The following is a 288358-nucleotide window of genomic DNA, read 5'->3' on the forward strand; positions in this document are numbered from 1 at the left end:
TTTAACGCAAGCGAAAAGTGGCGAAAATTTTACTTTGCGGATTCTTTATGATAAATTGGAGACTCAGCTGCGAGCATTAGAGACTTCAGGGGTAACGTCTGAAAAATATGAAGCAATGTTATATCCTTTAGTAGAATCAGCTCTGCTAGAAGCTCTTATCAAGGAGTGGGAACGCACACGTAACCGTGTAGAAAATAAAGACAAGATGAACATGTTAGGAAATTTATTAGAATTTCTTCGTTTGAAAGTCGAAAGTGAAGAGCGATTACAACTTGCTCGATCAGAGTTTGCGAATGATCAATTTGAAAATTTAAAACGAAAGAAAAAATTCCTACTGCAGCTTGCATTGTATCTAATGAAAAGCAAAGAGCTGAGAAAAATGACAAACATTGTTTATTTTGTAATAAGTCGTTTCATAATACCTCAGAATGTTTTAAGGCTGCCGAGATGTCATTGGAGGCGAAAAGGGAAACATTGAAGAAAAGGGGAGCTTGTTTCGTCTGTTTGAAACCAGGACACAATTCTAAGATCTACAAAGGTTACCGTATATACCCGCGTATAAGTCGAGATATTTTGGACAAAAAAAAAAGACTTCAAAGTGGGGGGTCGACTTATACGCGGGACCATAAAAAATTAAAAGAATCGGAAGTTCAAAAATTTCTTTATATAATGCAGTTGTTTTCTTCCCGCACTCGAATTGGACGACTTATCAAATAAGTCACTTGAAGTAATTTCATGACTTAAATTATGTGACGAACTACAGTGGTGGCCAAAATTGTGGACACTTTTGGAAATTTTTATGTTTTTGCCCCTGAAAAATGCGAATGCCTGCGAAATACCCTCTGAAATTATTATAAAATCATTTAAAAAATGTTGTATTAGCAACGAACTAGACGGCACGGAAGATGATGCTGTTTTTGAAAGTGAAAATGACGACGAAGGCTGTAGTAGTGATTGTAACAATACAGAGTTCGAGACTGAAAATATGTATGATGACGAGCCAATAACGACAGAAGAGTTCTATGAAATGTTTGGCGAATCTGACCATGAATCAGACGTTGAAGGATTTTGATTTTGTTTATTTACCAAGGTATTTTTTATCGTATATTTACTTTTTCTCAGATGATTTTGAATAAATGTAGTACTTAAAAAATTTTTTTCGAAGTTTCTCGATCGATTTCGGAAGTGGGGGGGTCGACTTATACGCGGGTTTCTTATTTTCTACGAATTTTTTATGTCGAAGTGGGGGGGTCGACTTATACGCGAGTATATACGGTATTTAAAGTGTATTATATGCAAGAAAAAACACCATAGCATTATGTGTCCAAATATAAATCAATCAAAACAAGACAAACAATCTGAATCGGATGCACAGGTTCTTTTGTCACCAAAAAATTCTCCAACGTTATTGTTAACTGTATTGGTGAAAATCATCAATGGTGACAAGTCCGGAATTGTTCGTGGATTATTTGATACTGGTGCTCAGAAATCTTTCATACGAAAAGATATTACGGAGAAACTAGGATTGAAACCTGTAGATCAAGAAATGATGAGTCATGGACTTTTTGGGGCAGTGAAACTAAACAAGAGTCCCATAATGTCTACAATATTACATTACAAAGCTTGTGTTCAAATTTCAAGTACACTATTTCAGTTTTGGACGAAAAGAAGATATGTGGTGCGATTCCACGTGTAAAGGATCCTGATATTTATCCAATTTTGAAAAAAAAAAAAAAAATATACGCTTAAGTAATACAGGAGAATATGTGCCTGAAATAGGTTTATTAATAGGAGCTGATTGTCTAGGCGCATTATTGACTGGGAGAATTGAGCCCATTGATAATAATTTGGTAGCTATTAAAACAAAACTTGGATGGACGCTTCAAGGTAAACAAAGAAACTACTCAAAATCTTTGGAGAGTATTGTATATGCTAATAATTTAGATTTGACGGAATTATGAAGCCTAGATGTCATCGGTATAAGATGTCCTGCAGAAGTAAAGTCAAGGCAGGTAACCGATGAAGAAACGGTAGATTTTTTCCGTAAAACTATTAAAAGAAACGAAGACAAAATATATGAAGTATGTTTGCCGTGGAAAAGTGGACGTCCAGAATTAGAAACGAATACGGAATTAGCCACTAAACGGTTAATGTCAACTACCAAATATCTCATACGATCTGAACATTTAAGAGAATACGATGATGTGTTTAATGAGTGGGTTCGGGATGGAATTATTGAAATTGTAGATAAAGACGAGAAAAAGGGACATCCTGTGATAAAAACTGGTGTAACAACAACAAAAATTCGTCCGGTTTTTGATGCGTCGACGAAAGATTCCAAAGGAAATTCCTTGAATAATTGTTTAGAAAAGGGGCCAAATTTATTAGAATTGGTACCCAAATTGATAATGCAGTTTCGGAAAAAAAAAGCAATTGGCGTAACGTCAGACATCAAAAAAGCATTTTTACAAATCAGTTTGAATCCAGAGGATAGGAAGTATTTTAAATTTCTGTGGTGGAAGGATTTATCAAGACGAGAAGAAATAATCACTTTCCGACATTGTAGAGTGGTATTTGGTGCTTCTCCTAGTCTATTTTTACTAGAAGCAACTATAGCTTACCATCTAGAGAACGCTCCGGATGAAAGGAAGCACACAGCTTGTCAACTCAAAGAATTTTTTTATGTGGACAACTGTATTACGAGTTTAGAAACTAAAGAAGAGGCAGAAAAATTTATTTCTGAAGCTAAGGAGCTGATGTCTTCAGCACAATTCGAACTACGAATTCTGAAAAAATTGTAGAAGAGACACATGACAAATTCATTTCAATTCTAGGTCTCTCTTGGAACACTGAAACCGATGAACTTTTTGCGGCAGTATGGTTGAAATTCCAGAAAAGAGGATTACTAAAAGAGTTGTGTTATCGGCCTACCAAAGATTACTTGACCCTATTGGGATAACATGTCCCGTTTCATTGATACCAAAAGTATTGCTTCAAAACATTTGGAAGAGGAAAATTAATTGGGACGACGTACTTCCAATAGCTATATCAAATAGATTTTTAGCCTGGGTCAAGGAACTATCTTTACTGAAAGAATGTAAGATTCCACGGAGACTCGTCTCAGGTCCATTTGAAGACTGCCGAATAAGTCTACATTGTTTCTGTGATGCCAGTGAAGTTTCCTATGCTGCTTGTATTTTCTTACGTTCTGAATTTAATGAGAAGATTTCTGTCACGTTAGTACCGAGTAAGTCAAGAGTGGCACCTACCAAAGAGATTACAATTCCTAGATTAGAACTCTGGGAGCTTTGATCTTATCAAGATTATATGGTCAAGTCGCAGACGGACTGGAATTGAAAGACAATACAGTGTATTTTTGGACTGATTCAACTGTTGCTTTAACTTGGATCAAAAGAGAGAGTTTTTGGAATACGTTTGTAGGAAACAGAGTCACAGAAATAAGAAAGAATACAAACCCGAATGACTGGTATTTTGTGCCAGGGCATAAGAACCCAACAGATTTGCCTTCAAGAGGTTGTGATGCTAAGAATTTATTGAAAAGCAAATGGTGGGAAGGTCCAGAATGGTTATGGAAGTCACAAGAATTTTGGCCATTAAGTGAAAAACAAGTCATTGATGAAAATTTGGTTAGATCGGAAGAGAGAAAAATGATAATCAGTAATGTGGAGCATGGATCAGTTAACTTCACTGACAATTTACTTTGTTTCTCGAAATATACGAAGATTCTTAGAATGCTTGCCTGGATACTTCGTTTCATTAAAAACTGGTAACGAAAAGAAAACTTAAGAAAACTGAGTTGACTTATGAAGAAGTTCAATCAGCAGAACACTGTTTGCTAAAATTAATTCAGCAGGAAAGTTTTGCCGGAAGAAAAATGAAAATCTTGAAGAACATGCAAACATTCAGAGACGAAAATAATATTGTTCGACTCAGAACATAGCTTCTCTTGGGAGATGAAGAGGGAAATTTCAAGTGCCCCATATTGTTGCCCGGAAGCCATGAGATTATTCATCGACTGGTAAGGCAAAAGCATTGTGAACTACAACATGCAGGACTTCAAACTCTGATTGCCAATTTAAAAGAAGATTACTGGATTATTTCGATCAATAGATTAGCGAAACAAGTTAACTCTAGTTGTATTTCATGTAAAAGATTCAAAGCCAAACCTACAGAACCACCTTTTGCACCTCTTCCTAAGAACAGAATAAAGACTGCTGCAGTTTTTGAAGTTTCAGGAATTGATCTCGCAGGCCCTTTGTATTTGCGTTCTGGCGAAAAGACATGGGTTGTACTTTTTACCTGTGCCATTTATAGGGCTAACCATCTTGAATTAGTCAATTCCCTGTCTACAGAAGTTTTTATTATGGCTTTAAGAAGATTCTTTGCTCGAAGAGGTAAAGTAAATATAATCTACACTGACAACGGTACAAACTTCATTGGTTCAAGCAATGCTCTAAGAAATTTAGATTGGGAGAAGATCATGTCGTTTTCCACTATCAAGAAAATAAAATGGAATTTTAACCCTCCAACAGCCGCCTGGTGGGGAGGATGGTGGGAGCGCATGGTTAGAATGTTGAAAGAGATGCTAAGAAGAATTTTGGGAAGGAAAAGTCTTGACTATGAAGAGTTGGAAACTATTCTATGTGACTGCGAAGCTACAATAAACTCTAGGCCACTTACATATATTGAAGACAATTCTGAAGGTCTGAAGCCATTAACTCCCGCTTGTTTCTTACAAAGTATTCCTAACAGTGAAACAACTGATTTAGACGAAATTGACAGTAAAAGTTTAAATATTATAAGACTGCGTTTTGTGCAAAAATTAAGGCAGGATTTAAGAATGTGATTTCGGAATGAGTATTTAGCAATGTTGATTCATAAAGGTAAGAGTCGGGAAGAATCTTTAAGAGTTGGAGAGGTCGTTCTTTTAGAAACTGATGGCAAGCGTATCAACTGGCCTTTAGGAATCGACATTGAAGTCTTTTCTGGAGCAGATGGGCACTCAAGAGTTGCCAGAGTGAGAACAGCTGATGGAGAGAAGTTGAGACAATTCCAAAGACTTTATCCGTTAGAAATCAACAGTTCGGAAAAGTTACCATTCGTTGCCCAAGATGCTCGAAGGTAGGAAAGTGCCTCTACGCCCTGCAGCTAATGATTCAGATTCCAGCGAAGATGATGATTCCTCACCCAAAGTCCAAGATTTTCTTACTAGAGCTGGCCGACGTGTTAAAATTCCCAATAGACTTGATTTATAACTTTTGTTGCAATTTATAGGTATCCTACAAATTGCAAGGTGGGAGGTTGTTTGAGTAAGACCAGCTACAACTCAACTCTGTTTTAAGTTTATGTTTTGAAAAATAAGTTCTATCGTTTCTGTAAGAATAACTGCTTCTAAAAATTTTGTAAATATCTGCAATTAAAGTGTTTTTCCATATTAAATCCATAGTTATTTTCGAATCCTTTATAAGTATCTTTCAACAAACTGTCTTTCTTTCCGTGGGTCTGATGAGACCCCTAGTAGTCTGCTCACAAAGTGTTTGTTCCATTAAAAGCTTTCCGAGTAACTAATTATAAATATTCTTAAAAGAGGTTTCAAACCTGGCTTTAAAACTACTAATGTTGTATCAAAATTTGACAACATTCCAGATACGATCCAGTGCCACGCTTGAATTTGCAGCCCGGGACTTAGACCCCGGCTTCCCCCCCCTAGATCCGGGACTGATTCACAGGCCGCACTTATAATAATCAATCAGGCGCACTTATTTCAACAAATCTCTCAAAACCAGAAGCACAAAACAAAAACTAATGCCAGTACATGAAGGTAAAATGCCATATGAATCAACCTATGTGAAAACAATTACCACTTAGCTCCATTTACTGGGTTTTAAAAATTTAAATAAATCGTTCCATTTTACTGTCGTGTATACGCGACGCTAGGCTCGTAGGAGCAGAATCGTTGCGTCGCGTATACGGGATGCTGGGCTGGTAGGAGTAGAATCGTTGCGTCGCGTATACGCGACACTGGTCCTGAACGGGTTAAAGTAAGGACCCTTCCTGTTATATAAACAGATGGTTATATTTCCGGGAATAAACACGGGGGAAGGTTTTGCGTCAGTTTTAGCTGAAGCGTATTTGGATGAAACCAGTCGAATTTCTCTGCGTCGGCAGTGAATTTTCCGTGATTGAAGCAATGCGCTCGCTTTGCATACAATGGATAATTAATTGTCCTCAGGATTAATGAATTTCGAGCCCAGTAGCGTGTCGTTGGTGAGGTAAGTTCAGCTTCGTACTTTTCCATAGAATGTTAGAAAAATTACGCTTCGTATTTCTTCAAAATGCGTATTTTTATTTCACTGTCACTTATTGACTATCAACTGATTTTACAAATACAAAATCAATCGCGGAATGTGCATGTGTTTGTACAGTAAAAGTATTGCCAATACTGTTCGTGATGTTTCTTTTATTATCGCAAATAGTTTATACTGTTTGTAAAATTGCATCCTACATTTCATGTAAACTTTGTGCTGGGTTAAAAATATGATATGCCTTATATTTATTTAATTTTACTGTACGACTGGTAATTTAAAGTAGCGTTCCATTTTGATTCTGATATATTGTCCCCAAATCTGTTAGCGCCAGTGTTGAAAACTTGAGTGTGATCTAAATTATAAATAATTTTGGTTTTTCCTTATAGTAAGACATTTTTATTTGCATGTGTAAGATAAATATCAGAGGCGTAGCTAACGTTTTTAGCGCCCGGAGACGCCTAAAGATTTTGCGCCCCTTTCTGTGTTCCAAGAATGGAAAACATTTCATTCTGAAACGTGTATCATCAATTTGACGCCCCCTGGATGCTGTGCCCGGGGACGGATGTCCTTCCCTAGTTACGCCACTAATAAATATATTCTGTATTTTTTAGGAATTTTGAAGAAATTAAGTATTAATTTAAATATTCGACAAATTGTTTTGATCCCATTATCATGCTTTATCTAGTAAGAAATCTTCATGTTGTATTTTTAAGTATACTTACCTTAAATTTATTTAAATGCGTGAACAGGAAATATGTTTTAAGTAGCTTTACAAAATTAATTACTTTTCCTTAATTTGTTCTATTTTTGTATAAAAATTAAAATTTTATCAGAAAATTGTATAAAGTGTGATTAAATTCACTTTATTAAATACTGGTGCTTTAGATTTTAATGTTAAATTTTATGCATGCTTTTGTTAAATTTGCAAGTACATTTTAAAGAAAATCAATTTGTTCATAAATTTGTCATGGAAGATCTCATGTTCAGCTAAATCAAATTTACTTTTGTGCGACCTTAAATTTGAGGCACCAATCGTAAATCTGTTTTGACCTATTAATAATTTTGAATGAAGAACTTAGTGCTACTGTGAAAGAATGATCAACTGATTTTTACCTTATTAGTCAATGTACCTTATTAGTTATTTTCATAATGTGATGTTGCATATGTTTTACTCTTCTTTGTTATCAAATACATAAAAAGAGTATATTCCTAATCTGATATTTCTTCTTTTGTAAGAGTGTTATATATCATGATGTGATACTTGGGATTTGTTTTTAGAGTACATAACAGTAACTTGTTTTTGACATGCTAATAGAACCAGTGTACTTTATTTACTTATTGCTTTAAAACAGGTTTTAAATCAAGGCTATTTTTTTTCTGCCTTTTCAGTATGCACATAAAACTGATTTAAGCTATATTTTTAACAAATTAATGAGATATATGTTTTAGGTTAGCTGCTTTAATAGTAGAAAAAGAACTAAACTAAAATGATATACACTGAAAATTTTTATTAAAAATAAGATTATTATCTTAGCAGTGTTGGCTAAGATTTATTCAGATCTTTTTTTTTTTTGCATCTAGTATTTTGATATTTCCACATACATTCATATAAATAAAAATCCAGTAAAGAAAATAATTCTATATAAAACTTGATTTATAATAGAAAAAAATCAAATTACTGCTGCATTTTAATATAATGGAATGAATTGCACTATGTTAGGAAAAAGAGTGAAAAAAAATCTATTTTTGCATTATTTTCAGTACATGTGTTTTGCATATGCTTGTTATAAGAGGACTTAATCTATAGATATGTAGCTAAATGATATTTTTATGTTTTTACATATGGAAATGAATTAATAAGAATTGTGATTTAAGGATTGTCCTTGCAGTGGTATAGATTTAATCTTATATAGGTTATGGAATTATCATTAAATATTCAGATAAGTGTAATATTAACAACATATGTATGTTTTTTTCATCATTTAATGCATGTAAATTCTTATAAATTTATCAGTATTTTTTCTATGTATTATAAAAAGTAGCTATCAGTAATAAATAATTGATTAGTAAATAATATCTGCAAATTCCATATGTAAAGGTATTATTTTTATTTACGTATTTATTATTTTTTTAATTTCGTTTTACCTAAACAAAGGTGGAAAAATGTTTTTCATGGGGAATTTTTACTCCACTAAATCTATGCAAAAATTGATTTTTTGCCATCACAGCACTGAAATATTTTTTATAGCATTCTGCACTTCAATCTAAATGCATTATAATTTAAAGGTGCATGTCTTGAATCAGTATTTAAAATCATAAAGCCTTTAGCTGCCTTTTCTGGAAACACATGCAAAATAACATTTTTAATCAGTTTGCTACAATAATAGATGTTTGATTCCATATGAGCAAATTTCAAATAGCATACTTAAAATAAAAAACAAGCTTTATATACAGACAAGCTATTAAATTTTTTCAGAAGTTGAAACTGTGAACTAGCTAGATATATTAAAGCGTCAGATTGAAGTTTTATTTATACCAATTTGTACCCGGCTCACCAGCGACTGAGCGGTAAAGTCGCTGAACACTGGTAGTTGGGTCCGAGGTTCGAATCCCGCGAACGGGCTGGCTGCATGGGTATTTTCGTGGTTTTCCCCATGTGTAACGTGTATACGAGCCAGTTTCCCTTAAAAAGTCCTCCACGAAGGCATCCCTCCCCTTAGGCAGATAGCCCTAGTGTACTTTGCCATAATTAAATACACCAAACACCAATTTGTACCCACAGCTTTAATGGCCTCTAAATATTTTAACATTTAATGTAAATATAAGTAATATGCTTAACTCCATCAGTACTGAAATGCCATAGCTGAGAAATTAAGCATTTATCATACAAATAGAGCACTAAGAAACTTCTACTTTTTATATCACACATGAAATTACCTTGATTTCTAAAAGAAAAAGGTTAAATAAATATGAAGGTATGATTTGAAATCCAGTATAACCTCATAAAAAATTAAGCATACAGCTGCGAGAAACCTATAGTCAAAAGATAGATTTTGAGATGCTTAACATTATGCATGTATTTAAAGGTAAAAATTGAAATTTCAATAAAGGAATTCAAAAAGAAAGTATTTTTAACTAATACACAAATGTGAAAATGTTTAAGAAACTTTTAAAACAACTTAAATCATATGAGAAATTTGGCAGTTTAAAAAAATACAAGAAAGAAGCTGAACTGCAGAGAAAAGAAGGGGGGGGGGGCAAAAGCCACACATCTTTATATGAATGCAAAAAATCGGAAGTTTGGATACCCTAGAATGTTAAATAATAAAGTTTTAATGAACACTGCAAAGGAGCCAAAAATGGCACCCCAAACTTGAATTACAACCCTAAAGCGTGGCTACAACACAAGGCCTACGCTAGAACATGGCTGATGAGTCAACCTGTATCTCTAGTAACTGTAATATTATTAGCTTATTTTAACGAACTTCCCCCAACTCTCAAACGAAGGTTACTTACTGTAAGGATCTCTCCGATAGTCGCTGTGACGAATGCCAATTTAACCAACAGTCCTTACGGTTACTGGAGCCGTGAAATTTAGCGGTCGTGCGTTAAGAGAAGATCGTTATTTAAGCTCCTTGTCGTGAATAGGGCCCTAAGATCACATGAATAAAGAAATGAAGATGAAATTTTGGCAAAACCAATATGGTGACTAGCTCATGACTGTTCCTGCGATCCTCGCTAATAAAACAAGATTGAAGTGTATTTTTAACATAGATAGCAGCTTTCCCACCATGGTAGCTTAACCTGTCACATCTATAGTTAGGTATATTAATGTTATTGCAGGGATTAGCATAAGTTTCACAGATCATGGCATTATATATCTTATATGTGCTCAAAAAATTATTGAGGTCCTGTAGCTTACCTAAAACACTGTTTGCATTCCAAACTGTTAATAAGATGGGGGCTCTAGTTAGATTGCGTTTGCCCATTATCTGAATTGTTTGGGTTATTGTTATCCTGACTGGTGATTGTTAAGATCTATCAGCAGCCCACAGTAATATTGCTGAAAACAACTAGATCAACTCCAGTTCATATCCCAGCGAATAAGCTGTCTGCATGGGAGTTTTTCGTGGTGCCCCCCAAGTAAAAATGTATATATTTATAGCTTATAATGTGTAAAAATACAACCAGGATCTCTTGTAGTGAAGCTGGTAACATAAGCCAAATTGGACTGGTTTTATGAATGAAAAAAAAAGGAGAGGATTAAAAAAATGTATGACATAATGTTTCATATATGATAATTTTTGGAAGTATAAATGAGAAAACTCGTTTGCAAAATTGTCATAAAATTTCCCCAGGTGTCTAGAATTTTTACATTTCCGACTTTTTCGCAAACAACTTCAGTTATTGACTCAACTTTTCCACAACTATATACTCCAATTTCTGTACATGAAATTATCTGTTTTCATGATCGACGTTGCATATGTTTGTTTTTTTACATACTCATGCACATAGCTTTGAGTGTGCGTGCATGGATAGGCATGAATAATCCGCAAACCAGATAATCAAGAGAATACTGTATATATTTTAATAATTTTTTCATTGAATCTTGTTGCTTTGTTGTTTTATTTGAACTCCAATCATTATTTTAAATTAAAAATATTATTACTTACATTGAGATTAAAACTGTGAAATGAATTTATCCGTACAATAAGTTTTAAAGTGTGTTTTCAGTATTCTTCTTATGCTATTATGAATATATTTGATCTTCTGTGTAATATTATTAAATGGCTAAGTTTAAATATAAGTCTATTTGTACCTTATAGTGTCTTACATTTTGGTGGCTAATAAATTTGCATTTTTGGCTACATTTTAAACTCATATGATCGAGTCTCCCCATATGATTTAAGTCGCCGAAAATAATATTAGACCTTTGCCGGACAAGATGGGTCATGCGGCATAACATAATATTTATCAAAGCTTTTTTGATATAATTGATGCCCTAGGGCACATTGTGTACTCAACCAAACCAGATGTTTATGTGCATAATCAATGGAGTGCACAGTGTAAGCAAGACGCTATGGCTCTGAATTCAATCATTTCATCTACTTTCATTGTAACATTCATAACAGCATATAATTATCTATCTCATTTAGTAGGAATTACAGTTAAACTTCAGAGACAACCTGTAGATGTTGTGGAAGCCTATAACATGGTCCAGGAAATAATTGAGTTTTATATTTCTGAGTGTGAACATGTAGAAAAGAGTTTTGAGAGTATATTTGATATGATGGACAAATGACCAAAACATTAGATGTAGAGCTTAAACTGCTACGTGTCATTTGAAAGCAAGTCTATCGAAATAATGCTCATTGTAATTCTGGGTTTAATTATCACAAAACTATTTTAGCAATCCCTTTACTTGACCATCTCATTTTCGAATTAAAATCTCAATTTTCAAATTTAGAAAAAGACTGAATCCTACCTGTTTTGCATACTGCTATTAGTTTGCGCTGATCGTGTAAATGCAATTGTGGTAAATGAGTTGATGGTGACATATGAAATGATTTACCTTCTCTGGAACTTCTAAACGAAGAGATGAAACATTGGCGACAGCATTTTATATCTATTCCCAGAGCACAGCTCCCAGAGACACTAGTTTTGGCTTTAAAAGCTTTGAATAAAATATTTTCCCCAAATACTAATGTGCTTTTGCACATGGCAGCTACACTGCCAATAACATCTTGTAAATGTGAACATTCCGCAGGTGCTTGGAGCCTCCTCAATGAGAAATTTATAATAGAGTTAAGACGGAAGAGTGCAAAAAATCTTTGGGATTAATGCACATTTCATATCAAAGAAATATCAATCAACAATGTTACTGATATATTTGCCACTTTACAGCCATGAAAAATGGAATTCGGGAATATATTAATTGTCGAACCAAAATGAAAGGCTTGAAAAATGCTTGCCTTATTAGCCCAAAGGGTGTTGCCCCAGAAGGGCTATTAATTTCATTTTGGCATTTTGCGTTGATTCACTATAAGTGTTGGTTCACTTTAAAGATTGCTGCCACCAAATATTATCGCCCTGTGTTATATTTAAAGAAATTAAATAATGAAGAATCTGCATAAATGTATGTAGTTTCTCTCATTGTGATAAAACAACGGTACCTAGAGCCATCAAATTTTGAATAACGTAATCTTTTGCGGCATCTGGAAGCCCTAATTTGGAATTTGTTTTATCTCTTTCATATTTTGTAAAGCATTTATGAGTTTTTGATTAAGAAATGCAACAATTTCAAAGCGAGCAATGGCAACACTATATGGGGGAATGGACTGTGTACCGGAAATTCTAAAGATAAGCTTATTTTAAAATCATTTTGCGATATTGCTGTTGAATTTTATTGTTTAAGTGCAGAAAACATGATATTTCATAAATAAAGGTAACACAGAAAAGCTTAAAAGAAGTCCCTTTGGGTGTAATGCAAAATCTGAAAGCTTTCAGTTTTTCCTTTCTTTCCTTTTTTTAAAAATTTTGATTTAAACTCTAAAATATATATGTAGATTTGAAATATGTAATTAAAAAATAGCGTAATTTTCGAACCTATATTGATAAAAAAATTACGCAGCAGGTTAAATGAAAAGTAAGATGACTTACTACTTTTCAAATGATAAAAATCTACTGAATGTTATTCACTTATAAACTTTTCTCTTTCCTTTCTAATGCATGAAATTTCTTCAGGTTTCAGAATGCAGGTATTATTTGCTGTACCTCTCATGTAAAATTATCATACTTTGGTTAGTAAAAAAAAGAATATAACTGGCAAAGTTACACGTTTCAATGATGTTGATTCGATTTGTGGGGGGGGGGAACCTCGATTTTGAAAAGAAACGGTAAAAACAGCTTTAGAATTTAATAAAGGCTAAATTCTGGTACTTTTTTGGCACCTTTTATATTAACCAACCAACGGTTTCCTCCCATGCACTCAAAAAATTTTTCCAATCTACCCTTACTCTGAAATTTAAATATTTAAAAGCTGCTGTGCTATTGAGCAAATTTCATTCCCTTCACAATCACTAATGCTTTTACAACATTTTCCTCATTAGCTTTCACATTAAAACTGCACGTTTTAGAAATTATTTCCTTATTGCCAAATTAAATGAATTTTCTATTAGTTCAATATTTTTGTTTTTCTTTAATAAAATCTAAGCCTTTAGTCCTCTAAGATCCCACATCAAATCTCAATTCAAGGGTAATTTATCCTTTCCGAATGTATTTAGCTACTTAGTACTGAATTTAATAGGCTCTTAAATTTTTCAACAAAAAGCTTGCATATTCTCTTTATGGAAAAGACACCAATAAACTTTGGGACCACAAAAGGCTATGCGGTAAAGGTGAGCACCAATAGTTTGACCACCGTTGGATTGGATTATTCAATTATGACAAAGCACACAAGAGCTATCTGCCTAAAGGGAGGGATGCCTTCATGGAGGACTTTCTAAGGAATACTGGCTTGTATACACATTACACACGGGGAAAACCATGAAAACGCCCATGCAGCCAGCCCGTTAGCGGGATTCGAACCTCGGACCGAACTACCAGTGTTCAGCATCTTTACCACTCGGCCGCTGGTGGGCCTTGACCTTCAGTGAACAGGCTGGTTGTACAAACATTTTTGTGGTTTCTCTCATGTGTAACATAGATACAAGTCAATTTCACTTAGGAAGTCCTCCCTGCCCTTTAGCTCTCACATGCTTCACCATAATCAAGATTATTGACCATTAAACAATTTTTCTTTTGCAAAAATTAATAACAATGAAAAGTTACCAATTTTAGTTAGTGACTTTTAAGACATTATCTAACAAGTTTTACACACATTGTGTTCTTATCATTCCCAAGATTCTATTTAAAAATGTTATTCCTATGACTTCCATCTTAGTACAATATTGCAAATAATGATCAGACAAAACCAAAGTAACCAGAATATAGTAATTGTTATGCTGTGACAAATCAGCAAACCATAATTATACAAGATTATGATTCCAAAGTAAAAATTTAAAAATGCTGCTAAATAATTTATTAATGTTTAAGAAATCATAAAAAAATTAATAATTAAACAAGCAAAACTTCTTAGAACTGCATTTAATGGAATCATGAGAAATTTAAGAAACCATTTTGAATCAGATAACAATTTTACAGCACAGGTTTTAGGCTACATTAATTGTTATACTTCTTCATTCAGATTCAAAAATCTTATATTCAGATTCAAAAATTAAGTATTTTCTCAAATGACATATCTTTCAATATGCTTTGTAATCCCAAAACTAATGGCATAATCAAATCAAAAATCACTATTGTGGGGTCAAAATACATTGATCTTTCTACTTTCAGTATATAACAATAGTATAATTTTGATACAGTCAAAAGTCGTTATTCCGGATTTGTCGGGCTTCAGCGATTCCGGATTATAGATCATCAGTTTAAATCTGGTAAGATGGCATGCAGAAATTACAAAATTAAAAACATGAAACCATAATTTATGAAATAAAGAACAATTATGATCTAAAGGGTATCAAAATTTACAAAAAGAAAAAGCTTAATATTTATTTGTTTACTTTATTAAACATTTCTTTCAATGTAAGTTGTTTAAGTTGCTTCGTTTCATGTGATAATACTTTCTCTTTAATTCTATTAAACAGACATAATTTCTTGTTTAGTTACAAAGTTCCGCTGTTGAAGTCCTATAATTGCTGTGTTGAGAATACCGACTAATTTGTCAATCGAAATTTTTTCGTTTTCAATAACCTCTGGGTCATTTTCTCCACCATCGGAAGCGAATTATAATGACGAGGAACTTGATTTAAATGATATCAAAGACGGAGTACATCAAGATGAATTACTACATTTAGTAAGGAATTATAAGCCAAATAAAATAAAAACATCTGCCCTGAAGATAAGGATAGTGCTGACAGATCGACTTCCAATTCATTGCGCGCCGTGAAATTGATAAACAGATTTTGGATTTCGAAACATACTTTCGCTTTGTAGATCCTTTACATATCAGTAAATATATATCGGAAATTCTATTTGACATAATCGAAAGTTCAAGCTTACTTTTATAAAATTGCTCTAACAGTCTGCAAAAAATAATATGCCGGATCCAATCCGAAGATTAAGGAACAACGTAATCTGCAACATTAACTGAATTAAAAAATTTTAGCTTAGCTCATACCGTCCATTACACATTAAATGCGCATGCGCACACGCATATTCGCAGCCGTAAAGGTCTTACGCGCACTCGTAAATGCCTATGCGCATGCGTGAACGCAACGCATGCCCAGAAAATTTGTAGCTTTGAGGTCCGGATTATAAATCATTCTGGATTATGGGTGTCCGAATTAACAACTTTTGACTGTATATCCAAAATTCATGCAAACACAGTGGAAACTGGAAATTAGACCATAAAAAGTTTAGATGACTTGACATAATAAGGAATTTATTTTCTTACTAACAAAATAAAATACAAATATAAATAAAACAAAAATTTGCATAATTAGCACAGATATTTAATAATTTAACCTTTATTAAAAAAGCTATCATTAAGAGACACTGTACTAAAACTTTCACACGTGTATAACCAAGAATGCCTGTTTTGTGATAACAGAACTAGTGACAGTGTATAAATATTCAAAAAATCAGTTATATGTCAGATTTTTCACTTTAAATAAAGGGACTGATATTTCATCTATGATAGCTTTTAAGGGTTCCTCAGGATGTGACATACAGTATCACAGATGGTAATAAATATAATCACAACCTGTAATTATTAAGACAAGCATATAGATATATTTTATATTCTAGTTAGCTGGTATATTAAGTTACACTTCAATAATTTAACTCCTTAACTGCCGCGGGCGTATATATACGCCTTGCTCAGCCGATGCGTTAACTGCCCCAGGCGTATATATACGTCCTTCCAAACTGCTATCATTTGCTTTGCGCTGCTACACCTAAAATTATTCGCAAAGTTAACGCATCGGCTGCGCACCTGGGGGGCAGTTAACGCATCGGCTGAGCAAGGCGTATATATACGCCCGCGGCAGTTAAGGGGTTAATCAAAATACATTCAACAAAGTATAACAATTCTGTGTTATATTCCATTTCAAATATTTCTGATTTATTCTATTTCATAAAATACAATCAAACACAATTAAAAATACATTTCTAACATCAATAAAAGAAAATATACTTAAATTGAAAATATCTATCTAAACAATTTACAGGCATATTTATGTAATAAAACATCAGCACTAATTATAGTTTATTCTACAAATCAGATTCAATAAAATTTTAAAAATATTTTTCTCATTAAGTATAACATTTGAGTATGATAACAAGCATAATATTTGAGTATGATAATTATGAAACAGTTAATTTTAAAACCGACCTGGAGACCATCTGTTTTTTAAATGAAAGGCTCCATAGAATACTTAAAATTGCACAGTTAAGAAAGCACTTTGTAGTTAAAAATTGCATAGATAAGTATGATTATGTACAGAAATGCAAATTCTCAAAGTTCTCAGCACACAAAGTAAAATTTTAAAAACCTGAGGTTATAGTGCTCTCAAAGAAAATCACATGTACCAATACCATTTGGTTTAAAACATAACCATGAACCATACAAAATATCATGTTTAATTATTGCTCATAATGCAGTATTTTTTAAATGGCATGAGCCACAGTTTTCAAGACTTAAAACAACATTTCCCAATACTGAGTCTAACACTAAGGAGGACTTCAACTACAGATCAATAAACATTTCCCCACAATACGAGTCTCAATATGATAGCACTTTCAACAATAAAAGGTGTCTTATATTAAAAAAACAAATTGACATTATTTTTCAGATGCTATATTTATTAGCTTCCATACAAAGCTTTTATTTATTAGAACATAAAATTATATATGGGGGAACTGAACTGGGCAAAAAAAAAATATTGCATGTGCACTATTAGCAACAGAGATTGGAGAATGGGGAAGAATCAAGGTCACACGGTTAATTTATCCAATACCTGGAATAGTTTGACCCACAAACAGAAAAAAGCTATCAATTTTACACTGCTCCATATTTTTAAATTTTATAGTTAGCATTTTTATATTAAAAATATGGATATTGAAAGGATTGCGCTTAAGGAAAAGTTTACATAACTCTAAGTCACTGAAAATGGATATCATCAGACATATAGCAAAAAACAAGTTTTTATGCTGTCTAGGAAAACATGTATAACAACATATAAGACTAAGGTCATTTCGTGTATCTTCTGCAGGTCAACATTTGCTCAAAAGCTGATGGAAATTATTTCATAGTTATTAATAAAACTATTTTCATACATACAAAAATTTACAAACAAAATTAAATTCAAGGTATTGAAACTTTACAACCATCTTGTATCTCATTTTATTTTACATTAAATATACAAGAATTAAGTTTTTTGTTAAAACGTTCTTTTTTCCCTCCCTTACAACACACTTCTACATCAGATACATATGAAATGTAGTCAGTGCAGAAGTGCATACCAAGTAATTTGGTTCTGGGTATTTTTCTAAAACTCTCAAGCCATAATGTTTTTCTTTAAAATCATGATCAGAATTTTCTTGTGCTGCATTTAAAACACTATTAATCATTTCATCATCAGAAAGTTCATAGTTATTTTACTAAGTCTATCCAAATTTGTTATTCAATCCATGTTGTATCTTGAAACACTATATTTTTCATCATTTCTTTTGCATAAAGAAGCAGTTGTTCAGTTTTAGCTTTTTTATAAAATCCAAAAAACTTACCGTTATTACATTCTAATTCAATAAGTCATTACTATCACGTTTTGGCATAATCTTTATCCAGGAGACTTAAACTTGATTCATGGCATTATTATCTTACTAGCTGTAAATTTCACCATTTATATCTGATAGGCAAGGATAATGTTAGATGCAGGCAGATTTTAAGTCATCTTCTGTTATAAATGCTTTATGAAGTCTTTCTTACATTCAAAAATAAGTCTTTGGTACTTTTCAATTAAAGCCATAGCATACATTTTTGGCACCATATTGGCACATTTAGCTAATTTCTTTCATCATGCCTTTGGCTCAAAACTGAACAAAACGGAATGATTGAGAAGAATAAAGAAACATTCTATGATTACACAAGATGCTCTAGAAACCCACTGTAGGAGGAGAACATGGTGTATGTTATTTTTCTCTTTTGTGAGTAAGCTTTCAATTTCCACAATTTTATAGCGTCCACCAACTTTGATGTTAGGATGGGATAATAAGAAATTCACACATACCTTCCTCAAATAATTAATCTTATCAACCAATGTGTTGTGATTCATTTAAAATAAGCTTTATGGTTGCGAAACTGAACAGATATTAACTGCTTACACCATAAAGAAATGAATCAGCAGTGACAATAGTAACTCGTGATGCAACAAACCATATTTATGTTCAGACATCTTTTTTTTTTTTTGCCAGCAAGAATGAAGCTATGCAGCCATTTGGGTGAGGAAACAGACAAAATTATATACACACACACACATATATATATATATATGGCACCAACTTGGATGGCTTTAAAGGAAAAGTACCAATTCTTCTACATTTGGAAACTTCTATTTTCAATTAATTTTAATTTGCCTCTACTTTCTGTTATGGCACTTTAATTTAAATTGAGATTTAATTTCTGAATATATAAAACATTCTTGAATAATCAAATTTCTGTAGATTATTTAGGACTTTTCAATGATACATTACTATTTATGATACAACATGATTCTGAATTTTACTAATTTTTCACAGACCTAAAGACTTTGTAAGTATGATAATAATTTTTTTCATATACTACACTTGTGTAAATTGATTTTTATATGAAGGTACTATTACATTAAATTTATAATGATTATCACTATTACACTTAAAGTATTTTTGTGCATTTTAAATGTGTCTGCTTCTTTATTAAAATCTAGTATTTCAATACATTTTTCATTTAATAATCTGGCAGTCAGATTAGTAAATGTTTTTTTTTTCTTTCCTTTTTGTCAGTTGAATCTCATGAACATCAAAGATGCTTATGGTGTTTTGGAAGTTTAGATAAAATTTTCAAAATTAGAATTTCTTTATCTTTCTAAAATCAATTATTTTATATGCAGCAATAACATAACTGAAAAATTCAGATGATTATGCTTATTATAAACCACCGATTTTATAACCTGCTGTACTTTTTACATCTTTTTTTTATTCAAATTGTTTTTGCACCAGAAGATAAATCACTTACCAGTCAGTATACCAAATCTTTCTCTTTCAGTTTCAGAAATTTCTGTTAAGTGAAAGCTATACTGATCTTTTAACTTCTCAACTTGATTTAAATCTTTATACAGAGAAATCTTTTTTCTTTTTGTTAACACAGTATACCAAAGTTTTGTTTATTAATTTTTACTTTTGTATTCTTGGGCCTCATAAGCTCTTTTCATAGTGCTTTAGTCCTTAAATCAGAATACTATGCTTGCAACAAATATTTTTTCTAAAAGGTCATAAAATGAACTTTTTTATTTTGCATCAACACATTTGCATTTGCAAAATGTAGTCATAATGAAATCTTATAATGTCTGTTGCTAGTTTTAATCATATTACTTACATTATTCTCTTTTGAATTTCCTCAGTATAGGCTCTTTTAACAAACATTTTTGGTTACTTCTCTGGTTCTGTTGGGTTTAGACCAATATTTTTAGTAATATTGCTTCTAATAATTTTTTACTGCTATATAAATTTTAAAACCAACAAAATAAGCACTACGAAATTTGTAAAATTTATTAATACAAAATTTTGCTTTTGGAGGAGGATTATGCCACTTGTAATGTCAAATTTACACTTTAATTAAAGTTTCTCCAAAAATGCATTCACTGTGTTTGCTAATTAGTTGAATGAATAATATCTCAGTTTTAGATGAAAATATTTTAACTCTTTTTGTAGTTTTGATGCTTTAGCATTCATTTTCTTTCTTTCTTTCTTTTTTTTTTTCTTTCTTTTTTTAATTTTGCATTAGGTTATCTCAAAACAAACATTAACCACCCAAAATTTATACTTGAAGTTAACATATGTATGTTATTTAATTAATAGCTTTACAAGTTTGCCAAGAGTAAACTAGATACATAGCCTAGGTGTTATACTGAGCAGGGATTCAAGAAACATGAACAAATGCAAAATAGAAGATCTCAACATGGATCTTAGAAAAACACAAACAAACAAAAAAATTGAAGCAAATTTATACAGAGTGAATGAAAGGAAACGTGAATAAATTTATTAAGTGGGATAGTTTATATTAGCATTAATTAGAATTTATGCTATCGTTAAAGATGGTGAATGCAAATCAGGAATGATCTAAAATGAAACATATATTACTGAAGAGCCAGGTCACCACAAAATGCAATTATGCACACAACGTGAGATGACTGTTTTTGATTATTCATGATATAAAAGCTTCATACACAATTTTCAGTTTTTAGATTTAATAACAATGGTTTACAGTTGTCTAATGTGTTTTATAGTGACATAGAATTAACTAAAAATTTAAAGTAACAATTTAAAGTTTTCACAGACTATGGATAATGATTCCTTTTAGATTGCGTATAACTACGATTTCCACGAGAAGTTAGAATGCACTGATTACAGCAAAAAAAAAAAAAAAAAAAAAAAAAAAAGCTTAATAGCCATCTCCATGCATGGTCGTTTTTAAAGAATTACAAGGCATCCTAAGTAAAGCAGAAAAGGAAGAAATGAAGCTTTTTTTTTTTTTTTTTTTTCATTTGAGACAATACATAACAGATTTCATAATTTTAGGAAATATTCTGATGAAGTTTGATAAATAATGCATAAAACCATGAACCACATCACTAAGTTGATTATAATTGGTGGTAGTAACTCAAGATAATACTGAATTTTATAACAAGCTACATTATAGTGAATAATCACTCACATAAATGTATTTTTTGCTTTTTAATCTTATAACAGGATGACATAATGCTAAAGGACATTGCACAGAATGACAAAAAGAGCCATTTGACTAGGCACTGACTTAAACATTTAGACAATTTAATTCTACAAGTTAAAAATGCAGTTAATAAATTCTAACAACATTATGCGTATTAAAACACTGCAAATTTTAAATTGAAATGTACAGAGCTTAAAGCATGTATGTACATTAAAAAAAATTTCTGAAAAATATATGCACTATGGAAGATTATTGAAGGCTATGTACAATGAAGAATGAGTTTTGTAAAAAAAAAAAAAAAAAAAAGAGGAAAGGAGGGAAAGGAAAACACAAAAAATTTATAAAAATGAGTTCAAACTAGATATTTTAAAAGCAGTTTTGCATTTTAATCTGGTGGCAAGAAACTTGACAAATGGTATTTTCTACGAATATGAGGCCTCACATCTTCATTCTACACAGCAGGAGAAAGAAAAGCCATTTTAAAATACTAAATAATGACATACTAAAGAACTTCACATATTACACAATACAAAAACTTCATTTTTATAAGATACAACAAACAGTATTTCCAACAAAATCCAGATTAAACTGAGAAAGTTGCGTGCATTATTTAAATTAATGAATAAGTGAATTTAGACATTTAATTTTAAACTAAAACTTTCTTTGTTAAGTAATTACATGACTGAAAATCATATAATACAGTTAATTATGACTGATTTCTCTATAAAAATTGTCTACTTACAACTGTCTTCGGTCCCAAAATCGTAATTAAAAAAAAAAAAAATATCAATAGCTTTTCAATTTTGAAGTGAAATGTACCAATAAGGACAGCATTTGGTGACAATATAAAGCCACCTAAATAAAGAACTTTTAAGGTTATGCAAATGATGTCTGAACATTTATGAACAAGTAACCAACCACAAATGATTAATAGTATGCCATTTTATAATTTTTTCAAGAACACAAAATGAAAAACAGATTTGAAAATAGTCTTTCGAGTAACATTAAATTTAATCATGAAGTTTTACTAAAAGTCAAACATTTCTTTGATAAGTAATATTTAACCATGTTTAGAAAAACAGACCTTTTAGATCATGTATTTATATTCTTCTTTTCTATATTGTTTACAAGTGTGAAACTTAACTTTCAAGCAAAGTACTAAGATCTTCATCAGAAAAGCTCACAGAAACCTAACTGCATATGTTGCATAAAATAAAGAATATATTTAAACAGCCTTCTCACAGTACTAGTTGAAAACTATCGTAAAATTATACTGCTGTACGGAATTTAACCGAGAAATGATTACTGAGTCAATCTACTAAAAAGATCAACAAAATATGAACCATACTCATTCTGAACATTCAAAGCTGGGAAGTACTTACGCTTCTTCAAGAAGACAGTGGACTAGGTGGGAATACCTTAGAATAAAGGCATTATCAATATGTTTCTACATAAAGGTATTATCAGTATGCTTCTGCTATGGTTTTCAAGCTGAATCATTTCATAGTAGTAAGTGAGTAGTTCCCACTGTTAGTTTGATTTTGTTTATAGAATTATGGCAAAGCATTTGAAGGCTATCTGCCTAAACCAAGGGATGCCATCGTGGAGGACTTTCTCAGAGAAACTGGCTCATATAACATTACATATCAGGAAAACCATAAAAACACCCATGTAGCCTAACTGTTCAACAGGATTTCAACTCCGGACTAACTACCGATATTCAGCAACTTTACCACTTGAACACTGGTGAGCCCAATAGTTCCCAAGGGAAAATTAGCATAACAGTATGCTGACACAGCATAGTACAGGACAGAACGAAAGGGAAGTCTTTCATTGGCTACCTTACCGATTTTATTCACAATTATTACTAAACTACTTATTTCACCAGTCAAGAAGAGTTACTTATAGAGATAGATTAAGATGTAAGTTTTTATCCTCTTTATATTTTTACAGTACCATGCATAAAAGTATAAACTTTTCATTAAAGCAATAAGTGAATCATAAGATCTTAAATGCATGCACGTAATTTTCTGTTTCTTATCAGTGACTTCACTGACAAATGGGTTTGCACTACTTTATCAGTTACATACACAGAAAAGAGAAATGCTTGTCTACAAAAAAATTTGCTAAAACATTCATTATCTTTTTTAAAAACTTTCTTTTGTACATTTGTCGAGATGGATTCTTAAAAAAATCATCTTTGCCTAGAATATTTATCAGCAAAAATCCTACCACAGGATAAAACAGTTGATAAACAAGATAAAACCTTGCATATGTGCCTTTAATAATAAAGAAAGAAAATGAGTCAAAGCTAAAGCTATTAATTATTTACTTCAGTTTTTAGTTGAAAGGAAACTGGGATAAAATCTGGTAAAAAAAAAAAATACCTGTATTTCATATCTATACATGGAAAAAACCTAGAAGCTTTATTTAGAATCAATTAAGAAAAGGAGTGGCTAGAGCAAATCTATGTTTAGTAGAAGTAGTAAATATGACAATAAATTGTATTTACTATCTCTGTTAAACGAATGACATCATGAGTTACTGGTAAAAAGGAAGGAAATCAAGTGGATTTTATCCCTTTTTCAAAGATACTGTGCGTCACAGAATCTCAGCTAATAATCGGGCGGGAGGATTTTTTGGTTTCATATGATTACGGCAAAGCCTCGAGAGCTATCTGCCTAAGGGGAGGGATGCCTCCATGGAAGACTTTCTTAGGGAACTCGGCCATAGATACATTACACAACCACAAAATGCCCATGCACCCAGCTCGTTCGCGGGATTCTTTCAGACCAAACTACCAGTGTTCAGCAACTTTACAGCCTGGCCGCTGGTAGGGAATAAACTTACTAGCAAAATGAAGTCCACAAAATATTTCCTAGCATAGCCACAAGATTGGAAATTGCTCATATAAGATTTTAGTATGATTATACGTGAAGTTGTATTTTTTCTCCATAATGTAGCATGCAAATCTAGAGACATGAAGCTTGCCAGAAAAGTAATACAGGGGCAAGTCTATTTAACATTGAGTAAATGGCTATCTCATTAATTTGGCAAGATATCACCAAGCTGGTAGAGGTTTGGCATCCAATTTTTGTCACCAAATTTTGGGAGAAATTGCCAGGCATGACAACATTTGGATCCAGTCCCAGTATCTTTGTAATAGGTATTGTAATTGAATAATTAATTGATTTCATATGTACCTGTAACCTTATCTGGCCTCATATGCCTTTCAGTAATTTGGAGAGGTACTAGACATTTCTTGGAGGCCAGGTGAAAACTATATAAGGGCAAAGACAGCATCTCCTCTCAGCTGTGAGTTGTTTAGTTCAGTATCAGTTTGGAGTACTGAGATAGCTTTGCTTTTTAGATACACTTTGCCCTGTGTTGTGTATAATGTTCCTAGTAATGCCACGTGTAATTACTGATAGCACTTTGTGATACCATGGAGAGGTGTACGACTATTTTTGTGGAAAGTTCCACTTTCTCTGAAGAGTTCTGAAGCATTTCTTTTCATAAAAATTCAGACCTGTGTGCATTCAATCTATTACGAACCCTTATGCATGCAACAAAATACATGACAACATTCGATAGATATATTTAACCCTCTAAAGTAGAAGTATGTACCTAAAAGTTACAGGTACATTAAAAGTTAGGCATTATATTCAAAAGTGTGCTTGTCAGGCACTCCAACACAATATTGCAATAAACAATCAGATATTGAGATTTATAATTAAATTTTCATGTTAAACTATCACACTTGACTGACTGAACAGTATTTCATCAACAGGCCAATGCATACTTAATTATCTGGTTACATTTAATGTATCTAAGGGATTATGGCCTGCCTCCCTGTGTTTGCCTTGTACAATGACGTAGCAATCAAAAGAGGAGTAGCTCACACCCGCAAGGTCATCATTGCTTTTTGAAGTTTCAAGCTCCAAAAGCCTAAAATCTCTGCACTCTGACAATAAGGGAAAAAAAAAAAAAAAAAAAAAAAAAAGCATTCAACACAATGAAAATAAGTTGTTCCAAAATAAAAATGATGATTATTACTATTACAGATTATTTTGAGTATTAAGTTGTAGATCTAGTGACAGAGGTGCTTTCTTATTTTGCCTCCAAAGGAACAGGAAAAAGCGACTGCAATGATTCCAGCGACAGTCAGGAAGCCATATGAAGAGAAAATACAGACACAGTCACATGTAGCAAAAAATCTTCCACAGAAAAACTTAGAATTCCTTCAAAAACAACATTTCTAAGCCATTATAAATATGAAGCATTTAACATTTAAAAGAAGCACTTATAAAGTGCTCACATTATAAATAATATAACAATGCAAATAAAAATCAGCTTTTAAATTCTACTTATAACTTCAGTTATTCTAATCATTTATTATGCATGAATAAAAAGTCAAAAACATATAACTGTGCAAAATTTCACTAGAAGAAAACTCAAGTGCAAAGCGTTAATCCTGCCTATGTTGCAGCAAGATTTTGTTCATTAAAATAAACCTAGATCAGATAGTAAGAGAGTTTTGGTACACTTACAGCCATCAGTAGCAGTGCCATGAAAGGCACAAAACAGAGGTTGTTTACCACAGTATGTCCTTAGGGACTGAATAGGCAGGTTATGTGAAGTTTTTATGGCTTTCCACTATATAGTATAAATACATTGTAATTTCTCTTATATATATATATATATAAAAGTGTATAAAAGCATATCTCTCTTCAAAAAGTTCATGTACTTTGCTATAATTAATTAATAACATACATTAAAGTTTAAATTTAACTTGCACGTTTACAAAACAATTCCCAGTGTCACTCTTTTATCTGTTTTTCTGTAATCCTCTTGCCCTTAGGTTTTTGCCAAATGCCACCAGTTAATTTATTTCTTGGAATAGATAACCAAATACATTGTATGATGATTGAAAATGTTTTCCTGTAGGAGTTGATCTGTAATAGGCATGATATCATTTTGATTCTAATATTTTTCATGGTCGTCACCATTCGTAAATTCCCACCAGTTTGTCCTGTTCCTGAATGACATCATAAGCAGTTGTCCGACACATATAATACAACTATCAAACATTCATACACTTAAATTCAGTACGCTTAAAACTACTTTCTACTGCAACATGGTGATTATTAGAAGTGATATTCAGTCAGTAATGCTTATACCATCAAAATTATTAAAATTTTCAAAGTTCTTTGTACCTATTATTTAAGGTTTAAATAATCTTATCATTATGTCATCAGTTCACTAAATGTTGCTAAATTTATCATAATTATTAGAATGATCATAAGTAAACAAAAAAATGAGTATATAAGAATATGATTTATTGGGTGTTTATTATTTTGAACTTAAGCTTTGGCTCATTCTATATATTAAAAAACAAAAAGTATGTAAAAATCAGCAGTTGGATTCCTATTCATAAATGGAGGGGGAGAGGAATAATTTTCTCAGATCATAGTAAACCTTTTGAATAATCCTGCACTTTTAAATTTTGAAAAAGCTCAGAATAACCACATCAACATTTTTTTTTTAAATGCTTTTTCATGAGCAGAAGAAATCTCTTGAACTATTAACTTAAAAAAAAAAGGGGGGGGCTTTATTTTCAATGACTTCACTTCCTCAATATTTCACAAATTTTCTAATACTACTTCGAAGTTCATTAACCCCCTGAGTGACAACACTTTTTCAATCCACTTCTTAAATTGCTGTATTTATACAGTTTATTGGCTAGATTTACACAGTTACTCAGTTTGCTCTTTATTTTCTAAAACGTCCATTCATTAAAATGAAGCTAAATCAGAGGAGAGGGTGAAATATTTTAAACAATGTATAATATAAAACAGCATATATCTCATGACTAAATAATAGTAGTCTCTTATTACTCATTATATACATTATTACTACTTATAATTACTCATTATCATAACCCTTATTATTCATTATCTACTTGTACTGTAATATCTGAGGGCAGCTTCCTGCAACACCGACAGTTAATGGGGAACTGCCAAGTTCAATGCTTTTATCGTACCCCAGACTACCTAGATACAGATCCTAGCCAGTAGCTTCAGAGTTTTCTGCATCAACACTAAGGGGGGATTTGATGAAGAAAACAAAACAATCATTATAAAAACGTGGAAAACTAAGCTGCAAAGTAATGACTTCCGATTTAGAAGTTTTCTGGTCCCCTGTTCTGGCAAGTTCAAAATATCAGTAATGTAGAATTCAGCAGGCCTGAAGATGAAGTCACATATGCAGCCTGACAGCACTGAAATTATAAAAAGGATTTTCTGTTCAGAGTTATACAGAGACCAGAACAAGTGGAAGTCACATGGTGCATTGTGAATGTAATAGGGCTAAGATATTACAGCTTAATTCAATACATTTTCTACAAATATTTAACAAAATATGTAGTTTTAAAGGAATATGACATCCTCTCTTCTTGTCACCAGCTCTAATATAATCCAACCAAATTATCATTGTGACAGATGTAGCCAAGTTTCATCAATTGTTTATAAATGTGCTTTCAGGAATGTTCAGCACATCTGCTGTTGCTATGATCACCAAATTCAAGTTTGATTAAATTTGAAACTTAATTTAGTTATTTGCCCATTGTTTTAGATGGTCTACTCTAAACCTTGTTCCCCAAGCAGAAATTCCAGCTTTGAACACAGCTATCTTTAAATCACTGATAGATCCACGAACCTCTCTCTCCTAATTATTATAGATCAATGAATGATTTGAAGATAGTAAAGTGCAGCCTAGCCGGTATAGCATTTAGTGTGTAACACTGACTGCTGTACCAATGAGCCCAGGTTTGAATCCTGGAAAAGCCATGGATAATTTAAGCATGCAGTCAGAGATTCTCGGTCAGGATGGAATGCTGTCAGCCTTAGGACACAATAGTAACCAAAGTGCTGAGAACATTTTGGGCAACCTAATATATGTTTACATAAACTACTGTTATAGTTGGATTTATAAGGAGTACAGAAATTAATTATTCACAATTATTACATTTATACTTTGAATTACTACATTATCCAATCTACAACATAGAAACTACATACACTGGTGTGCAAAAATAAAGGACGAGACGGTTTTTTCAATATAACTTTGTACAAAAGCTTTCCAAATCAACACATTTAATACCGTAAGATCCCCAATACGTAAGGACATGAGTAATGTAAGCAACACTTACTAAAAGAGAAATCAGAGGGATAAAAAGAAGCTTTATTGAAAAAGTAGCATGGAGCGCAATGCAACCGAAGACCGAAACATCCCTGTGATGGGTGTATAGTAAGAAACATAGAAACATCCGGTCTTTAATAGGGGATATGATCTCCCCTGACTGCTAGGCAGGTTTCACAGCATCTGCCCATGCTGAGAATGAGGATGTCAATGAGTTGTTGAGGCATTGCTGGCCATTTGTCTGGCAGAGCCAATCGAAGCTCCGGAATCGTTACTGGTGGTAAGGTACGAGCTGCCAAGCATCTGCCTAGAAAATCCCATACATGCTCGATGGGATTGAGATCCGGAGATCATGCCGGCCATTCCATACGTTCAATATCCTCACTCTCTAAGAGCTGTTCGGCAGCTACTGTGCAATGACATGGTGCATTGTCGTCCATGAAAAGGAACTGCGGACCCATAGCGCCTCTAAAAAGATGCACATATGGAAGAAGAATCTCGTTACAATAACGGGTCCCGTTGACTGAACCTGCGTCGAAGATGTGAAGGTATGTACGACTACCAAGCATGATGCCTCCCCAAACAAGAACACCGCCACCTCCATACCTGTCCCTTTCAATGATGTTCGAGGGATGATTGCGGCTTCCCCGCTCTCTCCAGATGAATATGCGATGAGAATCGCTACTCAGACTGAATCTGCTCTCATCTGTAAAGAGTACTCGCCCCATTCATTGTCTCTCCAATTCCGGTGTTCCCGGCACCACAAAGAACGCCTTCTCCGATGGGCAGGCGTTAGAGGTACACACCGCACAGGGCGTCATGCAAACAGACCACCACAGTGCAGTCTTCTGGCCACGGTAAAACGCGATATCGGTCGTCCAGTCGCCTGTGTCTAGCGATTTCTCCCGCTGTCTGCCGCCTGTTTCTTCTGGCCTGTAAGGAAATATATCGGTCATCTGCGGGTGTGGTTCCTGGAGGACAACTACTACTAACCTCCCGGATAGCTGTTCCTGTAGTTTGAAATTGTCTCCAAAGTCGTGAAATGATGCTGTGAGCAATTCCGAACTCTGCAGCCACACTAGTCACACTGCGGCCTTCCTCCAACTTCCCAATGATTCGACCTCGGGTAAAAGCATCCAGATGTCGTCTAACAGATTGATTATTCGCCATTTCTCGCTGAGGCAGCAACTCGGTGTAATTTTAACTGCTATATGGCGTGCAATCTCTTTGCCAGAAATACTGACCTTACACCGACAACATGCTTTATACTACTCAGACACTCCCCCATTACGTCTACCTGCATATCTGCACATGTGCTTTGCCAGAAATACTGACCTTACACCGACAACATGCTTTATACTACTCAGACACTCCTCCATTACGTCTACCTGCATATCTGCACATGTGCTACCGTACATCACCTTACTTAATCTCCTGATTGGTCTTTCTGTCCGCTCTGCCTCTTCGTTCAGCTGATATGCTAATTTTTTGACTTCGTCCTTAACTTTTGCACACCAATGTATTACACACTTTTAAATGAGCTGAATCATCAGCACTTTTTCTTTAAAAATGTACCACCTCAGGATAGTTAATGTAGAAATAGAGGAGGGGATTTTGTTTGGGAAATAACTTCCAAGTATTTATAAGTATTGATTTTTATTTCTCAGAAACATTGTTTGGCAATCACCTTCAAAACTGCATCAAATAGATCGTTATTCTCCACAGTTTGTCTTTGGTAAAATCCATTTTTTATTTCTTATTCTAATACTTTGTCAGCATTTCTTAATATTTCCAATGTATATCTTCCATCATGTACATTTTAGCTGCTCGAAAACTGAAATAATTGCGATTCCTGTGGAAGATATCACATATCTGGAAATAATAAATTGCTTCTGCTTCATTCTTCATCAAATCTAGGAAATACATATTGCAAAATGAAGTAAAAATTGCAATAAACTGAGGTCTTTCCAGAGAAAGAAGATTCAAAAGGGAGACACAAAGCAACTGTGATTATTGGCTTGAAGTTGATGCTGAAATAGAAAACAAAAGCCATCTCCCCACCCCCTGAGCAAAAATTGAGACAAAAAGAAAAGAATACATTTTTCTAGGAAAGACCAGAACAGTCTCTAGGATTGCCACAAAGCTTGCAGGAAACCAAAATCACAGCTGTATTGTTGGCGGTATATCAACAGATGTTGCCAATACCCAAGTATAAAAAATTTCCAGTATAGTATATTGCAAGTGATTATTTTTTATTCTATGCTGATATTTATTAGAAGTTTCCCCCCCACAGATGTTGCCAATATTCCACAAAAAAAGTACATCTGAAACTTGAAAGGTGTGGAATATTAGTTGGCTTGAATTGCATACTTTTTATGAGATGCATTTCTTTAGAAAGTATTCAAGTTATAGTAGTATTAATTTCTATCATGCATTTTTCTAGTTTCATTCATGAGACAGTTTAAGAGATAACTACAAAAAATAAACAGATCAAAGTTAAACATTCCTTTTTATAAACATTCTTATCTTACATACTTTAAATGAATACAAAAAGTTTGAAAAGGAAATTTTACATGAAGTATTTTCAAAAACTACATTTTGGTAAGATCATGTATACAAAAATGGAAACCCCTTCTATTTTTATATAAAACTTATCCCAACCATAGAAGGAGGGGAAGCTATTTCAAATAGTTGCTAGTTTTGATAAAGAGACATTTATTATACATTATTGGAACAATGGTAAATTAATAACAGTACCAAGTATATGTGGTGTCCTAGAATAAAACCATCAAAACCAGAAGTGCTACAGCCAATGATAAGCAAGAGAGGTGTTACATACACATAGCAAGGAAATGTGCAATGTACAACTCATGAGACACCAAAGAGCAGTAAAAAAGGATGCAGGAGCACTGTGGTTTGCTAGAACATGCTGGATACGGCTTTATATGCATATGTATGTTGCAACTGAAAAGGTGTTAAGGGCATGCTAGTAGAAACATGTTATATGAAATCTCCATTAAAAAAAAAAAAAAAAAAATTCTTTGAGGACATAGTGGGATGCTCCAGTATTTCAACAAAGAATATTTTGAAATACAATTTTCATGCCAAGATTGAATTCTAAATAATAATGCAAGCCTGTATTAGAACATACCCAAATTAATGTTCAAAGAAAATCACTTCCCTAGCAGTCCAACAACTACTACAGGTGAGTCTGCCAGTTATAGTGTTTGATTAAGGATGCCATCATGTTCAGTGAACACCTGTGGTAAAAGGAGAAGATGTCCTGGCATTCCCTGCTAATCCTGAGATGGGTTCCATGTAAAGTCCATTCCTTGAGATCATCCACATGGTGCAGTTATCACAGGAGTGACTGTGTCTACAACACATAATACACGCAGGCACTAGCATCCGCAGATTAACCTGCATGGTTACATTTGCAAAATGGTTACACAGCAAACAAACAGAAATCACACATCTGCCACTGACATTCTGTTCACAGCTGAAGCACATAATTCAGTAGAATATGATGCTTAATTTGTATAGCATGCACAGATGGATGATGGACAACTCCATCATCAAGAAAGCTTCTTTTTGAATGTATAGTGCATCATTGACCATTATACTGGTCCTTACATCCTACTACTGATGTTCTGCTTCAGCCAATATCTGTTTCATTCAACATATTTTTCAAGCGCTACTAGATGTTTCTCTCATTATATACTGACATACAGTTAAATCATGATGAAACATCTGAACCTACTGCACAGAAAGTCTCATTTTTTGTATTACATATATGGACCACAGATGAACTGGCACGACGGTCTCACTGAATAGCCAATCCAATTTGAATCTGAACTCCTTACAGTACTTTGTGTAGGTGGTGATGGAAACATATTTATGCATATCTACCTATTTTATCAGATGAACACCAGAACCATGTTGAGCATACTGCTTAATGGATCTGAAACTTCTCTCAGGTATTTTAGAATGTTTACCAGTCTTTCCCACAGTAAGCCGTCATTTGTTACTGCTGGTGGCTTATATTTTATGCACTTATTACAACACCTATATACACATGTAACCTCTCCTTCCAGACTATACGTTAAAGGTTATAATTTGTAAACTATGGATTTCCTGTTATGCACTGACAGGATTTTTAGCTTATCTTCAGCAGCAGAATGCCCTCATGGCATTTGATGACTTTATTCTGAGCACCATGTACACAAAGCGATCTATATAAATAAAAATAGGAGACCAAGTGTATTAACAGTTGTCATTGAAAAACACAAAGACATGTCAGTTTAATAGATAAAAACACAAATTTCACATTCAATCAAAATAATATGTTTATCATTTTTAATATAAGTTTAAAAACTTTGAACTTGCCAAGTACACTAGGCTTTCTAGAAATGGAACAAGTTTCATTAACTCATTATCAGCTTTATCAGCAAACCAACTCTCAATGGGAATACCATTTTCCAGCTTGAAAGAAAAAAAAAAGGGGGGGGGGGAATGAGTACTTTTTTAAGTTGCAAATAAAAATTTAGCATATAAAATAAAACACACTACTATAGAAAAAGAGAAACTACAACAAGCATCACATGAAATATATTGTTAAGTCTCATAACAAATACTGAAATTTTGCCTACATAATAACAGCATATGTTTCTTTACATCTATCATTAGAAATAACTCCCTAGGATTAGGCTTTCCAAATAGGAAAAAAATTTCCCTTAAGTTACGGATTTTCTCAATCTGAAATGATTAACCTAGCATTTATTGCATGAAAAATATTTTATTACGCATCATCTCACCATATTAATATTGTTAATGTTTAAAATTATCACTAATGTGGTTCTAATAGGTTCATATACAGAATGATAAAAAAAAAAAAATATGGTAAAAATGTAAAGGCAGGTTTCAGGAACCAAAATAAGCAGATTTTGCAGCAGAATGATGCATTGAAGCAGTACTCAGTGCTGTTGAACAGTAGGTAAAGGCATTCTGCACGCATAAATCATTATTTTACAGATGTATCTCAGGTGGTATGCAGCATTATGCAAATGCAGAGCTCGCTGATATGCAATTTATGGGGCTGCTGCTAAATCAGAGTAGCTACTTAAACACAGACCAGAGAATGATTCCCAAGAGATCTTCATATGGTCTTTTCAGTAGGTGCTACCTTATTTCCAACCACCTCAACACACATACCATTGCAAAATCTGCTTATTTTGGTCCTCACTATATGCCTTTACATTTTCACTGGAAATTTTTTAATCACTTTGTCCACGTGATTTTACTTGTGATGTTAATGTAGTACAGACACTAAGCTAAAAATCAAAATATGGATTCGAATACTTTGACGGTCTCATTGGTGAATGAAGAGTGTCAAAGTAGGTACTTTTGCTTTAAGTTCACACCCTGATTCGCATCTTACATATATAAAGATAACTGGGGAAACATGTTTTCCTCACAAATCAGTTACTAAGTTTCCTTTTGTGTGCGTGTGCGAATAGAATTACAGAATTGGGCAAAACACAATAGTCTTCTGTATTCTGCCGTATTAACAAACACAGCATTTATTAAATTAAGCAGTCCTTTAAAAAACATCTTGGACCATTTTTATAGAAGGTCTAATGAAAAACGAACAAAAATGATTTTTATTAATATTTAAATACTGTAATTTCCGGAAGAAACGCCGCAGCGTTTACGTGTTTAAAACTTAAATTTTCAGCGGGTGCAGCGTTTCTACCCATGCGGCGTTAAAGTGCGCTGAAAATAAAATATTTCCTATGATGGTCATTGTACATAGTTTGGATGGCCTTGTCATTGTGCATAGACTGGTGCTGTTCCCACACAAAAGACCACTCAGTTGCTTTTTGCGAACGTTATTTTGTTTACATTCTTTCCCTTGAACGGACCCACATGCCTTATTCACCCTAAACGAGATCTCAGAACAATAACATTCTTCCCCCTTTCAAATCAACATTCTCATCAGTTTGAATAGTCTCTCTCCTCTGTGATTCGATGAATCTTCCAGGACCCAACCTCTCCCCACCCATGCCTTTTCTGCAATTTTTTTCAAAGGCAGACACGACTCCACCTGCCTCGCAATAACGAACTCTGACGTATTTCCCCTTCAGCATGAATGGATTTTTCTTGGCATTCTGTCAAATACAGATCCCATCAGTTTGGGTACAAGTACTTGTTGGATAGTTTTTAAGTAAGAAGGGAGTGGAAAATTTTTGAAAATGTCTCTAAACGGCACAGAAGCTATACATTTCTTACCTTTAATTTATTTTTGAGTTATGGTTTCATTTCATGCATTTTTCTTAACTGATATGATATATATTAGGACTTAGGTTGAGTTTTTGCATCCATACAGCCCCCGACGATGTCATGCGCAATTTAATCTATTGCGGCGTTTCTGTGTAATTTTAATTTTTTCCCCGCCATTTATCTTGAGTGCGGCGTTTACCCTGATGCGGCCTTTCTTCTGGAAATTACGGTACTTTGGGAAAAGTATCTTCGTATGGTCTTTTCATAAAACACGGCATAAATTCCTGGACTATATGCAATGAAACCCATTTTTTTGACATCATCTTTAAAACCACTTCCGCCTTCTTTAAAACAGCCATTGATAGATTGAAAAGATTGCCTTGAAGCTTGGATTTTAGACAACAGAATAAAAAATAGGTGCAAGAAGCTACTGGATGATACCAGAATGCTTGTTCTGCAGGTTTTCAAATCGAAAAGCATTTTCTTTTACTTATTTTGTTACTGCTGCTAAGGAGTACACTTGATTCAAACAGATACGTAAATATGGTCTTTTCTACTTTCCGTCTTTTAGCACAAATTTTGGCATATTTTTTAGTGCAATGCTTAGAATGAAGAAGCCCAAAATTCTTTTGCATCATATTATGCAATTTCATATTAAAAAAAAAAACACTGCTAGTCAGGTTGCTTGTAAAATTTTTGCTGTATATAGGTGAAGTTATCAGGGTCAATGTTCCTTCTAACCTTCTTCGGGAACATACAAGGACCTGACTCGGAACAGAGAGCTTACTAAAGCTATGTTCACTAATTGTGGTAAGTAGACAGGATACAGACGAAGGGTATACAAAACCCTTTATTTTTCTCTATATACAATAACTTCCGTACTTCGGAATACACTGACCCGCCACTTGGGGTCTAACGTAAAAGTATAAAAAATAAAACTAAACTCTAATTTAACTTTAGAATAATACACGTGGAAGATTGGCCTTATATTAACAGGAAGGCGTATGTAGTACAGATAACTGAGAACACTACAATACGTTTAAAAGTTATCAAGAGGATTAAAACCTCTGGCCTGGAAGGCAACAAGCAACCGCGTAACTTCTAAGGTAAGCGGCCTGCTTCGAACTCACTGCTTCCTCTCTCTCGCTTGGCAAAAGGCCACAACTTAAATACTTGGCGTTCGCCAGACAAACTTTGCATAAAAACCTTCACGCTTATAATTCTGGCCGGAAGTAGAAAATAAGAAGTGATAGTAAAGATTTAAAATAAAATAAACGTTAGTAAAACTTAAGATCCTTACATACTTCCCGCCAGAGTTAATTAGTTTGAAACTGAGGTCTAAAACGACCTTGTTGAAAACTGTTAGCTCTAGAATCTAACGCGAGGCCAATCTTTTACAAACATACTTCGCTAGAAACTAGAAATTTAAAAGAAAGAAATTTGTTACAATAGCAGCTCCCAGGATATACAACAATTTTTTTTTCATCTGTACTGCATCTAAACAGGAGCTTTTATTCAATTCTGGTTCCTTCCAGAGATCTGGAAGGAACTAGTTTAATGAAATGTTACACAATGAAATGGCAAGTAACATATACAATTATACTTCTCTTAACATTCTTATTTCATTCATGACTATTTTAATTATCTCTCCCCGTGCTCTCTGACATGTGTTGTAAAAGAACACCAAACACGAATGTGTTTCTGTCTACGTGTGCCACACTTCCTCCTACAATCAAAACACTAACGTGTTAAAATTCAACATAACGAGACCTCTTAACACACCCTAATTTCAACTCTAAACCCTGAGGTACTATTCTAAAAGTGGCTAACTCTAAAGTGTAGCGTCAGAGAGCCTAACTACATCATTCAACCTTTAACACATATTCGCCATGATTTAGTCTTTACAGTCACACGAATAACAAATTTTTAACATTACTTTCACTTTTACCATATCACGGTATTTCTTAACATTTAAAATAACAGTTCACATTGTATATACGAACATATCAACATGCTGTTAATTTTACACATTTGAAAACATCCATTAGTAGTACCTTGTTAACTTCTATTCTTTTCAAAGCAAGTGCCAATTCTTTCTACATTGAAATAATACATTTCAAAAAGTCTTTCAGACTAAAACTTTCTTGCTAGAATGTTTTAAATAAAATTTATACAATAACTTTTTACAATATTTAAGTCTTTACACATCGCTATTATACATCAACTTTAGTTTTACACGCGAGTAATTGAAAAACATAATACCAAAATCGGTAACAACTCATTTCTCGCCCTTTTGGCGATAAAAATAGACCTCGCATGAGGTAAAACTTCTTGAAATCTGCCACTTGCAGTAAGAATGAAAGATTAACTTAAGTTTGCAAAGTAACATAAAATTTTACTTATCTTTGTAATATTCGGACATCCTTTTCTGGGCCCAGTCTTTAAAGGTACTGCAGATAGTAGTTTGATTTATCCTCCTTCTTGTACGGGCTCGCCCTTCAGTGCTTTCCTCTGGAAGCTTCCTTTTTTCACCAGTTCGGCCACCCTTGAATACCTTCTTTTTCTCCTCTGCTTGTGGTCTTGGCCGTTTGATGGCAGCTGGTCTTGGCGGAACCGGGAAACTTCTGTCGTCTTCCTGCTTGGACCTCGATGTTGGCCGTTCAAATTTTCCTTGTAACTTTTCCTCCGCCGCTGATGGCCCTTCCGCAGTTCGGCGACTTTTGCTGCGGAGAGTTCTGTCGGATGAGTAGATCTTCAGTTTTAAAGCCGGGTTATAGTTGCCGTCATTTCTTCTGGTTCTCTTCACATACGTCGTCCTTCTCCCTTCTTCATTCTGGGGGTGTTCGTGAACTCTCTTTTCTGGACGGTGGAACGGCTTCTTTTTCTTGTTACCTTCAATTTTTCCGCGGGGCAATTTTCTTTTCACTTGCTTCTGTCTCTCATTGGCTTGCCCTTGTACTTGTCGTTTTTCCACCTCTGGAGCTTGTACCTGCGGTGTCTGCCGTGCCGGATCCTGCAAAAGATCTGAAAAGATTTGCATTTTATTACGATCGAAGTAGGGCTTGATTTGATCAATGTTTGCGGAACAGGTTTCATCATTTCTGGCTTTTAACACTACAACAGCGTGAGTTATTTTTTCTATAACATATGGTCCTTCAAATCGTGGAAAAAATTTGGCAGTTTTATCTTCTGGTGCTGAAGAAAGTGAATGCTTAATTTTTAAAACTTCATCCCCTACTTTATAAGTTACTCCCCGTCGTTTCAAATCATAATATAGCTTCTGTTTTCTTTGTGCTACTTCCATATTCTTTTTTGCTTCTTTTATTAGTTTTTCTATATCACCCATTTTAAATTCTGGGGCTCTTTTTTGCACATAAAATAATTTATCTAACGGCGTTATAATCTTTCTGCCTAAAAATAACTCAGCAGGAGTTTTGCCCGTTGTATCATGTTTTGCGGTCCTAAGGGCGAAAGCAAATTCATTGACATAGTTATCCCAGCTTTTATGAAAATTTTTAACATAACTAAGGATAATTTTCACTATATTTCTATTGACCCGTTACGCTATATTTGATTGCGGCCGATACGGGACCATTTTTAAATGACGTATGCCCAGTTTTTGGCAAGTCTTCAAATATATTACTTACAAATTGAGGGCCATTATCCGATATAACTTTTAGGGGCGCCCCGTATTTTAAAATATATTTATTTAAAATAGAATCAGTAACTAATTTTGCGGAGGCTCCTTTTAAGGGAACAATTTCGGTCCATTTACTAAAATGATCAACCATAACAAGGAGATAGCGACTTTTATTTAACTGACTTTTTGGGAAAGGGCTCAATAAATTGATGCCAATTATTTCATTTGGAAATTCGGATTTAATACTATTTAGAAACCCGGCCGGGCGGAAATTAATATAATTAACTGCTTGACATGTTGGGCAGGACTGGACATACGCCCTTGTTAACTTTTGCAGTTCAGGAAAGTAGACTGCCTCGCGTATGCGTTGGATAGTTTTTCGAATACCAGCATGAGAAGCTAAAGGGCTGTCATGGAGCTCCTGCAGGATATTTAATCTAAGACTAGCTGGGATAACAGGTCGAAATTCGTTGTTGGAATTCGTAGTTTTTGTATAAAATAATAGACCATCTATTAGTTCGTAATGGGCCGCCCTATTTCTTATCGCCACAATATCTTGGTGGCTAAAATTTTCAGGATCCTTCAAATACTCATAAATGCTTCCAAACTCAGGATCCTTACCCAGTTCGGTTATTACAGTTTCTCGGGAATTTATTGTACATGCTGTAAGCATTGCCATCTTTACGGTATTGCCTTGTTCGTCTATTTTAATCCTTGATAGGGCATCTGCTACGATATTTCCCTTTCCAGGAGTATGCTTGATTACCAGATTATATTCTTGCAGCTTGAGTGCCCATCTTATTAACCTTTGGGATAAATTTTTCCCTGAGTACAATCTAGTTACCGCCGCATGATCAGAGTATACTGTTATCGGCGCCTTTCCAAAATAGACTCGGAACTTTTGCACTGCTAACAGAACTGCAAGTGCCTCTCTCTCGGTCGCGGAATAGTTTCTTTGTGTTTGATTTAAAGTTCGGCTAAAAAATGCCACGGGCTGCTGATTTTACGAAAGTACCGCTCCTACCGCATAATCCGAAGCATCCGCTGAAATTTCTAAATTCTCATCCTTTTCAGGAAATTTCAACACAGGGGCTTGCATTAATGCTTGTTTTAATTTTTCGAAAGCACTATTGGCTTCGGCCGTCCACGAGAATCTTGCCTTTTTCCTTTTTCATTTTAACAATGGCTTAGCGATAGCCGCAAAATCTTTTATAAAGGACCTATAATATGAACAAAGTCCTAGAAAAGAAGAGAGCTTCTTTGCCGTGTTTGGAGTCGGATACTTTTGTACAGCGATTATTTTTGATTCATCTGTCTCGATCCCTTTTTGAGATATTTTGTAACCTAAATATTTTAATTCAGGGGCTGCAAATTTGCACTTTTCGACCGGCCTCATTTAATAAAGAAAACACCTGTCTTAAATCCTGTACATGTTGGTCGAGATTATCACTAGTAATAATGATATCGTCTAAATAGATAAATGTGGACTTTCCAAGAACAGGTCTTAACACAATGTCCATGCATCGCTGAAATGTTGCTGGGGCCCCTGAAAGGCCAAACGGCATACGCAAAAATGCATAAGTGCCAGACTTGGTTATGAAAGCAGTCTTAGGCACGTCCTAAGGCCTCACCCCTATTTGAAAATAACCAGCCGTTAAGTCTAAAGTCGTCATAAATTTGGTTGATTTTATGTTCCTTAGAATTTCTTCTATAATCAGTAACGGATATACCGGATATTTAGTTATGGAGTTTAATTTACGGTAATCAATAGCGAATCTCCACCTTTTTGGATGCTCCAAAGGATAGTCATTATTTTTTTTTACATAAAACCACCGGGCTAGCATAACTACTTGAGATGGGCGTTATGATCTTTTTACGTAGCATATCGGTAATATGCCATTCTATAATTTTTTCCTTATTCTTATCATACCAGTATGGTTTTTGGCGAACTGGCATTGCATCTCCGGCGTCAATACTATAGTTAGTAACCTGAATAAATCCTGGAATATCACTAAATAACGAAGCAAATTCACTTACCACTTGTCGGATTCTATCTTGCTCGTCATTAGGCAGGTGGTCAAGTTTTAACATCGGCGGTTCAGCGTTTTCAGTACGAACTGGTTTCATTGTCAACTTAAGGGACACTTCATTAAAATCCAGCGTAGCTTGGGCTTCTGAAAGAAAACCTATTCCTAAAATTAAATGTGCTTGCAGATTCTTTACTATAAAAAACATCACCTTTATTTGTTCGTCCTTGATACGGATATACAAAGGTACTTTACCTACGCACTTACATTTTTCTCCTTGCGCCGCTAACACTGTCGTATTATCCGCATTATATATGCGGTATTTGCGAAAATACTTCCTAAAAAACTCTTCTGCCACACAGGAACACTGCGCGTCGGTATCCAGGAGTGTGGTGGCTGGGATATTATTCACCAAGACTTCAATCTTCGGAAGAGTCAGATTTTTCACCATTACTGTATTTAACTTGTAGGAAGAGGGGTTTTCGTGGCCTTCGGATTTCCGCACCCTCTCGTCAGCAGAAATCCGTTTTAGTTTAAATTATTTTTCCTTTCCGTGCTTTCCTTCTTTTTCCACTGGCCTTGAGACTTTTTTCCTGGGTTGCTATTGAACTGTCGACGTTCGCCGGCTGTTTTTGAATGCTCGGGTTTCCTTGCCCACTGATTCGCTTTTTCTCCGTAGCCGTATGCTTGAGTTTGCTGTAGTCTTGGCGTACCAAATTGGTTTCGCTGTTGATATTGGCGTCTTCTTTCGACGTCCGCCGTTCTTCTACTTTCAAACTGGATTGCTAGCTCAAATAAATTTTTCCAGTGTAGTCGGATTTCTTAATTCAATAAAGTCTTGCACTTGGGGCAGTAACCTCGGCAAAATCACTTGAATTATTTCAGGATCCGGACGGTTTCCATACAAGAGCTTGAAAACGTGAATTTTTCTTAAAATAAAGCTCGAGAGGTTTTCGATTCTTTGTTGATATATACTGAAAAGTTCCGTTTCTAATTTCGCACGATCCCTTACAACAGGGAAGGCTTTTAGTAGGGCAGTCTTGAAATTTTCGTAAGTATAGGTGGGACTTCCTGCTTGACCCAAGAGACTTCTGCCTATACATTTGAACCAGTTAAGCGCTTGGCCCCTCAAAGCGCTGGTAGCTAAGGTAACTTTTTGAAACTCGTGCACGGGGTAGAGCATGAAGTGGTCATCCAATTTTTCCAAAAAACTGGTTACCGGTGAGTTTCCGTTAAATGTTGCTTCTGGTTTCATCGAAGCGCGCATGGTGTGGACGATGTAACCAAATCCTTCCAGGGCGGCAGCTGGCATTTCTGGATTCTGAGCTGTTTCTGCAGGCAGCACAGGTTCTTCTTGAAACTCGGCCATGGTTATTCTTCTTCGTTGGGTGCCACTATCAGGGTCAATGTTCCTTCTAACCTTCTTCGGGAACGTACAAGGACCTGACTCGGAACAGAGAGCTTACTAAAGCTATGTTCACTAATTGTGGTAAGTAGACAGGATACAGACGAAGGGTATACAAAACCCTTTATTTTTCTCTATATACAATAACTTCCGTACTTCGGAATACACTGACCCGCCACTTGGGGTCTAACGTAAAAGTATAAAAAATAAAACTAAACTCTAATTTAACTTTAGAATAATACACGTGGAAGATTGGCCTTATATTAACAGGAAGGCGTATGTAGTACAGATAACTGAGAACACTACAATACGTTTAAAAGTTATCAAGAGGATTAAAACCTCTGGCCTGGAAGGCAACAAGCAACTGCGTAACTTCTAAGGTAAGCGGCCTGCTTCGAACTCACTGCTTCCTCTCTCTCGCTTGGCAAAAGGTCACAACTTAAATACTTGGCGTTCGCCAGACAAACTTTGCATAAAAACCTTCACGCTTATAATTCTGGCCGGAAGTAGAAAATAAGAAGTGATAGTAAAGATTTAAAATAAAATAAACGTTAGTAAAACTTAAGATCCTTACAAAGTGACATTTTTGATGATGTAGTTTGAAAAGCTTAAGCACGAAAAATTCTGCCATAAAAGTGATACCCACGATGGACGACCATCCTCTATATTCAAGGACCTGTTAAAATAAGCTATCTCTGAAAACCTATGTTATATAGTTCAGGAACTATCAGAAAGACTAAATATTTTGAAGAGTACACGGTCATTTAAAGAAAACTGGCTATACAAGCTGCTATGATGTATGGATACCTCATACTTTAACAGAGCAGAATACGCTTGGTTAAATTTCGGCATGTGATTCTTTGATGAAACGGAATAAAGAAGCTCCCCTTTTTTAAATGGCTCATTGCTAAAGATGTAAAGTAGCTACCATAGAATAATATTACAAGAAAAAGAAGAACAGTACAAATTCCGTAAATCTGGACTTGTCAGAACCCTGGCAATTCTGGATTAGGGGTTTTTCTGGATTATAGATCAACAATTTAAATCTGGTAAGATGGCATGCAGAAATTATACAATAAAAAATATGAAACCGTAATTCATGAAATAAAAAGCAATTACGATATAATTTTACAAAAAAAGCTTAATATTTATTAGTTTACTTTATTAAACATTTCTTTCAATGTAAGTTACTTAAGTTGCTTCCACCAAAAATTAAAAAAGTTCCTTTTTTTTTTTGCTTATGTCATATACAGTTGACTTTCCAATGCCATACTCCTCGCATAATTTTGAGATGGATATGCAGCATTTTTTGCAGCAATTCCACTTTTGGTTTGATGGACATCGAAACATGCTTTCGCTTTGTAGATCCTTTGGCAGCTCCAGAACTGGAAAGTCTTTTTGACATAATTGAAAGTTCAAGCTTAATTTTTATAAAATTGCTCTAACAGTCTGCAAAAAATAATAAGCCGAATCCAAATAGAAGATTAAGGAACAGCGCAATCTGCAACATTAACTGAAATGCCTTAGAATCAATAAAGATAATTTTAGCCTAGCTTATACCATCCGTTCTACATTAAACGCGCATGTGTAAACGCATTACACGTATGCACAAAAAAAAAAAAGTTTGTGGCTTTTTGAGATCTGGCTATAGATCATTCCGGATAATGGGCGTCCGCATTACGGACTTTGTACTGTATAATTCAGAAAACTACCAATCCCAAATGGCAGTTTTAAAAGCAGAAATCATAGAAAAGTTTTCCTAACAGACCAATAATTGAGGAATTGTCTTCTAACACCAGAATGCAGCCCTACTTTTGATGATTGTGACACAGACTTATCGAGTATGGCTAGGATGTTTTGTGTCATCCACAGTATTCATCAGACCTTAACCGCTCAGTTTTTCACCTCTTCAGGCCACACCGAAATTCAGTGAACAGTATGGAATTCATTTCTGTAGAGACTGTCAAACAGCATATTGATAATTGCTTAATGAACAAGTCTAATAACTGCTTGGGAAAAGAAAAAGGAATCTTCCAGCTGCTGGAGAGATACCAAAAAGACATACAACAGAATGGTGCTTATGGGATCCAATAAAATTTTCCTATGTTTTTGTACTGCTTCATTCGTATTTATGGTAGAGTCCCCCTAACCTCCACTAATCTAACCTTCCATTTAATCCAACCTGGCTGGCAGAAAAAAAAATGTAAAAATCACAAATTGTTGGGCGTACACGAGTAAGCAGCATTCATGTTTCATTGTTCATCCGGATTCTATTACCACGAGTCACTACACTGCAGTGAGCAATCTGCACCTTCTCAGTTCGTTGACCTTGGTACCAAGTTGCATTTGCCGATGAAGTGACTTACTTTTTGCTTTCTGTACCTGCGACTATGTTCAATTTATGGTACAGTATTTTTTAAATGTATTTACCTATTCTGTTATGGAAATGCTCTGTGATGGCTTCAAACAGGAAGAAACTATGTTTCTATGGAAGAAAAACTGAATGCTTTGAAGAGATTGGACAAAGGTGAAAGGCCGTTAAAAGCAGCATAGGATTATAACATAAGAGAAATGACCATAGAGGAGAGAAGAGTGGTTTTCCAAGAAGTGGCAGCTAATGATATAGAATTGAGCAAAAGAATAAAAAAGTGAGCACGAAAAAGTCAAATAGTAAGTGACGTTTTGTTTCTTTGGTTTACTAAATACAGAGATAAAGGTGCCCCTCTATCTGAACCAATCTTACAGGGAAAAGACTTGAAATTCTGAAAGGCATTTTATGAAGGTGAACCTAACTTAGCTAGTAATAAGTGGCTCAACAGGTGGAAGAAAAGGTATGGTATTCAGTAGCTAACTATGCGGAGAAAAACTTCCAGTAAATGATGAGTCAGTGGAAATCTTTCAGAGATGGGTTTCATAAGTTGTTGGAGAAGGAAAGCTTGATTGGTGATCAAATATTTTACTGCAATGCAACAGGACAAAATTACAAAATCCAACCAGCTAAAGCACTCACAGCTAAGTCTGACACTACACCATTGAAGTAAATAATGAGTAACAATCCTTGCCTAAAAAAGTGCCATAACAAATTTTAATAAAGGCCATGTTTTTACTTTCAAATGCCATGGCAGCCTGTCAGTCCAAGGATCAAGGGGTTTTGAAGACTAAAAAAGAAATTATAGAGAGAATTTATTTTATTAACTGAAGAGAAGATAGGGTCAAGAGTTTACGAAGTTTTGAACTTAAAGGATGTTGTTTACTATGTAGCTCAATTGTGGGAAAGTGTCAGCTCAACAGCACTAGCAAGATCTTGGAAAGTTTTGTTAAGTGAAGGTGAAGGACAGGAAGAAGAGAATCTTCAAAAAGTGTTGAATTTGAGAAAGTTACAGGAAGACATGTTGGCTATGCTAAAAAAAAAAAAGTGCTTGGAGTGATAATGCAACAGTGGAGGACTTGAATGAATAGTTTTTCTCAAGATGAGGAATATGAAGTGACAGACAAAGAGATCATTAATATGGTGCTGAATGAGAAAGATACACAAGGTGATGAAGATTAAGTAGCAATGGCAGAAAGCAGGGACAGAATTTCTTTCATCGAATGACACAAAGCCTTGCAGATTGATAGCACTGAAATACATGAAGCAGGAGATGAAATTTCACCAACAGATTTTACTTCTACAAGAATTAGCTGGGAGAATTTGCTGTACTTCTACAAGAGTTACTGGGAGTAAAAAATTTAAGAGCTGGCAAACAAAAGTTAATTGCCAACTATTTTCATATCAGATTTGCTTGTTCATTGTGGCATATGCAGTGTACATTCTAGTTTGTTCAAGTTACTGGTATGAAATTTTGAAATAATGCATTTTGTTGGCTTTCAATTCCATATTTGTTGCTTTCCTAATATCATATTTGTCATCTGAGCTTCCTGAGCATATAACCTAGCTACATGGTGTTCATTCATTATTTGTTATTTGAAATTCTTACCTTTATAGAAGACAATTATAATTTCCCTAGTATGCAACTACAGTATACTACAGATCTAAATTAAATCATAATACCCTGACTGCTGCAGTTTTCTCTGTTTAGGTTCAACTGTTTACAACTACAGGCTAATCGGTAAAGAGAGGTAGATTTTCACTGAAAGCTTTGAAGGTGTAGAACGTGCTTCGACTATGTTCTTTATCAACCTCAGGCTTTTAGGTGAAAGTGTGTACTCATATGTGTGCAATTGTGTTTTTATGGTATTTTCAAAGGAAGGGGTTCTAGTTTTTGATATTCGAGAATGAACAAGGAAGTTTCAGCCTCGATTTCAGATAAAAATTTTCTACCTTTCAAAAAAGATGCTAGTGCAACTTATGTGCATTTGACTCCACGAGGGGATATACTAGACAATTTCGACTAAATGTGTTCTGCAATGTTATGCTGATCATTACTGTGATTTATTTTTTTTCCAAATTCTTCAGATCTGGATAATGCTAAGGAACTTGTGTTATATCTTTCTCTTGCTGCGAAAATCGAAAGTGAAGTATGTTTCGGATTCGTGTCTTCGATTGGGCACGAAGTTTTCAACCATGTGTCTCCACAATGGTCTGGATTCTCAAAAAAGGATTTACTAAGCGGAGCAACAACACACGAGGAATCTTCTACTGTTTGTTAGAGGTAAGTGTGAATTACTGGTAGTGATGAAGTTATCTTTATATATGAAAACTCTTAAATTACCAGATAATGCATGTGTTAATTCTAAGGCGCCTACTGGTCTTCTGCATGTTAATAATAATGATGTTTCTGATGTTAATGAATCTAATGTTAGTAGTGGGATGGGGAAAATTCATAAGTTATAAAAAAATTACAGAAAAAGATGAATCAATGATTCTAGGGATGCAGATGGATATATTTCACCGAAAAATCCAGCTACACCATCAAAGCTAATTAACCTTTAGAGGACGGGATGGCCATTATAGTGGCCATAGAGCTCCCTGTTTGAAAGGACGGGGTTGTCCACTTTAGTGGCCATGTTTCCCCCCCATTTTCCAAGTGTGTGTGTGTGTGATTATGGCAAAGCCTCGAGGGCTATCTGCCTAAAGGGAGGGATGCCTTTTGTGGAGGACTTTCTAAGGGAAACTGGCTCGTATACACGTTACACATGGGGAAAACCACGAAAACGCCCATGCAGCCAGCCCGTTCGCGGGATTCAAACCTCGGACCGAACTACCAGTGTTCCGCGACTTTACCGCTCGGCCGCTGGTGGGCCCATTTTCCAGGTTTAAAGAGTGGGGTGTAATGTCAAATTTCACATCCCTGGGGTTTTAACCACTTATCTCTTTCAAAGGTCCTTGTGTTAAGGATCCAGTTTTTCCCTTTTTGTTCTTGTAACTACATAGCTACAGAATTCGCGATCACTATGTTTGTAAATTGTAAACAGAGCCTTGCGCTGCTTTAGAATATTGCATATTTTCGTAAACTTTCTAGAATTATTTTGACTTTTTCTAGCAATGTGGCGAAAAGGAAAAGAGGGCTGACTGAAGAAGAAACATGAAAACTTCTTCAAGAGTTTGATGATGAAATATATACACATACATATATCTGTATGTTTAAATATATGTATGCATAAATCCACATGCAAACACACATATATAAATGCATATGTATGCCTGTGTGTGTACATATACGTGCATGTATATACTTTATTCCCATTTAAGGGTATGCATGCTTTTCGCTTTATGTACATATCTGCACTTATACCATATTATATAAATGCAGACATACATACTACAAGGATATGCAGGTATACATTTTCATTAAATATAAATTCCCATGTATGTAGTTCTGTCTGTCTGTATTTCTATATAGTATATTTGTTTATGCTGAAGTGACCTCCACACACGGAAGTTTTCTGTGATGGTACTGTTATTCAAACAAATCACAAGAACATAAATATAAATTTTGTGTCAAAGAAACAAAAATAGCTTTACAATTTCAGTCTGAAACCTGGATATCGTAAATACACTGAAACTAGTCATCAGTTTGAAAGCTTTTGTCTTTGTAGAAGAGAAGAATTTCTTCATTGTGTTTCTCCTTGGGGCTCATCTCTAGCCATTAGATTCTAGATGTACTGATGGCACATTTTAAAAGGTACCTCCGTATCAGTATCTCGATTTCATGGTCAAATAATTTTGAAGTAAGATGTTCAGAATGGATTAGAGTAGCATTTGTGAAATGTCACTACCCGCTGAGCTCCGAGAATACAAACAGAAGCTCTCAAAAAATGTGCAAATCATTGTTATATCACAACACATGTTCCCCATCTGAATTTCTGAACCTTGACCTTTTAACTGATGGAATGCCTTTGCCATTCATTAGACGTATAGCTCAGCAACTATGTTAAAAGACAAATAAATTCATGGTGGCATACCTTGGCCACACAGTTATGAAATGATTTTGATACAGCAGCATGATGACCGAGGTATTAATGAAACCAATGAATAGCTGCCAAAGTTTCAATAGAAAAGGGAAAAACAGATCAACTGTGTCAGTATCGAATTCGCATGACCTGACAATGAAGTTTTTGAGTAACTGCAAGTAAAGATACTCATTAATATATCGTAGAACTTAAATTCCACTACATAAAATATGCCGCCATGGCGGATGTCAAAACTGCTACAAAGATAGGCTGGAGTTGAAACGAACTTGGTTTAGGTAATAGAGGAAATAGAAAGATTCACTTGCGATGACGATTTCAAACAGGAGAAATTTTTGCTGACCGGGCACCTGAAATTATCTGGAAATTTCCCTTAATGTGCTAAATTATGTAGCATAATAAAATATAGAATAACATAATACAGTATTGGAGACAACAACTAATTATCGTATAACTTTTGTGATGCAGTTTTTCACATGCTATGCATAACACACAATTTTCCCTTCAATTTGAAAAACTCTTTGTACTAAGAAATTACCTAAATTTTAATACCCGGGTGAACACATTCCCTTAGTGAGGCTGGGAATTCAATATAAAAAGACAAATGGAATTTATGTTTTGAATTACGGGTTTGCATACTATATCATTTGACATTTTTAATGACTTAAATTCATTCTGTTATTAATACCTGAAATACAGTACAAAGTCCGTAATCCGGACGTTCATTATCCGGAATGATCTATAATCTGGACCTCAAAGCCACAAACTTTTTTTGTATGCTTTACGCATGTGCGTAAAGAATGCGCATACATTACGCGTGATATACTTCCACAGTCATAACACCTTGGTTCTTTACTCTTTATTATTTACACAAAATAAAACGCGTGCTTTATTTTGTGTGTTAGTACTTGAATAATCCTTCGTATCTGGAACGCAGAATTTCTCATAAATTTTTAATTTCTCTTTGAATTCAGAAATAGTTTTATAACCATATAAAATAATTTTGTTACTAATCTGATTCGGTATCCCATTGATTACATAATCAAGAATTAATGAATCATCACCAGAACCGCGACTGGCTATTTCACGCATGGCAATTAAATATTTGGAAAGGGATTCACCAGGTTTTAAGTGTCGTTTAAGTCCAGACATAGTCTAAATGAACTGCATTTTTTCTACTTAGCACGGTATTACTTATGTAATCAGAACAGCTTGGTCTAATGATTTGTTTCTCTAACCATTCCGAAATCTGTACATCAATTTCATGCTGCACTGCCAGGGATAAACGTCGCGGCATGCAATGAACTGGAAGTTGATCTGTCAGCACTATCCTCATCTTCAGGGCAGATGTTTTTATTTTATTCGGCTGATAATTCCTTACTAAATGTAGTATTTCATCTCGACGTACTCCATCTTTGATATGATTTAAATTAATTTCCTCGTCATTATAAATATCACGAATACACATCAAATAGTTTTCTGGTTGCAATTTTCTAATTTCGACTGTGCGTAACGTATGCTTTACGTATGCACACACGTTGAAAGAAATGTTTAATAAAATAAAAAAATAAATATTAAGCTTTTTTTTTTTTTTTTGTAAAATTTGATACATTTTAGATCATAATTGCTCTTTATTTCATAAATTACGGTTTCATATTTTGAATTGTATAATTTCTTACCAGATTTATCTTACCAGATTTAAATTGATGATCTATAATTCGGAAAACCCCTTAATCCAGAATCGCCGAAGTCCCGACGAGTCTGGATTATGGACTTTGTACTGTATATCACTTACTAATTTTCAATAAACAGATATGATTAAATAACCTTTTTTTTTTCTAATTTTTAAAACTAAAATATATTATTCTAAAAATTTATTTTTGGAGCTTCTGTTTTATTATGCATATATTTTGGAAAAGAAATGATTTTAGTTATGAACACTTACATAGTTGGACATTGCAGTACTAACAGTCTATAATAAAATAAAATAATTTTTAATCAAACCAGATATATTCTAATTTGCTGAAAGTTTCCTCCTTAAATAGCACACTATCAAGCAGATTTTTAACAATTCCAATGAACTTTAATTTTTAAACATTTCTATAGCGTTTATATTTTAATTATTCCTTGTAAAAAAAAAAGTCTGAGATGAAAACTGGTTAAATTTTAAATTGTGTATGAAATAATTTTGCGACATAACATTAATATAAAGATATGACAGAAATAATTATTGTAGTCACAATTTTGTATAATTTTAAATGGAAGTTTACACATATCCTTCTGCATAACACCCAGTAGTCTTAATCCGGAACAACTGTAATATCAAATTTCCCTCAGTGACGAAAAGCATCTTGAAATCTGCCCACTAATCTCTATATTTCCCTTCCTTTTGTGACATAGAAGCACCCCTCTGAGATTCCATTAAACTACGCACAAGAATCTTTGTTGCAAATAGGAGGTGATTTCTTAAAGGGAGGAAAGCATTCGGTTCAAGATATCCTGTCCTTTTAAGGCTTTTATGGCTGCCAAAGCCCCAGCCTCAAAAGGTTAAAGGGAATTTTGAGTTACTCACTACTAACAAATTTAGGCAATTGTCTAGTAGTATTACTACTAAAAATAATAATGAAGTTAATCATGAAATTGAAAGTATGGACACTCAGACTGGGCAGGCAAATATCGATGTATCCATTCAACAGCCTAGAATCAAGCCCATAATTTTGCAGCCTGTAATGAAGTATGCAGATTTTTTTAGGATATTAAATAAGGACATTGAGGCTAAATTCTCTGCTCGTGTGAATAAGGACTTCCTACAAGTCTTTCCCCAAAGTGAAAATGATCGTCATGTCATTACTAAGTACTTGGACGACAAACAAGTTGGATACTATGCTGTCAGTCAAAAATTTAAGAAACCAATAAAGGTTTTTATGAAAGGTCTTCCAATATATCTAAGGATGAGATTGAGTTTAAAGTAAAAAAAAAGTTGCTCAAAAGAAAAGCTCCAATGCTTATTTTCCAAGTACAGTTTAAAAACAATACGGGCATTGAATGGTGTATGAAATTAAGAATTTAATTTTTTACCTGGACTACATGAGACAGAAAATCCTGCCGACAAACTATCCGTACTTTTTTCAATAATCAAAGATGTTTTTTGTTCTCCTGGCATAACTGTTAATGAATAGTTCTGTTTATCAATCCTTGGATTGGATCCTTATTACATGGAACACAAATGGATTGTCTCATAAGATTAATTGAACTACAGGATTTTAAATGTGCATACCCCCGACATTATGTTCCTAAAGGAGCACAGGCTTAGCCCTGCTCATCCATTGTATAATGTAAATTATAAGGTGTAGAGATCTCGCATAGAATTACATGGTCATCAGAATAATCTAGTGGGAGGCACAACAATTTTTATCAAGTGCTGCATTGGTCATTATACTATTACAACTCCACAGCTTTTAGCCATTGAGGTCCCAGCTATTACACTCACAATACTTTTGTCTCCACTTTCACCTCTATGTCTGGATGTTCCACAGGCACATTTTGCAGCAATGTCTGCCAGTTCGTTCCCTTTTATACCAACATGACTTGGTTCCCAGCAATAAAGGATCCGAAAACATTTGGCCTTGAATCTAATATTGAGCTTCAGCACTTCTACAATTATTGGATTTATATTATTTGAATATGATTTGAGAGCTTTTAGCACACTTAGCGAGTCTGTGTAGAAAATGAAATTTTTTCTATGTTGTTTACCTATGAAGGATAGGGCTAATAGTAGAGCAACGATCTCTGTAGTAAAGATGGTACAAGTGAGATGAAGTTTCATTCATTTGATTGGATTCTCACACACGAAGGCTGAGCCAATGTGATCCTGGGATTTAGATCCATCCATATATACTGTAACATGGTCATTGTAACCCCGTCAATGTTCATAGAAAAACTACTTGTATATGATATCACTGGTGTTATCTTTAGCTAAATTGGAAAATATGTTGAGAAGCTCAATGTGTGCATCTTCCCAAGGAGGTGGTTCCAAATACTTTACGGCTTGGACTCTTAACCTCTTCCAAGTCATGATTTTTTATCAACTGTCAGACGCATAATCCAAAAGCAGGAATACAAGGAAAATGTGCTTGGTATAGCAAATAAAACCGGTTATCAGGCACTGAGAGGTTGCCTGGCTAATTAAGATGTGATACAATTTTGAAGTAATATTGAAGAGACAATTGCTCATGCCTCAGCTGGAGGGTTGGCTCGGAACATTCTACATACAAACTCTGCACAGATGCTCTGAAAGCTCCTAAACAAATTCTTAGGCCTTAATGGCAAACAGGATCAAGCTTCTCTATCGCAGAAGGCCATGCCAATCCACAGACTACTGATTTGTAATTGAGTTTGGAGCAAATAAGAGCTTTGTAAATTTGGAGCATGGAAATTTTATCTGCACTTCAGGACGTATTCGACAATGCTTTCAGTTAATGTTCAATGAGACGTGGTCATCCATCTTATTTACCCAACTATGGCGCTTCAGGTTTTCAGCTGCTTAAGTCAATTTAAAATTCTTTGAATGGCTGACTTTGAAGGGTGTCAAACAACACACGATTTTTTTCCCAATAAATATACAGAAAGCTTTGAAACAGGAATATGCCTACTACTAAAAAAAAAAAAAAAAAAAAAAAAAAAAAGGACAAATTATCATCAATTAAAATGGCACATACATTATTCAGTAAAATGCTCAATGGTCTATATTGCATGTAATATAGGTTTAACCCTCTGAGCTTTATGACCGGGTTTATCCGGTCATCAGAAGTTTTGCTTCTTAATATATATTAGCTTATAGTTTAAGATATTTTGCTTTCTTACTTCCTTTAATAATGTAAATATCATCTTAATGAATGTAAGTTTATGAAAATACAGACTGAAATGAGTAATTATACAAACTAAATTAATAAATGCTGTTTAAATACTGGTTTTCATGACGGATCTAAAATCCTGTGCCACTCAGAGGGTTAAACACTTAAAATTTATTCTGATTAAAGTTTGAGAGAATGAAGTTTCACAGTATTTTATTTATTAAGGTATTTGGAATAATCAAACATGAAGCAGATGCTTTTCCATACAGTATTATTACAAAATTGGGCATAGGCAGGCATGTTGACTGGTTAATCAAAAGTGTATTAAAATACATTTATCTATCTAGAATTTAAAAAATAATGAATGATTTTTCTGAGAGTTTTTCCTTGTAAAATTTTTTTACCAATGACATTGTACCACTATTTTAAAAGTACCTAAATGTCATGCGGATCAATACTTCGTAGTTGCTATTTTTCCATATATTAAAGGGAAGTCGTTTATTATATAATTTATATTTGCCTCTGAATGAAAAAAATGAGACTGAATTCCGAGACAAAAAATGAGGCTGAATTCTGAGACAAAAATTCTTAAAACAAGTGAAAAATATATGTAGAGTAAACCATGAATTTCTTGAAATGGTCACTTGAAAGGAGTAAATCTGCTTTCACTAAGAAAAAAGCCACAAAGTACTTCAATTACATCAATTACATCATTCAATTACATCTACTTCAATTACATCAACAGACTACTATGCAGGCACACAGTTTAATTCAATACAAATAAAAGGACATTCATGAACCTTTTGCATTGATAGAAATTACTTACTTGATATCCAAATGCTTGAGGAGAATTGTCTATGATGACAGTCTTTGCAAGATCTCTACCTAAGACAGTGAGATCTTTGATGTAATTTCCAGCAATACAAACACAATGCTCTCGAAACAAGCGATACCTAACAAAGATGATATCCTTTAATGAATATTTCACGACTGAAAATATTTTATATAAGAATTCCTCTGCTAATGCACAAACTTTTTCTAATAAATACACAACTCTCAAAATGAAATGAGATTTTACATATTTAAAGGATTTTTAGATTAGAGAAAATTTTACATTAACAGCAAACAAAAACACATTAAACCTAAACTATACATTGATAAAAGAAAAATATGGAAACATTCAGTAGTTGATAATAAACATAAACAAATTTTGTTTCTCAGTGCTTCTAGTGAAAAACTGCTGCTGTAAAAAAGCTGATTCAAAAAAATAATCAAATTAAAAAACTAGAAAAGCTTTGACTCTTTTACACGGTTTGTTGAACATATAACACTGGGAAAATGCCACTTGCATTGTTCATTTGAATATCAGCAATTCAGCAAAGCAGTGGCATCTTTAGAAATTATTCATTCATAAACTATTAACTATATATATATATATTTAAAAAAAATACTCTGTACCAGGTATGTAATGTATGACATTAAAAACATTTATTAACTACAATAATGTTGCAAATAATCCTGAAAATTGTCGGTTGGATGTATTATAAACAAAATGTATTTTACATTATATCAATATCAGAAATGTTATTGAAAATAAAGCTTTACATTAAGAATTATATTTATTCCTTTTAAATTATTAAGTCTGTTAAGCAATCACAGACTGCTTAAATTTGAAAACTAAATTAAAGATGTTATGCTTTGCTGACTGACAACATTCCGTAAACTGACTATGCACAAGGCCTAGTGAAAGATAAATCAAAGACCTTATGTTTTGAACAATAGCAATGCTTGTCATGCCTTTATGGATAATGAATGCATAGTAGTGTAACGTAAAGGTTTAAAAATTTTAGAACTCGATCAAAGATGTGTTTTAATTCCACTGTTAGCTTCTAATAGTAATTTAAAGCTATATGGGGCTTTTTAGTTTTTAGTCGTGGATTTTTATGACTGGCTTTGAAACATCTATTTTAACTTTTATACAGTAGTGCACTGCATATCATAAACGGCATGCATAAGAAATTTTCTTTAATTTTTGAATAATTCTTATTAAATGTTACATATATCAACATTTCCAGGATAAACAATGATTAAAAAATGAATAGATAATAAACTGGTTCTCATACTTAATCATTTTTCTCTTAGGATCTAACAAGTTAAGTAGCTGTTGTGCATAGACCTTTTTTGATGCAGTGAAGATTATTATTTCAAACAACTTGGAAACTCTTTCCAAAAATTCTAGAATAAAGGGACGTGTGCGGACATAAACCTGGATACAAGACAAAACACTTAAGAATTTTTACACTACTAATGAATAAAATAATACCTAAATATAAGAATAATATTTTCGTCAGAATGTTTAGAAAACTAATACAAAAAAAAAAAAAAAAAAAAAAAAGTTACGCAACACTCATATATACCATGAAGGCCCTACAGATGGCTTATAAAGAAAAAACTCATAACTACTTCATACGTACAATGTAAAAGAGAGATGTAATTGTTTATAAAAATTATTTTGAAGTAAAAATCAAATATTTGAATTACACACACTTTTATAAGAGATACAGAATAGCAAAAGTTTCTCCCACAAGTCAAATAGTAAATTTTTTTTTTTCAGCCAGTACTTTGAGCCATGGTAAACGATTAATGTTTGCTCACAGGCAAATTCAATTAATTCAAGAGATTTACTTAATATTTTAATATTAAGGAGGTGTAACTACAGGCTCCCTACATTGTAGCAAAAGAAACATGCATACACATGTCCAGACTTTAAAGGTAAACTCCTTTTTGCAAAGGTATAGCTGAAGAATTCAATAAATCAAATTGTTGCAATTTGATAAAAACATGTACAGTCAAAAGTCGTTAATTCGGACCTCAAAGCTACAAACTTTCTGCGCATGCGTCGCATTGACCTTTACAGCTGCTAATATGCGTGTGCGCAAAATACGTTTACGAATGCGCGTTTAATGTATAATGAACGGTATAAGCTAAGCTAAAATTATCTAATTCAGTTAATGTTGCAAATTGCATTGTTCCTTAATCTTCGAATTGGATCCGGCTTATTATTTTTTGCAGACTGTTAGAGCAATTTTATAAAAGTAAGCTTGAACTTTCGATTATGTCAAAAAGAATTTCTGATATATATTTACTAACATGTAAAGGATCTACAAAGCGAAAGTATGTTTTGAAGTCCATTAAACAAAAAGTGGAATTGCTGCAAAAAATGGATAAAGGCATATCCTTTGTTTATCTAACAATTCCGAAATCTGTTTATCAATTTCACGCCACGGCACGCTATGAATTGGAAGTTGATCTGTCAGCACTATCCTTAACTTCAGGGCAGATGTTTTTATTTTATTTGGCTTATAATTCCTTACTAAATGTAGTACTTCATGTCGATGTACTCCGTCTGTGATATGATTTAATCAAATTCCTCATCATTATAATTCGCTTCCGATAGCAAAGAAAGTGACACAGAGGTTATTGAAAACGAAAAAATTTCGATTGACAAATTAGTCGGCATTCTCGACACAGCAATTATAGGACTTGAACAGCGGAACTTTGTAACTGAACAAGAAATTATGTCTGTTTATAGAATTAAAGAGAAAGTATTATCGCATAAAAAACGAAGCAACTTAAACAACTTACATTGAAAAAAATGTTTAATAAAGTAATGAAATAAATGTTAAGCTTTTTTTGTAAATTTTGATACCCTTTAGATCATAATTGTTCTTTATTTCATAAATTACGGTTTCATATTTTTAATTTTATAATTTCTGCATGCCATTTTACCAGATTACTGATGATTTTTAATTCGGAAAAATCGATAATCTGGAATCGCCGAAGTCCCGATGAGTCCGGATTAACGACTTTTGACTGTATAAGAAAGATGCTGTATATGCAATTTAACTATTTTCACATTTAGAGGTGTTAGAAAATATAGCTTATTGTAAACCTTTTACTGCATCATCTCTCCTCCTTGAAATGTTTATTTAGTTTAGTTCTTATTTTAATGTAATATAGTAGTTACTTCTACTTCTTTTTCTTGCTGCCACTGTTTGCGTTGAGAACGGACTGTTTCAACCTAATTAAGATGCAAAAACGAAAGTGATGTTACGTCATCTGAAAAGCCGATTCGTGCCGATAGCTGATTGGTTGCCGTGAGATGACGTCATTCCTACTTCTGCTATAAGTATCTCGCGTCGTTCTGGCTCAACCCTTCTAGTTCCTGCTTTCCTGGCACTTGAGTGAACGGTTTCCAGCCCCTTCAGAAGGATGCATGCAGTCCGGTGAATGAAGTGCCTTGGTTCCGGTTTGCGGGATGGCTGTTCCTGAATAAAGTTCCTTGGTGCCTATCCGTGGGATGGTTGTTTTGGAATGGGGTTCCTTGGTTCATGTCCACAAGATTATTGTTCCGGAATAAATTCCTTGGTTCCAGAGGCTACCATGTGAGTGACTGACGTGGACGGCATCCATGTTCTTCAATAAAGGCGGCAATTAAAATACGCGAGCGGTGATTCCTTGTGCAAACGGAGTTAGGCCGGTTTTAAGTGTTTTCAAAAACTTGATTTAAATTTCAGGTGTTTTTCTTGACCATTGATTATGGACTTATTGAATGTGTAGCAAGCTTCATTTTTAGGCCGCTTAATTACTGTTTAGGACATTTTATTTGTATTGAATGCCAGTGTTTTGGAGACCAGATAAAAATATTATTTGATGAATGATGGTTATATTATATTTTTCCTAAGACTCTGATATTGTTGAAATTTATTTTCTGTGTTTTTATTCTTTATTATATTGTTAATAAATTGGTTAAGTTCAAAACCTTTTATTGTCTTCAATGTCTGCACAACATGATATCTCAGGGAGCTTTTATTGCTACTACTGCTAAATGTTTAATTTCTTTAAACTTTAAACTTTGCTTTAGCATCAAGAGGATCACTCAGATGCTCAAAAACTAATGAAGAGGGATTCAGGACTCCTGATGAACTATTTTTGTCTGAAATTCCGAACATAAAAGAACAAATCTGCAAACACAAAATTATTGACATATCTTAAAGATATCATCTAAGTGACTTTAAATCTCAACGGATTATATGACAGATGAAAGGTCTAAGAATAACCAGACAAAGGCAGAGTTCAAATGGATGGAATAAGAATGACATGAGTTCTCAATGCATTGCATGATGTGACACTTCCCTAAAGCCACATAATAAAACTGAAATTTAGCAGTAACACATAATAATAGATGCTACATAGTAAGCCTACTTGTAACATCACCCATATTGCAGCACAAGAACTAGGGTATCTCACCAAACTGTGGCTCAATGTTTGAATTACCTAGGACTACATGTCCAAAGAATGATTGTGTACTGCTTTCCAGAAAGTACCACAGAAAACTTTTGTCATGGTATGAAATCCACTGAAATCATATGAAATAACAATGGAACAATGTTTGCTGATGACAGCGATTCCGTGTAACTGGATTCTAGACACCAGTTCATCTGGAGTGAAAGGGAATAAGGTTTACCAGCTGGAAAGTAACACAAAAAGTATCATTATGGTGGTGTTTAAGTGATGTTATAGGGGTTGAATAATGTCTCACATATGTATCATTTTACATGTACTGGATAATGACATTATGGCAAATGACTGCCATTGTAAGGAAGTTGCTGAATATCATGTTCTCTTGTTAGATGGTGATATTGATGGAAACATTTCTTTTTGTGGATAATATAGTCTCTTAACCCTTTAATTGGCAAATGGTGAAAACAAATGTTGCTTCTGAGCAACTGTACCAAATTAAGGGCCACCTACTAGACAGTAGGGGATCTTTTAGAGAGAAAAGATATGTCAGTTTTATTCGGCAGCATATTCCCCAGGCCTTAACACTATTCAGCACATCACCTATGCCCAAGTGCTTTGAGAAATTTTCATGCAAATGATTTCCTTCCATTGCTTTCAGTTATTTCCAATATTTTATTACAATTTTATGTTACACAAAAAGAAATAAACGGCTTGCAATACTTGTCTCCATTTATGAAGTTTTCTTTATACAGGCACAAATGCTGTTTATCCTTAAATTCTGGACATGCACATCTTATTTATGCACTTAGTAACTGCAGGAACATAAGACACCTCATGTTGTAATGAAACATTTCTCTAAACCAAAGTAAACTTTAAGTAACTAGTTAATTTTACCAAAGTAATAATTATTTGTATAAAAATAGCATTAGTGCTTGTTTCATAATTATTAAGACTGCTATAAAGACTTTCATTTCTAATTAAATAATGGATTTTCATTCTGGAATATGTACACACTTGTTTAATTCCCCAGATTGAACATACTGGCTTAGCATTATACTTTAATGTTCTTGACTCTGGGGGCATAAAATACACAGACTCAGTTCCTACTGCCCCAAAAGAGCAGCCTTTAGTTTAAGTAAGCTCCTCACCCTTCACGGTCTCCATGGCCCCAGGAGTGGTGACCCTGGGAATCTGGTTTACAGATGAATGCATAGAGTTAAATTTTTAATTCCTGCCATTTGGGGACCAAGATCCCAATGATGCTCACCTCCCACCTATTTATGGAGGTTAAATAGGTCAGTCCGTGTAGTGCCTTAAGGCAGAACATGTATAAATTTTGATATTTTTATTCTGAATGTACGGCATTTAAGAACTTAAGGTTGCAAAGTTTTTTAATAGTAAATAAGTGATAAAGATAACAGTTTTAAAATTCAATACAAACTTATGATAGTTTAGTTTCTCTATTATAATACAAGTCTTCATAGTACAAGTCTCAACTGAAAAGCAAAATACACATAGGTATTAAGTACTGCTTTCAAGGCCTGGCATTTTTACATATGCAAAGCAGAAAGCAACACAGCAGTCAAAAATGCAGCTGCTTCACACAAGTTCTTGACATTTGATTTTAATGAATGAACGATATATGTAATAATTATTTTCAATAAAGAATTTTCTTCAATGAAACCTTTCTTAAAAAACGTTCTTGCATACAAAAGGAGCACCTTACCTACTGGTGTTTGCAAATATTTTAACCAATCAATCCAATCAATTTACATGTATGAGATACAATTTATGTAAATACTGGACACCATCAGATGTCCTCAAAATTTATAAAGAAATATTTTGGAAACTTAACTTATACAGCTTAACACATGTTACATATTCCAATTTAAGTGTCAATTTATATAAGTTTTTTATGCTTATTAAAATCACTTCTGAATAAATGAAAAGGCATTAAATAATTATGGTTGGAAAAGAAAGAAATTTTCACAATTTGAAAGGCAATACTTCAGATAAGACACTATTAAAATGATATCTCTCACTTACCTCATTGACTACGCCAATTTTTTGGACTCGCAAAATTTATGCGATATGAAAAATGAACGGTGTGGTATATGAAAGAGAACAAATAAAACTTACCATACAATATTTTGAGTTTAGGAAGTTTTCTTTCATTTTTCAAGATATGAAACTGATAAAATGATAATTGCATACCATAGCTGCCAACCTTGAAATTAGAAAAGATGGGAGATTCTATCATGAAAAACTAGCAGCAGCACCACTTCAAAAGAACCCTAAAATGACTCAAAATTAACTTTATGATGCTTACATGACTTAGATTACTGAACTATTTACAAAATGATTCTGATGTAAAATCTGTTAATATTTAATAAGATAGTCTAAATTGTATGTTCTTTACTTAATTTTGTTACTCAAAAGAATTTAACTCAAAAGATAACTTAATTTTGTTTTGTAATTATCTTACACTTTCATACCGAAAAAAATATAACTAGGGAAGGAAAGCTTTTATTTATCAGAATATTAAATTATAATGAAAGTAAAATTAATAATGTACATTGCATGGATAAACTTAGTAATGTACTATGTATTAATCTAAAACATGATTAAATTATTAGCTGATTAAACATCCTCATAAAAAGTTTTATAAATGTCTGCATTACACTAACACAATTCAGATCAAATAATGAAAAATTATGCTGAAAATCACTAAGTGAACTTTGTCCTATTTACATTTTATTAAATAAATAAATTTCATCTATTACTTAAAAATTTCCGTTAAAGGCTAAAAATTAAAACCCGAGAGATTCTATGATCTACTTAAGAAGTGATGAAAAAAACTGGAATAGTTGGCAGCTATGGCATATTAATCACTATAAGGAACTCAGAATGGTGCACTGTAACTTTACCAGAGATTGAGATACTAAAGAATCTGATCTACTTTTATTTCTGTAATAACCGAAGGTAACTGTTCTAGTTTACGACAGTTTTATCTGCCACAGCCAGTTCTTGATAAAATTTGACTACTTCAATTCCTTACACCAAGTAAATAAATCATGGTGCTTCTATAAATAAAATCTGTTTTTAAAACAATTTTCTTACCATTACTTTCTTTCGCAGTTTCATGACATTTTCTTTAGTGTTGTACGATTTCAACAATTTAGAGAAATTATATTGTTCTTGGCTATTTAGTGATATTCTGCAGTCTTTTTTTTTTTTTTTTTTAAAGTTTTCATTTTATTATTAGGTGCATTTGCGACTCAAAAGAGCAATTGCAAAATGGTCACAGCTAAGAGAACATGACTTAAGCATGTAGTTAAAAGAGTGTGGCAAGGCTGAGCACAAGGGAGGTGAGTGTATTTATTGGCAATACTTCAAGTAGAAATATGCTTTTAGCAGTGATTAATATGTAAGCATCAGCAAAATTCTGTTTTTATGTGATGAATATATTATAATATTTATGTGATGCATATATTAGCTGATTAAACATCCTCATAAAAAGTTTTATAAATGAAATAAAAGTCATATCTTGGATGCGAGAATTTTACAGAAAAGGCACCAACTGTAAACACATACAATGCTACATTATCACCAATATAAATTTCAGTGGATATGAAATTTTTTAAAAAAATATTACATCATTATGATTTGCTTTGTTTGCAGTTAACTCAAAAGAAGATAACTAAAGTATGCAAACTAAAGTATTTTTTTAATTATATCCTTGGTCAAATTGCAGAAAAACAAAAACATGACATTTCAAGCAGGCAAGAAAACAGGACACAGCCTCTTTTGCTGGTTCTTGCTTGCATCCAAGAATAGGGACATTGTTTAACATATGGAAATTCACTTCCGTCTTGCTTGTTAAATGTCATATTTTTTCTGCTATTCAGTCAATGATAAAAGCGTTACCAGCCTATGTCTTAAATTATCGAACACCATAGTTTATGACATAGGTTGCTGCTTTAAAACCATTTTTGAATTAAAACACATAGCATTTTTGGTCATTCTCCAATTTATTGATTTTTTTTTTTTTTTTGTTTTTGTTTTTCTAAAATTTTCCAAAGCTTTAGGTAAAAATTGTCATTAATTTTAATGAAAAATGACATAAAAAAGAACAAAAAACATAAAAATAATTAAAAAATCAAGCATTTTTACCTTTTTTCAAGACCAAAAAAATTCAAATGAGGCAAAAAAATATTAAAATTTAAGGAAAAAACAATGATTTCAAGAATGGGGCAATATTTCCCACCCTAAAAATATATGAAAAATTTAAGGAAATCCGAGGTGGGATTTCCATCCAAAAAATATAAAAAAAATTATAGTTTTATCATATGTAATTTCTATTAACAGCCGCACATATATGTGCCAATAATTTAATATGAATTCTCTCACTGTGCCTTTTAATAAAATTTTCAGATAAATATTTATATAATTCTAGGTTACACCAATCAACTTCATATTTATTTAAAAAGTTTTGAGTCAGAGTTTGATATTTCATGATCTCATTCCAATCAACTTTATCTTTTAATTCTTCTTATATCTAGAAACTAATTTCATATTTAAGTTTTCAAAATTTTGTAAAATAAAATTATTACTTAACGTTTGGTATTCTGATATCCCAATTTACCTTATTTTCATTATCTAAAATAAATTTTTCAGATAATTTCTGCTATCTAGAAATTATGTCCCACCCGATTTCGTTATCGTGCATAATCATAAATAGCTCGAATAATATTTGATAAGCTGATATATTAACTCAATCTACCTTATCTCTATATTCACTGATGAAGGGTTCAGATAATTTTTTATATCTAGATATCAATTGCTAATCCACAGTATTTTCAAAATTTTTAATTAAATCTTCACTTAAATCTGAGTTTTTAGAAACTTAACTCCAGTTAACTTCCATTTATTAGGGATACAAATTCTTCGGATATTTAAAAGTAGTTACAAAAGTTTTGTTCTCGTTAATAAACTTCTTCTGTAATTGATTTAGATAATAACTGTTTATAAAAAATATAATATTGTTTAGATTCTCCTTCTATTTCCTCAAGGAATTCAGTAATTACTACACTTAAGGCTGCAAGAGGTATAAAAGCAAATGATAAACCTGAAACAAAATAAATAAACTGATTGATAATAATTTGTTTAACTTTTGATATTTTTTACAATTTTTTTCTTTCTTTTAATATTTTTCCATAACTTATATAGGATCAAAATTCCTTCGGTATCTTATTTTTGGATTTTTTAAGTCGAGCATGAAGAAAATATCAGGAAATATAATAGGGGGACCGGAAAATAATGTCGCTTTCTTACATTAAATTCAAATGAATAAATTTGTAACAAGTTTTTATTTTTAATCAATAATATAATCACCCTCATTATCAGCAACCTTTTGCCATCTAGTATGTCAATTTCAATCCCAGACTGATAAAAATCAATTGGTTTTTGAGTAAAATATCTCGAGATGGCATTTTGGACATCATCCAAATTTTCACATTTTTTGTCACTAAGAAAATGTTGCAGGGATCGGAATAAATGGAAATCCGAGGGTACTATATCGAGCAAATATGGTGGGTGAGGCAGTATCTCCCACCCCTATTCATTATATTTTTCCAGTGTTCATCTTGCACAGTGCGCTCTTACATTGTCGTGTTGCAGAATGATGCCTTTTCCGTTGACAATCACCAGATATTTTTTGATTAAAGATTGGTTCACTAGATCCAATTGTTCACAATAGAGGTCTACATTAACAGTTTTTCCAGGTTTCAGCAATTCAAAATGAACAATTCCGCGAATACTCCATCAAACACAAAGAAGCGCCTTTTCAATATGTACAAATGTCACCTTTGTAACCCCTATTAAAACTGCCTTTTAAATTTTGGATTATCATATAGGACTTATTTTTTTTGTGTCCACTAATCAAACGATCAAAAAACGGTTGCTTATTTTTCCATTCTGCTTTAAATGTTATTGGATGGTCGACCAAGGTTGGTTAAGAGTGTTTGACCTGGATTTGCTTCCACTTCGGCCCTTAGCATGTTGTTGTCATCATGCACAGAAACGACATTACTTTCTGATCCCCCTATTATATTTTTTAAATTCTTCTTTTGAGATATAGCTGTCAACATAAATTCTTATCTGCTGAATTTTTTTAGATTGTGTATTAAAAAATATAAAATAATTACGATTTTTTTCTAATAGTAATAGGAGATAAATAAAAGTTGTGCGATATATAAATAATAGATACGTTTTTCTTTCTTCCTCTAATAAACATGTAGAGGTTTCATGGTGAGCCAAGACACAAATATAAAATATACCGTCAAAAGTTGTTAATCCGGACCTCAAAGCTACAAACTTTCTGCGCATGCGTCAACGCATAATGCGGTGAGGCATGAGCATAGGCGTTCATGCATGCACGTAATATCTTTATGCATGTGCATATGCGTGTGCACATGTGCATAATATGTTTACGTATGCACGTTTAATGCATAACGGACGGTATGAGCTAAGCTAAAATTATCTATTTCAGTTAATGTTGCAGATGTCAAATAGAATTTCTGATGCTGGAGCTGCCAAGGGATCTATAAAGCGAAAGTATGTTTCGATGTCCATCAAACAAAAAGTGGAATTGCTGCAAAAAATGGATAAAGGCATATCCTTTGTTTCTCTAGCCATTCTGAAATCTGTTTATCAATTTCATGCTGCTCTGTGGGGTGGGGTGGGGGGAACGTCGCGGCGTGCAATGAACTGGAAGTTGATCTGTCAACACAGTCCTTATCTTCAGGGCAGATGTTTTTATTTTATTTGGCTTATAATTCCTTACTAAATATAGTATTTCATCTCGATGTACTCCGTCTTTGATATGATTCGAAACAATTAGCTTCATAATAATTCGCTTCCGAGAGTGAAGAAAGTGACACAGAGGTTATTGAAAACGAAAAAATTTCGATTGACAAGTTAGTCGGTATTCTCGACACAGCAATTACAGGACTTGAACATTGGAACTTTGTAACTGAACAAGAAATTATGTCTGTTTATAGAATTAAAGAGAAAGCATTATCACATAAAATGAAGCAACTTAAACAACTTACATTGAAAGAAATGTTTAATAAAGTAAACAAATAAATATTAAGCTTTTTTTTTTTTGTAAATTTTGATATCCTTTAGATCATAATTGTTCTTTATTTCATAAATTATGGTTTCATATTTTTAATTTTATAATTTCCGCATGCCATCTTACCAGATTTAAACTGATGATCTATAATCCGGAATCGCCGAAGTCCCTACGAGTCCGGATTAAAGACTTTTGACTGTATAAACTTTATTTAACACATCAATAACAACATTCCAATGAGAAAAGGAACTGCTGCTGCATGCACGCCATTCTTTCCTCCATCCACATCTCCTCAAAGGCGAGCATGCGCAGAACTCACAGAACTTCGTATGGTGTTTCCATAGCAACACTACAGAGTATCCCAACAAGTGAGGAAGACCGAACAATACACACACACACACACAAAACAAAAAAAAAAAAAAAAAAAAAAAAAAAAAAAAAAAAATTACGGAATTTATATTATACAATCATAAATGTGAAGGTAAAAGATACAATATAAACCACATAATAAATTAAACTGCATAGTGAAATATTGAATAAATAACAATATATATAAGTTATATATAGTAGGTTGTAGACAGATGTTGAAGGAATTTGACATGTCGTCCGGATTTTGTGATAGTTTTAGGAACATTTGACATGGTAGGTTTCAATGTGTCTGTCTTATTGGAAGGCTTAGTGTTAGAGACAAGGGTTTTATCACCAATGAAAAATGCAGGTTTGAGTCGATCAATTGAAACAGTTTGATTTTTACCGTGCACGGAGATGATAAAGGTTTTATCATATCGCTCAATGACTGGATGAGGACCTGAGTATGGTTGTTGAAGAGGAGGCTTGACCGAGTCAATTCTCAAATAAACATGAGAAGACGATTTTAAAGATGGATGAATGTGGATAGGCTCTGAACAGTGTTTTGATGTTGTGATGGGAATCAGAGATTGCATTATAGATCATAAACAATTTATATATGTTGGTGTCGGGGATGGCAGAAAAAGCTGATCTGAGCACAAAACATCTGAAGGCAGTCTTAAGGTAGTACCGTAGACTAACTCAGAACAAGTTGCTTGGATGTTGTCTTTGACGGATGATCTAATACCCAAAAGTATAAGAGGTAACAATTTTGTCCAGCGAGGATTCTCTTGCGATTTTATACTGTTTTTCAGTTGGCGATGGAAACGTTCAATGATTCCATTTGATTGAGGTCTATAGGCAGTAGTACGAATACAATGAACTCCCTGAAAAAATGCGATTCAAAGTTCCGACCCTGGTCAGTAGTGATAGTGGAAGGGAATCCAAAACGAGCTGAGCTATCCATCCACTAATTAGAGCTTTACAAATTGTTTCAGCTGACATATCAGATGCGGGAATTACTTCCAGCTATCACGTGAAACAATCGATTATGGTCAAGCAATACTGATAACCTTCAGAAATTGGTAATGGGCCAATAAAATCTATGTGAATATGAGAAAATCTGGCATCGGAAAGTAAAAATGTCGAAATGGGCGATTTCATATGCTTGTGTATCTTGGAACATTGACATTTCTCACAAGCCTTCACGAAGTTTTTGATAAAAGTGTGCATGTTTGGCCAAATGTAACATCTGCGTATCAATTTTGAAGTGGCAGATATACCTGTATGTGAAAACTTTGGAAGATAGTCTAAATGAAAAGGGAATGAAAGGACGAGGGACATTAATTGTGGAGTCATAATAGAGATAAATATTTTCATGCGGAAAATACTGTTTGGAGAGCTTCAAAGAAGATTTAAAAGTTAGTAATTGTTGTAGTAATTGTTATGCTGAAGCTAACTGTTTGAAATCCAGAATAGGTGAGAGAGAAACGGAATTTACTTCTATTCGGGAGAATGTGTCAGCAATAACATTTTCCCTACCTTTAACATATTGTATATCAGTGGAAAATTGAAAGATATAGTCTAGGTGTCTCAGTTGTTGAGGAGAGCACTTTTCTGATTTTTGTCTGAAAGCGAATGTTAGTGGTTTTTGGTCAGTAAACATGAAGTTGCGACCTTCTAATATGTGCCGAAATTTCCTGATATGTATTGCCAGAAGTTCACGGTCATATGTAGACCATTTCTGTTGAATGTTATCCAATTTTAAAGAAAGGAATGCTTTGGCATCCATTGACCATTTTGGAGTTGCATGAGAGAGCTGCCAATAGCAACATCAAATGCATCCGTCCAAAGACTGAGTTGAGCACCAGGCATTGGATGTCTTAAGAGGGCAGCTTTTGTAAGAGCTTCTTTAGCTGCTAAAAATGCCTTTTCGGCATCCTCAGACCACGGGAGAGGATTTTCAGTCTTCTTAGTTGGACGGAATGATTTCTTTTTGTTAGAATGACCTTCAAGAAGCTTAATTAAAGGTGACAAAATGTGCGATGCATGTGGCACAAATCTGCGATAAAAACTGAATAGACCAAGAAATCTGCGAAGCTGTGTTAAGGTTGTTGGTCTAGGGAATTTAGAAATAGCATCAACTCGATCTGGAATGGGAGAATACCTTCTTTAGAGACTTTATATCCTAAGAAATCTAAGGTAGGAACTCCAAATGTACACTTTCAGGGTTTGATTGCTAAACCATAATGACCTAATCTTTGAAAGAGAGCTCATAGATTGTTAATATGCTCTTTATGGCTTTTTGAGGCAATCAAAATATCATCAATAAATGCATATACATTGGTTAAACATCTCGTCACCTCATCGATAAACCTCTGAAAAGTGCTTGAAGCATTGCACAAACCAAATTGCATCCAAGTACTCTCGAAAAATCCAAATGGTGTGCAAATAGCAGTTTTATGGACATCCTCAGGAGCAATCGGAATTTGATGAAATGCTTTGACTAAATCTATATGGGAGAATATGTTGCACCCATGGAGTTCACTTGTGAAATCAATAATACTAAAGACTGAATATTTGTCCTTTTTAGTCTGAGCATTAAAGGTTCTAAACTCACCGACAGGACACCAATCATTCATATCTTTTTTAGGGATCATATGCAATGGCGAAGCGTAATTGCTGTTGGATGGGCAAATGTGGCCTAAATCTAACAGATGTTGAAATTCCATTTTTGCAATTTTCAAACGATCGGGTGCATGCCGACATGATTTGGCAAAAATGGGAGGTCAAAAGTTTCAACATGATGCTGAACTGAATGTTTGACAATTTGGTTTGCACAAGGAGCTTGAACAATATAAGAAAATTCATTTAACAACTTAGCATAATGATTATTACAAATTTCACTAAATATATACTAGCAACATGTAAAACACCATAAGAATTTAATTTGGTGTAAGTATTGTTTAAGTGGCGATTTCTAAGATCTGCTTGTAGGTTAAAATAATGTAAGAAATCTGCACCAATTATAGCAGTTTGAACACCGCATACATAAAAGGGATAAACAAACTGTTTTCTTAAACCTAAATCTGAAGATAACAATTTTTGTTTATATACGTTTATCTTAGTACCATTTGCAGCCAGAAAAGTTTGAACAGGAGTAGTCATTTTATCAGATCTTGAGGCTGGAACTAAGGAACAATCACTACCTGTATCAATTAAAAAGTTAATATTGGTTTTGCGATCACGAAGAAATAGGTGACGAGAACTAGAAGGCGAGGCGTATGTCGCCGCCACTCCTTGCCCTGGAAATTTTCCTGAAAATTGCAGGGTGGAGTACACATTTTTGCTCTAGAAACAAATTTTTGGTGTTACTAACATAGATCACTTTTTTCAGAGGATTTCTCATGATTTGTTGCATGACAAAAATTACGATTACGAGAATAACTTCTTGAACGTCATAGAAATGCAACTTCCTTGCGAAGCGATTTTATCTCTTTAAGCAGTTCAGAGTTCAGTGTAACACTAGATGATACACAAGAATCAGAAACTATACTTACCCGAGCAGATGACACTTAAATTATTTTATCTGCTATTTCATCAGCCTTTTGTGTGGGTAGAGGAGTGACTGATGCTAAAATAGATTGCACATTTGTAAGTAGTTGCTGCAGAAATAATTCCAAAACAAAAGTATCCATCACATTATGATTTTCTGCACGCCCCTGCATAACGCGTAAAAGTTCAGACGGCTTTCGATCCCCTAGTTGCTCACCAACAAGTAAGCGGCGTAGCTCCTGCGATTTACTTTCACCATAGCGAGAAATGACTTTTCCCATATGGATCCGCCTTGTCAGGAGAAATGATGATATCCCTCACGGTCATAGCGATGTTGGAAGGTAAATCCGCCACACAGTGGTTATACTTGGTTTTGGATTCTATTATAGCCTTTGAAACCGCTAATTCAAAAGTAGATTCCAACATCGTGAACCACAGAGATGGATTAGAAGGAATGAAAGGAGGTATTTTCACTGCTGATATTTTATCCATTGCTTTGGTTAGTTCCGCTTTCGTATTTTGTTCAAATTCGAAGAAATGATCAAAAGATGTGCATTGTCCAACGTCGGTCACCAATGTAGAGGTTTCATGGTGAGGCAAGACACAAGTATGAAATACATAAACTTTATTTAACATATCAATAACAACATTCTGATGAGAAATGGAACTGCCGCTGCATGCATGCCATTCTTTCCTCCATCCGCAGCTCCTCAGAGGCGGGCATGCGCAGAACTTACAAAACTTCGTATGGTGTTTCCATGGTAACACCACAAACATATCTTAAACATCTTTTTGATTTTTTTCCTGTTATACAATCATCATAAACAACAAGATTTTTAAACGAAGGATCTAAATCATAAAAGGTTATAAATTCATTTAAATCTGATGAAAATAATACTTCTTTTTTATATTTATCATAAAAATTTAATATTTCTTTTTTATTTTTAAAGATATCATCTCTTTCAATATCTTCAAAGAAAGTATATGTTTCTTGTAATTTAGAATACTTGGGTTCATTTAGATGTTTTGCGCAGATGTATAATGTATCAAAATCTAATCTTAAATCTTTTGGCTTTTCAAAGCCATTAATAAGATTTAATAATAAATTTGTTTTACTACATCCGGATGGTCCTTCTATAAATAATCTGAATGGATGTTGATTAGCCTCAGGTAATTCTGGTTCTGCAAAATCTTTAATTTTTATCATTTATTTATTCATATAATTTCTATTTTAAAAAAATACTATTAAAATTTCCATATTTTTCCAAACATAATAATTAGTGATAATTTTTCATCTCCTCTGCCTTTTAAGATACATGTACCATCATAGAAAAATGGAGGTATGAGTGCATCCTTGGAATTTTCCAAAGAAAGTGTATGGAATCTGCTCTTTTTTCCGGATCAGTATCTTTTCTTGCTTTAACTATTACCCAAAATGGTCCCTTTCCCCCATTGGATTCTAAAAGAACAGTGATTATCATGGTCATATCCATTTTAAATCTTCGGTAAAATAATAACTTTTAACCTTTTTAAATATTACATCTCCAAGGTCGCCTGTTTTATTTTTAGATAAAACAAATATAACTTTACATATTTTTTATTAGCAGCATCCACTTCATTAACAGGATTAGCTACATTTGTTATAATTTTATTATTTGCATTATATTTCTCACTTAACAATAATGTTATTGCATTATTTTCTAAATATCTTTTATTAACTACATGTTTACCATTGGATCTTTAACATTATAAATTATTTTACCTTTAACATCAAAAACATGAACATCTTTTAAATGTAAATGATTATCAATTTCTTTTCTAATACTTTGATTTAATGATTGTATTTTCTCGGCTGTTTCATTAACAAAATTTAAAAAACCATCATCAATATTATAATCAACAACTTCCCAATGCACTCAAAACATATATTTCTGTACTAGCATCCTGAGCGTCTTTAGGAATTTTACAATTTTATTACCCGTATCATAATTTCCATCATCAGTTAATTTAAAACCTTCCCCAAGTGGACCTGCTTTTCTTTTATCATCAAAAGGCAGATAAACGGCAACCATTTATTAGTCGAAAAAAAGACTCACTTTTTACAGATAAATGTTCAGAGACTGTGCTTTTCTTTCACCAAACTATTACTCTTCTATGTTATTAAATAATATAACATTTTGTTCTTTCATATTTAATTGGGGTTTCCTTTTTATTCAAAAATAAAATAAGATATATAGTTTTTGATTAAATTTCCTACAGTTGTATAATTTTTATGATGGGATGGATCAAAAGCGATAATAGGATATAATTTACCATATGATAAATAATATATCATACATCCTGTTTCTTTGCAATTTCTAGAAAAATCCCTGTTATATTTTTCAGATGGTATGACTTTTAAATTTATCGTAACCCAACACTTGGTCATATCTAAATGATCAAATACCATATTATTTTTTTTATAGTTTTCATGTCCGTCTACATATTGGGGGACAACAAATAATGTTAAAACTTCATTCGATGTAGTGTGTACAGGATATGATTCAAATTGTGCTTTTTCAATTACATTTGACTTATGAATGACACATTGATTCCAATGAATATCTATAGGTTTATTGGCTAATAATAATTGCTTATATAATATTTCTGCATTGTTTTTAAACTTAACATGAGATAAAATGAGAGATAAGTATTCAATATCTATTTTAAAATCAGGGTTCGCAACATCCGTATGTATCATATTTGCATTATTTTTTTCTCTATCAAATTCTCTTTTTATTAGGAAACCTGTTATTGCTTTCCTGAAATATTTTAGAAAATCAAAAATTTGATTAAGGATAACCACATTGTAACAGATTGACAATCTTTTGTCCTTTTCCTTTTATCAAATCCTTCGTTAGAGCTTTTATTTTCTTTAACTTTTAATTTATTAGTTATTTCAGTGATTGTCGTTTGAGCTGTGACGAATCCATAATCGTAATTTTACTCTATTAGCATTATCACTCATATTAAAAAAAATATCGGTTATGTTGTTGTATAACTAGGTGTATATTCACCTTATAACTTGTATAATAGAAAAACAATCACTAGTACGTTCAATAGCTTTACCACCTATTGTCAATTTTTTACCAGTAAATAAATATAATCCACAAATTGCTGTAACATTATCATTCATTACCTATAGAATTGCCGTTATTCTTTAGAATTTTTCATCTTATTTGAATATAAGACTCTGAAAGTAATATTTTTGCTTCTTCATTTTGGATAAAAAATTCATACTTACTATCTTTATTATATTCTACATTTGCTTTTTCTAATACTGTCAATTCTTTACTCTCTATATTATCATCGTAATGATAAAAGATTTTTGTTAAGTCATGATAATTTTCCATTTATTAAGAATAAAACTTAGGTAAATTTTTAAATCCTGATCCTTTTGTTTTAGACAATATTTTATCCAATTTAGTGCGATTTGATTTAATATTATCAGTTAATATAAATTTTTTAACTTCTTCTATATAATCTATATTCATTCATTTATTTAGAGAGATAAAAGATCTTGCTTATTTACCCAACTGTTGAATTCTTCAGGATATCCTAACTCTTTTACTAAATATTTATTTCTTTTCTTATTTTATATTTTTCACTCTTGTATACATCATCTTTTTTATTATATTTTACCATTTCATTTTCATAAAATATTCCTTCAATTTTTTCACCATTTAAGTCTTTTATTCTATAACTGTATACATTTATGTTTTTGATTTTATAACATCTGATATAATAAAAATATCTTCTGTAAAGTCGGACCTTTAGAAAAAATTGTTTTAAATTTTGATATTCTTACACGATCTTCTATTTTATATTTAGGTCTACTAGGAGTTTTGTGCAAAGGATCGACATATAAATTATAACTTTCATTTCATTTTCAAGTTTACTGGCTTCGACAGGCGTCATTTTTATAGATTTATGATATGAATTGTTATAATTTTTAACTAATTTGGGTAATACATTCAAATATCTATTCATATTATTTGCATATAAATATTTTACAATTTTTCTCCTGATGGTTTTATTAAAACTTTCTGCTATGGCTGACTTGATTTCTTTATTTTTGGTTGTAAACCATTTTATGTTATAATCTTTAAATAGTTTTTGAGTGGCCTTTCCTGTAAATTCAGTACCCTCATCCGTCAATATAAATTTCGGTATTCTTACTTTAAAAACCTTTTTTCCTATAAAAAAAAGAAAAAACATCTGAAGTAGTTGTTTTTTTCTTTTTTTCATAGGAAAAATTCCATGCATATTTATAAAATGCCTCTATAACTGTTAGTAAATATTTAGTTCTATCATTAAATTTACTATAATTTTTAACAAATAACAAATCAGCATTAAATTGATTATTACTAATTTTTAACAAATAACAAATCAGCATTAAATTGATTATTACTATTTGGAACATAAGCTCTTCTTCTTTTAAATTTACGAATAACAAGCTTGCATCGCGTATATTCATCTTGTTGATGTAAAAATTCTTCAACATCTTTTTTAGAACATCCTGTTTTTCTTTTCAATTCATCAATTCCACAATAACTTGTTTTACGATTATAATATGTTGATTCAAGTATCTTTAAGTCTTTTTTCCTAAAAAAACACTCTTTTTACTTTCACATTTTATGCAATTTCCTTTTCCCATTAATCTTACATTTTTAGATGTCATTTCATGATAATTTTTAGTATCTGTTTTCTCTTTACACTTAACACAATAAATCTTAAGGCCTCCCATCCCAAATTAGCTTTAATAATATTTTTAATGACTCCCCAGTCCACCAGCGGCCGAGCGGTAACGTCGCTGAACACTGGTAGTTTGGTCCGAGGTTCGAATCAAGTGAACGGGCTGGCTGCATGGGCGTTTTCGTAGTTTTCCCCATGTGTAACGTGTATACGAGCCAGTTTCCCTTAGAAAGTTCTCTCTCCCTTAAGAAGAAGTCCAACCTCTCTTCGGAGTAGGCTCTGGCAAACATTATTCCATGTAATTAGGACAAGACAACAACAACAATGACTCCCCTCTGGCTATTCTTTCTCCAACTGTTGGATCAGTTATATTATCTAAAGCATTTATTAATTCTTCGGCTACATGTTTTTCTTTTATATCTTTTGTTTTACTATAAGCAAAATCATGCTTTTTACATGGTTTATCAACTCTATTTATTCCAGGATCACCATGTTCTTATCTTTTTTTTTTAATATTTTGTATAACGTCCACAATATTGATAACCAGGTAAATGCATTTCAGAAGGATTAAATTTATCTTCTATCCATCCAAGAAGATCTCCTCCTCTAATACCTTTTCCATTTATTTCTTTAAAAATATAAATTTATGTATATATATATATATATATATATATATATATATATTACATACCATTTATTATAAACGAACAAAATCTCCTTTTCTAGAACAAATTTTTCATTAGAATTACTTGGTTTTTGTGTAAATAAAACTAATACTTTTTGAGGTGATTTACCTTTACAGTAAGACCCCGCTTAACGCTGTTTCGGTTTAGCGCTCTTTTATTTCAACCCGGGGATTCCACAAAATCGCTCGCAGCATACGGGGATTCCCCGAAATATTATGCAGCGATAGGTTTCAAATACATATCCGAAAGAGTGTACTTGTATTTCTTGTTTGGTGCGGTATTGTACAGACATATTTTGAAGGGGTAAATGTGGAAGATGTCGAAAAAATAATTCAAGAAGCAGCGGCTAGTCTTTCTAATGATGAGCTCAAGGAATTAACTAAACAAGAAGAAAACAAAAATGTTGACAGCAGTGATTCAGAAGAAGAGCAAAAAGAACTTTCGATGGCGTTTGTGAAAAGGAGTTTGTCTACCATAACTGAAATAATGGATCAATTCATTGAAAATGATCCGAATTTTGACAGGAGCTCAAAAGTAAGGCGTGGTGTTAGAGATGCTCTATCCGTTTATGAAGAACTTTTAAGAGAACAACGCAAAAGAAAAAGGCAAACAACATTAGATGCTTTTGTCACAAAAAGGCAGAACACTGAAAACGCGGAAGGCTAACTAAATATGACTGACTTAGAATTTTATTTGTTTTTTTTTTAAGAATATTCGTTTTGTTATTTATATTTTGTTTTTATTTTTGCAAGAAATAATAATGTGGTATTAATTTGGGCTTTAAGAAATAAATGTTTGGTTTTATTTTTATTAAAAAAACATACTTTTTAAATTTAATACCTAACCAATTTCCTAGCCATCTTCCCCTAACCCCAATATTTACATGTAAAGATAACCTCGTTTAGCGCTGTTTCGCATTACGCTCTAACTGTATTTCTTTCTCTTATATATTTCATACAAAATAATCCACATTTTACAGATGTTGGTTTTAATAAAAAACTATCATTATGACCAATATGTGTTTTTTAAATTCAATTTAATAAGAAATGTTTTAATATTTTTAGGAATATAATCTTTTACTGCTGTATATATGTTCACCAAAAGGATCAAAATATTAAATAAATTCATATTTTGGATCATTACAATAGCAAACCCCATGTATACCTGGGCCTTCTGAAACATCCAAATTGATAATCCCATTTTCAAATTCTTTAAGTTTTTCAGGCAATGAATCTGATGTATAAACCCCACTAAATCCTTTTTCATAAATCGCTTTACATGATATTCCTGCGTCAGTTATTTCTATGCTCCGTGTATTTTTTTAAATTCACGCCATATACATAATTATATTCAAAAGAATGAGAAACTTCATGTCCTGAAATTTTATCTAACACTTTTTTAGTTTCCCAAGCTCCAATACCACTTGCAGCACCTAAACCTAAAGATGTTAAAGTAGGTAATAAGAATGGTAAAAAAAAACACCAAAAAGCTCAGGTTGTTCTTTCTTTAATTTATCCAAGGTACTAAAAAATTGTAATAATCCTCCATTTTTTTCCTAAAGCTGATTTCTTAATTTTTGTATGTGAAAGATTTCCAGATCCAAATTTAAATATTTTTAATATTTCAGGTAGATTAGGTATATTTATATATTTCATCAGTTCATTTAAAAATCGATTGTTTAATTCGTTTCAAAATATCAAATAATAATAAACCACCATCTTTAGAAGTTGATTTAAGTTGTGTTTTACTTAAAGTAATTCTTTTACCATTATTAAGTGGATTAATTTGCATTTTTGTAAAATATAAATCATAATTTGGAGTATTAGTTTTATTAATCTGTAAAGTTATTTCTTCTCTTGCAGATTTCAATTTATTAATCTGTCCATCATTCAAATGTACTTTCTTTTTTTATATATAATTACTCATTTATTAGGATAAAAACTTATTAAAATATTGCTTTACACGTCTTTCAGACATAGCACCATTTTTTAATGACATAAATAACAATAAAACTATTTGGTTAAATATTTTTTTTTAGGTATTGAACCACTATGAGGTATTTTATTTGTTAAATCTAAAAAAAAATATCTAAATTATCTAAACCTTTTCCCATCATTTTCCCTTTAGAGTTTAGCCAATCAAGAACATTATGTAATTTTTTCATGTACAAATCCAAATGACTGGAAATGTGTTCACAAGTACTTTTTATCTTTTTCTTGGATAAGCAGATCTTTTGTTCTCCTAACAGTTGACCCAGATGATGCTATTACTTGAGTATTTTCTTTTTTCATAAATTTTGCTTCTTTTATCGCATCTTCTAATGTTTCTTTATTTTCATTTAAAAATTCACTAGGTAATTTTAATCCCATGTCTTTAACACATTTTTTTTTATCAAAACCTGTATCAATAAAAGAATCTAATATATTATTTCCCACAAATTAAGTTTTGTGTACCTGTTGTAGATTTTTCTTGAAATAAATTTTCTAAATCATATTCAATTTCAGGTCTTGACGCTAAGGGAGGAAATAATATATTTGTAAATCATCTTGAATATTTTTTACAACTTCTTTACTTGATTTTTCATATTTTTCTATCTCTTTAGTAACAGGTTTATGAAATTCTTGCAATACTTTTTAACTCCTAATTTTTCTCTCAATTGATAGTCTCTAGTTTTTCTAATATCTTTATCTAATCTTACTTTTTCAATATTTTGTTTTAATTCCTGTCTTTTTTTTTTTTTTCATGTTCTTTTTCTAATTTATTCAAATCCATTTATTAATAAGAAATTTACTCAAGTAATTTTATTGATAGTTCTCTGAAGTAATCGATAAAATTTTCCAAGTAATTTTCACTTTCATCAATTCCAATAAATTTATATTTAACTTTCTTATTTTTTAAATCTATTCAATTTCCATGCTAATCCGTTATACTCATTTTAATTCTCAAAACCCCTGTATTAGAATTATTAACTTTACAAAAAATGAGTTTATCAAATTTTTGAATAATTTTTAATGCCAGGCCAATGAGTATTTAAAAATGTATGAATAACATTGGTAGAATGATTATTAATTTGCATACCTTCAACTATACTATAATAAACCTAAATATCATCAGATAAGTATTCAATGTCTCTATAAAGAAAGCCAACTTGCCATCTTTCTTCATATATTTTTGGTTCAAATCCTAAATCTTTATGAAAATTACTATCAATTAAATCAAATTTATAATTTTTAGCCTAATTTAATACTAAATTTATTTTCTTTTTCTTTAATCCCAAGTTGTATGGAAGATACATATTTCTTAAATTCTTCTTTTTTCTGTCCATTAAATTTTTTACTAAACAGTAAATATTGAATACGAATGTTCAATCTCTCTAAAATGTAAAATCCATTGGGTATAAGAATTTTAATCCATTCATTTCCATTCCAATAACTAAATATGTTATTTTTATAAAAATCGCTGCTGATGTCCCAAGAAACTTCCATACTAAATTCCTGGAAAGCAATTTCTGAAAAATGAAGAGGTGTTGAAAATTTTACAGTAAATTCTTGTGAATTCTTTCTTGTTTTAAAACAAAAGGTTTCATTTATTTAGTATTTAAAAAAGTTTACTAATAAATAATGGAGAAATATTGTTCGTACTGTAAAGAAAATAAACCTGCTTCTGAATTTTATCATTATAAGATTAATAAATTATCTAAAAATAATTAAGGTTATTGCAAATCTTGTGATAAAATTAATAAATATAAAAAGTTAATTAGTGAATGTGGAAAATCTTATACAAAAGCTCACTTACAGAGACATTTAAGAAGTCTTTATCATATCAAGAGATCCCCTGAAGTCAAAGTGCTTTAAAAAATTCTCTTATATAAATGGAGCGACTAAAAGATGTAAAGGCCAACAAAATTCGATCTACTTTGAAACAACTTAATATCAAACAGCCTAAAGGTGCTAAAAAAGATGACTTAATAAAAATATTGACTAATCATATAAGAAAAACAGGAGATTATAAGCAAGTTTTTAGTTGATTCATTAAATTTTGATGTAACAGGTTGTTTAAATATATATATATATATATTAAAAAAAAAAAAAAAAAAAAAAAAAGAGAGAGAAAGAATTTATCGAGAAACCTAAAAAACGTGATTAAATTAAGAAAATATTTGTACCAAAAACATTGCAGGAAGAGTCACATCCTATTGATTTAAGAGGAATTTTTAATCCCAATGAGTTATATATCGAAAGAAAACAAAAATAATATATCAAACATACTAAAAAATGAAGTAAAACTAAAAAAATTAAATTAATGTAATTTGAAATTTAATAAAGATACTAATAAATTCGAACCTAGAGATAGTAAAAAAAAAACTTAGAAGATTATAATCTAAAAAACGTTTTTAAACCAAACTATAAAATTCTACATGATCATAAATATATAAATAAATATGGTGTTTATAAAAAAATTATAGAGTCACAGTATTAAAAGATTTAATGTATACACAATATTATGATATTTTAAAAGATTTATTTAAAAGGGCAATTGGAAAAATAAGAGGTAAAGTTGACATTATTGTCCATAGACCAGGGTTCAATGAACCTTTTAATCCTCATATGATGCCCACTCAGGATGCATTTGAAATATATCTAGATGTTTTAAACCCCAGATTTGAATATACAGAATCGGATATAACAGAATGTTTATTTCAATTTACTGCAGTGGAGTTATCAGAAGGAGGTAGTTATTTAAAACTGTTGAAAGAAGAAATGTCCAACAAGAGAAGTATCTATCAGATTAAAAATAATAATAATATTTGTTTAGCTAGGTCCATAGTAACAGCTCTAAGTATTTAGAATCCTGATCATTTATGTGAAAAATTGAATTATGAAAAATTAACTGAAAATGATATTAAATATATTAAAATGGGCAAAATATTACAAAAAACATTAACAGTTAAACTACATGAAATGTGTGATATTCCTTTAGATGTATACGATTTAGATGATGTTAAACAGTTTAAAGAATTTTTAGATATTCAAATTACTATATTTTGAAGAGAAAATTTTAATCAAATACAGTACAGCGTCTGCAATCTGGATTCATCGGGATTTCGGCGATTCTGGATTAGAGATCATCAGTTTAAATTTGATAAGATGGCATGCAGAAATTATACAATTAAAAATATGAAACTGTAATTTATGAAATAAAGAGCAATTATGATCTAAAGGGTATAAAAATTTACAAAAAAAGCTTAATATTTATTTGTTTACTTTATTAAACATTTCTTTCAATGTAAGTTGTTTAAGTTGCTTCGTTTTTTGTGCTAATACTTTCTCTTTAATTCTATAAACGGACATAATTTGCAAGATATATAACGGGAAAAATCGTTACTCATTTAAATGCTCGAGGTCGTGCATGTTTTCCAATTACGAAAAGTTTGCACTTGTGCATTCCTGCAGCATTTGTGCACGCTAAAATTGTTAGTCTCGCTTTGGAATCTTTAAGGGTAAAAAATGTTTTAGAAATCAAAAATTTAATGTCTGTGATATGCTATGGAAATGTCCAAAATGCAATAAGTGTATTTCTAAAAGAGATAGAGATCCAGAAGTACATCAATGCAGTGAATTTGAATGTCGAAATTGCAGAGACTGGGTTCCATAAATGCTATATGAAATATGTAAGAGCTTTAGGAGGATTGTGTGTTTTATTATAATTTCTTTTATTTTTTATAATAAAACTGTTTTATTATAAAAAATAAAAGAAAAACTGAAAAATGGTGCGAAAACTGCAAGAATGGAATTAAATGTTTAAGCATATGTGAGGAAGATGAAAAATGTGATAAATGTAAATATTCGAAATTTACTGAAAGATATATGTTTTTTGATTTTGAAACCAATCAAGAAACAGGTACTCATGAAGTTCATTTAGTAATAACTCAAGATTTTAATGGAGAAGAAACTATATATTTAAAACTGTTGACGAACATTGAGACTGGCTATTTGATAAAGAACATAAAGGTTCTCTATTAGCTCATTATGGAAAACGATTTGATTTTCATTTTTTAGCTAAATACTGTTTAAAAATACAATTAAGGTATCCACGATGTATCAAAGTAACAAACTCATATCTATGAATGCAGTGGATTATAACATAAGATTTATTGATTCTATTAATTTTATTCTCAAACCTTTGAGAAATTTTCCTAAAACATTTGGATTAATAGAATTGGCTTAAGTACACTTTCCTCATTTATTTAACACATTTAAAAATCAAAATTATGTAGCAAAATATCCAGATAAATACTATTATAAGGTTATGAAACTATGACCTTAAACCAGAGAGAATCCTTTGATAAATGGTTAGATTCAGTAAAAAATGATGTCTTTTGATTTTTAAAAAGACATTATAAATACTGTAGGGCTGATGTAGATATCCTGCGATAAGGATGTTTAGAATTTAGAAAAATATTCTTAACAATAGCTGATATTGACTCATTCAAATGTATTACATTAGCCGGTGTATGTATGGCTATTTATAGAAGCAAATTCTTAAAACCAAATACTATTGCTGTAGATGAAGATATGACCAAACAAGATCAATATAGTAAAAAATCTATTGCTTGATTAGATTATCTATCTCATAAGTATAAAATCAATATACAACATACTCTCAATGGAGGAGTGAAAAAACTGATTTTAAATGATAAAAACTCTTATAAAGTAGATGGATTTTATGATAATATAGTTTTTCACTTTAATGAATGTTATTGGCACGATGTACAATATGTTTTATTAAAAGTCAAGTAAATATGCATAAAGAGGCATGTTTGAAAGATTTATAATGAAAAAACAATAGAAATCCAAAACAAGAGTCAGGTTATGAACGCGTGATTTGGAAATGTGATTTTGACAACGACAAAGAAATTAAAATAATATTTGAAAAAAGAATGCAAAAAGTTTCTAGAACCTTTAGATCCACAAGATGCATTTACAGGAAGTAGATATGAACCTACAAAATTAAAATATACAATGAAAAATAATGAAAAAGGTAGATATATTGATGTTTGTTCACTTTATCCGACTGTAAATTATTTCGACTTACTATCCAGCTGGACATACCCTTAAAATTTATAATCTTGAAAAATTCAACAATAATTGGTACAGCTTGATTAAATGTAACTTGATTAAATGTTGATTAAATGTAAAGTGTAACGTACTTGCACCTAGAAAATTATATCATCCTGTATTACCACCTGTTAAAGGAGAAAAATTGGTATTTTCATTACATAAAACATGCTCAAAACCCATTAAATGTAAACATTTTAAAACTATTGTAGAAAAGAGAAAATGTAAAGAATGTTATGAAATTAGAAATAAAATATGTAAACATAATGATGACGAAAGAAGTTTTATTGGAACTTGGACAACTGAAGAAGTTAAATTAGCCATTAAAAAAAGATAAAATTTTAAGATATATATGAAGTTTCGCACTTTGAAAAGAAAACAAAAGAGTTTATTCAAAATAAAAAGAATATGTTAAAATGTTTTTGAAAATTAAATTAGAAACAGATGATAAATGGTCTACACAATATGAAAGTAAAGAAGAATATAAAAGGGTTATTAAGAAAAAAAAATAGGTATAAAACTAGAGAAAGCAGAAGAAAATCCAGGTCTTAGATATATAGCTGTTTAAATTCATTATGGGGTAAATTTGGTCATAAGAAAAATATGAAAATTACTGATTATGTTGTGGAATTGGAAGAACTTTATAGAATCATATTAAATGATAAAATTATAGATTTAAATATGGTATTTATGAATGATGATTGTATAGAAATTACTTATAAGATGAAAGATCATTTTGTAAGAAATAACTTTAATACACACATGTATATAGTTGTTTTTACTACCAGTTTAGCTAGAATAAGACTCTATAAAATGTTGAATGCATTAAAAAATAAAATACTTTATTATGATACAGATTCTATAATTTATATTCATGATGGTACCAATAAAGTAAAAACAGGTTGTATGTTAGGAGAATAGACAGATGAACTTGGAAGTGCTGAGGTTTTTATAAAATCATGGATATCAGGTGCGTCCAAAGATTATAGTTAAATTTCAAATAACGGCAAATAATTTGGAAAAAGTGAAAGGATTTAAAATGAGTCATGAAACTGAAAATAAACTCAATTTTGATGAAAGAAATAAAATAATAACTGGAAAAACTAATTACATAGATGTAGAAATTAGTCAATTTAAAATTCAAAAAGATAGAGATATAAAAGTAAATAATATGAATAAAAATATACATTCAGTTTTGATAAAAGAAGACTTTTAGATAATTATCATACTGTATCCTTTGGAAATTAATCGGATCTTTTTTACTAATAAATAGAAAATCAATTAAGAAGAATACATTACCTATTAAAAGAAGAATATGATAATTTATGCCGTACGGAATCAAGTCCTTACTACTAAATAGAAACTCTCCATTATATACTTAATAAATATGATATTGAAAAACTACAGAAATTGATATGATTTCCCTTGATTTAGAAATGGCTTTGGAAAAATTGAAGGTTTACTGGAATAATATTTTCAAAAGATAATATAACTTTTTTTTATTAATAAATGGAAAAATACACAGTCAATCAAATCATGTTATTTTAAACCCTGTGAAATCAGATTAAACAGAATATACTCATAGTGTAATAGATACTGTCAATAATTTACATCGCAAGTATATATAAGATTTTTTTAATTGCAAAAGAAAATTGTGATTTACATCATAGAATTTACAATGCATATTATAGAATAAAAAATTTTAATAAAAATAATTTCATTTTGTTTATGAACGATTTTGAAAAAAATTAATGGTTATAATGGCTGGAGTTATGATCGTAATTTTCGTGATAATAGTACAATATTGTTATTCATATAATAAATGATATTGAGTTTAAATACATTTTTATATAGAACATGAACTTTAATTAAACATTTTCATGAAAAAATTATATATGAGCCAGGAAGCAAAACATTAAAAAAAAATTATTCTATATACATAGAGGTGGAGGAATTCAATAGACTTATCCAATCTTATCCAAAAGCCTTAAAATTGAAAGATTTAGAACCTGGAAAATATGATCTAATATCATTGAGACAAATTCAGACAAAATTTGGAGATTCAACCATTGTTAACCACTTGCACTAAAAAGACGTGCCACACACGTCGAGATGCTTTTGTCTCAAACCGCGGCGACGTGAACACCACGTCGATAGGCATTTATCGCAAAAATGAAAATAACGTGGTGCACACATCGCCTAACAATGAGATTGTTTATTTCTTGAGTTACAGCTCTGGATTGCACTCGCAGACACGGAGCGGAGTAAATGAGACACTTTACCGCTTGTTATATTGTAGCGAACGGCACCGCAACCGTGAAGTTTAGTCGTAGCACAAGTGGTTAAATTAGATGTAGATAATGAACCAAAAGAATATTATCTTGCTAAAAAAATGGAGAACTTTCTGATAAAGCCATAAATGAAATTAATCTTGGAAGCTATATATTTCATTATAAAGGAATTAAAAATGGATAATATATCTATAAACTAAAAGAATTAGATTATTTTTTCAGGGTGGGGAAACATTTTCCATCCTGGAATTATTTCAATGTTTTAATAGATTTTTAGGAAATCATCAGAATATATAATAAATTATGACCCCCTTCTAGAAGGGTCATGTTTTTGTTAAAATTTGAGTGAACTTTTAAAATAAAAGTTTTCAAGGGGAGATTTAAGACCCCTCCCTTTATTTTATATGCTTCTTAAAAATTTTATCTATTTTTTCATGATTTTTTAAAATTTGAGTCTCTTTAGAAAATTTAGGGAAAAAAAAAGAGGAGGCCCTTTATTTTTTAAATTTTTATTTATTTTTTAATTTAGGAAAAAAGGGGGTACAAAATGTCCACCCTTTCAGGGGATGAAAAATAAAACAAAAATATATATGGCCTCTGTTTCAGGGAGTCATAATATGTCTTAAAATTAGTTTTAGAAATTAATTTCTAAAAAATCGTTTTTAATTTAGACTTTTACAGATACGATATTATCAGTATGATAGATGGCAATGGTTAGTACTATGAAAAATACTAACCTAAATACTATTAAAATTTAATCATGTGAGTTTAAGAGCAAATTCAAATCATTATTTCTTTATATTAATGATCCCATAATAACATTAAGATCTTATCTACCACAAATTTCCTATTTATATTTAAAATTCCTGCATAAATTTCTTTTCTTTCAAATACTTTATAAAAAAGCAATAATTTTGGGATTTTATTAATAGATGGCAATATTAGTATTTGTTTCATTTTAGAATTAAACTGTCTTGCCTTAATTCTAGATTTAACTGAAATCAAATCTGTAACAACTGTAAGTAATTTAACCGATTGCCTGATTATCCCAAGTGATCTCGTGTTCGTATATATTGCAGTTAATTATTATCCCGTGAAAACTCAGGTGAAGCAGAATTTGTTAGTACGATTTGTTTTGTCAGGGTTTTACTCGGCCTGGAGGAAATGAAAGGAAATATTCAGCTTTGATTGGCAATTTGCCAAATTTTGTTGGTTGCACGGTTCTTTTGGTGGGACTGCTCACGTGTTTCCCTATTGTATAGTATACGTCGGTTTGTGGATTAGAAATGTATAAAGAAGAATACATGCATTGAAAAAAATAAAATAATGGCAATGATGCAAGATAGCGAAAGCAATGATTTTTCAGATAGTGATTATGAAGAGGTGGGGGAAAAAAATCAAATCCAACAAGACAGTGTACTCTGTGTTCCCGTGAAAGAGATTCCAGCGGTAAGCGGTAAGCCAGTAAGAAAAGAGACCAGATACTAGTGTAGAATGTCAGGTATCACTTTATGTTGTCTCTTGTTTTAAAAACTATCATACGAAGACTACATTTTTCATTTGCCCGAGATAACTCAGGATAGTAAACTAATATTAAAACTAAATGCTTTTACACCTTCCAAAAATTAAAAATCCAACTTGAAACCTACAAATTTTGATTTGTTTTGTTTCGTTTATTTAATAATAAAATTAAAAAATGTGATGATTTTTTGCAAGTTTTTCAAAAAAATTAATTTCTAAAAAATCGTTTTTAATTTACACTTTTACCGATACGATATTATCAGTATGATAGATGGCAGCACTGGTACTATGAAAAATACTAACCTAAATACTATTAAAATTTAATCATGCGAGTTCAGAAGGGAGTTCAAATCATTATTTCTTTATACTAATGATAACATAATAACATTAAGATCTACCCATCACAAATTTCCTGTTTATATTTAAAATTCCTGCATATTTTATGCATATTCTGTAAATTACACGATACGGAAACTGTAATTGTCAAATACTTTTCAATTAATGTAATGTTAAAGGTTTCAGTTAAACAAAATAAGAATTTTAGACTTTAGTAGCTATTTTTTTTAAATAGAGGGCGATACGAACAACGATACGAGGGCAATTTTTGTCTTAATAACTAGAATAGTCTTTAAATTGTCTAGAAATATTATTTTAAGCAATTTAATCAAAATTTTAAATAAATAAAAATACGTTATAGATCAGATACGAAAAAAGTAATTGAAGGTTACCTTTTTAAGTTTATAAATAAAATTAACATGTTTGCAATCATCCCCCGTGGCTATATGTTTCTAATCACGACTATAAAAATCATAGTGCTATGAAATGAGTTTGATGCTCAGCCGAGCAAAGATTTCTCCTGTGAATGTCTCACTACAGTTGTAGTTGATTGATCTGTAGGAGAGAAGGGACAAAAATCATCAAAATTAAATGGACACCCTCCGAATTGGCCCCCCCCCCAAAATATAATCAAGAGCTTGGAGGGTGTCCAAGGGCCCTTTTACCACTTTTTTATTAATTTTAAATTATGCCAATAACTTTTCATATATGTGGGAAATATCCCCCCTCTTGAAATCATTGTTTTTGTCTTAAATTTTAATATTTTTTGCCTCATTTGATTTTTTGGTCTTGAAAAGAGTACCAGGTAAAATGACTAAAAAACTTGATTTTTTAATTATTTTTATGTATTTTTTTGTTCTTTTTTATGTATTTTATGTCTTTTTTCATTAAAATTAATGACAATTTTGTCTAAAGTTTTGGAAAATTTCAGAAAAAAAAAAAAAAAAAATTCACAATAAAACGGAGAATGACCAAAAATGCAGGAAAATGTGTTTTAATTCAAAAATGGTTTAAAAGCAGCAACCTATGTCATAAACTATGGTGTTTAGACATAGGCTGCTAGCGTTTTTCATTTAGAATACTTCAGCCGTCTTCTGAGTTTAGTGTAGAAAGATGCATATTATAATCATTTTGGAAATTATAAACTGACATTTAAGATAATTATTTTATGCAAAACAATGTTGCATTTCAGTTAGTTTTAATCCAGGTACTAATTTAAGGAGTGCATAAGTAGCCATTTATCAAACCATCTGCTCTGAATAATAAAAGCAATATTAAATTATTTTCTGTCAGCATTCTCTCTATGTTATTAACATAAGCATGTCTACTTTTAGTAATACAACATTTGTTTTAACAAAGTAACAATTGTTTAACAGAAGGTACTTTCAAAGGTATATCTTTGGATGCAATCATCATTTAATTTTCCTAAGAAAATGAACTTATTGATAATAACAGTCAATAGATCGTCAACTATTTTTAATATTCACAGAATATACTTATTACAAATTATACAGAAAACTAAATTTGAGGATAACATATTCATTCTAACAACCAGAACTTTACTTGAAAATAATTTTTGAAAAACATCTATAAGGTATTGACAAATTAACTTTTAATATCAGTATTGATTTGGATTCAATATTAACACAAGAACATTTTATAGAAAACAAGTCATAGTTTTGCCCACGGGATAGCAAGATCAAACTCAGGCAAATTTAAGAGCATTAAGCATTTGTTAAAAACTGAAAATAAATGGCTGGAATTCATAGTTGCTTCAAATATCTATGCGATTCATAAAGCCAGTAGAAAAACTCATAACTGTAACCAGATATTTATATGTATACATAGAATTTAAAATACCTGATACTCAATTTCTTGAAAGACTACAGGAAATGTAAATGAGGCATCATCTAATTCTTCTAAACTGCAATGAACTAAAGTTTCATCCTTTAAAGGGGAAAAGAGAAAAAAAAAAAAAAGAAGTGAGATATAAAATAACTTGAGATTTCAATTTATAACAGTAACAAATGAATAAATAAATAAAATAGAGATTCCATACTAAATCGAGGACTAAGGTAAATTCAGGACTACTTCTTGTTTTTAGTGGTAATGCTGGTCCACGGGCTCTCATTTCAGGAGTCAAAGTTGGCAAATGTTTGATGAAAAAATACCTGGGAATGAAAAGGGGAACATACAGTCAGACACATAGTACATAGTGGCAAACATCTGTTGGATTTCCAAAACATTATTATTCAAATACCAATAAAAAATCACACATATTCATATATCAAGTTCCCAATACCCCAGCTTAGTCTTTACCAAAAGTTATACAATTTTAAAGTTGTGATATTCCTGAACGAAGTTTGTCAGCAAAATCAGTAGTCACTTCAAACCATTCATTTGACAGATATTTTAAAGAATTGGATAAAGGACAAAAGTATATGAAGACAAGACTTAAGCATAATATCAGCTTCCATTTCTACTCATTATTAAAGTGAGGTTACATTGTTATATATCTTAGATAAAATGCATGGTTGAAATAACTTCTTAAATTTATAGAGCTTTGGGATGCTAACTTGCAATAATTTTCTTTTTTTGTAATCCAATAAAAATCTCCATGCAACAAATACATGCACTCCAGATTTATAACGAAAGAAACACAGTGTTCATACTCATTTCTCTATAAATGAAATTAAGGAATGTTTCACATGAAAATTAAGGACTTTTACAAGTTTTATATAATAAGTTTGAGACTAAAATAAAGTCCCTAAGAGTATACCAGTTCAGAAGTCAAACAACAAAAATCAGCGTTATATTTACAAAATTTTCACAGGACTAGTTTCGATGGTTTTACCGAACCACCATCCTCAGCTGCAAAACCGCAAATGAGCAAGATAGGAAATAATGATTAGATAAGTGTGTTCCGGTGCGCTGGAACAGAACAACTCAACCTGACTCTTTCGCTTTTGGAACTATGCCAAAGAACATTTAATTCAGTTGAACAGTCAGACTCAGGCGAACGCATTCGCAAGGCAGCTGCTATGCTGTCTATTCTTCACTATTTTTGTTCTGTTCTCGTAATTTATATGTCATTTTCTTGTTTACACTTGTATTGTGCAATTATTTAATATAAGTTTGTGTTTAGAACGAGGACGGGTATCTAGTTCCTTCACATTACATCGCAACATAATACTTTGCAGGCACCGACGAGATTAAAGGACTTTTGATTTCGGTTTCGTCAGCACTGCAACGCTGCATTTGGTACAGTAATGGATACTACTGGATACTTTTAACTTTGAACTTCATTTAAAGGCCAAGCAAGATAAGTATTTTTTTTCTTTTTTACAAGTTTGACTTTGGTTTTTTTCATTGCACAATTACGTCATAATGGAAGACAAGGTTAAGATTGCAAAAAATAGTAGAGGTAGAGCGAAAGCTACTCTTACCAGAATTTCAAATTTCATTAATGATGATAAGCAGTTATTCGAAAAATACGATTTAATGAATATACTTCAAAAAATTGAAAGCGTTTATTCTGATTTTGACAAGACAGACTCAGAACTTCCGCTGGAAAGTTCTGAAATGGAAGAATTTGAGAAAAAATATTATGAAACCAAAGCCAAACTACAACAGGAACTTGAGAAATTAAATGTTACTATTAATATGCAAGTTACTAATGTTAATGAACGTCAAATTCCAGTTTCTAGTACTACAAATACCGCTAATAATTTTAAATTACCGAGAATAAATATGGAATCCTTCAGTGGTAATTACAGAAACTGGATGTCTTTCAAGGACTTATATGTATCATTAGTGCATAACAATGAAAATTTAAGCAACATTCAAAAATTTCAATATCTAAAGGGTTTATTAACTGATGAACCAGCTTCTATTATTAAACATATTTCCATTTCAGAAAATAGTTATATGGAAGCCTGGGAAAAATTATTATCTAGGTATGATAAGAAAAAACAAATTGTCACATCACTAATAAAAACTTTCATGGAACAATCTTCTGTAATTAATGCAAACTCAATTTGCGAAAAATTGCCGATACTTCTGGTGAGATTATCAGAGGTTTAAAATCTATTGATCTAAAAGCTAGTGAAAGGGATGTTTGGCTAATTTATATTTTATTACAGAAGGTTGACAACAAAACATGTAAAAAATGGTCTGAGTTTTCAGCAAAAGTGGAATTTCCTACTTTTGAAATGTTTATTCAATTTATAAATGGTAGATGTTCCTCTTTAGAAATTTTCCACGAAAAAGAAAGGGAAAAAACTCAACCTAATGTTAAAAGATTTTCTGTGAACAAAAGTATCAAATGTATTATGTGCAAGTCAGATCATTTTCTTTTCAAATGCCCCAAATTTAAAGCACTAACTGTCAAAGAAAGAAATCAACTTGTCAGGAAAAATAATCTTTGTTTAAATTGTTTTTCTAGTCAGCACAAAAAATCTGAATGTATGTCTCAACATCGTTGTCATTATTGCCAGTTATTGCATCATAGTACTCTGTGTGAAAATCAGTTAAAAAGTTATTCTACATCTGCGTCTCTTTCTGAGACCAGTTTTCAGTCAGAACAGCAAAGAAAGAATCCAACCGCGAATGAAACACGAACTGTACATTGCGTCTACGAATGAAAACAAAAACGGAACTGTAATTCAAAATAATAGCGTTCAAACAACTTTTGGCTTATTGCCAACTGCATATGTAAATGTAATTGATTCGATGGGTCAAAAACGTAATATTAGAATGCTTTGTGATAGTGGTTCCGAATCAACATTATTATCTGAATCTTGTATTAATTTATTGGGATTTAAAAGGAAAAATGCGTGTTTTCCTGTCAAGGGTTTAGCTGAGTCAAAAGTCGCAGTTACAAAAGGTTGCGTTGAAATCGAGTTGATGTCAATCCATGATACATCAGTGAGAATGCCAATTAAGGCATTTGTATTAGATAAACTAACTGCTGCGCTTCCAAGCAAAAAAATAAATGAGAAAGACTTCTCGCATTTGAAAAATGTAAAGTTAGCTGATCTATATTTTCACATTCCGGATAAGATAGATATTATTCTAGGATCTGAGTACTTGTTTTCTATTTTACTTCCTGGACAAATAACTTGTTCTCAAAGTGATTTAATTGCTCAAAACTAAATTTTTGGTTTCTTCATATCCGGAAAACTACTGGAATCTCAAACGAAATCAAATATGCATATTTATGAAATAAATATTGACAGCGAATTGAAAAGGTTTTGGGAGTTAGAAGAAGTGCCAAATTCAACTGACACTGTATTCTGACCTGAAGAACAATTTGTTGAAACACATTTTCAGCAAAATTACTCAATTAATTCAGATAGTCGTTTTGTGGTGAAGTTGCCATTTTTAAAATCTAAATCTGAATTAGGTAATTCAAAACCAGCTGCACTTTCTCGATTATATGCTATGGAACGTAAATTTAAGGAAAACTCGGAATTTGAAAACCAATACAAGGATTTTATGCATGAATATGAAAATTTAGGTCATATGGATATTGGTTACACAAAATAGTTTAAATAGATGCCAGAATGAGCAATATTTCCTTCCCCATCATGCAGTGATCAAGCCGTCTAGTACAACTACCAAATTAAGAGTCGTTTTCGACGCTTCATGTAAAACTTCCAACGGTAAATCATTGAATTCAATCTTGGGTGTGGGTCCTAAATTGCAACGAGACATTTTCGAAATTTTACTTAATTTTCAATTTCCGGAAATAGTCTTTTCAGCAGACATAGAGAAAATGTACCGTCAAGTTTTAGTGTCCGATGAGGATCGGAACTACCAATAAATTCTTTGGAGGTTTAATCCTAACGAAGAAATACGCACATACAAGTTAAACACCATAACATATGATTTAGCTCCAGCTTCTTTTCTAACCACTAGGTGCATTAAGCAAATTGCACTAGATTATTCTCAAAATAGTGCTGTTTCTCATACTTTACTACCCGATGTATACATGGATGATTTACTATCGGCTTCAAGTACCGATAGTCATGCAATATCACTTTGTAAGGAAATTACCAATATTTTACAAACACACGGTTTCCACCTACGAAAGTGGAATTCTAATTTAAATGCATTTCTTGCAGAATTTCAAGAACATTGTTCAACGGACACTAATTTAGAAATAATTCCTAATGATAAGGAAAGCACGAAAGTCTTAGGATTATTTTGGAACTCTTCAACAGACACATTCATTTTCAAACCCGCACTTGCATTCACCTCACCGCTGACAAAATGATACATTTTGTCCCAATCGGCACGCATTTTTGATCCATTAGGATTAATTTCACCATGTACTGTTGTAATGAAAATTTTTTATCAGAAGCTCTGGTTTACAAAAGGGGACTGGGATTCTCCTATTCCACAAAGTCTTGCTGAAGATTTGTTTAAATTTCAGAAATCTTTCAATGCAGTTGAACATTTTACTGTTCCTAGAGGTGTCACGCTTATTTCCTCTGACACATTTGAATTGCACGGCTTTTGCGACGCTTCAACGCTTGCTTACGTTGCTGCAATATATTGCAAACAAATACACGGAAATGAAATAAAGATTTCTCTCTTAGTTTCTAAAACTAAAGTCGCACCTATCAAACAAGTATCTGTTCCTAAATTGGAACTATGCAGTGCTCATTTGCTTTCAAAGTTATATCGTGCAGTCATGAACACTCTCAAAAAATATAAGTTTGATGTTTACACTTAGACCGACTCCAAAGTCGTACTTTCCTGGCTCTCGGCACATCCCCGTAAATGGAAGACTTTTGTTGCAAACTGGACGTCTCAAATAATCGAAGTACTTCCAACAAAATACTGGAGGCATGTCCCTTCCAAAGAGAACCCAGCAGATATCACTTCACGTGGTATTGATCCCAAATGTCTTCCTAATTGCACCTTGTGGTGGAATGCCGCAAGTTGGCTTTTTTTGGATTCGTCTCACTGGCCGAAAGAGGAATCCGCTTCCAAAGAAATCAAGGATCTAATTAAAGCTGAACAAAGATCCGATCCTATATTTTCATTTCATAGTGCTACATCAAATGAATTATATAGTGATTTATTTGAAAAATATTCATCATTTCCTAAGATTATACACATTTTAGCATATTGTTTAAGATTCATCAATAAGTGCAAAACCAATAACAAATGTCAAACACTTATAACTGATTCCTTTTCTCCACTCACTTACACGGAAACTAAAAATGCAGAAATAATCATAATTCGATGGGTTCAGAAAGATTATTTTAATGAAGACCTAAAATGCATTAAAAATCAAAGATCGTTGCCAAAGAAAAGTCAGCTACACTCCCTCCATCCATTTATAGATGAAAACAGTCTTTTACGGGTGGGAGGGCATTTACAAAATTCAGAATTGTCTTTTAATCAAAAGCACCCAGTGATCCTACCTGCTAAACACAAGATAAGTGAGCTCATCGTAAAAGAAAAGCATGTGACTTATTTACATGCTGGTGCTTCATTACTTGCCCACATTATCAAACAATCATATTGGATAATAGGTGGAAAAAAGCTCAATAATAAATGTGTTCACAAATGCATCAAATGCTTCAAATTTAAAGCATCCACCACATCCCAGCTTATGGGTAATCTACCTAAGCATCGTGTAACACTCGAGAGGCCTTTCTTCAACTGCGGAGTGGACTATGCCGGTCCTATTTCAATCAAATTCAACAAGGGTCGTGGAGCAAAATCAACCAAGGATTACATTGCTCTATTTATTTGTCTCGCTACTAAGGCACTACACATCAAGGCAGTCAGCGATTTAACCGCTGATGCATTTTTAGCTGCTTTGCGTCGCTTCAGTGCTAGACGAGGAACTCCAAGTCACATTTACAGCGAAAATACAACAAACTTCGTTGGGGCTAATCGAAAGCTCAGCGAAATACAACGATTGTGGGCTTCACTTCCTAAGAACGAAGCCGTTGCTCATCATTTAACTCAAGCATGAATAGAATGGCACTTTATACCTCCAGCATCTCCTCATTTCGGAGGAATTTGGGAGGCCACAATTAAATCAACCAAATATCATTGTAAAAGAGTAATAGGTGAAACGCTACTTACTTTCGAAGAATTGACAACTCTATTGGCTCAGATAGAAGCCATTTTAAATTCTCGTCCGTTATGTAGTGTAAACAATACTGACATTGATTGCATTAATATTCTCACTCCTTCACATTTTCTTACAGGAGACGTGATCTTATCTCCTCCCGAACTACCTCTTACTAGTCCTGCCAATATATGGAATAGGTGGGATCTCCTTCAAAAGATGCGGAAGGACTTCTGCAAATCACGGACCAAAGCATATCTATCTTCTCTTCAAACCAGAAAGAAATGGAAGGACACTCAGCCAAATATGAAAATTGGAGACATTGTCCTGTTACTAGATGGTCATCTTCCAGGTTCTTGGCCACTAGGACAAGTGGTCGAACTTCATCATGGTACTGATGGACTAGTTCGTGTGACCACGGTTAAAACTAAAAACTCTGTTTTCAAAAGAAACATTCATAAATTAGCACCTTTGCCCATATATCAGGACTAATGCCTGATAGGGTGGGAGTATGTTCCGGTGCGCCGGAACAGAACAACTCAACCTGACTCTTTCACTTTTGGAACTATGCCAAAGAACATTTAATTCAGTTGAACAGTCAGACTCAGACGAATGCATTCGCAAGGCAGCTGCTATGCTGTCTATTCTTCACTATTTTTGTTCTGTTCTCGTAATTTATATGTCATTTTCTTGTTTATACTTGTATTGTGCAATTATTTAATATAAGTTTGTGTTTAAAACGAGGACGGGTATCTAGTTCCTTCACATTACATCGCAACAAAGTGGCTTATCTAATCATTATTTCCTATCTTGTTCGGGTTTCTTGGCGAACCCGAACACCATACTTCAAGCCTACCAATATTGATGCATTATCGGCACCAAGTGCTAAGCCAGAGGGACTGCATTTTCTTTTAAAGTTTTAATAATTAGCTGTACTATATTAAAGCCTGTCAAATGTCCTTCTAAAGTGGTAACAGAAAGTAAACTGCACTCAATTTCTGATTAAAAAAATGAAACAACAATTGGATAAAGTTTTGAATCAGTATTATTGCTTCCATCCATAGAGAGGCAGAATGGAGCTGTTTTAATGCAATCAGTAACTCAAGATTTATTTTTCAAACCCATTTCTTTAACAATTGCACCTGTTTTGGTTCTTGCACTTGAGTATTTCTTAGCAATTTCACTATCGGGAAACATTTTTCTAAATAAAGCTGCAGCGTGATCCGATGCATTCAGTGGCAGGTTGTGCTCCAGTAAAAAGGCAGAGAACAGACATTCTCCATTAATAACTTTTTGGTCCTTTGTTTCCAAAGAAAAATTTATTGTTTCATTTTTTTCAAAACAACTCATGTTGTCCTTGTGTTTTGTGTACGTACATGTTTGAGAACATCTGCCCTTCCACCATCCGATTTTTGAAAAAAAAATGGAAGGAAAGTCAACTGTGTACGATTTTTGAAATGTGTTGAGTATTTCACCTTTCTCGCAGACATAACAAAAGATGATAATTTCTAAAACTATTTCCCGAAGACATGTGTATTCACACAACTCAGGACACGATGAACAAAATAACTAAAGAACATCCAAGAAACAGCTTGCTTCGTGCTCATTGGCTAATATATGACAGATGACACGCAGTGGAGCTCGATACCCATTGGAGAATGATGTTCACTCACAAAGCAGAAGTTCACATCTCATTCGCAAGGTTTTGTTTTAGATATAATCTAGAGAAAATTCCATTGCTTTCAGACATCCAAAATCACTTTTTTATTGTTCATATAACGAAGTATTAAGCAAAGTTCCATGAAAATCGTGAGAAATTTTATGAATGAGAAAATGTCGGGAGAAATATATTGTAAATCGGGTTGGCGGGAGAGCAGTCGAAAATAGGGAGTCTCCCACCTAAATCGGGAGAGTTGGAAACTCTGAAGATAAAACCTCTCAATCACTCTTTTTTTCATTTGTAAATTGTCACTAATGTATCATCTCCACCAATTGCTAAATAAAATACTTAGTTACCTAGATCTGTATCGTCAGCTTAGAAATCCCCTGGATGCCATGTTTACATATACAGTCAAAAGTCGTTAATTCGGACACCCATAATCCAGAATGATCTATAATCCGGATCTCAAAGCTACAAACTTTCTGCGCATGCGCATAAGACCTTTACGACTGCGCATATGCGAGTGCATTTAATGTATAACGGACGGTATACGCAAAAATTATCTATTTCAGTTAATGTTGCAGATTGTGTTATTCCTTAATCTTCGAATTGGATCTGGCTTATTACTTTTTGCAGACTGTTAGAGCAATTTTATAAAAGTAAGCTTGAACTTTCGATTATGTCAAATATAATTTCCGATATATATTTACTAATATGTAAAGGATCTGCAAAGCGAAAGTATGTTTCGATGTCCATCAAACAAACAGTGGAATTGCTGCAAAAAATGGATAAAGGCATATCCTTTTTGTTTCTCTAACCATTCCGAAATCTGTTTATCAATTTCATGCTGCTCTGCAAGGGGGGGGGGGGGGAACGTCGCGGCAAGCAATGAACTGGAAGTTGATCTGTCAGCACTATCCTTATCTTCAGGGCAGCTGTTTTGATTTTATTCAGCTTATAATTCCTTACTAAATGTAGTATTTCATCTCGATGTATTCCGTCTTTGATATGATTTAAATCAAATTTCTCGTCATTATAAATATCACAAGTACACATCGAATAGTTTTCTGGTTGCAATTTTCTAATTTCGACTATGCATAATGTATGCTTTACACATGCGCTAGTTGAAAGAAATGTTTAATAAAGTAAAATAATAAATATTAAGCTTTTTTTTTTTTTTTTTTTTTTTGTAAATTTTGATACCCTTTAGATCATAATGGCTTTTTATTTCATAAATTACGGTTTCATATTTTTAATTTCATTAATTTCTGCATGCCATCTTACCAGATTTAAACTGATGATCTATAATCCGGAAAAATCGATAATCCAGAATCGCCAAAGTCCCGACGAGTCCGGATTAAAGACTTTTGACTGTATATACTTTTGGTACGGCTGACTGCCACCAAAAAGGGAGGTGAAAAATGCTATAGCAGTCCTATATACAAAATTTCAACATTCTGAGGCTATTTTCGTTTTCGAGTTATGCGAGATACATACAAACACATGTACGGACACCATGAAAAAAACTCTTCTGAATCCATTTAAAATCGGTTTTATAATTCGTGTGGAAATATGGTACCTGGAATTTTTCATGATTACCATAGTTCCTTTACTTTGTACAAGGAAGTAAAAAGTCAGCAGGGAGTTTATAACAAAACTTTGTGACTGATCAGGAAGTTATTAGTTTGCATAATTTGAGGGAAGGACCCATATAAGAACATTCTAAATTTATTTTTATTAAAATTTCTTTTTCAGTTTAAATCTAATGATTTTTCATTTATGATCTGAAATCTGAAAAGCACTATTCAGAGCTGTGTGGATTTTGTCTGCTACTGTAATACAAAAAGAAACATTTATGCTCTACTAAGTTATTACTATATGGAATGAAAATAAGGAACAATGCCATGCAGACACATAAATGTATGCACATGGCTACAATGAAAGACAAATGAAAATATGTACACAGCAATTCTTCTGTTATTTTGAAAACAAGACAATAGGCAAAACACTTGATTAAAATTAAATGTTAATTATGGTATAGATATGACTACAGTACTTCTGAATGTAAACATCTGTTTTGGAAAACAACATTCAGCTGAAAGAAAATGTGCACTGTTAAGAACTTATTTGTTAGACAAGAAAAACAGCAACTGAAACAAAAGAAATATTTTAGTTTTTTTAATAAAAAAACTGAAAGTCTATAAAATTTGTAAAATAACCTACATGAACTTCAAAACCCATTAGGAGGAAAAAAAAAAAAAAAAAAAAACTGCTCTACTAAAAGCCTTTTTCAATAATTACAACTGATCAAGTAAACTAGAAACTAAACATCATACGGATCAAATGTGTTTTCCCAGTCTTCAGCAACTTCAGCTTCTTCAGGAGATGGGTATTCAGCATCATATGGCAAAGTTGTTGAATTCAAGTTATTGTTGCAAAGCAGCTGCTCATTTAACCCAGACTGACCATTAGTATCATTTGCAGATTCTTCTAAAATAAGAAAATTGTATATTAATAAGCCTCACCAGCTGTATACTAATCTCCCAAAAAAAAAAAAAAAAAAAAACCCACAATGAGCCCGAATTTTAAAACTATCTTAATTCCTTCCCTTCAAAAACATTCCTTGATTTAATTTCATCCACAATGTTAAACTACGACTTGCATAAAAGAATTACCACATATAATAATTAGAATAAATAATAACAAAATTAATTCACGTGCATATAAAAATACATGCAAAAACAGCGAAATCACACATTAAAATTTTGTGTGAAAAAGAAGAGCTTTTCCCCTCATTTTTTAGATATATGTGTATAAAAATTGTTACAGATTAAAAATGTATCACAGCTAAATAAATATATATGCAATAAAACCTAAGACTACTATCCACAATTCCAGATGATTTTGGTCTCTTGAGATGATCACACCAGAAAGATGTTAAATAGAGATATTTCTTTATGTTCTGAGAAATACTGGTTATTCATGGGAAGTAGGTGCATGACAAGTTTCACTGTAATTCTTTCACAGTTGGTTTAAATGTCCCGTATTAAAGTCACCCGTTTTTTACATATTCTTCATCTAAAATCATGCAGCTTAATTCTTTTTTACACTTTTTTACAGCTATTCTTGAAATGCACTACATTAAGATACAATAACACATGGAAGAAATATTAATTTAGAAGTCAAGCAACAAAAATCAAATTATATTTTCAAATTTTTACAGGACTCTTTAGTTGAACATGCATTATTGGTGAAGCCATTTTACGAAAACAAGGGGAATGCTTCTGGTGCAATTCATGAATTTCGTCATAGAAAAACCAATGGTGTGGACCAATATCTACTAAAGTTACCCGGGCCATGATTAAGAAATTTGAGGAAACAGAAAAATAGGAATTCAACCTGGATGAGGCCGTAAACGTGTCACACTAGTACTTGTTGATGCTGTTAAGACAGCTGTTGATACACAGACATCATTAGCTTGGGGGCAGCCAGTTTATGACTGTTGATCTGTCATGGCCTTGGAATATTCTGTGGAGCGATGAGGCTCATTTCTACCTCAATGGGACAGTCAACACACAGAATTGCCGCATTTGGGCTGCAAACTGCAATTATTACTTTTAAATCTCTTTTTCCACAAACTGCAAATAATTTTATTTTAACTTACAGTCAAGCCTCATTGTCAAAGTCTAAAAATTATGTTGACACTGAATTATGCTTTTAATTTTAAACTACAAATAAATAGCATAAAATTGAAATTAACATTTTATCCAACAGAATATTTAACTAAAAAAAAATCTGAAATGCAGAATACTGGAAGAATATAAACACGCTCAAGAAAAATTATGGTTGAAGTAATAGAAGAAATCTTCCACATCAAATGAAGACACTGGCTGTAAAAATGAATCAGATAACATGTGTGAAAGTGCACTCCTAAATGTTTCATCAAATAATGAATTTAAAAAAAAAAAAAAAAAAAAAAAAAAATATCAATCATATACTGTAGGATTATTAAAAAAAAAAAAAAAAAAAAGTAGTCTGCTGCGGCATAAGACAAATATATATATAATTAGCTTGTCCAAAATAAAGTTAGGGAAATAAAAAATTTGCAGCATAGAAAGAGCTCCAAAAGTCTGGAGATGGCAGAGAAAATTTAAAAGAAACGGAACATCATTTTAAGGTACATGGCTCATATTTCCATTAACCCTGTGGAAAACTTTCTTGCAATCAGTTCTTTCTACATAATTTGAATGCACCTCAGGCTATCTGCATTCAGCGGTTTTACCATTTGGCCATCAGAGAGTTCTTGTAATTCTGAAATTTCTAACTTGATTCATTTTGCTTACTGCAACTGCCGTAAAATAGATTATTGCTTTGTCATTATTTACTGTCCTTCATACGTCCTATACATTAAGCCCTGAAATAAGACTATTTATTATCATGTAAAATATTATTGTTTGCACTGTGCTAAAATAAGTATTATAGAGACATCTTTTCAAAATAAAATTATTCCCAGAACTTCTAGTATTCTAACCTAATTTTTCAAAAATTAACTTCAATCAGTTCTATTTAACTTTCCATTTTAAATTACTGTGCACTAACAGCCAAATAGATATAAATCACTTGTTACCTCTTTAGTCATTATTTCATATTTTAACTGCATATATTAGAAAGTTGCCAAATAATGTATTGCCACATCTCATTATTTTTTATAATTTTTTAACCGTTAAGTTATAGAATATCAGGAGCTACTTGTTTTATTATTGTGTATTTCAGAATGTGTAGTGATATACATATTTTCTAGAAAAACTGGGAGTTGGAGATTGGAAGACGTTTCCTGTAAGATAAAAATAACTGTTCACGAAGAGAAATTTATCAAACAAATTAGAAGAAATAAAGTTACACTTTAAATTTTAGTTTAAACAACTTCATGTAACAGTCATCAAAATTATTTCATCAAAGCACTCAATACGACTAAGCAAAACTCAATTTTAAAAAGGGGGTCTTTAAAGTATGCATACAAATAAATATTTTTTCATTTCTCAAAATGTACATTAATGTAGGGGGAAAAAATACCTTCTAATAAACGATAGATTGGTGAAAATAAAACTCCATCAGGATCTGCTACTTCACAATCAGATGTATCTAAAAAAATTAAAAAAATATATTCTTTTACTTTGAAATATTTTCTAATAATAATAATAATAAATGCCACAATAATGAAGACACTTTACCAGTCTATTTATCATTCCCCTTAAAAATGAAAAACCTTGGTATACACTTTAGGAACATAAATGCAATGACAACAGTTACAATACACGTCTTAAACTGAATTAGTTAGTTTCAGAACTGGTATAATTTTCATAGTACACTTTACTGGCAAGCCTATTTACTGCTGTATAAGCTGTTACAACAATGTCATATTGATTTGTTTGTATTCGTCTGGTGTCATTTTCAGCTTTCCCTATGTGTGCAGAATGCATAATTATGTAAAGAAGCTATTCAAATGAAGAGGTGCACCAAATGCAATTAAGTACCAAGAAAAATCACCCAAATATCTATCTCAAAGGGTTTAACAAAATATAGTCCCATAATAAAAACATTTAACCAAATATAACTTCATAAAAATATAACAAATTTTTAGCCAAATCAATTTATTTTTAAGTATACATACACAGAACGACTGAAAAATATATGGCGAAAATGTACAGGCAAGTACACACGACTGAAATCAGCAGATTTTGGAATGAAGCCCATGCATGTAAATAGCACCTTGAGGTCATATAGGGCATTGAAGGGTGAATAAATTATTAATCCCAGCATGAATCTTGAGTGGCATACATCCTTATATGAACATGGAGCTCACTGAGACACATTTTATCTATGGGGCTGTGGCCAGAAATGGAGCAGCTGTTTACAAGTACTTGGGTATTGTTCTCTGTTCCTCCTTTGAGTAGATGCTTCATTTTTGTCCACAGCCTCATGAATAAAATACCCGTCGGTGAGCTCAGTGTTCATGTAACTATGCCTTAAGTCAAATTCTGTGCAAATCACAATTTATGCCAGGAGACTGTTTTTACCAACAGCTCAACAGTACCCTGTATCATGCATCATTTCAGCACACACATTCCATTATGAAATCTACTTACTTCAGTCTTTTCTACCATATATTTTTTAATCACCCAGCATATATATAGTACAATTCTAATGTTAATAATCAAAATTTCAATTTTTCAGAAAATCTGGCAATGAAAATTTAGCAAGAATTTTATCTAGTATAAATGTACAAAAAAAAAAAAAAAAAAAAAAACTTTTTGGCAAAAATTACATTACATTTAAAACACATTTTGATTAAAGGAGTTATTTAATTTTATTATTCAAGTTATTTAACATTTCTGCAGAACTCTCTTTTTTATAATATTCATGAATCACAAATTAGCAAATGCGTTTTAAATGGAACTTTACTTACAAAATTTTTTACATAAAGCATTTTTGCCTTCTTACAAAAGAGTCCACCCCTATTGTTTACTCTTCTTTTTTCTTCCCATAATGTTTTCCCTTTGAGAAAACATTTTCTTTCCACATAAATACATTTAAAAATAAAAGTTTTATACTGAATAAATCCTAATTAAATAATTCATAAAGTATAATTTTATTAGCTAAGTGACAAACCAAATTTAATGTAAAAATCAAAAAAGGAAAATGTAAGCAAAACTCGGAAAGACATTTACAATCTTCATAATTAATTAATCCTCGCAAGCCTTGATCCCAAGGTGTGTACATTATCAGATTTCTACTTAATATATACACCATATTCACAAAAGGCTTTCCAAGGTCTTTATTTTCACAACCACTAGTCATAAACATATTCTTTAAATTACAGTGTTTTATAAATGACACAAAGATTTGTTTCAAGATTTTTAAATTTATAAAAATCAATTTTATAAAAATTATGAAATCTAACTTCTTTCTACTTTAACTTTTTACCTTTGATCCCTGTACTTACAATTAGAAAAAATTTATACTTATAAAGCACAAAAAGTTTGTTTCTCACACGACCAAAACTAAGCAAGAATTTTTTTCAAAATTCAGTATATTTCATATTGTTTCCAACCTGCCTTGAGGGGTCAGTTAACAAAAAAGGGGGGGAGAATCATTTGAGGTTGATTTCTCCCCCTTAAATGACATTCAGCAATTTTTTTTCCCTTGATTTCCTAGTGTGCAAAATGGTTTAATTTAAAACTTTGTGACAAGTATAAATGTTTAAGTATTATATTACTTCAGAATCATTACCTAATAATCATACGCAAAATTAATTAGATGCCAAAACATGAATATTTGCATCATTTGAAATATTTCTGTAATTAGAAGTACAGGTATGCAATCAATGGTGGTGAAAATTAAAGATGGGTTAAAAACGCATGCGGACACACTGAGCAGTCAGATTTGTCATGCTTGTTCTCTCAGGTCCCCAGATCTCAATTTGTGTAATTATTGGTTGTGGGGTTACCTGAAATCGCAAGTCTACCGAGATCGTCCAACCTCAATTGGGATTCTAAAAGACAAAATTCGATGGCAATTTCTCACCATACCTACAGGTATGCTGTACAGTGCTGTTCACAACATTGTCTCTCGACTACATGTATTGTTGATGAATGACAGCCAACATGTTGAACATAAGTTACAAAGAACATAGTCTGACTGTTGGGTCACTCTGTATATGAACCTTATTCTGACATTTAATTCTAGAACCCTTCTGTTACTTTTCTACTGTTTCATACACATTTCAAAATACAGCTTTAAAAAGAGCTCATCTGAATTTTGCTAATTATCAGAAATATTTGTAATTTCATTTCGGCCCCCTTTTCAGAAAATAGTTTTGATACACTCTCTACAATATGATCACATTGTGCATTTAATTTTAACTACTAAAACTAATGGTACAAATTCAAACTTTCGTTCTTGCTGTTAATCAAATGTGTACACAGCACAATAAGAAGGTATGTATTAAATCTCTTGATTCTTTCTTCTTAACTAATTATACACATTTACTTTAATTACAAATTTTGTTGTTCATTTTTGTTGGTTGATTTTACATTTCATATATTTTTATTGTACTTTGGCTGCTTTAGGATATCTTTAACAGTACTTTAATATATTTTTGCTACACTTTATTAATCAATTATTAGAATCATTCTAGTGCAGCACAAAGAGACCTTAACTTCAATCTTAATGATTTATTTTGGTCATTTACCTTGCTAAATTTTTTTTTCAAGAGTGAACTGGCAAGGTCAGGTTTCAAGGTTAATGAAATTACACGTATGCTGCCTCCTAATGAGTTAATTCACTCATTGATTTTATTTCCCATCATTATTGCTTTTATTTTTAGTTTTTATAATAAAGGAGATCTGAAGGTGGTTTTTTTTTTTTTTTTTTTTATGACTATGTAATGTTAGAAATTACTCCAACATTTACACATTCAAGGTTTCTAATTATTCCTTTTGTCATATCTTTTGACTATGGTTTGCACCAGATTAGAAAAGAAATACTTTTTAAATTTTTCATATTTACATGTTTTTAAAACATTACTGCTTGTAACCTTGTATAAACTGCTAAATAAACTCCGATGAGGGAAGTGCATATTACTAAATACATCCTTTTATATTGTACAAGCAAAACTTAAGTGGGCATTTACAGCTAACTGTACAACGAAATTAAATATTCTTATACATGAACGTAATCGTATCTTATAACAATACCACCATATTTCAAAGACATTTCTTTAATTTGTATTAGTTTATTCAGTAATTACACCAATACTTTCATTATAAATATTTGATTCCTTTCCTCGAATTTCCTTAATCATCTTGGCTTTCTAAAAAACAATAACTGTTCAACGTGTTTAACATAAAATTAGATTTATCCTGACAGCGCAAAATTAGATGTTTCCTAGCACAGTCCAATACTTTAAACTTTTTCCCCCGTTCGCTAGAAAAATAGTTGTGTTCATTCACTGGGGGCTGCTGGTTCTGCCATTATGGAAAGGGGGGAAAATTTATCAAATTGAGTCGTAATGATGAAGTAATTAGTACTCTTTTGTGGACAGGCAGGGAAACGGTCAGTATTTCCTTTCAGTCCAGTTCCAAAGCTCCAGGCGTTAGAAGGGGGGAGTATTCTAATCACTTTCACACAGATGAATGCAATTTTCCAGGAAACGTAATTTATTATTTTATCTTCAGATGACATGTATGCTACAACTAAAAAATTTTGCCCCCCCCAAAAAAAAGTGTTTCATTTTTATGATTAAAATAATTTTTTACACTTGCACATGGATTATGTACTGAAAAAGAAGCAATCAATGTTAAATATATTAAATATGTCATACTATAGAGAAGTTGGTGATTTAAAATATTTAAATATTTCCTTCAAACAATATATATGTTTTCATTTTAAGTAATATAATTATTCTGATATTGAAGAGCAAATTAAACAGAGTTTATTTATTACAAGCGTCATTTAAAAAGCATTTTCGAATTCCCAAATAAGCGTTATTGCTTTTACACCTCTGGTAAAATTCATTTCTGGAGAAATAAAAATTGGTCACTGCATTTGTGCTGCATTGAATCATTATTGAACAATACGTGCACAACAAAAATTTACCAATGCACAAGGCAAGAATATTTTTCAAATTTTTTTTTCTTCTATGTGAAGTTGCAAATAGCGGTGGTCCCAGGCTTGATCTGCCTTTGTATCAGAGATATAAGATCTTTAATTTTTTTAACCGCTTCATAGTTTTAAGTTCAGGAAAGAAATGCAAAAGTAGAACTTTAGAAATTAAAATCCTTGTTGAGTTGAGTTTTAACGTATTCAATAAAATTATTTTATCACTTAGAGATATTACTTTTACCTTAGCATAGAAGGGAAATAGTTGTTCATTAATTTATATTGCTGCTGCATTGTATCCTTGGACACAAAAATTGCATATTCAGGAACGCATTAAAATTAAAAAAAAATAAATAAATAAATAAAGAAATGATGGCGAAATATTTCTCCAGTTTTTTATGCTGGATTTTCAGAAAGCTAAAATCACCTTAGGTATCAGATTGTTATGCAAAATTTTCAGATCAAGCTTTTTATTGTTGCTTTCTTTTTTAGTAATGAAGCTGAGAATGAAAATTTGTATTAAGGTGATGAGAATTAATAAAGATTCGTAATGAGAATTAATTTCAGAGAACTAAAAAATGGTACAGATCTGAATTCCTGTATACATGCTTAGTATCCTAATATCTTGTTTGATTCCCTCCAAAACACAATTCTCACACAAAAATTAATTACTTTCTTAACACTACATGTGACTCAGTGGTCAAGACAGCTGAATGCTGGTAGTTCGACTTAAGTTCGAGGCCAGGCGATCGGGCTGGCTGCATAGTTGGTTTCCTTGTTTTCTCCCATGTGAAATGTGAATACGAGCCAGTTCCCTTTAAAAGTTCTCCATGAAGGCATCCTTTCCTTAGGTAGGCAGCCTCGTGTGATTTCCCATGTCCAATTAACCTAAACTAACATATCTACTTTATGAACATATTGATACAGATATTATCATATAGATGCAAACATATAACAACTGATAAATTAATAGGTTTTGAAACTTTCTTAAATTTTTAATTATAAAATGTTCTACACTAATTGCTTCAATAAAAATTCGTATTTCATTAGTAGCAGAGTTGAAATTTATTTTGTCATCAAAATTATTCATAAAAGAAAGTTTTTCTAAACATAGTTATTTCACGCTCATAAAGTTAGCTTTCTTATTTCAAATATAATTTTATTTTTATTTGTTGGGTTAAAGAAAAGGTTATCTTAAGCGAAGGGGGTTTTCATAGAGGACGTTCGAAGGAAACTGGCTCACATACCTTTCACATATATGGGAGAACAAGAAAAGTTCATGCAGTCACTCCGTTCATTGGAACTTGAATCCAGGTTGAATTATCAGTGTTAAAGAAATTTTATTCGCTCTGTTAGTTATCATTTAGAACACAACAAACCAAAATTTCACTGAAGTAAACAGTAGTCGTGGAATGTATGCTATTTAGAAATAACATTAAAATTATTTTTCATCACCTGAAACGTTTATATTCACTACACTGCCTTTAAATGCACATTAAAAACTGGAATAAATTGAAAAAAAATATTATGAAAAGAATGAAACAAAGAAAATTTCCTTTATGTTTGGTCATTATTTAAAATTGAACTAAAAAAAGTGATAAATATCAAGTGAAAGATTTAATAGTAGTGCAACAGAAAAAAAAAAAAACTAATTTAAGATCTTAAAACGCAAACTGCGAGAAGTAACAACTTATTCTTTTTATTTTGTCCTCTCAACAAAATATTTCCTGAAAGATACCAAATTCGCAAACAAGCCAAATACAGACAATTTTCCCCTACTCAATAGCAAAGTCCCTCAAAAGAACGCACCCTCCGAGGTGTGGTAAAATAGTCTTCAAGCCTCAAGTGCTAGAATTACTACCCTTGCACCAGCCAGAAACTGTCTCGAGCCGCCAGTTGCTGTGCACTTAGCTCGGGACGTATATGTCCCAGCCCTTAAGAAAAGGTTAACCCCTTGGGTACATTTGACATCTGAGACATGTCATTCACTTTTCCCCCCTAGGAGCGGATGACGTGTCTAAGACGTTAACCAAAAATTAAACTCTTGGGTACATTTAACGTCTGAGAGATGCCATTCACTTGTTTTCCCTAGGAGCGGATGACGAGTCTACGTTATTTGAAGTTAGGCACAATTCTGTTCATTTCATTGTAGCTTGTATCAGTCATAATAGAAGAGGCAATTACAGTATTTCGGGGAACATTATTTGCGATACACTGCCCCATTATGTGAAAAACAAGGAATATATTTTATGATAGTGATAGCGAAAGTGACTTTGAGAAACTTAAAGAAGAATTGTTTAGTGATCCTGAAATTGACAATTACAATGAAATACAAAGCGAAGGTGATGAAGACGCTATTGAACTAGAAAATGATGACAACTGTAATATAATATCAAGGTTTCGAAGACGCACAAGACGTCTATCGAACAGTGATAATGAATCTTCTCGTGACCAGTATCAGAGGAATGGATTTAAGAAGAAGAAAATGTAGCCGATATAAAAAATTTTTCTGAAATATCTGAATTAATCCTTTGAGCCTGCATAGACTACGTGGTAATCCTATGCCTTTAGATGTTTTAAAAGAAGTCTTGAATGAAGATTTTTGGGACACTATAGTAGGAGAGATGAATAGATATGCCAGACAAGGGAAAGAAAAAGAAGGTTGTGTAACCAAAAAAAAAAAAAAAAAAAAAGTGGTTTCCTGTAAGTTCTGATGAAATGAAAGCTTATACTGCATTATGATCTTGATCAAATTCAAGATGCATATGATTACATCTTGATGTCGCAAATGAAGAAGCCAAAAATGCATATGTATTCGTCAAAAAGGTATGCAATAAGTACTCCAATTTTTGCCAGCATTATGGCACGCGATAGGTTTTTTGATATTTCAGGCTTTCTACATTTTATGAATAATGAAAAAGAAAATAAAGATGACAGAATAAGAAAGATTAGAAATATAGTGGATTACCTAAATAATAAATTTTGTTACCTTTATACTCCTGATAGTGAAGTAGCTATTGATGAATGGCAACCAAAAATTATATCCGTTCTACATGCAAATATTTTCTCAAATAAATCCGTACCCAAGGGGTTAAAAGTAAAATCCCTAAATTTCTTTTCAAATGACTCTTTATTTAAGGAATTTATCTGGCAAGACAATCAATGTATCAATGGATATGTTCATGTAGGCTTTGTACTTATGGTACATACATGTGCCTGTGTGTGTACACATACATATATACACATGTACATACATACATAGACTTCTGAATCTGGTCCTGATAACAGAAGAGTACCTTTTTTTTAAAGACTGGCAGTTATTAGCAACTTCCAACTACTTTTCTGAATTAACATCATGAAGGAATTTTAACTCCTACAATACTATATTAAAGCTTACTACACTGCATAAAAAGAAGTATACATTATAGTTTCTATCATTAGAATATAGTCGAAAATATTCCAAATCTCAAAATAAAGGACAAAAGACAGGAATCAGAAGTTAGACATGAAACAGAACACAGAGGAAAGATGTTGCCAGTGTTTTAACCCCTTAACTGCCGTGGAAAACGCACAAGATTCATTTCCCAGTGCCATAGTTTCTCACACAGGTGCACGTAGTTATGCGATGTATTAGGGGGAAAATAAATGCAAGTTTTACTTTCTAAAAACTGTTTACTTTCACAAAATAAAGAATAAAAGAAAAAAATGAATGCACAAAATTTCATGTTTTGAGTAAAAGTATAATAAAAAGATGTAAGTATAATAAAAATGATGTTTTTATAATAAAAAATATCCCTAAAATGAAGTTTTGATCAATTAATTTTTAGACCAGTAATGTATAATATGAGGTTTCAGTGTTGTGAAATCAGTATGCCTAAAAAAACATACATTTCTTCTGAACTGGTTGAATGCCACGATTTTGTTCTTGATTTTTCGTTTGCAAGATGTTGGTTCATATACTTGTCTACAAAAGAGTTAGTTTCAGTAACAATATGAACCACAAGCAGTTCATCAAAAAAGACAAATGGGTTTGAAACATCCATTATATCTTTCTTTATTCCTGGAACCTACTACAAAAAGTAAACGAAAATGGAGGACACAGAATATAAAAAATACGTTTTACTCAAACAACACCAGCCAATACCGCAGTCATTACTTTCACTGCTTTAGACACACCTCTCTCTACAAATTCTCCCCACATCCTTCGCATACTTTGTCAAGGTCATTGTGGTGTTGCATTCCAAAGCTTTGCAAATAATTTTACGGGTAGCAGTGCAAAGCACATGATAGTAGTTTGGAAGGGCATATATATATATATATATGCCCGCGGCAGTTAAGGGGTTAATAAAAGAAATGCCAACATCTATTTTAATGAAACCAATCAAGCACTTAAAGCTGCTGGTATAAAAAAGCTGTTAGAGGAAAAATGATTTTATTATGACATATTAACTCAGACTGCAAAAATGCTCTGATATGCCTTAAAAGAATTCGTAATACAAAATGTCAAGTATGTTTTGTTAATAATGCTAAAGAAGCAGAGATTGAAAATTCTCAGATACTAATACGATTTCCCAAAATTTAAAATTATGCAAGGGAAAAAAAAAAAAAAAAAAAAAACACAGAATTTTAGTGCATAAGCCTAGAACTATTTTTCAGCGTACAAAATGGAAAACAGTACTTCTAAAAATTAGTTTCTGTTAATTGAAACCAAAATGTGATCAATTTGGTAAAGACAGTTTTCCGAATTGCTTCCCTCCCATTTTTTTAAATCTAGACATACAGAAAGGAACAAAAAGAAAAGATATATATATTTAAAAAAAAAAAAAAAAAAAAAAAAAACCACCTATTACTGAGCAAGGAATAAAAGCTAATATGTTTAGGCAAAATTTCTTTGAAATTGCTTTTCTTATGTGAAAACTGTTTCCCAGACATATCTAGATAAAAATTCACTTTGCCTTCAAGTTTAATTAAGTTTTTTGCTAACTTAAATATATAGATTATTGTATAAAAATTTACAGAAAATGCTTCTTGCTTAAACAATGCATATTCATTTTTAGTTAATACAGACACTATATAAGCATCCTAATACAGTATAACAGGAGTTAGACATATGAAGAAGCATGAAGTAAAAATACATACATTTAAAAGCAAATCATTCTCATATGTTCTTACTTAAGACTAAAAAGTTCTATACAGTTATAACAAAAAAGCAAAAACTCACCATACCTGATTTCAAAGGAGTTTCAATGTTTTTTTCTTTGTACTTATGGTAAATAGTTGTTTTACAGTTTTTTCTACAATTTTTTACAGCTTTTGATTTTTCAGTTATCACCTAGTAAAACATAAAAAAAGTTCATATATGAAAACGAGATCACAAACATGATCTATGTACTGCAAATGATGTTTTTTATATGGAACATATATTAATATAACATTCAGTTACAATTACTATACTCATGACTTTATTTTAAATATTAACAATTTACAATAATCATATTAGTTCTTTCTGAATATCCTCCACAAGCCTCAAGTGCTAGAATTACTACCCTAAAAACATGTTTGAGGCAGCACACTATGTTAGTAAAATAGGCAAACTCATAGCATTGCTAAAATGAATTTATGTGAAACCCTGGTATGGTAGCAGAAAAGTGCAAATTTTTACATTCCAAATTTGAAGCTAATTTTTCTGAACAGAGAAGAAACAGAAAAATGTCTTTAAAAAAATATGGTTCAATTTTACAATCAACAAATTAGGCTTTTACTTGAGATAAATTTATCAATTAAATATTACTAAACTCACTACGTTTTAGAGCATGTTATAATAATGTTATGATCATGCCATTTTTGGCCTACAAATATATAATCTTAAAACCTCTACTACTGCCATGAAAACTACTACTACAAAAATTTGTTTGCCTTAACACTGTTCACATAATTAAATTGAATTACAGCTTTATTTATGATCATCATGATAATACAAGTATTATTAACTTCATTATTTTATTAAATTATTATTAATTAATGTTATTTTTTATTTATTATTAATTTATTAAAGTAACTTCACTGTTTATGTCAAAAATTATCTGATCATGTTAATACAACCATTATTAGCTTGACTGTTCATGCAACAAAAGATGATGATGAATTTCTAAAAGTTATATTTTCTAAGCAATATCTACTTCAAATAGAAACATCGAAAACTAATGTATTAAAAAAAACTGGTACTTGTGGAAAATCCCGTCGAACACAAAAGATGGCACCAATCGCGCCAACCCCCCCAAAATTATATTCTTATTTTTCTTTCAAATTTATTATATTATCATTTATTTATATTTAATTTTTCATTAAATCATTTTATATTTCATTAATTGACACTCGCTTCATGGAAGCCTTAACGTTGCAACGCCATTGCTACTCAGTTTTTAAATAAAGCACCATTTCATGGCCACTAACGCATTTTTTTTTAAGGCCAGTAAGATTCCATAACTTTGGAAATATTCAACAGCATGCTCTTCTGTAATAGGCTGGTCCCAAATTAAAATTTTTTTTTTTTCCAAAAATGCGTGATAGAGGGAGGAAAGGAGTCTTTACTCAAGAATAATAACTAACACGTGTAATCAAGGTTACACCAAACCCAGCGTGTTTGAAGAAGACTTTTCCATTTTTTGTGTCTTTTCTTTAATACACGAAAATGGTCGGCGGGATTTTCCATAAGTACCGAAAAGCTTTATTAAAGAATATTTTATCACAGCAAGCATTACCAAATTCTCCAAAACCTTAACTTTCTCTACAGATGCTAGGTACATTAACTCAATCTTTTACATCAAGGGAAAAAAAAAAAAAATAATGCTGCAGATATCAAGACTTAGCATTGTACTTTTAACAGCAAATAATATATTTCTTACTTATTTGTGTTAAAGACTAATTATTCAGCTATGTCTACACTTTAAAAGTAAGTATTTTGTTAAAATGTCTGCTTCATTTTACGAACACACAAATTAAGAAATGATTGATTAACATCCTATTCATCTTTTACAAAGAAATAGTTTTGGTTCATGTGCCTAGAACCACTACTTTTTTTAAAATCCAATCTATTGATGCTTGACAGTCTGTTCTAATTTCTATTGGTTTATCAATTAGATCATCTTGTCTAAATTCTTCAAGTAAATAGCTGTACTATTTAATTTCACATGCCCATTCAAAATGCCACGAGTTTAGCTTCCACTGCAGACAGAGCAACTATTCTTCATTGCACTTCCAATTTACGAAATTTTTACCTAATTAAAAAAAATAATCCTCAAAATGATTTTCCACCTTTAGCGGTACACTGACTTGCATCTCAACTAGCATTTAATTTTCCATTGTCTAAAGTATGTATTAAACATGTATTTTATGTTCTTTAAATGTATCTAAATAGCCTTTTCATTGCTTTTCAGTGTCTTTCGCTGAGATGTTAATTATACTGCCAAATTACTTAACAGCTAAGCCTGACCTTGTGCCTGTTGCTAAGCACATCACTGAACCTTCTTGATATTTTGTTTTCTGGAAGAGAAAAAGCTCTATCATCAAGATTTTCACCCAATATTCCTGAAGTCTTGAGAGGTTTACATTCGTTCATTTCTAAGTTTTTTAAAAATTTAGTTACATAGTTTTCTTGACAGAGAATAAGTTTTCTACAGTCTTGTCTGATGTCAATTCTTAAAGATTTGTATGTTTTAGTGACTTCTCATAAAGCAAATGATTTAGAAAGTTGAGGGTTGAAGTCCTCTATTTCAGAATTTGAATTTTTAATAATCATTAAGTCATCCACATATATTGCTACAATAACATAATTGAGCTTATCTTTATAAATATAAATGCCAGGATCTGATTTTAATCTCATCAAATTCTTCATATCGGCATCTTTCTGATTGGGGAAATCCATATGCACTTTTTTAACAAATTATAATTCACTGGGATCAGAGCTAAATCCAGGTTATTGTCCCATGTAAATTGGTTTATACAAATATCCATGTAAATACAGTGAAACCTTGAGATATGAGTTAAATTCGCTCCAGCATTGAACTCGTATAGTGAATTTCTTGTATCTAGAAACAAACTTCTTCCATTAAAAATAACGGGAATCCAGTTAATCCGTTCCACATCCCCAAAAATATCAACATAAAAATCAATTTTTCTAATAAATAACACTGGTAAATAATATAACTGTAGTTTACCTTTATGATAGCTTCCAATGCCAACCTTTTAGCTGTTTCTCATTAATCCACACCAACAACAGCTTTTCAAAAATCTAGGAGTTTTGTATGGTGCTTGGAAGTAACAGTAACTCCTTTGACTACATCAAGTTTCTTCCTGCTTCTTTAGAACAGTGCAAATCGTTGATGTCGAAAGGCCATATGTCTTCACCAATTCCGTCACTCTTACATCACGTTTGTTTATATACGATTTTTTTCCTTAATTTCAATGGCCACAGCTTCCCTATTTTTCTTTGCAGCACTATCTGAGACAACAATCTTCTTGGGAGGCATCGTGAAATAATTATTTTCACATTAAATGTAATAAATGACTCACAAGCACACAAACACGTTGATCAAAGAACACTGAGAGGTCTGACGAGGGGGTTCCCCTAATTCAGCCGGATCGGAAAATGGCATCACGCATACAAACAGCCTGGCTCATTGCTCGTTACTCAAGTCAATGCTCTTATTTAGAGACAAATGTTTTGCTCATACTTTCCTCGTATCTTGAATTTCTCATATATAGTAAAGGTTGCAAGTTTCATTACTGGGCTAAATCCATTTTCATAGTTGATTCCTTTTCTTTGGTTAAATCCAGTGGCTACTAGTCTTACTTTGTAAACTGTATCTAAATTATCCCTTTCCTCCTTTTTTGTGAATATCCAATGGTTTTTAATAACCTTCTAATCAATGTGTCTTTGAACTAATTTTCAAACTTCATTAGGCTCCACTGAACTCAGTTCTATCATTGCACGTAGCCAAGACTGACTTTCAGCCAATTCCACAGCTTCATGGTATGTCTTAGGTAATTCTTCATTTGTACTGTATACTACATAATCTTTTGATTTTTCTGTTCACTTTGCCATTCTCGTTGGTCTCTTCTGTATAGAATTTTCATGACTATTATTTACAGGTTCTTCAATTACTTAAAAGTATTGACATTTCAAGTGAACTGTTTTCGTTTTGTTCATCATTTCCTCAGATTTTTAATCTGTTATATTATCTTAGCTCTGATGGTTTTTCCAGAATTGTTTTCACTGCCATTAGTTTGTTCCTAGGAGAAAATAAATTCTTCTACTATTTGATTTTTATTGAATTTTAAATTATTTCCTTTCAGTAAAGTTTATCTGAGTTTCTGCTTATTAAATTTTCCAACTCTTACGTTTCGAATTTTATTTAGTTCAGGAATATAAATTTTATGCTTTTCTATTAATGCTATAACCTATCATAATTCCCATTTGAGCTTTTAAATACATTGTCCCACCTTTTCTCATCTTATGTGAACATATGCTTCACATACAAATTTTTTACAATACGTAATGTTAAGGCTGCATCACAGATATAGTTCACAAGGTGTAAATGTTATGTCATTTTTGTGACTCCTGTTATTCACAATGTACAGGTATTTTAACACTTTCACTCTAAAACTCTTATCAATAATTTTGCATCAATTAACACAGTTCTAGCAGTTTTGATTATAGTACACTTAAAATGTTCAGTTTTTTTCATTACTGTCTGGAAAATAAGGTTGTATGTTGATATTTAAATCCCATTTTTCCGAAAAATTCTTTTATACTTTTAGCTCAGATGAATTTATTCCCCTTATTAGTATGGATACTCTTTAGTTTCTTTTCCATTTTTCATGAATGATATGTTTAATGAAAGATTTGACAGTTCCACTCATTTTCTCAACTGTAATCATCTACTACTTTTAGAAAGTAACAATTTCCATTTATTCACTTCTCGACAAGTCCAACTAAATCTATACACCATAATTCTAAAATATCTTCAGATAACTTGAATTTCACACTTCTATAAGAAGTTCAGGTCATCTTCCTTAATTTGCAAAGTTTACAATTGTTTTTGTAAATTTTTACATTTTCTAATCCAATGACTGATGAGTTTTTAGTCTCTGATGCCATAGTATAATCATCAGTAGTACTAATTTCAGCTTCTTCTATTGTGTTTCCTTCAAGTTAAAATTTATTTCCATTTCTGCTAACTATATATAGAATGTATCTATGCTTATTGATCACTTCTGCTTTAGTTTTGGTAAAAAATATTTTTAAATCATGATCTACAATTTTTGGTACTGAAAATACATTTGCACTTAAAGTCGGTACTTGCAGAGCATTATCTTCTCAAAATATTCTTATTTCTATCAGTTTACACATTAACGTTACTAATAGCAATTGATTTGATCATAGCTTTTTTTTCAGCTGTCAATATTTGTTGTTCTTCATCCTTAAAACTGGTAAATATTTTTTACTTCTTACCGTGTAAGATGTGGCTCCTAGATCTATAATCCATTTAATTTTTCAACTGTTTTCTTCTTCTATTTCATTTACTTCATCACTTCTATTTTGATTTAAGATGAAGTTCCTTCTATTTTCTCAGAATTATTTCTTCATACACACATGCAGCTGATTCATAATCTCTTTCCTTACTTGACATTCTAGAGGTTTTATTTATTAAATATTTCAGCCTAATTTTCCACACAACTAAAACATTCATATTATTATTAAGACAATCTTTTATTAAATGTCCCAATTTTCCACAGTTAAAGCATCCTCCTTCATGATCTTTTGATTTTGTCCAGCTTTCTTTTGCTAATGTTTCTTTTAATGCTTGTCTCTGCTGTCTAATTATTTTGATATCAAATTCAAGTTCATTCCAAAGCCCTTCTAATATAAACTAAATTAATTCTTTATCTTTTATTTCATCAACCAATTGAATGCTTTTTAAAATTTTTGCTCTTCTCATGTAATCATCTATAGATTCATCTTGCTTCATTTCAGTTGAGCTAATTCTACATTTGATTTGAATATTTTCTGTTTTTGCCAGCATTTCATTTTTTATTTTCTCCCATAGCTTCTTTGCATTCGCATATTGTAATGCTTTTTATATTGTGAGACTATCATAGTTTGATTCATAATATTTCTTGCAATTACATTATTATCACCTCATATCTTCTAAGTTTTCAATTCACTTTCATAATTAACATTGCCCCTTTTATTATGGTTTCGTGGTGCATAGCAGTTTTTATGACACTCCTCCGTATTTTCAGACTTCTTAATTCACTTTCGATTCTATTCACCTATACAAAGTAATTATCATCAGTTAATTTTTCTATGCAAGTCAAATTTATCATATTATATGCCTTGTATTTCTTCTGTCTAATTTATATTCACAAGATTTTGTTCACAATTCAGATTTACCTCTCAAAAAGAATCGGTGGTATTATTAAGCCTAAATGACATCAATATTCTATATAAAAAATAATAAGACTAAGTGTGTAACTTGAAAACCGAGTGGAGTTAGCAACAACTGTTTTGGTGATGTCATGCCACACACCTCCTCTATACATGCAGTAAGTTTTAACTTAATCGACCACACCAGTGAGTAGTACTGCGTCATTGAGTGAACAAAAGTAACTGCATTCTGACGGAAAAATATCTAATGTAAAACCCGAACAGCGAATCAACATCAAGTTTCCTGTGAAACTTAAGAAAGCAGCCATGTAGGACATTTTAAATGTTAACCGATGCTTATGGAGATGAAACTTTATCTCATGCACGTGTTTGAATGGCATAAGCGGTTTTCACGGGGGGAAGGGACAGTGTGGAAGATGATGAACGTGCTGGGCGCCACTTTGGGCTCTCAGAACAATCATCATGATTGAATGGGTCCCCAGTGGCCAGACTGTTAATAAACACTACTACATTGAAAAGACTTTGTAAAAAAAATTAGGGAAAAAAGGGCCACAGTTGTGGAGTGATGGATGGCTGTTGCAACTGGACAATGCACCTGCTCACACAGCCCTATCTGTAAAGCAGTTTCTGACCAGGAAAAACATTACTGTGATGGGGCATCCTCCTTATTCACCTGATTTGGCTCCATGCGACTTTTTTTTTTTTTATTTTCTAAAGTTAAATCTTACTTAAAGGGAACCATTTTACCTCAGCTGAAGAGGTTCAGGCAAAAATGGAGAATCTCCAGAAGGGCCTTCCAAAAACCTCTTTTCAGAAGGTTACCAGCAATGGCAGCACCGAATGCAGAAGTGCATGAATGCTGAAGGGAACTACTTTGAAGGTGATAATGTCACGGAGAAATGATTCTGTAAGTACAATGATTTATTGGACCAGTCTCTTTTTTGTGTGTCACACTTTGTATAATCTTAAAACCACTATTATTGCTATGTTAACACCAACAAAAGACATGCTGGAGCAAGCATTGCAAAAATCTGATTGTTTTGACACCTTTCGTGTAACTAAAGGAAATTATGTAGAATATTAATGCCTAAAACCTGAAAAGCTTTCTGTTCACACATAACTTGCAAGAGTAATGGTAAATTTTGAATACCCAATTCATCAGTCATTCCGAATAATCAGTATTAAGCAAACTCCTGTCTTCATTCCTAAAGTTCAAAATGACAAAATACAATATTTTTATAAGTATATTCAGCTTACTTTCATAGTTTTTGAATTCAATTTATTTGAACTCCTTGTTATTCTGTTTTTCTTCATTGAGAAGAGCTAGAATTAATAAAAATAGATATATTTATATTTTGAAGAAAATTCTCTAATAAAATTACATAATGAAGAAATATATTACAACAGCCAAAACATACATAAATCAGGAATGTCCCCCAAATAATAAATTGAAATTATAAATCTCTGACTAAATCAGTGTCATCTCCATTAACATAATTAAAAAAATAGATCTATACATCAATACAGAGAAAAACACTAGGTATATCACTCCCATCAACAGATAGATACAGAAAAACATCAAATCTTCCAATACTAACTGAAAGATTAAAACTAAATAATTTAGAAAGATAAAATCATAACATCTCAGAAAATGCAGTATTTGACAAAGTATAGAGTGTCCATAATTAATGTTTTCTGCACAATTGTAACTATTGATCAGAAATGTGTAAAATTTCATGTATGACATAATAAAAGAATGAGAAAGACAGAGAAAAACTAAATGTCATCACTAAAGGGTATATTGCTGTGAAGCACTTTGTAGTGTAAATGTTTTCAATACCATACAGCAGCTATTATGAATTAGGTAATAAAAGTCAAAATTTATGCTTCCTGATGCCCACATTCGGGTAGCAGACTACGTTATTCAAAATTTGATGGCTTTAGGTACCATTGTTTTTTTCACAATGTGAGACACATACATATATTCATGCAGATTCTTCATTATTTAATTTTTTAAATATAATACAAGGCAATTATATTTGGCGGCAACAAATGGAAAAGTGATTCAACACAAAATGCAGTTTTGAGACCAAGAGCCCTTCTGGAATAACTCTTCTTTCGACTAAATATAAATGGCAAAATTTTTAGAATTTAGGGGAGGGACTGGGCAGCAGAATTTAAGGTCAGCAAAACTTTCAGAATTTAGCGAGGTACTGGACAGTGCTGCCCAACAGGCATACCTGCCAACCTCTAGATAAAAATTCAGATTTCTCCCCCAAATTCAGAAGATTTCTCCAAAATTCAGAAGAACACGAAGAATTAATATCATGCTCTGATATTAAAAAAATAACAATTTATACAAATAGAAAAAAGAAAATTGTACTTACATTAGTAAATCTCAATTAAGTAGTAACTAAAAAATTTATTAGGAAACATAAAACAAGAACTTAATGTTACACAAAAAAATTATTGCAATGAATTTAGAGTGCATTTTTTGGCTTTAGCCAAAAATTCTTTGGAAAATTTCCTGTCATAACAATTAGTTTCCTCATAACGTTTAGCAATTAAAATGTTTTCTAGAGTTTTTGGTGAAATTGAAGAAAAAACATAGTTTTGTTTTTCTTCACAACACTGAAGACTCTCTCGCACTCAGCATTACTGTGTGGAATTACGAGAATAGCACATAAAACTCTTGCTAGTCTATCATATTTTGGTGTTCCATCAGCTCTTTTTATTCTTTTTAAGGTACCAACGAGGACATCAAGTCTATCTTCTCCAGAACTGGCAAAGTCTTCAAACTGTGCAGCAGAAAATTGATTCTGTAGTTCATCTAAAGCATCATTATGGCATTCATTTTCTTTAATTGTTAACAAAAAAGGAAATTTATCAATAAAAAACGAATCTTTTCAAAAGATGAATTTTCAATTTGTTTCAAATTTGCCACTTCAGCATTTAAAAGAACTTCATTTTGCAAAGGAAACTTCCTTACAATGTAATCACAGGCTGAGGAAAAGTACTTTCTAACACATTGAAAAAATTCTTTTTTCTCATGATCTTTCAAAGAATTTACAAGTTCCCTGGTTTGATTTCCAATTATAAGATCATTGTCATCCTTTTGATTTGCCAAACTATTATAGGCAAAACGAATCAACACACTGTTTTTCACAACGGACGGTTTTACAAACTTAGTATAAAGTTCTTTCAAAAGATCTTTAAGAATTTGGATAAGCAGGGGAGATTTGGGCGAAGCTGATTGTAGAAGGGTATTTACACTTTCAAAAATCTTAATGGTACTTAACACAAAACTACAATATGCTTTGTTCAAATCCGAAGAAAGAAGATAGAAAATCCTTTCCTCCCGGCTAATAGAAGACTGTTTCTTCTTTCCTTCAACTTCTTTAACAAAGTTGACCTTTGAGAAGTCTTCTAGGGTTTGATTCTGTGTGTTGGCTTTTCCCTTTTAAAGCATTTTGATTAGAAGCGAAATTGGTTTTCGGAATCTTATATGCCGACAAATTTGATGGTATCTGTGGTTTCGTTTTGGTCTCTTCATGGAAATATTTTAGCAATGCATCCCACTGTTCAATAACCTTCCTAGCTCTCTACCTAAGGATAACCATCTCGTGCATACATGTTTCAGAATTTTTCTTGTTTCACCAGAGCACAGTTCTTGGAAATTCTTAAGGTTTTCTTTCCTTTTTACACTTTTTTCCAGATAGAAAAACACATCAATCAGAAGCTGGTCAATATTTAATGGTAAAGCAGCTGCAGCTTTTTCTGCTGCCAAATTAATTAAGTGGCATGGGCATCCAATAACAATTAATTCATTTTGTTCTTTTTTGAGGAAAGAGGCTACACCCTTTTTGTCACCCACCATGACATGAGCATTATCTGCACCAAATGAAATGCAGTTTGATATTGGGATGTTAAGTTGTTTCAACTCATTAATTACCAAGGAGGCAATATTTTCCCCTGTAGCATCTCCATTTAACAATGGAAGACGCAAAAGATGAGTTTTCATTTCATCAGAAACATCACAGAAATATGTGACAACGATGGGGGTAAAGCTTCCAATCGCTGTCATTGCTGCCATCGACTGACACCGAAAATGCTGAATTCTGGAGTGCAGCTATTGTTTTACTTTGTGCATTGCAAGCAATTTCGTTCACAATAGAAGATGTTTTCTTGCGAGCACAGGCATATTTCTGAGCAATCATGGAGTCGGGAAACATCCGTCTGAAAAGTTGACCGGCGTGATCGGCAGTGCTTAGCGGCACGTTGTCTTCGATGAGGAATGCAGTAAACAAACACTCTGCCAAAATGACATCGGCATCCAAATTTGTAGCCAAATTTGAAAAAAAATCATCCACTTTCTTTGACGTTGTCGAAGCCGAAGCATTAACTTCATGCTTTTTAGACTTAACATGCTTCACAATGTCGCTTCTTCCACCAAGACTTATTATGAAGTCACACACGCACACGTTACAAAATGCATAGTTATTTCCTTTGAGGGATTCTTTAATTGTTGGAAATTCGGCTTTGTAGGCAGGCCGAAAATATTGAGAGTACGGTTTTTTTGAACTCATTTCGTAACAACGACGTATTAAGAAAATTCCTAGCACGTGCAAACAAACAAAAAAAAAAAAAAAAAACAGAATGCGACAATCCACGCTTGCTGAGTAATTCCCTTGCTGCTGAAGCGAACGCGAAAAAAATAATCTGGCGTCCACAAAGAAAAGTGTGGGAGAAACAAGTTCAGCGCATTGGATTGGCTGGTTAAGCGGCAAGTTGGGAGAAACCGCAGGTTACTGGATTCGAAGGAGTCGGTAGATGGCGGTAAAACACGATGCAATTGGAAAAAATCGCTGAATTGGCGAAAAATTCTAAAATTTTGACAAAAATCACTAAAAACACTTGAAAAAGGAAAAAAATCGTAAAAAATGGATTACGATCGTAAAATCGTAAAAACAAACGCATTTTCATAAAAATTAGGAAAAATTCGTAAAAGTTGGCAGGTATGAACTGGTATAATGGTTAGCACTGCAAACTGACGTGCCGAAGGGCCCGCGTTTGAATCTCAAAGAAGGCATGGATGTTTGTAAATGTATCTAAATATGCAGCGAGCCGAAAGTCCTCTTGAGAGGTTTGGTGGTGGGGAAAGAGGGATGGGGGACCCTCTGACCCGTTTCCCCGGGTTGCTCTCCATCAGAATTGGGGGTAGAACTCAGCTAAATTGTACTGTCATTTGTATGGTGCTCAAGGCTGTTGCCAAGAAATTTCATGGGCTTGGGCTGACTATAGGAGAGACAAGTGAGCATTAGCAACAACTGGTCAGTAGAATTTAGGACCCTCCTCCATAGGGCACAGGATGCCAAAGTGGGAAGTGCTGTCCCTGCTCCCCACAACCACTTGACGGTAAAAAATGTGATCCTGGCCAATGCCAATACACCATTAATCAATGTATTGTCATGTGGCCACCACAAATCTCCCTCGCCAGCAGATGTTTGAAAATGACATGAAAGAATCTCGGTTCAGAGAAAAATCGCATTTACAGCACACTTGCTTACTCTGTTGAGTATTATATTCACTACTCCTAGATTTAATAAATGTAGGGGGAATTTTTTATTGGGTTTTTATTGGGTAGAGGTCTGGATAGCAGATCATACCAGATACTGGCTGTCCATATTATGGTCTTCATACTGTATAATATCTGAAAATATTAGTGGAAAAATTGTATTCAATGAGGTTGACACTTATAATTTTCAAATTTGAGTTTTGTGTGTTAAATTCTTTTATCAAAATATCAATTCAGCACAAGCTGCTTTTTGGACATTTTGGACTCTGAAAAGATCCAGTCATTGCTAAAGGATTCCAAAAAATGATAATAAAATTTGAAGCAACATGATCATTGTTTGTCCTGGAAGAGAAAGAAAACCTATTTTTATAGAGGTAGTAGAGGATGCTGTTGTTCAAATGAAAAAGGGCAAAGCTTCAAACTTTAAAGCAGCTCTAATGTTTGCCATGTAGCACAGGTGTTGGATATGCCCTGTTCAACTGTCTATAAGATCCTACAGAATATCCTTCAATAGTTATTTGTACGAACTTTCACTTGAGCAACAGCAGCTACTATATGATTTTGGTGCAGGACTCCAGTTCTCATTATAGTACACATTTTCATTTGGCCAATTTAATGAATATTCACATCTGCTGAATCAGGGATGGATCACATTATATACTAGATATTCTGTTGCATTCTCCAAAAGTGACGGATTGATGTGAATTTACTGAATCATTTATTCCAACATCATGCTTCTTTGCAGAGTTAACTCCAACAGACCCAGTAATATGTTGGATCACTGAGCAGCTATATGCAATGCTGACAGAGAACATCATTGTTTCGACTCTGTGAGCACCTCAGTGCCTTACACGTAGTCTTCATGCAAGATGGAGCTGCTCCATACATTGCACAATGAGCTATGAATGTTCTCAAAAGATACTTTACAAAAGAGCAGGTCAAAAGCCAACATATTTGCCACATGTAGCCTTCCCAATTTGCATACCTGAAACCCATGCAATTTATTTTGGGGAAATTTGTAACATCTGATCAACAAGCCTATTATCCAATTTTAAAGACTTAAAAAGATAGTGGAACATGCCATCTTGCAATTTCAGTTGATGGCCACTATGTTAAGCCTGTTTTGCTATAATCAAAATTGTATAAGGTCGAATTCGCAGCTAAATGTTAAGTAAATGGCAATATTTGGAACTAATTTGGTTTTTGGCTAAATGTCTTTCCAATCTCTTTATTGCACCATATACAAAGCTTTACACTTTTATGATGCACAGTTACAACTGCAGACAGCTCTGAATAAGGGAACTTATTATTAAATTATGAACATCCTGTACATCAGAACAAAACTCATGCCTATCAAAAATTACATATGAGGACAGTTGAAAAAATAAAGTAATAGATCTAAGGGGCTTGATAATCTGCCTGATGTCAAATTACTTGAGCTTTCTGTTTAAGTAAAAAGCTAAGAAGCTGCTTTATAACTCTGGATAATTCAATTAATACAACATCTATCTTTAAATCAGGAGTTCTAAGATCACAAAATTCATAGATTTTCAACTTAACAACATTAATTTTAATTTAAGTATTTTTAACTTAACAATACTTTTAGATTATGATAAGTAACTAGATACAACTGATTTCCCATAAGCCAAGAGTCCAGCTGTAAATAAAAATCTTGTAAAAAAGAAATCACTGATACTCAAAACTGCAGTACCCTTTAAAACTGTTCTTAATCATGTATTACACCATACCTATCATATTTGCTACCTTGAATGCATTTACTCTTCTCAGAATATTTTTTACAACATATGTCTCAAGCTGGGACTATAAACTCCAGAGATATATTTTAACAAAAATTGCCCATGTAAAAAGAGAGCGGGAGAAAACAGATTTAACCAAAAATAGGTGAAATTTTTTTCTCTAGGTCAAAACTGAACCTAGCCATATGGAGGGGGATAATTTTATATTACAGCAGCCCCCCATAAAAGAAAATCACCAAGCACAAATTGCATGGCATGACAACGTACCAAACAGAAAACACGTGAAAATAACAAAAACATGACAGAAAAAAGTAAAAGGTAATGAAATTACTTATATTTATTTATTACACACAGTTTGTCACTAATACAAATTTTTTCATGGAGTTTCAGCAATTGCTGCTAATATGGTTTCTTTTTACTATGAATTGATAACATATAAACTCTACTAGGTCCAACTTAAGATGATACAGCATTTTCTCAAGAAAAAGGCATTTTACCTCATAATGGAATGTGTGAAAATGATCATGAAATGCATCTATATACATTTAAGATGAAATAATTTGGAGATGTAATGTTAAATTCCAGGAGGAAAAAAGCATTTGTGTGTGAAATTGGTTCTACGACTCCCTGCTATCATTTTTTTAAAGTGTTACAGTTTAATTAAGACACAATAACACGCCGAATAAATACTAATTCCGAAGTCAAAAAAAAAAAAAAAAAGCATTATATTTTCAAAATTTTCGCAGGACTAGTTTCGATGGTTTTTACCGAACCACCATCCTCAGCTGCAAAACCGCAAATGCTAAATATTTAGTTTCTAGATTTCCAACTCTATTAGACAATAACATTTACACCATAAAAAATTCAATAGAGTTTGTAAAAAAGGTTAAAAACATTTCTCCCAGAAATTTACTCATGGTTTCTTTTGATGTAAGATCATTATTCACCAATGTTCCAGTGGAGGGTGCATTAAGATGTCTAGAAACCAGACTTCGCAAATTTCATTTCTCTTGCATCGAAATTGATGAGCTAATTTCTCTCACTCAACTCCGTTTGAAACAAACACATTTTGTTTTCCAAAATAAATATTACAAGCAAACTGAGGGATTAGCCATGGGAAGCCCCCTCAGTCCCATCCTGGCTGATATCTACATGCATAATTATGAATCATAATGGTTTGAAACTTTAAATTTCCCGGCATGGTTCCGCTAGGTAGACGATACTTTTACCCTGTTTGAAGGTAACAAGGATGATTTAAATAAAGTTCTTTCAACAATGAATTCTATTGATCCTGCTATTCAGTTCACTTTTGAACTTGAGACTTGCAATTCTCTTCCGTTTCTCGACATTCTGGTCACACGTAACACATCCAACTTCAGTACTACGGTTTACCGTAAACCTTCATCGGTTTGCCTTCCACCACACTTTAAATCATGTCATCAGACTAAACAAAAGTTAGCTTCATTTTATTCCTATGTTTTCCGTGCTCTTCAAGTTTGCTCCTCCAAACTATCCCTTGATGAAGAACTAAATTATTTAAAAGCAATAGCTATTGACAGGGGCTTTTCACCCAACATTATTAATCAAGCAATTAAAAAATTCTCATCTCAACACACTAAAAGGCACATTCTTGTTTTAGGAGATTATAAAAATTCTGTTGTCATTCCCTTCTTTCCATCAATTAGCTATAAAGTTGCACATATTTTGCGGAAATTTTACTTTCGGGTTGTGTTATCTCCCATCAATAAAATTCCGAGTTCCATACTCAAGGACCCCATTCCGGATATGAATTCCCGGCGTATTTATAGGATTCCTTGCCAGTGTGGTTTAATTTACATTGGCCAAACTAAGAGAGCCTTAAAATTTCACGTCAAGGAACATGAGGCATATGTTAGAAAAAAGGAAACACAGAAGTCTTCTGTTGCTCAACATTGTTGGTCTGAAAATCACACTTTCAATTTTTCTGCAGCCAAAATTATTCAAAAAGCATCTTCCATTGGAGAATTGGATTTTCTAGAGGCATTTCACATTCAAAAAAATCTCTATTCTAGTTAACGATTCTAATTCCAATCCGCCTTTGACTTCGGCCTTTAAAGAAATTATGTTTTAGTTCTGGTTTCATCAACAGATGGCGCCACTTGCTTATTCCTGTCCAGACTTTCTTATCTTATCTAGTCATTATTTCCTATGTTGTTCATTTGCGATTTTGCAGCTGAGGATGGTGGTTTGGTAAAAACCATCAAAACTAGTCCTGCGAAAATTTTGAAAATATAACGCTGATTTTTGTTGTTTGACTTCTGAATTAGTGTTACAGTTTATTTAATTTTAGGGCATTTTAAATACTTGTTTATTAAATGGTATAAAGAAGCAGTTTAAAAATATGCAAAATTATTTTGGACTGGAATAGGTATGCAGGTACTTTCTGATTACCTGCCAACTCTGAAAGAAATCCACCAGGCAACATAGTATGTTGCCAAGACAGGCAATCCACAGTGTCATGATAAGTTATTTATTTGGCAACCCAGAAATGCATGTGCGTGTCTATAGCAGACTCTGAATTTTCAAATTTGATGGCCCCCCTTTTTTTGTCAGTGATGAATTTGCACTTCTCCCTTCTAAGGAATTATGATGGAACTGTGGAATTTGCTGGCTGATGAAAAAGAAAACACTGCATTTCTTCAGAAATATAGAATTTTGTCCACCAGCACAGAATGCAAAAATTTGCACTCTATGAAGTAATAATTTGTGAATGATTGAATTTGTGCATCGAATCTGCGATTTGGGCAATTTTCAGATTTTTGTTTAAGCAAAAACAGATTGCTGTGTACACGGAAAAGAAAAAGGATGTGCAATGCCACACTTTTACAATTCCAAGATTTCTTTAAAGTAAAAACGATTCCTGCATACACGTAGAAACAACAGTGTGGGCAGTGCAAAGTTTCTGAAATTCTTTGATTTTTTTAAAGCTAAAACAGACAGCTGTGTGTTTGGGAAAAGAATAAAAAAAAGTTTTTTTATGGATGTTTCTTCATTTCATTTTTTATTTTGCACTTGGTTGCTGTTTTATATAAGTTTTAGTGCACCACCGTTCTTGAAAGTAACTACTGTTTTTCACATCTTACGTTGGTGAAAAATTCGCATCGACAAATGAGGCTTTTTGGGAGGGCTGAATGGATAATCAGAAAGTAAAGTTATGAAACCAGTGTGAAGAGTTTAGAAGAGCTGGTTTTTAGTCAATCATTTTGGGGAATTAATCATGAATGTGACAACTTTCTGTTACAGTGCTACCGTATATACCCGCGTATAAGTCAATCCCCCCACTTCGACATAAAAAATTCGTAGAAAATAAAAAACCCGCGTATAAGTCGACCCCCCACTTCCGAAATCGATCGAAAAACTTAGAAAAATATTTTTTAAGTACTACATTTTTTCAAAATCATCAAAGAAAAAAAAGTAAATACACGATAAAAAATACCTTGGTAAATAAACAAAATCAAAATCTTTCAACGTCCGATTCATGGTCAGATTCGCCAAGCATTTCATAGAACTCTTCTGTCATCATACATATTTTAAGTCTCGAACTCTGTATTGTTACAATCACTACTAGACGTGTATGCCTGTTAACAAAAGTATTCCAAGAATGAACAATAACTGTTATAAAGACTTATACGTACGTAAAAACTATCTGCATTTCTCTTTTCTTGGCGTGTTGGCGAAACATTTTTATTGCTCGATATTGATCGGTTGTTCGGGGGCCGAAAATTCTTTGATTTAATCGAAACTTACTCTAGTTAAAGTATGAAACTCTGTGATTAGTTCGTCACATAATTTAAGTCATGAAATTATTTCAAGTAAGTGACTTATTTGATAAGTCATCCAATTTGAGTGCGGGAAGAAAACAACTGCATTATATAAAGAAATTTTTGAACTTCCGATTCTTTTAATTTTTTATGGCCCCGCGTATAATTCGGTCCCCCCACTCTGAAGTCTTTTTTTTGTCCAAAATATCTCGACTTATACGTGGGTATATACGGTAACTATAACAGAAAAGCAGTATTTTCCCTCTCTCCTGAAGAACAGGAATGATTATACTATGTGAATCATCTCTGAGATTACAGAATTTTATTTAAAATCTATATCAATATAACATGTTTTCCGGTTTTAACATGCACCAGTGGATAACACGGATCTACAAATTCTTTAGGTATATTTGCCATATAGCGAACACCCAATTTTTCATGAAGAAACCTAAAAGATACATGTGCAATGCTTATTATCTTTTTAAGTAACTTATTCAAAGATTTGTCCTAGCCTTTTGAACAATGGTACACCGAAGTAACAAGCGATAAGGGAACACGATGTGTGTGGGTTAAATTCTTGAAGGAGTAAATATTCCTGCAAAGAGGGTTGATTGTATTTAATGCAGCTGTCTAAAACAATCCTAGTGTAAGGTTTCGAGGAAAGGGGAATACAATTTGCAGTAAGAGTGCACTTCCAACTTGAACGGATTTGTAAATTCAGAGTTAGATGTCTTTTCTTCCTGTAGGCATTTGTAGCCATTGAAATTTATTAAATCGCATTTGCTTTAATTGAAATGCAGTTGATCTAGCATTTCATTTAGTAGTAAATATGGCTCCCGTGACAAGAAACAAACACAGTGCTGGTTTGAAATGCAAAGCCATTCACTTTGCAAAAGAAAATGGAAGCCATGCTGCAGCAAGAATGTTTGGTGTTATGACAGCTTCATACGTGGTGGAAGAAAAATGAAATCACAGTAATTAAAATATGACAGAGAATTAAGGTGCTTTGTGTAAAGGAGTAATGAAATGGTCTATCCTTGAAGAAAGTGTTGCGAACTTGGTCGCAGAAATAGATTAATTGTAACAAGACACAGTATATGTTTATTAGCCTTAAAGTGGGCCAAAAAGAATGGAAATGAAAGTGAAAACTCTAAAGCAGCTTTGAATTATTGTAGTAGATTTATGGCACAGAATAATTAACAGAAGTTTCGCACAGGCTTCCAAAAGATTTGGAAAATAAATTGATTAATATCCAGAAGTATGTTACTGACCTACGAAGGCCAAAAAAAAGTATTTACTGCCGCATATTGGAAATATGGATGAAACTCCAGGAATGTTTGATATAAGAAATAAAACAATTAATGTGAAAGGAACAAAATGGGTCACATAAAAACAATAGGTCACAAACGATCTCACTTCACTGTAGTGCTTTCCTGCTCAGTGGACGGTTCAAAATTAAAACCCGGGTTACTTTTAAAAGAAAAACGATGCCAAAATTTAGTTTCCCAAATGGCGCTTTCATTCATGTTCACAAGTAGACAGATGGACGAAAACAGTGTGAAGTTGTGGATAAGAAATGTTTGACAAAAGCATCCTTTTGCCTTAAAAAATCCACAAATTCTTTTAGTCTCGGACATGTTTAGATCTCATCTAACAGGTAATACGAAGCAATTATTAAAGAGCACAGACATGGCAGTTATTCCATGCGCTTTAGCATCATTAGTTCAGCCTTTAGATGTGTGTCTCAATAAACCACTCAAAGAAAACTTAAAACAGCAGTGGAATATGTGGATGTTAAAAGGTGAAAAAACATTTACAAAAGAAAGCCAAACACATCATGCCAGTTTAGAAATAGTGTGACAGTGGATAATAAAAGCAAGGAAAGAAATTAAACCAGATATAATTCAAAAGTCATTAAAAAAGTGCAGTATATCTAACAACCTAGATGAAATCAGTGCAGGCTTATCCATTGGGTGCTTGGGCAGGCACTCAGATAAGCTGGACACAACCAGAATTTCTGGTTATAAATTTCAAAAATTTAAGATAAAAATTCTCTAGAAAAATAGTAAATGATTTTGCAAAAATAATCTGTGCCTCTCACCTGCACCCCCATGTCCGTAGATATTTAAAGACGGCGTGGGAGCCTTAGCTATCGACGGATAAAACTTATGATAATGCCGCAAATATTTTGGAGTGTTACACAGGAGTACAGGTAAGAATACAAGAATTGTCACCTAATGCTATTTATGTGCCATGTTCAAATCATTCATTAAATCTTGTAGCTAACTTTGCATGCAAGCCCAGCTTGGAAGTAACTGACTTATTTTACAGCTGTTCAAAGTATTCACCTGTTCTTTTCGGCTTTTCCTCAAAGATGGAACTTACTGCAAAGTTGTAAATGTTCTGTAAAACGATTGGTTGAAACTAGATGGTCTGCCTGATTTGAAGCAGTAAACCCTTTGCATAAAAACTACAATGCAATAATTTTTTTTTTCAATTAAGCAATAAAACAGAAGAGAAACCTGCAGTTAGAAGTGAAGCGAAGGCTCTGTACAATAAAATGGACACCTTCGAAACAGCTCTATTAACATCGACTTGGACAAAGATTTTGGAACGAGTAAATGCAACCTGCAGAACTTTACAAACCGTGAACTTGAACGTATCATTTCAAGTAGAACTGATGACGTCTCTGTTGCAGAAATAAGAGAACCCTTGAACGAAATCAAGTTAGAAACGAAAGACTTTCCTTCAAAAGCAAGGCTATCACAAACATACACTATACAGATGAACTTCAAAGAGAAGAGAAGTATTTTTTAATGAATCAACTGAAAATTAAATCTCTTAAGAAGCGCAAGAAAGATTTAGAATTGAAGCATTTAATGTAATATGTGACAATATAACTCAAGACCTTCAAAAAAGAATTAAATGTTATGAAGAAGTAACATCAGCATTTAAATGTTTCTTCACCCCAAACAAGGAGGAAATCAAAATATAAATTGACATTTTTTGTGAGAAATATAGGAACGATATTGATGAAACCAAAGAATATTTACAAAACGAAGTTATTCCTTTTCCAGATTGTGAAAAAATTTAAATAAAAACACCATTTAGGAAAAATTTCAGGTTGTCCAGACAATGAAAGCAACTTTTCTGAATATTCTAACTTTATTGCAAATTTATTTAATGATACCCATTTTTACGTGTCAGGCAAACTATCTTTTTCGGCCCTAAGAAGAATAAAAACATACTTAAGATGTAATTTGAGTCAAGAAAACCTTGACGCATTGTCACTATTATATATTGAATATAACGCACCGGAGAAACTTAATAGTGATACTATCATATGTCAGTTTGCCAATAATAAGTCACGAAAAAGAATGTAGAATTTTTGTGATGTTATATCTTAGAATGTTATTTTTACTTTTTTTAATGTTATATTTTAGAATGTTGTTTTTGTTTTTAATATTTTTTTTTATAATAACACTGTTTTGTTTTTTTATTTATATATATATTTTTACAATAAAAATTAAACATCAAATTTTTGTTTCATTTGTTAATGAATCCAAGAGCCTGGTCCTTGGATTCGGCAGTGCCAAAGGTACCATAGATCTTTTGCATCCAGGTCCCAAAATGAGCTTAAACCAGCAATGGATAAAATAGAAGATGATTCTCTATTTACAGATCAGAGTAACAGTGATTGTGAAGATTATAGCAGAAGTGCCTGAAGATATATAGCAGAAGACGAATATGATGATCTAATGTTATCCGATAACGAAAATTTTTAAGTTCATACAGTATGCCATTTCTTTTAAATAAACCGCATTTAGGTACACACAGAAAATTTTTTTTATGCTCAATCCTTATTTTTAAATCTATCGTTTTTATACTCAGGGTATAACGCACACCTGTAAATTTCAATCTTATTTTTTTGGTATTGAAAGTGTGCATTATACACTAGAATATACGGTAAGTGTTTAACTCTCTTTTGATATCAGAAGAAATTTCAGTTATAAATATTCTTTACCTTATATAGTAGTCTATTTCAATTTTTCTTCCAGAAAGTGCTGCATCTGTTTGAAAATCTTTAATAGGTATTTAAAGGCTTTCTAGGAACAGTACGATAACGGAAACAACTTTTGTTTCCTGTATAACAAAAATCAATTTTAATGATACAAATAGCTTTATAGTTTATTCACAGAACTTTTAATATTTCAAACTGTTAAAGCATTATAAAAGAAAAATTGGATTATCAGGACCAGGTTTAGAAATGTATGTATGTGTATGTAAATACATATGCACATACATACAAACACACAATCATACATTTCTCATTCTGGTCCCGATAACAGAACAGTACCAAAAATTGTTTCATGATACAATACTTTTTTAAAAAGTTAATATATTTTATTTTAGATGTTCACACAATTAAAAAAAAATGAATCTTGTCACATTTACCTATAAATGCATTTCATCAGTAACTGAAATTTTAGCTTGCAGTGCATTCTAACCACAGAAGAGTTAAGCCAATCCCAATATATTCAGCTCCTATCCAGTTTTAAAAGCTGATGTTAATTATATGGAACCACTTAATAGAAGCTTTGCAAACAGAGGTTAAATCAAATTAACAACTTAAAAATGAAATGGTGATACAACGTCCTGTTAAAAAAACTCCGAAAATTATTATCCATGAAGTAGATTGACTAAGCTCTAGAAGACCTTAAGACAATGATCCAAGACCAAAATATGGTCTTTGAAGATGGTGGCTTTGAATTTAATTTTCGAAGAAAGGTCGAAATAATAAAGTACACTGGATTGCTAGTGTAGATGCGAAGGAATATAGGGCCTTAATGAAGGTTAGTAAACTTAACACAAGGTGGTCCTGCCTTAGGATTAAAGAATTCTTGAAAGTAACACAGTGTTTTAAGCACTTTAAGTATGGGCATTTTCAAACAAAACGCCAAGAATCACAAATATCTGCAAGATGTGGTGAAACTGGACATAAGCATTGGGAGTGAAAAGCAACTTCCAAGTGTATTAGCTGTCAAGAAGCAAACCATAAATACAAGCTGAAGCTTAGCGTTGATCATTCTAATCTAGTTAAAAATTGTCACTATCATGAGCAACAAATGGATCTCTTAATTAATCGTATCTGGCCTTATCAAAGAAACTAAATTGGTATAAGGCTTCCTGAATACGTCAGGTTATACTGATTTTTCCGACGGTTCTAAATTAAATGGTCATGTGAGGTCAGCTTTTTGCGAGTTTTCAAGTGGCAAATTAAGTATACAAAGAAAGCACAGATTATCTGATAACGCATCTGTCTATCAGGCAGAGCTAGTGGCTTTGCAGGAGGCCCTGTAGTGACTTATTTCAAATTTCACACAAGAACCTGTTGAGATCTATAATGATTGTCAAAGTGCTATTATTTTAATTACATACTTTCATCTTAGTAACTATCTAATAAAGCAGATACAGGACATGCTCAGCTTTCTTGGCTCTTTTACAGATATTAAACTCTTTTGGACGAAGAGGCATATCAGCACTACCAGTAATAAGTTAGCCGACAGACTGGCAACGTCTACCACTGAAAGTGAAGTTATATGTTTTGATTTAAAAACTTCTTTTGATTGCCTGAAATTCTTGCTGAAAAGAAGAAGTGTGACTCCTTGGCAGGCAAGGTGAAATGACCCTGATTCCAAAGGGAAGTTCACTTAAAATCTAATTTCAACAGTACGTGAAAGAACGTGTATAAATGACAAGTCTTAATCAAGCCTTGACTCATCATAGACATTTTACATCTTATTACGGAAGGTTCTCGATAGAAAACTGTGCTTGTCTTTGTGGTATAAGAAATGACAATTTAGTCGTTCCTCTATGAAAAATATCATACAAAGATTTATACCTAACATTGTTAAATTTAATACCTTAAATGATTTACGTAAAAATGTATCTAAATTAAGATTGTCAAATTTTGTAAACTGTGTGTGTAACCGAAATGGAATTGTATATTGAATGAGTTCAGAATATTTTGTTTGTTTTATTTAAAACTAAAATATTTATATTTATATTATTAATTTATTCTTTTGTACATGTAAGTAACACATGTTTTATTTTGTATTACAAAGTTTGTAATTAAGTATTATTTGTTGGAGTGCTTAGTAGATCTCGCCAGTCTTTTGAGAAGTTTAAATCTCTAGTAGTTAATACTTTTCCCCCCTTAGTTATTTTAAAGCAGTATGGTGGCTGTTCTGCTGTTTGTGGGCCTGGATGGTTCCATTTTGGTATTTAATGTCACATTTATAGCTCTACTAAGCCCTGTTAAGCCCCTAACGGTGGTACATGTAATTTTGTAAGTGAAGTGGTGTGACCATTATAAATGATGAGAATCCATAAAATGTGAAACTCCTCTAAGCTCAGCTTTAAAATTAAAAAAATATCAACCACATTCAAGAAACATTTTTCAATTTTAAAATGAACTTCAAATTATATTCTATTATATACCTCAACACAACAGCTTTTTCTCTCGTTGTTTGCACCGACATGCCTACTTGAAACTTGCGCACTGAGTCCCATTTTTAAAGCTGGATTTTTAGGTGTTCTAGATGAAGTTTTAAAATCTGTATTCTTCTTTTGTCGTGTCCTTCTTCTTACTTTCATGACAAGATTAAATCTCTATAAATAAATAATCTGAATAAATAAGTAAGTAGACATAAATAGAAATATCAGGTTTTAACGAAAGTTTTCCATCACCGCAAATATCGTATGCACAGTTTGCATTGGTGTGTTTAATCATATTTTGTCAAGTGATTTTTGGCATTTGAAAGAAAGAGACTTGCATGAGAACACTATGTTGTAAAAGTGTACAAAAATATTGTAAGTACATTAAGCACAAGACGTTTGAAATTGAATTATCATGCTACCAGATTAGAACCACTATTTACTTCCAGTTCTGTTGCAAAAAATCAGCTACAGAATGTCACCAAATCATGCGTACAGCTTTAAGTACTAATGTTACATCATATGATACTGTGAACATTTGGTACTGAAAGTTCAAAAACAAGGATTGTGACATTCAAGAAGCAGAGCAGTCTGGCCAGCCTACTGACGTTCATGAGGCCCGTCTGCAGGAACTTATGGAAGAAAATCAGTATGCAACCACTCAAGAGCTTGCTAAAGAGTGCCATGACATTAGTGCCATGTCCATTAGTTGCAATATGCATTGCATAAACTTGACGAACAAGTTCAATTGCGGGGTGCCGTATGAGCTGACTTAAGTGCATAAGGATGGAGATTGTTTGGGCCTGCTGTAATGTGCTCGAATATCAATGCAAGAACAAAATTCTGAACTGGATAGTCGCTTGTTATGAAAAGTGGATTTACTTCAAGAACATAGACTGAAAAGGGGGCTGGTCTGCGCCCGGTGAGCCCACTGTCTGCATCGCAAAGTGCAATTTGACTAGCAAAAAGAGCATGCTTTGTATCTGGTGAAACTGCAGTGGTATTATCCACAAAGAGTATCTAAAAAGGGAAAAAACCCTCAACAGTACGGAGTACAGTGAGATGCTAGTCTGTGCTGATGTCGCTATCAAGGGAAAACATAAAACTGAGTTCTGGCATAAAAGGTTACATCAAGATAACGCAAGATTACATGTATCTGCATTCACCAGCTGGACTCTGTACGGACTCAAATGGGATCTTTTGCCACATAGCCCCGACATCGCTCCTTCAGACTTCTAGCTTTCTTTCACACCTACAGCTACATCTTGCTGGCACTATTTTCCATTCTGCACAGGACATCTGAAATGAGGTTGATCTGTTTTTGGATTCGCGGTGACTAAGTTTCCGTGCCGACGGCTGTGAAAACCTACCAAAACATTGGCAGAAAATCATAGATTAGGTGGTGATTACTGCAGTAAAGATACCGCTTTCATTAAAAAAAAAAAAAAAAAAAAAATACACAACTTTATTAAGAACATTTTTGGGCAGAAAACTTTCGTTGCAACCAGATAAATAAATAAACTGAACTCAAACTGACATATATAAGATGTAGAGAATAAAGATGTTTACTTTAGAGAAAGAAACTGAAAATGATATGGTTCTAGCTCCTCTACTGAGGAGCAGAACCATATAATTTTAGGTTAGTAAGGAGATTTTGCTTTGGACACCCAAATCATCAGATATGTCTCCAATCAAGCATGTGTGAGAAGACTGATCTATAGCCTATCAAGACCACTAAGAAATATCAATTTACAACATGCACAGTAGCTGTATCTACAAAAAGCAAGGAGAGAAAAGAAAGTCCTTTCTCTCCTTGCTTGGATTTTTCCTTTCTTTATCCAATTAGCTAACAGTATGCTTAATTGGATAACCACATGTGCAATATATATATGCTACTCAAGATTTAATATCACATGGGCGCCATGTAATAAATACAGTGTACTGCATGATAATACTAATAAAACTAGTTCTGCATGGACTTTTCGGAACATCTGCTTTTTTGAGACCTCAATACTTTCAGCGCTGTATCATATGTACAAAAAATACAATTTAACTTTTATTAAAATATTACAAGAGAAAACGGGAACATTTTTTTTATACTGTATATATATATATATTGCATAATACATGAAAGATATACGCTTTTACAAAAAAAAAAAAAAAAAAAAAAAAAAAATCGAAGTACCATGAAGGAAGTGGTTGTTTTTGATGAAATTGAATATGTGTACAGCTCATACACACATAATAAAATGATTAAAAAATCAAGGTCATAGTACCTGTTTATGGCTCACAATCACCCATTGAGTGCTCAAATTAGTAGTTGGTCGAACCGCCCCTAGCAGCAATGCATGCTTGAATTCGTCGAGGCAAGGAGTGGTAGAGGTTCCTAATGTTCCTGCAACACACTCTGCCAGGCATTCCTCAGTTGTCACTCCAGATCTGCGATATTTTGTGGTGCCCGAATCTGGCGGCCTACTATGTCCCAGACATGCGTGACTAGTGAAAGGTATGGTGACCTTGCAGGCCAAGGAGGAGTATCAACCGAATGGAGACAGTCTAGAGATATGCAAGCAGTATGTGGCCTTGCATTACCTTGTTGGAAAACGGCCCCAGGATGACGTGCCATGAAGGGAATGCAACTGGCCGCAGGATGGTATCAACATATCGTTGAGCTGTTAAAGGTGTACGGAGGATGACTAAAGATGACCTACTCTCCTACGAAATACCATGCCACATCATCACACCAGGTGTTATGACTTTGTAAAACAAAGGCTGGTTTTCATGTCACCACCATGTTCATGTCAGGAGACCTGCCCTCTCCAGACATGAACAAGGTGGTCATTTGCTTCAAGAGTGAAGTGGGATTCACAGCTGAACACTAAACAATACTAGTCTGATGGCAGCCATGATTATCGGCTGCGACACCACTCCAGACAACTCTGACGATATTGGGGGGTCAAAAAGGCACAAAAAGGCAAACGTCTTGAAGGCCTCTGTGAGCGTATCCTACTTCAGACAAGCACTGTGAGATGGTGGACAGTACCACGGGAGGTAGAGACTTAGCTGCAGTGCGTAGAATAGTCGACAATGATACCGTTGGGGCAGTTCAGGCCTGGCGAACAATCATCCTATCTTGCCTCGCATTTGTGATCCTTGGCTTTCATTTTGTCGGCAATTTCCTTGTAACAACCACTGCTGCCAACATATTTGCACAGCAGTGTCTGTATGCTGCAGGTGGCGGCCTATTGCTCGGTATGACCACCCAGCTTCACGCAACCCTACAATGCGACCACCTTCGAAGTCATTTAGTTGTCTGTAAGGTCTTCAACATCGTCGTAATGCCATCTTTAGTTGCCTCTTTACGGAATTATAATGGCAGCAACAAAAAAAAAAAAAAACATACATTTTCCGCCTCTTTTACTGGTTTTATACTTTGCAAATTGCTCACTAGAAATGCCCGTTATGATCACAATTCCTGTTTATTTGCCTTGAAACTTTGATCATTTGCATGTTTGCTCCAGATGTTTTGCATACCAAATTTCGTCACAATCGCAAACGTCCTTCTTGGTGCTTCGATTTTTTTTGCAAAAGAGTGTATATTATATAAGAGATATGTAACATATATATTATATAAGAAATATTTAGTTTAGCTTTTATTAAAACAGTACATGAGAAAATAAGAATTTAGCATTTATTAAGCATTTAAGAATTACTAATAACTCCATTAATGCCAACAAACTTTTTATTATCAAGCAGAATGAATAGTGCCAAATTGGTGTAGCCATCATTAATACTTACTTTCCCCTCAGTACCGTTTGGTCACCCAGACATAAAATACACTACAAAGTCCGAGATCCAGACTCATCGGGACTTCAGCTATTCCGGATTTGGGATTTTTCCGGAACATCATCAGTTTAAATTTTGCAAGATGGCATGTAGAAATTATAAAATTAAAAATATGAAATTGTGACTTATGAAATAATGAAGCATTTATGAGCTAAAGGGCATCAAAATTTACCCCAAAAAAAAAAAAAAAAGCTTAATATTTATTTATTAATTACTTCTTTCAGTGTTTTTGTTTTTTGTGCTACTACTTTCTCTTTAATTGTATAGGCAGATATAATTTCTTGTTTAGTTACAAAGTTACATTGTTCACGTCCTGTAATTGCTGTGTCAAGAATTCCGACTAACTTGTCAATCTAAATTTTTTTCTTTTTTAATAACCTCTCTGTCACTTTCTTCACTATCGGTAGTGGTATTATTTTCTGGATCTAGAACCATACAGATTTCACCATCCGCTAATTTATTGATGACTGGGGTATTATCATTACAATGAAAAAGTTCTCACCTAGCAATATTCGAAAACCTTCAAATTCGCGGCTATCTTTTTCATCATCCTCACCATGAAATATGGTACCTGGCCATATATTATGCCAAGCATTTTTAAAAGTATCTGGAGACACATCCTCCTACGATCTTGCAGACTTTATGCTAAAATATTTAAAACATTCTTGAATAGTCTTGCCATTATTCAAGAAATTTAAAGTGGACTTTAAAAATGCTACTTTATATTTGCATTTCAGCAGGCACACTATTCCAGTGTCCTTACACTGAATGATAGATGCACAATTAGGAGGAAAGAATAATACAGATACATTATCTTTCACTAGTGAAGTATGAGCTCTACAGTTGTCTAAAATTAGGACAATTTTTGCGTCATCAGGTAAACCAACTGAACTGAAATGTTGCTGCACATTGGGGTACAAAATGATTTTCAAATGAATCATTTATTAATGCTTGTCATCCATGCTCTTTTATTTGCATGATATATAACGGAGAAAATGTTTACTCCTTTAAATGTTTGAGGTTGTGTATTTTTTCCGATTACAAAAAGTTTACTTTTGTGCATTCCTGCAACACTTGCACATGCTAAAACTGTTACTCGTTTTGGAATCTTTGACATCAATTACCACCTTTTCTGTAGAGGTTGTCAAGGTATTTTATGATACACACTGCCAGAAAAGACCAGTTCCATCAGCTTTGTAAATCTGTTCTGGAGATAACTTTTCACCATTAATGATACATCTGCAAAGAGTTCAGAGCTTCAGTATCAGCTGAAGCTTTTTCACTTGAAATTTTTAATTGCCTTATACCATGTCAATTTTTAAATTTGCTTAACCAACCTATCGAATATGTGCACTCAGTTTCGAAGTTCATTTCTTAATGAAATATTTTGGCTTGAGAAAAGACCAATTTCATCAGCTTTGGAAAGTTGTTCTGAAAATAACTTTACACTATTAATGAATTCATCTGCAAATAGTTCTGCAGCTTCAAAATCAGCTAAAAAATTTTTCACCTGAAATTTTTAGTTGTCTTATACCATAGCGATTTTAAAATTTGTTTAACCAACCTGTCGAATATGTGCATTCAGTTATTAAGCTCATTCCTTCATCAAATATTTTGGCTTGAGCCATTAAGCATTGGACCTGTCAATGGCTATGCTGTCTGATCCATTCAATCATCACTTTGTTATGATTGTTGACATAATCGAAAGTCCAAATTTTAATTTTCATAAAATTGCTGTAATAATAAGCTGGATCAAATCAGAAAGTTAAGGAACAGTGCAGTCTGCTATATAAACTGAAATTTCTTGGAATAGTAACGTAGAATTTTAGCCTAGCTTAATAGCATCCATTATACATTATTGGCTATGATTGGCAATGAAAGAGAAGTTGTGCCACTAAATTTTGTCTTGCTTCTATCACGCACTGAGACAATTAAGCCTGAATTCTTATTAGTTTAGTTATATATTATATCTATTTCTTCCATATGCTTAAGGGCTTATCTGAATCTTGAATAAATAAATTCCCACATATATTTAAGGCTTATCAAGGGTTGGCGCTAGATATCTTACTGCCTGATGCAGTCTCTGCAGTTCCTAAATTCTGCTACCAAATGCTTCCCTAAGTTCTAAATTTTTGCCGCCCCTAAATTTTGGGTCCCAGTGTTTTAGCTAAATTAAAAAAAAAAAAAAAAAAACTGTCATTTCTTAACTTTGTTGCTTGGTGCTTTTCTAAATTCCAAAAATTTTGTCTTCCCTGAATTCTGCCACCTGCCAGTTTTGGGTTTATGTGAATAATAAATCAGTTATTCTTAATTCAAATAGCACTACATGTAATATTTTGGCTTATGAGTATCATTAACAAAATCTGTTTTTAGCATATGGAAAGAAATTTTTGTTTAAAATTTTCCCTCGTCAACATTTCTTAGTGCGTTTAACTTAAATCTGTAATCATCACCAAGTGTAATGTCACCATAAAAGTCGCTATACTCTTTGTTATTCAATTACAAATATAAAAAATTTTAGGCATCGATGCATGAGTCATTACTCAAGTTGTCTTGTGTTGGTAAACGCGCGGTAATGAAAGCAAAATATAATAAAAATTTTTGCCAGATTGCATCAGCGATATAAAATATTAGTAGGTTTAAAATTAATGATGTTCCTATATAGAATGTTTTGATTTGAGAAACATGTCAAGCAGATACACAGGCAAATTACTGATCACTTAAATTTATGCTAAAATTATTGTTTATTATATAAATGAGGTACTTTATCTAGTGCAGAACAGAAATTAAGAATTGGGACTCTCCATATTTTATTATGGGGGGAGGGAGGAATCAAACGTGCATGCATACATAGCATACAAAAAAAATATTCCTTAGAAAAAAGGTTGTTCGTGGTTCCGAGGTCCGGACTTTAGATCATTCAGGATACTGGACATCCGGGATCTCAGACTTTGCACTATATTAATTTTATTATTAAAAATCATCAGTGAAGCCAGCAAAAGCTCACAGACTGTTATATTATAAACTAAAATTATTTTATCAGCATGTTTTTGAAATTGGTAAGCATACTGTAAATTAATTTTCCGTGCATTTTCTTATATAAAAGAAAACTAAATTTAAATTGTTAGTCATGAAAATTTAGGATTTACCTACATCAGAAAAAAAGGCTGCATGAATCTTGCCATTCACTATTATAACATAGTTTCTCCCTCCTTTCTGCATGCCTTTGTTGTGTAACTGGAAGCATACTTAAGTGTATTCTAGAGGTCCAGTGTTCGAGTCCCAGTTAAGGTTCTGCCATTATTTCATGCCTACTTTAAAAAAAAAAAAAAAAAAACGTAATGACTCTATAAGTGGTTCCTGAACTAAATGTTGGTGGACAATAATTTGTCGCCACCAGGATTTGGTGATTAAGTGCCGTAATCCTCAGTTGCCCTTTAAAAGGGGGAGTATATATTTTCGCCCTCCTTTCCACATGCATTCATGGTGTAACTGAAAGCATACTTGACGCATATTCAAGAGGTACAGGGTTCAAGTCCCAGCAAGGGCACTACACATTTTTCACACCTGTTTAAAAACATAACTAATGACTCTACAATATGGGTTACAAAAAAAGTAAAAAAAATTTAAATTATTATACTTATTTAATTCAATTGGTTTTTCTCCTAATTTTTTTTTAATATGAAATTCTTTAACATGATTCATACAGTGCTATGTACTCAGCTTTTGAAGTTGATAAAGCATCTATCGGTTGTTTCTTTCATATAGAATTAGGTGCTACTTTGGTAGACGGTTGCACAGATTTTGGCGATTCTTTTTTTTGGCTAGCGATACGACTTATGGTAAACTCATTGCTGGACAAGTTATTTATGATAACCGATACTTTGCTGCCATTTTATTTAAAACATAATGCATAAATTCAATGTTTTAAATATTATTTATGGCTTCTAAATATTAAAAATCAATTTAATTTTGCATTTTTATTTGAAATAAAAATTTGATTGTTTATGATATTTTATAATTTTATATCGTGGATGAAGTAATCAATGACGTCACCTTACTTTAAAAGTAATTGGTTTTAATATCTATAAATTTAATCTAATGTTTTAAACATTATTTATGGCTGTTAAATATTAAAATACACTTCAATTTTGCATTTTTTAAATGATTTTATTATGAATGATTATTTAAATAATTTTAATTCTATGCGTGATATAATCAGCTCCCTGATTGGTTACTGAATATTTGTGCATTACCGCGGCATTTTAAAATTTTATTATTTATCACTTCGAATTCCTTAGATTTCAAAGCGAAGAGATATGTCTGTTTCGGAGATGAATGTTGTTATTCGTAATTACCAAGAATTATTGGTTACGGAATCAAAAAATTGCCCTTTGAGACCTCATTTTGGCCAATCTGGAATTTCCTAATCAAAGATTTATTTATAAATTGTTACAATGGTCAGAGGAAATTTATTAAAAATTTTTGGAGGAAACCTCGCTAATTGCTTCTTCAATGAAGTGCGAGAGATGTGGATCACAGATGAAGATCGTTAGAAGAGCCGATTCTGAGGACAGTTGTATATGGCATTGTGGCCACGGTGGAACTAACCGCTGTAACGGTAAAAAAAAAATTATTAGACATTCCTCCTTTTTTACCGACACATTTTTTATTGATATCTAAATTATGATTCTGATTTTTTTTGTGGTAAAGTATTTGAATTTAAGTAATATTTTAGATCTTTTAAACATTGGTATGATGTTTTTAATTTGATATTCAATTTAAGTAATATTTTAATCCAATTAAAGGTTGGTGCAATGTTTTTATTCTATTTCTTTGCTATATGAAAGCAATAATTTAACCTTACTTTAGTATTTTATACTCTTAGTAAATGTATTTATTTACATTTGCCAGCCATCTTATGGCTGACGATTGGAAAAACCACACCAATGTAAATCACCAAAAGTCCATGCAACCGTCTACCAAAGTAACCTAGAATTACGTATCTGGAAGTGCTTCTGCTGTTTCTTTGTAAGCTGCATAGTTTGTATCACAGAAAACTTTTCTGTTGAAGTAGAACAATTCCCCAAATATTTAATTTACAACAAGAAGCTGTATTTAATTGCAGCATATGTTCAGTGTGCACTTCCATTTGTGCCAATTAAATGTTTAAAGTGCGTTCTAACATATTCAACATTAGCACAAGGGATTTCTTGAGAAACTGCAAAAATATGATATGCTATGCTTGCTTTGAATTCAGGCAGAGTCCATGCATGTGCTCCCTCCACAGACATGATCTTTCAGGAAAATCCCCATAACCAGAAATCACAGGAATTGGGGTTTAGAGAATGAGCCAGCCATTCAGAAAACTTTGCAAAATTACCTGATAATCTTTAAAGTAAGCACACAAAGCAGTTGCTTCATTCATCAGCCAGTATTTGCATGCTGTACCATCTTGCATAAAGATCGCTAAACATTCTGGTTCTTGCCTAGCTGGAATGACTTACTATAGCAGGAGTTCGTAATAATGCGCACTTGTGCCGGTATGCCTTTCAGGACCTCGAGGAGAGTTGTCTTTAAAGAAACTGGTGCCAAGAATGACATCAGCAGTAAAACCACACCATCACACTATGTAATCAGAATACAGAGGCTATTCATGCACAACAGTGAGACTTGCAGTCTCGTACACACAACAGTTCTGAGTAATCACCTCTCTGTCAAGGGCCAAATGTTTCATCTGACCACAAAATGTTCCAAGTCAATGGCTTTTCTCATTAAAAACTGGCAAGCAATATCAATGCATTTTACAGGTCTTGGGAGTGCAGCGTTTGCACCATGTGGATGTTTTATGGATATTACTTTAAAATGAGCAGCAGAACCTTCCATACCATAGACCAAGGGACAGGTTTAGTGTGATCTCGGCAAAGCACACAAGGGATATCTGCTAAGGATACAGATGCCTTCATAGAGCACTTTCTAAGGGAGACCACATGGCCTACATTCACCTGGAATCAAACCAAGGTCAAACTACCAGTGTTCAGCGATTTTGCTGCTGGGTTAACTAAAATCTTTATGGAGATTGTCGCTATTAGTAATGCTCAAGCTGAACTAACTTTCAGCCTTATGAACAATATTTCTACAATAAGATCACAGTTTGTACAACATATTTCAGATTTAATGACAAGCCACTTAAACAGAGAACTTTTGGAGAAAGTAATCCTATATCTTATGCAAAAACTTTTTTGACAAATTATCACAAGGCCATGGAATTTACCAGAAAATCAATTGGCATGAAAGAAGAAAGAAAAATGTGTGGGCCACTTCTGATATAAATTGTGACACATAATTAAATTTACTCATTATTTTATGTTCTACTTTATTTTTAAAATCTTTTCTTGTTCATGCACAATAACTTGTATTTTCTGTTTTTGTAAAAAGAAAAACATTTAATTATAATCTAATATTTTGTTAAAATAAAGTGAGAGTTCATTGTTAAAATTTTCACAGTTTACTACTGCCTATACCATAATACAGCTTCTGATGTATTATGGTAGGTATCTTCTGATGATGATTTACCTTCAGTTAAAGCACTTGCATTGTTAAATTCCTAGTTAAGAATTATATTATACAAACCATATTTAATTTTATATCTTGTTAAAATCTTTTCACCTTTTCTTTATTGCTACTTTATCATTAAAAAATTCAACTTCACCACTGTAGCACATGTTAATAATAAGTTCTTACTTTAGTTCTCAAACATACAGGATGCCCCAAAAACATTAACCTCTAGTTTTATTCCTTAAATATGATCACAGACACATAAATTACAAAGTTACGTAAAAAAGGTACAGGATTTTATGAAATCAATTAGGGATCAATTAGTTTTCAGGGAATTAAATTTAAAGAAAATACAAAATTTACATTTTTATATGGCCTCCAAGCAGAAAAATTCATAACTAACAAAATGTGCCCCATATGCCAATAAGGTCATGTACAAAATTTCAATATATTACCATAAAAGTTTGCAGAGATATATTTAAACAAAGTAAGTGAGAGGTTGATCATAAATGAAAATGTAAATGCTTACAACTAGATTGTAGTTGACAAATGCATCATAAGCATATAAAGTATGGCTCTTATCTTTTATCTACAAAACTAAATGCTTTTCAAAAAAGTTTTACATGATGAATTAAACTTTTATGTTGCTCATTCAATGAACACTAAAACAGCTTAGAAATGTCCGAGTTTGCAAATTTCTGCCACTCATTGCTGCGTCACATAAGCACAACAGATGCATCATTACTTGAGAAAACTGTTAGTGCTCTACAATTGGTTAATGGTATCTTAAATACTTCACATTTCTGCTACATTTTGAAAGTGTAGTGAAACTGTATAAACAGTATGTTGCAATACAGTAACAAAGAACTTTTTCAAACGCTAATGCTGTACATTTTATGTGATCACAATGCTAATGAAACTGCACAGGAATTTCAATGCAATATTACCAATTCTCAACAACCTTCTGGGAGATTCATTTCCTGATTAAAGCAACGAATGTGTGAAAGGGAAAGTGTACATCCAAGGTGGTTCCAGTAGGCTCAGACTTCATTCAAGTGATGAAGAAATTGATATCGTGAGTTACTTTAATAGCCATCGACACAGTAGTGTTCGTACCACTGCTTTAAAAATGAATGTACCTCATACAAGAGTGTGGTGAGTAACGAGATAAAATAAACGGCATCCATGTAGCATTAGAGGTATGCAAGGAGAGGAGCCATCAGATTACCAACATTGTGTTGATTTTTGTAACTGGGCTCTTAATCAGCAAGATTAAAATCCCTCTTTCTTGAAAAACATAATATGGACTAACAAATGCTACTTTAACCTTTTGGTCTGGGTACACCTAAAAATTTCCCTCTGTAAACATAGAAAATTTGAATGAAAAAGGATTTATACATTACTCTGAACCTTCTTTATTTATACCAAGATGTCCGCACAATATAAAAAAAAAAACAGTCTATATATTTTAGCCATGTTTAGTTTTTAAAGAAATCTTCCAGTTTTTTTTTTTTTTTTTTTTTTTTTTTTTTTGTATATAAGGAATTGTTCAAAAAGAAATTTCTATGTTATTTTCTTGGCTATCTCCTTATTCTGTATTAGTTTCAAATTTTTACATTGAAATCCTCCCTAAAATCGAACGGTGAACGTCAGGTGCGCCCAGGAGAAACTAGTAGGACCAGACGGACAACTGTATTTTTGTTTCACTACAGCGCTCCTTCACAATAGAAAGGTGGGTCCACATCTGTGTTTCATTTTCTGTTTTTCTTTTTCTCCTACCTTTTTTTTGAGAAAAGGTATGGTTATCAGCTAAGAAATTGTTGGGGTGATTTTCTGAAGGTCAGGGGTAATTTTATCAGTTAGCTGTTTGGTTTTTCACTAGAGCATTTCTCTTTTTCATTCAAAGAAGTTTTGTTAGCACTACGTTTTGATAATTTTAAGTTGTAGAAGTTTATTTAATTTTATAGTTTAAATTTTCTAATTGCAGATATAATATTAGTTCATTTAGCCCCCCCCTGATTTCTAATTATTTTGCAAATGGATGGGAGAGGGCTGACCATTTCTGAAGCAATGAAAGTGGTACATGTGCAAAACATGCAATGTTGGGTTGTGCATTTTCAAAGGTGGTGTCACTTTCTTCGAAAAGTACCACCATGGGGGAAAAAAAAAAAAAAAAAAAAAAAAGACAAAAGCGTAAATATGAAATGTAAATACAGTCAAAAGTCGTTAATTCAGACATTCATAATCCAGAATGATCTATAATCCAGACCTCAAAGCTACAAACTTTCTGAGCATGCGTCGAGTTCACGTATGCGCATAGATGTTTACACATGCGCCTAAGATCTTTACGGCTGCGCATATGCGTGTGCGCATGCGCATAATACGTTTATGCATGCACGTTTAATGTATAACGAACGGTATAAGCTAAGCTAAAATTATCTAATTCAGTTAATGTTGCAGATTGCGTTGTTCCTTAATCTTCGAACTGGATTCGGCTTATTATTTTTTGCAGACTGTTAGAGCAATTTTATAAAAGTAAGCTTGAACTTTCGATTATGTCAAATAGAATTTCCGATATATATTTACTAATATGTAAAGGATCTACAAAGCAAAAGTATGTTTCGATGTCCATCAAAAATGTGGAATTGCTGCAAAAAATGGATAAAGGCATATCCTTTGTTTCTCCAACCATTCTGAAATCTGTTTATCAATTTCACGCTGCTCTTCGGTGTGTGTGGGGGGGGACGCCGCAGCATGCAATGAATTGGAAGTTGATCTGTCAGCACTATCCTTATCTTCAGGGCAGATGTTTTTATTTTATTTGGCTTATAATTCCTTACTAAATGTAGTATTTCATCTCGATGTACTCCGTCTTTAATATGATTTAAATCAAACTCCTCGTCATTATAATTCGCTTCTGATAGTGATGAAAGTGACACAGAGGTTATTGAAAATGAAAAAATTTCGATTGACAAATTAGTTGGTATTCTCGACACAGCAATTATAGGACTTGAACAGCGGAACTTTGCAACTGAACAAGAGTCTGTTTATAGAATCAAAGAGAAAGTATTATCACATAAAAAGAAGCAACTTAAACAACTTACATTGAAAGAAATGTTTAATAAAGTAAACAAATAAATATTAAGCTTTTTTTTGTAAATTTTGATACCCTTTAGATCATAATTGTTCTTTATTTCATAAATTACGGTTTCATATTTTTAATTTTATAATTTCTGTATGCCATCTTACCAGATTTAAACTGATGATCTATAATCCGGAATCGCCGAAGTCCCAATGAGCCCGGATTAACGACTTTTGACTGTATCATATACCAAAGTTACTTTTTTTCCACTTATCAGAATTGCCACTCAAACAAGAGAATGAAATTCCCTGACTTTTTCAGGTATGTTTTAAGAAGATTCCAGTCTACCCTCATAGTGCACATTTGGTGTGCTGAGATGTAAATTACATTCTAAACAAAAAAAAAATTGACGCACCAAGAAGTTTTCCAATGGAGACAAAAAATGGTGGATAGGAAGATTATGTACAGAATAGAAAATGATTAAGAATTGAATGATTTATTTCAGAGTTACATAATTACAAAGTAACGAGCTCAAGAAGCTGTTGACCCACCTCTAGACTGGATGCAAGCTGCCACATCTCATGGCATAGACTGATAAAGCTCCCGGATGGTCTCCTGCGGTATTTCTTGCCAAATTTGCTCCAACTGTTGGGCTATGTGATGAACATTTCCTGGTAGATGCAGTCGCCTTCCCATCATATATCAGACATACTCGATGGGAGAGAGATCTAGCGATCTGGTTGTTTGACAAGCCGTAAGCCAGTTCTTAGCAATATGTGCCCTATGCAGTCTGACATTATCTTGCTGAAAAATAAGGCCAGGGTACTGCAAAAGGAATAGTAGCAAAACAGGTCTTAAAAATGTCATCGACGTAACGCTGTGCTATAAGTGTGCCTCTAATGACGACCAAAGGTGTCTGGCTATCAAGAGATATGGCACCTCAGACCGTAACTCCTGGTTTAGAGCCTGTATGGCGTGCAATAGTGAAAGCAGGATCGGCACACTGCTTTGGGTGGCTCCAGACACATCTTTGATGACCGTCATGACACAGATGGAAGCGGGATTTGTCACTAAAGATTATACTTTCCCAGTCAGCATCATTCCAACCTGATCAAGGCAAACACCACTGTAATCTGGCTCGACAGTGTGCAGGTGTGAGTGGCAGGTGGCGTAACGGTCAGCACAAGCGTAGATTGCGCTTTATCAGCCATCTGTGAACAATCATGGTCAACACTTGTGTGCGGGGTCGCACATTTTATGGTTGATAGTGATGAAACAGGCGCTGTGACAGCTGATCTGACAATCATTGTGTCCTTTCGATCTGTTGTGACTCTAGGTCGACTGCTACCATCATGACGCTGAAATCTGCCATTGTATACCCAGTCTTGGCAGCATCTTCTAATCAGTGCAACGCTTCGACTCATATGACATGCAATTCTCTGATTTGTCCAACCTGCCTCTTTCAATTCAATGATACAACCTCTTTTAAACTCTGACAGTTGCTCATACTGAGCTCGAATCCTGCAGTGAGCCATTTTTTCAGTCACTGAAAGGTATCCTAAATTGCAATGCAACAGAGATTTTTTAACAACAATTCAAGAACTGATCTTTATATACATCTGTTGGATGTGCAGTTTCGATGCACTATTCCTTCAGTGGACACCAAATTTTAATCATTGTCATATTTTGGTCAAAGCATTTATGCATATGAAATTTCAAAGCAATCGGACGATTCCTTCTTGGTGCGTCGATTTTTTTTTGTTATAGAGTGTAATTATGAAACTTGAAAACACAAAAATCTGCCAATTACATATGATTATATAATCCCCAAAGTATTACTATTATACCTACAATAGGAGTTGTTTTCTCTACTGACGATTGAGATTAGATCTGCCCAATCTGGATTAAAAAATTTCTCTTTTTTGCAGATATTTTGCAGCTAAACAAAAGAAAAAAAATCTATTTAATGATATTTTAAAATAAATTCAGGTGTTTTATATTTATTTAGCAGCATATATAATCAAAAATATGTGTATTAAATTTCGTGATAGTATGTCATCATACTGCTAGAATTAGTTTCAGAATTATGACAGAGAAAACTGCCTGAAATGTGAATATATTATTAACTAATAATAAATAAATTTAGAGGGAAGAAGCAACATTAAATGATATGAATAATATTAAAATAAATTACTTAAAAATAGAATTACAATAATCAACGATTTTTTGACGAATATAGTTATATGAGACTAGATGATAGTTAGCCTAGATATATAGATAGTTAGTTAGCCTAGATGATTGATTACTATTTTTTTTATTTTACTGCAAAATGACAAATAAGGCATTTATTAAAAAGAAAAAAAAAAGTTTGAAAGATTTTGCAATAAAATCCCAGTATACACTACGGCCTGGGCCCAATTTTGAAAACTGTCGCCAACACCAAATTGACCCGTTTACTGCTCATCTTAATAGCACCAAATCCAGTGTATACCGTTACTACGATTAAATCAATTTTGTATTATACGAGAACGGGAAGGTATTTCCTTTTGTTCAACATGCACTGCACATGCGAGTCTCTCGATTCTTGAGGTTACTGGAAACCAGTTACTGAAAACTTGCTTTGTCTTTCTAAAATACTGATTGGAGTTGCGAAAATTGGCTCTACGCCAGCTGCTCGAATGATTCTCAAACGAAACATAATTCGCCAAGAAAGTGCTTGTTTCCAATGTTGGTGCAAAACTCGCTTTTTTGAGGATCGCCATATGAAATTCCCCGATTTTAAAAGATTTTAACTAAAATATTTAAATTCCCTGACTTTTTTGGTCAATTTTCGAATTCCCTGACTTTTCCCAACATGGCAACTCTGACTTAACACACGTAATCATCATATTACCGAGAATAGCTTTTTGGGGAAGGGGGTAGAGTAGCATATCTTTCCGTGGCACACCTTGGGTAATGCTAAATCTGCTACAGTATTTAGCATCTGGTGTTTATTTAATCGTAGGCAAAATCTTTTGCTCTATTATGCGCTTCCCAGCAATGTTCGCTTCAGCATTCTTTTCGAAGCCCTATTTCACTCAGTGAGCCTGCTCTGGGCACACCCACAGAATCAAAACGGTAAGTGCTATCTTTAAAAATTTTACCTGTGTACTCCTCTAGGCTTGATTTTTTTGCTTACCATTTTTTTTTTGTCAAAATTCCAACTATTCCAACAAAAGGTAGCATGCCGCTAAGGGTTAAATAAGATTGATGCCTAAATCCTCAACATAAGCATTCTTGGTCTGATTTGAATTCATTAGAAGTAATGGAAATCAGTCATCAGAAACAATTTTCTGCAAATGTATGGTTCGGTATTTTCAGGAGCTGCTTACTAGGACCCATAATGTTTAATGTTACTTTGAAAGGAGACAAATATGTTAAGGAGATTCTGAATGTTGTTATTCCTGATTTTATGGATGAACCCTAGCACTACTTCCATATGTTTGGACAGGACAACAGGACGGATCTCCAGCTCACTAAAAAAGAGCTGCAAAAGAGTGGTTAAATTGTGTTTCCAAGTAAGTGGCTTGGCTCGAAGGGACTCGTTGAATCCCCCCCACATCACCTGATTTAATGGCTACTGCTTGTAGGGTCACTTATTCATCACCTCCCTTAAATAAAACAGAACAGCAACAATGTATTAAATGATGCTTGTCGCAAAATCACCAAGCCCGAACTTGATAGCGTGCACAAAAGTGTTATCAGATGAATGCAACTCTGTATCGGCATGAATAGAAAACATTTTGAATAAGCTTTGCAGTTTTTGCATAAAGTTATTATTTGTACTTAGTTTAGACACTTTTGTACCAATAAATAGCACAATTATTATTTATTCATGCAGGTTTGTTTTCTCTTGTAATTTTGTGTACGACCCCTGAAACACAATCATGCCACTTGTTCTATCTTTATAAACTCATAAAAAGGTTTAACCCATTAGCCGCTGGTGTTGCATTGACGCAACGGTCAAAATAAATGCATATATAAATATAACTACCTAAGATATTTTATACCAGCAGATGATTTTGTGTAGGAAATATTATGAAGATTATTTCTGTAAAAAATATGCCTTCAGCAATCATTTAGTTTTTAATAATTAATCTCATACTTTAAGCAAAATTTTCGAAAGGTATTTTTTCTGAAAATATTTAAAGAAAGAATCCCCGTCTTTATGAATGATCTATTTTTAGTCAAGGTTACTGTTTATCAGAACATTACATCAATCAGATGTTTATATTTGTGTTGGGAAGGAAGAGAAAACAGGTGTTGCACTCAGGTAAAAGGTATACAATGCCAAAATGGGTGGAGTTGATTTATGTGACAATTTAGTAGCCAATTACAGGATAAGAGTTCGTGGCAAAAAATGGTGGGTGGTGACCAATATTTACTAATTACATTGATATGGCCATGATAAATGCATGGAAAACATCATGACTTTCTACTACTGGAAATAAAAAGTCTCTTTTAGATTTCAGATGCAAGATTGCAATATTCCTTTTGTAAACTCCTATTGAGTGTATAATTAGCCAGAAATTGACCAGCAACAGGAAGACCTAGTAAGTTCAGCATTCAAAAACCACTGTATGGAGATGGTAGACATTTTATCGTAAAGTCCGATGATAACAAAAGACTTCGTTGTAAAGAGTGCCATAGCCAGACTGTTTATAGATGCAAAGTATGTAATATAGCTTTACCTCATGATTGTAGTGAAGGTTTTTATGTTTGAATCTTTCAACTGAAATAATCTGTATTTGTAAAAGAAATATAATGTATATTTTAATATTAAATTAATTACAAGTAAAGTGATTTGTAGCTTTCTAAGACCTTGCGATCATAAATGTGTGTCTGCTGTTCAAAAGAGTGTCTCTACAGATTAGAGCCAACCCAAAGGATTTTCTAAACCTAGCCGCCTTTCAGGTTGAACTATCTGTTGGACTGTGCAAAATGGGTGAAAGTTCAGTTCCTAAGCGTGAAAGACTGAGTGATCTTTTAAAAAATGATTACAGTGGGAAAAGACAGAGAGGTCCTCCATCAAACATTCATCCAACCTGCACCACACAGGAAAAAATTCAACATTTTCCCATATGGAACAAAATCGCACTCTTTGTAAAATGGCAAATTGCAAATTCCAAACATTTATTGGAATTGAAAAATGTATTGTAGCATTATGTCTAAATAAGGATAGAAATTGTTTCAAAATTTTCCATACAACGCAAATTGCACAATAAATATACGTGTGCAAAATATTCGACATGTTATTTTTATTTAAATTTTCATCACAATTTTAATTAAAGTCAATATCTTCTAAAAACAATAAATAATTTTAAGTATTTTATTCCAATATTTATTAAATATATTATTGTAAATGATTTTTCATGTGGTTTACATTTTAGCACTAAATGCATGACAATGCATATATGCATCAAACCTAAAAACTCAAAACATTCTCAATACAAAATGTTAAATATTTTTCTATATTTATTTAAGCCATGAACATGAAGGAAAAAAAAAAATGTTTGATTAAAATATAAAAAAATCATGCATTGAAGGTTTAAATCTAGCGCAATTTTTTTTTTGGGGGGGGGGTGACATAAGAAACTTGCATTTATATTTCATTTGATTCATCATTCATACAAACCTAATTTTCACTCAGCATTATGTGCATTATCCTTCTTTTGACAACGAGCCTTTGGTATAATTCATAAGATCTGACTACTATGATCTGATTCTATTTCGGCTGACACAAGACTAGAAAAAACGATACTGGTACAGTCAAAAGTCGTTAATCGGGACTCGTCGGGACTTCGGCGATTACGGATTATAGATCATCAGTTTAAATCTCGTAAGATGGCTTGCAGAAATTATAAAATAAAAAATATGAAACCGTAATTTATGAAATAAAGAACAATTAAGATCTAAAAGGTATCAAAATTTACAAAAAAAAAAAAAAAAAAAGCGCTTAATATTTATTTGTTTACTTTATTAAACATTTCTTTCAATGTAAGTTGTTTAAGTTGCTTCATTTTTAATGTGATAATACATTCTCTTTAATTCTATAAACAGACATAATTTCTTGTTCAGTTACAAAGTTCTGCTGTTCAAGTCCTATAATTGCTGTGTTGAGAATACCGACTAATTTGTCAATCGAAATTTTTTCGTTTTCAATAACCTCTGTCACTTTCTTCGCTATCAGAAGCGAATTATAATGACGAGGAATTTGATTTAAATCATATCAAAGACAGAGTTCATCGAGATGAAATACTACATTTAGTAAGGAATTATAAGCCAAATAAAATAAAAACATCTGCCCTGAAGATAAGGATAGTGCTGACAGATCAACTTCCAATTTATTGCGCGCCGCATTAAAGATAAACAAAGTTTAGATAAACAAACGTTAAAGTTTAGATAAACAAAGGATATGCCTTTATCTATTTTTTGCAGCAATTCCACTTTTTGTTTAATGAACTTTGAAACATACTTTCGCTTTGTAGATCCTTTACATATTAATAAATATATATCAGAAATTCTATTTGACATAATCAAAAGTTCAAGCTTACTTTTATAAAATTGCTCTAACAGTCTGCAAAAAATAATAAGCCAGATTCAATTTGAAGATCAAGGAACAACGCAATCTGCAACATTAACTGAAATAGATAATTAGATAATTTTAGCTTAGCTTATACCATCCGTTATACATTAAACGTGCACTCGTAAACGTATTTTGCGCATGCGCACAAGCATATTCGCAGCCGTAAAGGTCTTTCTGCGCAGCGTCAATGCGACGCATGCGCAGAAAGTTTGTAGCTTTGAGGTCCGGATTATAGATCATTCCGGATTATGGGTGTCCGAATTAACGACTTTTGACTGTATTAGTATAAAGTTGCTGTTTCATCTAATTAAAAAATTTAGTGAGTTCTGAATTTTAAACGAGTGGTGCCGAGTAAACCATTTGTTTAAAAAAATTAAAAAAACTGTTATTTATACAGAAAAGAAGCTCGCTAATATGTATCAGATTTCATGTAATATTTCTATGCATTTTAATGGCTTCAATGTTTGTTTTTCTTAACATGCATGATCACTTTTCGACAGGTTTAATCTTGACGATAATTTTTTGTTCATTTAAAAAACTTTTGCATGAGCATTAGCAAATTTGCTAATTGTGAAATTCAATTTTTAACGCAGAAAAAGAAGTATTATATAAAATGCAGTTACTTCAATGAGTTATAGATAAAAGTTTTCTTATAAAATAAACCTTTAGATAGTGGCTGTTCATTAATATATGAATGACTAATTGAAGTAATTACTGTTACATTTAAGGTAAAAAATATGTACATAAGGCAGAAACTAAAATATTTTTTTAAAAAATTTATGTTGTCTATTAACTTAAAAATATAACTGTTTTTTTAAGTTTGATATTTAATGAGGTCCAATTACAACAATATGGACAATGCTAAATCTTTCATGAGTTTCTTCAAATGAGTTGAGGGCCCACCAGCGGCCGAACGGTAAAATCGCTGAACACTGGTAGTTCAGTCCGAGTTTTGAATCCTGCAAACGGGCTGGCTACATGTGCATTTTCATGGTTTTCCCCATGTGTAACGTGTATACGAGCCAGTTTCCTTTAGAAAGTCCTCCACAAAGGCATCCCTCCCCTTAGGCAGATAGCCCTTGTGTGCTCTGCCATAATTAAGTAAACCAAACATCAAATGAGTTGAATTTATCTTTTTTAATATGCTTCCAAATGAAACTTGATGTCACTTGTTTCACCGATGCTTTGATGGAAGTCATGTATTTTGTGGAAAACACTCATTCGATATGGTTGTGGTATGAACAGTTGAATATTTGGAGTTCAAACATCACTGCAGGCCACTATTCCAGAGGGTAGTGGATATTGTTGAAAATTTAAATTTGTGCTACTGTTTAGTTATTCTTTTAGTTCTTCATTATTGATCTGTTCATTCGCAATTTTATCATAATCAATGTGCAAAACTGATTCAATTCTAGACATTGATTCTGCAACACTATTATTATCTTTCCCAGTTATGTATTTTATACTTGTCAAAAAGTGAGAAATGTACTAGAGCTGCTGTCTTAATTATCTTGGTAATTATCTACCATTTTTCTGTTTAAACGCAAATATAAGTGGTCTGTGATCTTTGAATATAGTAAATTCTTGTCCTTCTGGCATACGTTTAAATTGTTGATGGAAAGATACTTAAAAGTTCCCGGTCATATGTGCTATAAACTTTATGAGTGCCATTTAACTTTTTGAATAGAATGCTATTGGTTTCCAATCACCATTTTCATATTGCTATAGAACAAAATCCAACTGTGAATTTAGAGGCATCTGTGCATAAAACTAATGTTAGATCTGGATTAGGAAAGGTTAATAAAGCAGCAATGGCACTAAATCTTCTTTGCATTTTTCAAAGAACTTTGTTTTTTCTTCTATCTATGGAATTTCCTTTCAAACTTTCTTTGTTGAACATTTTAAATATTCATTTAAGGGAACTTTGGTATTAGCTGCATTTTTAAAGTATCTTCTATAAACATAAATCATTCCTAAAAATTTATGAAGTTCTCGAATACTTTTAGGAAGTTCATAACTTGTTACAGCTTGTACTTTTTCTGGAAGAGATTTTGAGCCATTTGGTATTATCAAATTTCCTAAAAATTCTAATTAGTTCACTTCTATCACTGATTTCAATTGGTTGATGCAGACGCTATACTGTTGAATTCTATTAAATACTTCCATAAGATGTTCTTTATGCCTTTCCTCAGTTTCAGACACCATTAGGATGTCATCTGTTGGGTATTCATTGACTAGAGATTGTATTTAATTTACATACCACTTTATTTACACAAAACACATTATCACTACACATAAAAGCTTACAACTCCATAACCGGCTTTTACAGTCTTTTATCTGGTTTACTATTGCTTTGTGCACTTGGCGATACATGGCATGCGCCAGTTCTCAGTTCAATTATGATTAAGTTCTCAATACACCACATCCCTCCACCTCCATCATAAGTTCAGTCTATTTGGGGATCATCAAATTCTGGTGGACTGATGCAAGGGCTGTGGCACAGCTGGTTTCTTTGGAAACCTGATTATATCAGCAGCAGGTTCGATGGATGGAACTTCTGGTAAACACTTGGGCTCAGAAGCCGATACAGACTCATCTAACTGGTGGCTATTATCTTTTGGATGGTTCTGGAAATCCACTCTTTTCAGTTTCCTTGGAAATCACAAGAGCTGGAAGTGGACACATGCAGCCATCATCAATTATGGTTCCTCCATTATGCATCTGGTCGACATATCGCCACCATAGCTGATCATCTACATTTATAGTGTAACGAAGCTATCCATTCTTGTGGGTGATACAAAATTTCCATCATATTTCGCCCTGCCAATGATTTTTTACAGCAACTTTATTCCCAACCCTAAATCTTCATTCTGCAAATGCATACGTTCCTTTTCAGTCTTCCATCCTCCTTTTGAGAACTGGTCTCAATAAGTCAATTCTTCAAATTTCCCTCTTCAGCATTAACACTGCAGGGCTCTGTATAGTAGTTAAGTTCAGAGTGTACAGCATTAAAAATGTACTGAGTTTTTGTCTCAAAGTTCCTGGATAAATTTGCATGATTCTAAGGACTGTTTTACTGTATCAGCCTGCCCAATACTAGATGGTTTAAATGGTGCTGTGTTTTTGTGTTTGATTCCGTTACTCTGTAGGAATACCTTAAACTCATGTGAAGTGAACTAGACCTGCTATCACTCACTAACAACATTGGTAATTCAAATCCTACAAAAAAGTCCAATAAACATTCTATTGTTTTGAAAGTCAAGCTTGTTGGCAAAAGGTGTTGATGCATATGACATCTGGGTTTACCGTCACCGAGTGTCAGCACACAGCATAAAGCCTTCCAGCTTAACTTCTGGCATTACCAGAGCTGCCCATTTCAATGTTTCAACCTTTTCGATTATACCCTCCTTTCCCAAGCCATCCATTTCTTCATCAATCCAGACTTTTAATGCAAATGGTAATTCAGAAGTCAAACAACAAAAATCAGCGTTATATTTTCCCAGGACTAGTTTCGGTGATTTTACCGATCCACCATCCTCAGCTGCAAAACCGCAAATGAACAAGATAGAAAATAATGATTAGATAAAATCAGAAAGGATGGACAAGAATAAGCAGGTGGCACCATCTGTTGATGAAACCAGAACTAAAACATAATTTCTTTAAAGGCCGAAGGAAAAGATAGATTGGAATTAGAATCGTTAACTAAAACAGAAAGATTTTTTAAATGTGAAATGCCTCTAGAAAATCCAATTCTCCAATGGAAGATGTTTTTTGAATAATTTTGGCAGCAGAAAAATTGAAAGTGGGATTTTCTGACCAACAATGTTGAGCAACAGAAGACTTCTGTGTTTCCTTTTTTCTAACATATACCTCATGTTATCTGACGCGAAATTTTAAAGCTCTCCTAGTTTGCCCAATGTAAATTAAACCACACTGGCAAGGAATCCTATAAATACCCCAGGAACTCATATCCGGAATGGGGTCCTTGAGTATGGAACTCTGAATTTTATTGACGGGAGAATAAACAACCCGAAAGTTAAATTTCTGCAAAATATGTGCAACTTTATAGCTAATTGATGGAAAGAAGGAAATGACAACTGAATTTTTATAATCTCCTAAAACAAGAGTGTGCCTTTTGGTGTGTTGAGATGAAAATTTTTTAACTGCTTGATTATTAATGTTGGGTGAAAAGCCCCTGTCAATAGCTATTGCTTTTAAATAATTTAGTTCTTCATCAAGGGATAGTTTGGAGGAGCAAACTTGAAGAGCACGAAAAACATAGGAATAAAATGAAGGTAACTTTTGTTTAGTCAGATGGCATGATTTAAAGTGTGTTGGAAGGCAAACTGATGAAGGTTTACGGTAAACCGTAGTACTGAAGATGGATGTGTTGCGTGTGACCAGAATGTCGAGAAACAAAGGAGAATTGCAAGTCTCAAGTTCAAAAGTAAACTGAATAGCAGGATCAATAGAATTCATTATTGAAAGAACTTTATTTAAATCATCTTTATTACCTTCAGACAGGGTAAAAGTATCGTCTACGTAGCGGAACCATACTGGGAAGTTTAAAGTTTCAAACAATTTTGATTCATATTAATGCATGTAGATATCAGCCAGGATGGGACTGAGGGGCCTTCCCATGGCTAATCCCTCAGTTTGCTTGTAATATTTATTTTGGAAAACAAAATGTGTTTGTTTCAAACAGAGTTGAGTGAGAGAAATTAGTTCATCAATTTCGATGCAAGCGAAATGAAATTCGCGAAGTCTGGTTTCTAGACATATAATGCGCCCTCCACTAGAACATTGGTGAATAATGATTTTACATCAAAAGAAACCATGAGTAAATTTCTAGGAGAAATGTTTTTAACCTTTTTTACAAACTCTATTGAATATTTTATGGTGTAAATGTTATTGTCTAATAGAGTTGAAAATCTAGAAACTAAATATTTAGCTAATGGATACGAGGCAGTACCTAAATTTGATACAACAGGGCGGAAAGGAATACCACTTTTATGAATTTTGGGAAGAGCATATAATCTGGGACGATTCGCAACAGATGGGATAAGCGAATGTTTTAAATTGCTTGAAATGATTTGTGAAGATTTGATCGCAGTTTTTATTTTTGACAGGTCCGAAGGTGAAGGATCTTTAGGGATTGGATTACATGGTCCTTCGTTTAAGCGTTTAGTGACACCATCGATGTAAGTGTTCTTATCCATGGCAACTATCTGGCCACTTTCGTCGGCCTTTGAAATGATAATATCCGGGTAGAACGAATTTCGCACATTGTAGGTCTTTCTCTCGCAGTTAGATTTGGTTTCAAAGGTTTATTATTGAATTTCATATTATGATTGATAAGATGCCTAATCATTTCTTTTTGTGAATCTGAAACTTTACTGAACTTGAAAGCTTTTTCGATAGGAGCCAAAATCTTTGGAATCTTTGGTTTACAGGTTTGTGAGAAGTTAAAATTATATTTTAGAATTCTCTCTTGTTCTGATAAACTAACATTAGAAATATTAACTATTGGCTTAATTTTTACAATGGGATGATTTTTTGACTTGAACTGGAAGACTGTAAAAGAAGTTTTTCGATTTTAACTGCAAGGGTGTTTTTATGACGGTTAACTGCATTCTCTGTTCTAGACCAAGACTTTTGCTTAACGGCAGTGAATTTTGGATATCAATTAGCGAGTTTCAGATGAAGCTTATAGAGCTCATGTTCAATTTTGGACAAATGTTGACATGTGTCCCTTATGATGGACCAAAGTAAGGCAAGCTCGCAGTTTAACAAAATTCTTGAAACATGACTGGAAGATTTTTGATTAGATTTGATTTGAATGAAATTGGGGATCAATTTTTTACATTTCATAATGTAAAATTCAATAATAAACCTTTGAAACCAAATCTAACTGCGAGAGAAAGAGCTACAATGCACAAAATTCATTCTAACCCAGATACAGTCAAAAGTCGTTAATCCCGACTCGTCGCGACTTCGGCGATTCCGGATTATAGATCATCAGTTTAAATCTCATAAGATGGCATGCAGAAATTCTAAAATTAAAAATATGAAACCATAATTTCTGAAATAAAGAACAATTATGATCTAAAGGGTATCAAAATTTACAAAAAAAAAAAAAAAAAAAAAAAAAAAAAGCTTAATATTTATTTGTTTACTTAATTAAACATCTCTTTTAATGTAAGTTGTTTAAGTTGCTTCGTTTTATGTGATAATACTTGCTCTTTAATTCTATAAACTGACATAATTTCTTGTTCAGTTACAAAGTTCCGCTGTTCAAGTCCCGTTAATTGCTGTGCCGAGAATACCGACTAACTTGTCAATCGAAATTTTTTCGTTTTCACTAATCTCTCTTTCACATTCTTCATGTCTTTATCCATTTTTTGCAGCAATTCCACTTTTTGTTTGTTGGACATCGAAACTTACTTTCGTTTTGTAGATCGTTTGGAATTTCCAGCATCGGAAATTCTATTTGACATAATTGAAAGTTCAAGTTTACTTTTATAAAATTGCTCTTACAGTCTGCAAAAAATAATAAGCGGGATCCAATTCGAAGATTAAGGAACAACGCAATCATTAATATTAACTGAAATAGATAATTTTAGCTTACACCGTCCGTTATACATTAAACGTGCAGGCGAAAACGTATTCTGCACTTGCGCACACGCATATGCGCAGTAGTCAAGGTCTTACGTGCACGCATAAAATGCCTGTGCGCATGTGCCAATGCGGCGCATGCATAGAAAGTTTTTAGCTTTGAGGTCCGGATTATAAATCATTCCGGATTATGGATGTCCGAATTAACGACTTTTGACTGTATTATCATTTCAAAGGCCAACAAAGGTGGCCAGATAGTCGCCATGGATAAGAACAATTACATCGATGATGTCACTAAACTCTTAAATGAAGGACCATATAATCCGATTTCTAAGGATTCTTAACATTCGGACCTGTCAAAAATAAAAACTGCGATCAAATCTTCACAAATCATTCCAAGCAACTTAAAACATTCGCTTATTCCATCTGTTGCGAATTGTGCCAGATTATATGCTCTTCCCCAAATTCATAAAAGCGGTATTTTTTTCCGCCCTATTGTATCAAATTTAGGTTCTGCCTTGTATCCATTAGCTAAGCATTTAGCTTCTAGATTTTCAAGTCTATTAGACAATAAAATTTACACCATAAAAAATTCAAAAGAGTTTGTAAAAAAGGTTAAAAACATTTCTCCTAGAAATTTACTCTTGGTTTCTTTGATGTAAAATCATTATTCACCAATGTTCCAGTGGAGGGTGCATTAAGATGTCTAGAAACCAGACTTTGCGAATTTCATTTCCCTTGCATCGAAATTGATGAACTAATTTCTCCACTCAACTCTGTTTGAAACAAACACATTTTGTTTTCCAAAATAAATATTACAAGCAAACTGAGGGATTAGCCATGGGAAGCCCCCTCAGTCCCATCCTGGCTGATATCTACATGCATTAATATGAATCAAAATTGTTTGAAACTTTAAACTTCCCAGTATGGTTCCGCTACGTAGACGATACTTTTACTCTGTTTGAAGGTAATAATGATGATTTAAAGTTCTTTCAACAATGAATTCTATTGATCCTGCTATTCAGTTTACTTTTGAACTTGAGACTTGCAATTCTCCTTTGTTTCTCGACATTCTGGTCACACGCAACACATCCATCTTCAGTACTACGGTTTACCGTAAACCTTCATCAGTTTGCCTTCCAACACACTTTAAATCATGCCATCTGACTAAACAAAAGTTACCTTCATTTTATTCCTATGTTTTTCGTGCTCTTCAAGTTTGCTCCTCCAAACTATCCCTTGATGAAGAACTAAATTATTTAAAAGCAATAGCTATTGACAGGGGCTTTTCACCCAACATTAATAATCAAGCGGTTAAAATATTCTTATCTCAACACACTAAAAGGCACACTCTTGTTTTAGGAGATTATAAAAATTCTGTTGTCATTTCCTTCTTTCCATCAATTAGCTATAAAGTTGCACATATTTTGCAGAAATTTAACTTTCGGGTCGTTTATTCTCCCATCAATAAAATTCCGAGTTCCATACTCAAGGACTCCATTCCGGATATGAATTCCTGGGGTATTTATAGGATTCCTTGCCAGTGTGGTTTAATTTACATTGACCAAACTAAGAGAGACTTAAAATTTCGCATCAGGTAACATGAGGCATATGTTAGAAAAAAGGAAACACAGAAGTCTTCTGTTGCTCAACATTGTTGGTCTGAAAATCCCACTTTCAATTTTTCTGCTGCCAAAATTATTCAAAAAACATCTTCCATTGGAGAATTGGATTTTCTAGAGGCATTTCACATTCAAAAAATCTTTCTGTTTTAGTTAACGATTCTAATTCCAATCCATCTTTGCCTTCGGCCTTTAAAGAAATTATGTTTTAGTTCTGGTTTCATCAACAGATGGCGCCACTTGCCAGGCTTTCTTATTTTACCTAATAATTATATCTTATCTTGTTCATTTGCAGTTTTGCAGCTGAGGATTGTGGTTCGGTAAAACCACCAACACTTGTCCTGTGAAAATTTTGAAAATATAACGCTGATTTTTGTTGTTTGACTTCTGAATTAGTATTTGTTCGGCGTGTTATTGTGTCTTAAACGGTAATTGCCTAGCTCTACAAAATTTTGGTGAAATGTTATGTTTTAATTCAAGTTGAACCATATAATTTTTTATCTCCCTTAATTTTTCATCAAAAATCTCTTTATATTGTTCCTATAATTTATTTAAACTACTTTTTCGAAAGATAGAAATTGACTTTATTGAGGCCCAATTTAAATTTCTTTCCAAAAGCCATTCACGAAGCAAAATTGTATCAAGGTTTTCTTTAATATTACAACGATTTAAGTTTGTATTTTGAACTTTATATTCTACATTAAACTGTAGTAAATCCTAAAAGCATCAGTTTTTCTCCATTACATGTTTTAAATACTAGACTTGTATTTTGAATTTGCTTTTTCAAAACTTGCCGGAAATTTTTTAAAACTCGTTACCGATACTGCACCTTGTGTCCAGTTGCATTAGCTGCCAGTTTTCCTTCTATGCTCACTTAGACCATTATGGAAGGTTTTCCATTTTTTTACCTTAATGGAATTTATGCTGTTTATAGGAACTGTGGTTTCATTTCGAACATCAAGTTGCTTTTGTTTTGCCTTCTTTCTTTCAGAGCTTTTTTTTAGTTTTAAAGCATGCTCTTTCAATATGCCAGATTTTTTTACAAATTCTGCAGATGCCTGTTTTAAATTTAGAAGAATTTCTATGATGGTCAGTCACCGTGTATCGCGTACATTTTTTGCCTCTTAGCTGAGAAGTTTTGTTTTGGAGCAACTGACTTAGATTTACCTTTATTCTTGGCACTAAACTCCCTAATTTCTACTGGTTTCCCAATCATTTTGTTTGTACCTTTTAACACTTTTTACATTGCCAAAGCTATTTTTCATTCAAGTGTCATCTAGATTAATTTTATCCTGCTCAAAAATTCTATTCAGAATAGCCCTCTCTTAGCCTACTAACAAATACATCCCACAACATTGTATTTAGCTTGTTCAGATTGTAAGAACACGGTGCAGGGAGTGATCATAACTCTGCTATATATGCAGTAATTGTTTCCCTTCCATGCTGTTTTCATTTTAAAAATACATGCCTGCTTTGAATTATAAGTGGCTGTGGATTTAAATGATTCCTCGATGTTGTTTTTAACACATCGTAATCTTTATCAGAAGGATTATCAGGAGCCAGAAAGTTTTTTTAAAAGACTATACATTTTTCTGGACAAAGTAGAAATCAGTACTTTCCCACGTTTATCCCATGAAACATTTTGCATATGTAAATAACATCTGAATCTTTCTAAAAATGCATCAAACTGTTCCTCATATTAGTTATATTTTTCAAACTGAACGGAAAGTTTCAAATTATCTATTTTTAGAGTCACAGCTGAAGTAAGTTTCTCCATCAGAGCTTTATAAGATCAGTTGCAAGTTGCTCCATGCTTAATTCCTCCGGGGAAAAAAAAAAAAAAAAAAATGATTATAAAGGCTTTACCTTGAGCTAACTGCTTTGAGGAATCCCCTAATCCAAAACCGAAACTTCCTCAGCGATACCTCAAGAACAGGTTGTGTAGGTTGTTCTTTTTATTACTTTTCTTTCCACAGCCACTGTCACCAACATTGTTGTGTCTTTATTGTGTATTCATTGCATAAGATACCTTATTTAATTTACATGACCCTTTATTTACACAAAACATACCATTACTACACATAAAAGCTTACAACTCCATGACCGGCTTTTAGAGTCTCCTATCCGGTTTACAGTTGCTTCGCACACTTGGCAATACATAACGTGCTAGTTCTCAGTTCGATTAAGTTCTTGATACACCAGATCATTCAAATACAGAAACGTAAAATCTAGTCCACTGAAAAAAGTATTAATGAGCCTTTGAAAAATAGAGGGAGCATTTCTTAAGCCAAAACTCATACGTTAAATTCAAAAAGTCCAAATGGTGTTATCGCTGTTTTTGTTTATCTTCTGCTCCTGGAATTTGGTAATAGGCTGTAAGTAAATCAAGTTTAGAAAATATCTTCTTGCCTTTTAAAATGTAACAGAAGTCTTCAAGCATAGTGATTTGGTCTGTGATATGTTTTTTTTTTTGTTTATCTTCTTCAGCTATTGAAATCTGGTAATACACATTAAATCAAGTTTAGAAAATATCTTCTTGCCTTTTACAAGGTGTTGAAAGTCTTCAATTCGAGGTAAAGGGCAGCAGTCTGGTACTGTGATATCATTTAAGCAGCAATAATTTTCACATGGTCTCAGAGTAATGTCTGTTTATGTGATTAAATGAAATGATCTTGCCCATGGTGATTTTGAAGATCCAATATCATTTTCAAGCATAAAGTTGAATTCTTGTTTGTCTATTTCTAATCTTTTATGATCTAACTGTCTTGCTTTTGAATAAACTGATTTGCCATTAGTAGTTATATAATGCTCAACATTGTATTTTGTTTTAGAAATTAGTAAATCGAGTTTTGTTATTTCCGAAAATCGTGCCAAAATATTAGAAAATTGATTATTCATGTTCAAGATGCTTATTTTTTACTCATCAGCTGACAATGTAATGTCACCAAAAACATTCAGTTTACATTACAGTATCAATTAGTTTTTTGGTTTTAATATCAATCAATAAATTAAACTGGTTAAGAAAATCTGCACTCAGAATACCTTTAATGACTTTGGCTACGACAAATGGCCATTGAAACTCGCAGCAAAATCCCAAACCAAAAATTAATTGTGTGCCTGAAACAAAATTGTTAAAATTGTGTGCCTGAAACACGGGATTTGAGTACAATTTGTAGCACAGTGTTCATTACACATGGCTGGAATTAAGACTTAGCTCTGCACCACCATCAACAAAAAACTTTTTCTTTTTTTTTTTGTAAAAAGTTTGTAATTGAATTCGCAGAAATTCCTTAAATCTTCAACAGCGGAACTGGCCACTAATTCCGATTCTGCTGTTTTGTGGTTTTACCAGTTACATGGTTGCTTACATTTCTCTGGAAAGCATCTTGATTAGAAAAGTGGTAATAACACAGTTAGTTTACCATTTGGGTGTAAAGCCTCTGAATTCTGCTTCTGCCGAGATAATGATATATTATTTCTTTCTGTACTATGACTTCTTCCATTTGGCTGGTGATAGAAATGAAGCTCTTCAATCCACCGTTCCAACGAAGATATCTTCTCTCGTAATTGTGACATTGTAATTTGTGATGTGCTCGAATTCTTAATTTCAGTTGAATGGGCCTCATATACTACAGTTTCTGACTGCACGTTGTAGGGTTTATATTTATTTTAACTAACATTTATTTTAAGTTTAAGCTATCTTTCCTGTCAAGCCTTTACTTTCCCCTGGAATTGCCAATGCCAGAGTATGTAAATTTTAGTAGAATGCGCAGAGTATTCAAATTTTTAGCAGAAGTAAGTTGAGTTAAATAGAAGGGAAACGAGATTGTAAGTCTGCTTCTTGAATCGCAAGCGTGAAGGTTGCTAAGTAGAAATTTAAGAACCGCGCGTTTCGGCCTGTGTGCCTATTTCGGCAGTTCGTTGAATCTTTCAACTTTTTAGTCAGTAAGTTTGCTGAATCTCAGCTGTATCTTAGAACGCGGTTAAGTTAGTTACGATTATAGAGCCTCATAGATAGTGACTTCGTTATTTATTCATCCTGTCATTTATTTTTAGTTGTACTTTTCTATTTGGTTTAACCGCCAGGTCGGCGTAGTTTGTGAGCGTTGAGTGAACGCAACTGTGATTTCTAAAGTGAAATAAAAAGGGATTTAAACTTTTCTTATGAGTTTGTGTAATTTACAGTTCATAGCAGTCACTATTACCGTTGCTGACAAGTTGGAGCCACACAACATCATAACGTCAAAAATCTTATCAGCCATAATCGCCAATTTATTAATACTTAACATCACTAACCACGCAAATATGTTTAATATTATGCAGCAATTTTTCAATCCACAGTGTTTTTAATAGCAAGTCAGAAATATAACTGGTTACCAAGAATTTCATTTGTTGTAATAGATGGCTTTCATGCTGCCAATTTCAATGCCAGTGAAAACGTATTTGATTTGTCTGTTTTTACCTTCTTTAAACACATTTTATAAATGCTCTTTAGCCAATGAATATATATTTTCAGCCTTATCAGTTATCACATACACTACTTGACATTGAAAAATGCAACACCAAGAAGGAGTGGCCTGACAGTGATAACACTCGGCAGACACAGACAGCAACGAACAATAAGTGGTCTTTATTTTGAAATGATATGCATAATACAGAGTGAGAACAGCGCCGGCTCAGTAGGTTGTAGCCCCACCTTCGAAGGCGATACACGAAGCAACACGTCTAGGCACAGAGTCAAAGAGACTACAGATCGTCTATGCACAGAGTAGACGAGACTACAGATGGTGTCCTGAGGAATGACTCTTCCTTCCCAGTTAATCGTTTGCATTGGTTCATCTTCTGAATTCAGCAAATGGCATCCAATCACATCTCAAATGTGTTTGATTCGTGAAAAATCAGGAGAGAATGGGTGTACACTTTGCAGAAACGCTGGCTGATGCAAGTGTGTGCTCGAACGTTATCCTGCTGATAAAGAGCACTGCACACTCCCTGAAGTTAGGGGAGTGTCACTGACTGCAGCACATCATTCCACGTATTGATGGGCTTTCATAGTGCCCTAGAATAGTATGCAATTGCGCCCCAAACCAAGATGCCATGTTGTAGTGCGGTGGGGCATTCTACAATTGCTCCCACATTGGACCTGTCTCCACATCAATGCCACACGGTGACTATCACTGGAGAAACAGAGGCGTGATTCATCCAAGAACACAACCCTATGCCATTCCATCGTCCACATAGCTTGAACCCGACACCATTGCAAACGTTGGCATCTATGACGTGGAATCAATGGTAGTCTTCTAATGGACGCCCCGAGTGCAGCTCACTACCCCCAATCGACAGTAAATGGCTCTAGTTGATATGGGATATCCACAGTATCTTGAAGATGCTGCAGAATGGAGAAGTGGCTTGCGGATGTGCTACTGCTTGTCAGCGAACTTGCCCCCTTTCCTTGTTCCAACCATCGTCACCACAGCCGGGACGTGTCCAGGTGTGTGTCAGCTGAGATTTGCCATATGCACCAACCTGCCTTTCTTAGTCTGATCTCCATGCCCCTCATAAAATTGTCTGTCTGCTGGAATTGCCTCCATTGCCAACGGCCTTGCATTCTCTGCGTCCTCCGAGACAAGAACAAATTTTCTAAGATGATTTCCCTAGCAGAAATAATGGCACAAAAACTGAACATTCCACAGGTTCCTTCCTTTATATCTTCTTCAATGTGCGCTGGACAGCTGTGCATTTTACATCATTAGCATAACTCAGTGGCATGTGTCTAGCCTGAAATTTGCATAATTTTCAGGCCACCCCTACTTGGTGCTGCATTTTCAACGTCAGTAGTGTATGTCCTAAATAAGGTTCCATCTGTGAAACAGTGTCGTTAAATTTGGTATCTTCATTAGCTGTACCATAATTTTAAACTGTACTTCTATCTGATAAAACTAAATTTCTGGCTTATTTATCTAAAAAGGAGAATTTTTAAACTTACCTTCATAGTTTCCGAAGAACTAGCACCATACAACTGGTTTTCTGTCTTCTCGTTACTTGCCATAATATTTATCGTTAATAATTCAGGTCACCAATGGACGTAGTCGGTGCTACATCACAAAAAAATTTATTATTCTGTTTAAGAATAACCTTTTACTACTGTATTTGATTAGAGTAGAGAGAAGGGTATCTCTTGTATTATCGAGAAGTTGTTGTTTCTTTTATGGTAGCCTGAGTAGTTGGTTGGTTGACTTTTAATGGCACAAAACCTTGAAGGTTATTATGCGCCAGACGAATGGTGAGTAAAATCCAAAATGCACACACACACTGTATCAGATGAATTGTTGAAATGAACCTGTAATGCTGATGAAGGCATGGAGAAATGACTGAGAAATGCTCTAGCAACAGGTACAGCAGGATAAAATGTAGTTCAAATCATACGGTAAAAAGAGATGTCTTTTAAAAATCTTATGAGGTTAATGTGAGGGTTTCTTCCAATGAGATCTGTTAAGTTAACATTCGTAGAGTTAAAATAAAATCCACGTTTGATTGACTGAAACGAGAACATTGCAAATGCCACAAATAGGCTCATTATCTCCTTTCAAGAGATAATGATGTGTCAGTCTGCAATGACCAATTCGTAGGCAAGTTAGTAGTACATCCTCCTTTTGATTCCTTGACTCCCAATACTCCAAATTGGGTTTTACCTGCCTTAATTTGTTCAGAGTTTGGCATTCCCAGAGTTCTTGCACCTGGATAAGATCTTTGTTCTGATGTAATTCCGTATGTTTGTAAAAGGGACATCATTTTCAGAGGTAATATCAGCAGATTTTGCTGCGATATCGGCAAGTTCACTGCCTTTGATGCCAGCATGTCCAGACACCCAAAAGTACGCAATATAATAATCTGCGTTTCTCAAACAAAAGTGAGCCTTTAAAATTTCTAAGACCAAAGGGTGGCTGGTATTTGTATTTATTGAATCAAGAGCACTCAGAGAGTCAGAGTAGATGATGAACTTTCTGCTATTCTGCCTAGAGATAACGATTAAGGAATTCAAAATCGCAAAAGTTTCCGCAGTAAAGACAGATGCAACCTTATGAAGTTTATTACTCTTTATTTCTTTATCACAAACAAAAGCTGCCCCGACATGATCATGATTCTTTGAGCCATCAGTAAAAATTGCTTTGTAGTTAGAATGACTGCTTCTATGCTCTAGGAAAATGTGTTGATATTGGACATCATTGCTATTGCTCTTCTTTAGTTCTCCAAAAATGTTAGGGAGGTGAATATTCACTTCTTGCCAGGGAGCAATACCGAAAAGATCAAAGCTTTTGGGATGCAGATCATTTAGGTTGAATTCTTTAATCAGTGGGTGAATGCGAGGATCAAAAGGTAGGATACATGAAGGACGTGCTTGGTAAAGATGCTAGTACCGATCAGATGTCATTAGTTGGACAGGATGTTCAGCCTGTGACATTACTTTATAATGAAGATCAATGGACAACTGCTTCCGTCTGAATTCCAGAAATGGTTCAAAACAAATGACATATAAACTTTAGACAGGAGATATTCTGAAGCCTCCACAGCAAATCCGTAGCACTTGATGGTGGATTGGATCTAATTTCAGTAGCACAGAAGATGTTGCTGATCCATAGATAACACAGTCATAGTCAAGTTTGGAACCGGTTAAAGCTCTATAAATGCAGAGCATAGAACAACGGTCTGCTCCCCATGAAGTATTGGCCAGGACTTTCAGTACGTTGAGAGCTTTAGCACATTTTTTCTTATACTTAAGATATGCGGAAGGAAAGTGAGCTTTCTGTCAACTATAAATTTTGCTTCTGGCTTAATGCAGATCAAAGAGCCGTCAAGATGCAGCTCTGGATCAGGGTGCATATTTCTTTTGCGACAGAAGTGCACGCAGACTGTCTTCTGGCTAAAAAATTTAAAACCATTGTTGTTGTACCACTTTATGATTCTATTTAGAGCAATTTGTAGTTGTCTCTCAATGTATCTCATATCTTGAACTTGACAATAGATCGTCAGATCATCAACATACAGGGAACCATGCACGGTAGGAGGAAGTTCTCTTAAAATGGAATTAATTTTCAGGTTGAAAAGAATGACACTGAGCACTGAACCTTCGGATACACCTTCTTGTTATACAAATAGTTGGGAAAGCAACAAACTAATCTTAACTTGGAAAGTGCGATCCTTCAGAAAGTTTTAAATGAAGATGGGTAAATTACCTCACAATCCAGTGCTGTAAAGGTCATGAAGAGTTCCGTGTTGCCAAGTTCTATCGTACGCCTTTTCCATGTCAAAGAAGACTGAAACCACACGATTTCTTTTCACAAATGCATTGCATTCTAAAAACAGGGCATTATCAAGTGAAGATCTTCCCTTATGGAAACCACTTTGGTAAGGCGATAGGCAATGATTAGTCTCCAGATAGTCGGCGAGATGGTGATTTACCATTTTTTCCATCATTTTGCAAAGGCAGCTAGTGAGCGCGATGGGACGATAATTTGAAGGATTTTTCGGGTCCTTGCCAGGTTTTACTATAGGGATAACAAAGGCCCTACACCAGGCAGTTGGGAAAATTTGTTCCTTTCGTATCTTATTATAAAGAGCAAGAAGGATCACTAGAGATTCATAGGGCAGGTGCTTTATCATCAAATAACTTATGCCAACAGACTCTTAATCCTGGAAGATGAACTATATTATGAACTATATCAGGACCAGGGCAAGTCCTATCAGTGTGAGATATTACACTTCTTAACTCAAACATGGTGAGATCTTTATTATAAGATTCTGCATTAGGATGGGAAAAGTCAATTTGAATCCTTTCCAAGTGCATCTTTGTGGACAGAAACTCTTTTGAGTAATTGCTACTGCCAGATACAGCAGCAAATGTATCACCTAAAGCATCGACTATTTCTTTAGTACTTATCAACTTTCCATCTTTTTCTAGAACAGAAAAGGAATAATCATTATACAGTCCTGAGGTTTTGCGGACTCTTTCCCAAACCTATTTGCTAGACATTGAGGAGGTAATAGTGGACATGTAGGCTGCCCATGATTTTCTCCGACTTTGCCGTCTCACTTTTCTTGCATTCTCCTTAGCTTTTTTAAAGGCCAGAAGATTCTCCAGTGTTGGATATCGGCAAAAGATACGCCAAGCTTTCTTTTGCTCTCTCGAAGTTTCATGACAATCACTGTTCCACCAAGGTTTAGGGAACTTTGTCGAGGACTTCGGAATACAGAGTTCAGCTGCTTGTACAATAGTATCAGAGATCATTTTTACTGCTGTATTAATGTCCACATCGTTAACCATTTCTTCAGTCAGCACAGCACAAGATGATAAAAGATCCCAATCAGCTTTATCGTAAAGTAAGTGTGGTTGTCTTGAGATCCTTGATTTTCCTGTAATATTTACAATGACTGGGAAGTGGTCACTATCGTAGAGATTCTCCCCTACACTGAAAGAGCAGAAACGCAGTAGAAATGGAGAGCAAAAAACCTGATCAATTGCATGGAATGTTCTAGTCGGCTGATGAAAGTAAGGGTATTCTCCATTATTAAGGAGACAAATAGAATGATCTTCCATTAATTGTTCAATCTGCTGGTTTCCTTGAATTAGAGTCCCTACTTCCTCATAAGGTACTATGGGCACTGAAGTCACCTAAAAACAAAAAAGGTTCTGGGAGCTGCTCTATTATTCTGTCCAACTCTCGCTGATCAACATGCTCAAGTGGGGGCAAACGAAGAGTGCAAACAGAGATTGAAAAGCGTAAATTAATCTGAACTGCCACAGCTTGAAGGGAAGTCATCAAAGGGAGAGCAGTGTACGGGTGATTGTGGGAGGCGATAAGGCCTACACCACCACAGGCACGATCTCCAGATGGGTTGACCTTTCTTACTGTGGTATATCACCGTATCTTACCATGTCTGCTTGGTTTTAAGTGCAAGCCAGGCAGATATATATTGATTAAATCCTTGAAATTATCCAGGTTTTGCGAAAACCCCGGCAATTCCACGAAATAAATATACCCATTATGGATGCTTGTTTTGACTTTCGAGGCAAAAGGTGTTTCAGAAGGGATAACAATTCTTTCAACACCCATTTCATCTGAGTCGTCTAGGCATCCTGAACACATGCTTGCAATAGAACTTTGACTGGGGGTCCTGGGTTTTTGTGTATTTTTCTCTTTGATACCATCTCCATCTTTGTTCTGTTAGACATCCTGTTTTCCTTTGGGACATCCTGTTATTCACCAGCATACTACTTTCAACATCAGGTTTTTTCCCTAGATTTTTGGTTTCTAGGATCTTCTGTCATTGCTAGTTCTTTTTTCTGTGTGGTTATTGTGGTTTGCGTTGATATCGATTTGAATGATTTTATTGTGTTTGCATAAGATTTATTAGGTCTTGGCTGATTAGAGAGAACAAGTCTTTTGGCTTCAGCAAATGATATCTTTTGTGTAACTTTAATGTTTTGAATTTATTTTTCTGTCTGCCATTTCGGACATGATCTTGAAAAAGCTGGATGCTCGCTTTTACAGTTTATACACCAGGGGGCAGCAGAGCAGCCTTCAATAGCATGGCCTATGATGGAACATCGAGCAGATGTGAGGCTACAGCAACAAGAAGTCTTTCAATGTCCAAAGTGCTGACATTGAAGCAACGCATTGGATTCAGTATATATGGCCTGACTGAACAGTTTAGGTATCCAGCTTTGATGTTTTTAGGCAGGTTAGGAAACTTGAAAGTAAGTATGACGTGTTTAGTGGAAATGAATTGACCTTTCCGTATTTTGATCCTACGAGCACCACACACATTTTGATCTGCCAACTCTTTAACCCTTCAACTGCTTAAGACGTGTTTAAACGTTTTTGGAGTTTCCTTTAAAAATGCTTAAGACATGTTTACACGAATTTCAAATCGCACGAAAAATGCTTAAGACGTGTATACACGAAGCCCAAATTTCGCGAAGATTGCTTAAGACGTGTTTAGACGACGCGATCTGGTCTTCCTTTCCCTATCTTTCTGCAGGCGGCTGTCAGTTGACACAAAGGTATTAATAGGGTGTGAAGTCTGTTTGAAAAGAACACTTTAGGGATGGGTCCTGAGAATGAAGTATCACTGTCAGGCAGCAGGTGTGTGTTATCTTTCTCACGACTACGAGCTTGTAAATGAAGATAAATTGTTTTACAACAGTTTGCCTTGTGGTTATTTATGCAAATGAAAGTCAAGCAGAATCGCTCGTTATTACAATACATTACCGAAATTTAGAAGAAACAGGAAAAAATAATAATTGCAACGTAAGACGTACTTTTTAATAAATCATATTTTATACAATTAAATATTTTATTTTAGCATTAGAAGTTGATTACAATTTCTGATTCGTCAAGAATAGCAAAAAATATAAAATGCTGCAAACATCTATCTTGTTCGGCCTCGTATTTCAAGTGCCGGTGTTTTTAATGGTATATTTTTCCATTTTACACTTTGAAATAGGAAAACTGTGCTTTCAGCATGCCTGATTTTTCTACTCGTATATGTGGCTGTCTGTTCCTTATAAAAGCGAACTGACATATAAAAATTTCTTGGATGTCGAAAAGAATATATTCTACTCGAAAACTTCAATTAAATCGAATAAATTCATGTGCCGCAGGAATTTCTAGAAATATTTGTTTTTAAAATTTTTATTATTAAGATTTGAAATACAAATTAGTTTTAAAATCTAGGGAAAAAATATGCATTTCTTGGAACTTTTTTGGAAAGAAATCTACTGGTATAAAATCGCTTAAAATTAATGGAGTATAAGTTAAGTAAAACAGTTAATGTATGAAAGAGTTACATATACTGCACACAAAAATTAGCCAGAGGAACAATTAGCTAACGAATTAAATTAATTACATTAAAAGAATTTCGTTAGAAAATAACCTCTCCAAATGTCAGTGCTGATAGCAACACTACGACTGAAAGTTATTAAATTCCTAACTTAATTAATCCATTGGTACTCAATAATTGTGGCCTACCAGCGGCCGATCAGTAAACGTCGCTGAACACTGGTAATTCGGTCTGAAGTTCGAATCCGCGAACGGGCTGGCTGCAAGGGCGTTTTCATGATTTTTCTCACGTGTAACGTGTAGACGAGTCAGTATCCCTTAGTCCTCCACGAAGGCATCCCTCCTCTTAGGCAGATAGCCCTCGACGCTTTACCGTAATCACGTAAAACCAAACCAAATTAAAAACCAATAACTATGCGTCCGCGATTACTTTGCAAAGATTTTTTATAAAGATGCAACAAAAGCCCGCAGTGACATAGTAGAAACTGGCAGTTTGAATCGAGTTTAAATCCCGACGAATGGGCTAGCTACATGGCAGTTTTCGTGGATTTTTGCTGCCTATATTTAACGCGAATATAAGCCAATCTCATTAAAAAAGTCCTTCACGAAGACGTGCTCTGACTACGAGTCCTCGCTTGGGCTTACGTTTGGACTGTTAGATTAATGACAAAGTTCGCAAAAGGTGATCTGTTTAAATAGGGTATGCTTTCGTGAAAGACCTTCTAAGCGAAACTATCTCGTACCTGTGTTACATATAGGTAAATTCACGAAAACACAGATGTGGTGAGCCAGTTCACAGGGCTTTCAATCCAGGTTAAACTACCAAATAGTCTTCGTGTATTTTGTCATGAGCTAAATAAAATAAAATACAATATCGCGAAAGTCACTCTATGCTATTGAAATGGCAATAACTTCTTATTATACAGGCTTTCATTTTGCCTTTGTTATGAGATTTTGATCTTTTCCGTTACCCAAGCTAGCCCAGAATGGAATACTGGTAGTTTTATCTGGTGTTCGAATCCCGGCAAAAGGGCTAGCTACATGGATGCTTTCGTGTCTTTCTCATGTGTAACATGTACACAAGATGGCTTCCCTTAGCAAGTCCTCCACGAAGGCATCCTTTCCCTTATGTAAATAACTCTCGAGTGCTTTGCCATAATTAAATAAACAAAATGATTACAGCATAACATGCTTAAAATATTTTATATTTAAAAGTTTATGCTTCCCCATTAAATGAAGCCCACCAGCGGCTGAGCGGTAAAGACGCTGAACACTGGTAGTTCGGTCCAAGGTTCGAAACCCACGAATGGGCTGGCTGCATGGGCGCTTCCATGGTTTTCTCCTTGTGTAACGTGTATACGAGCCAGTTTCCCTTAGAAAGTCCTTCACGAAGGCATCCCTCCCCTTAGGCAGATAGCCCTCAAGGCTTTGAAATAATTAAATAATACTAATACTAACGCTAATACCATTAAATGAAATATGCTGTTCCTTTTTTTTCTTTGCTTTTATAGCAATGTTCTTGTTTTCAGAATATGAAATGTCAAAGAAACATTTTTAATAATGTCTCATTCTGTTTCGTTTTTTGTTTAATAAAAAAATGAATTTAAGTAACAAATTTCTTATGTTTAGAAAAATTTTACCATCATCGAAATGAGTTGCTGTCAAAGTGCATTTTCTTACTAGTGCATATATTTGTAAAGAGAAAATTGTTTCGCGCGCGTTATCCTATAACTGAAAAGATCAAGAGAAATTTTTATAGGGAAATAAAGTTATTAATTTTAAATAAAAAATAAAGTTATTTGTAAATTAAATGTGTTTTGAGGTAAGAATAAAAATACGAGATATGCGATGAATTTAAAATAACAATGTATATAATAAGGATTTTGCCAACAGACATTCCCCGTGAAATTTGCTAACATTTTCTATATGTAGAATTAATGTATATTCTGTTTAGTATTTGAATTTGGCGATATAACACCTCACTTTATCAGTGTAATTATGTGTTATATCGAGATTTAGTTATGTCCGATACAAGCATTTTATTTTTGTTTTATAAATCTGGTTCGTGTACTGATATTATGTTTATTAAATACGATTTATCAGGTTTTTAAATTCTATCAGAGCCCACCAATTGCCCACCTAGCTAAGACCGCTGATTACTACTAATTCCACTCGCACTGAAACCAAAACGAACAAATTGGCTGCATGGTTGGGTTTCATAGTTTTTCCCATGGATATGAGTGATTTTTACTTAGAAAGCCTACCACTGCAACTTGTCTATCCTTAGACAGACAGGTCCCGTTTGCTTTGCCATATTCAAATAATCGGACAAAATTTGACAACAAAGGATAATAAATGCATATACTGAAACAAAATAAATTTAAACGCATATTACAAAAATAAAATAAATGCATATAACGTAAAACGTGATATCACAACAAATTTTTTTAATTATAATTCCTAAATTGCATTATTTTCAAATTTTATTTAATTTTTATGCATGTATTAATGTATATTTTATATGTTCGAAAGTGCGATTGTTTAGTAAATTAAGACAACTTAGTTAATTAGGCATTTAATAAATCTGATTTGAAAATACATGCACTTAGGTGAGATTTTCGTAACTTGAAAAATGCAAAATAATCTCTAAGAAAATATAATAATATTTTATCTTCCTACTTAATTCTGTGAAAAACAATTTAAATTAGCTTATTACTTTTTTTTTTTTTTTTTTTTTTTTCTATATTGAAAACAACTTGATTTTTTTAAAAAAATCTTGCTGTCAGACCGAAAATATTTAAAAGTATAAGAGTGGTCTTTTTGAACACATGTTTCTGCGGTATTTCTTTACAGACGTAGATCAACAGATAAGAGGCCAACCCTTGATGTAGCCATTGACAGATTTCACCACCAAAAGGCCTTTCCTCTAACATAGTGGACGCCACTTTTATCTTCTTTGTAATGTAGTATAACTAAACCCGTTTGCCCTGTTTGTTAAAATAGCTTCTGAGAACCGTTCAATATAGCTCCGACGCATTTGAATGCGTCGGAGCTTGAGTGACTGAAAGACTACTTGTTCCCAAAGCTATCAGTCAGACACCAATAAAAATCTGTTGTCCGTATTTCTGCTCTCTCTCTCTGTGAGTTCTTCAAATCCAGGAAAGGGTAATGCGTGCATTTGGGTGCATGTGAGAAAAAAAAATTTCTATGCTTCATTTTATATTACTTGTATAGTGAAACATTTGAAAAAACAGCTTTATATGCAAAGTTTTTCTCTGATGAATGAACTCAGCTAAAAACACGTTACTCTTTTCTGTAAATCCCCCCCCCCGAAAAAAAGGATGCTCTTTTAAATGAATTAAATTCTTATTGTGGTCTTATTACATTTTTCTAAATTTTTCTGTTCCCCTTTTCTTATAACACATGGTTTTTTGGTTTTTCCTCATGTGAACGCAATACGAATTCTTTCCCTTTAAACGTCCTTTATGAGACGCAACTCCTTTTAGGCATATAATCTTCAAGAGCTGTGAACAATTCTAATCTAAATTTTTATGATATGAAATTTCATATAAATTCATTCTACTGCCGCTTTTGTGTACATTATATTTATGAATACAAACCTATGATTAATATTGAATACTATTGAAAAAAATTAGTGTTATGTTTAATACTGAAAATAATGTTTAAGTTAAAAACCAATTTGAATCCTTTTTTACTTCCTTGTACGAAGTAAAAAGGAAGTATTGTAATCGCAAAAAGTTTCAGGCAGGATATTTCAACAAAAATATCCATTTTGACCGCTTTCGAATGCAATTTAACGATGTTTTTGCGTGATATCTGTACGTAAGGACAGAATAAAAGACTCTTTTTCCTCCGAAAAAATTATAAAACTGCTTTAAAATGAATTCCGAAGAGAATTTTTCGTGGCGTCGGTATGAACGTATGCATCTCGCATAACTCAAAAACGAGTAATCTCAGAACGTTGAAATTTTGTATATAGGACTACTATAACATGTAGATGTGCACCTCGTATTTTGGTTGCAATCGGCCATGCAAAACGTATATAAATATATTTATATATACTATATCCACTCTGTTACCCAGCTCAGTGATCTCAATTTCTTTACTCTTATATGTTTGTACATTGTATATTTTTTGCTTTAAAAATCATTGAATTATGTTGTTTCTATCTTCAGGTTAAGGTTTTTATGCCTTTAGTAAATCTGTATGTAATAGTTTTAGAATTATCAACAAATTTATAGTTCTTTTAAGTGCTGCTAAACGTAATAATTTTTTTGATAGCGGCCATTGCTTGTTTACATTTGAAACAGCAGAGTAGTGGATTTGTTGCCAATCTAGAGAAACGTAGCTTCGCAACAACAAAGATAACGCCTTCATTTATTATTGCGAATTGAATCATGCTTAACCCTTTCTGGAATTTGTTCGCAGAAATAAGTATTTAAGATCAATTTCATTTTATTCAATTTATCAATTTCACGCTGCTCTGCGCGCGGGGGGGGTGGGGACGTCGTGGCGTGCAATGAACTGGAAGTTGATCTGTCAGCACTATCGTTATCTTCAGGGCAGATGTTTTTATTTTATTTGGCTTATAATTCCTTACTAAATGTAGTATTTAATCTCGATTTACTCCGTCTTTGATATGATTTAAATCAAATTCCTCGCCATTATAAATATCACGAATACAAATCAAACAGTTTTCTGGTTGCAATTTTCTAATTTCGGCTATGCGTAATGTATGCTTTACGCATGCGCGCATTGAAAGAAATGTTTAATAAAGTAAACAAATAAATATTAAGCTTCTTTTTTTTTGTAAATTTTGATACGCTTTAGATCATAATTGCTCATTATTTTATAAATTACGGTTTCATATTTTTAATTTTATAATTTCTGCATGCCATCTTACCAGATTTAAACTGATGATCTATAATCCGGAAAAATCGATAATCCGGAATCGGCGAAGTCCCGACGAGTCCGGATTAAAGACTTTTGACTGTAATACTTTCTCTTTAATTCTATAAGCTGACATGGTTTCTTATTCAGTTACAAAGTTCCGCTGTTCAAGTCCCAGTAATTGCTGTGCCGAGAATACCGACTAACTTGTCAATCGAAATTTTTTTGTTTCCACTAACCTCTCTGTCACATTCTTCATGTCTTTATCCATTTTTTTGCAGCAATTCCGCTTTTTGTTTGATGGACATCGAAACATACTTTCGTTTTGTACGATCCTTTGGGGAGCTCCAGAATCGGAAATTCTATTTGACATAATCGAAAGTTCAAGTTTACTTTTATAAAATTGCTCTTACACTCTGCAAAAAATAATAAGCCGGATCCAATTTGAAGATTAAGTAACAACGCAATCATAAACATTAACTGAAATAGATAATTAGATAATTTTAGCTTATACCGTCCGTTATACATGAAATGCGCACGCGAAACGTTTTCTGCACTTGCGTACACGCATATGCGCAGTCGTAAAAGGTCTTAGGCGCACACGTAAATGCCTATGCGCATGTGTCAACATGGCGCATGCGCAGAAAGTTTTCAGCTTTGAGGTCCGGATTATAGATCATTCCCTATTATGGGTGTCCGAATTAACGACTTTTGACTGTATATATATATAGGGGCAAGCATTTACCTTTTGGCCTCAGATGAAAAAATATCTTGGCACAGCTCTGATAATAATAATAATTACTTTCCAGTTTTACCCTTCCCTGAAAAATCGGCAACTCCAAATGATGACTTGGTGAACTGACAAAATCTTTTGCTTGGCTATCATTATGAGCACAGTTATAGCCACAACTAATAATAAAGAGCATTTTCTAAGAAACAAAAAATTTTTTGAGTTAAAGTAGAAATATACAGCTGATATTTACATTTGTATTCCTGGTATTCAGTGAAATGGTTAAATATAAAAGTGTATAAATCCAGGAGTACTCCATGTGTGTGGTAGCACATGCACAGATTTGTTAAAGCAACTCCAGGGATATTTGCATATGGGGGGGGAGGTGCCTTCAATGGAGAACTTTTTAAAGGAAATTGGCTCGTATCCACATTACTCATAGGAAAACCACACACAACCAGCCGATTTGACAGCATTTGAACTCTGGTATTATATGACAGCATTTGAACTCTGGTAAGTTACCAGTACACTCGCGAGAGAAAAACTTGCTACAGAAAAGATTTTCTTAATGAATAGTTAGATATGCAATTAATACACCACCTGTATGAAACAGCGTGATAGCTGATACCTCATTAGCTGTAGAACATTACACGGGTTTTCATCCGCAAAAAACCCATTGGCGCCGTTGCAGTTTTACTTACCAAGTTCAGGGGGCAGTTCAATTTTATGGATTGGTAACCTCATGGTTCTGCGTGCTCACCGCTACGTTAACAGCCGTGTTAAAAATTCTCTTTGACCCCCCTCCCAACATATTTTCTTTCGCGAACCACCATTTGTTACCGGAAACTTCCTTAATTATATGAAAATATTTCTATCTATTTATTGTTAAAAGTTCATAAAAAATAACGTGAAAATATGAAAAAATAATAATAAATAAGTGAAGAATAATTTAAATCGGCAAATGCGAACAATGATGGTGATAATTCAACAAAATGAACATAAGAGGAATGGTTGCAACCTTCATACAAGCAAACAGGTTGAATCCGACAGGTTACCAGATTTCAACTATTATCGCCAAAGTTGGCGATGTTTACATTTACCTGGTTCTTTGCGGAAGTGACTATAGTAACCATTATACTGTGGTGATCAGGAGGTTTACAGCATATCCTCTTTCTCCGGGCCTCTTTCATTTTAAGTGCATGTAGATTAATTAAATATTTTAAATGTTGTGTTTCCAATAACTCAAATTTCAGCATTTTGAGACAATTTCTTTTGTTGACAAATACATAGCTAGCAAAATTATCAGATTTTTGGTTTTCATTTGTTATTTTGATGCAGACAAAATAATATGCTGGAAGTAGAAAAAATGAACAAATATGTCAATAAATCATTTTTATGCTTTATCTTATTTCTAAAGGGGTGTTAAAACCCCAAAATCTTCAAAAAATTTTGATTTCGGATTTTTGCATTTTCAAATTCTCTACACTTTTATCTTTCTAAAGATACCATTCTTTAATCTCTATGAAAATTAGAACTGTAAAAAATCTAGTTTTAATTTGTCTTCGACTGCTTTGATTAATGAGGATTTTTACATAAAAATGTGTTTTTCTCCAAATGTGATTTTTCTATACTTGATGTACCTTTTCTCAGGAACTACTGCTCACAGGTATCTACAATTTTTGTGGCTTATTTATTAGGTTACTTATTTATTATGTTATTAGGTACCTATTTACTGAAATGAGCTTTTTGTGATAAACTTAGAAAAAATTTTTTTGTGTGAGAAAAGTGCTAAATTTTACTATACCTAACAAAATATTCTGTAAATTACTCTAAAATTCAAAATGTTTCAAAAGCTCATTTTGGTATAATCAAATAGGTATACTTTAATTACACAAAATATTTCAAGAGTGTTCCAAACGTGATTTTTCTATACTTGATGTACCTTTTCTCAGAAACTACTGCTCACAGGTATCTACAATTTTTATGGCTTATTTATTAGGTTACCTGGTTAATGTTCGGATAATGGTAACTTGGCGATTTTTTGGCGACCAACCCTGCTACAGCAACCTGCTAGTTTTGTTTTGGACGCCATTTTGTTTTCACAAAGTAAAGGCATGTTTTTTTTTTTTTACTCAACATTTTTCTAACATCTGCTAGCCAAATTACGCTTATACTAGAACTTTTATGGAACAAAAATGCTTAATCATGACGAGGATTAGGTGCGAAATTGGGAGAAAGTGTAGAATTGCAAACTGCTTCCCGCGTTTTTAAGAATTGCACATACACGGTATCCATGTACACGTCGATCTATTTTCACTTGAAAAAACATCCCAGAATTGCACAAAAATGTCATTGCGCACACTCTTGACTTTATCCATGTACACTACTAAAGTCCTAGCTAGTAACCTTTATTGCCTTACCAAAATGTCGCCAAACTACCTGTTACCATATTCCAAAGATTAGCCGGTTACCTAATATTTACTGAAATGAGCTTTCTGTAATAAACTTAGAAAAAAAATTTGTGTGTGAGAAAAGTGCTAAATTTTACTATACCTAACAAAATATTCTGTAAATTACTCTAAAATTCAAAATGTTTCAAAAACTCATTTTGGTATAATCAAACAGGTATACTTTAATTACACAAAAAATTTCTTCAAGAGTGTATCTACAGCAGATTTTGAGAAAAGATACATTGAAAATGGCCAATTTAACATTGTCGGTATAGGGGTCGCTGATACCCCTAAAGACCAGATCTAACAAGTCCCACAACTTTTCCTTATTTTTTTAAGATTTTTGGACTAGACTGGAGATTACGGTCCAGTCATTAAGTGAAGCGAAATCGTGCCAAATCTGGTAACCTCTTGGCTTATACGAATCAATGCTTTCCGATTATTTGCTACTTATTACAATTTCTTAAATTTCATGATAAAACACTTTACTCCATTTTGCTACTGTCTTAAAAATGGTACATGATATTACGAAAACTTTTAATATTGTTGATATTATAAAATGCATAGTTAATAACTTTCAAATACTTTAGGTAAAGTGCAGAATCGCTCACTTATTTGTTTGCAAGAGTAACAAGAATTGGATTTCTGTCACTTTTCTTTGACTTTTTAAGTGAAAATAGGTCGATGTGTACATGGATAAAGTTAAGGGAGTGCCCAATGCCATTTTTTGGAGTTAAGGGAGTGTCCAATGCCATTTTTTTTTTTTTTTAATTCTGGGATTTTTTTAAAGTGAAAATCGGTCGATGTGTACATGGATACCCAGTATGTGCAATTCTTAAAAGCGCGCCAAGCAGTGGGTGATTCTGCACTTTCCCCCTTTTTCGTTGTTTTTCTTGAAGTCCCGTTTTAGATATTTTTGAATGTTTACTGGTTGTTTAGATATTTTTGCATGGTTACAGAATTAATTCAAATTCGCAAGAACCAATAATATGGCGATATGATGAGTTAGCGATTTTTTAAAACAAGCAAAAACAACCCATTTGGCGACTTGGTAACTTTTTGAAAATGCGCCAAACTGGAGCATAATATCCAGTTTTACTGATTTTTGTTTTTGCAGCTGGTTTTCTGTACAGAACATTTTTAAATTCCAAACAGCAATGGGTGAGTAAAAATCAAAACATCTGAGTCAGCCCATATTACAACACAAGAGAAAACTTCAGAGAAAACATATATTATGTTTATATCACTGCCCATAAAAATAACAGTGATAAATAATTTTCCAACATGATTATGGAGAATCAAAGAAAATAACTCCAAGTCTCTAAAATTATACTTCATACTCTAAATTTATTTAAACTGTTTATTTGAAAAGTGATACACACATCAAAAATGATTTGATGAAGAAATTGGGATTGCTGTATCCTTATATAATTTTATAAAGTAACAGTAAGTAAAATGAATATTAAATAAATATCTTTGATTTAATTAATAAAATAATTTTAAAAGAGCTTATCCATTTGCAACAAATTCTACATAAAATACAATCAAACTTACTGATTCTCACAAAATATTATGGAGAGGGAGAAAGTCTCACTTAATCTGAAAAAAAAAAAAAAAAAAAAAAAAAAAAAAAAAAAAACTGAAGAAAATACAAAATCTCAAAAACTTTTTTTTTTTTTTTCTAATGTTGTTGGCTAATTAACTATGAGGAAGTACCTGGGCTACCTAAGAAACGAAGAAGCGTTTTCAAGCAGCACACATTAGCTAAGAGTTGTTCAGCCTTCTTGACAATAGCTATTTGATTACAGTATAAAAGAAAATCTGTGAATGTATAATACGCTTTGAAATGCATCTGATAAATATTTTAAGATTACTGCTGTGTTTTACACATGAAAAATTATTTGAAAAGTAATGAGTTTAAAATATAAAATTTAATTGCGTTAATCTTCTAAAATAAACTGAAGAAAAAATGTGCAAGTAATTTGAAGTGCTTCTATAATGAGTTTAAAATATAATTGCGTTAATCTTCTAAAATAAACTGAAGAAAAAATGTGTAAGCAATTTGAAGTGCTTCTTTTAAAAACGAAAAAACGCGTTTCATCTTTTACAACGATTTAAAAATTGTGCCGTTGAAATGAAGTAGGTTTGGCGATGTATTCAATTACACGGCGATAAAGAATCCAACGTAACAACCACCACTTACGTAAAAACACAAACTAAAGTATCGTTGTCATGGTAAATAGGAATAACTGTGAAGTTCAGCACAGTAAGCTGGGCAAGATTATGTAACATAATTCCAAGGAGTCAATGATACTTTTTTATTAATGATATACAAGTTAAAAAATGACTGAAATGCAATCATATTAATAATCTAACAACTAGATTAAATAGTACAATTGTGCCTAAAAAAAATTTTAACATTATGGACCGATCAACTTTCTATACACTCTGTCCTACAAAGTGAATATTACTATTTACTCTCTCTCACAAAGCGTAAAACCTTTAATTGATATATATATGCTCTCTGAATTTTGTTCCCGCCATTTCGGACGATGTCATGAGTAATGGCGTATCAAGTGTAGTAATTCTGTAACGAATATTAAATTTAGACATAAACATTATGAAAAAACATACGATATTTAAAAAAACTGTAATGTCAAATTTTGAAAAAGTTACTATACTTACAAAATTGTGCAAAAGTGCATAAAATTCCACATTACAATAGTAGCTGTCATTACTTCACTTGACGTCCCGCGTCAAATCGCACACACGGAACGCGAAAATCTGAGTACTAAACCGACCGGGCAACTAATATGGATTCTCGCCAAAAAGCGCAATTATCGCCAAAAGTAAAGAGTTGCAGTTACAAAAACATAAAATATTATTTATGAAATTCTAAAGCTATAAGAGTGGTGTTGGCATCTGTGTACCTGGGCCGAACAAGGAGGTTAGAATAGAAGGAGGGAGGGTTCTCAGTTTTCTACACTATCGGGAAATGATACCCTACCTAGCAAGCGGCGTCCACGTTTGTTCTGTAAATACATTGCATTACGGTAGTGAAGCGTATGCGTTTCTAAACAATTCCGTGCATACATTTTTCCAGTAAAAATATGTTAAATTTATAATGAAATGTTCTAGGAACAGAATTCCAGGTTGCAAGCTCTTGCAGAACAGCAACTGGAAAGATTCGAGGAGAACAAGCGTTGAGTACGTTGTTCAGACTGCGGTGGAACTGATATATGTAATTTAGTGTGAAAAGACAATAAGAATGTGTTCCTGTTGTCTACGTTTGCTAGGAAACATCCCATTGAATAGATATCTAGTTTCGATAGGAAGAAAGAAGAGACAGTTATTATGGACTGCCCAAATGTTTTGAAATGATGCAACAAACATATGGGGGGCGTAGATGTGTTGAATAGCCACATAAGAAGGTGTAAAATAACTCTGAGATCAAGAAAGTGGTATATGAGATTTTTTACCACCTTCTAAGACCTTGCGGTCATAAATGTGTGGCTCCTGTTCAAAAGAGTGTCTCTACAGATTGGAGCCAACCCAAAGGATTTTCTAAACCTAGCCGCTTTTCAGGTTGAACTATCTGTTGGACTGTGCAAAATGGGTGAAAGTTCACTTCCTAAATGTGGAAGACCGAGCGGTCTTTTAAAAAATGATTACAGTGGAAAAAGACAGAGAGGTCCTCCATCAAACATTCATTCAACCTGCGCCACACAAGAAAAAATTCAATATTTTCCCATATGGAACGAAAATCGCAATCGTTGTAAAATGGCAAATTGCAAATTCCAAACATTTATTATATTTGAAAAATGCATTGTAGCATTATGTCTGAATAAGGATTTCGAAATTTTCCATGCAACACAAATTGCATAATAAATATACGTGTGCAAAATATTCGATATGTTATTTTTATTTAAATTTTCATCACAATTTTAATTAAAGTCAGTATCTTCTAAAAACAATAAATAATTTAAGTATTTTATTCCAATATTTATTAAATATATTATTGTAAATGATTTTTCATGTGGTTTACATTTTAGTGCTGAATGCATGACGATGCATATATGCATCAAACCTAAAAATTCAAAATATAATCAATAAAAAATGTTAAATATTTTTCCATATTTATTTAAGCCATGACCATGAAGAAAAAAAAATGTTTGGTAAAAATATAAAAATTCATGCATTGAAGTGTTAATTCCCAGAGACACTGAAAATCCCATTTTACACAGGTAGAGGAGACCAATAGTAAATTTCTATGCACCTGTTCTAAGTCCCATTTTTAAAATTCCGTTTAAATGCGTGCATTGGCTTGCATTTCAATCAGAGTGCCTTTTATTAGACCGCTGTCGTCCATCAAATTAGGATCAAATTGAAATAAATCAAGTACCCTACCTATGAATTTTGCTAATATGTCCCATAGTAAAGTATCCATGAAATGATGCCCGGCCTTGCAGTCGGAACGTGCGAATATTGCTTCGGCAGTGATTTTTCGAGATGTGAATTATGTGCGAGATGTAATTCAAGTGATTTAGAGCTTTTGCGAAATGACCCAAGATGACGGATTTATGTTCAAGTTTCGATTGATGGTGTCCCTAGCGTTTCCAGAGTAAACGCATTGTCTTACAAACAAGCTGCACGAAATATACTCGAAACGATCCATGACATAAACGTCCATTTGGCTATAGAAACATATAACCGAACTTATGAACAAAATTAATCTTAATCATTCCGATTTCTACCAAACAGATGTGATTATTAATAAAATATACTCCGAAAGGAAAGGAGTGCTTTGTGTGTTAGTTCTCAGCAGGTGCCTGCTAACCCTACTGTGGTTAACACATAGTACTAGGCTCAGATTAAGGAAATCGGAAATATTATCATTCTGCAAGGTAAGGCGGATCTTTATTATAGGGAACATTACAATAGTGAAGTTAAGCCTGCATATAAATTAATTTAAATTAATTGTTAATGGTGTTACAAAGAAGGTTAATCATGTTAATAACCATAGTTAATGATTTGTGTAATGATAGTGTTGTAAATTCTGTGTAATCATAATATCATTTTGGTTAGCTATTCCCCAGGTTATGTTAAGCGCAAACGATTCTAATAAAATGTGTAAAGGTTTTGAGGATTCAGTCCCAGGTGATAATGGTATAGTACAAAGTCCGAAATTCAGACTCGTCTTGACTTCGGTGATTCCGGATTTGGGATTTTTCCGGATAATAGATCATCAATTTTAATATGGCTAGATGGCATGCAGAAATTATAGAATTAAAAATATGAAATCGTAATTTATGAAAGAAAGAACAATTATGTTCTAAAGGGTATCAAAATTTACAAAAAAACTTAATAGTTATTTGTTTACTTTGTTAAATGTTTCTTTCAATGTAAGTTGTTTAAGATGCTTCCACAAAAAATTCAAAAAGTTCCTTTTTCTTCTTTCTTGAGTCATATACAATGGACTTTCCAATGCCATACTTCTCGCATAATTTTGAGACGGATATGCCTTTATCCATCTTTTGCAGCAATTCCATTTTTTGTTTTATGGACATCGAAACATGGTTTCGCTTTGTAGATCCTTTGGCAACTCCAGGATTGGAAACTCTTTTTGACATAATAGAAAGTTCAACCTTAGTTTTTATAAAATTTCCTTAATAACAGTCTGCAAAAAATAATAAGCTGGATCAAATTAGAAGATCAGGGAGCAGCGCATTCTGCTACATTAATTGAAATGCCTTAGAGTAGTATTGGCCCCACTACGGCGGTGGAAGTGACGTCAGAGGCCATGTGACCGGAAGTGCCACCATTTTGTTGAGTTGAGTTGAGTTGTTTCGAAGTAAAGGAGAAGTGTTTGTTTTGAAAGTGGAAGTAGAAGTGCATGGAGATTTTTTAGGATTTCGGTATTTTGGTTGGCAACGAGGATTTGGGGGGAAAGTTTCGTTTTGATTTTGTGGCAATGACGATTGTTCCACGTGTTCATTTTTTTAATCCGCCATCTTGAAATCGAGTGGAGTTGTTGAAAAGTGAAATTAGAAGTGTTTGTTTCTAAAATATGAGAGCAATATTGTCAGAGATAATTTTTTTTAATTTTGTGGCAACGATGCTTTTATCAAAATTTTATTTTTCCTTGTGGCAACGATGTTTTTATCAAAATTTTATTTTTCCTTGTGGCAACTAGGAGAGTATCTCATGTTTGTTCATGTTGTCTGACGTATAATGGAATACGTCACGAAGGGGAACTGCGGTGCTTAACCACCAGGGTGCCTGGGCGCATAGCCCTACCCCTCATCGAATAACATGATAAAAGTTTCGAATTATGAGAAATATAACTGAATGTGCTAAATAATTAAATGAGCAAGAGTTTAAATTCATAATTGCTAATAGTTAAATACATATTTTTTCCTCAAATACCTAATTACTAATCCATACATAATTAACTATTTTTTTAACAACTATTTCACAGAAGAATACATTTACACACAAGAGAAACAAAATACGAAGTGCGACGCCTTAGTGCCACTAGTAAAAACAAAAAGCAATCAGGAGGAAACAAGAACAGTATACAATAAAGATAAAATATATAATATACAAAAAAGAACAATATACAATACGTCACGAAGGAGGTGTGTTATAAGATAACAAGCTTTTTCTATTGGTTCTAAGCCAGCTATTTTGTTTTGACATCACATCGAAAGCAACAGAGTCATTTTTCTTGTGAAAGAATTCAGTTGCCTCTTGTTTGTTGCGAAGAAAGTAGTTTATAAGAAATATTGTCTTGCGATTTTTTGAAAATGAAGCGTGCTGTTGTAACAGAGAAGCCTATAACGTCGAACAAGAAAGTTAGATTTTCGAGTCAAAGTAATATAACTAACGATGCAAGTATAACGACGTTTAAGTTGGATTCTTTACCTGCTCATCATTCTTATCTCGGTAGTGAAAATTTTGTTGTGATAACACATTTCGCTCGTGTTATACGTGTACACTTAAAAAAATATGTGCGCTTCGTAAACAACGAGTTTATACCGACGAAAAGCTGAATTACTCTCTCTCCTTACCTGTGGCAAGCCTTTTCGGACAAAGTGGAATATAAGGATATACTAAGTCCCTCTTTGCGAGAAGGTCAGTGTGCAATTATACAAGACTCTTTGTTCCTTTCAACAGTTACAGTTGAAAATTTCCCGTGTGTTTCGTTTCAGAGATATTTTGTGCGCAAAGATTTGACTCGTGAATTTTTGCCAAGTGTATGTGTTCTTACAAAATGTGAATGGGAGCAAATCATACGAATAAGAAAACAAATAACAACGTAGGTGGTTACGTTAATGTTTGGGCCTACTTTCCAGTTCTACGTTTTGAACGAAGTTTTCAAGCAAATGCCATCGCATCAGAACAACAAAATCGCTCCTGTTGATGCAGAAATGTGTCTTTCGACATCTCTTATCGAACTCTTAAAAGAGACTATAAGTTCAAACAAAGCGGTCATTTTCGAGTGTAGTGAGTGCATTATGGAATACGGCAATCAGCTTGGCCATGAGTGTGTGACAATGACCAATTCGGATAAACTTTGGAAAGATGGAGATCTTCCTGTGTGTAAAATAAATATTATGAACATTGCTGCTGAATTTGTGAGTAAAAATTCGAAGATTGCAAATTATATTACAGTGTCATTTCTAAAAAATATTGATTGTGAAATGTTGTTAAATAATGGTAAATATTTATATGTTTCAGGTTAGTTGGTTCATTTTTTTAATTTATTGTAAATGTATATATATATATATATATGCGTGTGAATAATCGCCTATCAAGTTATTTTGTTAATGTTTGTAAATACTTTTTTGTGCGTATAAAAGAGTTTACAATTGAAATATTTAGTCCCTTATTCTTTTATATATTAAGAAATGAAATGATAATAATAATTTTCTAACTTAGATGAAACTATAAAACTAATGTTTGAAAAGTTTGTTATGAGGATTAGGTGAGGGGCTTATAAAAAGTATAAATAAATTTAAATTTGATTTATCATTTATTTGGATAGCGGTTGTATGAGGATGAACATCACATTTTCCGTTGATAAAAATTCATGTTGTAATGTCAGAAATTCTGGATCTGACTTATCGGAATCCAGCGCAACCGGCAAGCTTCGGTGGTATCAATGCTTTACGTCGTGTTTCTGGAGTAAAGAGCAAACAGATCAAAAGATGGTTAGAGAAGAAGGATTCTTATACGCTATCACAAGCCTCTGTGACACAAATTCCAACGCAACCGAGTCATTGTAGGGGGGATCGACGAACAATTTCAATCTGATTTAGTAGATTTACAAAATTTAGCCAGATTTAATAGAGGGTATAAATATTTGTTAACATGCATAGATATTTTTTTCGAAATATGCTTGGAACCTTTGAAACAGAAGAAGGGCTCTAGTGTGAAAAGGGAATTTGAAAAAATTTTTAAAGAGCGTAAACCAGATTCATTACAAACAGATAAAGGCTCGGAATTTAAAAATAAATTAGTGCAAAATTTATTTAAAGAAAAGGGCATTCATTTTTTTAACAACAAACAACGAAACAAAAGCCAGCATTATTGAAAGATTTAATAGGACTCTAAAGACAAAAATGTGGAAATATTTTACAGAGTTTAACACACATTGCTATATAGATGTGTTGAATAAATTAATCTATAGTTCCAATCACACTTGGCATTGCAGTATTCAAATGGAACCTTCATCAGTGAATATAAATAATCAGTCTGTGGTATGGAAGAATTTATATGGTGATATGATAAAATCTGTTACGAAGCCCCAGTTTAAAACAGGCGATACGGTACGTATTAGTAAACTGAAAAGACCTTTTTAGAAGGGTTACAAAAATAATTGGACTCGAGAAATATTTACAATTCATCGAATGATCCCCCCAAAACTTGTAGTTTATAAATTAAGAGATTTAGCTGGAGAAATGATTGAAGGTAGTTTTTATGAAAATGAACTACAAAAAGTATCTGGTTTGGGATTTTATCCGGTAGAAAAAATACTAAAACAAAAAAAAAGTGGCTGGAAAAATGCAGTATTTTGTCAAATTTCAGGGATACCCGGATAAATTTAATGTTTGGGTATCCGATGTAAAAATTTTATAAAAAGAGAACATTCTGTTCTGAATTTCATCAGTTAGAGATGTCGTTCTACGTGACGCTGCCCTCTGATAGTAGTCAAGAACATTTCTCAGAAAATACACTTTCGCATTTTGTGACACAGTTACCTATACCAATTACATTAAACGGTCTATGGGAAGTTGGATTAACCGAAATAATTTATCCGCACGAATGGTATAATATAAATAAAGAAAATAATCTGTTCGCGTTTGCTTTAAAAGATGGAGAACTCCAGGGAAGAAGGTTACCACTTGGATATTATGAAAGTGTACAAGACATTTTGAACGAAATGAATATTCCACCTTTAAGAAACAAAATTACATTTAAATACAGTCCTGTGACAAAGCGTGTGAATATTAAAACCGAGAAAGGAGCAAAACTAATTTTTGAGAAAGGTCTTTGCAATCTGTTAGGATTTGAACCGCAAGTAATAGAAGATATCGCTGAAAGTTCCTTCGTCGCTGATCCACGTGCTTCCTTCCCATTTTTTTTATATCTATACAGATATCGTAGAACCACAAATAGTGGGAAACATTCAAGCTCCCTTATTGCGTATTGTAAAAATAAATGGAAAAGATAGAGAAGTCATCAGTACTCATTATGACAGACCACACTATGTTCCTATTATTCGAAATCATTTTCAAACAATTGAAATGGAAATAAAATTAAACTCTGGGGAATTTGTTCCATCCGAAAGAGGAAAAGTGATCATTATCCTGAATTTTCGATTGCGGCATATCCTATAAAAGGGATAATACATTTCATGAAACACATCATTTGAAAAGTTGACACGTTACATACAGTATGAGCCGTGTTCCTTATGTGTGTACAAAAAAGTTTGAAGATCCTTATGTCGGCCAGTTAGGATCTGGCCTTCCATTTTATCGCGGACAGATAGCTTATCAAAGAGGCTATCGTATCGGTGGATTTTTTAAGAAAATATTTCGATTGGCATTACCTGTTCTCTGGAAAGGGGCAGAAACCGTAGGAAAAGAAGCCTTGCTGACAGGGATACGTATAGCTTCTGATGTCATGGAGGGGAAATATTTAAAGATGTCCGCGCAACAAAGATCAAGAGAAGCTGAAAAATTATTGGCTGAAAAAGATGTTAAGAAAGCGGAATCGATGTTAGGTAGAGGGAAGTATAAAAGAAAGCGTAAAACTCGACAACGTATTATTCGCAGGGTTGCCTTCGCTTGCGAAGGACGTACTTGTGGGGAGTTCCGCCAAATCCGAATCGCCGATTTCACGCTTCGATGAGCACGGCCACGTGCTAACGCAGTGACGGTTACTCGGTTTATGATTATGCTTTGCTTATCTTGCCATATAATTGCCATCACGCCTAATTGCTGAGTGTTAATTGCTAATTGCTAGTGTCTTCGCTGAATTTTCAACTCACATAGTTACTCCCTAGCTCTCACTGTCAGGTGATTGTCAGGAGCCTTGTGAGTTTCCACCCGCCCATCTGTCTGCCGGGACGCCGTCGAGCGGGCCCGGTTCCAGGGCGCGGGTTGTTCTGCGATTTTTTGGATTTCTGGATTTTTCGGATCGATCGTGGACAGAATTAGCCTTGTTTTCGAACAGCTCATTGAGGAACTGGAACATAAGCGTTGCGATGATGGCGCACTTACTTGCGAACAAGAACGTGACTACAAATTTTACGTGCACATGCTCACATGCATTAATGCATATATAGCTGACAAAAACAGCAATACATATAAAATGAAACACACACAAAAAACCGACGAAGCTGATAAAAATAGCGACACCGAACGATCACGCAGCCCACTAAAGTTTAATGATAATGAACGAACAAGCTCAGAAAAAGAAACTACACTTGATCAGGACACTAGTTCCGACGAGGAATTTTATTCTAAACGAAGAGGTGACCAGACTGTACGCACCAGATCGGCAAAACCGCCGGCGAAAAAGCAAAAACCCGATAAGCCAAATGACTTACCACGTGCCGCCATTGACTTACCACATTAACTCTGACATTATTGATAAGAAATCTAATGATGATACACAATCAAAAGAAAAACAACATGAGTTAACACAAAATAACAAACACAAACAGGGATTAACCACTATTGCTGAAACCGAAAATGATACAATGGATACCACTGCTCCGGAAACGGAACACTCTCAAACCGAAACAAACCCACAAAATAAAGACGAAAATGAGATAACTGACACAAACTTTGTCAGAAAATATAAAATACCACCTATTACCATTAAAGTGACTAACAAGGTTTGGAATAATATAAGGAAAACCTTTCAAGAGCGTAATATTGAAGTCGATAGCCGTCAAACTCCTAAGGGCATTAGAATTATGACAAAAGATGACGAAGACTACAGGGTGATAGTTAAGCTGCTTCAGGCCGCAAAAATAGAACATCACTCATTTATCTTGCCACAAGATAAAGATATTAAGGTAGTCATAAGGGGACTACTTCATGACACCGAAATCAAGGAAATTAACGAAGAACTAAAATTTAAAAATTTAGTCGTTAGTTCTATCAAACAAATGACTAGCAGGAGAAATGGTGAGGTAATTAAATTGCCTCTATTCCTTGTTTCACTACCCAGAAAGGATAAATCGAAGGAAATACATAACATCACTAACCTATGCGGGCTAAGAGTAAGAATTGAAGATTATAAGGGTAGAGCTGGGCCCCTACAATGTTACCGTTGTCAGGGGTTCCACCACACCCAAGCAGGATGTTACTTTACGCCCAAATGTGTTCGATGCGCTGAGGAAAATTTATCATATCTTTGCCCCAATAAAAATAAAGAAAAAACACCAAAATGTGCCAATTGCCTTTAAGAACATACATCGAATTTTCGAGGATGTGACAAATTCCCTAAGAAAAAACAAGAGAAAGTGAAAGCCTACACAAACAGAGTAGTGGAAAGCAAAAGTCACGCACAAGCTCTTTCTACTGGAATATATTCTGACACGATCAGTGAAGCGAAAAAGGTGTTCGCCGACTTGGCTGAACTTGTTAATGTAATCAAAAGCTCAGGCTTTTTGCTTTCACAGCAAATTCAACAGACCAAAGCAGTAATTCAAGAAACTCAACAATCCGGAGACCATAATGGCCAATCACAACATTAACAAGGCCCCCATTCGAGCAGTTTTTTGGAATGCTCACAGCATTCTTAATAAAATCACGGAACTCCACAATTTCCTCACTACTCATGAGATTGACATCGCTTTAATTTCCGAGACTTACGCTACTCCGTGTAAGAACATAAATATTAACAATTATCGCACATATAGATGTGATCGCTTGAGTCAAAGATGTGGGGGAGTCGCAATTTATGTACGAAACTCCCTGCAATCTTGTTTTATTTCCGACAAAAGAAACTCCACAAATGAAATGGACACAGTTTCAATATTACTACCTTACATAGGGACTGTTTATTTTAGTGCTTTTTACAACCCACCCTATGTTGAGCTTAATGAAGATATTCTGAAAAGTATTTTCCCTGACAATCATCAGTTTATCGTCGCTGGGGACTTTAATTCAAAAAATAAAGAATGGGGATGCAGACAGACAAACAAAAATGGAAATATTCTACATGAATTTATTACGAATCACCCCATTGCATTAGAGGCGCCGGCTGAATACACTTACCGGCCAAATGATCCTCGCATAGCAGAGATTTTAGATCTCCTCCTTGCTAATACTTCCTTTCCCATGACTATTGAAGTTCTACATGAACTCACCTCTGATCATCTGCCAGTGGTTGTCACACTAGGAGTTGCCAGGGATAAGAGTGCAAATAAAATTAAACTCACTGACTGGAATCTCTACAGAGATATTCTTCAGATAAATCCCCCGAAAATCGGTACGCTCAAAACTAGAAAAGATATTGACGTTGCAATTGAAAACTTGACTAATGGCGTCAAAACTGCCATTAATAATTCTCTCTCTTAATTGCCTCTTAATTAATCTCTTAATTGCCATTATATGGTCTTATTTAAAAATCCGCGTGATAAGTCTCAGATCATGCACTTGGGTAGACAACTTTACCCAACAAGAAATAAAATTTTTCAAGAAGTGTTTCAGGATGCAACTTTTAAACCTTACAGCTATCTGTTGATTTGAAACCTGACACAGAAGAGAGTTTACGTTTACGAACAGGAATATTTCCGGAAGACAAACACTACGTCTATTTACCGCGATAAGAAGACTCTTAGCGGAAATCTGATACAAAACTCAAATTTTAGAATTCATTATCTTTTTTCTTACTTTATCATAAAATGAAAAATCCGCTTATTATTCCACGTTTATATGAAAAGAATTAAAGGATAAAATATTTTATTTGTAATCCTATAAATACTACAGAATTCATTTCGTATCTTCATTGAATACTAAAAATGTCAGAATGCGAGCAGCATTTAATAAAGCAACTGAAAACATTAGCAAAGAGTAAATCAGAAAGATTTCTACTTAAAAAAGTTCCAAATAGTATCATCAAATCTTTGTGTGAGTGTGCACTCAATTTAATTCGGGGTAATATACCAGTATCTAAAACTCTGAAAAGTAAACTCACTCCTTTCAAGAGAAGTATACGTAAGTTAGCGAACCGTAAAATACCTTTGTACAAAAAACGAGAATTGCTCGTTCGACGAGGTGATGATTTTCTGAGTTTTCTCTTACCTGCAGCTATATCTGTGATCAGTTCTATTATTAATGGAGTACAGTAAAAAATATCGCCTTATACCGGAAGATCGGTTAGAAAACATGACAGAAGAGTATTTATCAGAAATAGATAAACAAATGTACTCTATATTAAGAAATAAGAATTTGAACGAAAGTGATAAAGCAATGTTATATTCACAAGCAATTCAAAAATTTGTTCATGTTTCTCACCCGGAGAAAGATGTTTCTGTGAAGGCAATACCAGGGTCAGAAAACATGATTGAAGCAGATAATTCTGTTAAGCCTGAAACCGAAGCAGAGAAAGAAAAAGAAGAAGACGTCATCGAAAAGAATATCCTAGCTGTTGTTCCAGTGAAAAAGAAGCATGTAGCCAAGGACATTTACTCCTTTTTAAAAAATAAACAAAATATTTTGTCGCGGACTTCAGGTGAAATTCTGTATAAAGGGGAAACAGTTCCTAGATCCAATATTGTTCATTTAATTAACGATTTATTGCGGAATAGAAAAAAAAAGGCCTGTAGGACGAAATTTATTTCGATCTGTTTTGAAGGAAATGCCTGATGCATTCGGGCATAACGAAATATTGTTAAGAAAAAAGAAATCCTTAAATGTTTCTAGAATCAAACAAAACATGTACGCAAGAAAACAGCCATGGATAAAGTACTAAATAAAAATGTTCATTTAATTATAAGTTGTCGAATTTTCCTTACCTGTAAAATCCTTTATATATATTTATATTTTATCTCAGAATACTACATTACCCAAAGTAAATGTAAAATATCATTATCGATAAAATTTAACTTTTGAATGCTTCATTGGATAGAATCATCAGTAGCCGAACGGTAGCGTCGTAAAATCTGGTAATATCACCCTCTTATCGTATACTAAACGATAATTTTTTCTTCTTTCTTGTTATAGACCTTCCTCGTCTTAGCATTTCGGCATATTTTATTTGTCGGTTCAACTTTGATGGATGTATCGAAGTCTTTGTTCAAAATTAAAGCCTTCATCGCTTCGTAATTCAATTTGCTTGAAGCTTTGTAGTTTAAAATAAATCCTCTAATTTTACAAGCTGTTAAACCATCTGAAGATGTATAAGCATAATTTTTTTGCACCACCTGAAAAACCGTAAGAGCCGTGAATAAAATAATGTTGTATGCATTACAATTTTCTCGAATGTATACATTGATAATTTAGATTTAACCAGAGTGAACTTATACTAACCAGAAATGAAAGACGTTATATATTTGCCGTCTAATTCATCAGTAAAATCTCCCAAATAAGGACCTAAAGGTGGGTCATTCTTGCCATCGGATTCATAAATAATACTGAAAGGAATATAAAAAAGTATAAGCGTTTTTTATCCTATATAAACAAATACTTGCATAACAATAATAATACAGGAAATAGGGATTTTAACCCTAATATTATACCTGTCTGTATCGAAGTACAAGACATTTTTGTCTAATTTTTCATATTCTGAGTAAAGCTTCAAACGTGCATGGGCAGTAGTAAATGTAGCTATAAATATGTTTGTTTTATCCGTCTGAGGAGCAAATTCAGATTTGTAAGCATACTGAACTGCTGCCACTTTTTCCGTCAGTAAATATACATCCTTAACCTAAAACATAGATTGAATAGCATATTTTATCCTTTTAATATCATGCATTTTTAAAAACTAAAAGTATAATATAATTCAATAAAATTTACCTCTATAGTACTATCCGTTAAGAGTTTGTTAAAATCTGCCAGATCTGTCACGTAACATATTTGAGTTTTATTTTCCATCATACCCCATCTTCGCCAGAAGCTTAAAATAAATTGTTAAAAATTTAAAAACATTTTATAAGCATCTAGTTTATGCAGCAACAGGAACAACAGCAACAAAATTTTTTTGTACGTTTTTTGCTTTACCTGTTTAAACAAAGTTTTGATACTTGTCGCCGCCCTGGATTATAGCTAATAGAATTTTCATCCAGCAAAATACCTTCATGTTCCATGTATTGAGAAATATATCTCTTTTTAGCATCAGAAGTTATACAGTCTTTTGGCCAACCACTTGACTCTTGTTTTAATTTCATAAAACTGTCAATATACGGAGCAAATAATCCAGTCATGCTCTCTTTAAAATGATAAACCTGTTAATAAACCAAAAAAATGTAAACAACCCAGTCAAAAATCATTCTCTCATCAAGTCAGTGAAACAAAACCCCCACATACACACCTCATGTATTTTAACAATTTTATATCCCTTTTCCACGGCTTTCTGAACTTCAAGAGAAACCCATGTTCCTGTCAGCATTCTTTCTTCATCTGTATGCATGCACTTTTCTTACTGCAAAGATTCTGCACAAGACTTACAAAGCGGAAACATCAGTTTATTTCGGACACTATAAAAGAGGTAGATTAAATTTTAAAAAACCTAAATGTGTTATAACACACGTACAAGGACACACGTACAAGGACACAGTTTTGAAATTCTGATTAAAGGCAAGATAATGATCAATACATACAGATAAGGTAAAACAGGAAAATATAATTTTTTGGGAGGCTGTACTGTGCATTTTACTATACCAAAATATTCTGATACATTTTGAAAATTTTCCGTTATGATATCAGGATGTTTAATTGGATACCTGAGGATTATAAATACACTATGTACATATATATATATATATATATATATATGCATTCATAATCACATCTTTTGTAATAAACCAATGTTTTAATACATTAATCGCTCTAATAATTAAAGGAAGAAAACAGATACCTGCAACACTTGTTAACCCACGGATATAAACTTGTGAAGTCTATGTACTTAATTTTTCCTTCGTGCATTAGCTTTACAGCATTCGTTCTCCCTCCGAAAAATGAGTCTCTTGGATTTAACCTCTCTACTAAACTATGATCTTTCAAAAAATTCCTCAGCTCCTCATCATTTTTTTTCATGGTATTAAATTCATGCTCCCAAATGGCTACCAAGTTATATCCTATACGTTGAATGATTTTCGATGTTCTCTTTGTGCTGCCAGAAAGTTCCCACATGAAACACCCCTTTACAGCATTTCTGGCATCTTGCTGAGGATAGCAGCTTTTACATCCATGCCAATAACATCCTTAAAATAAAATCAGTTTTTTTTACAGTCTAAATCGAGGTATCTTAAAAATTAGAAAATAACTGAAAAAATGAAAAGCATTTTAAAAACATTTACCATAAAACTGATAGACAGTATTATTGGTTTCACAGAAGCCGTCCACAGAAATGTTTGCAATCTTTTGCTCGCCAAAACCATTTCGAGCATATCTGATCTGAATTTTTTCCTTTAAAGCAATAAAATTTATCCACTGACTTCCTGATATGCTGTGATTTGTACGATTTACATAACCATGAACTGGCACCAGTCCAATTGTCTGTGGAGGTATATATTGTGATCTGTAAGTAGCCATACAAGCTGAAGCTATTGTAGTGTACTGAAAGGGATCGATCTTCGTTGCAGAAATAAATTCCTCTCTAAAACTGAGACAACACCGTCTCAAAATGTCTACATCAGATCTATAAAAAAAGAATATTCTAAAAATGTAGAAATAGATAAAGAAGTCTAAAAATAAGTAAATAAATAAAAATAAAATAAAAATATTATACACTGTAAAGTTTACTTACTTGCAATACTTGTAAATTTCTTCCCGAAAGTCGAAAAAGTATTCTTTCCTGCTTTTGTACCACGACAGAAATTCCCGCCGGCCTTCAACAGTCATTGTATCCGAGCTATAATACTTGGCATCAGGTAATGGACCTCTATAAAATTCGTTTTCAGGAATATTGAATAGATGTGGAAAGTAACCTTTGGTAAGTTCCTCAAAACCAAATGTTTTCGGAAATTTGCTTAAGGGTAGAGGTAAAAAGTTGAAACTATCTATTAAACGTATATCTAATGATGGCAGGTAGATTTTCATTAATTTGGACCCGTTTGGTACAATTTTTGGTTGATGACCATTTTTCAGCAAGTATCCTAATATAAACTGTCCATCGAAACCTTTCAAATTATGGGCTATCGCTGTGAATGATTTATGTTCTTTATTAAACAAAAATGTACAAAATTTTTTGAGGACATTGTTGCCTCTGAAAATGCATTCCTGTCCATCTGTGTACTGGGCAACTGCAAAATTTACTTGGTGTTCCCCTGTATTTTACTGCGTCTCAAAATGCGTCCCCTGTATTTTGCTGCGTCTCGGAAAAAAAAATATATATATATATAATTATTGCTATGCTTTCTTGCAGGAATATTACGAAGAAAACATTGATGTTCATCTGAAAAGTAATTTTTGCAAATGGTACAATATTGTTCAAAGCATTTATGCAGATTGATAGGTCTCTCTTTTGTGACTAGAAACTTATAGCAAGTTTTGCATTCATAAAATTTACTACAGAAACTTTCTCCGTTATCATTACTGTTTTTATGCCTGATAAAACATTCCTCAGAGCGACAAATCCGATTGCACTCATTACAAAGTCTTTCTTGAATAGTACTCTCACATTCCCTACTAAAACAAACGTTACAATACCATACGCACTTATGCCTTTGAACGTGATCGTATGCTCCGTGATCGCATATCTCACAGTAGAATTTTCTACCATGGAAAGCCTTCATTGAGGTTATCAAATCGAAATGTCCGTCATGCAAATACAAAAATATTTTTGCAGAATGCAATGGCCCTCGATAGATAACTTAAAAAAAATAAAAATAAAAAAATCGTGTAGATAGGATTCATTAGAGTTCGTTAGAATATCGAAATTTAATTAATGAAAATGAATAACAGATTAATTAACATAAACGAACACTTACCTTGTTAAACTCATCTGCAGAAACCACATGTACTTGTATGTCAAGATAATTTTCAAATTTCCTAATTTCTTCGAAACCACATGGTCCTAAATTTACTCCACACTCAGCATGTAGTTTCAGTGCCATATTTCGTTGTAAGGCCATCTCGAATCGATTTAAACTGGGGATGATTTTCTAATTTTTCTTTACCAACAATTATTGCTCTCGCGCAACACAAGTTCTCATCTGTTGAAGGTATAGATATTATACTGATTTTCTTTAATCCATCAGTATTAACATTAACCAGCTTATGATGGGCACCACCTCTAGGATTTCTTATCGTAATTACATCAAATTTTAAAGATGGATCATCTATAGGTATATGGTCTTTACTCTGAAAAGTTAGCATGCAAATAATAAAATAAATCTTAATCTAAAAAATAATAATTTCTTAGATTCTTCAGTGCAAAAATAAAGCAATATTAGTATTTACTAAAGTAACTAATTTAATAAAGAATATAATTATTTAGTTAAGGTACATTTTTACCTGTAACACTTTCAACTTTCATTATGGAGGATAAAATTAATTCAACTGTCAAGTCTCTGACGGGAACGAAGCATGTTGAAATGGGACGGTCCAAATAATCGCTGTGCGTGCAAATTCTACCAAATAATAATAATAATAATAATAATAATAATAAACATACTAAAAAGAGGATCAAATTTATTTCTCATTGCGATATATGTAATTGATTTACCTAATTAAATCATCATTATTTAAGTTTTGTTCCGCTTCTTGTATTACTGTGCTTAGTAAAGTTTCCAGAAAAATCATTTCTTCTCTCAACAACCCGTGATTTAAGGGTTCTGGAAGTTGTGAATGATTTATCCTAGCTTGGTAAGTGACCTCTGTAGCATTAAAGCGACGATTCGTTTTTCTTCTTGCTTCCGTCAAAATATACCGCAGGTTTAACTAAGGATAAAATTTACATTCAGTATGCATTTTCTGCAGCATTTCATTGGTTTTTTTATTTGCAATGAAATTTAGACATACTAGAAGAAAAGTTAGTGAGGACAGACTTACTGAAGCGTTCCTTGAAGAATCTTCAGCCATATTATTTCCTGCATTTAGTGTATCTTCTACAGCAAAATCATTTGAAATATCCTAATTTGAATAAAGTAAGTTTGAAAAAAAAAAGTATCATGAGTCGAAATCTCTATAATATATTTTAGGAAAAAAGCAACTACTTGAGAAAAGGTGATAATTACCTCCAAACCCAATCCACTTTGATTAGGATAGGGAGCTATTGTACACTCATGTCCATAAATTAAGGATAATTCGGAGTCACGCGGAAATCGAACTCTAAAATAAATATATCACCTGTAAAATCACTACACACATCTTCAAGAATCATATGCAAATTTCAGGAAGTAACCAGATGACACCGATGGTACGTCACAATGACGAGAGTGTAAGAGAGTGATATATAAGGAATACAGGCAAAGAAGTAAAATTGTTCGCAGGCGCTTTATAAGCATTTCAGTCAATAACCGAATAGTTATGACACAGAGGACGCATTTGGATGATTTTTTACGTGGTAGAATTATAGGCCGTTTAGAATGTGGGCGTACCCAACTGGAAATAATAGACGAACTTGGAATTGCCCACTGTCATCTCCAGACTTTGTCAACGATTTCAAGATGATGGTAATGTGAGTAGACGTTACAGCACAGGTCGCCACACAGTTACAACGCCGAATGAGGACCGGTATTTGGCAGTTACTGCCAAAAGAAACAGACGGAGCACAGCCTCAGACCTTTCTCTTCAGCCACTGGTACGACAATTTCAAGGCAGACCGTGTACAGACGCTTAGGGCAGATTGGTCTATATGCTCGTAAACCTGTCAGATGCGTTCCACTTACTGCAGTTCACTGTCGCCTGCGGTTAGCCCGGAGTAGAGAGCATGCATTGTGGACACCGCAACAGTGGGCTTGTGTGATGTTTTCCGACGAGTCCAAGTTTAGCTTGCAGTCTGATTCTCGCCGGACTTTCATATGGAGAGCTCCAGGTACCCGTTACCACTAAGAAAACATCATTGAACGACACCGTTACGGTGGTGCAGGAGTGCTCGTTTGGGGTGGAATTATTCTAGGTTCCAGAACTGACCTGTATGTTCAAATTGGAACCATGACAAGCCAAATCTATCGGGACGTCATTCTGGAACAACATGTACGTTTGTTTCGGGGTGCCATGGGCGCACAATTTGTGTTTATGGATGACAACGCCTGTCCTCACCGTGCAAACATCGTAAGCGAATGCCTTCAATCGGAGGATATCACGCGTATGGACTGGCTAGCATTCTCACCAGACTTGAATCAAGTAGAGCACGTGTGGGACATGCTTGGCCGACGAGTTGCAGCCCGTCAACCTCCTCCTACATGTTTACCGGAACTTCGGAGAGCATTGCTTTTTGAGTGGTGTAATATCCCCCAAGATCAGATCAATAATTTGATACGCAGCATGCCTAGGCGTTGTACGGCCTGTATTGCATCGTCTGGGAGACATACAATGTATTAACAATCATACCAACCATGTGATATTGGTTTTTTGTAAATAGGTTATTTTTTTTTTTTTTTTTTTTTTTTTTTTTTTTTGTAATTTGCTCCAAGGAGAAAAAATCACTAATTTTTTTAATAATATCAAACATATAGCATCTTTTTTTGCTCTTTACCTTTTGTTTAATAAATAAGCTTTACAAATAAGTCAAATTTGTTTTGCTTCTAACTCTTCCTTTGCCTGATTTTGCATTATCCTTAATTTATGGACATGAGTGTATTTTCTAGAAAGAACTGGGTCGATTCACCTAACTAAAAAAAAAAAAAAAAAAAAAAACATCAGCAAGTAGATTCTTAGAACTCATTATGAAATCTTTAACAAAATTATTTGAACTAATTTAAGGATATTAACGAAATCCTTTCTTGCTTTAAAGAGTAAACTTACTATTTCGTCATCGGAAAAAAGGGAATCAATCATTTCATCTTCTTTTTCATGAAAAACATTAACGCCTGATGGACCTGCTACGTCCATATCAGTCCAGCATTTCTTATTAGATAACTAAAAAATAAGCACGCAAATGATGAAAAAAAATGTTGTTAACCATATAGATAAACAGTCATCTCAGATTATCAAACGAAAAAATTATATCCTTTTCATTAACCACAACACATCATACGGTATAAATAAGGTTTCCGAAAAACATTGACTAGATTTATCTGTAAATTCAAATTATATATTAATTAAAGAAATTTTAATTCTTGCTGAATGCATAGTATCGTAAATTAATAACTTAAACATATTTTCTAATGGCTTCCACGTGCTGAACACGCAGTATCGTAAATGAATTAAACAGATTTTTGTAAGGACACCACGTGTTAAACGCATGGGATCTTACAAAAAAAAAAAAAAAAAAAAAGTATACTCATGATTGTAAAATATCTTTACATTATCTACCATTTTAATGATCATAATACTAACCTCATTTTCTAAATCAGACAAACAGTTTTCCATGCCATCAAGAAGATTTTCAATAAATTCCTGAGACGTTTCACTCAACAACTAAATGCAGAAATATCACTGTATTCACTTAAAACATCATATATGCATTTCTAACTTAATACGTTTTTAAATAAAATATTATTTTAAATTTACCTCGCTATCGCTCAAGTAATCTGCATAATCAATAGAATCTTGATTTTTGTTCAACTGCGCAAAAAAGGAATTACTCTGTTTATTAATTAGGAATTAAATTGATTAATAAATTAAAAATACAAGCGCACAAACAATTCCACTTACTTCATCCCCCAAACGATCGTTTAGTCATTATTTGCACAAAATTTCCTACTCACGCACTGAATACTACACTGAACACGCTGTTGCATTCGCTGCTGCATTTATATATGCAAAATATCATGTTGCCATTATTTGATCCTAAATAATGAACTGGAGTTGTTGCCAATCACCAGCAGTAAGTTTAAAACGATATTTTTCAACAAGGACAAAACTATCTCTGCAAGCCTCAACTTGGTCGCTTACAGCCTTGAAGAAACTATGTCAAAGCAAAATGTCAAAGGTCAGCATGCATTGTTAGCCCTAAGAAAAAATTCTGTCACAAAGAACTTAAAAATTGCATTATCAGAGCAATACTTGAGTGTGATGTCATGCTCCTTTTCCACTGCTATTTTCAAAATGGCGGATTCAGAAAACCATTATGGCGATACACGTAAAAACCTTATGGACATAATTAACAACATTTTCAACCAAGAGATTGTGGGGTATCGCTTAAGGAATTTTCATGCGGTGCCCCTCAGTCTTTTTTTTTATGAATCCTTAAGATAGCGAGTTCGAATCTGAAAAAAAATTATTATCTCTTCATTTTTTTAAGATCATGTTAACTTTTATTAAAAATTTTGTACACTAGATGGAGCCAGTAATAACATATATTTAAGAAATAAATAGATTTTAAAAATACCCCTTTAAGCGTAAATGAAAAATAATTTTTTCATTAAAAATAAAATCAAGCATGAGTCACTGTACAATACGGAATACGAGGAGAAAACAAAATGGCGGACACAGACTGTGTAATTAAAAAATGGCGGCAGATAGAAGAATGATAAAACATATTTTTATAATTAAGCAATTACGGTAATTAAATTATTATCAAACCATTAAAAATAAATTAATATTCAATCGCTAGATATTCGATTTAAATAATTAAAAAGGGATAAACACGTGGTTCAAGGTAAAATCGTCGTTGCCACAAAATCAAAACAAAACCTTCCCCCAAAATCCTCGTTGCCATCCAAAATACCTAAATCCTAAAAATATCCATGCACTTCTACTTCCATTTTCAAAACAAACACTTCTAATTTCACTTTCCAACCACTCCACTCGATTTCAAGATGGCGGATTAAAAAAATAAATACGTGGAACAATCGTCGTTGCCACAAAATTAAAACGAAACTTTCCCCCCAAATCCTCGTTGCCATTCAAAATACCTAAATCCTAAAAATCTCCATGCACTTCTGCTTCCACTTTGAAAACAAACACTTCTACTTTCACTTCGAAACAACTCAACAAATGGCGGCACTTCCGGTCATGTGACCTCTGACGTCACTTCCGCCACCGCAGTGGGGCCAATACTACTCCTTAGAATCAGTAAAGATAATTTTAGTCTAGCTTAATAGCGTCCGTTATACATCATTGACTGTGTATCACAAGATTGGCGACGAAAGCCAAGTTTGTTTCGCTAAATTTTGTCTTGTTCCTATTGCGTAGTGAATTAAGCCTGAATTGTATTAGTTTCGCTATTTACTGTACCTACGTTTATTTCTTGCACATTCTTCAAACTAATCCGAGTCCTGAATAAATAAACTCCCACATAATCTTAAGGCTTTATCTAGAGCCTGCGCTCGATACCGCCTGGCGCAGTCTCTACGGGTCCTAAATTCTGCTACAAAGCGCTTTCGTAAGTTCTAAATTTTCACCGTGCCTAAACTTTGGATGCCAGTGCTTTCCCTAAATTACAAAAACTTCTCATCGCTTTAATTTTGCCGCTCGGTGCTTCCCCAAATTCCAAAAATTTCGTCTTCCCTAAATTCTGCCACCGCTTCTGAGTTTATGGTGAATAACATATCAGTTATTCTTAATTAAAATAGCACTAAATGTAATCTTTTAGTCCATGATTTTCATTAACAAAATCTATTTTTAGCATATGAAATGAAATTTTTGTTGAATTTTTCCTCGTCAACATTTTTTAGAGCATTTAAAAATCTATAATCATCGCCAAGCGTAATGTTAGCATAAATGGTTGCTCTTGATGTTCATTTACTAATATAAAAAAGTTTAGACATCACAGAAGAGTTATTACTGAAGCTGTCATGCATTGATAAACATGCGGTGATGAAAGCAAAATATAATAAATAATGACTCGCCAGGTTGGCATCAGGGATATAAAATAGGTGAATGTTTCGGTTCAAGATGTATGCCATGTAGATACTCAGCTACGGAGCCACATTATTAATCTCACAAATTTATGCTTACATGAATGTTTCTCCATAACGAGGTGTTTTATTTAAAGCCTAAGTGAAATTAAGAATCGGAATTTTTAAGTGAAAGTCTCCCTATGTTTTATTATGGAAGGAAAAATTAAATGCGCATGCGTAAAGCATTAATAAAGAAATGTTTGTGGCTTTGAGGTCCGGATTTTAGATCATTCTGGATAATGGATGTCCGGATTTAAGACTTTCTACTGTGATAGTTTTATATACCTTACATATCCGGATTCTTTCCCGGTTTGGAGAGCGCATAAGTGCCGCCTTTGTTGTCTGCTTGTAGACATAAATAATACAGGGATTAAATTGCAAATGTATAATTCAGTATTTCAGGCTGAAGTATAGGAAAAATAAGGAATAGCTATTGTTTATACCTTGAGATGGATAGATAAAAACTTGAAAGGTGGGCATATCATTTTTGTAATTTTTGAATGTAATAAAACGTTTTTATAGCTATTTTGAATGAATGTCTTCAAAGAGGGATTTTTCCCGAATGTTGGAAAAAAGCTGTTTTAGTTTTATTCAATGAAAAAAGAAAGGATAAAAAGGATTCTTCCTATTTCCGCCCCATTTGTTTATTGCCTTTTTGGGCAAGGTGCTAAATAAGCTTATGACACAAAGATCACAATATTATTTATTAACAAATAATCTTTTAAACAAGAATCAATATGGTTTTATGTCGGGTAAAAGTACTACCCAGGCTATAGATAATTTAATTTCTGAAACCTTTCGAAATAGAATGAAAGGTAAACATACTGCAATTTTATGTTTAGATGTCAAAAGCGCTTTCAATAACGTTTGGTGGCTGATTCTGTAAGGAATTAAAAGACATGAAATGTCCAAGAAATATCTTTTTATTGATATGTGATATTTTGAAAGGTAGGAAAGTCTCTTTGTATGATGGCAAGAAGTGCAACAAGTGGTTTCATAGAAATTATCAAAGGGGTTGTCCCCAAGGATCAATATTTGGTTCACTTATATGGAATATCACAGCGAATTATAGCATTAAATGTTACACTGCTACAAAATTGTTGGTATACAAACCTATGCTGACGATCTTGCTTTTTATTGGCCACGGCAAGTAGTCGTCATACTAAAGATAGTGGATTAAGTTGTGCCACTCAAGAGTTAGAGAAGTGGTCCTTGCAAGTTAAGCTTAAGTTCGATCCAAAGAAAAGTTTTCTTTTGGGTATTGTAAAAAGTAATACTAGATCAATTTACCCGAGATGTAAATTGTATGGTCAATTAATCAAGGTTTATAAGACAATAAAATATCCGGGAGTTATGATTGACGAAAAGCTTACTTTTATATCGCACTTGGATCAAATAAAGACCGACTGTATTTACTCAATAAAATGAATTTCCAGGGTAATGTACTTAAGAGTTTCTATAAGAGAGCTTTACCGGCAAAGATTCTGCACGCATGTGGTTCATGGTGGGCTGCTTCGGTCCGAATGAGCGTGGAAAATATTACAAATTCAAAGAATCGCTCTATTAGAAATTACTAAGTGTTTTAGAACTGTTTCGACAGCGGCTCTTCGGATTTTGGTTGGATGTATTCCGATTGATATTTTGGCTGAAAAAAAATTGCTATTTATCAACGAAAAGCAGGCAGTGGTACTGTCGATTGCTTAGGTTATGTTTTCTGTGCTAAATATTTTGAACTAGAGTATTAGATTAGCTTATCACCCGGCCTTACGGAAGGAACTGAATTGGTATACGGGCTTCCCGAATACGATAGGTTATGCTGCTTTTACAGACTAAATTAAATGGCCATGTGGGGGCAGCTTTTTGAGCCTTTTCACGTGACAAATTAAGTATACAAAGAAAGTACAGATTATCTGATAATAGTCTGTCTATCAGGCAGAACTAGTGGCTTTACGGGAAACTCTGTATTGGCTCATTTCGAATTTCACACAATATCCTGTAGAGATCTATAGCGATTGTCAGAGTGCTATTATTTCCATTACGGACGTTCAGCCTAGTAACTATCTAATAAAGCAATTAAAAGACATACTTCATCTTTCTTGGCACCTTTACAGATGTTAAACTCTTTTGGACGAAGAGCCATATCTACAGTATCGGTAATGAGCTAGCCGATAGACTAAGACTGCCACTGAAAGTCAGGTTACACATTTTGATTTTAAAACCTCTTTTGATTGTCTGAAATCCTTGCTGAAAAAAGTGTGTCTTTTTGGCAGGCAAGGTAAAATGACCCTGATTCCAAAGGAAAGTTCAATTACAATTTAATTTCAATGGTAAGTGAAAGAAGGTGTATGAACGACAAACAACCCAAGCGCTGTAATTGTGGGGGAGGTTATATTAAAACTACAGGAAGTGCTCTAAATACCTCCTAGATACGAAAGTAGAAACTCAAAAATTAATAGTTTGCCCAAGCCACTTTTTTCCTCCTGAGACCAATACAGACGTGCATTCAAAGTCTGTTAATAGAAACGCACAAAATCCCCCGAAAATTTCGGAGATAATAAAATAGGGGTGCTCCCTTCCTTCGCACTAATAGTGTATGAGGCAAATCCATACCTGACCATCATCTCGAGGAAAAACCAAAACCTGACCATAAGACAATGCACTGCTTAGCTCAGCGCTGAAAAGCAAATAATGGGTTCTTTGCGGATATTTTTAAAGTCTTGAAGGTGCTTTGTGACCTTTTTTAATGGTGCCTCAATGATTACTATTATTCGTAAAATTATTGCTCGTAAGTTCACGCCATGAGTAATTCAAACGATAGATTTTATTTTATTAAAAAAATCTTCGAATATATTTTATTTCTGTAAATTCATGTAATGTGTAATAACACCATTAATTCACTGTATATTATTACATGGAAGACAAATGACTTGTCCATCAAGCTCAATTAACTCCAGGATTTCAGAAATAAGCACAATACCAATTTACTTTTCCTGCAAGAAATCGTAAATAGCTCAGGTAACAAAAATCAGGATGTGCAATTTTAACACTTATCGTTCTTACAGAGCCACCAGCACTCATCCAAGAGGTAGAGGTATTGCTCTTCTTGTCAAACGCTCCCTTCCTCTCATATCCAATAACAATATCATAGCTTTCAGCCATATAGATCACATCTATTAACATCACTTCAAGCACAGCCCTTACATATACTTTTGCTTCTACATTTATATCTTCCAATCTCGATTTCCCAATTAGATGTTTTGCACTTTTTCAACAATCTAGCTATCATACATCGAGACCTAAATGCACGATACTGCGCATGGAACTGCTACAATTCTAACGCCAATAACGCATCGTATTCAATTTGGTACAGTCTGCCAGGATAGTAGCAGATCCATTCATCCCAACACTATATAACGCTGGTACTACGGGAGACGTAGATTGATTTCATTTTGCTCAGAAATATCACTTATTTACTGGACATTTTTGTGCTGGATGAATTGTCATCAGACCATGAATTAGCATCAAATCAGAAGATGTTTGGATCTTCCTTGACATCAGTTGTTATATTCCCCAAAACAATAGAGCCGTTGCTACCAATTAGTCAAAATGTTTCATACACAAATAACTCACCCTGGGATTCCCAGGCGACATCACAAATATCAATAAACAGGAACTTTGTCGTTCGCATTTTAAATACGTAATTCAATAAACATCAAACATTGGAATTAAGGAGTTCTAGAGGTGGAAAATTTTTCCTATTTTGTGTGAAGGCTTTAGAGGTGAATGAGCAGTTAAGAAACTAGTGAAATGTGACGGGACTATATGTTTGACAAAATATTCTGCATTCGCAAAATACGAGTACAAGGAGTAAAAAAGGCCGAAATGTATTTCATTACCCTTCCATTTTAAAGTCAGGTTGTAAGATTATTTAAATAATCGTTTTTTTTTTTTTTTCGCTTTACTGTAAATTCCTATTTCTGTATTCCACATCAGAATGCAAATGAGGTAGCCTGCATTTTAAATGAGGTTATTGGATTTTAAGACAGAGAGTATTTCTGACTTCGCGTGTACGCTACGTGTCAATTTCCTGCCAGCTCTAGTATTTGTAATTATTTGGCTTTGCGTTCTATCGCTGCTGATACTTTGTTTTTGACGCCCCCATAAGATAACTGAGCCAGCTTCTAGTAAATATTTAATTGTGTGATCTTTGACTACATAATTTAATGTATAAATTACATAATTTAATGTATAAATTGTGTAATTAAGCTACACAATTATTCCCCTGTTAACTTAAATTTGTTTGTTCGATTTAGTTACATCACCGCGAGCTGTGGTTGATATTGTTGCACAAGACAGAGCGTTAATGTTCTAAATTCTGTTTAAATAATGCAAATGAAGTATCAGAAATGCAAATGAGGTTATTTAAATTTTCTCATGACTATGCTGTTACTTCAGACACAGAGATAATTCGCATACGTCTATTAGGGTTATTGGACTAATCAGCGTTACCAGATCAAGCAAAATCCTACACGGTGATTCCTCACTTGGTCGGGAATAATTAGAATTATAGTACTGTAATATGTTAACTTACGCGAACTCGAAGTTATCCGATTCCTTATTTTATTTTACACATTTATGTTTGTAATGAATTTGAATTTGGATTTCTCAGTAATTCTGAAAATGCTGATAAAAAATTCCCCTTCTTATGTTAGATTTTAATCTACATCAGAACATAACAATTTATGCTAAATGCTCTAAAACTCTACACTCTTCTTCAGAAACTACACTTAAGTTATAATTGTCTTCACATACGATGCAGTTTATTTACACAACAGTTCAGTTACTATTTTAATCTTTGATACATAAAAATCGAAGATCAGAGTTTAATATTCTTTATTTTTTCATTTTTGTCCATTTTATAATTATGAATTGAGTCATCAGAGGAGTTTATTAAATTTTATGAAGCCATCTGCATTGAAATAACTTTGCGTGCTTTAATTCTGTTTGATAACGCAAATATACTCCTGATGGCCTATTTTATAAAGCGGCTCAGACTCAAGACATATTTTGGAGACCCAGACAATTTCTAAACGGCAGAAAGGCATAAAACGTTTTCAAGGAAAAACAGACTATCGATGGCAATAATAAGGGAAATAAAAATAAACATTAATGTATTAAAATACGCAATAGGTATTATCGTATTATTATAGGCTGAATATTCGAATTCTAAGCCTAAATAAGTCGTATTGCTTGTAGAATTAAGATACGTTATGAAATAATTGCACCATCTATGTAAGAATGTGAAAAGGAAAAAGCATCGTTATTTGAATTTTCGTAGGATGTTGAATGCTGCCAGGAAGTGATATCCGTTAATACTGCAAATATTAAACATTGTTCCGTGATTGAGTTTCTGAAAAACAAATACTCATGGCTGTATAATTGCAGTTTATCGGGAAACAGTACCTTACTATACAACATCAAAACTTGGGTTGCCATTCTTAAATAAGACGAAGGATCGCTTGAAGATTATCACAGATTGCTACAGTACGGGTGCGACTTTTGAAGAAATATGCCAGCAGAGCCGGCGCCTGAACGGTGCAACCTGTGCGTCTGCACCGGGCGGCAGAACTTAGGGGCGGCAAAATTTTTAGAGTAGAACTGAGCATCACAATTTCGGAATGGCAAGATTTTCTTTTTCATTTAAGTGACGGCAGAATTTATGGGCAGAAACATTTTCAGAATTTAAGGGAACAGAAATTAGAACCTGTAGAGATTGCACCTCTACAGGCACGGTGGTTGGCATTACAGCCGGTAGGTAGCACTACAGGTCCGGTGGTAGGCATCTACCGCCGGCTCTGTCTGCATGGCAGTTTTAATTTAACGCTATTTTATTGTCTGCAGATGTCGTAGCTCTTGGACAGTCTTCGCCGGCCCTCTTGATCTGCAGATGGTGCCATAATTCAGACATAATTTTTCAAAACAATTCTGATTACAGAGCACCCACCGCCTGAGACAAGCCAGCTTCCTGCCTACCGATGGCTTATCTTATTAGTTCATGATCTAAACAACTGCAAGAATTCATTTTAAATTAAATCAGTTAGTTTTGTGATTTTCCTTGTAAGAGAGACAATTATGTAGACGAATTCAAAGATTCGAAAACCGGTCATTTTCACATTCTGTGAAGAAACAAATCTTTTTAACACTTTAGCAACAACTATGATGCCGCAAATTTTTGTAAATATTTAAATTAATTTGATTGCATCGTTGTTTTTACGTATTGTAATACTGTGCTTTGTTTTATTTATTTATTGCTTTACGAGTGATAGTTTTAAGGTTTATTTTGTATGTAATTGAATTTGTGGCCACATGCTTTATATATTAGTGTTTATTCCTTATATAGAATTGTAGATCAATTCTGAATTCAACAATATTTAAATTGTAAAAATAGCTCAAGTAAAACACGAGATATGGGCAAATATGCTCTTGTCGGACCATTGGTGGCAATTCTGTCATCAAACAGGCGAGTTGTGCCGGTTCCTTGGCAACTTGGCGACTTTTGGGAAGATTCGGGAAAATTCGTTTTCGAAGTCCTACGCCCTATTTTCCCCCTGCTATACAATATAAATACGGCTCCCAGATTTAGTACTAATTAGCCAATTTTGATTGCCTGATGAACTCAGTTTGTACATCTTCGCCTTCGGGTGATTGCCACGCTCGCCCCAAGCCTAATCGTTGCCGTCGTGCAAAGTTCTAGCGACCGCCTTTATACAGTGACGCCCTTCGCTTATGGTTAAAATTTAAAATGATGAAGAATGAACATAATAATACGGAAAAAAATCTTTTAATTTGTCTAAATATGCAAACATTTTGTGCTTTGTTAAAACCCCCACTCTAACATATTATAGTGGTTAGCGTTGCTGACTGCGGTGCCGAAGGGCCCCGGTTCAAATCTCTGAGAAGGCATGGATGTTTGTAAATGTATAATGTCCCTGCGACATGGGAGCACTCTAAACATGCGGAGCGAGTCCTCTCGAAAGGTTGGTGCTAGGGGAAGAGGGGAGGGAGTCGCTCGGACTCGTCCTCCCAGGATGCTCTTCATCAAAATTTGGGGAGAAACTGAGCTAAAACGCACTGTCATCTGTAAGGTGCTCAAGGCTGTTGCCAACGACAGGCGTAACTTCTGCTTCTTTCCGTGGTTCCAGTAACAAGTTATTCGAAAGAAATAATAATTTTTTAAAGTGTATAGAATCGATCACAAAATTTGACCCTATCATGTCTGCATATATTTCAAACTTAAAAAAGAAGAAGAAAAAAAAATATGCTTCATTACCTTGAAAATAAAATGAAATATGAAACAATTACATTATTAGGGAATAATATAAAGCAAATTATTTTAACGGGCAAAGTACTTTTTCTATTTTACATGATTGTACCTCCTGATACCAGCCATCAAGAACAGTTATTAATTTGTATGAGGTATCTTAATTTAGAAAGTACAGATATGAGTACTGCAGAAAGGTTTTTAGTATTATGTGTTTCAACAGATACGACCAGTGAATAACGAACAACATTATTATTAAAGACTTTAGAGGAAAATTGTTTAGATATTAGTAATTTACGCGGCCAAGAATACGACAATGGTTAAGACATGAGAGGTAAACATTTCGAGTAATTATGCCCAAATCGTTGCTTTTCCGAATTAAAAAATTAACCTAAGTTTAACATAATATGCAACTCGGGATCCCCTCTAGTAGTTGGGGCTTCTAACCTATCGGTCGCGCCGACGAGCTAAGACTGTTAACCAGAGAACAGGGGCTCCATTACCTAGCTGACATGATGTCTGCCTTACACGGATTGACGAGCTAAGACTAAGCTGAGTCGACAGAAATACTCAGCAAGTCACATTCCACGTTTCCGTTCTGGAGGGGTGGTAAAAACATCTGCCATCAACAGGGGCCCCCAATGCCGGACAGCAGAGAGAGAAGTCCCTTAAACACTGTCAGACAGACCGGCCACTAATCCGGTCTGCTAACAATACGTCAGGGTATACAGATGTCGGCTTTAGACGCCCGCAGGCGGAAACCATGGAAGGATATGAATATGCAGTTTCGAGGCTCCAAGGCGCCCACTGGAAACCTCGAACAGTTTAAAGGCTCGCTGAATTCGCCAACTCTACCGGCGGGGATGTTTCGCGACGGACAACCATGAATATCTGACTATAACGGAACGGACGAAAACGCCATTTAGTCCCTGCTGAGTTTCAAACAGCCATCTCTAGCGATGACTCCAGTTCTGCGGAGGCTGATTTTAAACACTCGTGGCCGAGACTCCTACGTACAGATCCTAATCAGTAGCTTCCCAGGTTTTGCCTGAGTCGACGGGCGTTCAAATAAGACAAGAATTTTCCTGTTCAGAACTTCCTGTTTTAATGATTGCTCGGCGCCGTCGTGTCCCGCACGACATTGCACCAATTGTCGGCGCTGGCCTGGTGGGTGTTATGCATCATAAATTTAAAAAAAAAACTATTGCGAACGGCCTTTTCGCTTATATGAATGAACTGCATAGAACTCTAAGTAGTTGACACCCGAAGTGATATTGATCAGTGTCAGTGCCAATTAAAGTTAACAGTTGAAACAGAGTTAGTTGATTTGCGCTTTAGAGTTTATTTTCTGAGTGATTTTTGAGAACTTTACAATATTTTTCGCTATTTAATATTTTTTTCCTGTTTGATGTTATTTTTAATAATAAATTTTAAATTTCTCCCTGCTTGTCTGGAATGATTATTAATAGAAACATCAACGAACTCGCAACTCGTAACAATATGCTAACGTTAGAATTTCGTTTCTGCAAATATCATATATGACATAAATTTTAAAAATACTAGGGGCAACTATTTTGAATTATTATCCAAAATATGTTTGTAAGTTTGTAAGGTTTATCCTAAGCTTTTAACAGTTAATGTTTAGTTTAAGCCACTTTCCTGTCGCTTCTTAATTTCAGCCTACAATTTCCGGCCAGAACTTGTTTTCAGAATCACGGTTAAATGCAAATGCAGGAAGTGCAAGTATTTAAACTTGAAGTTCTGCTGACTTTGTTAGACAGCCAAGATTCTGAGCATCGCGCGTTCGTCTTTAAGGCTGTTTTACGATCGGCCGTACTTTCGGCCCTTGATAGCTTTGCCGTTAGTTAGCGTAAGGGGCCATCTCTAGTAGAAACTTGATAGCTTCGGCTATATCTTTTTAGTTAAGTTTTATTCTTAGTATTGAGTTCAAGCCCAAGTGGAGGCTTTGCTGTAAACTCCAAGAAGGAGTCAACAGTTAAATCTACTTTGAATAATAAACGTGTAGGATTCTCCACTGTGTAATTCTACGTTACAGTTAAAAGTGAAGAATCTTAAGAACTAGTAAGCGAATAATCGCTTGAATTCTTGAAACAGGTGACAGGTGACGGAGGACGGGGACGCCTGGTGTTTAACAGGGGTAAGCAGGCATATGTCCTACGCCTTCCACTAACCAGATGCAACAACTCCCTGGAGCCGCACAAGGCCGCACCTGGAGCTTATTGATATTCCATTCAGATTAAACATGGCCATACAAGGGCGACATTGTGCTACATTGAAATTTGATGTACATTTGTGGGTGGGGCAGTCTTGTTTGTACATTAAACAGAGCATAAACACGCATGAAATGTGCACATAAATAAATAAATAAATAAATAAAAAGAATACATGAATACTAAAAACACCTATAACTTTCAAACACCTAAGACGCTTCAGACACGTAGACACCTAAACACTTAAAGACACTTGAGAAGGTACACAAAAACAATTAAACACTTAATACAATACACAATACAATATGCAATTGAGGTAATACAATGTACAGTGACAATATGCAATAATAAACGCATATAATGCAATACTCACATGCTCAGAAGATACGTAACGCAGTGCACATGTACACAGTACACATTACGCAGGACACATGAGTGATAATCTGAGATATTAGCATGTTAACGCGCGCAATGCAGTAGCGATAGTAGTGTACAATCAATGTGGCTGTAGAGGTAATACAATATGCAATAGAGGCAATACAATATACAATAATACAAAGTGCAATAATAAACACATATTATGCTGTACTCATATGCACAATTGATACCAGACGCAGTACACAGATACATGGGATGCAGTACGTAGGACACAGGATGCAATGCAATATGCAGCGGAGGTAATATAATATACAGTAATAATCACATATAGTGCAGAATTCATATGCATATAATTTACATAACGCAATACACAAATACACAGAACACTTTACGCAGGACACATATGTAATAATCGGAGATATTAGCATATTACGCGCACAGTGCAGTAGCAATAATAGTGTACAATCAGTGAAGCCATAGAGGTAATACGATGTGCAATAGAAGTAATGCAATATATAATGATATAAAGTGCAATAATAAGCAAATGTAATGCAATACTCATAAGCACAAAAGATACAAAAGGTACGAAACGCAGGAAATGATATGCATGACGCATAAGTAATAAATTAATGCATTAGCATTTACGCGCGCAGTACAGCAGCAATAGTAGTGTACGAGCAATGCCGCCATAGAGGCAAGTACTTGTACAGGGTATACATATGATGCGATACGTATTAGACATACATAAAATACAATATGCTGTGATAAGCATATGTAAAGCAAGAGTCATGCACAATTGATACAAATCGCAATACACAGATGCGCAAAACGCGTGTGCTTAATATACGAAACACTATACACCGACACATAAAATACTATACCCATTGCACATAAGTAACAGAGATATAAACATGTTACATACATTGCGCATTAAAACACATTACGCAAATTTCATTATACTCATAATTAAACATTACATCAACATAATTAAAACGCCCAAGTAAACATAATTACACATAATTAAACATTACAATGTACACATTACGTATTAAAATCAAATATAAGCATTTTCCGCGCACAGTGTTGTTGCAATAGCATAATTATAAATCAAATGGCAATTTCCAAAGTTTGGTTATTTCGTACACAGGCGCACATTTCAATCTGGCGATAAATTGCAGTCTGGCAATTATTGCAATCTTGCAATTTACAATAATAATTACATATACACATATACTGTAGTGCAGTACTCATATGCGCAAAATATACAAAAGGTACAAGAAGCAAAATGCAGATATGCAGGAGACGATATGCGTGACACATAAGTTATAATTCGGAGACATGAGTATATTACGAGAGCAATACAGAAGCAACAGTAATGTACATTCAGTGCTGCCATTGAGGCAAATACTTATTCAGTGACAGATGCATATAGTGCGATACACATTGGACATACACATACAATAAATATGCTCTGATAAACACATATAACGCAATGCTGAAAACAAAATACACAGACGAACAAAACGCATGCGCTTAAGATACAAAACACTATACCCCAACACTTAAATTACTATACATAGTGCACATATGTAATAAACAGGGATATAAACATGCATGGCATATCATGCTTAAAAAAATATTAACATATGATGCGCTAGGTCCGTTATGCACGTTTGTTGCACAGATTATAGCACAATTAGCGTAGCACAGTTAGCGTAGCTCAGTTAGCACAGGCACTCAGTATACTGCGGTTGAGGACTTCTGTGAAGAACGGCGATGGACGTTTTAAGTCGGGTGACAAACGTCTTGACCCTGTGTGGCTAGGTAGTTAACCATTTGGCAAATTTTATTCACCACTGCACGGTTTTTAACCGTGAAACGGAGAAAGGCATCGAGATCGGTGGTAGGCTCTGGAAGGTGCATGGCCGAGGTAAGAGGGCATGCGAACAGGTAGTGGTTAGGGTTGCCTTCTTGTCCGCATATGCAGATGTCTGTGGTGGATATGCCATGTCTGTGGTAGTACGTGGGAAAAGGCCCATGCCCTGTTATAAACCTGGTAAGCGGCGGTATGGAGCAGAGTCGGCTAGTTGAGACTTTTGGTAGAAAAATGTGAGCGCGACGCCCCGTGTCGCAGCTGTCCCAGTCGCGTTGCCAGGCTGTAATGGTTGCTCGTGTGAGCTGTGACTTGAGGTAGGAGGATGGAGCTGGTAGGTTCACTTCTATGGCCTCATGGTTGGTGGCTGCCTCGTTGGCTAGGGCATCTGCAGCTTCATTGCCAGCAAGGCCCACATGGGCCTTCACCCATATGAGTCTTGCTGGGTTGGAGCGATGCTGCTGCAGTAGACTTTGAATGTCTTTGATGATTGGTGATGTATGTCTGTGATTTTTTATGGCATGTAGTGTTGACTGGCTGTCAGTGCAGATTATGGGTGAGCGGTAGTTGAAGCGTGCAGCGTGTGCTATGGCCTTCAGGATGGCGAGTGCCTCAGCTTGGAAGATGCTATTATGTGGTTGGAGATGGCCCTTCCAGCTTGTGATGACTTCATTATGGTGGGTAAGAAGGAAGGCGCTGCCCACTCCTGCGTCCTGCTTAGAGCCGTCCGTATAATAGACAGGATGAGCGCTTGTGATATTTAAAGAGGGAGCTTTTGGGATGCTGATGATGACTCCTTTTCCTTTGTCACCTGGATGTTGTCTGCTGTGATGCCTTAGGTGTTCGTAGGAGGTGGGGCTGAAGGTGTGTCCATTAAAGGTGGCATCTTGTCTGAGTTGTAGTATCCTGGTGGTCGCTGCTTCCTGCGTGGCTCTGTGATAAAGGGGAGGGATGCCGGCTAGTGTTAGTGCTGCGGATGTCGCAGTGGTTCGAAAACCTTTGCATATCATAAGCGCGAAAGGACGCTGGATAGTGAGTAGCTGTTTTTGCTTTCTGCCCTGCATTGGATTTGCCCAGATTGTTGCGGCATACAAGCAGATGCGTTCTATGACGGTTGTGTACAGGATTTTGTTGATATGAGGATTCTGACCCCAGTTGATTCCTTGGAAAAGTTTGGCTTTTCTGGCTATTGCGTTTGTTTTGCTGCGTATGTACTGAAGATGGGGGATCCACGTCAGGCCTCGATCCCAGATAATCCCGAGGTATTTGAGCTCAGAAACGATCTTGATATTGGTTTGCTGTAGCTTGATACAGGGTTTCCGTGTTGGGTTGGTGCCTGGCTTTGGAATAATTAATGCTGCGGATTTATCGATGGAGAGCGTGAGTTTGAGTTTGGTGCATAAGGTGTTGAAAATTTCACATGCGGCTTTACCTCTTTCTTCTAACTCATTTCGCGTACGTCCTTGGATGATGATAGCCGCGTCATCCGCGTAGGCAGTGATCTTTGCATAGGGCGGCCATGCATAGGTGAGGACTGTGTTGAACGTAAGGTTCCAGAGGAGAGGGCCGGCACATGAGCCTTGTGGGCAGCCTCTCTCCTGGACCTTTACTGTAATGCCTTGGTTGTGTGGCACCATCAGCTTGCGATTGCTTAGATAGTCGCTGAAGGTATTGAAGAGATTTTGTGGGCAGCGAGCTGTTCTGAGGGCCTGTCTAATGGCAGGCCACCAAAGTGTATCAAAGGCGCTGCGCAGATCGAGAGAGATGAAGGCACTGTGAAGTTGTTGTTTCCTGTTGCTGTGGATGATGCGGCGAATTTCTTCAAGTGCGTGGATGGTGGATCTTCCTGGTCTGAAGCCGTATTGCTTACTACTGAGGATATTATTACATTCAACGTGGTGACTGAGGCGCTGGACTAACAATTTTTCATAAATTTTGCCCATGGCTGGGAGCAGGCATATCGGTCTTAAGGAACGGGGGTCTTGTGGGTCTTTATTCTTTTTGGCAAAAAAGACAACATGACCTGTTTTAAAGGCAGTTGGAAAGATTTGAAGTTTAAATAGGCCATTGAATAGATGCAAGAAGAAGGCAGGTTGTGCGGCGAAAGCAGTTTTGAGAATATTGTAGTCCAGGCCGTCAGGCCCTGGCGCTTTCTTTGTTGAGAGGATTCTAAAGATTTCTGTGATTTCTTGCATGCTGAAGTCCATGTCATTTGCCGTGTCAGGGCAGGTGGTGTCCTGTCTGATGCTGCGTTGTTCAACTGTGTCTGTGGTTGGATCATCGGGAGGAAAGATCGCGTCCATCGTGATGGAGGCCGTGGCGGATGTAAGGTTATTGTCCTGTGAGCCTGCGGCTTGTTGAAGATGAAGTTGATGTGGGCGAAAAACTTTATTGGTGCAGATTTTGTGCAGGATGCCAAAGGGGTTTGCATTTGTGGTGCAGAAGCGTTTCCAGCTGGTAGTTTTAGCGGTAAGGATATTTCTTTTGTAAGATGCTCTCTCCATTCTGTAGAGGGCTAGATAATGTGCCTTTTCTTCATCTCCTATGACTTTGTTGATCTTGCGTCGTAAGGCACGGCATTTTTGCCGTTGTGTTCGTAGGCTCTTGGTCCACCATGTGATCTCATCGAGTTTTTTGGCAGTGCGCATGGGAAGGACTGCATCACAGCAGTTTTGGATTTCTTTGGTTATGCTAGTTGTGAAGTTGTCAAGGTCCTCAGCGTTATTACAGCTGTGAATTGTTGGGATGGCGTCTGTGAGGAGGGTTTTGAGTTGATTCTTGAGCCTGTTTATTTTACTACCTGGGAGTCTGTATCTTTTGAGTATTGGGATGGTTGCATTGTGTGTCAGCTGGAAGTGTATGAATTTGTGGCCTGACAGGCTTTCTGTGTCTACCACTTCCCAGTTTTGCAGGAGATTAGTTGCTTGCTGCTAGAGAGGGTTAAGTCAGGCCAGCCCTTGTGATAAGTGTTGTCAAAGGTAGGTGGTGCTTCTAACGAGTTGTGGAGATGCAGGTTTTGCGTGGCAATGTAGTCCTCTAGACTCCGCCACTTTGGGCTTGTGTCCGGGTATCCCCAATGCGTGTGGTGGGCATTAAAATCCCCACCAATGATGTGCGGAGTGTGTGGACACTTCTGCTTGATTGTGTCTAAAGCTATTGTAGCATCTTGTATAGAGTCCGTGGGCGGGGAGTAAAGTGAGGTAATGGCAAGGGCAAGATTGTTTGTTTCCAATAGGATGGAGACACAGTCGCGCTCTGTGAGAATGTTGATAGGGGACCAGGCTGGATTACATATTATACTTGCAGCGCGCGGTGGAGAGTCCGAAGAGACATTCTGCTTTTGGATGATCCTCCAAGTTAGTGGGAAGCCCTGCTATTTGCCCTTCTTTGCAGTATGGCTCTTGAATGAGGATAAGGTCAATGTTTTGTTGAATTGCGTGTGTTGCGGCCTGTGTTGCTGCGGCTTTAGCTCGTTGTAGATTAATCTGTAGACAGCACAGAGGACTGGTTAGCTGCAGTGAGGTGCTGTTGTTGATGGTCAAATTGGCACTGTGCGCTACTTGCGTGCTGCCTTGCTGGCTGGAGGTCGTCGTAAATAGTACTTCTGCGGACGCGGTCCACGTAGTTGCTGTAGGAAGGGCAGGTGGTATGGTATGCTGGGTGGTCGCATGGGATGTTACTTCTTGTCCTGTGGTTGTAATCAACACAGTTGATACAGGCTGGTCTTTTGGCAGTGCAGATTTTGACGTTATGCTCACCTGAGCAGAACGCACAGTATTCCTTATTGCGACATTCGTGCTGCAGGTGTCCAAACTCCTGACATCGGTAGCAGCGTTTTGTGCTGAAGTGTTCCGTGATACGGTGGGCTCTCCAGCCAATGTACAGACGTCCGAATTGCATAATCCTGTGGAAGGTGGAGGGTTGGCACTCGGCGATCCATTTAACATTTTGGTTTTCTTTTAGTCGATGTAGTAAGTTAATTGAAGATTTTCTGACACCAAGTTCTGATTCTAAGGATGCTTCTAGGTCTTGCTGTTGCAAAGTGGCAGGTAGGTTATGGATGGCAATGAGCGGGAGTCGCGTGGTAGGACTTTTGATCTTTACCAATTTTTTAGCACTAGAATTTGAAAGTTTCTCGGAAAGCCTGTCGTAATCTTCTGTAGTAGCACACTCTACGGCTAACCTCCTTTTTGTATGTGCCTGATTCTATGCACTTTAACTCCAATCTTTGATAGTGGAAATTCTTCTGTCAGTTTTTGCCTTAAGTCTTTGCTGGTTAATTCCTCTTGAGGATAGATGAGTAGTGTAGGTAGTGATTGCGGCTGTGGAGAGGCAGCTGCGACCTGGGAGTATGTGCGCACAGCAGTTGTATGCAGCTGTGTAGGGTTGCTTGGTAAAAAAGGTACTGGAACGTCTGGGGCAAGTGAAAGTCCTGTATTTGAAGCACAGTCGTGGGTCTCCTTAATGCCTGGGCCCTTTAGGGCTAGTGTCTTGAGGACTCTAAGTGTTTTGGTGATGGCGTCTCTTACGTCCGTGGGGAGGAGGTATCTTCCGCCTCTCTTGCATGTAGTAATGCAGTAGCACTCTTTATAAAGTGCTTGGATCGTTTCTTCGTAGGTGTGCTCCGTAGAGGTGAGTAATGGTTCTGGAACTATGCTGCTGACATAGGTGTCTGGATCAGACATCCTGCGAGAACTGTGACTTTTGCGTTTGTTCTGCAGCTTGTGAATGTGTAGGCGGCTGAAGGAACATAAACTTGAAATCCTTTTTCACGGGATAATTGTGCGCTTATGGCGTAAAATGTGGGTACTGAAGCAGCACTAAAGAAATGCGCTAAAGAAGCTGCACTTGAAGTTGAGTATTTTAACTCAGTGGAAAGAGGTGTTGAGCAAATATTAGTGACACTGAACTTGAAAACACACACTGAACTTGAAAACACACTTGGTGACACTGGACTTGAAGAGACTTTGTAATACTGAATGCACTGTGACGTTGTGGGCACTAAAGAACTAAGAGAAACTGTGCACTAATATAGTAAGCTGAGGCCTTAAGGATAAGTACTTGTCATTACGTGCTCTATTATGTTAAGTGGCATAGTAAGTAATTGGCAATATGATACAGAATGACAGAGCTGATACCAGTAGCTGAATAGCAAAACAATGTACAATGCAAATACTATATAAGTTTGTTACGCACAATACAGACACTAAACAACAGACATTAGATGAAGTGCTTTTTCAGTCATGAATAGACAGAATTAGTGAGCTTATAAATGCGACACTTCAGTGATAATGGCTTCACAGGGTTGTAGTGGCGTACCAGAGGTTTCGAAAATCGTAAAAGTAAGAGAGAACAAAAAGTTCAGTTAGGAATGAGAAAAAAGGGGGAGAATGTAGGGAATAATTAGGGAGAAAGCTTGAAGAGCGGGAAGGTGGTGGTAGGAGAAAGCCGAGGGGTAGAGAAGGTGGTTAGAAGTGGTGCTGAGTGAAAGGGACTTTAAGTATCGAAGGAATATAAGAAATAAAAAGTGGATTAAAGGCTATTACAAAGGGAGAAAATTGGAATTGAAATGGATGTGCTAAGGAGATATATTTTTAAAGAGCTGGTCTTACGCTGAGAGGGTAGGTGAGAGAATTATGGGACTAGGTGAATAAAGTGGGGAGTTATGGGAGAAATAAAAAAACAATTAAGGGTATTAAAAATGGAATAAAATACAAATGAAACGGGTGAATTAAAGAGTTATATTGTTAGAAAGCTGGTCTAAGCAGAGAAGGGAGGTGAAAGAATTACGGAGCTAGGGGAGTTAATTGGGGAGTTATGGAGAAATAAAAGGCCGATTATAGTCTAATAAAAATGGGAGAATTAAAAGCGATGAGGATGTATTAAAAATTTATATTGCTAGAAAGGTAGTCTCAAGTAGAGAAGGGAGGTGAAAGAATTATGGGATTAAGTGAATTAGATGGGGAGTTAAGGGAGAAATAAAAGTGGGAAAAAGCGATATAATTCGATTAAAAAGGGGGAAAGAACAGGGAGTGGGGGAAGAAAGTTGTTGATGAGATAGGGTTGTAGCTTTGGTTATTAGGAGATGAAGGCAAAAGAAATTATGGTTCTATTGAATTTAGAGCGGGAGGTATAGAGTAAAAAAATTATAATATAAATTTAATATTAAAAGAGAAGGGGGCGCTTGTATATTCAAAACTATTAAGTGAGTAGGATTCTGTAAGGGGAAGAAGAGAGGATTACGAAAAAATGGGTTTGGGAGAGGTTAGTGCATTAGGGACCGGGAAATTGGAGAAATAAAACGAAATTAAAGGTAATTAAAAGCAATTAAAAACGTTATAGATAGAGAATTAATAGGAGTTAAGATACGAGAGTTGTATATTTTTGAATGGGAGGCTAGGGGGGTCTTCTATTAGAAATTGGAGTGTCTAAGTCAAGAATAAAGAATTAGGGGGGCTAAAGGTAAAAGTTTAGACTTAGGCTTAGGAGCCTTTGGTAACTCTGAAACGTGAGGGACCAAACCATATGGCCCGACCCTGCGCAGCTACACGTGAAAAATTGGACGGAGTTTGTGGACTGTTAAGTGATCAGTCACGGGAAAATATGTGCACAAAAAGATCCAAATATAAAATATTGCATAAAATCAAAAAAGAACTATAATTACAAGGTAAGCAAAGAAATACATGTAAAAGCTTCTTTAGATCGTAAGTCTAGCGTAATTACAGGCTGAGATATTGATTTTTACAATTTAAAGCAAAATTAGCACTTGAATAAAAATGTGGGAAAGGAATCAAAACATTGAATTAAAACATTTTAAAATGCAGCAATTAAAACAAAACATACATGAATATAAGTGACATAAAAAGTTAAACATATACACTTCAGATTGGAACTTTATACAGATTATAAACTGAATTAGTAAGGTGGTAAATTTAATACTTTGTCAAATTTCAAATTTGCGGAAAAAGTTCTAAAAGTCCGAAAAATAGAACTAGAAAAAATTATTTTAGATATTAAAACTGTATTGCTATGGATAGGTAATCAGAGTCCTACCTTGTACTTCCGCAGATGGAGACTTTGTGATTACAGGAAGCTGAGATAAGGAAATTTACACTTTGAATCCATTTTTGGCATTACGGTAATCGGTCTGAGAACTTAACCCTAGCAGGGCACCACGTGGCAGCGGGCCGCAGGTCTTCCGTTGAACGCACGGCGTAAAAGGTCCATACAAGACTCAATCTTTGCGGAATTTTCAAATTTCACTAAAACACTTTAAAATGAAGATATCCAATAAATTCTGGTATTGGCGTAATCCTTAGAGTAACACGAGCACATACAAATAATGATTTATGCTCTTGCTGCAGAAATACCGCGGATGGCAACAGATTTCCGAGGAGCGCACGTGTGTCCAACCTAGTCCTCCGAGTCTGGGGAGCTGAATGAATTCGTGAGACAGCGAATAACCTTGGGAACAGTTAAAAGACCCTCTATTATTCAAGTAAGATTTAACAGAACTCCGTCTTGGATTTGTACAATAAAGCCGACACTTGGACGTGAACTTAAGAGACTAAGAATTAAACGAAACTAATCTGAACTAAACAGATATAGCCGAAGCTATCGAAATTCTAACAGCTCCTTAACGGTAATTGACTGCGAAGCTATCAAGGGCCTAAAGTACCGCCGAGCGTAATAATAGCTTACGAGAGAGTAGCATAAAAAGGCGGACGCGTGCAGCCACGCGGTTAAATACCGCTCTTCCTCATTAGCATTCAGACGTGATTCTAAAACTACGTTCTGGCCGGAAGTGGTAAGTTGAAATTAAGAAGCGATAGGAAAGGGAGTTTAACTCAAAATTTAACTGTTAATAAAATTAACATAATCCTTACAAACGGGAATTAACACTTCGTACGTTTACGTTTCTATCGTTCTGAACTAAGAGATTATTCGCTCAAAGTTCCTCACTTTTAGCTGTAACTTAAAGGTTGGAATCTTACAAGTTTAATTTTGGATACCAATGTGTATTGCAATATATCCAACCCCAAAATAACATCTTTTTCATTCAATATCAATCCTTTTAATGAAATAATTTGTTTAATTATACTTTGTCTCTGTTGCAATAAGGACTTCAAAATAATATGGTTGAATTGAAAATTAAAATATTATTTCTCTAATTCACTGATTTATAATTCTCATCTCATTACTAAACTAATATTGTATATAATTTAAGGTTTTTGAATATTTCCTCCCTTTGCATAAGCGGTGTATTAGAAAATAATGTATGAGAATTACTAATTGATACTCCATCAAAACACAAAATCAGAAAATAATTCTTTCTTCCTCTTCTTAATTCATTTTCCAAGAAATTTGTTTGGAATATTCATATTGTGTGCCATATTCTTCGTTTACTCTAAGTATTTTAATTATGATAAAAAAACCAGAGTTTCATTTATTAATCTGAAAACTGTGTCAAGTATGATTTCTTTTCTTTGCAATCATTTGATAATAATATTAAACTTGCATAACATTCTAGGCCATATTGTTGAATTCATTAAAATGACATCATTCGGAGTACTTAGATTTATAACACAAATTTCTTAATGTGACCTCTTATTAATTGCTTATGTAAGAAATATGTTAAAATGATGGATGTAATACCTCATTCCATGGTTTACTTTAGTCCGTATGTTACTTCATAGTTCAATCGTATTTCACCAAGTAACTAAATATGCTAAAGTAACCGTCCATTTCAATTCACATAAGCCCTTAATGAATAAAAACTCAACTTGTTTTCATGTTTACTGGATAGAAGAACTATTGTAACAAGTTTTACCTTTCATTACATCAAATTTATTCCAGTATTTATGTAAAAAAATTCACTGCAAAATGTAGAAAATAGTTATTACTAATTACACACTACCGAAGTTTGTATAGATTAATGAACTAGAGAAATAAAAGGCTTATCTGCTTATACGAAGGTATATTTACAAAGAAGATTTCTGACTTGTATCTGTCAACTAAGCGAGAAAAATTGCGAAATCTTTTATATAACTAACATGCTCCTCTATAAGAAATCAGGCACATGATTAAAGCTTTCTACTGTTTTCATAATTTGACTACATTTGATCTCAAAGTGTCAAAAGAATAGGAGATAAAAAGATAAAGTAGTTAAATGACTGGAGACAAGTATGTAGAAGGTCTCAAACTTGGAAGGTTTACCATTTGTAAACGACCGAGTTGCTGAGATCGCAGGCCGCGAAAATTCTTTTTCCTAATTAATTAAGCCAGTTTTTCTTAAAATGACTTCCACCAAAACGTCTCTTTTCTAAAGGAAATAGCAGCGAACGGGCTGGCTGCATGGGTGTTTTCGTGGTTTTCCCCAAGTTTAACGTGTATACGAGACAGTTTCCCTTAAAATGTCCTCCACGAAGGCATCCCTCCCTTAAGGCAGATAGCCCTCGAGTGCTTTGCCGTAATCTAATAAACCAATAAACCAAACCTAAAGAAAGTAGCACTCTAGTACTTTATATAGGGGGTTTAGCACATGTCTATCTTCATTTGGAAATGATATCTGACTATGGCTTGTCGAGAAGAAAAAGAAAAAAGGAAATTATTTCAATATGATTCAAGAATAGTTCGACTTTTCATACATTTTGAGTTAAAAATATTCAATTTAGTTAACATTAATTTTCAACACATGTCATCTATAGGAAACATGTTATTCGACTTACCGAAAATTTTCTTTTTTTGAAGTTTTACTACATAAATCGTTTGCTATATTTACTTAAATTCAAATAGAGTCATAGGAACCTAGTTAGGAAATTCCCGATTAAGAAACTTTCTTCTTCAAAGTTCATTTTTTCATGTATTGTTACGTTTAACATTTCGTCAGTGAAATACTGTTTCGTGAGTACCAATGATTACTATTGTTTTAGATAGAAATTTGATTACACTTTGTTCTCAATCTAGAAATGTATCTTAGATATCAATTTAGACATGTAAATATAATTAATTACCTATTATATGCATTATGATTTGGGAACCTGTTTTGGGAAATTAGTTAATACGTTTTAATAACTACAAATATACTGATTAAAACTTATTAAAGCATATATTAAACCGATTCATTTATCATAGTTCGCTTATTAAAACTGTATTCAAGCAATTAAAAATAACAGCAAAATTTAAGTTTGTTCGTTCAAGCACGACAATATTTATTACTAAGCAAGCGTTAGTTGAAGATTAAAGAAATTGCCACATAACTCTGACTTTCTCTGTAAATACGAATTACAGCTTTTTAATTTTACTCAAAATATTTTCTGCATTTCCACGGATTCATCTACTCGCCATATTATGTAAATGAAATGAGTATTAAGTAGCGAGTGATAATCTAAGTTGAGGAAAGAGAGTTGGTAACTCCTTCCTGCTATTTAAAACTCCTTTGCAACTGCCAAACTCGTAGACAGGGTCTGTCTTTAACGCTGTCTACGAGTTTGGCAAGTTTCTTTGATTGCTATTATGTTAGAAATCGCGGAATAACGAAGCTAGGTTGTTAGGCTTATAATAATCGACTTATAAATACACTGCTGGCCATTCAAATTACAACACCAGGAAGGAATGATCTGACGAACGTCAAAATCACATGAAAGGAAGAAGAGGTTGTGAAATGCAAATGATTATGTTCAGCGCATTTAGACGACACAGGAGGAAGAAACGACATCTGAAGATGTCATTTGTAAGGTCGGAATTTGCTCAGAATATCATGTTATACCTCGAATAATAAGAAGAAATGTTTACCAGCTTTGCCGTTAGTTAGCATAAGGAGCCATCTCTAGTAGAATCTTGATAGCTTCGGCTATATCTTTTAAGTTTAGTTAAGTTTTATTCTTAGTATTGAGTTCAAGCCCAAGTGGAGGCTTTGCTGTAAACTCCAAGAAGGAGTCAACAGTTAAATCTATTTTGAATAATAAACGTGTAGGATTCTCCACTGTGTAATTCTACGTTACAGTTAAAAGTGAAGAATCTTAAGAACTAGTAAGCGAATAATCGCTTGAGTTCGTGAGACAGCGAATAACCTTGGAAAGAGTTAAAAGACCCTTTATTATTCAAGTAAGATTTAACAGAACTCCATCCTGGATTTGTACAATAAGCCGACACTTGGGCGTGAACTTAAGAGACTAAGAATTAAACGAAACTAATCTGAACTAAACAGATATAGCCGAAGCTATCAAAATTCTAACAGCCCCTTAACGGTAATTGACTGCGAAGCTATCAAGGGCCTAAAGTACGCCGAGCGTAATAATAGCTTACGAGAGAGTAGCATAAAAAGGCGGACGCGTGCAGCCACGCGGTTAAATACCGCTCTTCCTCATTAGCATTCAGACGTGATTCTAAAACTACGTTCTGGCCGGAAGTGGTAAGTTGAAATTAAGAAGCGATAGGAAAAGGAGTTTAACTCAAAATTTAACTGTTAATAAAATTAACATAATTCTTACAAACGGGAATTAACACTTCGTACGTTTACGTTTCTATCGTTCTGAACTAAGCGATTATTCGCTCAAAGTTCCTCACTTTTAGCTGTAACTTAAAGGTACGGAATCCGATAGAGACAAGATCGTTGCCTATCAAGAGTTCGGATCATTGTTTCGTGATTTCGCCCGTCTCACTGGTCGACATCCAACCACTGTCATGCGAATATGGATCAGTAGGTTGATGAGAGTCATACTGAACGGCATGCAGGATCGCAACGCCCTCCCATGATTAATGCCCGAGAGGACAGACATATTGTGAGGTCAGCTCTGCAAAACCGTACAACCACACCACGGATCATTAGTCAGGAAATGGGCGCGTTTGCAGCACAACCTGTATCCGCTCGTACGGTGCGTCGACGTTTGCACAGCGTAGACTATCAGAACGGTGACTATTACTTCGGGTCCGTTGTCAGCGCAGCATAGAGATAGATGGAACTCTGGTGCGCCTAACGAAATCACTCTATATGCGGTCTGGTCGTAAATTTAGAACCCCTTTTTTCACGGGGAAAGGCTGAAAAGAAGGGGATAGTCTTGCTCGTGGTCTTGAGAAAATGTGGGGGTCGTTTAAACATCTAACTTCTCTACATTCGGTTTTTATACAGAGGAAAATACAAATTGAATTCTTCGAAGCAATGCAATTTTGTACAATGAAAATGTATTAGTGAACTATAAACTGTAAGGAAAATAACATCTTTTTTTTTTTTAAGTAGGAGTAGAAAGACAGATATTTGTTACATCAATGAATTTGTAGTAAATATTGAAATTTTCATTTTGAATGCTATGTTACATGTATGCGAAGTAGCTGAGTATCTGAGAAAATAGTCTTAATTCAAATGGCTTTCAACCTTTTCACGTCTAAGGACTGTTTTTCAATTACATTGTGGTTGTTGCTTTTTGGTTAATTTTCTAATGACATATAAACATTAAATTGTTTTTAATTTGAGACTTATGAATAAAATAACGCAAACTAGACTGCAGAAAATTCTTCAGAATGAAATTAATACTAAAAAATACATTTATCCTATTATCCACTTTTATCCTACAACAAATCTTTTAAACAGTGTGAATTTAGCAGTGCACTAGGTGGAAATAAGGATGACATTGTGTTCTAGAAAAGTGGCAAATTTAGTTACAGTGACAACCTAAGTGAAAATAACTATGATTTTAGCAACAGTGATGACGAATTTCTATGCAACAGTTCCGTTTTCGTTGTATAAAGTGTTTTTTTATCATTAAAATACGTACTTAATTCTTTTCTGTCTAAGTATTTTTCTCAAGTTTTAACCTGATAAATCACTGCGCGTCTTACAGGCCAGGAAATTGAGGTATAGTATAAATCGCCCTTCATTTCGTATCAGTGCCGACGATTTCGATGAAAAAGGGTACCTTTTTAAAAACGAACTTCTTAACGAAGAAAAGCCGTTTTATGTACAGCATAATGTCTAAAAATACCGTCAAATTAAACAGTAATCTTGACTTTAATGCTTTTGTATGCATTTCTTGAATTGATTAATAAATGTAAATTTGTAATTTAAAAAAATGTATAATATTTTATTTAGTTACATGCTAGTTATCTGTTATTGCTTCGTTTCTGATAAAGACCCCCCCTTCCCAGAAAAAAGCGTTTTGCTCCTCGATGGTAAAAATTTCTCGGTTTTCCATTACTTAACCATTGGAATTTCCTAGTTTTCCCCCCAATAAAATTACAGCTTTGCTACAACAACTGAGTAAAATATTTGCAGCTATCTACACATAAATTGAATGTTTATTTAAAAATAAAAATATTTTCTAATTTTAATATCCCTTTTCTAGTTTATATGAAATTTCAAAATTTAACGATATCAGTTAATGAAATACTTGCAAGTAATATAATGGTTCTGCGAAATATATTCTTGATTCCAAACCCTTACTGCTGGGCATCAGCTCATCGCTCTTATAATACATTATTAGTTCAAAGGGGCAATTTGCCCAGAAGGATTATTAATTTCATCTTATAAATATATCTCCCCTTATGATCCGTTTACTTTCCCCTTCCGTAATTAACGCCAGTCTCCTGCTCTTGACCGCATTTGCAAAGCCACCCGCCTAACGACAAAACTGGATGCAGGAGTGGCAAAATATCGTCTTTTTAGACGAGTTTCGGTTGCATATAAGCAAAATGTACACTGCTAGGACAACGGCTTGAATTTGGCTAATGACAGTCCAGATAAGGGTCACCATTAACTCCGCCTAGATGAGTGATGTCACATTTCTGACGTTTGTTTACATTCTACTGTTCGGCGTTACGAGGTGCATTCTTTGAATGTACATTCAGTTTTTCAGAATATACATACATATACGTACATATGTGTATATAACGATTTAATGTTTGTTTCGGAATGTTAAGGATTACTCTACTATTCCAATACACAATTAGATTTAGTCAGATGGAAGTTACTGACGGCTGGAAGATGCATGGAAAGTAAAGTTTACAAATTATTCTGCATATTGATAATCAGAAACTTTTAAGTGACGAAGAGTTAAATCATCTAATATATAAAAGGTACACTGCGAAAAAAAAGAGGGGGGGCAGTTCTATATCTCACTTTCTATTGCACCGATTGACAAAATTCAAACTGCATTTTTCATGTCCCGAAAGCACGTCTTAGGATATACAGTATATTAGATTTATATATAGCATTGTTCTAACATAGGTATTTTGACACAAAAATCGGACTTTTTCTGAAATAATGTACCAATTTTTTGTATGCCTTGATATTAAATTTTGTAAAATTTGGTGCGAAATTTACGGAGAAATTCAAAAATTTATCTTGGCGAAATTTTTCAGTTTGCGCCAAGTTTCATTTGGCGAACTTCTTAACATGTGGCAACCAATTTTCCTTTCCCTTCCATTATGCTGGAGGGAAACTCGTTCCTTACCTTTTTACGTTGTGCATGAGCGAAAAAAAAAAAGTTTCTTCGTTTCTACTTCCAAATAATTTTAGCAAAGTGTCTTAACCACGTTTGCAGCGGCCGAGCGGTAAAGACGCTGAACACTGGTAATTCGGTCCGAGGTTCGAATCCCGCGAACGGGCTGGCTGCATGGGCGTTTTCGTGGTTTTCCCCATGTGTAACGTGTATACGAGCCAGTTTCCCTTAGAAAGTCCTCCACGAAAGGCATCCCTCCCCTTAGGCAGATAGCCCTAGTGTGCTTTGCCATAATTAAATACACCACACCAACACCACACCTTAACCACATTTGATGTTTTATTGCTTTCAACAAATATGCCAAATTTTAAAATGGGCTAATATATAAATTCACATATATCTTCGGAAATTTTGAATAAGAAACTGTAATTTTTTGCAGGTATGCTTAGAAATACGTCTACTTTAAGATGATGGTAAAATTTTTATAGATTATAATTCAAAAATATTTTTGAAAAATTTATAAAAATTATTAAAAAATACAAATTTAAAAATTAATCATAAAATGGGTGAATTTTATTTGGAATGAACCTGAATTTCGAAATGTGAAAAGAAGAAACAAATATGTTTAGTAAAAAAAGAGAGATTATTAAATATATACCAAACTCAATAAACACTGAGGAGCTAAAATTTTGAGAGCTAATTTTTTAAAAACTACTCGTGCGATTTTTACAAAACTTGGTAGTTTGGCGTAATTTGAGTCTTAGAATCGAAATATGGAAAAAGAATTGGTATATTATTTCAGAAAAAGTCCGATTTTGTGTCAAAATACCTATATTAAAACGATGCTATATATAAATCTAATACATATCCTAAGACATGAAAAACGCAAGTTGAATTTCGTCAATCGGCCCAGTAAAACGGGAGATATAGAACTGTCCTATATATATATATATATTTTTTTTTCCCGCAGTGTACCTACGGGAATTAAACCAAGTAAAAATTATCTTTTCTTGGTTAAAAATGCTAAATTGTGTCATTAATTAATGCAGTAAATATTTTGAATCAAAATGCCAGCAGTTGCCATTGCAATGAATTAAGATAGTATGTGTCAGGAAATCCTTATAATACCTTTCATATGTATCTATGTGAATATTTAAAGCATTATTAACTGTGATCTGATTTCTTTTTTGTATTCAATATGCTTTCTTAGAAATTAACTTCTTTTTATTGTTAGAACGAAAAGAGTATAAAAATGAAAAAGTGTGTCCACTGTAATGAACAAACTGAAATATAATTTAGCAGTGAAATTACTGAAGTTAAATGATGCAAACGTTATTTAATAAGAACTAATTCTATTTAAGATATGCTACCAGCTCTGATATTTCAAGACTTTTGGATATGCAGATCTATGAAGATTAAATCACTATTTACTGACATTATGGTTCTGGTAAAGCATATATGATATTTGGAATATTCATTGTTCAATATGCATTTTTAGAAATGAAGTTCATTGTTTTGTTGAAATGTAAAGAAAATAATACTGAATAACTGTTTTAGTGCCTAGTGTAATAGACTTACCGAAATCTAATTTAGCTGTAAATCTGCAAATCCTAAATGATGCTGAACATAATTTAGCAAGAACTGAATTTATGAAGCTATGTTACCAGTTATGATATTTCAGGACTATCGAAAATTCCTAACAATGAAGTATAACGCTGAATGCTAAGGTATAACGCTGAGTTGAATCCAATAAGTATACTTTTATTTCCAGGAAACCATACCTTCAAGTGAATCGCTTGAATGTGTGTTTATAGTCCTTTACATCTAATTAACTACAATAAACCTTACATAAACCCAAATTGAATTGATTAAAAAAATTTAACTTAAAGTAATATTTCAAATTTTACATTTTGACACATTAAAGACTGATTAACTGGAGTTCTACAGATGATTGGACTCGATAAATATGTCTTGAACAACCCCCTTTTTTTTTGGTGAGAAAAAGCATTTAAAATTGATTTTCTTACATTAGTATGTATTTTTAACTGTGAAGTTTGTGCATTTGAAAAGTCTAATGACATGCAAATTATTTTCATTTATTTCCAAATTAATTAAAAGTTATTTTTTACAATTTACTGCCTGGTTTTATACATTATATTATGAGTAATTAATAATTATTCTAAATACGCTATGTAACTTACATTGCGATCTTCATATTGAAACAACTTATTTATATATATATACGTATATAAGATTTGTATAAGTCATGAATCAACTGATGGCCATTGAAATCGAGTTGTTAGTAAGGAATTAATATTAATAAGATGTATTATTGACGTATCTATTAGATATATTATTGATGACAGTATATAAAATTAATCGATACTGTAAGATATAATGTTAAAAGGTACTATTCTATTATCAGGACCGGATTAAAAAATGTATGAATGTATTGCATGTATGCATTCATGTATATGTGTGTATACACACGCCCGTATGCACACGTGCAGAGGCCCACCAGTGGCCGAGCGGTAAAATCTTTGAACACTGAGTTCGAATCCAGGCAAATGGGCTGCCTTCATGGGCGTTTTCGTGGTTTTCCGCATTTGTAAAGTGTATACCAGCCACTTTCCTTTAGAAAGTCCTCCACAAAGGCAATTCTAACCATAGGCAGATAGCCCTAGTATGCTTTGCCATACTAAATTAATCTGAAACCAAAACCACACGTGGATACATACATGCATCTCTGAATCCTCTCCCGATAACAGAAGAGTAACGGTTAAAATTAGGTCATTTAAAGATATGTAAAAAAAGTTTTGAATTAAAATCCAGACTATATACATTATCTTGTAATAAATACATTGAATTTAAGATCACATTGTAACTATTTAATATGCGTTCATCTAAGCTGTCAATAATGCTTTGTATTTACATTACGTACTGAAATCAAGATCAGAATGTTATGAATTGGTATTAATGTTCATATAAGTGCGTCACATTTAGAAGACCATTCTATTATCCATTATTTAATACCCATTCTTAACAAATAAGGAAAATACCATACTGATTATCACATTTTATTTATTTACAAGTTCTATGAATTGCAATAATTTCCTTTTCCACTATCTTCTTTTACAAAATACTTTCAGTCTATAATTCATTTTTTAAATGTCAATTTCTCTTCATCATAAGTAAAATATATACACACATTATTGATAAAAAATTGAAGAGGAGAATTATTTAATTAAAATGTTCAAAGTATATGTTACAGAAAAAAAAAACAGACGTCTATAATACGTTTATTAAAACTTATTTATATACTATAGTGAAATAAATCTAATTCATAGATTAACAGATAGAATTTAAAAAGCAGAGGTCTAAGGTATCATGTAACATTTATTTACATAAGAATGATTGTATATACATAATGATCATAAGTATAAATTTAATAATATCACAAGCTATCTTTTACTCAGGCATTTTATGCTAACCTGTTTTTATTGCACTACAGTTTTAAAAATAAGTATTTTTAATGATTTTTCTACTACTGTTTCAAAATTCTGATTTTTATGCCAGTCATAAATGATTTTTTTCCAGTATACAGAATTAAACTATTTATATCTGGAATAGTCATCGAGTAATTAAGAAAGTAATGCTTAGTACTATTACAAAATTTAAGAACTCCAAAATATTCTTTTTAAAATTTTTAACGTACTGCTTTTCATCACATAAAAGAAAAGAAAAAAAAAAAAAAAAATGTAAACTTGTAACATTGAAACGGTTCTATCTTAAGCCAAGTTATTGTTACTACATAGTTTCAACATAAACTAAATATTACAGTACATAAAAGAAGATAGTGTACTGCCTGTAATATTAATGGTACTTACGGTACTAACACAATCACCTTGGCTCAATTTGGATTTAACACATGAAAAAGTAAATGTTACTCATTGGGTGCAGGTTGATGGTTTTCACAACCTTCCTTAAACAGATACCCAAATTATTGATATTTACCTTAAGTTGTCTAACATTATCAAATTATGAAAAGAAAACATAATTTAGCAAATTAAAATATAAATTTTAATTATTAAATAAGGATTACATAATACATTAAAAAATAAAACACGTTCATATCCAAATCTTTCTGTAATTTATTTCCCTATTCCCCCCCCAATCGATTTGTTTTCTCTTGAAAATTCATTAAAGAATTTCAGAGACTCGGCATTGCACAAACCTCAGCAGCATCGGCTATCCACCAAATACACTGGTGTGCAAAAATTAAGCACGAAGTCGAAAAATTAGCATATCAGCTGAACGAAGAGGCAGAGCGGACAGAAAGACAAATCAGGAGATTAAGTAAGGTAATGTACGGTAGCACATGCGCAGATATGCAGGTAGACGTAATGGGGGAGTGTCTGAGTAGTATAAAGCATGTTGTCGGTGTAAGATCAGTATTTCTGGCAAAGAGATTGCACGCCATATAGCAGTTAAAATCACACCGAGTTGCTGCCTCAGCGAGAAATGGCGAATAATCAATCTGTTAGACGACATCTGGATGCTTTTACCCGAGTTCGAATCATTGGGAAGTTGGAGGAAGGCCGCAGTGTGACAAGTGTGGCTGCAGAGTTCGGAATTGCTCACAGCATCGTTTCACGACTTTGAAGACAATTTCAAACTACAGGAACAGCTATCCGGGGGTTTAGTAGTGGTCGTCCACGAGGAACCACACCCGAAGATGACCGGTATATTGCCTTACAGGCCAGAAGAAACAGGCGGCAGACAGCGGGAGAAATCGCTAGAGACACGACACAGGCGACTGGACGACCGATATCGCGTTTTACCGTGGCCAGAAGACTGCACGGTGGTGGTCTGTTTGCACGACGTCCTGTACGGTGTGTACCTCTAACGCCTGCCCATCGGAGAAGGCGTTCTCTGTGGTGCCGGGAACACCGGAATTGGAGAGACAATGAATGGGGACGAATACTCTTTACAGATGAGAGCAGATTCAGTCTGAGTAGCGATTCTCATCGCATACTCATCTGGAGAGAGCGGGGAAGCCGCAATCATCCCTCGAACATCATTGAAAGGGACAGGTATGGAGGTGGCGGTGTTCTCGTTTGGGGAGGCATCATGCTTGGTAGTCGTACATACCTTCACATCTTCGACGCAGGTTCAGTCAACGGGACCCGTTATTGTAACGAGATTCTTCTTCCATATGTGCGTCTTTTTAGAGGCGCTATGGGTCCGCAGTTCCTTTTCATGGACGACAATGCACCATGTCATCGAACAGTAGCTGCCGAACAGCTCTTATAGAGTGAGGATATTGAACGTATGGATTGCCGGCACGATCTCAGGATCTCAATCCCATCGAGCATGTATGGGATTTTCTAGGCAGACGCTTGGCAGTTCGTACCTTACCACCAGTAACGATTCCGGAGCTTCGATGGGCGCTGCAAGACGAATGGGCAGCAATGCCTCAACAACTCATTGACACCCTCATTCTCAGCATGGGCAGACGCTGTGAAACCTGCAGTCAGGGAAGATCATATCCCCTATGGATGTTTCTAGCTGGACACCCATCACAGGGATGTTTCGGCCTTCAGTCGCATTGCGCTCCATGCTACGTTTTCAATAAAGCTTCTTTTTATCCCTCTGATTTCTCTTTTAGTAAGTGTTGCTTACATTACTCATGTCCTTACGTATTGGGGATCTTACGGTATTAAATGTGTTGATTTGGAAAGCTTTTGTACAAAGTTATATTGAAAAAACCGTCTCGTCCTTAATTTTTGCACACCAGTGTACATTTACTTGTTGTTTCCTTTAGAAATTTTTTGGCAGAATTTCGTATTCCTGAAGAATTTTCACCGCAGTTTCTTCCATTGTTGGCAAATTCCAAAGAGCGTATTTTAAAATTAAGGTAAAAAATATAACAATTTGTTTATAAAAATTATTGGAACTTCGAATACAACATAAAGAATGTATACGAAAATGGCGACATTGCCCTATTAAAGGACTGTTACGAGCATGGTTTCCAGAGTTCAGCATATTTTAAAAATGTGACGAGTTCTACTGAGGTGGTTACGAGTAATAAATTAATAACATTGTAATATGCTCTTTTCTATGTGCATTTTTAGCGTTATGAATATAAAATTTTTACTTATAATTAAAACATGAATATGCTAATTATTTATTTTTCCTCTTATGTAATTTTGATAAATTAGCCACTATTTATTTTACATCATAAGTTATCCTCAGACTAATTTTAAATTTAGTTTCAGTGTGAATTTCTTTTGTTCTCTGCTTTCTTATTGATATGCCTCTAGTCTTCTGAAACTCTTAGTGGGCATTTGATCTTCGCTCTTGCGTAGAATTTAGAATTCTACTAAAATTTTGTGAGAGCAAAGATCAGGTGCCCACTTAAAGTTTCAGGAGACTTCCGGCATTTTTTCTCCGCTGGGACCACATTTTATGGAAAACTGAATTATAACCAGCTTGTATATTCCAGTCCAGTTTGTCCAGTTTGTCCAGAGTTTGCAGAGTACTTGATCTTCATTACATCTCTTTTTAGTAAATATGCATTTTATATGGTATGTCATTTAAGAAATAAGCTTCGAATAGGATGAATATTTGCACACTTTACTGAATTTCCAAAGTAGATACCAACAGCAAAGAGAAAATATTTTCCAATAGCAAAGAGAAAACAGTTTCGAAGTGTCTAAAAGACTATTGAGAGGACGCCATTACAAATACATAAATTTCATGAAACAATGGCATTATTTAAAAATTTTCTTTCGTAATTTTAGTTCTGATATAGGAAAATACACATTAAGTAATTAAATGTGGATATTAATGTACATGTTTGTAGAGAAACAAATATATAAATTTTAAGAAAATTTTGCATGTTTTCTATTTTGGAAATAATACTGGTAAGTTAGGAAAATTTTCTGTACTGAATATATGTGTCAACGAAATTCTTTGGAAAAAGCGGAAAGTTAATAATAATTTCGGTACTTCACTAGAAATCAATTGTTATAGATTAACAACGATTTAAAAATTAACCAAGAGTACAACAAAATACATATATGTAAATTATTTTGGTAATCAGTTATGAACGTTTAAGTAGGATATATCCAGAATCTTCAAAATTAGTAATGAAACGTTCAGTTTAATCTCTGAGATTTTAATAAAGAAGACTCTGTAATAGTAAATTGCTGGTTAAAACTGTGCTAACAGAAGAGAAGAAAATTAAAATATTCGCGTGATATATAGTAAAAAATGAAAGCATGGCCCGCCGGTTCCGCAATGCAATACAAGGTGTTAAGTAAGAAAAGTTTCTAAATTGAGTTTTTGTCACATACGAAATGCTTTGAAAAAGCGAAAATTAGTAATATACTCGTATTAACGCTGGACTAAGAAACAAACTTTCAAAGATAATCAAGTGGTATGAAAATTAATCAAAAAGTATAACGTGTACAAAGTTTCCTTCGCAATAAGTTATGAATTTTTTCGTTTCAGTAGAGTGAAGTCAGAAAGTATAAATTTGGTAATGAAACATTCATTTCAGCCTTTAAGATTTTATTAAAAAAATGCAATAAGCACATGTGTGCGTTAGTAAAATTCTACTTGAAAAATGAGCTTTTTGGGGAAAAAATGACTTTCTTCTCATAGTCACATGATATGTAATACAGTAAGTTAAACTATAATACTGGTTCAACAATACAATATATTAGTTATGTACGGTTAATTGTTCATTTCCAATATGATAAAGAAGAAACTTTCGAGTCAAAGAGAAACATATTTACAAAACAATGATTCTTATCTTAGTAATTTAAATTAAAGCGTTGATGTTTCTTACGCAAATGAGATATTTTCTTAGACATGTTTCTAATGAAATTAGTATATAAATTTCTTTTAAGAAAGAAAAGTCTTCACGAGAAAAATCTATGACAATACATGTCAGTGATTTGGGATAACTTAGAGAAAATATTCTTTATGAGCTTGGTCAAAAGGCTCAGTTACGTTCATGCGAATACATCAGTGTCAAAGAAAATTAATCTATTCTGGTAATATACTAAGATAAAAATTCTTTTCTTAATTTCTGATTCAGCCTGATAGTGTTGTTGAAGTTAAATCTTCCAAATGTGTAATAAAAAGTTATTCAATATAACGATATAACTGTTTAATAAAAACTTGTACCCAAGTCTTTACAAGGCGTTGTAAAAGATAAATAAGGAAATGTTTGAAAATTCAATGATTTGCAGTGGACGTAATGTAAAAAGTGGTAATATTCAAAATGTTCCAAAGGTTTATGAAAAAACAATAACATCCCAGTCATCCGAAAATAACTTCCGTCAAAACTGTAAATTTTATGTCCAAAATTTACTTGCGATACAGGAAAAGAAACATTAAAGGATTCAAAATGAAGATGCTCATGTAAACTTTACAGAATGAAAAATGTACAGTATTTCAGGAAGTATTGACTTAACTTCTAACTTGTTTGTAATTTTGATAAATCATATGTAATGAACCTATGTGAGACACGAAATGAATTCGGGTGCGAAAATAAAAAATAACAAACATTTAACTATCTGGCAATGAATAAAATTTCATTGGAAATGTAATAGCATGAAAAGTAGAAAAATATATCTGAGTGGAATATCTTTATGATAATTTCTGAATGTGTTTGTTTCGAATTGAAATACTTAAAGGCCCCTAGGCTAGTAATGAACTACTAAATTCGGTCAGTTTTCATCAAAAACGCGGCAAGAAGTTCTGCGTTTTGACAAAATGTTACTTAAATTGCCTAGCTTCGTGACTTCCCTCAGACATTGGCAAGACCAACGGCTGTCTGAGCAATACAAGATAATTATGTGTTTAATAGGTTACTTCAAAGATATTAAAGAAATAACGTTTAAGGAAGCAATATGGACATTTTCCAAGAAAAAAATGTTCTCTCGTGTTCTTTCGGTTATTATAATTGTGAACAAAATGCAAAAATTAAGTAAATACGTAGATAAATCTCAGGAAAATGTAAATTAACACGAAATGTTTTCTTAAAGTCTCTGCTAATGGAAAACAGTGATCGTAATAAATTTGAAAAACAGCATAGTTCATATATAGGTGCATCAAAATTTTGCTACCGATCTACGAATTCATAAAAGTTAGCGAAAAACGTAATTTACCTCATTCGCTTGCTTACGGTGTAAGGATCTTAAGTTTTACTAACGTTTATTTTATTTAAAAAAAACTTTACTATACTTTCTTATTTTCCACTTCCGGCCAGAGTTAAATGCGTTAACTTGTTTATGCAAATTGTACTTGCTAACGCCCAAGTATTTAAGTTGTGGCTTTTTGCCAAGAGTTAGAGAGAGGAAGTGAGCTGCCTTGCCACAGCATTCTGACGAGTTTTCAATCAGTTGCTGCTTGCCTTTAAGGCCAGAGGTTTAGTCCTCTTGATATTTAAAACGTACTGTAGTTTCAGCAGTTTGCGTACTACCTACGTAACCTTTTTAAAAAGGCCAGTCTTAGTGTTAGGCATTTCTATACTAATTCAAAGTTACCTTTTAGTTAGTAGTTTTATATTTTTACGTTCAGACCACAAGTGGTTGGTCTCTGTATCCCGAAGTACGGGAGCACCTGTAAAGTAATAGAGAATAAAGGGTTCAGCATACCCTTCCTGCTTGTGTCGTCTATTCCACACATACTGGAACATAGCTTTAGTAAGCTCTCTGTTCCTATTCAGGATACGTTATATTTCCAAAGCAAGTTAAAAGACATACAAGTCCTGACAGTGGCACCCGAAGAAGAATAACCATGGCCGAGTTTCAAGAAGAATTTGAGGTGCCTGCAGCATCGGCTCAAAATCCAGAAATGCCAGCTGCCACCCTAGAAGGATTTGGATACATCGTCCAGACCATGCGCGCATCGATGAAACCAGCAGCAAGCTTTGACGGAAACTCATCGGTGTCCAATTTTTTGGAAAAACTGGATGACCACTTCATGTTATATCCAGTCCATGAGTTCCAGAAAGTCACCTTAGCTACCAGAGCTGTGGGGGGCCAAGCGCTTAGCTGGTTCAAATGCATCGGAAAAAATCTCTTGTGTCAAGTGGGAAGTCCCACCTACACTTACGAAAATTTCAAGACCGCCTTAGTAAAGGCCTTCTCTGTCGTAAGAAATCGTGCCAAACTGGAGGCGGAACTCTTCAGCACATACCAGCAAAGAATCGAAAATCTCTCAAGCTTTATTTTAAGAACAATACACGTTTTTAAACTTTGTATGGAAGCCAGCAGGATCCTGAAATAATCTAAGTAATTTTGCCTAGGTTACTTCGCCAAGTACAAAACTTCATTGAATTAAGGAATCCAACGACGTTGGAAAAGTTATTTGAGCTCGCAATCCAGTTTGAAAGTAGAAGAACGGCGGACATTGAAAGAAGACGCCAGCACGAGCAACGAAGCCAATTTGGTGCGCTAAGACCACAGCAGAGGCACAATCACGGCTACGGAAGCAAGTTGAATCAGTGGTTTGAAGGCCAGCGGAAAAAGAAGGAAGGCCTGGAAAAGAAAAAAGAAGATTTAAACTAAAACGGATTTCTGCTGACGGGAGGGTGCGGAAGTCCGAAGGCCAAGAAAATCCCTCTTCCTTCAAGCTCAATACGATGATTGTGAAAAATTTGGTTCTTCCGAAGATTGAAGTATTGGTGAACAATAATCCAGCCACCTCGCTCCTGGATACAGGCGCGCAGTGTTTCTGTGTGGCAGAAGATTTTTTTAGGAAATACTTTCGTAAATATAGAATATATAATTCGGATAATACGACAGTGTTAGCTGCCCAGGGGGAACGATGTAAATGCATAGGTAAAGTACCACTCTACGTCCGTATTAAAGACGAGCAGGTAAAACTTATGTTCTTTATCGTAAAAAATCTGCGAGCACACATAATTTTAGGGATAGATTTTCTTTCAGAGGCCGAAGCAACGCTTGATGTTAACCAAGCGTCCTTTAAGCTGACCATGAAACCAGTGCTGAAAGTAAAAAAGGAATCCTCCCACATTAAATCTCCACCACCTGCCTACGGAAGAGCAAGAAAAAATTCTCCAAGTGGTAAGTGAATTTTCTACTTTATTCAGTGATATTCCTGGATTTACCCAAGTTACAAATCATGAAATCGATACAGGAGATTCACTGCCAGTTCGTCACAATCCATATCGTTATAAAAAGAATAAAGAAAAAATTATATAGTGGCACACTCGAGATATGCTAAGTAAAAAGATCATAACGCCAATCTCAAGTAGTTATGCCAGCCCGGTTGTTCTATGTAAGAAAAATAACGATTACCTAGTTACACACCCAAAACGGTGGCGTTTCGCAATTGACTATCGCAAATTGAATAGCATTACTAAATATCCGGTATATCCGTTACCTATTATTGAAGAAATTTTAAGGAACATAACTTCTACAAAATATATGACTACGTTAGATTTTACATCCTGGATATTTCCAAATAGGCGTGAAACCAGAAGATGTGCCTAAGACTGCTTTTATAACTAAGTCTGGCACTTATGCATTCTTGCGTATGCCGTTTGGCCTTTCAGGGGCACCGACAACATTTCAGCGATGTATGGACATTGTGTTAAGACCTGTTCTAGGAAAGAACACATTTATATATTTAGACGATATCATTATTACTAGTGATAATTTGGATCAACATATAAAAGATTTGAGAGAGGTGTTTTCATTATTAAATGAGGCCGGTCTAAAAGTTAATGTTGAAAAGTGTAAATTTGCAGCCACTGAGAATTACGATATTTGGGATATAAAATTTCTTAGAAAGGAATCGAGACGGACAAATAAAAAATAATTGCAATTCAAAACTGTCTGCCGCCAAATACGGCGAAGAAGCCGTCTTCTTTTCTAGGACTTTGTTCATATTATAGGTCCTTTATAAAACACTTTGTAACTATTGCTGAGCCATTGTTAAAATTAAAAAGGAGAAAGATCAGATTCTCGTGGACGGCCGAAGCCAATTGTGCTTTTGAAAAGTTAAAACAAGCGTTAACACAAGCCCCTGTTTTGAAATTTCCTGAGAACAACGAGAATTTAGAAATTTCGGCGGACGCTTCGGATTATACTGTAGGAGCAGTACTTTCCCAAAATAAGCAGCCCGTGGCATTTTTTAGTCGAACTTTAAATGAAACTCAAAGGAATTACTCCGCGACATAGCGAAAAGCACTTGTAGTTCTGTTAGCAGTGCAGAATTCCGAGTCTATTTTGGAATGTGCGCCAGTAACAGTGTATTCTGATCATGCGGCAGTAACTAGATTATATTCAGAGAAGAACTTATCCCCAAGGTTAATAAGATGGGCACTCAAATTACAGGAATATAATTTGATCTTTAAACACACGCCCGGAAAGGAAAATGTCGTAGCAGATGCCCTATCAAGAATAAAAATATATGAAGAAGGTAATACTGTTATGGTGGCAATTTTCACAGCATATACGATACATTCTCGGGAAACTGTAATAACCGAACTGGGTAAGGATCCGGAATTTAAAAATGTATATAATTATTTAAAAAATCCTCAAAATTTTAGCCACCAAGATATTGTGGCGATAAGAAATAGGGCAGCCAATTACAAACTGTATATTATTTTATACAAAAATGGTCTATTATTTTATACAAAAACTACGAATAATAACAATGAATTTCGACCTGTTATCCCAGCTACTCTCAGATTAAATATACTGCAGGAATTGCATGATTCGCCGTTGACATCTCATGGTTGTATACGAAAAACCATCCAACGCGTACGGGAAGCAGTTTATTTTCCTGAGCTGCAAAAGTTAACAAGGGTGTATTTCCAGTCCTGCCCAACATGTCAAACAGTTAATTATGTTAATTTTCGCCCGGCCGAGTTTCTAAATAGCATTAGATCAGAGTTTTCAAATGAAATAATTGGCATCAATTTATTGGGCTCTTTCCCGAAAAGTCAGTTAAATAAAAGTCGGTATTTCCTTGTTATGGCTGACCATTTTAGTAAGAGGACCGAAATTGTTCCCTTAAAACGAGCCTCTGCGAAATTAGTTACTGATTCTATTTTAAATAAATACATTTTAAAATACGGGGCGCCCCTAAAAGTTATATCGGATAATGGTCCTCAGTTCGTAAGCAACATTTTTGAAGACATGTGCCAAAAACTGGGCATACGTCATTTAAAAATAGTCCCGTATCGGCCGCAATCAAGTATAGCGTGTAGCGTTGCGCGCCTCCAACTTGCACGCAACCAAGAGGTGACTGTAAAAACTGGATAAAAGACAGAGTCTTGTTAAGGGTTTAAGTCCCTTTTTATTCAACGTAATAAATTACAAGTGCGTGCTCTTGACGCTCACAAACTGCGCCAACTCGGCGGTCAAATAAAAATAATAACCTGAAAAGAAACTAAAGACAAGACTCTAACTACGAGGCTCTCTAAAAGTAACTAACCTCACCGCGTTTTACAATACCGCTGCTAATTCAGCAAACTTGAAGATCACGTTGAACGATTAACAATACTTCCAGGCAAGCACACAGGCCGAAACGCGGGGTTCTTCAAAATCTGGCCAACTACCTCCGAGCTCGTGAAGTAAGAACAGCACACCTTGAACTCGTTTCCTTTCTATTTAACTCAGAATACTTCCGCTGATAATTTGAATCCTTGCGCATTCTACTAAAATTTACATACTCTGGCATTGGCAGTTCCAGGGGAAAAGTAAGGCTTGACAGGAAAGGTAGTTTAAACTTAAAATAAATGTTAGTTAAAATAAATATAAACCCTACATTTGCCGCTGCCAGAATTTGGAAAACTTGGAAGCAGGTCCTACAAACGACCTGTTGTAAGTTTCTATAATTCTGAACTAACTCTCGAGAACCTCGTTTACACAAAAAAAATCTTATGTAACAAATTGTATACTAAAATTCTGTGTATACTTATAACTCTCTCTTTTTACAGCAACTTTTCCTGGAGTTCATCAATCAATCTTGGTCTTTTCCTTCCAGCATCTGGAAGGAATAAGTATCAGTATCTTTCTAAATACATTATAATTTACACTTTCTTCACACAATAAATTTTTGTTTTTAAACGATTCGTTTTCCTTAGTTATTGCTTAATTCACATTCATTCAATTTTTCAAGCATTCATTTAACTTTACCCTGGCTCTCCACCATGTGTGGTGTCAAATGGGAATATTCGTGTTTTAGTCTTACAACACTTCCCCTAACCACCATGATTTGTTAGAATTCAACGACCAAATAGACACACCTTACTCGACATTCTAAAACTCAATGAGCTACTTTAACATTCTTAAAAATTCAAGTGTAGGTGGAGAACCCTACAAAACACATTCATTCTAACTTCCCCCTCATTCATCTTTAAACATGCAGGCTTTCGCTCTAAAGCAGGGCTTCTTAAACTTTTGTCATTCACGACCCCATTTATGATTGCGAGTTTCTTGACGACTCCATACAAATATAAAAGAAAAATAAATTAATATTTTTTGATGATTTATTTATTAGGTAACAATATACATATACATATGAAAATATATAAGTTTAGAATTCGTTTTGAAACATACAAAAATCTAAAATTAAAAATTGCACAAAAAATTATAAAATTGTATTTATTATAGTTTCAAAAATAAAAGTGGATCCTGACCGTCTTAATTCTCTCGAATATATTCAAGTAGTTGCGTGGTAAGTATTAAATTAAAGTATAAGTAAAAAATTTAATGAGATGGATGTGCCTGTTTTTTATTGCATAACAAATCAAATCTTGGTGGAATGTTTGAAACTGCTGGACGTAAGACCTCTTCAACATTTTTTAACGCTGAACGATATTGGGATTTAATATGTGTTAAAGCTGAGAAAGTAACTTCACATAAATATGTGGTGTTGAATGGCAGAAGTACATTTAACGCCATATCAGCGATTGTGGGAAATTCAGTTCTAGTTCCGATCCAGAATTCAGTCAAGGGCTTTTTTTTGAAATTGTAGTTTTAAGTTTGAGTCACTCGAAAGCTCAGCAAATTCCTCTTGAGCTTTAAGTGGCAGGTGATCAATCTCACTTAAGCCAATCCAAAACGGCTTTTGAATCCAAACTATTTTTTGGAAATCAATATTTAATTTAAAATATGTCCGGAACTGTATTTCTAGCGCTTTTAAGTGATCTACAATAATTTTTGCAATAAAAGTTTTACAATGAATTTTCTCGATTACAAAATTGTCGACACTGGAAAAAATATCGAACGAATTTTTTTCGACCCTACTTTTCCAAATGTTGATCTTTTTAATAAAACTTTCAATTTTATCATTTGAAGTAAATATATCGCAATATTTTCCTTGAAGAGACAAGGTGAGATCGTTTAACTTCTCAAAAATATCTGACAAATAACACAGCTTGGATAGCCATAAGTCATTTTGAAAAAAAGCAGCAAGTTCACATTTTCGTTCGGTTAAAAATATTTCGATCTCGTCCTTTAATAATAATAATCTTCTTAAACTTTGACCTCTTGACAACCATCTTACTTCTGCATGTAATAACAAAGTTGTGTAGTTGGAATCCGTATCCTTACAGAGATTTGAAAATAAGCGACTGTTAAGGGCGTGGCTCTTAATAAAATTTATGATCTTAACAGCATCCTGAAGCACATCGTTCAATTCTGGTGCTAATTTTTTTGCTGCAATAGCCTCTCGGTGAATAAGGCAGTGAGTAAAAGTTATATGATCATAATGAGCAGCTTGAAAAAATGATTTAAAACCAATATTTTTGCCCGTCATCGCTCTTGCACCATCTGTGCATATTCCACAGCAATTTTTCCATTCTAAACCTTCTGCTTTTAAAAATTCGTCAACTTTACAATATATGTCTTTCCCTGTAGTATGGTCTTCCATAGGACGACAAAATAACAATTCTTCCTCCACGCTTTCTTTATAAACGTACCTGACATATACTAACAACCGAGCCAATTTAGTAATATCAGTTGTTTCGTTCAACTGAATTGAAAATTTTGGGCTTTCTTTAATTCTTGTAATAAGTTGTATTAATTGATCCTTGTTAATATCAGAAATTCTATTCGAGACAGTGTCGTTCGACAAAGGAATTTTTCGAATATCATCGCCATATTTTCTTCCATGTAGTATTTCTACCATTTTAATAGCAGCAGGTAACACAAGATCTTCTCCAATGGTGAACGGCTTTTTATTTTTAGCAATACAGTATGAAACTTCATATGACGCTAGTAAATATTTTTCATTAACAGTAACAGTAAATATTTTTCATTAACAGTTTTTCAAAGATTTTCTTTTCTTTATTTAAAGATTTCAACAGTCTTTCAAAATATTCTTTTGGTTTATTGACATACGAAACATGCTTTGATTCAAGATGTCTTTTTAATTTTGATGGTTTCATACTCTCCGAAGCCAATAATTCATTGCAGATCAAACAAAGAGGTTGTTCATTACCCTCACAATTTTGAAATGTAAAGCCAAATTGAAGAAAAGACTCATCATATTTTCTTTTTCACACATTAGATGCCTGTTTTCCAATACTTTGTCCTGCCTGAGAAGAGTTTGTAGCATTATCATCTGCGTCATTACCATTCTTCTTTAAGTTCAGCCATTTATCCATGGCCAAAAAGTATTTTGATCCTAAAATAAAATAAATATATAAAAATAACATATTGCAGATAATAATTGATTTATTAATTACCGAATAAATAAAAAAACTAAAATCTTGTTACGGGGGACACTGACAATTGACCACACTAGAAGAGCGTCAACACTCCACTAATTCACATTACAGTCAGTGTAGGCTAGTTTACACAAGCGTTTTAGTCAATGCGAGTTACGGAATATTATGAAAATTCGCTTAAAAAGCATAAAATTCACAAATTTTTCAACGGGTTTTACAAATATTTATGCGCGCTTTTTTATAAGAGCCCCACAGACCGGTTTGGTTAATGCGTATTTGCCAGCGCGTGTATTGAATCATTGTTTAGCTGCAGGTTGCACGTGTGTACGCGCGCGCATTCCTCCCTTGTGGGAAGTCAGCGGCGCGCGGTTTATTCAACATGTATGATACCGACAAACGCACTAACAATGTATAGCCACAGTATAATAATAGCGATCATCGATCGTTTACTGCTGTCGGTGGAGATAGCTCAAAACCTTCAACAAATGCGCGTGTCTAGACGCTGCAAATCCACTGTATTCCGCCAACTCTAGTGATGTTATAAAATGGTATATATATATTATATATAAATATTTGACATTAAAATCTCTCGCGACCCCAGAATTTTGCTACGCGACCCCAAATGGGGTCGCGACCCATAGTTTAAGAAGCCCTGCTCTAAAGCATGACTTTATCTACAGTTTAATACTTAAATTTTGAATTCATTCCTTTTGAGCATTTTACTTTTAGCATCTAAAATTTTATGCTTCTAGACTAAATTCTACTTTTACATAACATTCAAGTATTTATGTACATTTACAAAATTTTAATACATATGATTTTTACAATTTACCATAAAATGAATAAGAGAAATAAATTTTTACTTTACTCATTCTTCGCCAAGCTGGCGGCACTGAAACTAAAATTCTTATTAATACAAGAATACGAAGTTATTTTTATCTTCGGCCAAATTTTGGCTTTAACATAACAGAATTAGTCTTTCGACCAACAGAAAATGCTTGTTCTTAGTTTTTATACTTAACCCTTTAACTGCTTAAGACGTGTTTAAACGTTTTTGGAATTTCTTTAAAAATGCTTAAGACGTCTTTACACGAATTTCAAATCGCACTAAAAATGCTTAAGACGTGTATACACGAAGTCCGAATTTCGCGAAGATTGCTTAAGACGTGTTTAGACGACGCGATCTAGTCTTCCTTCCCCTACCTTTCTGCAGGCGGCTGTCAGTTGACACAAAGGTCTTAATAGGGTGTGAAGTCTCTTTGAAAAGAGCACTTCAGGAAAAAGTCCTTAGAGTGAAGTATCTTTGTCAGACAGCAGGTATGTATTATCTGTGTGCCGACTAATAGTTTGCGAAAGAAGATAAATCGTTTTACAACTGTTTGCCTTCTGGTACTTTATACAAATGAAAGCCAAACAGGATCCGACGTTGTTATAGTACATTGCCGAATTTTAGTAGAAACAAAAAAACAAAAAAAAAAAAAAAATAAGAATTGTAACAGAGGACGCCTTTATGCCTATATGTTATAGAATCAAATATTTTATTTTTGTATTGAAAAATGATTACAATTTCTGATTCGTCAGGAAAAAATATAAAATGTTGCAACCAGCTTTCTTGTTTGCCTTCGTATTTCAAATGCGCGTTATTATAATGGTATATTCTTCTTTTTACATTCTTAAATGTTAAAACTGTGCTTTCAGCATGCCTGAGTTTTGTACTCGTATGTGTGGCTCTATGCTCCGTAGAAATGGCGAACTGACATATAAAATTTATATGAATGTTGAAAGGAAGATATTCTACTCGAAACTTCAACTAAATGGTATAAATGAATACGCAGAAGGAATTTCTAGAAATATTTGTTTTAAAAATTTTATTATTAAGATTTTAAATCCAAAATGTCTTGAAATCTAAAGAAAAAAATATGTAATCCTTGAAACATTTTTGGAAAGAAATCTATCGATATAAAATCTCTTAAAATTAATGGAGTGTAAATTAATTAAAACAGTTAGTGTACGGAAGGGTTAGATATACTCCGCACAAAAAATTACAGTCAGAAGATCAATTATTTAAAGATATAAATTAATTAAATTAAAAGAATTGAAAATAAATTAACATCTGTCCAAATGTCAATGCTAACAGCAATAGCACGGATGAAAGTTATTCTTTAAATTCCGAACTTAATTCATCCGTCGGTACGCAATGATTGTGTCTTTGCGATTACTTTTCTTATAGATACTACAAAAGGCCGCCAACGAAGTAGCGGTAAAATCGTTGAATACTAAATAGTTTGAAGCGGGTTCAAATCCTGACGAATGGATTGCCTGCATAGCAGTTTTAGCGAATTTTTCCTGCCCATGCTTAATCTGAATATGAGCCAATTTTAGTTAGCTTTTCATGATGACGTGCCTTGATTACGAGTCCTCGCTCGGGTTGTGTTTGGTTTGGCTTGTTAGATTATTAAGCACGTGAAGGCGATCTGTCTAAGGGGAGGTATGCTTTCGTGACAGATTTTCTAAGGGAAACAATCTTGCACAAAAAGTTAAAACCATAAAAACGCCCATGCAATCAGCTTGTTCACGGGGGTTTGAATGCAGGTCAAACAACCAGTATGTTAAGAGAAGCGATTTCAAGAATGTTTAATTATTTTGTTTAGTTTGTCATAAGCTAAATAAAGTAATTAAACATTCTTGAAATCTCTTCACATTACTGAAATGGCAATAACTTCGAATTATACTATGCTACCACTTTTCCTCTAATATGAAATTTTGAACTTTTCCGTTATCGGACAGCCCACCAGCGACTGAGCGGAGTCTAACGGAACTGTCCGGGTGTTTGAATCCCGGCAAACGGGCTGGTTGCCAGGATGATATTCTTAGTTTTCCATATGTGTAACATGTATGCAAGCCAATTTCCGTTAGGCAGTCCTCGAACGAAGACATCCTTCACCTTAGGCAAATTACCATCGAGTACTTTGCCATAATCAAATAAATCTTTATCCATAACATGCTTCAAATATTTTTATGTTGATAAGTTCATGCGCCAAAGTTGGCCCCCGTTGAATGAAATATGTTGTTTATTTTTTCTTTGTTTTTTATAACAACAATGTTCTTGTTTTCAGAATCAGAATTATCAATAAAATTCTTTTAATAATATGCGATTCTATTTTGTTTTTTTGTTTAATGAAAAATTAATTTAAGCGACAAATCTCTTACATTTAGAAAAATTTTCAATTTTCGAAACGAGTTGCTGTCAAAAGCGCATCTTCTCGTTGCTGCATATATTTATTTAAAGCAAACTGCTTGGCGTGTGTGCTTTTATATTTGAAAAGATTCAGAGAATTTTCAACAGGGAAATAAAGTTATTAATTTTACTGAATTTTGTGGATTCTTTGTGTTTTGAGGTAAAAGTCAAACTATCAGATATGTGATAACCTTAAAATGAGCAATAAATAAAATAAAGGAATGCAAAAAACAAAAAATTCTGAAAAGCAAAGTATAATTAATGATATTTTATCTTATGTTTTCAAGGGAAAAAATTACAATGAAATAAGCTATATCTCTTAATACAAATATGAATTATCCTAATTAAAAAATTAACCAACTTTCCGTAGAAGAACAAAAATCATGCAAAACTTTTCAATATCTTATAAACAGCGAAATAAGCAAAAAATAACATGAAAGCAACTCAAAAAACATAAATTTCCGCGCAGAATTTGACTCCACAGAACAACTTTATCAAAAAAAAAAATTAATAAAAATATATTATATTTATATAAAAATGACAATGAAATATGCCAATCTCTTAAAAACAGTGACATAAGAAATACGATGAAAAATTGTTGCCAAACCCATATTTCTAAAAGAATGAAACTATTCAAAATGATGCGATTTCATCAAAAATCTATCAACAACAATAAGACAGGAAAATTGTTGCCAAAATCACATTTTTAAAGATGTGAGATCTGAGAAGAGTACTCGGAAGCTTCATTTAAAAAATCTTTTAAAAATACAAAATATTATCATTTTTCCAAAATTCTTTTTGTAAAAGCATTCGCAAGGATGAAAGTTTAACGTGTCCAAAAATCAAAGAAAAATAAACTGTACATTTTTAAAAATAAACTTTTTTAGAAAAAATCTCATTGAAAAAGTGTTAAGCTCCCTTTGTTCAATAAATTCGTATTTAATCGATTTATTAAAACACGAAATTTATTTTAAGTTCGTAAAATAGCTAAGTGCCTACGTTTCATGGCGATGTGAAAATGGAGTGTGTAGAGTAAAATCTCGCTTTCCTATAGCCTATTATGTTTCAAAATGACACGATTTCGTCACAAAACATGAAATAAAAAAAATTCGAATTCGAATTTCGAAAAAATCGCTTCGAAGTGCACTGGCTCTTGTGTAGATGTACCTATGTACCAAATTTCGTAGCCGTGGGTCTATTAGCTTACGCGCAGCGCGAACGAAAGCACACAGACAGACTCTTTCTTTTATTATATGTAGAGAAGATATGTAGAGATAAGATTGTTTAAGGGAAGGTAACTTTTAAGTTTCGCAGCTGTACCCCCTGCGGCATTAAGACGGTCATCACGGAGAGTCTATCCTTTTGCAATTCTCACCGAACAATATTCAGTAATCAATCTCACTTAGCGGAATCATTGAAGTAAAATTCTGGGAGGGATGGGAAATAACAAAAGAACTGCTTGACAATTTTCAGAGGTTTAGGGTTATTTTCGCGACATTTTACGGGAATTTCGGTCCAAAACTAGCGACAGTTTTAAAGGGATTCGCAGAAAATCACTCGACAGGCTAAGGGTTAAAGAAAATAATACTTTCGCCTTAGCTAAATAAAGTAAAACAAAACTAAGTCTCAACCGAGACATATTGACTTTCGTCAAAACATAGAACTTCGTACTTATGCATAACATTTCGGAACAAAAGAGAAAAAAATTTTATAGAAGATTTTAACTTATCTTTGAGTTTTCGATGCTTGAAACTCCGTCATTCTTTTGTGGCAATATTGTTCCCAAGTTATAGGTTTCATGGACGTCAATCTTCTCCTTACTGACCTCCGAGTGTCGTCCACATTAGATTTTCTTTTGCGTCCTCTGCATGCTGGCCTCTTGGCGGAGTAATCGTCTGGTTGTTGTCGTTTCCGTTTTTCCATGGGACGGCTGGTCTTGACTTCCTCCGGTCTGGAGTCCTTCTTGAATTTCTTCTGTTCCTGGTATTTTTGTTCCTCCTGTTGCCGTTTCAGTTTCCGGAACGGCGGCCTTGCTGGCACCTGACTCTCTGGCCCTGGGCGCGTTCTCCTTGATGTATAATTTCTCCTGCGATCCGTTGTAGGTGGTGTTTTGCTCTTTACCACGGTTTCTTTACGCGGTGCATCTGTATTCTTGTTTTTCTTAAATGCTGGAGTTTGAAATTTTTTATTTTTTATTTTTGATACCGTCGTCCGGGTTATAGAAGGGATAGGTCTCTCTTCAGTTCTCTGCTTCTTGGGTGGTGGAACAGTTGTTGTTATCTCTGGGCCTTCTACTTCGTTTAGACTTGAGTCCTGCAAGAAACTTTTAAGGATTTCAAAATCATTTGGATTATAGTATTTTTTCACCTGGTCGGGACTTGCTTTACAGATCTCCCCTCTCTCGTTCTTAAGATATAATACGACACCTTTGATTTCCTGAATTACATAGGGGCCTTCAAATTTTGGAGCTAGCTTTGTCGTAAAATTGTCTGGGGCACTTGATAAAGAAAATTTCCGCTTCAATACTTTATCCCCAACTTTAAAATCTGCTTCACGGCGTTTTTTATCATAATAAGTTTTTTGCTTATTTCTTGCCGTATCCGAGCTTTTAAGCGCCTGATCAATCAGTTTTTGCACATCTTTCTGCTTAAACTCTTGCTCTCTTTGTTGCACAAAGAATAATTTATCTAAAGGCGTAATTAACTTTCGGCCTAAAAATAATTCTGCTGGGGTTTTTCCCGTAGTATCGTGATTTGCCGTTCTTAAAGCATAAGCTAATTCATTTATGTAGCCATCCCAGCGCTTGTGATGTGTGCTCACGTAACTGCGAATTATTTTTACTATGTTTTTATTCACTCTTTCTGCTATGTTTGCCTGTGGTCTATACGGAACCATTTTGATATGGCGTATGCCAAGTCCATTGCATATGTTTTCAAATATTTGACTAAGGAATTGTTTTCCGTTATCGCTAATGACTTTTATCGGTGCACCGTATTTTAAAATGTATCTGTGTAAGAATGCATCTGCTGCAATTTCCATGTTTTCGTCCCCCTGCGGGAATTTTAAAACAGGGGCATTGATGAGCGCTTCTTTTAATCTTTCAAAAGCTGTGTTTGCTTCCGCTGTCCACGTAAATTTACCTTTCTTTCTTTTGATTACTAAGAGTGGTTCAACAATATTAGCGAAATCTTTTATGAAAGACCGATAGTAAGAACATAACCCAAGGAAAGAAGAAAGTTTCTTGGCGGTGTTGGGCGGTGGGAAATTCTTGATGGCTTTTATTTTTGAATCTTGCGTTTCTGTACCCTTTTGCGAAATTTTATAACCGAGATATTTAAGTTCTTTAGTTGCGAACTTGCATTTTGAGGCGTTAATTGTAAGACCGGCCTCTTTTAATAATTTAAAAACTTGTTCTAGATCATTAATGTGTTGTTCCAACGTACTACTCGTTATAATTATATCATCTAGATAAATTAAAGTTGATTTTCCTAGGACAGGCTTTAGAACAATGTCCATAGCTCTCTGGAATGTTGATGGGGCCCCACACAACCCAAAGGGCATGCGTAAAAATGCATAAGTGCCCGATTTTGTTATAAACGCGGTTTTATGTACGTCTTCGGATCTCATAGCTATTTGATAGTAGCCAGACGTTAAGTCCAAAGTAGACATGTATCTTGTCGATTTGATCTGCCTAATGATTTCCTTTATAACCGGCAAAGGGTAAACTGGAAATTTAGTAATACTATTTAGTTTTCTGTAATCGATAGCAAACCTCCAAGCCCTTTTATCCGAAGGAGGAAACTCGTTCGTTTTCCTACATAGTACGACTGGACTCGCGTACTCACTATTTATGGGCGTTATTATTTTATTCTTTAACATCTCCTGAATATGTTCTTCGAAGATTACGTCTTTTTGTTTGTCGTACCGATAAGGTTTAGTCCTACAAGGTTTTTCGGCATTTACTTGTATCTTATGCGTAACTATCTGACAATTTCCCGGTTTTTCTGAAAACAAGTTAGCAAAATTACTCACCACTTGCTGGATGGCTTGCCTTTCATGGTCATTCAGATGGCTAAGGTCCACTTGCGGTGTCTCCACAGGTTCCACCACCCTCTGGTCCCTCTCCAGCACCACGGAACTGTCTTGAAAATTCAATTTGGCCCTCTCGGCCCTTAAAAACTCCATACCTAAAATAAGAGAATTTTGCAGATTTTTCACTACAAAAATTAATACTTTGAGGCTTTCCTCTTTTACCTGTATGTTTAATGATAATTTCCCGATGCAGTGACATGTTTTTCCTTGCGCCGCTATAATTTCCGTATTTTTGGTTTTGAATAATCGTACCCTATAAAAATTCTTTTTGAAGAAATTTTCGCTCATAAAATTCCCTTCTGCTTCTGTATCGATGAGGGCTTCTACTGGTACATCGCCAACCAGGACTTGTATAATTGGTAGATGTGAGTTTTTTACGATGACCGTATTTAAATGTCTTTTTGAGGGTTTTTTTAAACATCCGGGGTCTGGACCCTCCCTTTCACAGGCCCCTCTACTCGTTTAAAGCTTTCCTTTCAATCTGTGCCTTCTGGGTACGCGGATGTTTATTTTCGAATCTTTGAGAATACGTTGCCCCTCTAGCTATTACCGCTATTCTGCGATTTTGAAACTTCACCGCCAATTCGAAGAGCTCCGGCAATGTGCTTGGGTTTCTAATTTCGAAGTAGTCTTGAAAGCGGGTAACAATCTTGGTAAGATTATTTCAATAATCTCCGCGTCGGGTTTCTTCCCATACAGCATATCCGTCAGCTTAATTTTTCGTAGAATAAAGTCCGTCAACTCTTCTATATCCCGTTGATAGAAACTATATAGTTCGGCTTTCAGCCTTGCTCGATCTTTCACTATGGGGAAGGCCTTTACTAACGATTTTTTGAAATTTTCAAATGTATATGTCTGGCTTCCAAATTCTCCTAATAAAAATTTGCCTATATTTTCCCACCATAGCGCGGCCTGTCCTCTTAGTGCGGATGTGGCGATGGCAACTTTTTGTCTTTCAGGAACAGGGTAGAGCTGAAAGTGGTTTTCTAGACCTTCTAGAAATACCGTCACCGAATTTTTTCCGTCGAAATGGACGTTTGGCTTGATTGACGCTCTCAAAGTCTGGACCAGGTATCCAAATCCTTCCAATTGGCTTGTCATTTCTTGGTGTTGTCCAGCGGCTTCCATCCAATTTTCGGCCACTTCAGTTCGATAAGAGTTCGGGCGCCAATGTAGCGTTGCGCGCCTCCAACTTGCACGCAACCAAGAGGTGACTGTGAAAACTGGATAAAAGACAGAGTCTTGTCAAGGGTTTAAGTCCCTTTTTATTCAACGTAATAAATTACAAGTGCGTGCTCTTGACGCTCACAAACTGCGCCAACTCGGCGGTCAAATAAAAATAATAACCTGAAAAGAAACTAAAGACAAGACTCTAACTACGAGGCTCTTTAAAAGTAACTAACCTCACCGCGTTTTACAACACCGCTGCTAATTCAGCAAACTTGAAGATCACGTTGAACGATTAACAATACTTCCAGGCAAGCACACAGGCCGAAACGCGGGGTTCTTCAAAATCTGGCCAACTACCTCCGCGCTCGTGAAGTAAGAACAGCACACCTTGAACTCGTTTCATTTCTATTTAACTCAGAATACTTCCGCTGATAATTTGAATCCTTGCGCGTTCTACTAAAATTTACATACTCTGGCATTGGCAGTTCCAGGGGAAAAGTAAGGCTTGACAGGAAAGGTAGTTTAAACTTAAAATAAATGTTAGTTAAAATAAATATAAACCCTACAAGCGGAACGGGTCAATAGAAACATAGTTAAAATTATTCGTAGTTATGTTAAAATTTTTCATGAAAGCTGGGATAACTATGTCAATGAATTAGCTTTCGCCCTTAGGACCGCCAAACATGACACGACGGGCAAAACTCCTGCTGAGTTATTTTTAGGCAGAAAGATTATAACGCCGTTAGATAAATTATTTTATGTTCAAAAAAGATCCCCTGAATTTCAAATGGCAGATATACAAAAATTAGTTAACGAAGCAAAGAGACACACGGAAGTATCACAAAGAAAACAGAAGTTATATTATGACATGACTTAGACTCTATAATTGACCGAGGTACTGCGAAGCGCAATGTTGCCGGTTCCAGAATTAAAGCCCAAGGGCACTTGACATAAATAAATCCGGACGTGGAGAAAATCTCAGATGAGAAAACGGAGATAAGGGGAAGAAGAGAAGTACCAAAAGGAGCAAGACAATCCAATCGGACAAGTTCGCAAAATGTGATGAGCGATCATAGCTTTCAAGGAGGACCCAAGACAATGGAAATCAATAACAACAATACGAGAAGATACACTACAGTAATAGTTCCAATGACAAATTCAAATACAATTAAACAACATCAATCAGTAGTGCTAAATATAACACAATACAAAACAACTATACAACACAATTTAAATACAATTATTCAACGAAGCTTCAGAAGAACTTCAATCAAAATTAGATGCATTGGAAGTATAAATAGCTAACAATTGAGTATCTAAGTGAAAACGTTGTCGCCTCCTCCCATGAAGGTGTGAGCTGCAAGTGGTCTGACGCTTCTATCTTCGAAGAGAATTTCATAATTAAAAACTTGGGAGTAATTAACAAAGTCACATTGCACAGCTTTGTTGAAGAATTTTTCATTAGATCTTCTGATGTAATCTGGAATCGTCTCAAGTTTTAAGTCTTTGTGTAAAAGTTTATTGCGGATAAGATAGTGTGAATCAGTAATAATGCGCAGAAATTTGTTTTGCACTACTTGTAATTGATGCAGTTGAGTTTGAGAGACCGTGTTCCAAGCAGGAGCAGCATAACAAAGTATCGGTCGAATGCAAGTGGTATATATATGTTTTTTAGTACGCAAGCTAAGATTTGAATATTTTCCAATGACCGGGAGAAATCTGCATATTATGCCCATGGCTTTGCTCTTGACACTATTAATGTGATTAGACCATGTGAGCCTTTGGTTCAAAATAATTCCTAAGTATTTGGCCTTTGTGACCAGAGGAACAGCTTCCTGAAAAAGGTAGAGGTCTTTAAAAGCAACGTTTTTCTTAATTTTGCTAAGAATTAAAAGTTGTGACTTGCTAGCATTGATTTTTACTCGACAATTTGTGCACCAGTCTTCTACGGCATAGAGGTAATTTTGCATTTAGTCTATTGCATGATTAGCTTGAATGGATTTAATTGCAATCGCCGTATCGTCGGCATAACATGCTAACAGAGAGTAAGCATGTCCAAACCAGGGTGAGGAAAATCTGATATGTAGAAAAGATATAGTACTGGACCGAGAATACTTCCTCGTGGGACGCTGGATCTTATAGGTCTTGAATTGGATTTTTCATTTCCTTGAGCGACGAAGAAAGTGCGGTTCTTCAAAAAGGAGAAGATTAGAAGAATGAGCTCTTTAGGAAGTCCCAAGTTGATAAGCTTGAAGACGATTTCCCCATGCCAGACGCGGCCAAAGGCTTTTGCCACGTCCAGCATAAGGAGCGCAACACTTTGCTTGTTATGGAATGCAGATCCCACAAATTCTACAATTCTTACTAGTTGTCGAGTAGTACTGAGGTTTTTTCTGAATCCGTACTGATCATTAGGTAACAGGTGAAGAAAAGGTTCCAATCTAGTGAGAATAAGTCTTTCATAAATTTTACCAAGGCTGGATAACAAACTGATAGGACGATAGCCATCAGGCTTGGTCACATCTTAAACCCGGTTTGGGAAGAAGAAAGATCTTGGCTTGCTTCCAAGGATCAGGGAAATAGTTGAGAGTAAGACAAGCGTTGAGAATACTAGCGAATTTACTGATAAGTTTTCTAGGTACGTTACGAAGCATTTTATTTGTAATTTGATCACTTCCAGGAGCTTTTTTGATATTGAGATATTTAATAATATTATTAATTTCCATAGGAGAAGTAAGCCTTGGGATGTTATGAGCCGAAGAAGAATGAAGCCAGGAATACACATAGTTTTCCAGAATATCTTTAAAGGTCTGATTCATGGGCTCCATATTAGGAGTAAACTGCTTTTCCAGGTATTCAGCGAAAATATCGACTTTATCTTTAAGTGAATAGGCAATTTTATATCCGTATGAATAGGTCTATTATTAATACTACTTCTTTTAAGATTTTGAAGATACTTCCACAGAGAACCATCATTAATATTAAGTTTAGATATAAAATCTTCTCTTGTTTCCTTTTTAAAATCAGTCATAAGTTTCTTGATTCTTCTATTAAAAATATTGATTTCTCTTTTAAGGGCAGGGTCCCAGTTACGGTGCCAAAGCTTCAGCAATCGGTTTCTTTCTTTAATGTCTCTGATACTGCGAGGAAGTCGAATATTATTGTTAGTTAATTGAATGGTAACTGTAGCATCTCTGAAAGCTTTCAGTATACTGTCAGTGAAGATTTGAATGGCAAGATCGATATCCTGTTTGGTAGAAAGTGAAGTGAAAATAGGAGGATGTTTGATTAAGATATTGTGAAAAGTAATCCAGTCAGTATTATTTCTGGTAATAGGAGGGTCTTCTTTAGAAACACCAAGAGAAGAAATGACAGGTACATGATCAGATGTAAGTTCTGCCTTCACTTCCAAGGAAATAGGGATAGAAGTATTTGTAAGGATAATATCCAAGATGTCCGAGAGATTTGGAGAGGCAGGACGATAAGTGGCTTCAGAAGGTACATGTAATGCGACAGGATGATTGCAGATAAAATTATGCATAATACGTCCATTGGTGTTAGAACGACGACATCCCCATTCGAGGTGCTTAGCATTCATGTCTCTGGCAATAATAACTTGCTGATCTTCAGGAAGTAAGTTTTTTAACATATTTTCAGAAAGTCGGTTTCGTGGTGGATTATAAATAGCCGTAAAATGGATGGTACCAAATTGTGGGAGTATAACAGCAACAGTCACACTTTCGAATCCAGAAGCAGAGTTTGTCGAGACAAGACAGGATCGCAGAGAGTTTTTAACAAAAATTGCAGCTCCTCCTCTTCTTTGTGAAAGTCTATCACCTCTGTAGGTGCGATAGTTAGCAATATACAGTCTATCGGCAGGAACAACATGTGTTTCAGAGATCATGCCAATATCTATGTTATGTTCTATAAAAAAGTCCGAAAGTTCATCAATTTTGTTAACAATGCCAGCAGCATTCCAATAGGAAAGTTTAAGCGAATCTGACTTATTGAATATGCTGGTCAGAATTAGTTTCATCTGATACTGTATTAGTGGCATTTTGACGGATGTTTTGCGCAAGGAGTTGTATTCCTGAGTTTTTCAGGAAGGTGACTAGAGTATTAAGGTCATCAAATATCTTTTTTGCTTCTGCAATAAGATTTGGAGAAGGATTGTTATTAGCTTTGATGGCTACAGCAAAAGACTTATTGATAATAAACCTATCAGCATATGAGTTGATTTGTTCTTTTTTAGCTTGCTTTGGAAACTTTTCACAACCTTTAAATGAAGCTGTGTGGTCTAGACCACAATTTGCACATTTAGCAGGTGCATTCTTGTCTTTTTGACAGGTTCTTGAGTCATGGTTATCACAACATTTAACACATCTAAAGTCATTGTGGCAAGCAGCTTGTGAATGGTGAAATCCTTGACATCGGAAGCACTGGACTGGGCCAGAGTGTCCTTTATATGGTTCGACTTTGATATGTAATCCACAAATTTTGGTTTCTTTAGAAATTTCTTTAGATTTTTCATTTTTCTTCAGAGTGATAAGAAAAAGTGGAAATTTTTTAACTTCTCCTTTAAATCTACGAGAGAGTTGACTGACACTTATAACTTCGTAATTTTTGCTTAAAAGTTCTTCTTTGATTTCATCAGGATCTGTGTCCATTGTAAGATGACGGAAGACCACTTTATGATTCTTCTCATCAGGCAAGAGAAAGGAGGGATATTTAATTTCCTTTTTGTTCAGAACACTTGTCATTTCTCTATGAATGTTGACATGAGAGACTTTAATTTTAATTAACTTCTTTTTGAATGTAACCTGTGTAATCAGATTTGTCTGATAATTTATGTTCTGCAAATAACGCTTTTAGTTCTTTCCAATCAAATTTTTTATCATTTATATAAATGGCAGGTGGCGCTTTGCCTTTTTTGTTTTGATCTTTTTGTATTTCTTCATTTTTCTGAGATTCATTTGGAACAACAGGACTAGTGTCCATTGATTCTTGACTATTAATGGAAGGAGTAACAACTGGTTTGAGCTGAGAAGGATTAATGGGACGAAAATGACCCTTTTTCCTTTTACCCACACTACGATCTCCTTTGGGATTTTGTTCAGTTTCGTTACCTGAACGATCCGTTTCTTGTTTGAAAGGAATTTCAGTTGAATTGTCTTTATTTGGCTTATTAGGTGAGCCTTTCATACGTTTTCTTTTGACAATTTTCCATTCACTTTCTGTAGGTGTAGAAGGAGTTTCTTCTTGATGTTCTAATGATTCTTCAATTTCTTTGTGAGCAGTAATTAAGGCATCATACACTTTTTGAAGTAGATCAAATTCTTTGTCTTCTTTGATAGAAAGATTTCCATTTTGTTTCTTAATTCTCAGCTCCTCAACGGTAGCCGAGAAAACTTTCAAAAATCGTTCCATCGTTCATAAGCAAATTAATGGAGTCCGGCGCTCCGGAACCAGACCCACACGAAGGTGTTCTGGATAAGCCGGCGGGACTTCACAAGGCCCTTGTCTTCAGCACTGATAGTCAAAGCTAAAGAGTAACAATCCAAAACAGTAAAAAAATCGAAGGATCGAAATCCAACAATTCAGTGATGAACGATCAGTGGCACAAGATAAGCAACCACAAGGCGAAAACGCAGACGATCTCCAACACCGAGGCGGGAAAACACGTCATCCAAGTACGGGTAGAACACGCAGGTACAACTCGCAGGTGGAAAAGAGCAACGTCGACAGACAACCTACCCTTACCGCTGCTCCACTGAAACTGATGCTTTATTATGACATGAAACGACGGGAAGTAACTTATAAGGTAGGGGACGAAGTGTTAAAAATTAAGCATTCACTTTCTTCAGCACCAGAAGATAAAATAGCGAAGTTCTGCCCACGATTTGAAGGACCATATGTGGTCGAAAAGTAGCTCAGGCTGTAGTGGGTTTAAAAGCCAAGAATGGTGAAACGTTCACGGCAAATATTGATCAAATCAAACCCTTTTATAATCGTCATAAAATACAAATATTTAAAGATCTTTCGCAGGATCCGGCACGGCAGACACAATCTCCAGAGGTGGCACAACGACAACCGCAAGGGTCAGCTTCGTGTAGAGAAGTAAACAAGAAAAGAAGGTTTCCCTGTTGGAATACTGAAGGTAACAAGAAAAAGAAGCCATTCCCCCGACCAGAAAAGAGAGGGCACGACCGCCTCCAACACGAAGAAGAGAAAAGTTCTAGTAATGCGAAGAGAGCCAGGAGAAATGGCCGCAACCATAACACTGCTCAAAAACGGAAGAGTGAACCATCGGATAGAATTCTATGGAGCAAATGTCCGCGAATCGACCAGGGAAACCCAGCTGCAGATGCAAGGAAGCAACGAAAGTTTGAACAGCAAGATCCAGGAAACAACCGGAGAGAGTTGTCCCGATACCTCCAAGGATAGCACCCATCAAGCGTCCGGAAGTACAGTCAGCAGTTAGGAAGAAGGTTTTCAAGGGTCATTAAGCATGCCAAAAGAGAAAACGCATTGAGGAAGAAACTGAAGGGCAAATCCGCACAAGACGTAAGATAAACCAGACAATGGTCTTCGCTACCTTCCAGGACTGGACGGCTAAGCGGATGTCTGAATATCGCAAAGATAAGTAGCACTTTATGTTACTTTGAAACTTAAAGTTAATTTTTGTTCTTACTGCAAGTGGCAGATTGTAAAGAAAAGTTTTACGTCATGTGAGGTCTACCTTTGTCGCCAAAAAGGCGAGAAATTGAGTTTACCTATTTGTTACTATGTTTTTCAATTACTCGCGAGTAATCTAAAATTATTGTATTATAGTAATGTATAAATACTTGAGTATTGTAAAAGCTTTTGTAATTTATAAGAAAGGTACCTTAAGAACATTGTAAAAATATTGCGTAAAATTTTATTTAAGAGATTCTGTCAAGAAAAGAAATTTTAGTCTGAAGGACTTTTGAAATGTAGTATTTAAATGTAAAATAATTAGCACTTGCTTTGAAGAAATAGAAGTTAACAAAACATTTTACGACTAATGTATGTTTTGAAATGCATAAAATTAATGGCATGTTAATATGTTCTTATGTACAATGTGAACTATTATCTTAAAAGTTAAGAAATACTGTGATATGTTAAAAATGAAAGTGTTGTCTAAATGCCAAAGTTTTAACTTATTGGTATGACTGGAAAAAAAAAAAAAAAAGAATTACGCATTGTGAATATATGCTAAATGTTGAAGGAACGTAGTTAGGCTCTCTGACGCTACACTTCAGAGTTAGCCACTTCTTGAGAATAGTACCTCAGGGTTCAGAGATGAATATAAGGTGTGTTCTGAGGTCTTGTTATGTTGAATTTTAACACGTTAGTGTTTTGATTGTAGGAGGTAGTGTTGAACACTTGTACATAGACACGCACGTGTTTGGTGTTTCTCTTAACAACACATGTCAGAGAGCACGGGGAGATAACTAAATAATGGTATGAATGAAATAAGAATAGAGTTTTAAAAGAAAAATATACGTGTTCATGTTACTTGCCATTTGATTGTTTAACATATCATTAAACTAGTTTTCCTTCCAGAGATCTGGAAGGAACCAGATTCAACTAAGAAAAACTCCTGTTTGTAGATGCAGTACAGATGAAAAGTAATTGTCCATGGAGATGATATTGTAAAACGACTTTTAATTTTTAGATTAGATAGTTTTTAGTGAGGAGTTTTTGTAAAAGATTGGCCTCACGTTAGACTTAGAATCTAGGGCTAAAAGTTTTCAACAAGGTCGTTTAGACCTCAATTTCAAACTAATTAACTCTGGCAGGAAGTATGTAAGGATCTTAAGTTTTACTAACGTTTATTTCATTTTCTCATTTAGAATGTACTGTATAATTAAGTAAGTTTTTAACTTCTATTATTTTCCTTTCTCATTTTGAATGTATTGTGTGTTTTAGGTTCTCATGTTCTTAAGTTCTTATTTCAAGTCTCAAGTACGTTTATTCGCGACTGAATTACGGAGAAGAAAATATAATATTGTTATATGTTCAACATTCACCATTAGTACATGGGGAATGTCGACATTGACCGGTGTAAGTCAGAAATAAGAGTATTTGGAAAATATTTCGGACATACACCAAGAGACTATGTGAATGTTGACATTCACCGGTGACAGTCGACATTCTCCAGATTTCGGTGTTTCACCGTAAAATATACATTAAAGGACAGAAACTTATTCAAATATTTCTAAAAATACAAATTAATCAACAAAATTTGGTATTAAGTACTTTGTTTCTGTAAGCATAATTAATAATAACTTTAATAACTTCAGAGTTTGATTTACCTTGTATGATGACAATTTATTGCATTAATGAATGTCATTTGGTTGACGGATATGAAGCATTTCTATAGAGAAGCTGTTTTTCTTGGAGGGCTGGTTTGGTTTGCTTTATTTGATTATGGAAAGCATGCAAGGTCTATATAGGAGCAATGACTTCGTGGAGGATTTTCTAAGGAAAGAACTATCTCATATCCATGTTACGGTAAGGTGCGAAATGCGCGAAATTTGATCCAAGATCCATTCCCTCCCCTCTCTTGTCTAATTCACGAACTGGGCGACGTTTTCCTGTTCCCTCTTTCCAAGAACTTGAATTCCCAAGAAGATGGGTGCTAGATAAAGTCATTTATCGTCATTAATGGGGCATTTTATTGAGACTGCAAGCCTCGATTTTCGTTTATCAATATTGTAAAAATTGTGCATACAAAACAAATACTAATTTAAAATCTGGCGTGTGATAAAGTAAAAATGAATTTCTTTTACACTCATTTTAAAGTTTTATGATGCTTAAAAGAATAATAAGCCAGATTTTTTCATTCCCTGTAAGAATTAAAAACTTTCCGATTTTAGCTGCTGATATATATATATATCAGTTTTCAATAATAAAATTGATAGATTAATGACATATTTAAAGCGGATACATAATCAATCTATCAAATATCGGATTTGTACCGCAACTTAAATAAGTATTTTTTTGTCTAGATAAATATTAAAAAATCTTCTTAGATAGAAGAATGGTTTTAACTTTCAAATTTACTATTTTAGGTACACAGTTCTAATTTAATTAAAAAATTCTCTTTATTAATTCTAAAAATTGGATTTCTTAAGTGGTTCTAAATTCACACTAATATTATTGCAATACATGCCGTATTAAGCTTTCCAATTTTTAGTAATTGAAGTGATTTTAAGGTTATTTAACTTTTTTACAAATTCCATATTTTAATACTAGAAACGTTTAAATATTTATTCTGTTCTTAAGTTACTCTACCTGCTGTACTTTGGCATAAATTTAATTTCTAATACACAATTAATTAATAAATTGATATTTATGAGCATCTGCAGAATTTTCATAATAAGAAAAAAAAAAAAAAATCGAACTCCCTTATATTATTTTCTTGGGATTTTCAGTTCCCTTTTGATCCATTCCTTTTTCACATATTATTGCACTGTATTCAAGTTTTCATGTATATAGAATGTATATAATTTGTATTGTATTTATGCCAATTTATATTGAATTGATAATTTTTACAAGTTCTTGCATCATAACTCTAGTTAACAGAAGATATTTCCAACACCTTGGTAAAGCTTAATCTTCAGCATGCTGCTTATTTTCAAACCTAGTTTCAGGTTGAATTATTTGTCAAATTAATTATTTGAAATTATTTGTTAACAGAGATGGTCGCTAAATCACGTTAATAATATTTCTAACTGTTGTAATTTATAATGCAACGAGCTCATGTGATTTATAATATAATTCATTTATAGTTTTTTCAGCAGTATTGAAATTAATAGCAGATACTGATAATGTTATACATTTAGATTACAATGATTTAGACTGTCTTCTTTGCTGATGCTTTTATGCTATATTCCTAATATTTCATAATGGCATACAGATACGTTTAATTCATTCACCAAACATGTAAATCTCTAATTCCGCCTATTTTTGTTCTTACGTGTGCTGTATCTTCTATTTTCTTTAATATATTATTCAGCCTAATTTCAAAAGGTCTTACGAGCAAGCGGAAAAGTCACTAAACATTGGTAGTTCGACCCGAGTTTCTAATCCTAGAGATCCCCCAGCTCTTTCTTTTTTCTACTTATTTACTTTGTAAAAATGTATCGTAAAAATTTCAGTTCATGAAGTAAAAATACTTTTAAAATTTATTCTTTAAAAATATTACAAAAATTTTCACTTTACCTTAGCATATCCTTTTACAAATCTCGCCTAATAAGAAAATATAAGGAAAGAAATTAACCCGGTTTCGGTGATTGATACTTCGGTGCAAATTATATGTAACGTTTTCCAAAAGCATAGAGTTTGTATTTTATATCAATAAATTAAGGATTATTCCTCCATCTAGTTTTCTTAACATGTTTATTTCAGAATTTTCTTTTAACACTGTAGCGCTTAACTTTATGAGTTTTCTCTAATCATCCAATTTCTGTAGCTGTGGTAACTTTGCATATCTTCTGACAAGTAGTTGTATTTTTAACCACTGTATTTTAATTCCTGTTGACTATAAGTACATTATTCACTTGTTCCACAAGTGCAGATATTTATTTTATACGGAAATCTACGTATAAAATAGCAATTAAACTTCAGTTATGCGGAGCTCCTGATTGATTGCTTGTTTTAGATTGATTGAAATTAAGCTTAATGTTGCTATTAATTAGTTTGTTATTAATTTAATTATACATTTCTAGTTAATTATATGTTCAGATATTTTCAAGTATATTACACAAACGTTTGCATCCCAATTTTTAATTTTTGGTTAAAAAAATAAACTTTTATTTATTGAGAGGCCTTATTGATTATATTAATTTGTAGTACTGTTCATCTAATTCTTTCCCTGTAGATAAATTTTAGAAAAGACTTCTTAGCACACTAATTTGATTTATTTTACAATTTATACGTCAGTGTTCCAAACGCATAGTAATGTTGTTATAATAGATTTCATGCTAAGCCTTTTTTAAAAATTTAATTATTAATTTCTACAAATATTTACATGATTGCTTTAATTAACAAAAATATTTTTAGCGCACTTTAACACACTTAGATATGAAATAATCTTTTGCACGCCAGTGAACTTTATTAAATTTTCCAGTCTCTTTCAAACAACTTGACTATATATAATTATTTGATTTATGATGTTATTATAATACATGAAAGATGTTTGTAATGCTAATATGTATGTTTACCAATACCTTTTATTTTCTTTGTTAGCTCTCGCATTTATTACTGTTATTCAAGTAATTAGCCTGCTTATTAGATATTTTTTACTTGTTCTTGTGATATGTAATTCTATTTTATTTTTATTTACCTCTTGGCTACAACTGGCTTCAAAAAGTTAAATTGTAACCCTGTAGGCAACAGGGGAAAGAAATTTTGATTCGCGCACTTGGACTATAACAGGACCCGGGGGGATTTTTATTCGCGCAGTTGGAATACACCCCATGTTACACACGTGAAAACCAAGTAAATGCCCTTGCAGCCAGCCTGTCCATCTGGAATCAAACTCGAATCGAACTATTAGCGTTCCAGTGACTTTACCGCTCAGCCACTGTTGGGCTGTGAGTGGAGGGACATGAATGAGAATAATTACATGCATTGAAAACTGAATTCTAAACTAAATGTATAAAGAAAGCAATTGAAGTACATTTATAAATACTAGTTCTTATTAAATTAAAATAATGGATAAAATAGATTTATAAAGCTATTGAATGAAAATTTTCCGTTAACATATTCATGAATGTTAAGGAGTAATAGATTAAGAATTATTCCTAATATTATTAAGTACTTTTCCTTTAAAGGAATTAAAAAATAAAAACAAACAAAAACAATTTATTTAAACAAATTATTCTACTATTAAAAATTATATACTGCAGTAATTCACATTCCGTTTTATCCAAAATTAAATAAATGCATTAGAAAACTGAATGTGAAGATGTGAAAAATTCGTGAAGATGTTCATTTTTCAGAAATATGACATCCTGGAAAATGAACCAAAAGGAGAAATATATATATAGATATTGAAAATATATGTATGCGTGCATATGTGTGTGTAGAGCATATACCCGTGTAGAGACACACCGCATATAGAGAGAAATTTTGTAAAGTTTGAGACATAAATTTATATTCCTGGAACAGTAATAAAATAATACTTAATAGAAAAATTTAAAAAATAGCATTACTAGAGCAAATTTACGTTGCAGAGTAAAAATGTTGTTCATTCAAAGAACGCACGTCGTAAAGCCACACAGAATGTAAACAAACGTCAGAAATGTGACATCACTCATGAAAGCGGAGTTAATGGTGACCCTCATCTGGTTGTCATTGGCCAAACTCAAGCCGTTGTCCTAGCAGTGTACATTTTGCTTATATGCGTCCCGGTTCTGCGTGCAGTATTCTAATTTCTGTATATGTGTGTGGAGGCTCAAAGGAGACCGCACGTCTCCTGATTGCATTCAATATCGGTATAGGGGCCCTGCACCACCTATGATGTTTTGGAGAGCAATTGGCAAAAAGGGTAAAAGGGTAATAAGTTCGAATTCGGTGAAGAACAAAAGATCGTATTCAATCGTTTGAAATCAGAGCTATCTGAGAAGCCTGTACTTGCAATTTATAACCCTCATTACGAAACCGAACTATACGCAGACGCCAGCATAGAAGGATACGGGGCAATTCTAATGCAGAAACCCCCAGGGGACAGAAGTTTTCAGCCCACCTATTTTATGAGCAGGAAACCTTTGATATAGAGAAAAAGTATTCAAGTTACGAGTTGGAAGTTCTCGCGATCGTGGAAGCACTGAAAAAGTTCCGTGTTTACCTTTTGGGAATTTAATTTAAGATAGTGACGAACTGTTCAGCATTTGAAAGGACGATGGAGAAAATGCGTACATCAAGTTATGTAGTTATGATCAATTTCGAGATTTTCGCTCTAGCAAAGATCACCAGAGTAGCCAAATAAGCAATATCCCTATCCTTAGACACATGCGACCGCAAAGAGCGGTAGTAGAAATTCAGGGCAGAAAAAGAGAAATTTTCGCGATCGCCAGAGTAAGCAACAAGAAAAACAAGGGGTGTAAAAGAAACAATTCAAACTAAATCGGGTGACCAATGACAATGCACAGTTACTCGTGGCGAAAGATAACCCCTCTGTAATTGAATTAAATTAAAGATGCTACTTTACAGGTTCAAATGGAAAGAGTCCACGAAGAAGAAGGCCAAGCACCGAAGTGGATCTCAGCCACTTGCCAAAAGAGGAAAAACAGAAGTTGGAAACCTTGATAAGGAATTTTATAAGTTATTTGACTTTAATCTTGATTTTTGTCAAGTAGGTAGTCAAAAGATTTATACCGGCAGTACTGCTCTTGTAAATTGAAGAACACATTCAAGAGATGTTAAAAAAATAAAATCACAGTTCTCACAAGCAGTTCCTACGCGAGTTCTGGAGTTTTATAGAAAGAATAATTTTCCACTTTCGGATCATAAAGCATGGCGATTTGTTGTCGATTACCATAAACTAAATAACATTGCTAAGTATCCAGTGTATCCCTTGCCAATAACAAATTATTAGAAAAATCAAATCTACTAAGTACAGGTATATGACTACTTTAGACCTGACGTCAGGCTATTTTCAATTCGCTGCTGAAATCGCAGCTGATGCTTTGGACTATGCAGTTGGCGCCGTTCTGTCTCAAAACTACCAAGCATTGGTTTATTTTAGCAAAACGCTGAACCCTACTCAAAGAAACTATACCGCTAGAGAACGGGAAATATTAACTGTGCTATTAACAGTTCAAAAATTCCGAGTATAGTATATTGGAAAAGCGCCATTAACAGTATATTCAGACCGACATTGCAGGACCCACAAAAAAATTTTAGAAAGTTTGGTGACGTTAGTAGTGACAGAGTTATCAGCGAACCAACACATAGACTTCCTTTTTACCATTTGAATTCTTGAGATTTTGCAACGGGAGGTTGGTTAATTTATTTATTAGGATAATTAATATTTGTATTAAGTGATATTGTTTATTTCACCGTAATTTATATATATACATAAATTTTATTGAAATTTTTTTTTATAAATTTGTTCTGCAGAGTAAAATTCTGAGCAGTTTTCAAATTTAATGTTTGGTGCTCCCTTTAGGCATTTATCTGGTACTTTATAAGCCACCACACGAAGGCTGGCCGCTTAGCGGCTAGTAAGTAATAATTCTTAGTTTTTACAATTCACCCAAAATTAATCAGTTTGTCATCACTTTCAACCTAAATTAAGTTTTAAAATTAATTCTACGGAAAAAAACATTGAAAAAAACTTACAAATGAATTAATTATTCTTGAAATATTTTATAGTCATAAAAGCTTTCTCATTTTATTAAATAATTCAAAATGCTATTTGTTCTCATTATCTATCAGTTAAAACTTCGAAGTTTTTAAGTTATACAACGATCATTTATAATATCATGAAATAAAATAAAGTTCTGGAATAAAAGTAAATAAATAATTTTAAATTTTAATAAAGTTATAATTCTTTATATGAAAAATTACTCTAACATTTTCAGTACGAAATATTCAGATGAATTTGCATATGTAAACGAAGCAATTATGGTGCAACAGTCATAGTTCATATCCTGAAAGCAAGTATTGCTGTTAGATGAATTTTCAAATGTAAGGCCTGTAAAAATGTCATTCAACTCGTATCTAAATTATTAAATTTTATTTAATGCAACAATCTGAAGATAGTATTCTCTACAGTCTTTTAATAATGAATTTCACTACACATAATTATTTGATTATATTCTTCCTATAAATTCTAAAAAATTAATTAAAAGAAACAAATTATCAAATTAAGGAAAATATGTTACACTAAAAGAATAAAGGCCCACAAAACTAATCGATAGTGGATAGAAATAAAAGATAGAATTTTAAGAGTATGTACACATACATTCCATAGTTATAAACTTAAAAAAAGTATTTTTTACATGACATTTTAAGCATTTATTTATATATGTTGAATTTAAAATGCTTTTCATTTTATAAACCTACCTACATAGTTTTATTATGGATTCTTCAAATTTTTTGCCTTTTAGATAATCAGTTTTCTTGATTTCAAATTGCATGCATTTCCAATTACTGGTTAAATAATTGTCTTTGTTAACAGTTTATAATGGCAAAAAACTTGTAAAATAAAATTAAAAAATTCAGTTTTCATAGATTAAAAAAAATGTTTCTTTTTCCAACTCATTTTCAGATAGTTGTCTGGCATAGAGCAACTACATTTAAATCCTTTGGGACACCTGAAATTGCAAATTACATATTGTGAGATTAAGTTTGCCAATTATGACCACTGAATGTAAAAGCCACTTTAAAAATGGACTATTTTTACATTTCATGCTACATAAAAACTGATTTTTAGTTTTTCGTAATCCACTTTCTGTAAAAGTTGCCTTATATTCTTTCTATGTTATAAAACGACACTGTCATCTTTCAAACTTTAAAATGCTACAACTTCTCATTCCTTGCACTACAGAATTGCATGTTAACCAAACTTAAAGCAAATAACAGGCATCACAAAATTCCCCATAACTTCGTAAATGAAGGGTATGAATTTTCAACAACTACTGCACAATCAATGCTATATAGTTTCAGTAAGTGTTAGAAACTTTGCCTTTCCACTTTGTTCATATCTGCTTCTGATCTTGTTTTATAAAAACACATACCTACTTTTAAGTGTTTCACACAAGACAATGATTTATTTCTTAATTCAATTTAATGTTAATTTCTAATAATATTGTTACGGTTTTTGTATTGAATTAGCTATTTTTAAATAGAATTGTTATTAAATTGTTTTATTCCCCGTGCAGTGCAGCGCGTGATGAATATTAAGAGAAAGTTAGGCCGGAAAATTAAAAATACAAGAGCACTGCATTTAACATTTAATAAATAAATATCTCTTTTTGATTTCGAGAAATTGCTAGAACAATCTCGCGCGGCGGATTTAAAAAGCTATAAAAGCCAGAGAAAGAATACCTCAGTTTCAGTTTTGTTTAGAAGACTGCGGTTGTTTACTGTAGCGAATTCGCGGCGAGATTGGATTAGCTTTCTCTACGTTTCTCAGTTTTGAAGCAAGTTCTGTTGAACGTTTTTAGTAGTTTCAAAGATAACTACTGTGAGATATTGTACGAATATCTGAGGAAATTTAAGCATTTTTGTTTTATTTGTTGTGATAATAATAAAGTTTATTCATTCTTTATAGGACTTGTGCATTCAATTCATAACGAACCCCTACGCACTTAACCGTATTTTTATATTATTATGAAATCTTAGCATAATTACAAATAAGTATGATTCAATGAAAAACATAAATGTGACATTGCCTTTTTTATGGCCAAATTATTAAAAGTTTCTTTTCAATTCCAAAGCAATATCATTTAGAAAGTGATATTAAAAAGGTACTCCCAATTATTATAAATTTTGAAATTTGCATACAAAATTGGGAAATATACATGTAACAACAGAAAACAAACTGTATGCCACATTTATTTAGTACAGCATGTTAATTAAGAAGTTTATTGAATTTATAATTTTATTGCGAAAGTATTTTACTAGTAACACAGTGAAGCAAATAATAGGCTAATAATAAAGGTACAGAAATGAAAATAATTTATGATTTTTATAATAATAATAAATTAATTTAATAATAAATAATTTAATAATAAATTAATTTAATAATAAATAATTTAATAATAAATTAATTTAATAATAAATAATTTATTATTTCATTAAAAATAATTTATTATTTAATTTATAAGCTTTTGATAAATTCTGAAAAAAAGAATTAATTTAAAAATAACGTGATATGATATTTCATAAAATTTAGTTTCTTGACTACATCGAAAAATGTAAGAATGGTTCTTCACCCTTTGCATACGTAAAGCATGTCTCCTGAAAAAAAAAATTAAATCTTGCTCTTAAAAGTTTATAAAAATTATTTTAATAGATGTTTTAAACATTTGCTATATAACACTTTTAATTACATTTTTTCATAATAACTAATCTTAACTAATTAAGAATAGCTTAAATTACTTAAAAAATTGAATTTCAGTGAACCGTCCCATTGCGACTAGCTACGCTTCAATCACTTCTTAAAATTAACCTGTATTTCTCATAAAATAACTAAGCTTAACTTAGTAGATATTATTTCTCTAGAATCCCCACTTTTATTGAAGATTAAAATCAGCAAAAATAAGGTAGCTTAGAGAAGGTTCACTATACAAAAATAAAAATAGCAAATAAATGAAGCCATTATAGATGTTAAATATAATACAAAATATAATTATTTTCAGAACAAATCTTTCTAGTATTGAAAAATATTAAATTTTCTATTACCTTTAAATTTCCAAAATAATATTAGAGATTTGTGCCAAATGAATCACTGAATCTTAAGCCCTAAGTACCGTATTTACTCATCTATCCCCCCCAGCTTTCTTTTGGCAAAAAGTACTGAGATTTTTAAAATTATTTACGTAATTTTCGCCTTCCTTCAGATTTTCATACAGTGAGTTTCCCTAAATTTTAAACATCCATTCATATGTTATTGCTTTCCTTCTTAATAACTAATTTGCTCATGGATTTTGGGTGTATGGGCCATGATTGATAAAAGAATAATAGTGAACAGCGTCAAGAAAATGAGTGTATCTAATGCTCTTGATGCCGTATTTCCCCATTTTATTTATTTATTTTTACTAATTTTATCGTTTGAAATCGAAAGGGTAAAATTAGGCGAAATATTTAACTTCCAAAGGACACAGTGAAGTAAAAACATAAATGAAAGTAATCATGGATAAACTACTAGTAACTATCACAAATTTATTTCTTTAACAGAATCGTACATTTCAATAAGAATCTATGTAATTACGATATTTAATAAGTTATCTCATTTCGACTTCTCCATAACTCGAATTTCTCCCATTCTTATTGTCATCTATGCTACTCCTTAGGCTTCATATCATCCATAAATAATTAGAGAAGGTGACTATGCAGCTGATGTGGCAAAATTGCAGAGTGAATATCAAATGGTGTTTGCTTCGCTATAATGGATCATTTCTTGTATTAGGCTGGCTTAAAGTTCTACATTTAGATAGGGAAGGTTCAACTTGGCCTTCGCAGGTAGTAAACGAAAGCTTGTCTTTCTTAAAATGACAAAAACAATCACTACGTGGACGAATGCCTTTTATAATTTTGGGAAATCATTGCATAGGGTAAGACAGACTGAACGGTCATGACTTGCATGCTGTCGAAGATAATAACTGGACAATAATAACAGTGGGTGAAATTCAAAGCAGAGGAATCAGGAAGTGAAATTATTTTATTAGGTACTGAAATGTTAGTATTACATTGCGTTCGTATTGGAAAATAGGTTCTTTTACATAAATAATACTGTGAATAGTTACCAGTAGTTTATCCTTGAATACTTTTTATTTGGTGTAATCTTACTGTAATCATAACCTTCAAAATTCAGTTGATTGAATAATTTTCCCCTCTCCATTTTCGTACTGTAAAATTAATAAAAAAAGGGGGGGAGGACAATCTGCGGGTAAGCATGGTAACGCCTCTCTCTCTCTCTCCCCGTATATGTAGCTTCAAGCAAAACAGCTAAGGAAAACAAATGACATTTTTCTTTAAAAAAATTGTATTAATAAATGGGATGGGAATTAAGTTCATTTTTAGACTTATGGTATAAGAAATATACATAACTAAAATAAATTATAAAATTAAGTTCAAATAAATTTTAAGCCAAATTCTGCATTTAAGTTGCAGTAATTTAGTTGTAATAATTAATACTAATAAAAGAAACATATTTTGTTCAGCAAAATATAAAAACTTCTTCTGCAAAATTTCAAAAATTACCAACGTTTTGGTTTATCTGATAATAGTCAAATTTGTTCCTTTGTTTTGATTTAAAATTATAATTTTAATTTTCAACAGAAATTTGTTTTTGATTTTAAGTAAAAAATCACTGGTCTGAATAGATGAAATAAATTTTTGTACTTTTTGAAATTTTGCAGAATTACTACACTAGAACCTTGATTTCTACTTTACCAAACAGAATGTTTAAATATATATAAAAAATTAATATTAAAAAATGAAAACATAGATCAGAAACTGTATAAAATTTAACTAATAATTACTAATAGTGTCATGCAAAATACTATGAAATTAATTAATAAATTTAGAATGATATTTAACCCTGCAAAGTTTGGAAATGTTATGTTTAAATGCTTTTATAAAAAAAATATTTTTAAAAAAAGGGTCCTTTGGAACATTGGACATTCAGCAACTGCAACTTGCTTAAACTATAAATACACGTCGAGTCTTTCATAGCACTGCTTTTCTTTTTACTGCCCACCAGCGGCCGAGCGGTAAAGTCGCTGAACACTGGTAGTTCGGTCCGAGTTTCGAATCCCGCGAACGGGCTGGCTGCATGGGTGTTTTCGTGGTTTTCCCCAAGTGTAACGTGTATACGAGCCAGTTTCCCTTAGAAAGTCCTCCACGAAGGCATCCTTGCCCTTAGGCAGATAGCCCTCGAGGCTTTGCCGTAATTAAATAGCCTAGTCTAGTCTTTTTACTAATAAGAACTATTACCTTCGGTTATTGCATAAGGCATTTTCTCCCTCCTTCCAAGCATGCCTACGTGGTGTAAAGCCTACGTGGTACGTAGGCTATGTACGTAAGCCTACGAATACGCACACTCGGTGCGTATTCGAGAAGTCCAGATTTAAGGTCTTGCGAGTGCACTGCTCATTTTTCAAGTCACCTGCTTCAAAATAATCTAATGACAGTTGACTTTAAGACTTCTAACAAAGATGCTATCGAAAGTCACGAATACTTATTCAGAAGTCAAACAAAAAAAAAATCAGCGTTATATTTTCAAATTTTCACAGGACTAGTTTCGATGGTTTTACCGAACCACCATCCTCAGCTGCAATTAAACCACACTGGCAAGGAATCCTATAAATACCCCAGGAATTCATATCCGGAATGGGGTCCTTGAGTATGGAACTCGGAATTTTATTGATGGGAGAATAAACAACCAGAAAATTAAATTTCTGCAAAATATGTGCAACTTTATAGCTAATTCATGGAGAGAAGGGAATGACAACAGATTTTTTATAATTTCTTAAAACAAGAGTGTGCCTTTTAGTGTGTTGAGATGAGAATTTTTTAACTGCTTGATTAATAATGTTGGGTGAAAAGCCCCTGCCAATAGCTATTGCTTTTAAATAATTTAGTTCTTCATCAAGGGATAGTTTGGAGGAGCAAACTTGAAGAGCACGAAAAACATAGGAATAAAATGAAGCTAACTTTTGTTTAGTCGGATGACTTAATTTAAAGTGTGTTGGAAGGCAAACCGATGAAGGTTTACGGTAAACCGTAGTACTGAAGTTGGATGTGTTGTGTGTGAACAGAATGTCTAGAAACGGAGGAGAATTGCAAGTCTCAAGTTCAAAAGTGAACTGAATAGCAGGATAAATAGAATTCATTGTTGAAAGAACTTTATTTAAATCATTTTTATTACCTTCAAACAGGGTAAAAGTATGTCTGCGTAGCGGAACCATACCGCGAAGTTTAAAGTTTCAAACAATTTTGATTCATAATAATGCATGTAGATATCAGCCAGGATGGGACTGAGGGGCTCCCCATGGTTAATCCCTCAGTTTGCTTGTAATATTTATTTTGGAAAACAAAATAAGTTTGCTTCAAACAGAGTTGAGTGAGAGAAATTAGCTCATCAATTTCGATGCAAGAGAAATGAAATTCGCGAAGTCAGGTTTCTAGACATCTTAATGCGCTCTCCACTGGAGCATTGGTGAATAATGATTTTGCATCAAAAGAAATCATGAGGAAATTTTTAGGAGAAATATTTTAAACCTTTTTTACAAACTCTATTGAATTTTTTATGGTGTAAATGTTATTGTCTAATAGAGTTGAAAATCTAGAAACTAAATGCTTAGCTAATGGATACGAGGCAGAACCTAAATTTGATACAATAGGGCAGAAAGAAATACCGCTTTTATGAATTTGGGGAAGAGCATATAATCTGGCACAATTCGCAACAGATGGGATAAGCGAATGTTTTAAGTTGCTTGAAATGATTTGTGAAGATTTGATCGCAGTTTTTGTTTTTGACAGGTCCGAAGGTGAAGGATTTTTAGGGATCGGATTATATGGTCCTTGGTTTAAGCGTTTAGTGACACCATCGATGTAAGTGTTCTCATATATGACGACTATCTGGCTACCTTTGTCGGCCTTTGAAATGATAATATCCAGGTTAGAAGGAATTTCATGCATTGTAGCTCTTTCTCCCGCAGGTAGATTTGGTTTCAAAGGTTTATTATTGAATTTCACATTATCAGTGATAAGATGCCTAATCATTTCTTTCTGTGAATCTGAAACTTTACTGAACTTGAAAGCTTTTTCGATAGGAGCCAAAATCTTTGGGATCGAGGGTTTACAGGTTTGTGAGAAGTTAAAATTATATTTTAGAATTCTCTCTTGTTCTTCTGATAAGCTAACATTAGAAATATTAACTATTGGCTTAATGTTTACAATGGGAAGATTTTTTTGAACTGCTTGAACTGGAAGACTGTAAAAGAAGTTTTCCGAACTTAACTGCAAGTGTGTTTTTATGACGGTTACTGCATTCTCCGTTCTAGACCAAGACTTTTGTTCAAGGACAGTGAATTTTGGATATGAATTAGCGAGTTCCAGATGAAGTTTATAGACCTCATGTTCACTTTTGGCCAATTGTTGACGTGTATCTCTTATGATGGACCGAGAATTCGAGCAATCCCCAGATGAGGAATTCTGAGAAACGAATTAAAAGCCGACAACTTTGGATGGGTAAATTACAGAACCAGTGAATAGTTTTCCCTAAACTCAATTTAAAAGTAAACAACTTCAACTTAAGAAAACTTTTAAAGCAATCAAACCTAAATTTAAAGTATAAAAAAATTACAGTTTAAACTTACAACCAACTTTAAACAACTAAAGCAGAAATTAATAACTTCCATTACTGATCAAAACTGAATTAAGTAAGAAATTAACTTAAAGCTTGACAATAATAAAAATTAATACATAATATCTCAAATTTGTTTTCTATTATACAGGTAATCTCTTTTTTTATTCCTCTTGACCTATTTACATTTCTTCTTTAATAGCATTCATGTCTCCTTTAACAGATGCCTGAACAACTCCATCTTTTCCTTAACGGTTTGCTGTCCCGCATTAATCTCTTGTTTAACGGATGTGATCTCTGCTTTAACAGAAGCTATCATGTCTTCTTTAAATGATGCTCGACCAGCTTCCCTCTTTCCTGACGAGATTTTATCTCTTCTTTAAATGAGACAAAGGCTGCTAAAACTGCCTTAATTGTTCTTCAGTAGCTCTTGTTATTGGCATTCAAATCGCAACTCTGACGCCAAAAATTGTTGCGTGCGTAACAGTTCATTATGAATTGAATGCACAAGTCCGATAAAGAATGAATAAACTTTATTACTATCACAACAAATAAAATAAAAATGCTTAAATTTCCTCAGATATTCGTACAATATCCTAATACCTCACAATAGTTATCTTTAAAACTACTAAAAAAGTTCAACAGAACTTGCTTCAAAACTGAGAAACGTAGAGAAAGCTAATCCAATCTCGCCGCGAATTTGCTACAGTAAACAACCGCAGTCTTCTAAACAAAACTGAAACTGAGGTATTCTTTCTCTGGCTTTTATGGATTTTCAAATCCGCCGCGCGAGATTGTTCTAGCAATTTCTCGAAATCAAAAAGAAATATTTATTTATTAAATGTTAAATGCAGTGCTCTTGTATTTTTAATTTTCCGGCTTAACTTTCTCTTAATATTCATCACGCGCTGCACTGCACGGGGAATAAAACAATTAAATAACAATTCTATTTAAAAATAGCTAATTCAAACAAAAACCGTAACAATATTATTAGAAATTAACATTAAATTGAATTAAGAAATAAATCATTGTCTTGTGTGAAACACTTAAAAGTAGGTATGTGTTTTTATAAAACAAGATCAGAAGCAGATATGAACAAAGTGGAAAGGCAAAGTTTCTAACACTCACTGAAACTATATAGCATTGATTGTGCAGTAGTTGTTGAAAATTCATACCTTTCATTTATGAATTTATGGGGAATTTTGTGATGCCTGTTATTTGCTTTAAGTTTGGTTAACATGCAATTCTGTGGTGCAAGGAATGAGAAGTTGTAGCATTTTAAAGTTTGAAAGATGACAGTGTCGTTTTATAACATAGAAAGAAGATAGGCAACTTTTACAGAAAGTGGATTATGAAAAAACAAAAAATCAGTTTTTGTGTAGCATGAAATGTAAAAATAGGATATTTTTAAAGTGGCCTTTACATTTAGTGGTCAGAATTGGCAAACTTAATCTCATAATTTCTAATTTGAAATTTCAGGTGTCCCAAAGGATTTAAATGTAGTTGCTCTATGGCAAACAACTATCTGAAAATGAGTTGGAAAAATACTTTTTTTTTTTTTTTTAATCTATGAAAACTGATTTTTTTTGCCATTATAACCTGTTAACAAAGACAATTATTTAACCAGTAATTGGAAATGCATGCAATTTGAAATCAAGAAAACTGATTATCTAAAAGGCAAAAAATTTGAAGAATCCATAATAAAACTATGTAGGTAGGTTTATAAAATGAAAAGCATTTTAAATTCAACATATATAAATAAATGCTTAAAATGTCATGTAAAAAATACTTTTTTTAAGTTTATAACTATGGAATGTATGTGTACATACTCTTAAAATTCTATCTTTTATTTCTATCCACTATCGATTAGTTTTGTGGGCCTTTATTCTTTTAGTGTAACATATTTTCCTTAATTTGATAATTTGTTTCTTTTAATTAATTTTTTAGAATTTATAGGAAGAATATAATCAAATAATTATGTGTAGTGAAATTCATTATTAAAAGACTGTAGAGAATACTATCTTCAGATTGTTGCATTAAATAAAATTTAATAATTTAGATACGAGTTGAATGACATTTTTACAGGCCTTACATTTGAAAATTCATCTAACAGCAATACTTGCTTTCAGGATATGAACTATGACTGTTGCACCATAATTGCTTCATTTACATATGCCAATTCATCTGATTATTTCATACTGAAAATGTTAGAGTAATTTTTCATATAAAGAATTATAACTTTATTAAAATTTAAAATTATTTATTTACTTTTATTCCAGAACTTTATTTTATTTCATGATATTATAAATGATCGTTGTATAACTTAAAAACTTCGAAGTTTTAACTGATAGATAATGAGAACAAACAGCATTTTGAATTATTTAATAAAATGAGAAAGCTTTTAAGACTATAAAACATTTGAAGAATAATTAATTCATTTGTAAGATTTTTTTCAGTGTTTTTTTCCGTAGAATTAATTTTGAAACTTAATTTAGGTTGAAAGTGATGACAAACTGATTAATTTTGGGTGAATTGTAAAAACTAAGCTTATTACGTTCTAGTCGCTACGCGGCCAGCCTTTGTATGGTGGCTTATAAATGTACCACATAAATGCCTAAAGGGAGCACCAAATATTAAATTTGAAAACTGCACAGAATTTTACTCTGCAGAACAAATTTATAAAAAAAATTCAATAAAAGTTATATATATATATAAATTACGGTGACATAAACAATATCGCTTAATACAAATATTAATTATCCTAATAAATAAACTAATCAACCTCCCGTTGCAAAATCTCAAGAATTCAAATGGTAAAAAGGAAGTCTATGTGTTGGTTCGCTGATAACTCTGTCACTACTAACGTCACCAAACTTTCTAAATTTTTTTCTGGGTCCTGCAATGTCGGTCTGAATATACTGTTAATGGCGCTTTTCTAATATACTATACTCGGAATTTTTTATCTGTTAATAGCACAGTTAATATTTCCCGTTCTCTAGCGGTATAGTTTCTTTGAGTTGGGTTCAGCGTTTTGATAAAATAAACCAATGCTTGGTTGTTTTGAGACAGAACGGCGCCAACTGCATAGACCAAAGCGTCAGCTGCGATTTCCAAGTTCTGGTCCCCTTCTGGGAATTTCAATACCGGAGCTTTAATTAATGCTTGCTTAAAGTGCTCTGATTGCTTAAGATGCTTATGTTGTGTGCTTCTACAGTCCCAGTAAATTAATTTTTTTTCTTTTCAAAAGCAATAAAGGTTCAACCATTGCTGCGAAATCTTTTGTAAATGATCTGAAATATGAGCCCATGCCGAGAAATGACACCAATTTCTTTGCTGTGTTTGGAGGCGAAAAATTTCTTTGGAGTTTTCTTTGTGAAAAATTTGTTTTGGCGAAAACTTTCTTTGTGTTTGGAGGCGAAAGGACCTGCATCAGAATTTATAACGTCTGGTATCACTAATGCTATATTTCCACCTTTCTCAGAATGATATGAACTGTAAACCAAATAGAGGCCTTGAAGAGAGCATCCAAAATTAGTTACTGCAAGTCTAGGAGAGGAGGCTCCGTACTGGAAATCTAATAAAGTACTGTCAGTCTTTAAATCTCGATGAGTATGATCTTTTTGAAACAAGTGCACTAGAGCTTTCAAAAGCTGAGTAAGTAGTCGCAATGCTCTGTGACCAGAAACATCCATTCCTTTCAAATATTCTTTTAAATTCCAATTGTATCTCTTCATAACAAGAAACAGAGTCATATTTCTACCACATCCATCACTCAGAAGACGAATAGGATAGTGGATAGTTGGTGAAGGCACCAGGAAGCAAAGGTGTGTGATCAGCAGAAGCAAAATACATTTCAACTATATTTGGATGGGGCTATAATTTCTTTTTCCTGACTTTATATTTTGTCCGTTCACCCAAAGAAAACTCGCCAATAATTCGGGAAGAATTTGCATTTGGATAATTAAAGATAAATCTTTTTATCCAAGCAATCAACCGTATCACTTCGTAATAGCTTGAAAAATAATAATTGTACCATTTTGATCTGTAATGTCTGTATCCATTATTTTTCTTTTCATCAGTTTTGCGGCTACAAGTATTTGAGTAACTTAGAGAACAGATAGAAGAGTGCTCATCAGATTTTGGTTTTCTCTTTTCCTTAGCTGTAGAATGCTCATTAATATTTTGTTCTGTGATAGGCCAGTTAGTAGCGGAACATCTTCGAGAAGGCAAATCAGCTGGATTCTGGATCCCAGGAAGGTGTGAATGCGCATCTGTGACAACATCTCTTACTCCCAATTCAGTCCATTGTTTAAAGACATAATCATAGGTATCAAATAATTTTTTTGAATTCAGCCTTTTTGTTGAGAATTCAAGTCTTCTTATCGCTATATCTTTGTTGGTGAGGAGAGGTAAATGATTAGCTTTCCACGGTAAGGCAACTTCGTACCGCCTATCATCCTTAATTCTTAGTCTCTCTTGAAAATATTTCTTCGTAATAAATTCCTTTTCCTTTCGTGATTTTACTTCGACTGTATCGGATATTCCTAAGCTGTCTAAGGAAGAAAGATCAGGAATATTGGCATCTTTCACAAACATTGTTACAACCGTCATCGCCGTATCTTCCCTTTCAGCATTCACTGATGTTTTACCAATCCATGTCCAGCCCAGGTAAGTTTCTATGGCTACAATACCACTAGAAAGTACTCTTTTTCTGTCGGTGAAAAGTCGACCAGCCACATCTGCACCAATTAAAAGATCAATAGGCCCTGATGAATCTTAAGTGTCATAAAACGGTATATTCATGGACTGGGAGCTATTTAATCCATGGTCCATTTAAAACAGAAGGTACATCATCACAAATTGTATCTTGCTCATAAATATCAAAAGTACAAATAAAGTTATCGTCTAAACTCTTTAGCTTAATTTTGTAGACATTATGTAAATTTTCAGGTGTTCGTTTTCCTCCAAACAAAGCGTGGTTCAAAATCTGTTGTCTAGAAGGTATTAGGCCTAGAGTAGAAATTAAATCCTTCCTTAAATACGATTTTTGCGATCCTGTGTCATATAAAGCTCAAACACAAAGTGTACAATTAATTCCAATTATTTTTACTTTCAGGGTTTGCAAAAGTACTTGTGGTGTGTTGCTAACGCTAGAAAGATCTATAGAACTTTCTTCCTTGCTAGTTTCTTTTTCATTGCTGTTTAACATAGGTTTCTTAACATTTGTTTTATTTTTAAGCCGTTCTAAACACATAATTACGCTGTGATTTTTATTGCAAACTGCACATTTAGTAGAACTCCTGCATTTATTTGCACAGTGACCAGCCTTTAAACAGCGTAAGCAGTGCCCTTTATCTTTTAAGAGTTTTTGCCTCTCTGAAAATGGCATTTTTTGAGCCTTAAAACAATTAAATGAATGATGTTTTCCGCATCAAAACACGCACTTCTTAGCGGGAGAATCAGTACTCAACAAACTAGCTGCCGTTGATGGTCAATCGTGAATAGTTTTAATAGATTTAATCCCACACGTCATTTCGTTCTTCAGATCAAAACCAGCAATAGCTAAACTTATGCGTTCTTCTGATTTCAAAAATTTTAATAAATTGTCCAGTCTACATTTTGGGTCTGGACCATGGTCAACATTTGCACTTCTTTGATAGGCTCTTAAAAAATCTTCAGGCAAGCAAGATTCAACTAAAGGATAAAGTAATGCAGCACTTTTATCTGTAGTGACGCCAAGGGTTTCCAGAGCCCGAATTTGTTGTTCCAAATTATCATGTAATGCACATAAGTTATTACAGGATTTACTAGAATTTGTATTTCTCAGTACCAATTTCAACAATTCTCTCACATAAACTTCCACGTGCAAGCCATTTCGACCAAAACGAGCCTTCAAACATTCTATGGCTTTGGGATAATTAGCAGATGTAGGAGGAAAACGTTCTATAACCTCCCTTGCAAGCGAACCCTCAACAGTCGCTTGTAATAAATATTGAAATTTATTACTATCAGAAATCGTAGTATCTTTGTCAATTTTTTCAAACTGACTCCAAAAAAATAACCATTCCTTAATTTCACCATCAAAATTTTCGTAATTCAAGCTTTGGAAGTTTAAATGTACGCTTACATACATTCTCATTAACAGATTCATTCAAAATTAAATTTGAAGTACTTACATTTTGTAGATTCTGAAGAATATCTTTCACTTTAGTTTCGGCCTTGTCACGATAAGCTTCAATAAAAATTCAATTCTGCTTCAATTTCGTTTCCGGACAGTGTGCTAAGATAACGTACGTGCGTATCTTCCACAGTGCTTAAATTGCGCCGGAGCCCACCGGAGCCCGGCTCCGGTGCTTTTCAATTTTTAAGATAAATTACAATTTTAGCCGTAGCGCACCGGAGCCCTAAATAAGATGAGCTCCGGTACTTCTTTTTATAAAACTGAATCCCAATGTAAAGGGAACAAAATTTAGAATTCTTAACGTTTTAGTTTAACAACAAGCAGACTTTGCAATACTCTATTTCTCTAGAAATACGAACTCATGAGAACATGAGACGTTCAAGTAAAGTCCCTCCACTCACAAGCGAAAACCTTTAAGAAAAGCAATAAATTTGGGGGGAGTTTGTTTAGGAACGCGTAAATTTCTCGCTATGCCATCGTATCTAGTGTATTGTTATCGATGCTTACAGTTAGTTATCCTCGCAGGAAGGAAAATTTGTGTTCTTAAATGTGCGTTAAGTGACAGCGAGTACAATAAGAGTGAAATACTGAGATAAACTGCTGAAGCACGTCCTATAAAGCGTAACCAGCAACATTATATTCATTCTTAGGAGTCAGATTCAGAACTCATTTTAGCCCTTACAGACATCTGCTTGGTGGCTATAATTATATCAGCAGAGAGACGCAGTCAAAGAGAACGTTCTCTCTCCCCAAGATTCCCCTCATTTTTTGTTTCCACCCACTTATACCCTCATTCTCTTTTACCCTGGAATTTTCATTAGCTATAATTTAAGTATATTTAATATTTTTGCGATGATAAAAGAACTCCCCCCCCTACGATCAGAGCTTTAATTGGGCCGTAGCCTACCCCACTGGGTCTCCGCTCCGGTGCTTCTTAGTTTCTGTAATAAATCATA

At 33.7% G+C, this 288358-nt stretch overlaps 2 protein-coding genes and 1 pseudogene across 8 annotated transcripts; all 3 read right to left on the reverse strand.

Annotated features, from left to right (window-relative positions):
* Positions 1–15807: 15807 nt before the first annotated feature.
* Positions 15808–185787, reverse strand: LOC118200940 (CTD small phosphatase-like protein 2-A). 7 transcript variants are annotated; one of them, XM_085809440.1, is made up of 13 exons: positions 185674–185770; positions 141709–141866; positions 134713–134883; positions 118337–118402; positions 110857–110962; positions 101044–101112; positions 98307–98460; positions 88275–88386; positions 88076–88162; positions 55311–55453; positions 54014–54140; positions 32959–33054; positions 15808–21823 (listed from the first exon to the last, which is right to left on the reverse strand). In XM_085809440.1, the coding sequence occupies exons 2-13, from the start codon at positions 141775–141777 to the stop codon at positions 21758–21760; spliced, it is 1266 nt and encodes a 421-aa protein (XP_085665566.1). In that variant the 5' UTR covers positions 141778–141866; positions 185674–185770; the 3' UTR covers positions 15808–21757. The 7 variants fall into 7 exon arrangements, with proteins under 7 accessions (XP_085665566.1, XP_085665565.1, XP_085665569.1 ...); XM_085809439.1 differs by having other exon boundaries at positions 141709–141869; positions 185674–185758; XM_085809443.1 differs by lacking the exon at positions 141709–141866 and adding an exon at positions 150047–150134 and having other exon boundaries at positions 185674–185737.
* On the reverse strand, positions 69193–70021 carry LOC146992822 (uncharacterized; annotated as a pseudogene).
* Positions 185788–248920: 63133 nt separating the features above from the next.
* Positions 248921–263050, reverse strand: LOC146992823 (protein FAM200A-like). The gene is made up of 3 exons (XM_085808801.1): positions 262852–263050; positions 250505–250603; positions 248921–250191 (listed from the first exon to the last, which is right to left on the reverse strand). The coding sequence occupies exons 1-3, from the start codon at positions 263048–263050 to the stop codon at positions 248921–248923; spliced, it is 1569 nt and encodes a 522-aa protein (XP_085664927.1).
* Between the last annotated feature and the right edge of the window lie 25308 nt (positions 263051–288358).

The sequence above is a fragment of the Stegodyphus dumicola genome, chromosome X2 (assembly GCF_044657685.1).
Source record: "Stegodyphus dumicola isolate Sdum_Otavi_A_Nest chromosome X2, ASM4465768v1".
Taxonomy (NCBI): domain Eukaryota; kingdom Metazoa; phylum Arthropoda; class Arachnida; order Araneae; family Eresidae; genus Stegodyphus; species Stegodyphus dumicola.

Excerpts from the sequence above, each read along its gene's own strand:
- LOC146992823 (XM_085808801.1), bottom strand. The coding sequence starts at position 263,050 with ATGATCTCTGAAACACATGTTGTTCCTGCCGATAGACTGTATATTGCT. Across the intron at positions 250,604-262,851 it reads TGTTATACTCCCACAATTTG|GATCAAAATACTTTTTGGCC; the intron begins GTACCATCCATT and ends ATTTTATTTTAG. Across the intron at positions 250,192-250,504 it reads CTCTTCTCAGGCAGGACAAA|CGTCATATGAAGTTTCATAC; the intron begins GTATTGGAAAAC and ends AATATTTACTAG.
- LOC118200940 (XM_085809440.1), bottom strand. The coding sequence starts at position 141,777 with ATGCAGAAAGGAGGGAGAAACTATGTTATAATAGTGAATGGCAAGATT. Across the intron at positions 118,403-134,712 it reads GAAAAAGCTGTTGTGTTGAG|CTCTTCTCAATGAAGAAAAA; the intron begins GTATATAATAGA and ends TATTAATTCTAG. Across the intron at positions 33,055-54,013 it reads CTCAAGCATTTGGATATCAA|CTGGAAAATGGTATTCCCAT; the intron begins GTAAGTAATTTC and ends TTTTCTTTCAAG.